This window comes from Malaclemys terrapin, chromosome 4 (genome assembly GCF_027887155.1).
Source record: "Malaclemys terrapin pileata isolate rMalTer1 chromosome 4, rMalTer1.hap1, whole genome shotgun sequence".
NCBI lineage: Eukaryota > Metazoa > Chordata > Testudines > Emydidae > Malaclemys > Malaclemys terrapin.
In genome coordinates this window covers 143,246,571-143,534,928 of record NC_071508.1, presented here as the reverse complement: position 1 = coordinate 143,534,928, position 288,358 = coordinate 143,246,571, and the positions used below count along the sequence as shown (strand labels likewise).

Here is a 288,358-nt window from a genome sequence, read left to right as displayed (position 1 = left end):
CCCTCTGGCAGGGACTAGGCCAAAGGTACACGGCCTCTGCAATGAGCTCCTGCTCTCCGTCAGGGTCCGGCAGTAACTCAGGCCCGGGCTCCGGTCCTCACTGCCGGAGCTGGGGATTACAAAGTCAGTCAAGCCCCCGCGCTAGCTCAGGGCGGGGCAATAAACAATAGTTCGGGCGCTCAGCTCCGTGGATCCGGAGCTGCGCCCTGACAAACTCAGGACGTCCCAGGCCCTTATTCAGGGGAGGGCAACCCCCAATAGTCCAGGGCGCTCAGAACCTTCCTTCAGGCTGAGCAGTAAAGTCAGGAGTTCAGGCCCGGCCCTCAATCAGGGCGGGGCAGCACACAATAGTCCAGGGGGCTCAGAACCTTCCTTCAGGCTGAGCAGTAAAGTCAGGGGTTCAGGCCCGGCCCTCAGTCAGGGCGGGGCAGCACACAATAGTCCAGGGGCTCAGGACCTTCCTTCAGGCTGAGCCTAGGCAGGGTTAGTAGCCCCAGGCCCTCAGTCAGGGCGGGGCAACAAACAATAGTTCAGGGGCTCAGGACCTTCCTTCAGGCTGAGCCCAGACAAAGTTAGTAGGCCCAGGCCCTCAGTCAGGGCGGGGCAACAAACAATAGTTCAGGGGTTCGGGTTCAGGTCTGGGTATCAGGAGCTGAGCACGGACAAACTCGGGACGCCCCAGACCCTCAGTCAGGGTGGGGCAACAAGCACTCGTTCAGGGCAGCAAGCAATAGCTCAGTGGCGGTGCCAGAGCGCTGGCTGGAGGGGGAGACTGCCACCCGTTAAGTGGGGTGGCAGGGGGGACACAGGCCCACCCACTCCACTGTGTCCCAGCCCGGGGCCCTAAGAGCGGCAGTCAGTCTGCCGCTGTGTTGGTGGGGTCCTGACCGCAACACACCAACATGGGTTCGCTCTCTGTTGTAGCTAGACTGGGGTCAGCTACCCCCGGGCTGATTTCCATTTCCTCCTCCATTTGTACCTGCTCCCCGCTGGGCTCGGCAACGGGGTCCCACACCATGGGTTCCTCACTTCGCAGAGGGTCGTCCGGGTCGGGTCGCTCCTCCGGTCTCCGGTCAGGGGGGCGCTCGGGCCCCTCCTCGGGGTACCGTGCTCGGGGCAAGGGTGGCCAGTCTACCTCGGGGTACCTTGCTTGGGGAAGGCTTGGCCAATCCGCGTCGGGGTACCTGGCTCTGGGGAGGTCCGGTCGGTCGGTGTCCGGGTATCTGGCTCTGGGGCAGCTCGGTCCGTCCGTGTCCGGGTACCTGGCTCTGGGAAGCCTTGGTCTCGCCGGAGCTCGCACCGGCACGTCTGGCCTCTCCGGCTGCTGGGCTCTAACTGAGGGCTGGGGCCTGGCTCTTATACTTCCTGTCCCGCCCCTTGACTTCCGGGGGGCGGGAACAGGTGGCGGTGGCTCCGCCCACTTGGGTGCCAATTCAGGCTCCTCTCCCTCAGGGGCCGTCGGGGCCCAGGCCGCCTCACTACACACCCCTTGAGAGCACTTGGGTCAGCCTTCCCCTGGCCAAAAAGAACATAAAGGAATAAGGCAGGTTCTGATCTTATTGTCTTTCTTGACGCTTGGAAGCCTCGTCCTCTAGGACTAGAAAGCAGAGCAGGATATTGCACTGCATACGCTGGAGAAATCCTTCCAAGAATATGGATGAGGGCAAGAGAATCATCTTTAAACTAGTCAGTTTGAGGGGCAGACAAATAGGCGTAGGTCTGCTCCTGTTCCCAGTGAAGGAAGCAGGAAAGCAGCTCAAGGCCCTGTGTATGGGAAGTGGTTCAAAACAGCCTCAACAAGAAAGAGTATGGACAATGAAACTTGACTCATTGGATTTTCCAGGGGAGGTCCTATCACATAAGCAGATAGGCACGAATTTATCCCACTGAAGAAAAGCTTTGAGGGGTAAGACACAAACTGTGGGTGCAAGACCAGTAACCCTGGGGCTGTGCATAACAAAGATGCAGGGAAAGGGGACAATTGAGGTCTCAAAGTGCTTTTCAAAGGTGGGGAAGCATCATTATTGCAAGGTTACAAATGGGGAAAGAAAAAAGAGATGACTTACACCCAAGGTCACCTGCAAAGCCAGGATCAGAACCCAGCACTTCAGACTTCCAGGCTAATAGCCTAAGGCTCTGGGCCACACTGCCTAATAGCCATAGCTTTAGCTGCAATTACTAGAGCCTTTAAGATGTATCCATCCCTTCATGCATCATGTATGGTCTTATTACTACACTTACCTTCCTTTCCCATTCTTCAGTTTAAGCTTGTCTGTTTATGAAACTCTCTCTTCAGTGTGCCTTTTTCATTGTGTGCTCTGTGGGGCACAGACACCATCTTCCCTTGTTCCAGTGTGGGGCCTAGCACATGGTGGTGCTGCAAAATAATCTGAATAGCATAATGGTCCCTTCTTTGTACGTGTTTGTACCATACCAAGAACAACGCTCCAGATTGGGACTTTTGGCTGCTACTGGAACATAAATATTCAAACTGGAAATAAGATCCAGATTCTTATCAGTGAGGGCAATTAACCACTGGAATTGATTACCAGGGCAGGTGGTAGGTTCTTCATCACGTGGAGGCTTTCAATCCAGATGGGGTGTCTTTCTAAAAGACATGCTCTAGTAGTTCAACTACATGTTGTTGGGCTGGATGGAGGAGTCACTGGCTGAAATTCTCTGGCTGTCAGGAATCAGGGCCTGCAGCAGAGCCGGTTTCCTGGCAACCTCCCAAGCACAGCTGGCCTGTAGTAGGCTGCCTGATTGGCTGTGTCACCTGATTCGGTTGGACAAGTCAGCAGACCAGCTCTTAAGCCCACCAGCAGCAGCAGTTCAGTGGCTGCTCAGATCATTCTGCTAGGGCTACAATAGGTTCTGTCCTTACGTGTTCCCAGCCTTGTTCCTATTCTACTGCAGCCCTGCTCCTGCCCTGTCTCTCTCCAGGTAAGCTGGTCCGGATCCTCGGTTCTGATGTCTGACCTCTGACTTCAGCTCTGCCCTCTGGCTCCGACTCCTGACTTCAGCTGTGACCCTTAATTCTGACCCCGGGCTCCGATTCCTGATTGCCGACTCCTGGTCTAACCACTAGGTACGACCACCCACATCATGGTCGCTGACACCCGCTTGTGTTATGCAGGAGGTCAGACTAGATGATCATATTGGTCCTTTCGGGGCTTAAAAATCTATGAAACATAAAAAAAAATCAGACCGATGTAATGTTTCCTGATTGCTTTGTGTCCCTTTGATTGTTTTCTCATTATTTATATTGTGTGCCAACTAAGACACAGGCTAACAATTCCTGAAATCCAATGACACCAATAGAGTCACACTGATTTAAGTGAGAGGAGAGTCTGGTGCTGGCTACTTAATCTGACCAATTTGCCCAACACAGACATACTCTTGTGGTAATAAGACTTCAACTTTCCAGATGCTTAGATACCACAGTGATGGACATACTATGAATGCTTGGAGAGAGATCTCTCTCCTCCCATCCATCTCCACCCTCTGACAAACAGAGGTTAGGGGCACCATTCCTTACCCCTCCTGGCTAATAGCCATTAATGGACTTAACCTCCATGAATTTAATAGTTCTCTTTTACACCCTGTTATAGTCCTAGCCTTCACAACCTCCTCAGGCAAGGAGTTCCACAGGTTGACTGTGCGCTATGTGAAGAAGAACTTCCTTTTATTTGTTTTAAACCTGCTGCAAATTAATTTCATTTGGTGGCCCCTAGTTCTTATATTATGGGAACAAGTAAATAACTTTTTCTTATTCACTTTCTCCACATCACTCATGATTTTATATACCTCTATCATATCCCCCCTTAGTCTCCTCTTTTCCAAGCTGAAAAGTCCTAGCCTCTTTAATCTCTCTTCATGTGGGACCCATTCCAAACCCCTAATCATTTTAGTTGCCCTTCTCTGAACCTTTTCTAATGCCAGTATATCTTTTTTGAGATGAGGAGACCATATCTGTATGGAGTATTCAAGATGTGGGCGTACCATGGATTTATATAAGGGCAATAAGATATTCTCCGTCTTATTCTCTATCCCTTTTTGAATGATTCCTAACATCCTGTTTGCTTTTTTGACTGCCGCTGCATACTGCATGGACGTCTTCAGGGAACTATCCACGATGAGTTCAAGATCTCTTTCCTGATAGGTTGTAGCTAAATTAGCCCCCTTTGTATTGCATGTATAATTGGGGTTATTTTTTCCAATGTGCATTACTTTACATTTATCCACATTAAATTTCATTTGCCATTTTGTTGCCCAATCCCTTAGTTTTGTGAGATCTTTTTGAAGTTCTTCACAGTCTGCTTTGGTCTTAACTATCTTGAGCAGTTTAGTATCATCTGCAAACTTTGCCACCTCACTGTTTACCCCTTTCTCCAGATCATTTATGAATAAGTTGAATAGGATTGGTCCTAGGACTGACCCTTGGGGAACACCACTAGTTACCCCTCTCCATTCTGAACATTTACCATTTATTCCTATCCTTTGTTCCCTGTCTTTTAACCAGTTCTCAATCCATGAAAGGATTAAATGGATACAGTTTGTGCCAATGTAAATGTAAAACTGTACTGAATAAACCTTTAAGGAAGTGGATCATCATCTCTGGTTCTGTAATCAGGCCATTTGCCCTCTCACTTGACCTCGATGTCTCTCTCTTTAGTGTGTATGTGTGAAGCTGCTGGAATGGGCAAAAGTCTCTCTTCAGACGTTGAAACTCATGTCATTGGCCATTTTCCTGCAGCCTCAAAGCCGCTGCTTTTGGAGAACTGTCTTTTAACCACTGGTTTGTGTGCTCCTGTTTCTCTAATGGGTTGGTATTTGTCAATGCTTTTCCACAATGAGTGCATGGGATATTATTAACTGTGAAGTGAGTGCTGAGTGGTTTTTGTCTGTGGTGAGCAGTCTGTGCTCTCTCGATGAGAGACTATCGTGCTAGAATAGGACCACAGCTTGGCTAGAGATTCCTAGATACTACGTAGTATTCTGTAGAGATAATAACCAGCAATGGCATGAGTATTTCTTCCTGCCGCGTTCATATCAAATGCTTAGGGTAGCTAAACACTCAGTCTTTGAAGTCAGGATTCTTGTGTGCACTGTGCAGGGGCATAAGGTGACAACATCATTGCCTCCCTGTTAATGGGATCACATGACCTTTGGGTTTTTTCCATGCCTGTCTGATGCCATTTGCAAAAATCAAATAAGATCAGCCCCTGAACTAAAACCCTCCCGGTGCACGAGAACCCTGCACCTTTTCCCTTCCTCCACCCAAATCCCGGCCCTTCCAGGGAAAGCACGTGAGTTTTGCAATATGCTCCTAACAAATTTAGGATTTGTCAGACCTAGGGCGGAGGGAAGTGAGCTCCAGAGCAGAAAGCCCTTAGCTGAAAACTCCCTGTAACAGCCCCATCCGGCTGGAGTCATTCAAATCTCATTTGAAGTTTTGTGAGGTGTGAGAAACGGGAATACAGATTTGCTGCTGCTGACATTTTCAGGGGTGATTATCTATGTGGGACTCTGCTAAACAGAGCAGGGATCATGGCTATTTGGATTTGTACAGTGCCTGTCGCAATGGACCACTCATTCTGGCTGGGCGGGCTGTGGGTACTGCGGTGATGACAAATAGCTAATAATAATAATGGTGGTGCTGTCACCGCATGCAGCTTGATTGGCTCTCAGGAGCACATCCACATGGGATGGCATATAGGGCATTCCAAACGAGTTGTCAGCTGGGACACCAAGGTAGGTGGGATCATCATGGGCCCCGACTTGCCCAGCTGTGACCCTGTAGCCTATCCTGATGCCTTTGGAGGTCTCAGTATGGTCGTGAAAGCGAAATATTGAATCTTGCATAGGATGTGTAAACTGTGGACTTTTGTTATAATCAGCATCCAGATAATGAGACAAAAGGGATGGCTGAACCGACACACCCCCCCCTTTGGTAGAAGAGACGGGCATACCTAGGAGCTAGTCAATATCCCTTGTATGGTGGATGTTGGTGTTCTTGCTGGTATAAAGAAAGAAGTTGGACCTCTCTGAACATACAATGTTTGGCAACATGGAGTTGGGCTGGGTATTAGTCTATTATTTTCAAATGTTTGAGTGTTTCCTAAGAATCAGGAGTCTCCAGGCGATGACTCTCAAAGTCCTCTACTCAGGTGATAGACAGCACCTTGGGTCCTACCTGCAAATGTGGAGCCAACAGTTAGCTGCGGGTGCTCGGCACGCTTCGAGATGTTCAGGAGGGTCAGCAGCTTCTGAGATTGAGACCAGATTTGAAGCCATTGCTGACCAGTGTGCGTATATCCACATGTGTATTTTGGGGCAGAGTCCAAGCTTGAAATGAATTCTAGAAAGTCCCCTAGCGCTTTTCAAGGACCCTAATTGTCAATCTTTGCCCCACCTGAGGGTCTGCATTAAGTCACACGTAGGAAACAGTGCTGTTTTCTTTGGCTAAGTTACCATGTTATCACTGCATAGACACCAAATGAAATCTCCTTTGATTATGTACATGTTGGAACATGATGTGCTTCAGCTAGCAATGTATGTGCTGTCTAGGGCGCTGCAAAGCAGCGGAATGCAATGGTGCAATGAGTGGCAAGCCAGAGCCTGTCTATCGTTATTCCCCCTATTGTAGAAATGCATGTTTTAAAAATTATCTGCAACATTTGTCACCTTTTAGAAGCTGGTTATAGCATCTAAGACCCAGAGAACAGAATTTGTTAATATGAATTTGGCCCGTGCCAGCATCATTCCTATTCAGAAATGAAAATGAAAAGTATCTCGTCTTCCCAAACCCTGCTCTTGATGTTAATACCCTCCGATTTGTTGGATTTAAGTTTCAAAGCCTAAGGCTTGGTCTACACTAAACCCCCAAATCGAACTAAGGTACGCAACTTCAGCTACGTGAATAACGTAGCTGAAGTTCGAAGTACCTTAGTTCGAACTTACCTCGGTCCACACGCGGCAGGCAGGCTCCCCCGTCGACTCCGTGGTACTCCTCTCGTCTAGCTGGAGTACCGCAGTCGACAGCGAGCACTTCCGGGTTCGACTTATCGCGTCCAGACAAGACGCGATAAGTCGAACCCAGAAGTTCGATTGCCAGCCGCCGAACTAGCGGCTGGGTATAGACGTACCCTGAGAGACTAACAGTGTATGTTAATCCACTACCACGTTGTGTTGTGATGCTGTCAGATCTCGCAAGCGTGGCTGGGGCACTCGTTGAATGGGAGAGTTTGGCAGAAAATGGTCCTGGTGGTTCAGTAGGTGGCACTCAGTCCCCGGGCTCAGTACTGGACAAATATCACAGCATGATGGAAAGGGGCATGGTCCTGCTGGAGCTGCCACTGTTGTCTTGGCCGTAGTGAGTATTTAAAATCCCATGGCCCTTCTTTTAAGACCCAACTTTCCCTCTTACGAAGGGAGCGTGAAAAACCTGCCCTAGCTAATCTCTTTGTGCCATTGTTTCCCATCTCTCTCCCACCCTTTGTGTCTCTTCTCAGTTTAACTTATGAGCTTGTCAGGGCAGAGACTGTCTCTTACCATGTGTTTGTACAGTGCCTAGCACAATACAGCCCTATCCAAGTCAGATTCTCTAGCAAGAGCTTCTGCAGCTGGACCAAAATGGCTATCCTTGCAATGCATGTGGAAGGGTTGGCCACACTACAATTGTCACACGCAGGCCGGAAGGTGAGCAGGGGAAGTGTGAACATCACAAGACAGACCACGCACATAATTTAACCTTTGGTTTTTAAACCATGATGGTAGGGGAGCCCGACTCATGGTTTTTGAACTCCCGGAGGCAGGGCCATCCCTAGTCATTTCAGTGCCGCGGCTGGGAGCTGGCGGACTGAAGCAGGCTGGGGCCGGGTTGCTCCGCTTCCCGCCGCTGCCAGTGAGTGTGGGGGTCACTGGGGGAAGAGGTGGAATGGGGGCGGAGCAGGGGGGAAGGGTAAGAGGTGGGGCGGAGGGAGTTGTCCGGGGCCCCACGCCCCCCTAGGGACGGCCCTGCCCCTTGCAGTGGGTGCAGCCCATCGGCCGAGGGATAGGGCTGGTCGCCGGGGCTGGTGCTGCCGGATGTGCAGCACGCAGCTGCCTAGGGCTCCATGAAATTCGGGGCAATTTGGCGCCCCAGATTTCATGGTGCCCTACACAGCTGTGTATGCTGCGTATGCCTAAGGACAGCCCTGCCCGGAGGCAGCTGGGAACCAGAATTGAATTCAGATCTCTGGCAGTGACAGGCCAGAAGCTACTGTGCCACCTGCGTCCTGGGTTCATCTGTGTGTGCAACCAAGCGTGAGCTGACCAGGTGAAGAGCAGCATGCACTATGAATGTAAGCTCGTTAAAGGGGCTTATTCACCAGATGGATGAACCATTCATGGCAGCTCTAATTTTTCATTAATACTCCATTAGCCTCATTTGTATCCCACATCTACCTCCCCAGATCCTATCCCTCTCCCACTCCAGGTGAGTTCCTAACTCCCCCTTGCCATTGCAATTCACTGTCATGATCCCTGACCTCATCAAACAGAAATAAATTGCAAGAGTATAGACCCCTCTAGCTAAACAATTTCTTAGCGATTGCTTATCAACTGCAAAGCACGCAGGCTCACATGCAAAGCTGAATCTACACAATCATTGAGAGGAAAGCTGGACATTTGTACCTGATGTACGATAAACAATATTTTCATCTAAGGACCTCAAAGTGCTTCACAAACATTATTTAGCATCACAGTGGTCCCCAGAGACCTGGTTGTGCTAGGGGCTGTATGCATTCACAATGAGAGACAATTCCTGTCCTGAAGAGCTTGCAATCAAAATCGATGAGTCAAAGAATGGGAGAAAGGAAGTATTATCCCCATCTTATTTCTTTGGAACAGAAGCACAGTGAGACTACCTGAACGTACACCCCTGAGCTCATCAGAAGTGTTACTGTTGATTTCTACTGAAGCAGGAGCTGGCCTAAGTGACTTTCCCAGTGTCACACAGGAAGTTTGTGGCAGGGCCAGGATTTTGAACCTAGGTCTCCTGAGTTCCAGTCCAGTGCCTTAACCACAAGATCATCCTTCTTCTCATGCCTTACAATAGAGATTCGATAGCAGTCACATGAAATCTTACCTCTCTGTTTTGGGATGACCAGCTTCTAGCAGGAATTACTATGAGTCCCTACATGAAAAGGGCATTTTCCCACCATAGTGTAACAATACATTCTGTTACTCCAGGTCTAGGTAAGTTTATAGCCACTGTACATTAATTGATCAATAAACCAAGGAGCACAGAGGCTAAGTGACTTTCCCACAGTAACACTGTGATTCACTGGGGAAAGCCAGGAGTAAAACTCAGGAGTCCCATGCCCTATCCCACTAGGAATACTTCCTCTTCTTTAAATGACTGTATTTTACAGAGCTGTCAGTAGCCAAAATAATAAATATAGAATAGGAAAGAATTCTGCATTGGCAGGGAGATATGGATTAGGTGACATAGTTTATTTTCTATCTCATCTGTACAGAACTGCAGAACCTCTATCATGGAATCAGAGTATTTCATTGCTTTCAGGTCATCAGGAAGTGATGAGAAAGGTGCATGAAAATATAATTTAAAAAAAAAATTAACTGCATTTCGTAGAACCCCAGGAAGGTTTGGCAAAGACTTAAATAGTTCATCTGGTTGTGTTCTCCCATTGTTATGCAAAACCTGGAAGCTCAGATTTTTAAAGGGCATTTTTGGTAGGAAAAAATGTTGGCATTTCCACTGCCAGGACAGGTAGGTTATACAAAATAGCACAACTCTGCACTGTTGGGGGGGCGGGGGAGGAAGGAACTGCTTGAGCTCATCGTAGCATCTGTCAAACTAAAGCCAATCCCCTCCCCCTGTGTCATTGTCTTAAATGTTTCCTATCAGTACATTTTGTTCCTCATTTCTCTTGTTGCATACTGAAGTGGGAGATTTTATAATGATTCAGTGTTCTGCTGAGTGGCTTGAAGCAGCAACCTGGGAATTTGCTAAGTAGTCATGCAGCCCCGAATGTTTACACTATTCGAATTGCAGCACCATAATTAAAAGACACGCTTCAAATAAGTGATAGAGGGGTGTGCGGGTGCGGAGGGATAAAGGGGGTTCCAGTGGAGCGAGAGCACAGTGGGGAAGGTGGAGAATTGGAGTTAAATATCAAAAGGCACAACAAGCTTATTTGAGCAAATAGTATCAAACAATGAGAGCCGATGCAATTACTTTAAAATGCTAGATGTTCTGGTATCACCAAGGGAACTTTCTGTCTGATTAAAAATAATTATTGCTGGCATTAAATCTGTTCGGAATTACTCCACTCAATTCATCTCCTATTTCACACTGCTACCATATGCCTAGCTTGATGAGTGGAAAAAGGCTCTTTCATTTTGATAAATTGTGCTTTGTAAATATTTAGAGATGAATGTTCTGGATCACTGAGTGATTTCTTTCCCCCAGTGGAGCCTTAGTTGGAGGCAGACACCATAAGGGACTAGATTAATCCCTGGGATAACTCAGTTGATTTCAGTTGGGTCACACAACTGGATGATTTTGACCCAAGATGACGTCCTGGGGGTATAACTTCTACTGCAGAATAAGAGGTGGGTGGAAACTGTGTCCTAAGAATCTTGCTCTGCTGAAACTGAGAGCACTATGTAAAATGCTTCCTGAATCCCAAATACCACACACGGAGTCAAGTATTTTATGTGGATTAATGCTGTAGAATCTTTCTGCCACTTTGGGGCTCTAGTCAGATGGATTTTCAGATGGCTTCCATCTTGGAGATAACAGGGGTATGACAGACATTGTGGAGCTTGCCTAAAGACCTATTTCTGTCTTATTAAAGGAATACTTTATAAACACAGTCCCAGCTCTATGCAGATTCCCCTTTCTGTGCTACTATGGGTATTTGCATGCCAATAGGATCTCTGTTTCTCAAGAGTTCACCTGTTCTCACAGCTTTCTATCCCACCTGACGCCATAATAACTGTGGGTTGGGACAACTTAAACGTCTCCACTGCGATTGTTCAAACTCCTCTTAGCTGACGTTGAATGGGGTTCTCTAATGGGGGATTTTCACCCAACTCGCCAATGGCAGATGGCTCAAAGCTCCTCGTCTTTACTGTTTTATTATTTCTGTTGCAGTAATCCTGTAGGCCCTGAAACATGGCACTGGATGCTGTACAGATATATAAAGGAAAAATCCCTGTCTCGATAAATGTATAATTTTAGTTTAAGGTATCATGACAGGTGGGTGCAACAAACAGAAGTGAGAGAGGGTGATGAAGCAACAATATGAATGTGTTTCTGGATAGATGAGCTATGTACCCCCATTTCTTTCTTCCCAAACCCTTCCCTCTCCCTTCTTCTTTATCACCTATTTTACCAGCCTCCGTGTTCTCTAAAATCTCAACTTTGGTATCTCCTTCTGGACTGTGCTGTCACTAAATCCTGCCAATTCCTCCTCCTCCAACATCTCCAAATCCCATTTCTTGACTGCTCTCTTTCACCTGGGCTTCTGCAACCTTCTGCTCTCTGAACCTCCAGGGTCTCTGCCTCCTCCCACACCTCCCTCCTTCAGTTTATTCCATAGTTTGAACAAGAAAAAAATGGTGGCACTCTTCTAAGCTCCACCCACCAATCAAGCTCTGCCCACTGTGATGCCAAACTGTGGCACCATTCACAGTGGATTGTGTCACTGTTCAAATTACAATCACATGAGCTTTGCGGGCTCCTTAGTGGGGTTCGGATACACCCTTGGGCAGGGCTGGAGTAGGAATAGGCACATGATTAGGATAGCAGATCCCAGAGTCATGTGACAATGTCACAACCTCAGCTTTCATTTAAAAAAATGTTTCTGACCCTCACAGTTGCAAAGAAAACCTTGAATGTGTGAACTTCCTTCCTCTCACACTTTGTCTGCCTCATCTATTCAGATTGCAAGTTTTCAGGGGCAGGGAGTGTCTCATACTATGTGTTTGTACAGCTCCTAGCGCCATGGGGCCTGATTTTGGTTGCAGTCACTGCATTGACAACTTTGTGTGCAGCTTTCACGGCAGTTTCAGCATTACATAACATTAAAGGAAAAAATACTTGGCTGTAGGGCAAAGAGTATTGTGCATGAAGAGTCAGTGGGGTCTAGTGGTTTTCAAAAATGGCTCCATTTATTTATTTCACTGGCTGATGGTCCCGACAATATGGGGGGGGGAGTGGTTTTTTACAATTGATTGAATGGAGATCTCTATAAATGTCATCGCTGATCAGATGATCAGGGCTGCTTTGGCTTGAAAGGAGCTTGGTGGTATTGTAGGTTATCCTCACTCCAATGGGCGAAACGGGAGTGTTTGCAGTGCCCATGCACTCTTCCAATCTGGATTTGTCAAGCCGTTTATGAACACAACCCACTGCTACATGGGGTAGTCTTGCATTTTGTAAGATAAAGAGCCTCCTGTATGTGCCAGATGCCAAATCACGTAGTAGAAACCAGACAAAAAGCTGCTCAATTTTTCTAATAAATGTTTTTAAATGAATTCCTTGCATCTGAAAGGTGCCAGATGAACATTCCTGGAGAACGAAAGCCTCTATTTATCCAAAGCACAGGCAGTGGGAGTACCAGATTCCCTATGCTAGCCAGTGACGTTCTCCTCCCCTGAGCTAGAGGAATCACCTCTCCAGATGAGAAAGTGATGAAGTGGGTTGTAGCCCATGAAAGCTTATGCTCAAATAAATTTGTTAGTTTCTAAGGTTCCACAAGTACTCCTGTTCTTTTTGCGGATACAGACTAACACGGCTGCTACTCTGAAACAGATCCATGTTCACTGCTTCCTTGGCCCCTCTCCTGAGAATGCCACAAGAATGTCAGAGAGTGTTAAGTGGGGCGGTGATGGATTGATGAGAGCCTTATTCACGCTGCACAGTCTCTTACTCCATGAATATTCTTCCTGACGTCAATGCGACTATTTGAAAACATGCTACTCAAAGTGAGTGAAGGTCTCAGTGATGGCGTGTTGTGTCTTTTGCTCTTCACAAATCAAAAACGATCTGAAGAAACCACAGGGGCACAGCTGGGTCCCAAATAACCATGTTGGCTAAATATAAAAAACATACAGAAACATGGTTTCTGGTGGCTTCTAAAACCTAGAACAGAGTGAGCACCACTAGAGGGTTCACAAACTATTTAAAGGGATATTACCCTATTTCCAATCATATAATGTGAATTGGGCATAAACTACATAGGCCTGTGAGCATCCCTCCACTGGTAATGGCTCTAGGTAGTTCCGTGTCTGGGTCGGCTCCAGGCATCAGTGAAGGAAGCAGGTGCTTGGGGCAGCCAATACAAAGGGGCGGCACTCCTTCCGGTATCGGGGCAGCACCTCCGGGTCTTCGGCGGGAATTCGGTGGCGGGTCCCTCGGTCCCTCTTTGAGCTGCCGCCGAAGAGGACGAGAGGGAGTGAAGGACCCGCCACCGAATTGCCGTTGAAGAATGAAGCGGCGCGATTGAGCTGCTGCCAAAGTGCCGCCGATCAGCTTTTTTTTTTGCCGCTTGGGGTGGCAGAAAAGCTAGAGCCGGTCCTGCCTGGTGAGTACTTGAACGAGCAACCAAGAGGTGAAAGGCACCAGAGATGACTAGTGAGATGACACTGAGCGATCTATACTCTCCCCTCCCCCCACAAGACACTTTGAAATGAATGGAATTCTGAGTCTCGGATGGACTGTCCTGTTACTAGACTTCCTTCCTACGCAGGATATGCATCAGGAAGCTTGAGGTGACAATAAAACAGGGCCGGCTCTAGTGTTTTTGCTGCCCCAAGCAGCAAAAAAAAAAAAAAATCCGCGATCGGCGGCAGTTCGGCGGCAGGTCCTTCACTCCGAGAGGGAGTGATGGCCCCTCCGCCGAATTGCTGCCAAACGGCCGGATGTGCCGCCCCCCTTTTCATTGGCTGCCCCAGGCACCTGCTGGCTACGCTGGTGCCTGGAGCCGGCCCTGCAATAAAAAAAGAGGTTTCCGAGTAGCAGCCGTGTTAGTCTGTATCCGCAAAAAGAACAGGAGTACTTGTGGCACCTTAGAGACTAACAAATGTATTTGAGCATAAGCTTGCGTGGGCTACTGCAGTCTGTCCAGCTTCTTTTTCTCTTTCTCTCTGTTCCAGGCAAACTAAAAAAGCGGAAGGAGCCCTTGCCCGTCTCCCACTAGTGCATACTTTCTGAGAGAATGCCAATTCGATGTATTTGTTTTGCATTTGATTAAAACACAAAAGCAAACAGTGGGTATTAGTGGATCCGTTCGCTTTTGATGAGGATACATTTTTAGAATTCCCCAATTGATTTTCTGAGTGAGCCAATAAAGTGAGCAAACCCTGCATTATTTACAACTCTGAGTTTAAATGTAATGTCTGAATCAACAGAGCTTGTTTGCTTTCTAAAACTCAAACAAGGACAACACTAAGCTAATTTCTGGGAGACTGGGATTCTTACACCGCATGAGGATTTCTCCCTAGCTCTCTCAAAAGGATGTAATGGCTTGAGGGAAGACTTTAAGGGTTTGGCATAATCCTTCCTTGGAAAACCTTTATCTCTCCATATCTGTACATTTTTATTAATACATACATGGTGGAAGAAACTGGGCAAGAGTTTAAAAACTAGATGATAGACCAAAAAGGCATGGAGGTGGGGTTTTTAAACAATCAGCTGAGTCATCAACTCCATGTAGTTAATTATACATGCTTGCAGCTCCCTAATTAAAGTAATTATTTACCTTAGAAAATGGGGAGTCATGGCTTTTCAGTCACTCTTCAATTAGCAGCACTTTCGTTGCTGCTGCTTTTCACTAGATTCTGGAGTTCAAAGAGAAGGTGGATAAACTGATCTACTCATTAAAGGTGAAGTCCCTGGGGGCTACAGAAAACCCATTACCACGGTTCTGCTGCACAGGGAGTGAGGATGTAATGCTGCCTTAGCTCGCTCAACAGGCCTTTTTATTCTGGGTTTCTATGCCCCTTAACTTGGTTCTGCACTTGGGCACTGTGGTGACTGGCAGGTTCTAAAAAGGCAGAGAGGAAGGAAATGTGGTGGGTTTCTTCTGCAAGCCATGGGGCGGGCTTACAGCAGCCTGCAGAGTGGGGAGGATGTATTGTTGGGCAGGAGTGTGACTAGTGGTTTGCAAATTGCATTGCTCTCCTGGTCCACAAAGACTCTGTTCTTGCCCATATATTCTGGTAAGAAAGGACGCAAAGTGGCTGTGGACCCGCCAGTGCAGATCTGTTCCTCATCTGGCTGAGGGCACTGCCAGTTTATCCAGGCTGTGTGCTCGTCTCCAGAATGAAATTCTAACCTAGCTTTGGGTTCAGGAAAAACCTCCAACTCACTAGCGCATAAAGAGTCGTATTGTGCCCTCAGATACCTTGATCGACTTCCTTGAGTTCAACCGAGTTCCTTTGGGTTCAGACTGGTGTAATGAAGAGTAGAATTTAGCACTGGGAATATATATTTTCCCCCCCTTTTTGGTATCCGTGCAAAGCAAAAAAAATTCCAAGCCTTTTAGGAATAGTTTTTCAAAGGCACAAAGGATAAGTATGCACCCAACTCCGAGTGAATTTTAATTGAGTGTCTCTTTGAAACAGCCCACTGTGCCCTTGAAAACCTTCCCTTCGAATCATCATGTTCCAACTGGGTCAAAAGTGTAGCTTCACTTCCCCAAAAAATGTAGGGTGAAATTATTGGTTGATAAAGGTAACTGGATTGACACAATATTTAGAATAGAATATCAGGGTTGGAAGGGACCTCAGGAGGTCATCTAGTCCAACCCCCTGCTCAAAGCAGGACCAATCCCCAACTAAATCATCCCAGCCAGGGCTTTGTCAAGCCTGACCTTAGTACCGCACAACATTCTGATTTAAAAACCAAGCACTATACAAAACCAGCATAGTCCATATTAAATGGATCCAAAATTGGCTCACTGATGTATCTCAAAAAGTTATTGTTAATGGGGTATCATCCATTGATGGTATTTCTAGTTGGGTCTTGGGGGGGATCTGTTCATGGTCCAGTGTCATTCATTAGCTTTATCCATGATCTGGGAAAAAAATATAAAATAGTTGCTACTGGTAGAGTTTGCAGATGATACCAAAACTGATTGAATGACAAATAGGTCAGTTATCTGGATTGCTTGGTAAACTGGGCTCACTGGAACAGCATGTGTTTCAATGAAGCCAAAGCCAGGTCACAAAATGAAGAACAAAGAATGTGCAGGTCACACTTATAGGATGGAGGCCTGAATCCTGGGAAGAAGTGATTCTGATAAAAGCTTAAGGGTCCTGGTGAATAATCAACTGAACACGATCTCCCAGTGCAATTCAGTGGCAAGGAGGGCTAATGCGATCCCTGGATATAGAAACCGAGAAATATCAAGTAGGAGTGAGGCATATTCAGCATTAGAGAGACCAATGCTGGAATACTGTACTTAGTTCTGTTGTCCATATTTCAAAAAGGATGTTGACAAATTACAAAGGAATCAGAGAGGAGGTACAGGAATGATTTGAGTTCTGGATAATCTGCCTTACAGCGAGAGATTTAAGAAGCTCAATCTTTTTAGTTTATTGATGAGAAGGTGAAGAGGTAACATGATCATAGTCCTATATGAGTGTGACAGTGTGTACCTACACATCATGAGAAAGTGAATAAGGAAAAGTTATTTACTTGTTCCCATAATATAAGAACTAGGGGCCACCAAATGAAATTAATGGACAGCAGGTTTAAAACAAATAAAAGGAAGTTCTTCACATAGCGCAGAGTCAACTTGTGGAACTCCTTGCCTCAGGAGGTTGTGAAGGCTAGGCCTATAACAAGGTTTAAAAGAGAACTGGATACATTCATGGAGGTTAAGTCCATTAATGGCTATTAACCAGGATGGGTAAGGAATGGTGCCCCTAGCCTCTGTTTGTCAGAGGGTGGAGATGGATGGCAGGAGACAGATCACTTGATCATTACCTGTTAGGTTCACTCCCTCTGGGGCTTTAACCAATTTTAACTCTCACCTTTCTTTTTCTTTTTATAATAAATCTTTAGATTTTAGATACTAAGGGATTGGCATCAGCGTGATTTTTGGGTAAGATCTAAGTTATATATTGATCTGGGTGTGTGGCTGGCCCTTTGGGATCAGAAGAACCTATTATTTGATGAGACTGGTGGTAAAGAACCACTCATCTCTGAATCCAGTGTTTTTGGTGGTGATATAAGAACTGGGATGCCTGAGAAAACTGCCTTTATGTTTTCTTGTTAGCCAGTGTGGTGAAACAGGAATTTACTTTTGTGGCTGGTTTAGTATATCTTATAAAACAATAACCACCAGTTTTGGGTCATGTTTGCCCTATTTCTCAGCAGTTCGTCCTGAATTTGGCATCCTCAGTTGTGACCCACTAAGGCACATTTACACTCCGTCTGGAGGCCAGTTAGGTTTTTTGTCCCCACTGCTCCCCTTGGGAGGCTGTTCCAGAACTTCACTCCTTTGATGGTTAGAAACCTTCATCTAATTTCAAGCCTAAATTAGTTGATGGCCAGTTTATATCCATTTGTTCTTGTGTCCACATTGGCACTTAGCTGAAATAATTCCTCTCCCTCCCTGGTATTTATCCCTCTGATGTATTTAGAGAGAGCAATCATATCTTCCCCACCGCCTTCTTTTGGTTAGGCTAAACAAGCCAAGCTCTTGGAATCTCCTCTCATAAAGTAGGCATATTAAGATCCAATGCCTGGAAATTGAAGATAGACAAATCCGCCTAGAAATAAGGTGCACATTCAGTGAGAATAATTAACCATTGGAACAACTTACCTAGGGATGTGGTGGATTCTCTATCATTCGTGGTCTTTATTTAAAGATTCAATGCCTTTCTAAAAGATACTCTAGCTCAGACACAAGCTATGGGCTTGATGCAGGTATTACTGGTTGAGGTTCTGCACCTGTGTTATATGGGAAGTCGGACTAATTGAGCATAATGGTCCAGTCTGGTCTTAACATTCATGAAAACATCCCCTGTGTAGAAGGCCATCAAGAGGCTGATGCGTCATTTAAATCCCACGTAAGCCCTGAAGTATTTATCATTAGTTTATAATTACCTTCATGAAGGATTTAAGTGATGCATAAGCCTTGTGCCAGACCCCTGTGCAGGGGGCAATTCACCCGTAATGCTGAGGCTTTGTCCGTAATCCACACCATTATGCTTAGCTGTTACACAGGTTCCCCAAGCAGTCAACGAGATGATGCCAGCTGTGACATTTTGGGGTGCGTGACTGAGGCACAGAGAGACTCTGAATTTCTTGCTTGGTGTTTGCTTTAGTCACCACCATAGCGTAATGTCAATTGGAATGCATTATTTCTCTTATTGACGGTCAGCTTTGTGCTGGTGCCAATGGATGAAGGTGGGGCTTGTGCTTTTGCCAATGAATTGTGCCGATGGACATCATTAGAGACTTAAGGTATGTCTACACTGACAACAAACAAAACCCCTGCAAGCAGCGAGTCTCAGAGCCCAGGTCAACTAATTCAGGCTCACGGGGCTTGCGCTGAGGGACCTTCCCTCTTTGTTGGGTCTCAGAGCCTGAGCTCCAGCCTGACACTGAACATTTACACTGCTATGTTGATCCAGACTCTTGAGACTTGCTGCAACAGGTCTTTTTCCCCTGTGAAGACGTACCCTTAGGCACTCTGTATAGCTCCAGAAAAGGTGCTTCATGGATTGCAGCAGGGCTAATTTCTCCCTCCACCCCGTCACTCTACCCTTACATGCCTTAACCCTGCCCTTGACAGCTCTCTACTGGGGCGGGGTAGTTCAGTCTCCACAGTCCACCCTGGCTTTGCCTCTTCTGCCAAGAGGGAGATCAGTTCGTGGTGGATGCATTGCTTGTTTTGTGAGGTAGACACCTCTCCACTAGGAACTGCACTGAGACATACCAGCTAGTCCTCGGGGAATTCTGCGCCACTGCGCAATGCAGAATTTTGCAGAAATTAATGTTGTGTCCCTACCAAGAAGAGGCTCCAATTTTTGTGTGTGAGTGGCAGTGTTGTTGATGTAGTAGAAACAAGCTACTTTCTTGGAGATTATTTCCCCTCAATGCTTTTTTTAAAAAATGGATTGAAAGGAGACTTCAGGTTCCTGGTATGTTGTAGGGACCAAAGAGACTGCAGCTTGTGTGATCTGATTGGCTGTGATACAAGAAGCGAAGGCAAGAAATCACTCTTCAGCCTTCCCACTTGATTTAAAGTCAACAACACTTTCAAAGTTTTGACCAAAGAGACTATTACAAAAGCAAGTCAAAGCCCTGATTTAAACCATCTTGTTGAAATATTTTTGCGCTCCTTGTGGTTAGTCTCCAGACTCCTACTATGTGATTACGTTAGCATGAAAAAAATTATATTTTTAGAAGCAAAAAGAAAGGCCTGATTCATTGATGAGGGCAGGTCCTCCCTGCAAACAGGACGCTAGTGTCCCTGCAAAATATTTGCAGGTTTGAAAATGTCCTACAGTAAATACAAACAAGTAAGCGTTGTCAGTAAGCACGGGAAATATTGTAGTGAGGCACCAAACAGACTCTGTAATTTGTATAAATGTTGTTTTCGTAAAATTCTCTGAATGGCGTGGCTGTGAACAGAGGATTGGATTTCTAGATAACAATACAAAGAGGTTCTGTTCTATGCCCTATTTTAAGGGGCGGGGGGAATAAATGGCTTTTGTTACTTTAAAGCAATATGGTGATGTGGCAGCAATTGGATCCTTGTTTTACTTCACCTTCCGTCTGAGCAGCCAGCTATATAATTTATGCAGTTACCGCTGTATGAAAATAATGTTGATCTAATTGTGGCCTTGATCTAATAAACTAACTTTGCTTTCAGTACTTTCCCGAATCGTGTGCTTCATACTTCTGCCTTTACAGAAGAGAATTTGTTGATTCTTCCTCTATGTTGCTTCTTCCCTTCCATCTTTGGGGTATAAACCAACTTCTAACTAGTGGGGCTTCAGGAATAACTCATCCACTCAGGAGGTTTCCTCCCATCGCCTGCTGCAGGGTTTCTTCTTCTAAAGGTGCTAATACACCTCTACCTCGATATAACGCTGCCCTCGGGAGCCAAAAAATCTTACCGTGTTATAGGTGAAACTGCATTATGTTGAACTTGCTTTGCTCCACCAGAGTGCGCAGCCCCACTCCCCTCCCGGAGCACTGCTTTACCGTGTTCTATCTGAATTCGTGTTATATCAGGTCACGTTATATCGAGGTAGAGGTGTACTAGTCATTGTTGAGACTGCACTCAAAGTTCTTCTAGTCTGAACCAGTATGGCCATTCCTCTTTTTTTCTTGTAGCGACGAACCCAGCCCCTAACCTCAGATCCAAAGACCTCTGAGCTTTGGAGAAGTTCACATGTGGTTTTAGAGCTGAGTTTCATGGCTAGATCCATCTTTATAAGGGGGTTATTTATTATTATTCATTTGTGTTGCCGTAGTGCCTATGTCCTCAGTCAGGCCCCATTTTGTGCTAGGTGTAACCTATACACCTTCTGGGTGTGGTGTTCTGTCCATTCTAGTGGCACCAAGACCACTTAGAGAGAGATAAAATGAGGTGCAGTAGAGACTTATGCACTAAGTGCCAAAGGTCCCTAGTTCGATCCTGTGTGCTAACAACTGGGGTCTGTCAGTGTTACACAGGCACTGTACAAACAGACCAAAATGATGCTCCCTGCTTAGGAACCAAAGTTCCACATCTAAACTTGAAGTTCAGCTCCTGTTACAAATATCGTGCTTTGGGTCTATTTATAGTCTCTTGTGATGAACGTCATTTGTTCTAGCATGGGGACTGGTCTATGTACAGATGTAGAAGGGGCCTTTTAGCTAAATACCATTTAACTGTGAAATCTCTTGCAGACAGTCAAATCATTTGTGTTCAGTCTGACATCCTCTAGATTCATAAACATATCGTGTGCCCTACCTAATTGGTTATTTTGTTCCTGATTGGAAAAACCCAGTTAAGTTGGAGTCTTTCCACTGGCTTCTATGGACTTTGGAACAGGCCTTTAATCCATATATTTTAATCCAGGAGGTAATGTTAATGAAGAAGTCTGCCATGATATCCACAGCTGATGTCAACATATCCTATTTAAAAACAAAGATGTCCCAAATAGCTCAGTTACTGCAGGCAATGGATATTTTTAACAAAAACACTGACGCAAGTGGATGCTCTCCTCTCTTTACCCTAATGTCTGTGTAAAGGCATCTGGTCTCCAACAAGCACATGGTGTGCATCTTGCATCTGTCTGTGAAAGGTGGATTACTACAAAAAATTCCCATTGAAGCTGTGGTTGTGATATCCGCTGGGCTAGATCCAGCATCCCTTATTCATGTTAAGTACGTTCGCCTTCGCGTAGTCTCCATTTCTTCAATGGGACTACTTCCAGAGTGAAGTGTTACTCAGCGTGAGGACAAGTGGCAGGATCTAGCTCTTAGTAACCCCTTTTCCCCGCTTCATTTATCATTTGTATTACAGCACTACCTATAAGTCCCATCTAAGAACAGGGCGCCATTTTTCCAGGCTCTGTACAAACACACAGTGAGAGACAGTCCTTGCCCAGAAGACCTTATAGTCTAAATAGACAAGACAGACAAATGGTGTGAGGCTAAAAGGAGATACAGAGGTGAAGTGACTTGTCACACAGCATATCACCGGCAGAGCAAGGAAATAAAACCCGGGTCTCCTGATTCCCAGCCTAGGGCCCTATCTACTAGACCAGGCTACCATTGCAGTTTTTTCCACTCCGAGGCCAGTGATTCAGCCATAAGAACCTTAAGTTTGTCGGCTTGTGTCACAACTTCACATTTAAACCCCTGGTTTTATTACCAGAGACCAAGAGGAGATAAATTATTAATCTAGGAGATTTTGAGGGTTTAGATGGGAAATGGAATGAGACCCAGAAAATCCATGTAACAGCATCTGTATTCGTATAGAAGGCGGCCAGTGTTATGCAAATCCCTGTGAGGTGTTTATTCATTCCGCCTCGCTGAGCTCCGAATGAGTTCCAGGAAATCCCTGTGTGTGTTGTAACGAGTTTGAAATGAATGCTGACTAGCTGCACAGAATTTGTACAGAATAGCTGCCTGCCTCTCACCTGAGTCTGACTGCGAGGGGCCTGCCTCATTTTAGGCGCTGGCTCAGCTCTGGTCCATGTAAACCTGCTGCTGTTTCACTGCTTGTTAACATCCTTTAGGGGCACGAGAGGTCCTGAGTCGTGAAGCCGAGGTGAGAGGGAAACTCTCTAGCTTGGAAAGACGGAAATTCCACATCCTGCCAGGAATCCTCCCCCGCACACACACACACACTCTGCTGTTCCTGCTCTATCCCTCCTGTAGAGTGGGGTCGTAGGTCAGCCCTACATGACTGGGCAGGGGAGTAAGCACCCACTGTGAAGCCTCCCTGGATGGCGAGTCTGGGTATGGAGGGGACAGCAGGCTCTGCAAGGTTGCCACTGTGAGGCAAATCCTCAGCCAAAGTAGGGCTGCTTCTCCAATGGATCCAGACCTCGACATAGGGCCCCTGCCCCGGGAGCCTCCCCGGCTGCCCCCTCCACCTCACCTGAGTCGACTGCATGACCTGCAGCCGGCCTGCCTCCGAACTGTGCCTGGGAAACAGCTGTACATGCTCATGCTCCATACCCTTCACTTCCTCACCCCCATGTCCTGCCCCGACACCAACTAGCAGGACCTCTTACCCCCCATGGAGGGCGATAAGCCCCAGTGGGCCAGCCTGTACTCCACCTGGTCCCCTGGGGATATTAGTTGGCAGCTCCTTCATGGAGCCATGAGCATGGGCACGTACCTGGCACGGTTCATCCCTCTCCCCAACACACGCCCTTTCTGTGGCCTGAGGGAGACCATGGCACACATCTACCTCAAGTGCGCCAGATTGAAACCCTTCTTCTGGCTCCTCCAGAACTTTCTCCTCAGGTTCTGGCAGCACTTCTCCCCGCATCCGCCTGATCCACGCACACCCCATCCATGGCCCCACAAAGTCACGAGACCTCCTCATCAACCTCCTCCTGGCACTGGCCAAGGTAGCCGTCCTCTATACCAGGAAGAGGATGCGGGACGGGGAGGTGCTCTGCAACTTTGGGACCTATTTCTGCTCCTCCCTGAAGTCACATCTCTCGGCAGAGTTCCTCTGGATCACGTCCACTGATTCCCTGGACGCCTTCGAACAGCAGTGGGCCCTGTCCAGGGTTCTCTGACCAGTGTCCTTCTCTGGCTCCCTGCTGTTGACCCTCACCCCTGTCCCTGTTTTCTCATTTGTTGTCTCCTGAAATTTCTTGGCACCTGGGTCCAGTAGCTCCGCCCCTTGGGCTGGGGGGAGGGGCCTTTAGATGTGGGTGGACTTGTGCCTGCCCATCCCCCAGAGACTCAATAGGGGCCCCTCCCATGGAGCTGAGGTGAGTCACCATTCAGTACCAACCCAGCTGCACTGACTTACCCTTCCAACAGGCCTGCAGTGACTCAGCCCTTGGGCATGCAGCAGCAGCCTATCCCTGAGCTGAGCCTGGGTCAGACCCCTAGGCTCAGATATTTCCCCCACCCCTACCACAGCTGCAGCTCAGTCTGTGCAACAGCCCTACCCAGCTGAGAACCCTCCTGCCGCCTTGCAGCCTATCAGCCTCTCGAGACTCCCAGCCTGCTCGCGGTCCTGTTCCTAGGTCTGCCGCAGCCTTGCCCGAGCCATGGTCCAGTTTTGTCCTTGCCCTACTCTATCTTGCTCTGGCCCTGTTACTGGCCCGCTCCAGCGGCCTCTGCTTCCTGACCCTCCCTGGACCCTCCGACTCTGACTACCCAGCTTTGATCTTCGGCCTGTATCCAGACCCTGCTGATGGTACTGATGTGGCTTGTCCCTGGTTTCTGACCACCCGGCTTCGATCCCTGGCTTGCACCTGGACTCCGGCTACAGTGCTGATTCTGGCTTGTTTACGGACTCTGGTCTCAGTGCTGACCCCAGCCTGTCCCCAGATCTCGAATCCAGCATCATTCTTGGCCCAGTCCCAACACTGTCCGGCTTGGACCTCTGCTCCAGCCACTAGACCTGACTACCGAGAGGCAGCTCTTGGCAGCCACTCCCGTCTCCCATCATGCAATTGGGCACAGTGTTGGTTCCAACCCCTTTACACTCCATCCAGCAGAGATGTGAGAGAAGTGGCATGTTGTAATGGCCTACACTAAATTATTTCCCCTGGAACAAGGGGATGGGATCAGGGAGGAAATGCTGACTCAACCTCAGAAAACATTTGCTTTGGATTAGTCTCTGGAAGAAATTCTGGGTCTGACCCGATTTGCTCATCCTACGGAAAAAGCCTCCCACGGCAGGTCTCAGACACTGACCTTATTCCAACCAGTTTTCATGAGAGTCTCTCTCTTCAGTCCAGCTGCACCCACATCACCCACCGCATTGCCACAAATTATCCCACAGAGAAGACTGGCTTCCCTCCCACACAAGTTCCAGCTTATAAACGAACCTTCAGGGGTGAATTTTCAGCTCTCAACCTACACTTGGGTGTGAGCACATGACCGCACTTTGCAAACACCTACTAAAAGTCACACATCCGTGCAGGCCCTTTCATAGAATCATAGAATATCAGATTTGGAAGGGACCTCAAGAGGTCATCTAGTCCAACCCCCTGCTCAAAGCAGGACCAATTCCCAGCTAAATCATCCCAGCCAGGGCTTTGTCAAGCCGGGCCTTAAAAACCTCCAAGGAAGGAGACTCCACCACCTCCCTAGGTAACGCATTCCAGTGTTTCACCACCCTCCTAGTGAAATAGTTGTGACAGTGTACCCCATAAGGCTTTATGGGGAGGGAGTGTCTGGCTCAGCAAGACAGGGTGCTGGAGTCCTGAGCTGGCAGGGAAAACAGAAGCGGGGGTAGTCTTTGCACATTGGGTGGCAGCTCCCAAGGGGGTTTCTGTGATCCAACCCGTCACAGTGGCGTAGTCGAGCAGGATCTGTGCACAGTTGATTGCTTTGAGATACTGGTAGTGATTTTAAGTGAGTTTTAAGTGTGGTGGCTGGAGAACAGACAAAGTGGTTACTGGTTTGTTATTTTCTGTTTGCTTATTTCGGGCAAGGGAAGTAGGGACAGAAAAGGAAGCTCTCTGTTAACTAAGAATCCCCTGAGCTGAGTGCATCTCAGTTTCAGTGAACTGCAGAGGGATTGTGGCCCAGCACAAGAAAGCAGAAGAATGAGTACTAGTGATCTCAGTTCCAGTGAACTGCAGAGTGGTTGTAGCCCAGCACGAGAAAGCAGGACAATGAGTACCAGTGACGCTGCTATTAAACTAAAGCTGGCCAGGTTGGAAGCAAAAGAGAGAGAAAGTGAACATAAGAGACGGCTGGAACTAAGACAATTAGAAATTAGTGCCATGGAGGCAGAGGCAGCGAGAGAGGCAGCGAGGGCGGCAGCGAGAGCGGAGGCAGAGGCAGCTGCCCACGAGAGGGCTATGGAGGCCCAGAGGGAGGCCCGGAAGCATGAACTGGCTGTTATGGAGTCAAAGAGACGAAACCCTCCCCCTGCTGGCTCCACTTCCCCAAAAATCCACAAATGGGAGCGGCTATGTCCACAGTATGATGAGTCCAGCGATATCGCCGAATATTTCATCACCTTTGAGAGACTGTGCACCCTCCATGCCATCCCTGAAGATCAGAAGATGACCACATTGATAGCAAAATTGACTGGCAGAGCTCTGGACATATTCAATAAGATGCCTATTGATGATGCTTCAAACTATGGTAAATTTAAAGAACTGGTTTTGAAACAGTTTCAGGTTACACCTGAAACCTACAGGGTTAAATTCAGGAGCCTTAAGAGGGGATCTGGATTAAGTAATGTGGCTTATGCCAATGAAATGAGAGATTTGGTAGATAAATGGGTGCGGGGGAGAGGCATTACCAGCTTTGAAGGGATGTGTGATCTAGTTACTCAGGAACATTTCCTGAATATGTGCAGTGATGAGGTAAAACAGTATTTGTGGGACAAAAAGGTAAATGCAGTGGGTGAATTAGCTGAGTATGCTGACTCTTATGAACAAGCCCAAGCTGCAATCAAACACAAACCACTGGCAGAAGGGTATAAGGTTGGGGGAAAGCAGAATCACCGTTTTACCCCTGGGTCTGGGAAAAAAGAGGCTGGGCGGTCACCTCCCCATTCCCCTGGTACTCGACCCAAATTTCCTGTGCAAGCAGAGGAGCCCAAGAGGTGCTATCATTGTAAGTCCACTGAGCACCTGAGGAATAAGTGTCCCTTACTGAGTGAAGCTGCGGCTTCTCAGAGCCAGGCTGTGGCCTCTTTCCACACAGGATTTGTAAAGCTTGCTTCCACACAACCAAGCAGTGAGCATATGCATGCTGTTAAATTGAATGGTCAAATGCTTCTTGGATTAAGGGACACGGGTGCTGAGATTTCTGTGGTCAGGAGGGACCTGATCCAAGAAAAGGATTTGTTGCCAGGTAAAATGGCAGAATTAGAGCTGGTCGGGGGTTACAAAGTCCTTGCACCTTTAGCTAAAGTACACATGCAAACTCGGGATTTGCAGGCTGAACTGACTGTTGCAACGGTGGCACACAATTTTGCACCGTTTCTACTGGGGAATGATTTCTTTAGTGTGGCAGAATCTGTCCCAGGGTTGGTTAGCAGTGAGAAGGAATCTTGTGCCAAAAGCCCCAGAGGGGGGGGCCAAGTCACACAGACTGCTGGGGGAATAGGAGGGTGTCTCTTAGATTCCTCTGCAGCAGTAAAGGATGCAGATTCGGGGGCAGGGCTGATTGTAGCCGGTTCCTGTAGCTCTGGGGCTCAAGGGAAATTCCAGAGGGAGGAGCTGGATGAAGCCAGCTCCTGTCCCCTAATCATCTCCCCGGGGGAGGGGGATGTACCACCTTGTAGCAAGGAGGCCACCACAGCTGCTGACTGCCAGGAAGTTGCAGGTCAGCAGGGGGCCGGGCCTGCCCTGGGGTGCACAGAGGTGTGTGTCCCAAAGGTGGAAGTTGGGGTCCTGGGGACCACTGTGGTGGGAACAGGCCCCAAGGACTCTATAGCTGAGTGCCAGCCCAACCCGAGTGGAAGGGGAGGGATTTTGCGGGCCAGTGAGAGGTCTGTTGTAGCTGGTAGCTGTGAGTCCACAGCTGGGGCAGGATCACCTTCCCTTTCAGGGGACACAAGAGTGTCGGACCCAGCGGGGAGCCCAAAGAGGAAAGCCCAAATGGAAGGTCAGGGGGGGCCAGAGAGTCCACCCACCTTTTGTGGGGAGGGGCTTTCCCAGGAGGAGGGTGAAAAGTCTGCATTCGAAATGCCAACCCCCTCTCCTGTGGATCAGGTTTTAAGGGAAACCTGGGGGTCTGGTCTCCAGGATGAGGGGGTCTACCCAGCTGACCCATTGGAAACAGAAAGTGGGGTGCCCAAAGGGGTCCAGAGCACCCCAGGGAAAGCTGCTGTTCTTGCTACACTTGCAAGAGATAAAACTCTCTCTCCAAGACAGGGGGGGGGGAAATCTCTTCATGGGAGGACCTTCATGAGGGAGTGGGGCCCAGCCCAGAGAAACTCCAGAGGGAGGGGCCGAGGACAAGTATGGTTGTAGTACACCCTTTCCTGGCCAAAGACCCAAGCACATGCCCGAACTAGAAGTCTCCCCCAAAGAGGCAGAGGAATCTGCATCAGAAGGTCTACCAGAGGGCACAGAGAACTGGGAAAATGCAATAGATGCTAAACAAGTCCAATTGAGTGAACGAAGCCTGTCCACTGTAGATTTGCTGTTAACCTTGTGTCTTTTGCTAATTCACCTATGGGTTAAAACAAAAGAATTCACACTAGTGGTAAACCCTTTAAAGATGTGGAACATATTTGATTTGTGGAATAAGCTGTTATACATGCTGGGGATGGTGACAGGACAGCCTCACCAGCATGTTACTTTACAGCCCATACCTGTAAAAAGCAGCAAAAGCATAACAGGCCTATGCTGCTGTGTAGAAGGGGAAACTGAGGCACACCGCCTCATGGCATTGGTGGCTAAATGCCAAGATACCTCCACGTTAATGAGTATTGCTGCCTGCATTCTGTTAGCAATACTACATCCCCACCTGTTTGCAAGCATCTGGGGACCAGGGACCCCAAAACGGGCTAGAACCCCCAGGAGTGACATCATATGGTTTCAAGGTACTGAAAGGAAGTGTGACCAGAAACAAACAGAAATTTTACAGGTACTGCCTCCGCCATGGACAGTGTCCAAGTCTCTGGCAGTAAGTTCAGGGGGAGGGTGTGACAGTGTACCCCATAAGGCTTTATGGGGAGGGAGTGTCTGGCTCAGCAAGACAGGGTGCTGGAGTCCTGAGCTGGCAGGGAAAACAGAAGCGGGGGTAGTCTTTGCACATTGGGTGGCAGCTCCCAAGGGGGTTTCTGTGATCCAACCCGTCACAATAGTTTTTCCTGATATCCAACCTGGACCTCCCCCACTGCAACTTGAGACCATTGCTCCTTGTTCTGTCGTCTGCCACCACTGAGAACAGCCGAGCTCCATCCTCTTTGGAACCCCCTTCAGGTAGTTGAAGGCTGCTATCAAATCCCTCCTCATTCTTCTCTTCTGGAGACTAAACAATCCCAGTTCCCTCAGCCTCTCCTCATAAGTCATGTGCTCCAGACCCCTAATCATTTTTGTTGCCCTCCGCTGGACTCTTTCCAATTTTTCCACACTATCCTTTAGATAGTGGCACATCTGCATAAGCACAAGCATTAGCGGTTTTCGTGCATTTGCGTACCGGCAGATAGGAATTGCCAGACTGGACCATACGGGTGGTCCATCTAGTTCACTATCCTGTCTTCGGGTGTCTCAAGAGCCTTAAGAGTATTCCCTTGAACTGGAACTTTGGCTGCAGCAGCAATCCCCCCCCACCCCCCATGCAAACTGGACATATGCTTATTACCCAGGAGATTTCATTCATGTAGTCTGCCCCAAAATGCACTCTCGCACATACAAGATATGTCTCTAGATCTATTTAGATCACAAGCTTTTTGGAGCAGGTACCAGCTTTTTGTTCTGTGTTGGTACGGCACCTAGGACAATGGGGTCTTGGTCTGTCACTGGGGGTCTTTGGTGCTATGGTAAGACAATACCGCATCAGTAAATGGAGATTAGAATTCTCTAAGGAAACGCACAAATTCCATCCTCCAGAATAGGCAGAGCAAACTTAGACCGGGCATTGCTCGTCTTAGACATGCATGTAAAATCTCTCCTTCATAACTGATATTCCATAATTGCATGCAGGCTAGGGGAGGCAGATGAATGGTGAAGAAAAATCATTTATGGTCCAATGATATTCCCCCCCCCCTTCAAATTACAATGTGCTAAATTGTCATTATAGAATTATGAGTGTCTAATAAGTAGAAACCTTAGACACAGTTAGCTCTTTAAACTTATTGTGGTGACTGGATTCTGGGCAATTCAATGTTTCCCTTTGCCATCCAAAGACAAAAGCGATAAGCTAAGCCATGTGGCAGGGTTAGATTGAGGGCTGGGTGTATGGTCAAACCGCAGCGCCGCCTTGTCCTTGTAGTTCAGGATGAAGGGAAGCACAGACATTGGAGAGATGTGTGTAGTGCTATTCTAGACATGGTGTTACGCTCTGCTAACCACTGAGAAGTGTCCACTTTAATCACATGCTCAGATCCTTGGGACTGAAATGACAGTGCTTTGACTCTCTAGGTTAATGCTCTTCTTTCCATTGACCATTATTTAGACACAAAGTGCTGCTTTATATCCTTTTTTTTAATTCATCTATGTTCTCAGCAGTCCTATTGCTCCTATGATCAGTGCAAACCATCCACTGTGGTCCGCTGTCCAACCCAGTTGGGGATGGAGTACCTAGGACTAAGTATGAAAGAGACCCAAAAGGATGGTGTTACAAACTGATTGAATAGGGTGTGTGATGAGACCGGTAGAGTGGCAGCTGCCCAAGGAGGGAATACTGACACAAGCCCTGATCCTACAGAAACGTAAGCATGTGGGCAGCTTTACTCATGTGAGTAGTCCCATTGCAAATCAGTGGAACTGGTCATTGCAGTAAAAGACGTGCTAAAGCGCCTGCAGGACTGGGACTATATATACTAGTGTCTAGGGCACTAGACTGAGAATCAGGAGAGCTGGATTCTATTCCTGGCTTGGCCACTGACCTGTTATGTGATCGTGGGCAAGTCACTTGACAGCTCTAGACCTCTGTTCCCCTTCCCACCCTTTGGCTCTCATCTGTTTAGGCCTGGGCTACACCGGGGGGCGGGGGGTTTCGAACTAAGATACACAACTTATCTTAGTTCAACTTACCTGGCCGTCCTCACAGTGGCGAGTCGACCACCGCGGCTCCCCCATCCACTCCGCTTTCTCCTCTTGCCGAGGTGGAGTACAGGCATCGATTCGGGGATCGATTTATCATGTCTAGACAAGACACGATAAATCGATCCCCGATACATCGAACACTACCCGCCGATCCGGGTAGAACAGAATGCTGTTCCGCCTGGCCTGGCGGAATGTCTGGAGCCCCATTGCAGCCACTGGAATGCACCTTGAGACTGCTCTAAATTGTGCTGGAGGAGGGAAGCAGCCCCTGGCTGGTCCCAGTGTTGCAGGATGTCCTACAGCCACCTTTGATTCCCTTCCCTCGGGTCCTGTGCTGAGTCAGGCCCAGAGCCAAGGACAGAATAACCCAGGTCTCCCAAGTTCCAGGCAGCCCAGTGGCCTATCTGCTGGACTGTGCTGTCTCCCTATATAAGCAATACGAATGAGTGCAGAGAGGTCAAGCAGAGCATGTTTTGCTGGTGCTGCGTAACTGATGCACCAGCCCATTTTGTGGCAGAGGTGTGGCATCCGCTACTGAAGGAAGAAAAACTATTCCACGCAATTCGCTGGCACAATGGAAGGGGCAGAGATTATCTATTACTACGCTTGTCAAAGGTTTCAAACAGCCTCTCTGTGCAGGGCACCAAAGCCTACGCTGGTAGTTAGAGTGACACTAAACCTTTCAATCCATTTATCAATGTGCCTCCGGTCCTGTTTTGAAGCAAATGAGAAAACAGTGAATGTTAGCAGTGGACTGCGGAGGCAGGGGGCAGCCCTGATTTAGGATGGTGGTTAGCCTTCATTTTGGCCTCAAACTCTCAACCGCACCAAACTCTTAAGAGGTGTTTGAGAAATTTCAGCCCCAAATGGTGAAAACTTGAGAAGATCACTTGATTAATGATTTTCTGCTAACTCAGATGCTGGAGACAAATTTTGCAATGGGCTAAGTCAATTTCTAGGATCCAAGTAACCTCTCCCCCTTCTGCAGACTTGCATCTAGACATACCCTCAGATTGTAAGCTCTTGGGGGACAGGGACTGTGTCTGGGGCACCAAGCACCTGCCTTTATTTTGGGCCAAATTCTGCTGGACTCCCTCATATTGAATAGTGCCTAACTTCTCAGTTAACCCTGTTGGTTTCATTGGGACCACTTGCAGTGGTGGCAGGATACGGCCCTCAAAACGAGTCATGAGTCATTTGGGATTACACTGAGCAAGAAGTCTTCTCACTGCCCCTCCCAGAGATCTTAAAGCAGCCGCCATCTGCCACTTTAAGATGTAACAGGGTCTCTGGAGCATACCGCACAGAGCTCACTGTGGTATGAAATCCCTCTGTGTGTGCCGGCCAAACAGGGATAGCAGGACTGCCAGTGTGGTTTGGAGAGTGGGAGGGGACACTTAGTCACTCGTACCCCAACAAAGAGATTGGGTTTAGTTTGAGCTGTCTCGGAGGTTTTGTGGCCAGTTCTTATTTCTTCTGCCTTTGCCAGACATTAGATACTAGACTCAGAGCTTTCAAGGCCAGGGACTATTAGATCATTTTGTCTGGCAGCCTGTGTAACACAGGGGAGAGAATATCCCCACGGGGTTCCTGCCTCCAGACTGTAATTTCTGGTTACGCCAGACCATTAGGAATCTTGGTCTGAAGACGTCAAGCAATGGTGAATTCACCACATCCCCGGGAAAGTTGTTCCAATGGCTAATTGCCCTCGCTGAAAAAAAACAGGAGCCTTATTTCTAGTCTGAATCTGTCTAACTTCAGCATCCAGCCACTAACTCTGGTGGTGCCTTTGTCTCGCATACTATGACTAGTGCCTTTGCAGAGCAGCCCAGTGGTATTTGGCCAGCCAAACATTGTCTGAATGCCGGGCAGTACTCATTTGTCTCAGCTGCATCTAACAGCAGCAGCGCTGAGCTAAGAACTCCTCAGTTCTGCTCCAAGCAGCTCTCTGGTGGTTACAGAGGAACCAGGGAGCAGGTTAGGAATGTGGGGTGAGGGGTTAAAACACTGAGTCACCACAACCAGAAGAAATCTTAAGGTGATGGGGAAGGGCCTGGGCTGGTCTAACCCTTTTCAGGAGAGGACTAAGAGTCGGAGGAAATCAGCTGGTACTTGGACTGGGATAGAATTCAGATGCAGAGTGCTGCCCGCCCTCCTGATTCTCACTTGATTCCAGGAGTGTCTCTTTCCTTTTCTATTTTTTTTTTTAAAGTACGTTTTTACTCCTGGCTGCTGGGCAGTGCGAAAACATGAACCCTACAGGCTCAGAAACCAGAAGGTAAATAAAAGGACTTCCTTACCATTTAAAAGTCAATTTCATGCCTTTGGAGAGCCTGACTTGTGTTTTTGGAACACTTTGGTCTGGCAGTACCGGATTCAGAGGACTTATCTGCAAGTTAGGACCCTGAAATCCAAATGTCATCGTCTGAAAGAAAGAGAAAAAATCTGCCTATTGCCCCTCCAGGCTGACTATTTATGATTTTGTCTTAACTTCTTTCTGCCTCAGTTTACACAGCAGTTAAACTGGAGATCACTGAATGTAACTTCAGGTGCATGCTGTGTGGCCTGTGGGTTCAAAAAAGAATTAGATCAGTTCACAGATGTTCAGGGATGCAACCCCATGCTCTGGGTGTCCCTAAACCTCTGACTGCCAGAATCTGGGACTGAATGACAGGGAATGGATCACTTGATAAACTGCCATGTTCTGTTCATTCCCTCTGAAACATCTGGCACTGGCCACAAGACAGGATACTGGGCTAGATGGACCATTGAGCTGACCCAGTGTGGTCATTCTATGTAATGAATTAACATATTTAAAGCATTTGAAATTCATGGAAGACATTCACAAATGCAAAGTATTATTCTTTTGTTGCTAACATACAACTTTCACAGTACATGCGCCATATCCAATTTGTTCTTTATATGCACCATCTATTTCCTTCACAATGGTTACTTGGCTACTTTTACCTTGAGGCTGTGTACAAGGCCTGTAGTTGCATGTATTTTACAGGGTGGCTGCATTTTTCCTGCCATAAACTCTTCCTCTCATCCTCCATACTCCCACCTAGTTCTCTCTCTTTGCCCGTGTCTCTCATCTCGCTCTTGCAAAAAGTGTTCTACATCCCTGGGGATATTAATTTATACAGCCCTCTCCATGAATGGCACCAGAGCACTGTTAACCAAGTGCATGCATCTGTACTTATTTACATACCAGCTTGGGAGCTCCATGGTTTCTGGATGCTAAGTGGTTTTGCAAGCAAGACAAGTATCACATCGCCTGGATTCCTACACAGAGCTTTATTTGAAGCATTTTTCCCTGCCCAGTGGAAAAACTGTTGGACATGTTGTTTAATTCTTTGCTGATATGTGGCCCTTGTGAAAGGTGTTGCTCAGTTGAGTCAGGGAAAAGAGAGAAATATTGCAAGTTGCATGTTTGTTACCATCACTCTGGGATTGATGTCCCTGGGAACATCATTACATCAGTACTCTGCTGTGGCACCTAGCCAGTCAGATAGGAAGTTCTGTTACACTTCTGGTGTGCACATGTGTAATAGGTCTTTCAGGGAGAGATCCTTCTACTGTCTCACTGGAGTATTTTGTTTATGCGGTAGGAGGAATCTCATTAACACTAACTTGAGAGGAACCCAGCCCTGCCAGCTAGAAGACAAATGTAGCCGTGTGGTTGTCATTTGTCAAATAAAGCAAGAGTGACCTTTGCTATCTATTAGGGTGGAATGAAAAGCTTTGGGTTTTAACTTTGTTAAAATGCGCACGGCTGTCTTTTTAGATCTCACGTCCGTGCATTGCTGGGATTAATCAAATTGTGCATTTGGTAGCGCTTAAACAATATTGTTATATAATTCAATCTCTGGATGTTTTTCGAAACAGCAGGCAGAAGTCTGACATTGAAGGCTGCTGCAAGATCGACCCCTCTGTGCTAGAAGGCTTAGGAGATTGAAGGGCTTCAGAGCTAATCGCCTATCTAGTGTTTTTAGATTGTGTTTAATTAGATTCAAGTTATCCTAGCCAGAATTTAAAAAAAAATATATAGGGCCAAATCCTCAGCATGCTCTATGGAGGTCAATGGATCTATACTGGTCTGCACCAACTAAGGATCTCAGCTTAGTAGATATAATTGGGTCCTCAATGGCGTCAGACATCAATCCTCTCTTCCCTGCTTTTGACTGATTGTTTGTTCAAAAGAACATAAGAACGGCCATACTGGATCAGACCAATGGTCCATCTAGCCCAGTATCCTGTCTTCCAACAGTGGCCAATGCCAGGTGCTTCAGAGGGAATGAACAGAACAGGGAATCATTGAGGGATCCATCCTGTTGTCTACTCCCAGCTTCTGGAAGTCAGAGGCTAGCGACACTGAGAGCATGGGGTTGTCTCCCTGCCCATCCTGGCTAATAGCCATTGACGGACCTATCCTCCATTAGTTACAGGCAAGGCCACCAAATGAAGACACATCTCATTTTTAAGGAGTCGTTCCTTGTCCTACACTCTGTGCAAGGACTGCTCCTGGGTAGTGCCTCTAGTGATGGTAACAACCCCAGATGATATAGGGAAAACCTGGCCAGCCATGGTGTAGCATTAAGGGGTGTAGCAGCTGGCATGTTGTACATGGTCTACTGGGACTCTGCTAGGGCAGTGTGACTCTGCATCCCTCCCCCCAGCCTCACCAATCAGACCTCAGCCCGAATTTTCAGAAGGGTGTGGTCCCCACAACCGGGTGCTTGGTATGATGGGTGTTGAGCACATTTCAAAATCTGGCTCTTTTGGTAGGTGCCTAAATGGGAGTTGAGCTCTTCTGACCATCTGGGTCTGGTGGCAGGTGCCGAACACAAGAAAATCTAACCCTGAGCTCCGTTGAAACTGACTCCACAGGCACAGTGGAACTCTTGCCTAGGGGAAATGACTGAATTCAGATGCAGGAGGAAAAAACAAAACAAAACTCTAAATCAGAGGTTTCTGACCTCTGCAGGAAACGGTCAGCTTCCTTCAAAACAGTCAACTGTGTTTTTCTTGAAATCTTGTCCTCCTGTAGCTTCCGTGACTCTTTCCTTTCCTGTTTCTCCTCCCACCTCCCTAATTGCTCCTTCAGAGTGTCCTTCAGAGGATCTTCTTCCTCATCTGCCCTCCAACTTTCTGTGGGAATTACACAGGGCTCTGTCCTTGATTCCCTTCTCTTCCCCCCACCCCATGTTATATCTGGGTAATCTCATCAGCTAATACAAATTAAACTACCATCTCCATGTGGATGACTTACAGATCTCTCTCTCTCTCTCCTCCTGACCTGTCTCTTTCCATCCAAACTAAAATCGCAGCCTGTCTCTCTGACATCTCCTGTCTAGCTGTCAGTTCAAGCTAAACAGGCTAACACTGAGCTCCTAATCTCTCTCTCCAAGATCTCCCCCGCACACCTCCCTCCTGCCCCTCCCAAAGATTGAGAAAGGAATGCCACCACCATCCTGCCTCTCACTCGGGCCCCTAACCTGGGCGTCTGACTCAGACCACTCTCGGTCCTCACATCCAAGCAATGTCTAAATAATGCCAATTCCTACAGCAGAATGTCTCTCAGATACAGCCTTTCCTATCCATCCAACTGTTCAAACTCCGATCCAGGCTCTCGTCATCTCGATTATTGATACCTCGTTTGGTCTGGCCTTGAAACAAAGCAAGCTTGTCCCGCTCCTCTCCATTCAGAATGCTGCTGCTGCGATCGTTTCCCTAGGCCGTCGCTTTGACCACATCACCCCTCTCTCTGAATCCATCCACTGGCTCCCCCCTCTATTGCAAGCATAACCTACTTGACATCCTTTTCAAGGCCTGTCCCTGCCCTACTTACCTCTCTCTCTCACGACAGAAATGCCTTTGGCTGGCCCAGGATGCCAACCTCCTCCATGTGCTAGTTACATTTTCAAACAAGCCCCTTTGTGCTTTATCCCTCACTTGGCTGCAAAATTAACTCCCTCCTCAAATCCCTCCTCAAAACTCTCTTCTCTGTTGCCTACACAAAACCATGACCCTAGTTCGGCCACTCGTGTGCTGAGACCACTGCCACTGGTTAAGTAGAGACCTGGGAAACCTCTGGTGTGCTGGTATGGTATTAGGGAGGAGAGTCAGAAGCAGGCACTGTTTCTTCGCTTAATAGATAAATGTCATCCCTCGCCCTCCGCTTCAGCTTGTTGGGAATAAATAAGTGTTGCAGCTGCATAAGAAATGTAGTTGTCTCAAAAAAAATACCCTTTGTATAAAAGAAGTGTTATCTCCCCCTCTCTTCTTTCCCAGCAACACAAGTGAGCCCTGGGTCATGGCCCCTTCCTCCCTCCCCTGACAACTGCTGATTAAGGAAATTTGTAGCAACAAATTATTGCAAAGAAATGTCTTTTCAAGGTAAAAATGCCTGTCTAACATGCGTAATGCTGTGAACACTAGAGGGGGTGGGTATACTAATTGTGTGGGTGTTTCTATTACTCAATAAGGGTTTTTGGGGTGTTGTACCGAATGTAGGCGTTTACATACTAACTTAGGGTATGTCTTCACTACCTGCCAGATCGGCAGTCAGCGATCGATCCAGCGCGGATCGATTTATTGCGTCTAGTCTAGACGCGATAAATCAACCCCCGAGCGCTCTCCCATCAACTCCTGTACTTCATCGCTGTGAGAGGCGCAAGCAGAATCGACTGGGGAGCGGCAGCAGTCAACTCACCTCGGTGAAGACACCACAGTAAGTCGATCTAAGCACATCGACTTCAGCTACGTTATTCGTGTAGCTGAAGTTGCATAACTTAGATGGATACCCCCTTCCCCCGCAGTGCTTACTCAACAATTGGGTCAAGGGGAACAAGTATCGCAATAAAGAAGCCCATACTCAAATCCTCTTCTGGGTCAACCTGCTCCTTTTTCTTCTAACATTATAATTAAGTTAAGCAGGGGAAGCGGAGGGTACCATTTCCCCAGCCCAGCGGTACCAATACTGGGGACACATACCACTGAGCTGGGCGCCACTGACTTAGCCCTTATTTCCATGCAGAAGTTGCACAGATTTTAATAAAAATTATTTTTAAACAGGTACAAAAGTCACTATTATTGTGGTTTAAGGGTAGCTCATTTTCATTTGATCTTATACCTGTTCCTAATTAATTCAAGCTAAACCACAACAAACCTGATTTAAACAGAAATAAGAATATCAACACAGCCTTGCGCACCAGTTTAACTAAACTGGTTTAAAAAAAAAGTCACACAAAGGGTTTGTTTACACAAACTGAAACAAATAACTACATATCAGATGTAATTCACACTTGTAATTATTTCAGTGCAAGTGTGTGTGTGTGTGTGGACACTTATGGCAGATTAAAAGTGTCTAATCTGGATTTAATTTAAAGGGGTAAATCAAATTAAATCCAAATCAGACACTCTTAATCAGAAATAAGAGTGTCCATTCATAGACTTGCACTCTGTTAATTACAATTAATATATAGTTATTTCAACTTCAGTATGTAGGCCAGCCCTAATTTAAACCAGCGCAACTTTATCATGTAGACCAGCCCTGCAGCACACATCTGTAATCACAGCTATGCTGCAGAGCCATGGAAAAGCAATGATCATGAGAGTGGCAGGCTTGCAAATAAGTGTCTTTTGTTGCTCTAACATAGACTCCTAGACTTTAAGGTCAAAAGAGACTATCATGATAATCTAGTCTGACCTGCACATTGCAGGCCACAGAACCTCACCCACCCACTCCTCTAATAGACCCATAACCTCTGGCTGAGTTACTGACGTCCTCAAATCATGATCTAAAGACTTCAAGTTACTGAAAATCCAACATTTACAACAGTTTAAACCTGCAAGTGACCTGTGCCTCATGCTGCAGAGGAAGATGAAAAACCCCAAGGTCTCTGCCAATCTGATCCAGGAAAAATTCCTTCCCGACCCCAAATATAGTGATCAGTTAACCATGAGCATGTGGGCAAGACCCACCAGCCAGACACCTGGAAAAGAATTCTCCGCAGTAAGTCAGAGCCCTCCCCATCTACTGTCCCATCACCAGCCATTGGAGATATTTGCTGCTGGAAGTCACAGATCAGCTACATGCCAGAGTAGGCAGTCCCATCGTACCATCTCCTTCATAAACGTATCAAGCTCAGTCCTGAAGCCAGTTAGGTGTTATTATCCCCACTGCTCCCCTTGGGAGGCTGTTCCAGAACTTCATTCCTCTGATGGTTAGAAACCTTCATCTAATTTCAAGACTAAATTTGTTGATGGCCACTTTATAGCCATTTGTTCTTGTGTTCACATTGGCACGTAACTTAAATATCTCCTCTACCTCCCTGGTATTTATCCTTCTGATGTATTTATAGAGAGCAATCACATCTCCCCTCAGCCTTCTTTTGGTTAGGCTTAACAAGCCAAGCTCTTTGAGTCTCCTGTCATAAGGTAGGTTTCCATTCCTCAGATCATCCTAGTAGCCCTTCTCTGTACCTGTTCCAGTTTGAATTCATCTTTTTTAAACATGGGTGACCAGGATTTCTCACAGGATTCCAGAGGAGGTCTCACCAGTGCCTTGTATAATGGTACTAACCCTTCCCTGTCTCTAATGGAAATACCTCACTTGATGCATCCAAGGACTGTATTAGTCTTTTTCACAACTGCATCACAATGGTGACTCACAGTCATCCTGTGATCAACGAATACACCCAGGTTTTTCTCCTCCTCCTGTCACTTCCAACTGATACGTCCCCAGCTTATAGCAGAAATTCTTGTGGTTAGTCCCTAAATGGACGACCTTGCACTTTTACATTTTATTGCATTTCTATTTCTTCAGTTTACGAGGTCGTCCAGATCTCTTATATGATATTCTGGTCCTCCTCCTCTACACCTCCCAACTTCGTATCATCCTCACATTTTATTAGCACACTCCCACTTTTTGTGCCAAGGTCAGTAATAAAAAATGTTAAAGAAGTTTGCTCCCAAGACTGATCCCTGAGGAACTCCATGAGTAACCTCCCGCCAGCCTGCAGTTCACCTTTCAGTATGATCCTCTGGAGTCTCCCCTTTAACCAGTTCTGAATCCACCTTTCAATTCTCAGATTAAGTCCTATCTTCTCCAATGTAACTAATACTTTGCCATGTGGAACTGTATCAAATGCCTTACTAAAAACCAGATCGATTAGATCTACTGCATTTCCTTTGTCTAAAAATATCAATTATCTTCTCAAAGGAGGAGATCAGGTTGGTCTGGCACAATGTACCTTTTGTAAAACCATGTTGTACTTTGTCCCAATTACTGTTCATCTATGTCCTTAACTACTTTCTCTTTCAAAATTTGTTCCAAGACTTTGCATACAATTGAGGTCAAACGAACAGGCCTGTAGTTTCCAGGATCACCTTTTCCCTTTCTTAAAAATAGGAACTAGATTAGCAATTCTCCAGTCACAGGGTACAACCCTTGAGTTTACAGATTCATTAAAAATCCTTGCTAGTGGGTTTGCAATTCCATATGCCTGTCCTTTAATATTCTTGGATAGAGATTTTCCAAGCCCCCCCCCCCCCCCCCGATTTATCCCATTAAACTATTTTAGTTTGACTTCCACTTCTAGGGTTACCATATTTGAACATTGAAAAAAGAGGACACTCCACGGGGCCCCGGCCCCGCCCCAACTCCGCCCCTTCCCCTCCCCCGCCCCACCCCTTTCCCCGCCCCTGGCCCCGCCCAACTCCGCCCCTTCCCTGCCCCCATTCCAACCCCTTCCCCAAAGTCTCCGCCCCTTCCCCTGAGCACCCCACATTCCCCCTCCTCCCTCCCAGCCACACGAAACAACTGCACCAATTCTAAAGTCAGGCACTCCACTAGTATAGACTCCCATGACTTTAATGAAGCTGCTCAGTGGAGGATCTGCCCCAGCGCTCCGTTTTTGGGAGCGGTCAGGACACGCAGCTCACACTGTTCTGTTTCCCAGCTCCCCAGATGCCTTGGAGCACCCAGTTCTCCTCCCTGCCGGGTAAAATCCCGGACATTTTGAGCTATTTAATTCTTTAATTCTAAAACGTAATTCTTTATATGTAGTGAGTCCTTTCCTTTCACTAGTTCTTCAGTTTTCTTTCTCCTCATGTGCCCACGCATACTTCTCTGCAGATTGCATTTTTCTCAGCAGTGGTTGATTGCTCTTTAAGAAGGCATGAAAGTCTTTACAAGAAGTTTGTCTGAAGTTGTACTGTACAAGTAGAATTCCTTTCAACGACTCAACATTCAAGTTGGTCCTTTCCTTTGTCCACTGGCTTTGCATCAGTGAAAAAATTCGCTCTACATTTGCATTGTGAGAAGGAATAGCAAAGAAAAACTGTGCAATCTTTAACAGTTCTGAATGACACTCAATGTTTTTGGATTTCTCAAAATATTTGGTCCACTTCTGGTGTGCTAGCAAATTACTGAACTCTTCATCACTGTTGCAACTTTCTGTAAACTTCTTCAGGTTGCTGAACTGATCAAAACACTTCACGTCATCAATTTGCATCCCCTTATCGGTCAGGTACTTGATACAAGGTTCCACATCACTCCAATTCGGTGTCTCACTCAGGGTAATCCACCTGAAACAAGAGAAGTCTTCAAGGGGTCTAAGCCACATCTCCAAATATTCTAAGCATCTGCTGTACATATTATTCACTTCAGCACAGAATTTGTCACACTCTTCATCAATTCGCAGTGATCCACCACACTGCTGTGTCTCATCACAAATGGGGAGCTGAGTGCCATACAGCACACCCCAGCCCCAGGAGCTCTGATCCACTTGCAGGCAAGGCAGCCCGATGCCCATCGCAGCCAGAGCTCTGATCCCTCTGCACACTCCTGCCTTTTTCACACTGCCCTCCCTTCCTCCCCCACCAGTCAGTGCTTTTTGGCGACTCCCCGGAGCAGCTCCCCCAGCGCTGCCCCCCACCTGTGCAATCAGCGGCGCATGGTACTCCCAGCTTTGCTGGCATCCCTGGCTTACCTTAGAGCAGGCTCTGGCGACTGCTGCTGCTCCCTGACTCTTCGGCTCTGTTTAAGAGCCGAGCTGCCCTAGTGCTACCGGCTTCAGGCACTTCTCCTACCTGGGCTCCAGCTGAGCTGCTCCTCCCAGCTCAGACTGTAAGAGCCGAGCTGCTGGCTTCTGGCAGCCCTCCCCTACCTCAGGACCCAGAGCTGGCTGGACACGTCCCTTCCCCGGCTCCAGCCGAGCTGCTTGGCTCCTCCCCCTCAGACTTACAGAGCAGAGCTGCAGGAGCCAGCGTTACCGGCTTCAGGCAGCACCCCCCCTGCCTCTGGACCTTGCACCGTGGGAGCAGCTCAGCTGGAGCCGGGTAGGAGAAGTGCCTGGCTGGGGGCTCGGGGTCCGGAGGCTGCCTGAAGCCAGTAGCGCTTGCTCGGGCAGCTTGGCTCTGTAAATCTGAGAGAGGAGGAGTGGAGCAGAGCCACAGGGGGAGAGGAAGTGCCGGCCATTTTCCCGGACATGTGTGGCTTTTCAGCAATTCCCCCCGGACGGGGGTTTGATTGCTGAAAAGCCGGACATGTCCGGGAAAAAGAGGACATATGGTAACCCTATCCACTTCAGATGTGATAAGTTCTACCTCCATATCCTCATTCCCATTAGCCATCCTGCCACTACCTCTAAGCTCTTCATTAACCTTATTAAAAACAGAGGCAAAGTATTTGTTTAGGTGTTGGGCCATGCCCAGATTATCTTTAATTTCCACCCCATCCTCAGTGGTTAGGTGTCACACTTCTAATTATTTTCTTTTTATTTATGTGGCTATAGAAACTTATTATTGGTTTTAATTCCCTTTGCAAGGTCCAACTCTGCTTGGGTTTTGGGAGTTCTCACTTTATTCCTACACCTTCTGACCTCCAAGAGGTAGCTTTCCTCACTGATCCATCCCATCTTCCATTCTTTGTAGGCTTTCTGCTTTCTCTTAATCATCTGTTTGAGATGCTTGCTCATCCACTTGGTCTGCAACCATTCCCTTTCCCCTTGCTTGGGATATAGGCTACAGATAGAATTACTTTAACGCAAAGTTGCAGAAACTAAGCCTCCTCCACATCCAGCAGTTGGTTAAAGAGTTGCTGATGCCTCAGTGTAAATCAATCTGTTAATTAACATCTCTTCCTGTTCTGTCCAAGATAACACACTCTGTGAAAACACCTAAATGAAAACAGGATCTCTAGTTCATAAGAACTCTTATTTGTATGTCTTTCTTCCTGAGGCTTGGTCTACACTACACTCACGTTGGGATAACTACATCACTCCGGGGTGTGAAAAAACTGCACCCCAAGCAACATGGTTATACCAACCTACTCCCCAGTGTAGACAGTTCTGTCAATGGGAGGGCTTCTCCTGTCAACATAGCTACCACTTCTTGGGGAGGTGGAGTATCTACACTGACGGAAGAAGTGCTCCTGTCAATGTAGGTAGCACCTTCACTAAGCACTCCAGCGCTGGAAGTGTAGGCAAGCCCTGAGAGTTCATGTTGTCTCACAGGTTACTATTAGACATGGGCTAAGTTTTCAAAATTCAGTCCACTCCCCTAACTATCCTGCACGTTTGAATGTAGAGTGCTGGTGCTGTATGCTTTAGATATGGCATTTTGGTTCCACTCCTTATAAAGATAGGAGCCTTCTGCAAAATTCAGCTCCCCGTTTGGAATTTAAATAGCCCCAAAGGCCAAATGCACCTTGTAAATGCTCACCCTTACCTTTGGGGCACCTCTCGTTCCCAGACGCAGCATTGCAGAGGACTTTGTCTCTCACACTCCCTCTGGCAGTTGCTTCCTCGGCCTCGAAGATAAACCCCAGCTGATCCATTCTCTGGATCTTCTGTGGCTTAGCCCTCTGGCCAAGTCACACATGTTTCAGTCCCCTTCTGGGATTGAGACCTAAACCCAAAAGTCCTTTGCCCTCCTGGGCGCACACACACACACACACACCCTCTCATTCCCTGGGTTTCACAACCCCTAGCTCAAAGCTCTTCCTGACTCTAGGATCATCACAGGAGTTAACCCTACTCCTGGGGCTACCCTTAGCCACAGGCAGTCCCAAACTGTCAACCCTTCCACCAGGTCCATTCCCAGGAGAAGAGAACTCTCCCTAGTTCCTGTTTCCTCCTCAATTGAGCTTGTTCTCTCTCTCTCTCTCAGAACCATATACCACCTAGCTCTGCCTCCTCTGGCCAGGAGGCAATCAGTTAATTAACTCCCAGGCACAAAACATCCCTAATTAGGTTTTCGCTCTTGCCCCACTAATGGGGATTAAGCCCCAGTGCACAGCTAGGTCTGGAGTTTTGCTCAGGCCCATATCTAATAGCTTTAGAAATTGTTCTGTTGTCACAAACAGGGTGGGAAGCTTGAATTGAGGAACAAGCGATAACAGATGTTGACTGCAGAGAAACAAAGTTGCAGTTTTTTGCAACTGGGAAGAGCAGGGGGTGAAGCGGGGAACAGAAATACACAAGAACACATGCTCTATATGCAAAAATATCTCTTTGTAGAATCTTTTTTTCTAAACTTCCCCCGGTGAGTTATCAACAACTTTTTACATATTTGTGCAATACAGTAGCTGCAAGACAGGAATACATTCTCCAGTAACAGGTAATTCTTTCCCTGGTAACATCGACAGTAGGATTTCAATGCAACGTGCAAGCAAACCAGCAAAGATTTCACACTGCAGGTCTGGGAGGAAGCACAGTGAGTTATTCTTCATCCAGCCCAAGTCAGATGACATGTAAGATGCACATGGAGGAAGAGATTTTCAAAGGCACAAAGAACTTTCGGTGGGATTTGGGTACCCACCTGCCCGGGGTCTTTAAAGATCTTCTCCATCCCATACACTTAGAACAAACAATGTTCATAGCCACCAGGTGAGTGTAGCATTTCTGTTCTTAGTAGAAATGAGCCTTAGATGCAAGTCTGCAGAAGGGGGAGAGGTTACTTGGATCCTAGAAATTGACTTAGCCCATTGCAAAATTTGTCTCCAGCATCTGAGTTAGCAGAAACTCATTAATCAAGTGATCTTCTCAAGTTTTCACCATTTGGGACTGAACTTTCTCAGAAACACCTCTTAAGAGTTTGGTGTGGTTGAGAGTTTGAGGCCAAAATGAAGGCTAACCACCATCCTAAACCAGGGCTGCCCCCTGCCTCCACAGTCCACTGCTAACATTCACTGTTTTCTCATTTGCTTCAAAACAGGACCGGAGGCACATTGATAAATGGATTGAAAGGTTTAGTGTCACTCTAACTACCAGCGTAGGCTTTGGTGCCCTGCACAGAGAGGCTGTTTGAAACCTTTGACAAGCGTATAATAGATAATCTCTGCCCCTTCCATTGCACCAGCGAATTGAGTGGAATAGTTTTTCTTCCTTCAGTAGCGGATGCCACACCTCTGCCACAAAATGGGCTGGTGCATCAGTTACGCAGCACCAGCAAAACATGCTCTGCTTGACCTCTCTGCATTCATTCGTATTGCTTATATAGGGAGACAGCACAGTCCAGCAGATAGGCCACTGGGCTGCCTGGAACTTGGGAGACCTGGGTTATTCTGTCCTTGGCTCTGGGCCTGACTCAGCACAGGACCCGAGGGAAGGGAATCAAAGGTGGCTGTAGGACATCCTGCAATACTGGGACCGGCCAGGGGCTGCTTCCCTCCTCCAGCACAATTTAGAGCAGTCTCAATGTAAGGGGACTGTTGCCCCCTTACTAACATTCAGTGGGGTGTTTTGGTTGCTAGCTCCCAGCACTAAAAGGGGAGGGGTCGATGGCAAATCAGGAGCCTGAGACTGACAGTCCCCAGGAACAATGGGGAGAGGCCAATGCTCCAGATCAGCCTGATTGACAGGGCGGGCAGCTAATCAGAGAGTCAGGAGGCCGGGGGGGTCCCGTCCTCCGTGTGAACTGGAATGGCCTGGGTCAGACAGAGTGGGGCCGAGCTAAGGAGAGAGCAGGGGCCCGAGCTGAGCTGGGGAGCAGAGCTGCAGCCCCAAAGCCAGAGCACAGCCCAGAGAGAGCAGAGCTGCAGCAACGAGAGCCAGAGGGGCCAGACAAGCAGCCAGGAAGCAGGTCAGAGCTGGGAGCAGAGTCACAGAAGTAGCCCCCAGAGCAGACCTGTCCTGGGGGCAGAGCTGCAGCAACCAGAGCCAGAGGGGCCAGAGAAGCAGCCCAGGGAGCTGAAGGCAGAGCAGCAGCAGCAGCCGGGCTGAGGCCGAGTGGAGCTGGAGCCGGGACTGGAGCAGTCAGGAGCTGGGTGCGGTGAGCAGCTGGGGAGAGTGAGGGGGACCCTGGGCAGTGGGCCCAGCACAGGGAGACGCCTCAGCCAAGAGGCTCTGCAGGCCAGACTTGCAGGGGGATCATAACCCCGACCGGGCAGAGGCGACACTGGGAAGAAGGGTCCTGCCACCTAGAGCCTGAGAGCGTGTGGCCACCGCCAGAGCAAGTGTCCAAGTGTCCAACCCGCAGCGTCTCTGCCGCACGGCCAGGGCCTGAGAAGGAGCCTGGGACCTACAAGGAACAGACTGAACTGCCCTGACGTTCCAGAGACATTGTTTGTGATGTTCCCTGCCACAGAGCAGGGTGATGGGTTTTCCTTTAACCTTTCCCATTTTTCCTTATTCGTTTTTAAAATTCATTGTTAATTAAACAACTTGTATTTGCTTTAAATTGTATGAAATGATCAGTGGGTCAGGGAGGTGCCCAGTGCAGAGAGAGTACCCCGGAGTGGGGACACCCTAGCCCCTGTCCTGGGTGACCACAGCAGGGTTGGGGGTCGAGCCCCCCAGGAATCCTGGGCCCAGCCTTGTCGGGGTTTACGAGGACTCTGCCAGACAGGAGAGTGGAAGGGGAGACCTCAAGGGCAGGGAGGCCTCTGGGTAAAGGAAGTGGGAGCGAGGACTCGGGTCCTTTCGCTAGCCCACTTCACCGGGGTAGTGCAGAAGCCAGGAAAGTTCCCCACAATAGCGGGACCATTCCCCCGCTTATATCAAGGTGCATTCCAGTGGCTGCAATAGGGCTCCAGACATTCTGCCAGGCCAGGAGCCCCTCCCACCTGGGTATCCACCCACTCCAGAGGGCAGGAACAGCTTGGAGCTGGCAGAAGGGGTGCCAGTTTATGGCCTAGGACAGGGGTGACCAACCTGAGCCTGAGAAGGAGCCAGAATTTACCAATGTATATTGCCAAAGAGCCACAGTAATACGTCAGCAGCCCCCCATCAGCTCCCCTACCCCGCTCCCAGCGCCTCCCTCCCACCCACCGGCAGCCCCACCGATCAGCACCTCCCCCTCCCTCCCCGCACTTCCTGATCAGCTGTTTTGTGGTGTGCAGGGGGGGGGGAGGGGAGGAGCGAGGGCACGGCAGGCTGAGGGGAGGGGGCGGGAAGGGGTGGAGTGGGGGCAGGGCCTGTGGCAGAGCCAGAGGTTGAGGAGTGAGCCCCCCCCCGGCACATTGGAAAGTTGGCACCTGTAGCTCCAGCCCCGGAGTCGGTGCTTATACAAGGAGCCGCATATTAACATATGAAGAGCCGCATGTGGCTCCGGAACCACAGGTTGGCCACCCCCAGCCTAGGATCTCTGCTTCTTTAGAGCCATCCGCAATTTGTGCCCCTCTTCAATTTCCCTGCACAGGAAGAGCACATTTCTATTAGAGAGACAGTCCTTACCCATGATTATAAACTGAAGTCTTACTCTTACTGGGAAGTGGTGTTTTAGCAGGGAACACTAGCATTGTCGTGTTATATAGGAATGTGTCTGCAGAGGTTCTGTTTATTAGGAGGCTCTCTTGTGGAAAAAAAAACATTTTTTTTACATGGAAAGTTTTTACAAGCTTGAATTTGGAAGCTTTCCCAGTTTGGGGAAATAAAAATTCTAAATCTGTCCATGGAGCATTCCCAGAGGAATCTCAAGAACGTGGAAGCATTCTCCCATGAGTTAGTTTCGGAGTCTTTCTTATTGCTGCATTTAAAAAACTCCCCAAATGATATTAGTTCTGCACCTACCCATGTGTTTGAAACAAGGGAAAAGCCTGATCCTGAAATCAACAGACTTTTTTTTTTTTTTTGGCGGAACATGGAACTCAGGATTTGGCGCCATAAGTGGAAGAACAAATAGCAGGAAATATCAAACCTATAGTCTTTGTAGCTGGTGGAGCACAAAATTAATGCCAGCAGCACAGCCCTTGTTCCATGCGCTGTAGTTTGTACGCAAGCCTGTGCAGTCACATGTCTTGCTTTTATAGCTGCTTTGTAGTGCAGCCCATTTGTTGGAATATGTAACCTGTTTCCTAGCTCTAATGTGATTGAAGCAAGCAAAGGTGTTTCCAATAAAATCAGAGAAAAGGATGCGTCTGGCCAAACTCCTCTATATTAAAACATATGCAGTATGTTAGCCCAAGAAGGGTCATGTTATCTACTTTACTCCTTAATCCCTCAGGGAAGTGATTAACCGAAGTTTTACTTAGCAGAAGGATGTGGAAAATATTTTCTCCTTTGTCCATTAATTTAATAAAATCCAATAGAATGGCTGGGGGTTTCTGAGACCTGAAAAAGTATGTTGTATTTTAATTAAGGCTGTAAAGCGATTAAAAAAATTAATCGTGATTAATCACGCAATTTAAAAAGAATTGCAATTAATCGCACTGTTAATAATAGAATACCATTTATTTAAATATTTTTGGATGTTTTCTACATTTTAAAATATATTGATTTCAATTACAACACAGAATACAAAGTCTACTGTGCTTACTTTAGATTTATTTTTGTTTACAAGTATTTGCACTGTAAAAAAACAAAAAAAAATATTTTTCACTTCACCTAATACAAGTACTACAGTGCAATCTCTGTATCATGAAAGTTGAACTTACAAATGTAGAATTGTAGAATCGCAAGATATTTACGTGCTAGATGCGCTAAAGATTCATATGTCCCTTCATGCTGCAACCACCATTCCAGGGGACATGCCTCCATGCTGATGACAGGTTCTGCTTGATAACAATCCAAAGCAGTGCGGACCGACTCATGTTCATTTTCATTATCTGAGTCAGATGCCACAAGTAGAAGGTTGATTTTCTTTTTTGGTGGTTCGGGTTCTGTAGTTTCTGCATTGGAGGGTTGCTCTTTTAAGACTTCTGAAAGCCTGCTCCACACCTCGTCCCTCTCAGGCTACATCTACACTACAGGGGGGAGTCGATTTAAGATACGCAAATTCAGCTACGTGAATATCTTCCTGTCGACGGTGCTTACTCCCACCTCCGCTGGTGGAGTAAGAGCGTCGATTCGGGGATCGATTGTCGCGTCCCGTTAAATCGATCCCCGAGAGGTCGATTTCTACCCGCCGATTCAGGCGGGTAGTGTAGACCTAGCCTCAGATTTTGGAAGGCACTTCAGATTCTTAAACCTTAGGTCGAGTGCTGTAGCTATCTTTAGAAAGCTCACATTGGTACCTTCTTTGCGTTTTGTCAGATCTGCAGTGAAAGTGTTCTTAAAATGAACAACATATGCTGGGTCATCATCCGAGACTGCTATAACATGAAATATATGGCAGAATGCAGGTAAAATAGAACAGGGGACATACTGGCTGGGGTTCACCACTCCTGCGGGGAGGGCGGCCAGCACATCCCTCGGCCCGCATCGCTTTCCGCAGCCCCCATTGGCCTGGAGCGGCGAACCGCGGCCCATGGGAGCCGCAATCGGCCAAACCTGTGGACGTGGCAGGTAAACAAACTGGCCTGGCCCGCCAGGGGCTTTCCCGGAACAAGCGGCAGCCCAAGTTTGAGAACCACTGTTTTACAGGACGCTTAAAAAGCTAAAAAGATTCAAAGTTAATACTCTACTAAAAAAGGCCAGGGCCTACTGGGCCCTTTTGCCACTGCTGTGTGCAGTACTGATCCAAAGTCTGCTGAAGTCCGTGGAAAAGTGCCTATTGGTTTCCACTGGAGCCGGATGGGGCCCTAGTGCGTAGCAAACAAGGCCGAGGTGCACTGATTTACAGAACAGGGGCTGGCTCTGCAAACAGAATCTCTTGAAACTTCCTTTGGAACAACAACTTACATTCCACAGAATAGAATGAAATCTGCAGGACAACTCACAGTCAGTCCAAGAGGAAGATTCATATTGCTCTGGTTGGCGCTCCCCCATCGCCAGAGGATTAGGAAAGCTGGTGAACTCTGTGGGAAAACTCGATACTTCTTGCAATCTTAGCAGTGGCTGTTCTCCAGGGCTCAGTGCTGAAATATCACCTCAGAACAATTGAGGGAAGACGACTCCGTCTATCCTCTAATAGCAAATTAAACACAACTTTGTGGGTTTGGTGGCTTGCTGCCAAGTGCCAATACTGCGCTCTGTATTAATAGTTCATGACAGGATTACTCTCCAGTTTTTTGGCAGGCAGGAGTTCTCTGGCCTTACTTCTGCTTGTGGCAAATTAAAAACATAGCCACGGAATGGTCCATATTTACTAGTAGAATTTGCATAAGAGAGTGCTCCTGTGTATCGTTAAAAGCCTAGATTTTCTGAGATGAATAGGCCGGGCTGCTGCTGCATAAATATGGTAATTTAGAACTACTCATTTTGGGCAGGAACTCACTCCTTCCCCTTTAAACAGTTTAACTGTGGAGGATGAACAGCCAACCTGACAGGTTTTCACATGAGATTATGCTCGCCCATGAATATGAATTCCCTTGTGAGACTGATGGGCGCTGATTCTCATAATGGAAGCTTTGCTTTGAGGAGATTTGTTTAAGCTGTCAGGTTGTTGAACGGATGGTTCCTTAAAATTTGTTTATACCTGTATTTAAATGCATGAGTGAAAAGGCTGAAAATAACAAAGCAAAAGAGAAGGGATTTGAAGTGCTAAATTTAGGAAAGATTTCCCCCACACTGGCTAGCAGGGATTGTGGGTCAGAAAAATAACCAAAGAGAATTTGTAGAAGAGATGCAATAGGAAAATTTCATTCTCGCGTTTCTTGTAGAAAAATCACATCTGTTTAAACAACTCAGCTAGTGTTAGTCAAGTGATGGGTTTCCCCACTGCTAATAGGACTAGGGAATAGGTCAGGGAGGGCTCTGACTGCAGGGAAAGGTTGCAGCTAGTCCTCTTCCTCTTTACTGCTCTCATGGTTGATTGCAGCTGATGCTAAAGATGACTGACTAGCCCAAAAGTATCTTGATGAAGGAGAGAGGTGAGATAGAAAATAAGTTCTCACATCACTATCCTAGTCCCAAGCACGCTTGTGCCTGAAGGTTGGTTTGTCCATTTTTTAACTGTCCATTTTATTTCCATTCCTATGCCGAAATAGGCCATTCACAGTGAAGCTAATATTTAATTCCCCCACTTTTAGAAACTTTTTTTATCTACATCAGTTATACAAAATGCCTAAATTAGCATAAAGCCTAAGATTTTCAGCAGTGACTAGTGAGTTTTGAATACCTTATTTTTGTGCCCTGCTTGAGTTAATCTAAGGGGCCCAGTTTTCACAAAGTGCTGAGCACCAACCCTTTGAAAATCAGGCCCCTTGAAAGGCCTCTGCAGTCAGGCGACCAGAATCATTAAACACTTTTGAAAATCTTGGCCAATGCTAATAATACATAGCAGATTACAAACAGGAATCTCAGTGATTGGGTGGAATTGATCTAATGACAGTCCCCAAATTACAAAGCTACAATAAGATTCTTGAATAGCCAGAATTCCACCATTTACCATCGTCATATCAATGAAAAAACAGTTTAAAGTCTGAAAGGGCTTGATTTTCAGACATGCTGAATGCCTGCAGCTCAAACTGAGTTCCATGGAAGTTCTGGACAGTCACCATTTCTAAAAATTGGGGGTCTTTGGAGTTTTCATAAGCTCTCAGTGATGGTCTCATTCTCCTCTTGTTAAGTCGAAACTCCCACTGACTGGAATGGGAGCAGAGAGAGGCCAACACTGAATGATTTTGAAAATCCCACCCATGATTTTTTAAAGTAAAAGAATGGAAGGAAAAATCAGAAGGGGAAAGGAAAAGGAGGATGCTATGTGAAAGGCTGGATGGACACATATCCCAAGTCTATCTTGAGTATGGCTTGTGTGTGGCTTGCTGTGCTCACTTCACTGTTCTCTCAGGATAGACTATTGTCTGATTGGTTAAATTCGCAGCAGCCAGTATTTTGGGGGTAACAAAGATATAAGTGTGTAAACACCCAAATCATCTGGAAAAAAATGTGAATGGAGCTGACTTGTCATTTGGAGTCCAGGACAGCTGTCGCATTGTGCTTCCACCAACTTGCTGACAATGTTCCTTCTAACAGTAGCGCATTTGAAAACAGGAGGGGAAAAGAAAAAGCTTTGTCTGAGTGGCCTTGACAGTGCCAGTCATGTCCTGTGGGCAAAAAGGAGGGGACGGGGGAAAACTGTGACTGAGATGAAACCCTTAAGCACCAAGTTCCTATTGATCCATTCATCAGCCCGAGCAGCAGGAGACACAGGGGGAATGCACAGACAGCTGCTGCAAAGAGTGGACATAAATTTTGCCAGGGGGAAGGATTTATCTGAAGTCCTCTGCTGCAAACTGTGCAGAGAAACCTGGAGTTAAAATATGAATAAATTACTAAAAAACCCCAAACATTTGAGTCTGCTTTAAAGTTTTTATGCAGTGTGAAACAAAGATATAAGAACCTGTTCCCAGTTTCCTTATCTTACCAGAAGCACTGCTGATACTCAGGGAAGAATGTTATACATATATATTTCTGGTGGGGAGGAGCAAGACAAAAACACCCACCAATATTTAAATACAGGTCCATTCTTAGTCATAATTGGAGACTGTTTCCGTATGGTGAAAATTACCCATAGCTGATGTCTTGATTTTGTTTGTTACTGTCTCCATATACTTACTCCCCCCAAATTATTGATTGGATGCATATTTCAAATGTGAAGATTTATAAGCAGCAATTGCTTGGCAGAGGTCCCAGGTGGTGGTGGTGGGGCAGGTCATCAAGGTTTTGGCTGGCTGCAGATGGAATAAGAAAGCAGTTGAACTGCCTTGCATTGCTAATTAGTAGCAAGTTTGGCCAGTTTGAATGAGGAAGCTTGCCGAGGCTTTGTCCCCATCTGTTCCAAAAATAATGCTAACCAGATATAAAATAACTCATTTCTTACACAGGACCGTCACATCCTGTACTTCCTAGTAAAGGTTTCAGCACATCCTTATCACTAACTATATTGTGTGCCTGGGAATAAGTGTGTTTAAAAGAATACATGAAAAAAACAGTGGTTCTTCTGTATTTTTCTCATGGTAACAATTGTAAGCAGGGAATGTTAGAGACTAAGGCTAACTATTTTGTGTCACTCTGACTCTGAACATTTTTTGTACATAGCACGTAACACACAATTAACTGAAAATAATTTTAGCCTATAATAAAATTTGCAGGTGAATGGGCTTTCTCTCATTTCTTCTGCTTTGGAGGAGTCTTTACTATTAATCATTACTTAGGACCCTAGCCCGCACCATGGAAGTCTATGGGAGTTTTGTCTCTGACTTTAATTGGCCCGGGCTCAGATCCTTATGGTCCAAATGTGGATTTATAAGGTTGTTTAGCTTTCATGGAAAATTACCAGAAGCTCTGGTTTGGCATCAGGATTTGAGCTGGGGTTGTTCTTAATGCTAAAAAGCAGCTGGCTATTTTCATTAACAAGTGATTTTCCTTCCTTTCCATAAGCCAGGAAAGGGGCTTTCTATTTTTCAGTTGGATGTGTGCTATATATGGTCATTAAACCTTCCCTTTGCAATGAACCCATGGTTTTCTTTAAGCTTGGAAGGCTTTTCATCCATCTCATCTCTCCTCATGGAAGTAAGAGAGATGTACACATTCTCCTTTATAAAAGTTTGCCTCATAATCTTTTCATAGCATCTACTATTTTCATATAGGACCCTCATTAAGTTAATGTAACTAGTAATTCTCAGAAATGAATTTTTTGCAACTTTTTTTTTCTATCCGAAAGATAAGGGTTTCGCTATCTCTTGCAGTAGAACTCCATTGTTTTTTTTTTGCTAATTAGGGGTGTGATCCAATGAGGTACTGAGCACCTGCACCTCCAAATTATTTCAGTGGAAGCTGAGAGCATGCTGCATGTCACAGAGTCAACCAGAATTGGGGCCTTAAGTCATTATCTTATTGCTATGAAATACAGTTTTGGCCATACATCTGCTAGACAGTGAAATAATGAAAACTCAGCAGGAGTCAAGCTTGATATGAGCGCTCCTTTCTGTTTACCAGGCCAATGATTTAATAATTGCCCAAACAGACTATGTATAGTGAAATTGACCATATATAATTCCAAAAGCTCCCAGCCCTAAAGGATACTGAGATAAGTAGTGACAAGACAGCATGGTCACCTTGTTGGGGGAAGTGCAGGCATCTATTCACCTGGTGGAGTAAATGTTTTGTTTCTTGGTACTCCCCTGCCCATTTGTCTGTAGCCATCTGACATCTCTTGTCTTATACTTAGTCACTGCCCCAAAGAGCTGACAGTCTTTTTGGTTCTGTGTTTGTGCAGCGCCTAGCACAAGCGGGTTCTGGTCCCTGATCAGGACTCCTAGGTGCTATGGTAATACAAATAACTAATACTAATGTAACTTGACACAAGACCTGGCTGTTAAGTGTCCTTTGAAGGCCAAATGCAGATTGCAAAGTATTCAAATAAGACCCAGGGCTGCTTTGTCCTCTCTCCTCTAATGGGTAAGTGAGGACAAAGTGATCAACTGCTAGCTTTTATAGCTGATGAATGCAAACTCCTAAGTAATTTCTAGTCATCCTTCAAGGAAGTTACTGGTTGAGGCAAATAACATCGTGGCAGCTCTTTTAGATGTGTGCTGTGACTATTATACCGTACTATATATTCACACATCAAGATACATAATGAATCAATTGACCATTTCTCTTTCTTCTTAGGGTGTTAGACCCTGGATGGCACTTGAGTTGCTCAATAGTTTTTCCATCTGTAAATCAGTTTGAGGGCCTGATTCATGCAACCACCTAAGTATGTGATTAAAGTTAAGCACATGCTTAAGTTCTTTCCTGAAACACAGCCCTATTGATCATCCTCAATTTAAAATAACTTCTTACCACGATTTAAAATTAAATGTACTTTATTTGAGGGTGTGTAGGGGGTTATTTGGGAACATTGATCTTTAACACTTTTCTGAATATGGTTGGTATCTCCATCCCTTCTTTCTGATCTGCATTGTTGGCATAAACAGCTGCTTATTATAAATCTAGAAGCAAACTCTCCATTGTACCAGCAATACTGACAGCAAAGGACCACTGCCAAGATGATTTGTAATTTTCAGTAACAAGGAACACTCTTCAACAGATTCCCTTCCCTACTTTGAAAAGTCCCTCGCAATCCTGAAGTTGAGACCACGAGATATTTAAAGTTCTTAACAATAATTGAATGCAGCTGTGAGCCCATTACTACATTATTTCAACGGTGGAGTTGCATAGAAACACCAGAGACGTGTTGCTTGCTCCAGTTACAAGGAGGAATTTCTATAGCTGTAGAAAATAATTGTACTGTGATTTGATACTGGAACCCACGGAGGCCATTTGTACATGGAGTACATAACAACACAGCTTCACCACAAAAAATAAGATTACAAATGTTGGAAGCAGAATTTCCTTAGAGAAAAGGCCCATCAACCCCAGAAACTACTTGGGGTTATAGGACTGAGCTGCCACACACATGCACCTCACCTCCCCCCCCCGCACTGTTTCCTAGCCTGAGAGAGAGAAAATGGAATTTGAAGATTAAAAGACTATTATTCCCGCTCACCCTCTTCACAGCTCCAGTTCACCAGCGGAGACAGCATCACATAAGTCACTGTCAAAACAACAGACAAACACATTTAAAAAAAAAATGCATCAATCCCATTCCGAGCACACATGCCCCTCAGGTTAGCTCATAGTCTTCTACCACAGGTATGAAAGTAGATGCCTTTAACTCCTCTTTTCGGCTAATCTAGCTCAGAACCCTGAAAATATGTTCCACTTCTGCTGCTAATGCTTCAAACCCAAAAAGAATGCCCCATGCTTCCCTTTGGACTCTTTCCAGGGCTGTAATTTGTAGGCTGCTATATATTATTTATTAATTGTATTACAATAGTATCTAGAAGCCCCGACCAAAATCTCTGGGTGCTAGGCACTATACAAACACACACAGACCTTCCCAAACAGTTTCCAATCCTAGAAGATAAGACAGACAAAGGGAGAGAGGGTAAACAGAGGCTTAAGTAATGGAGTGATTTCTCCAAGGTCGCACAGTAGTTCAGCAACCAAGCCAGGTCTCCTGACTCCCAGTCCAGTACCCCATGCAAACACACTGCCTCTCCTGCATGTAATCCGAGTCAACAAAGCAGTGGTCTTAGCTATTGATAAGAGGGCTTGACTGGAGAATGCTTGAAAAGTCTGTCAGTACTATCCACTTACAGGACAGCCCCCCCGCCTCCCACTCCACCCCCAGGTAAGCATCTGCTCCAGTGCACTTGGAAGAGTCCGTCTTCCCAAACTGTTTTACTGGCATCCTCAAACAAAGCTTCCAAACCATGGGGAAGAAATGCTACAGGTTCTAGGATGAAGGTGCCTGAAATGGGGTGAGGAGGGGCAGGGCCCTTGGTCAGCCAGCAGATCTGGCAGGGCATGGACAGAGTATGTTCTATCCTCTTCAACTGCCGTGTGGTGCAAGGGTTCTGGAACAATTTGCATAGTGGGGGTGCCACTGAATCAAACTGTGAGGTGCCTATATGATGGAAACCACATCAAGCCAAGGGGTGCTGCTGCACCCCCAGCACCCTAATTCCAGCACCTATGATGCAGTGAGCCCACCAGTGTATGCTGCCTCATGGGGAGATTCTAGCTCAAATCCACCAGAATTCCTCCTTGGGTCTCTGGCTGCTGCACAACCCCCCTGCACTCTTAGAGCAGGCTGGAACAATTTTGACAAGATCTGCTTTACGGGAGCCAAAGCATTGTGCGGAGATGTACAGGGTGCCACGAAGTTTTCATCAGGAAGAATTTGTTGATCCTGAAGCTTTCTGGTCACTTCTGACGTGCTGGAAACATGAATCGAAAGCTTTGGGTTTTCTATGTGAAACTGGCCATTTTGACACAATTACGTTTTGCAAAAACATTTGTTGCAATGCAGAATGAAATCAAAATTGCAACACCTAGAAAGTGGCCATGAAATGGAATTGTTGTTGTCTGATCAGCTCCCTGCAGCCCTAACTCCCAATGTGCCTGAGTACTCCCATGGTGGCATCTAGCCCATAAGATGAAGCTGTGAGAGGCAGGAGGGCCACTTGCCTGGCTTACAGCACCCATATTTGACCCCAGCAGATACAAGATGTCAAGAGGCTTCCTTCTTTCCACTAACCAGCTCTCTAGGGGCCACAATTGCAGAGACCTCACAGGTACCCAAACTCTCTGAAACTTTATCAGAAATATCATAAGGGAAGCGTATTTCTCCTCACTCTTCTACCCATCCTCTCATCCCTAGATCAGCGCTTGATTACATGCTCTAAAAGGGGCTGTAGTGGGAGAATGCAAAATGCTCGTACACAGTTGGGTGCCAAAAGAATTCTTCGTTTGAAAGATGATCCTGTTCCCAGTGAAGCGCAGGGGAGTTTTGCTATTGTCTTAATGGGAGTAGGACTGGGTTGAATTGTTTTGCAGCAGTTCTTGAGAGTTAAACTAATTTTGTTTAGATTATATAAAAGAGGAGGAGTTAATGCAAACTCCTGTTCACACGGGAGGTAAAGAGGGGAAATGTAAGAAAGCTTGAAGAGGATGCAGCTAGTATGCTGGAATTTTTCACATTGGTTTTTGATTTGTATTTGTTTTCTCTGACAGTGACTTAGTGCCCAGCTTTCCTTGCTGTATGTGTCATGCGATAACGAAGATAAATATATCTGTAATAATTCAGCTCTCTGTCTTTAATAAAATCTTGTCATTTGCTCAAAGCCTCTAAGAAAATTCCAATTGGCTGAATTTCCATTTTACCTTATCACCAGAAGCAATAGAAGAATATCATTGCCAGGGAAATGAATAGCCAGGGACAATTTCAGTGAAGGAAAACCAGATCTTTCAGTAAGAGAACCAGAACTTAATTAACAACTATTTCAATGGAATTTAAGCCATTCTGAGGCTTGATGCTGGAATGAGCTATTTGCAGGCCCATGTGAAGCTCATTGTGGAATCAAGGCCATAACAATCAGAAACATGGATGGTTACAGTGACTTTTCTTCATATTTTTAGTATGTTCACAGTGGTGTAGGAGCCAAATATTGTGTACATGAGACTTTCCAATTCAATTGCATTGATTTCTAGCTAGCCTTGGTTGATTTTGTGCTTTTGATAGGCATCAAACAACGAGAAAATAAAATTGAGCTGAAATCTAATTGGATTTGTCAGGCAAACTCCATACTGTAACAGACTAAGGGACTGTGTACTTATGCAGCAGGAAATAAAAGTCTTTAGAAATAATGATAAAAAGTATTGGCTCATTTTTCTGCCTCCATTTCCAGTTTTGTGTGAGTGCAGCTAATTGCCTATGGTATTAGCTGTGAACTCATTTTGCGTGCACACCACCTCTGTTTGTTCATGCACATCAGATAGCTGCTCACCCAAAACTATAGGTGCACGGCTTTTGTGAGTGAGTAAAATAAAATGGAACCCATCTTGAGATTGGCTGAAAAATCTGACTCACTGGGCTTGATTCTCTAGCCAAGCTCTGGTTGGTGCAGGACCCAAGTGGGAGGGAGGCGGGCAACAAATATGACCTTATACCACCTTTATGCTCCCCATATCCTGCAGCTGACTGGGCCACCCAGCACTAATCAGAGCAGCCTCAGAGTTGGTCTAACGTCCACTGGTTGGTGGTGGCTCCTTAAGGGCTTATTCCACCATCCAGGGATTGCTGGAGTTCTGCAGTGCTTTAGGTATGCCCTCTTCTGCCCTGGCACTCCCTACACAGTGGGAACCTCAGGGGGTTTTTTAGGCAGCTTGGCATTCCTTTTGCACTACTGGAGATATGCAAAAGAGTCATAACAGGAGCCATGATCTGGTGTAGTAAGTTTCACTTATTTATACTAATGACCTACTGTGCTATAACCCCTCTAGTTTTTAGTAATGTGGTTTCTCTTTAACCATAATTTTCAAAGTTCCCCACCATCCAACCTTAAGTTCCCTCCCCAGGATGTCACCATTGTCTTTGGAGAGGCCTCCTGCAGACTACAGTTGCAATGGTCCTTTCCCGGAAATAGACAGCATCCATTCCTATTGCCTGCAGTGGGACTCATTCATAATCTGATCACTGGCTTTTATGCAAGACATCTTTTTAAAAAAGGAAAGTTTGAAGGTATTTAAAAAAACACCTCAAACCCCAACTCCCTAAAGAGAAAAAGCTCAGAAGCTCAGGATTGTTGTAACGTCTGCACAGATCAATGGAGCATAAATGTCTGCAAAGTGGAAACATGGACTTTTAAACAGTTTTTCTTTAAATTGCCCTTTAATTTTTTTTAAGCATAAAACAAGAGCTGCTTGAAGAACAAAAGCATGGGATGCTTTTCAAGCCTTTAGAAGATGAAACCAAGCATAAGTGGCTGGAAATGTGGACGTTAAAGTGGCTGATAAATAAAATCCTGAATAGTGTTTCCTTCATCCCACCACCAAACACAACAATAAAAAGACTCTAGGGAAACTCTCATAGGTGCCAGTGCTAAAATTTAGAAAATTAACGGCAATGAACATTAGCTTATTCATGAATTTATCCACCCATTGAGCGTCCAGCCAATTGCCTGCTACTGAGTAACGTCGTGGGCAGTTCAGTGAATATGGTCAGCGTGACCATGTCTCCCTGCCATAATATCATCATTACTGCTATCCTTAATTTGCACACTTCTTGGGAAGGAGGGGGAGGTGTTGGTAAAGAGGGAAGTTTTAAAAGAAAGTTGTTACTACTCATGAAACAGGATGAAAATGTTGAATGTGCTTCTGTTCATGGATGGCCCGCTAATGTAATGGATTTGTCCTTGACAATTTCGGAGGATTCCATTGTTGGTCTTGAATGCTGCCACCAACATTTGCTTTTGGGGTCTCCTCTGGGTAGCGTGTCTCAAAGGTGGCACATTTTAGGATTATCTGTCACCACTTCTATCTTTGCTTACAAACAACATCTTGCTAGGTCACATAGAACATGACAGATTTATCTGAAAAATATATTAGAGACATGTTTGCATCTAGCTGAGAGCTCCTACCAGGCCGTGCTTGCAGGGGTGAGAGGGACTGAGATTCAGAATCTGAATGTAGGGATTCAGGCCCCTCTGTTAGAAAACAGGAATAAATAAAAAATGGACAGAACTAGTTATACCCTCCAGTCCTAATGCTGGCTGTCTAGTTTCAGAAGAGGAGCGCTCTTCTGTTCTCCAACACTTGCATATAGCATGCAGCTAGTGATCTAGCTTGGTGGCTGTGCTGGCAACCTGAATTCCCCACTCTGGGTTGTGATGATGGTAAACTGGAATCCCTGCTTTGAAAGAATAATCTAAAACCTCTTGCTCTGCTTGGCTATGCCAGCAATCAGAATTCCTGCTCCAGATCACTTTTGCACCTGAAATGTAGAGTTCCCTGTTCTGTGTAGTTGTGCTTGCAATATAGATCCCCTGCTCTGGATATTTGCGCCATCAGTCTATAACACGTAACATGGATGGGCTGTTGCTCACATGGAATCCTGCCCAGATTGGTTGTGCTGGTGATCTGGAAGCAGTGCTCTGGCTGGTCTAGAAGCCACCACTCTGACTGGACAGGTAGGTGTCAGTGATCTATAACCCATTGCTAGTTGTAATGTAGTTGCTGGGGTCCTAGAACCTCAGCTCTGGTGTGGGATGGAGGAGACGCTGACCTCAAACTCAGGGCCGGTGCTTTCACTAGGCGACCCTAGGGCAGAAGGATATGGGGGGCGGCATTTTGCCATCCTTGGCGGAAATTCGGCAGCGGGGGGTCCTTCCGCTCCGGGTCTTCGGCGGAAATTCAGCGGCAGGTCCTTCACTCGCTCCGGGACCTGCCGTTGAAGTGCCCCGAAGACGCGGAGTGGAAGGACCCCCCGCCGCCAAATGCTCAGAGGAGGAGCGCTGCCTCCTAGGGCTGCAAAAACCCTGGTACCGCTCCTGCTCAAACTCCTGCTGTGGTGTGCGGTGGGAAGGGAATGCAGATCTAGAACATCTGTTCTGGTACCGGTGAAGAGGACACTGATCTAGAACTCCTGCTGTGGTGCGATGTGACTAGAATGCTGAGCTAGAACCCCTGCTCTGACAGATTGGGACTTGAGAGATATGCCAGTCTAGAGCCCGTGCTCTTGCTCGGGTGGAGGGCATAGTGATCTAGATCACTCTGGTGTGGAGCGAAGCGCCTGCGAGTCTCGTAGGGTGACCTAGAACACAACTCCAGTGTAAGGTGGACAGACCGACGACCTAGAACCCACCGCCTATGCACAGCAGATCTAGAGCCCTGCCAACCTGCCTCTCTCCGTGGTTGGCGATGCTCTAGAACCTCGCGGGTACCCGGTGCCGATCTAGAACCCCATGCTCCGGAGGCCGGTGCTCGAGCCCCGTTCGTCCCCTCTGCGAGCGGTACCGGGGGGGGGGGGTGGAAGCGGTGCAGAACCGCAGCCGCCCGCAGTGTGGGAAGCTTGGCTAAAGACAGCGGCCCCTTTAAGAGCTGCCCCGTCTCCTTACTCTATGTTTACATAACAGAGCGGGCTGTACCACTGCGGTCCCCGAAGGGGGGGAGGAGCGGAGCGGGGCGGTTAAACGGCGACTCCCTCCCCCCGCCCGCGGGCAGCGCGTGAGGGGGGAGGAGGCCACGGGGAGCTGGGCCAGCCCTAACTCTGCACCTCCCCCCGTCTCCTGATGCGAGTTGGTATCTCCCCCCTTCCCCCCTCCCCTTCGGCATTAGTGGCTGTTGTCGGGCGCTCGCGGGCTCAGTGCGGGTCGCAGCGCGGAGCCGGCTCCGGACTCCCCCCCCCCCCCGATGGGATTGTAGCGGCGGGCGGGCGAGCAGCGGCGGCCCCATGTTTTCCCCCAGCCAGGAGGAGCACTGCGCCCCCAACAAGGAGCCCGTCAAGTACGGGGAGCTGGTGGTGCTGGGGTGAGTGAGCGAGCGGGGGAGGAGGGGGGTCGGCTCCCGAGGGGGCGGGGCAGTGAGCGGGGGTCGGATCCTGAGGGGAGCTCGGTGGGCGAGGTGGGGGGGGGTGTCGCGGAGTGGGGGGAAGTGGGGGAGCGGGCTCCTGAGCGCGGGGGGGGGTGACTTAGTGCGGTAGAGTCGGGGGGGGTCAAACTCCTGAGGGGGGAGGGAATCTCCGAGGGGGGGAAATGAGGCTCAGGTCCCTGTGAGGACGCTGAGGGGGGGGGAGTGACTGAGGGTCCCTGAGGGGGAGGAGCGGGGGGGGATTCCCCCTTCGCCCCCCCCTCCGCGGGATGGCGCAGGGATCTTTGTCTCCTGTTTGGCTGTGAAGGTGAAACTCTAGGGGGCAGGAAGCTCCTTCTCCCCCCCCCCCCCCGCCCCAGCTCTGGGCTGCTCGTGGAGGGGTCGGGGCGGGGGGGGGGCGCTGGCTGTGCGCGTGAGGGGAGCCCTTCCCCGCTCGCCTGGGGGATGTTCGCTACAGGGGGTGGGGGTGGGGGGAGGGCAGGGCTGGCTCTCGTGTTGCCCTGGCGGTGCTGCTGGGCTGGCGCCTTGCCCTCTTCCTGCTCCAGATCTAAGGCACAACTTCCACTGGAGTGTGTGTGTGTGTGTGTGTGTAAGTGATCCGTGCCCCCGCGTAACTAAAGCACACGCAGTTCCCCAGGAGCTGGCAGCCTCTCTGGCTGTCTCCCATTAGCGTCATGCGGCTCTGTGGGACGGATTTACGCTCCCAGCTTGGCTCAGGCGAGGGCCTGTTATGGATGGGTAGGGATAATGACTCTGCTGGTTCCATGGACCCTGTTTCTCAGGGGAGCTGGCCACGGTGTGCTGAGCTTTGGGGCCGCTCTGCTGGGCAGGTAGCAGCATGGTTGTGTCCCTGTGGCACCGGAGCTGCTGTAGGTGGCACCCCCTAGCAAGTCTAGTTCTCCCTCAGCAAACACGCAAAGTTCCTAAGCCTGCAGCAGGACGAGTGCAAACACACACACACACCAAACTTCTTAAACACTGATTATGGCGTGTACGAAGAGATCCTACTTACTGTTCTCTGTGCAGTCCACAGTTTGTAGGGGGCAATTGCCTGTAATCATACACTTCAACAATTAAAAGCTTCCCTTCATCAGCTTACATTTTCTCCTGGCATCTTTGTTCATATGATAGACATTGTCCCTCTCTTCCACATTGCAGGGGAGACGATGAAATTGGGGGAGGAGGAAGAGGCATTTACTTACATTCAGATGCGTAGTGGAAATGTTTATTTTTTCAGCTTGATATGGATCTTAAAGTAATCCGCTTGGTATTAATGTTCCTGCCCTGCTGTTAGAGCTTGAAGCTTTTCTGCTGAACATCCTAGAAGCTGCAGATGAACATAAGGCATATAAGCCTTATTCACTGAGCGCCCCAGAGAACCCTATAAGATGCATAAGTTTACAGTTCTCAAAATTAAATGCATGTTCAGCACATGGGGAACATTTTTAGCAAATAAATACATAAAGCTTTAAAACTGACCATGAAGCAGAGTTCCTGAACAATTAAAGAATTACTCTATTAATAACTTGCCTCCCCCACTACAAATATGTTAAACGCTTACTAGAATGAAGTAGAAAGCCTTAATCATTTTTAGACTAACAATCTCTTATGAAAAGATGTTCTCTTTTGCAAAGCAATTAATTGGATTTTAAAATCCAACAGAAAGGAAAAGCCTTTTAATCTTGCTCTTGTAAGCAGTCTCTATGTCCTATGGGGTGGTTTTAAAAGTGACACAATGTGTGTATGGTGACAAAAATAATATATTTAGACATAGTTTCCATGGAATGGAGTTCAACTACTGCTGTAAATGCAACTACTAATCTTTGAAAAGTGTAAATTGTAGAAAAGCTGTTTATCTCAGCAGTTTCAATTGGAAAAATCCATGTCAAGCTGTTCGGAGCAGGAAAAGGTGTATTGGTAGTGGTGATGTGGTGAGAATGGAGGATAACTTTAGCTGTGAAACAGTTTGTGTCTCTCACTGTAGAACCATAGTGCAGTGTTAAATCTTTAATTTAATTATATTGTATGAATTGATGATGTGCTGCAGATGTTTTTGTGTTCAGCTAGAAACACATTTCCCTTTCTGCTGCTTTGCTATATTTAGCAGTATTTGAAAGTGCGTAAGTGTAAAACGTTTGGCTCTGAACTTAATTCGGTAGATTCTGTTCTGCTTTTTAAATAAGAGTGTGATGGTCTTATTGACTGATATAAGCAAATATCTCATTCTTTAGTGCCATGCATTTCTATTTAATATGAAACATAATAATGAGATTTTCAGTAAACATAACATTGGTTTGAATAGGTTAAGACACACCCTATTTTTTGCTTTCCAAATGTACTGAGGTGTTTCTATACAAACTGAACATTCTTATGCCCTTTTTACAAGATGCTAATGTCTATGCACTACATTGATTCTAGTGTAACAAGGACCTGTCCACACAACAGAATTTACTCAGGCGGGTAACTCTTCTAATGTGGTAGTGCCTCAACTGTGTCTTGGCATGTTTAGCTTTGCCTTTGTTGACTACAACAAACCATGTCAAAACACATTAATGTTATTTAGTAGACTAATGGTGTGGGGATAGGACAAAGTCAGAAAACCAAATTACTCCATTGTGTACATCTTCCATTTTGTCAGAATTAGAGTTTGAGGCACTAAATTATGAATTTATAATCTGCTGCATGCCCATCCCACCTCAAATTGAGAACATTTGCTCGCTATTAGTAGTGCCATAAATAGCATAAAGCTGTATTTTCTTTTTTCCAATCAAAGTGCTGAATCACTGTTGGGAACTCTAAGAACAGTTTGAGCATCTGTTCAGCATTCTGAAAAAGTAGGAAAATTCAAAGATTATTCTACCTATTACCTTTGTATGAAACCAGAGAATTCCAGGTAACAGGGTTTTGAATGAGAGAATCTCATTTTTGGAGGATTAAGTTTACATTAACACCTCTCCAAATGACAAAAGTCAAGTACCAGAAGTGTAACTCTCCTTGTGGCAATAAAAGAGTAATAAGATGACCTGTTTAACAGATAAAACCGAATGAATATTTAAGATTCTAATGGTTACAATGCTATTTAAACAGCTTAAATAGAAAAAATTGATGTTATGCATTGGACAAGGATGGAAGAATGGTCATGCTGGGTCAGACCAATGGTCCATCTAGCCCAGTATCCTGTATCTGACAGTGGTCAGTGCTAGATGCTTCAGAGGGAATGAAAAAAAACAGAGCAATTTCATGTGATCCATCAGTTGTTGTCCAGTTGCCGTTTCAGAGGTTTAGGGACATACAGAGCATGGGGTTGCACGTCCCTGACCGTCTTGGCTAGTAGCCATTGATGGACCTATCCTCCATGAACTTATCTAATGCTTTTTTGAACTCAGTTATATTTTTGGCCTTCACAACATCACCTGGCAATGAATTCCACAGGCTTTCTTCATTCGTAAGACTGGTTTAAATTAGATGACTGTAAACTGATGTTGTGTAGTGAAGCTAACTTGCTCTGCAAACCTTTGCAAATAATCCTTCTTAAGAAAATAATTTTCTCCCTATCTCCACCTCTGCTCACCTTACATTTAATAGTGTTATGACCTAGGTTGTGTTCTACATATGAATTAACAATCAAAGAAAAATATTCCACTGGGAAAACTATATGTAATGCCAAAAGTTGAACATGCTATCTGAGAGAATGTACCTAGCGATATCTGTGATTCCTTGTCAGCCCCTTAATGTGATCATGGGGTAAGCCTAAAGCACTGCTCAAGTCACCCCTTAACCTTCTCTTTGGTAAACTAAATAGATTGAGCTCCTGGAGTCTTTCACTATAAGGCATGTTTTGTAATCTTTTAATCATTCTCATTGCTCTTCTCTGAACTCTCTCCAATTTATTAACATCCTTGTTGAATTGTGGATGCTAGAACCAGTGCCAGATAGAAGTAATATAATCTCCCAACTCCTACTTGATATTCTCCTGTTTATATAACTGAGATTCACATTAGCCCCTTTGTACACAGCATTGCACTGGGAGTTCATGTTCAACTGATAATGCAGCATGATCCCCATGTCTTTTTTCAGAGTCACTGCTTCCCAGGATAGAGCCCCCCCCCCCTCCTCTAAGTAGGGCCTGTGTTCTTTGTTCATAGACCTAAGTTAACTCTTTACAGATATGACTCATTAGAGCTGTTGTTTCAGTCATTGGCTTACACTTCTTTCATGTCTTACTAGTGCTTTCATTCAGTAATTCTCAAAGGACTTTATAAAGAAGCTAAGTATCATATCCCCATTTTACAGTTGTGGAAACTGAGGCAGAGAGAAGACTTGACTTGCTCAAGGTTACCCCGTTGGCGACTGGCAAAACCAGGAATAGACAGCAGGTTTAAAACAAACAAAAGGAAGTACTTCTTCACACAATGCACAGTCAGCCTATGGAACTTGTTACCAGGGGATTTTGTGAAGGCTAAAACTCTAGCAGGGTTAAAAAAAGAGCTGGATAAGTTCATGGAGAATAGGTCCATGAATGGCGATTAGCCAGGATGATCAGGTCTGCAACCCCATGCTCTAGGTAGGGATGTAAAGAGCATTTAAAAAACTAACTGTTTAAATGATTACAAATATTTTGTTTAAATGGTAAACCGATTAAAGGGCCGGTCCCCCGGCGGTGTGGCTGGGGCGGCGCTGCTCCAACGCCTGGGGCCTCTCTGGGTGGTGCAGGACTGCTCTGGGTGGCATGGGGGTTAACGGTTAAAGTGGGTTAATTAGTAAGACTGATGCTTACTGGTTAACCTTTTACATCCCTAGCTCTAGGTCAGTGGTTCTCAACCATGTACCTGACGGTACACAGAGGTCTTCCAGAGAGTACTCAACTCATTTAGATCAGTGGTTATCAACCTGGGGGTTGTGGGATTGGTTTAGGGGGCGCTGCAAGTGCAGGGTGGTGTTAGGGGGTAGGAAGCAGGGCAATTGTCCAGGGCCCCATGCCACAGGGGGCCTCGTGAAGCTAAGTTACATGTTTCAGCCCCGGGTGGCAGGGCTTGGGCTTCAGACAAGGCTCACAAATGAAAAACAGCAAAGAGTCCTGTGTCACCTTATAGACTAACAGACGTATTGGAGCATGAGCTTTCATGGGTGAATACCCACTTTGTCGGATGCATCCGACGAAGTGGGTATTCACCCACGAAAGCTCATGCTCCAATACGTCTGTTAGTCTATAAGGTGACACAGGACTCTTTGCTGCTGTTACAGATCCAGACTATCACGGCTATCCCCTCCGATAAGTGGAAAAACAGGCTCAAGTATCACATTGGAATGCAAGTACAGTATTCCAATGGACTTATTTTATAATTATATGGTAAAAATGAGAAAGTAAGCAACTTTTCAGTAATAGTGTGCTGTGACGCTTTTGTATTTTTATGTCTGATTTTGTAAGCAAGTAGTTTTTAAGTAAGGTGAAACTTGGGGAATGCAAGACAAATCCGACTTCTGAAAGGGGTACAGTAGTCTGGAAAGGTTGAGGACCACTGTTCTAGGTGTCCCTAGCCTCTGATTGCCAGAAGCTAGGAATGAACGACAGGGAATGGATCACTCGATTGCCTGTTCTGTTCATTCCCTCCAAAGCACCTGGCATTGGCTACTGTCGGAAGACAGGATACTGGGTTAGATGGACCATTGGTTTGACCAAGTATGGCTGTTCTTATCTTATGTTCAGGAATAGAACCCAGGTCTCCTGAGAACATGCTATCCACTAGACTACACAGCCTCCAAACTCTTCTTTACAACAAGGAGGGCGGGGTACTTTAAAAAATAGTTTTGGAGCATAATTCTGTGGCAAGGGGTGGATTCTGCAGCAAATCATGTAACCACGGACTGTGTGGGACCTTGTTATTAGTTAAAACTTCAGCCTCATGGTGTTGTGTGATGCTTTTTTGCGTTGTAGCTTGAGTCTTTTTATATACACTTTTCACCTCGGTAGAACAGTCTATGGCATAGATGCCTTGTCTGAAACTTAGTATTCAAGCAGCTCAGGTTTTGCTATTGGGTCTTATTTAATAGATCACCCTAGGTTTCACATAGGAACCATTCTGTGGCAAATGTCATGGTGGTCAATGGCTTCAACATATTTTAGGGCACTGCTTACTCTATTGGTGAAGTGAAGAGCGTACATGGTTGGCTTGTTCAAAAGTCACCGCTGGAAGGACTCAGTTCTGCAGAAGCTGATTTTCTTTTATTTATTACTAACAGTAGGGTCATTGAGATCTTTGTGGGTGGGCACTTCGTGGAAATAGTTCATTATGTGGTGTCATGTTCGATAAACTAGACAGGTTAAGAAGACATGATCCTTGTCCTCTCAAGAGCTTTCAGTGAAATTACACTCAGATACCATAGTGGTGGGCATGATATCTAAATAGAACTCTAGACATGATGCAACAAAGTGTGTAGTAAAACAGTAGGGAGTGGTTAAAGGAAGGATGACAGTTGCAGCAATAAGATTACATGGTTATTTAGCAAAAGCTAGCCCTCAGCATGATAGAGCAAAAGTTTATTTTTTAACTTAGTATAAACAAAATCTTGGTTTTTGTAGGTGTCATAGCAAAATTCTGTCCTATTCCTATATACCTCATTTTTTGGCTCTCTTAGAACCTTGGTCTGTGCCTAACAGCTGACCTTATTCATTGCATTGCCACATCAATATAAAATCCCAGCTAGTAACATCAATCACTTCAGACTGATTTACTTGTTACAAGAATATATGTGGATTTTAACTTCCAGCAAAATGTCAAACACCTTGCATGTTTAATACTTGCTAGAAAATGAAGTTGGATGCACGCCAAAAGTAAACTGTAATTCACCCCCTCCCCTCCCACCTCCACCACGGGGAATGTACAGCCAGCAAGCCCATCACACATAGGGAAGTGGAATAAGTTCCATATTTGGAAAGAAAAAGGAAGACACAGTCTGCATTTACTCTGAAGAAAACAAGTCTGACAAACTTATTTTCTGGGTTTCTTGCCTTCCTATTTACTGCTCTCTAGGTAAAGAGCCAAAGTGCTTATCTTTTTGTCAGTAAGATCAGTGGTGCACAGCATTCTACATTCTACTGGACTTCATGAATGTATGGATACTGTAGGAATCCACTGGGCTCCACTGAAAAGCGATGACAGCAGGCAGGCATAGTGTCAGAATCCTAGCCTCCATTAAGTCTTGAAGCAAAGCACAAAACTTTTGACGTCCCAGTGATCCTTTGCTCTCAATTCCTATGAGCACAGGGAGTGTTGTGGAAGTGATACTTAGCTAAGATGGTGGGGAAGGTGCATTTTGATATCTTCCCACTGGCAGGCTTGTGCAGAGTTCATTATTTTGGAAAGACCCAGCTTCCTATTTCTTGTCTGGAGACTGCCATGTGGTAGGCCTAGTGGAGAGAGGCAGAGGCTTCTATTGGAGGCCTTGTCTTGTAGGAAATCTTGATTGGTTGGGAGAAGGGAGGCAAATGTCTTGTGCTTTGCAGAGAAAGCTCAAGTTTGTTGACCTGGTCATCCCTACAATGGCCTGTTACAAGAAGGCTGCAGCCTTAATGTGGGGATCAGAGTGGTCTTACGGTATGTACATGTGGTCAAACACTAGCCATGTTCTCTTCCTTGATCCCTCCCTCAACCCTCAAACAAAACTAGATCCAAAGCATTGTGCCCTTAATTAGTAGCAAACCTCCCCAAATAGTAGACTAGTATACAATGACTGATATTTGTCAGATGGGTGAGAGGCCAGCAAATCCATCTCTCATCTGTGCTGACCTCTTCAGAATAAACACTCCGCCCCTGGAGCCTTAATGACAATTGGGAACCAGTTTTTGGCTTTGGTGTCTAAGATATTATTGAAAGACTTATTTAAATGTCTTGACACAATGACACATTATCTATAGCTATGTCTCCGCTAGGATTTTAACAGGTTTTAAACTAATTTTTTTTCTTGGTGTAAACAAGGGAAGTTGTAGGTTTAAAACATTAGGATTTATCAGCTAATGCTAAGGGTTGTTAGCTCTATCTTCACCAGCTAATGGTTAAACCTGTAGTTTACCTTATCTACACTAGGATTTTAACACTTTGTTAGTTAACACGTTAGCTAATGCATATGAAAACTGTGTAGACAGCACTTTGAAGTTAAGGCTGGGCTCTGAAGCCCTCCTCATCCTTCAGAGCCCAAGCTTGGGCCTTAGCTGTAACTTCAAAGGACTGGCTACACCGCTATATTAGGTCACTAATGTGAGCCCACTAACCCCAAGTCTGTTGACCGAGGCCATGTTTTTAGGTTGTTTCTAGATGGGGTGGGGGAATCTGGGGCTCTGCTATTTCTGTCATGGAAGCACACTTGCAACTTTTACTAAATGATCCATAGTTGTTAAACTATGGTGGGAGATATGTATCATTCAGCTAAAATAAATTTTTTTAAAATTGCCCAGTGCAGGCTCAATATCATCTTTTTGGAAATCCATTTCACAATCAAAATGGATGTTGAAGTACCTCAGCAACACTGAGGGATTTATGTTAATAAAATGCCTGTTTGAGGTAAGTTGGCTCTTGGTTAGGCATGAACTAATCCTGTCACACTTTTGTAAATGTGACTGTTTCTTGGTAGCAATGGCTACATTTTTTTCTCGGGGAAAGCAGTGAGGAAATCCTCCTTTTTATTTGTACTTATAGAAGTGGTTTATTTCAGGTGCTGACTTCTGTTTTCACAGCCCTGACTGTTGTGGCACTTGGGCCCATCACATGTCTTGACTGACTCTAGATAATGATTAATATGCTTTATGAAGAGTGAACTGGTCACATGTACTCATTTGGCATGGGAAAGGTTCTGATACATTACACTGGAGATGGCCAATGCATGGCCTGAGGGCAACATGCTCCTATACAGTACTTGGCATTGCAGTAGGAATGGTCTTCTGTTATGTGCAGCATTCTGTACAACAGCTATACCTCAGCTGTAGCAGTCATTTATCTATACAACTGGCTGCTGCAGTGTCCTCATATTACCATGAGACAAGTATGAAGCTGAAATATGGTGCACCGCCTCCTCAAAGATGAGGTGGGAGAGGCAAACGAAAAGGCAAGTGAGAAGTTAAGTAGTGACTGATCTACAGTATGTGTTAGAGGGAAGAAGGCCAAGAAATAGTGTGGTCTGGTACCTCAGTGCTGTGATTTCAACTGTTTAATCACTGTTGTATTAAACCACTCTTGCAAAATTCTAGTTGCTAAAGGCAGGAAATGTTTTGCCATCATATCCATCCTTTCTCTTCCCCCCCATCCCAATGAAACAGAATCAAGTAGAATCCTGTCCCTTAGTTGGTAAACTTCATGACAATTTTGCAAGACTGTTATTCATATTAAAATTGCAGTGATGTGTGTTTAGGAGGCTTGAAATTTAACTTCCAATCTGATAGGCTTATACTCCAGTTTATTTGAAAATCTAGTAAGTTGGTACATTCTGTCATGAAATAACTTATTCTTTCAACTGGGCATACTTTCAGTGGTGGCTAATGAGCAGGTAGATTTTTAACAGATGAATTGCTTCCCTTTAGGGCATGTAAATGTCACCACAGATTACAAAGTGGTACTGACTGAGAAGACCATTAGTTACTGTAAGAAACTAAACAAACTGAAGTGCATTAATAAAGGTTGAAATCTCTTGTTGCATATTATAAATAAACTAGAGACCAGATGTGCAGATTCTTTTCTATATGCTTTGTTTAGTTTGGGCACAGAAGTTAATGGGCTGAAACTTTCATTTAAGCACAGCTGCACTTTTTCACATAGGGCAGTGTGACTTTATTTTGACTCACTAAATGAAGCATTGACTCTTACTGGAATAATAAATATATATTAATTAATCTCCTGTCTCAATGGGAATTCTCCTTTCATAGATGAGATTGTATTATTGATAATGAGGTTAGCAACTGAATAACTCTTTCCTCTTTGCATGTCCTATACCATGAATCCATCACTTTGGAATAGATGGATATTTTTATGTTTAGTTTCAGAGTAACATCCGAAGAAGTGGGCTGTAGTCCACGAAAGCTTATGCTCTAATAAATTTGTTAGTCTCTAAGGTGCCACAAGTACTCCTGTTCTTCATTTTTATGTTTAAACCTGATGGACAGATTGGCCAATAAAGTGCTGTGTGCCTCAAACCACATTGTCCTCCTTTCCAGTTCTACCTCCAACAGAAAGTAGCTGCAACATTCAGTATTTCAGGGTACTATAAAAAAGGCACTCTCCTACTCTTTTTGAAGACAGAATGTGAGGGAATCTTTCAGACAGGATTTGGGAATCCTTGCGGCAATTACATCTTCAATCCCCTGCTAGTTCCCACGTCTAAAACTTGCTGTTCTGAATAGGAAGGTAGAATGGTTTCTCTGGTCACTATGAAGTGAGAGCTCTAACTCTAGCTTCTCTCCTACTTTCTCTGTGTGTGTGTGTGTGTGTGTGGTATAAGGCAGTTGGTTTTCAGTTTTTGGGAATATTCCCAGGTTAGTCTTTGCTTTGTGTTTTCTCTCCTGCTTTTAAGAAGAATGTACAACTTTTATCCTTAATCCTGTCTGGGTTAATGAGAACAGTAAATCTGAAACTTGAAGGGGGCCCTTAAACATCACTAACAAGCCAGTTATTTTGGAACTCAAGTATCGGGGGGTAGCCGTGTTAGTCTATATCTACAAAAACAGCAAGGAGTCTGGTGGCACCTTAAAGACTAACAGATTTATTTGGGCATCCGAAGAAGTGAGGTTTTTACCCATGAAAGCTTATGCCCAAATAAATCTGTTAGTCTTTAAGGTGCCACCAGACTCCCTGTTTATTTTGGAACTGTGACCTTGCATTTAGAGAATACTAAAAATGTAAGAAAAAAAAATTACCAGTTTTTGATCTTCAGCTTCCACTGATACTCTGACTGGATGCAATGTTCTCTTCTCACAGGCAAATCTACAGTCTGTTTTCACAGTCTTGTTGGGCAACTTAAAAGTTCTGTACCCTTGGCCTGATTGGCTTTTTTAGGGGAACAACTCCCATTGGTGTCAGCCAGCCCTAAGTGCCACTGAAATTCTGAAATCTTCCTCACTTGGCCTACATAGTAGTTAGTTCTCCTATGATCTAAGGAGGACTAAGCACACCTTTCTTAGAAGCACTTGAAAGATGTGATACACTCCTTTCCCTTGCTCTCAGGGGCTGAATATGCTATCTTTGAAGCATTTTCATCCCTTATTGGTTATGGGAGAAAAAGGGACTTAACTTCTGCTTCTGCTTCCTGCACTACCTCTAATATGCTAGCACAAAATGCTGCCATTAGACTGCTGACCCAGTCCTGCCTTATCTCCCTCTACAGTTGCATAATCAAACCTCCAGTTGCTTAGGCACTCAAGCATGTATCTACTCTCCTACCAGTTTTGTGAACTGGCAGCACATAGGACCCAGTGTAATGTTTTAAATGTCTTTCCATGCAAGGATCTCAAGGCACATACCAGGAAAATCACAAAAGTCAAACACCACTCCTCCATAAGAAAACACAGGCTGTAAACCATTTCAGGGGTGTAATATAATCGGGTTTCTGACTACATAAAGTAGGAGGGCAAAGCTTGAGTAGCTTATGCATCAGAACTCTCCTCCATAGAATTAAAATTGTGTAATGGGTCTCCATCAGTATATTGGTATTTAGAATATAAAACTTCTTTTAGGGCAGGAGGAGGATTACACACGGCTTTACTGTACTAGAAATTATTTAAAACCATCATGGTCAGAAGTGACAGGTTTGCTTTAACAGTGTTATTTTTACAGTCTGGTCCCTGTATGTATTCAGTGAGTCATGGTAAAAATAAGCTTTCACTACTCCTGCTGGCATTGCAGAGTGAACACAAGCAGGGAGAAGGAAGCTGGATTCTAGTGTTAGCCAAATTCCATTTGCAGAATCTTTATTCAGCCCCAGGCCAGAAAGAACATAGCCCAGCTTCCAAGTTTCAGGCAGAGTTTGTAGGGTTGGCAGTTGCAAAAAAAGGCTGTTACTTGTAAACTGAGCATGTCTGATATCATTGTAGCTGAGACAGTGAACATGGCACCCAGTGGTGAAATATATATACAGAATTGTATTTTATGAAACTCAATTTGGGTCAAGTTAGTAGTAAAAAATATTAATGTAGTTGTTACCAACTAATAATCATTTGGATGATACTTTCATATAATCCCGTGTTGTATTAACTCTTAGACATGAAATATAGTGTATTGGTGGTAATAGCCATTCATCTATTTGAAAGCCTGAGCTCAATCATAGGGTTAGAAGGGACCACAAGGATCATTTAGTCTACCCCCCTGCCAACATGCTGGATTTGTTGTGTCTAAACCATCCAAGACACGTGGCTATTCAGCCTCCTTTTGAAAACTTCCAGGGAAGAAGCTTCCAAAACTTCCTGAGGCGATCTGTTCCATTGTCCTACTGTGGCAAAAGAGAACAACTTTTCTCTATCCTTCTTTTTTTTTTTTTATTATGGCAGCCTTTCATAGACCACTATCATATTCCCCCTCCCCCTTAACCTCTTTTCCAAACCAAACATACCCAGGTCCTTCAGCCTTTGCTCATATGTCTTGCATTCCATCCCTTTGATCATCCTTGATACTCACCTCTGGATCTTTCCAGTTTCTCTACATCCCTTCTATACATTGGTGACCAAAATAGGACACAGTACTCAGCTGAGGCTTAACCAGCGCTGAGTAGAGCGGTACTGTTACCTCCCATGACTTTGCTTGCTATGTCTCTGTTAATGCAACCTGAAGTTACATTTTGCTTTTTTTTTTTTTTTTTTGCAACAGCATCACAATACTGACTAATCCTGAGGTTGTGATCCACCACAACTCCCAGATCCTTTTCAGCAGTGCTGCTGCCAAGCCAGTTTTCCCCCCACTCTGTATTTGTGCATTTGGGTTTTCTTCCTGAAGTGTAGCACCTTACATTTATCTTTTGTTGAATTTCATTTTGTTGTCTATAGCCCAGTTTTCCAATTTATCGAGATCCCTCTAAATTTTAGCTCTATCCTCAAAAGTATTTGCAACCCCCCCAGCGTTGTCATCTGCATACTTGATCAGTATACTCTATATCCATATCCAGGTTATTAATAAAGATCTTAAACCACACCTGACCCAGAACAGATCTCTATGGAACCCCACTGGAGTCCTCCCTCTAATCTGACATCATTCCATTAATAGTTATTCTTTGGTTGCAGTTGTTTAACCAATTATGTATCAACTTAATGGTACTTCTGTCAAGCCCGCATTTCTCCAGCTGGCTTATCAGAATGTCCTGTGGGACTGTCAGAAGCCTTGCTGAGGTCCAGGTATATTATGTCCACTGCATTCTCCCATTCACCAAATCAGTTATCCTGTCAAAGAAGGAAATCAAACTGGTTTGGCATGATTTGTTCATGGTAAATCCATGCTGGCTGCTGGTGAGTACCCCTTCATCCTCCAGGTATTCGCAAATTGAATGTTTTATACATTGCTCTCGTAGCTTCCCAGGAATTGAAGTCAGGCTGATTGGTCTATAGTTTCGTGGCCTCTCCTTTTTCCCCTTTTAAAGATGTCACTACATTAGCCCTTCTCCTGTCATTCATGAGTTTGTAAATATTCTTGCCAGTGGCATCGAGATTTTTTTTTTCCCAGCTAATTCCTTCAGTACCTTCGGGTGAATAGCATCCAGCCCCACTGATTTGAATTTATTCAGATTGGTCAGAAGGTCACTAACATGTTCTTTACTTACCCTGGTTTGTACGCCTTCCCCCTTTATTGTTTATGGTAGCTTTGCTAGTCGTCCGGTCACATGTTGTTTTTTGTGAGAAGACTGAAGCAAAGTAGGCATTGAGCAGCTCTGCCTTCCTATCGTCTTCCATTACTAGCTCACTTCTCCATTGAGCAGTGGACCCACACTGTCTTTGATCTTTTTTGTTTGTCTGACATATTAACTCATTCTTTGCCTTAGCTTTTCTGATTTTGTCCCTATATACTTGCGCTATTCCCACGTATATTCCTTGGCGACATGCCCCCCCCCTCCATTTCGTGTATGTATCCACTTTGGTTTTTAGATAGCTAAAAAACTCCTTGTGCAGCTACATTGGCCTCCTGTGGCTCTTCTTATCTTTCCTCTGCATCGGAGCCTCTAGTATTACATCTTTTAAGAACTGCCAGCCCCTTTCGATCCTTTTCTTCCTAATTGCTCTTTCTATGAGACCTGGCCTACTATTTTTCTGAGTTTGTTGAAATCAAAGTTTCTGAAGTCCAGTGTCCTTGTTTTGCTTTTCTCATGTCTTCCTTTCCATAGGATTTGGAGTTCTATGTATTAATGAAGTGATCGTTGTCTGACAGCCCTTTCTCTTTCCCTCTACACCTGCCATAACTCCTAACACGCTGCGCTAAACAAAACCCATCTAAATGATTATAAGCATGTTTTCTGTAACTTTTTTTTTTAAATGCAGTTCCCCCCTCTTAAATGTTTGTTGCTATACCACTTCAGTGTAATATTAGATTTAATGCCCTCTCTATTTATCATTTCCCCTCCTGCTCCATGGGTTTTTATGCAGTGTTCTGTTCTTGCAGCCCTTTTTTCATGGAACCTTACTAAAATATGGTGGTAGAGCCTACAAATAAACTAAGGAGCAACTGTCTCCCTGGTCACAGCTGTTGGAAATAGGTATACTGCATGGCATAACATGCTTTGCTTGAATAATGTAAAACTGAAGTTGTCCTTTATCTTTGGTTTCCTCCTTTAATTTGCTCCAGAGATCTGTCTAGATACTAAGTATGGTAAAAGTTCAGTTTGAGTCAGTATAACTGCTGGACTAGCTTATTTCCCCTCTCCACCCCTCCCCCCCAGCCAATTAATACAAAAGAGGCAATTAGTGAGTTCTACCATTTTGCTATCTCTTGTGGTGGGGGCTTAAGATGAAGCTGTTATTAAGCCAACACATCTCTTTTGTAGAAATTTATATTGCCTTTCTGATTTATTTTTCTTGAAATATAATAAGCATGTTTTAGGTCCAGAAAAGGCTTGTGGAGGTCTTAGTGAAATTGCCTCTGGAGGTCCCTACTTTAAGATTCATATAGCCTGGTTGGGGTTTTAGAACCATTTGAAGAGTATGTATTGCGAGGAGTGTGTGTTGATTAACAATCTGACTTTTCTATTCTGGCTATATGAGATAGCAGATGTTGGGGTGAACAATGTAGTTCTTCAGTTCTGCCATTTGAATATGGCTCTTCTGTTAAACTTTCTAAAAGTATGGAGGTTCAGGAACAAGTCAGGGTGTAGCATCGAATCATAAACAGATCATGCATTTATTTCTTGGAACAGAAGGATGTGGTCCCTATTCAAACTTGGCAGCCATTTTGGACCTACTGTCCTTCTGAGGATTCTGCTTTATCTCCCAGGTATGAATTGCTACTTGAAGGGGCTATGTATCCTACACAGAATATTTATCAATCTGTCACCCTGTGATGTTCTAACTAGGCTTATTGAGCCTCTCAGGTTGAGAACTTCAACTGTTCTTCATTCTCTCAAACTAGCTTTGAGTAATCTTTGCCAAGAGGGTGGCAAGCGTGGGGCATATCCCCCCTGTACTTTGCTTTGTAAAGATAAGGTTGTGCTGTGTCTCCATTTTGTTCTTGGTCAGAGTGGTGTCAGACTTCCACCCAAAGAAAACAATATAATCTCCTTTTCCCTCTTCCCCACCTCCTGTTTCCTTGGGGAAGTTAGGCTGTATGGTCTTGATGTCAAAAGGACCTTGAAGCATTATCTGGACAGACTAAGTTTATTAGAAAAACACTGAGGACCGCCATTCTCAAATTGTAGTCTGCACAGCACTTGGTAATCTGTTGAAAGTTGGCGGTTCACGTGGTGCTATCTCTCATTTTCAGCTGCTTCTATGGCAGTGTCTACACTAAGCTTTTTTCTTAGCGTTTTCTATTGTTGTTGCCATGTATTCAGCTCCGCTGCTTGTAGCAATGGTGGGAGCTCTGCTTTAGATAAGCTGGAGTGGCTACCACTATGGTGTCTTTCTAGTGCTGAGCAGAATTGGACATGGAGAGTAAATTGACTCTGACTGCTGGGGGCTTATACACACCCAAGCTCCCACCAGTGATAGAGCAGTGATGGGAATGTAAAGAACAAGCTCAGTATAGAATCGGTGTAACTCTCTACTTACTGCCATAAAGAATGGTAAGAATACTACTTTTTCATATGGAAGCATTTGCTACGGTTGTCTTAAGGCATTAAACTGTGAATGGAGGGCAAGGGATTTTGTGAGACAGTCACTTGGTATTGGCTGTGGGCCACGACAGAAAAAGCATATACTGACTAGGGACTGTCAAAAATTTCTTAAACTTTTGATGGTTTTGACTATATTAAGTTTTTACAAGTCAAGTGTAAAAGTAGGACAAGAATAAATTTGAAGACCAACTAGCAAAAGACATAAAAACTAACAGCAAATTTTGTTTTAAGTACATCAGAAGCAGGATACCTGTCAAACAGTTGGAGGGGCCACTGCATGATCAAAGTGCTAAAGGAACACTCAAGAAAGACAAGGCCATTGTGGAGAAACTAAATGAATTCTTTGTGTTAGTCTTCACTGCAGAGGATATAGAGGAGATCCTCCCCCCACACTACCTGTTCTTTTTAGGTGACAAATATGAGGAGCTGTCCCAGATTGAGGTGTTAGGAGAGGAGGTGGAGTTCGAACAGATTGATAAATTAAACAGTAGTAAGTCACCAGGACCAGATGGTATTCATCCAAGTTCTGAAGGAACTCAACTGTGGGATGTAACCTATCACTTAAATCACCCTTTGTACAAGATGACTGGAGGTAGCTAATGTAACACTGATTTAAAAAAAAAAAAAAAAGGCTTCCGAGGCAATCCTAGGAATTACAGGCTGGTAAGCCTGACTTCAGTAACAGGAAAGTTGACCGAAACTCTAGTAAAGAACAACATTAATAGACACATAGATAAACACGACATGTTATCCCATGACTGTTTACTTTGCATAAGTTTGCCTTTGCTGAGGTTTGATTTCTCTTTTCAAATCTTAGAATTGTTTGAAGAAGTCAATGAGCATGTAGACAAGGGTGATCCAATGTACTTGGACTTTCAAAATATTTGACCATATCCCTCACCAAAAGTAAACTTAAGCAAAATAAACAGTCATCGGATAAGAAGGAAAGTCCTCTCATGGATCAGTAACTGTTTTTAAAAAAAACAAAAACAAAAAAAAAAACAGAGTAGGAATAAATGGTCTCAGTGAAGAGGAGGTAAATAGTGGGGTCCTCCAAGGATCTGTATGGGACCTGTGCTGTTCAACATATTCATAAATGATCTGGAAAAGAGAATGAACAGTGAGATGGCAAAATTTGCAGACGACATAAAATTACTCAAGATAGTTAAGTCCAGAGCTGAATGTAAAGAGTTACAAAGAGATCTCACTAAACTGGGTGACTTGGCCAACAAATGGGGCAGATGGATTTCTCAACATTGAATTTCAAAGTAATGCACATGGGCGGGGGGAATAATCCTAACTATACATATAAGTCTAAATTAGCTGTTACCACTCAGGGAAAAGATCTCTAAATCATCATGGATAGTTCTCTGAAAACATCTGCTCAACATGTATTGGTAGTCAGGAACCATTAGGAAAGGGATAGGTAATAAAAACAGAAAATATCATAATGCCACTATATAAATCCATGGTGCACCCGCACCTTGAATATTGCATGCAGTTCTGGTTGCTCCAACTCATAAAAGGTGTATTAAAATTGGAAAAGGTGCAGAGAAGGGCAACAAAAATTATTACGGGTATGAAACATCTTCCATATGAGGAGAGATTAAATTGACTGGGACTGTTCATCTTAGATAAGAGGCAGCTGCAGTAGACCTGTCTAGTCTGATATGGCTCCACTAGGCAAGGGGCGTGATGGTCCTACTGTTGTACTACCAGGCAGGGCGTCCTGGGAAAACTCTTGATGCTGGACCTTGTTTGTGGATGGATACATAGGTCTCCAGACCTGTTTGTTTGGTACAACTTGTACACAATCTTTTTATGGGGAATAGGAGGGGGCGTGTGGTAATTTGTCTGCCACCCCCCGCCTCATATAAAGAGGGGTGGAATGGGTGCATTTTGACAGGTTTTTTTCTTTTTTTTAAAGGTTACACAACATTATCTCCCTTTCCCATTTTAAAGGTAGCTTCTCTTCTCTCCACCTTGCAAAAAGAACACACGGCACATCTCCTATGTATAAATTCTGTAAGCAGAGACTCCCTTGAGTCTGCCAACCGTAACTGATCACTTCAGTGCTTGCCTTCCTGCACCAAATCTTCTTCCTTATTGCCTGTAATTTCTGTAAAAACATTTTTGTGTTGCTCAGACTGGCTTTTGTAATGCTCCTTGCCTTAAAATTCTCCCTACAAGAAGTCTAGACTTGTACAGTAGTCTGTTTTAAGATGGTTGTCCAGAATAACAGTAGTAGACTACAGGCTATCCTCCTAGAATCATAGAATATATATCAGGGTTGGAAGGGACCTCAGGAGGTCATCTAGTCCAACACCCTGCTCAAAGCAGGGCCAATCCCCAACTAAACTATCCTCTGGTCTAAAAGGAGTGTAAGGGGGGGGGGGGGAGAGTGGGAGAGAGGGGAAGAGGGAGTGTGTATGGTATCTTTTTGGGGACCAAGAAATGGAGCTGAATTCCCCCCCAAAATTTCACTGCTAATATGGAGGAGAGATCTTGGGAGAAAAGTGTATATATAATTTTTAACTAGATTTTCTGCTCTACAAACTATTATGCTGTTTGTATGGACTACTTAATGTATGTTGGAATGGTGATTTTTGTAAAATTTGCATTTAAAGTTTCTCATGGAGTTTGTAATTGCTGGAAGGAGAAACAGAAGAAGCAGGCAGTCTGGAGTAATATAAATCAGTTGTATGTGTTGGCCAAATGTGGGCTCCAGTCCCTACAGTGGCTAAGTGACCTTGGGGAACTGAAATGTATCTGACATTTAGTGAGATTTTGGAATTTCCATGACTGTGCACAAATACACGCCTTTGAATTAGTTTTGTAACTGACCAAGCATGTTTTACTAAATCACTGAAAACAAAGCACATATCCAGTGATCTCTGGATGATGCCACAGAATTTTCACTCAGCCAGATATTGACTGGATTACAGGAAGCCATACTATGAGGCTCTGATTCTTCATCTTGTCATTGAGGGCTATATCACTCAGAGGCTCCAAAAACAGTAAACTTTCTTCCAGCACACACACAATGAGAAATTATTGGTAGCTATATATGGTCTTATCTTCCTATATCAGGCTTTTGTATAGTTTTCATATAACGTTTTTGCACTCTAATAACGTATGAAATACAGTAATAAGTATAATTCAAACCAGTTGTATTTGTTGGATGCTGTATTTGAAGTATTGATACCAATGTTGCTTGGAAATTTTACCAGACATCAAATATCAGAGGACTAAACATGCTAGACAAAGAATGATACAAAAGATGAGGAAGGTGGTGGGGGAACTTCAAAATTTCACTCCTGTCAGTACTTTTCATTTTCTAATGTTAAAAGTAACACCTAATACTAGCACTGAGAATTTTTTTAGTTTGTTTTTGTACAGTTGACAGCACATTGAATAGTCAGTTTCACCATTTTGATTGTGCAGTTTCCCTGCCTATATAGTCTTCCAGCAATGGAGGAGAAAAAACACCCACAAAACTAATATTGGGGTGGAGGGAAGCAATAAAAAGTGGTAGGGTGACTTGGGGGGGCCCGTGTAGGATCTGAAACTATTTTTAAATTTAAACTGATTCTTCTTTAATCTTTTAGATTACAAGTTGACTGCCTCTTTTAATTCTTTTCAAACTTGGTCTTCATAAACGTGTATTTAAGAGAATTCATAAATGATTTGAGTCAGTGTTATCCTATGGAAGTGTGTAGTCTTGTGGTAGGGATTGTCATCTGTATTATCCCTAATTTTTTGGCACAACTCTGTTCAGAAAATACAGATTCAGTGTTTTGTCCGATAAACAGCATCTATAGTAGGGACTGACTCGGTCATTCTTCCCTTGTTGGTTTTTGTTTTCTCTGGTGTCTTTTTTCCTAGTCTTGCTTTCAGCTCAGTCCTGCTGACAATAAAGTTGATGAACATGTGGAGAGGCAGTTGGAAAGAAAGGGGATTACATGCGGTTCAAGCTGATCTGGTATACAGCGAGCTGTTCAGATTTCCAGAGTGAGGGAAGCACAGTTGCAGAGACAGCTGGGTGGATATGGATTTATTGGATAAGCAGCAGAGTTCTTAATTATCTAACGCTATTTGTTCTGCATCTCAAAAACCCTAAACGGTAAGGCATTACATACCTGATCTTCCATTGTTATGAGAGGGGAATACTGTTGAAGGGGCCATTCAGATTTTATTGGTCTGTGCTCATAACAGTTGATAGTATTTTCATAAATGTGGCCTAGAAACTGAGAATTAGCTTAGTGTAATCAACATTTTGTCATAAATCTCTCAATTATTAAATGTGATTCTTAAAGTGAGGACCTTGGATCTGTTGAAACAGATTAGCTATTACAAGTTCTTTAGAGAACATGGGGACCCCACAACCACACACAGATATACTTTAAGAAACTGATCTAAAGATGTGCAGAGTGAACCTTTTCTCTGAGTGTTCTTCCCCTTGCAGCTTATTCTTTGGGGTCTTATCCACCTATTCCTCTTCTCTTGCCAGCATAAGTTATCTAACAGGATGGGTTCATCTTTGTCGAAGGGGCTGATGAGCCTTGGTTCTTGATCTCTAATAGTTCCTCTTCTCCTCTCTTGAAATCAAGTTGTGGGGCGAGGGGCACAGTCCACCTCTATCTGTTATCTCAGAGACCTGAAGAGGTCTAAGGAAAAGGATGAGTGTTTCCCACCCATAATTCAAGAGCAAGCTGGGGTGTTATTCCTACTCTGCTGACTCACTTGTAGACATCAGATCTCAAATTCTGGATCTGTCCGAAGAGGACGAAATGAAATGAGCTCAAAAGGAGAAATACATCTGAGTCTGCTTCTTTTTCTAAGCATTGCTAATGTTATTTCATGAAGTTATTTAAAGCCAAATTTACTACTTGAGTTTCTCTGGATTTATACTAGCATAACTATTTGAAATGGGCGGTGTCACTCAATCATCAGCATTATGATTAAAAGTATTTGTATATGGGAATGAACAAATGTGTTACTCTTTAATATCAAAGAAACTTCCGCTCCAATTATATCTTTCTCCAGTAACCTATTCTGTGTTTCTATATAAATTCACCTTTTAAAAGATAAACCTCAGATAACTCAGGATTAGTATGTTGACTTATGTTGAGCTATTTGCACACCAATAACCTCTTATTGGACTATGCTGTAGACAGCCACCTTTAAATCTCCAAGACTACTTCGACTACAGGAGGAGGAAGGAAAAGATTAGCAAAGACAGGCTCATAAACTGTAGAGAACTGACTTTCAAAGAAAGAGAAGAGTTGTGAGTTTGCAAGCAAGGTGACTTCTTTGTGCTAACATTGCATGATCTCTGATTACTAAGGTTGGCTGCACAGTAAGGTTCAGCCTCAACAGCTTGTGCAGTAGTCGGTGAACAGCAGACTTTTCAGGGTTTAAAGTACTGGGGTTTTAACATTTTGTAAAGGCTCTTTGCTTAAAGGATCAATAATTAACTTTTAGGATTGGCAGAACAATGTATAATGTAGAATGGCTTTCATTTTTATCACATGCTTATCTTGTTCCTAGGTTTGCTTTTGTGCTCAAGAAGGAGAGGATGTCTTCTGTACCTGGGTTTCTTTTATGCCAAAGCAATGAATGTCTTAATGTCTTAATCTGTGGGACCTTGGACAATTGACTTGACCTCTCTGTTTCTAAGGCCTTGGCTACACTGGCAATTCACAGCGCTGCACTTGCTGCGCTCAGGGGTGTGAAAAAACACCCCCCTGAGCGCAGCAAGTACAGCGCTGTAAAGCGCCAGTGTAATCAGCGCCTGCAGCGCTGCACGCTTTCTCGCAGCGCTGCAAGCTATTCCCCTCGGAGAGGTGGAGTACTTGCAGCTCTCGCAGCGCTGGCGGCGTGACTACACTTGTGCTTCACAGCGCTGCTGCGGCTGTGCTGTGAATCCGCGAGTGTAGCCAAGGCCTAAGTATCCCCATATATAAAACAGGGATACTCAATTACCGGAGTCCCATCTCAACAATCCTGTAAATGTAAAATAGTCTTCTGTGAAGCACCAAAATAAATTCTTAAACATGAATTCTTCAAATTATGGTCCCTATATGTGTTCCAAATATGGGAATGCATGCGCGACATGCACCAGGGCCGTATGATTGTTGTAGCAGTGTCCGTTGATCTGCACGTGTGTTGTTCATAGCTTTGTGTTCCGGGCAAGGTTGCATGAGGTTGTGTAGGTCAGCGCTCCTTCAGTTCTGATGCATGGTTGGAGTTGAATTCCTGTCCCTCTGTGATTGTGGTTTGGACTGCGAGAGAATTCTTGTCCGTTGCATATAGTTTTTTCTTGTTTTCTTGTATAGCTAGATAGTTAGCATTTGGTAGCATAGTTAGTCTTCTGTTGTCCCAATCGCTGCCCATTTACCCCCTCCCCGCTTGCCCAGGGGACTGCGCCCTGCATTTTAGGGTTCAAAAACTATGCTTCGTGCCCTTGCTCATTTTTCATGAGCCATGAGCACCAGCACTGCCTTTACCGTGTCAGGGAAACCCATCTTGCTGCGAGATCTGTAGATCCCTCTCACCGTGGACCTTAAAGGCTTGTCTGCTCTGCCTCTGTAAGCTCCCCATGGAGGTGGCTCTTCAGCCGTGTGCACAGCGCAATCCAAGACTGGCAGACCCAGCAGTACAGTGCCCTTCACTGGCAGTGAGTGCTCTGCCTAGCATGTCCTGTGCCCTGGATGTGGCAGTACAGCCGGTGCAGGACAAGCCCAAGCATTAGAGCCGCAAACATGCGCATGAACATCGGAACAAGTTCCCCTTGTGGACTGCCTCCAAGCACAGCATTCCCTCCTTGAGCTGTGCCAGGTTGCACGAGAAGTCGCATGTGGACCATGCTGCAAACTGCCAAAGCTTCCCCATTCTGAGGACAAGGCAAAGAGAGACACACTAGTACTGCTGCCTGACGCACCAGCTCCCCACCCAGACCAGTCTCCAGGGCACGTGCCACCCATGCAGCCAGCATCTGTGCCCGCCAGTCCTGTTGGCACCGGGGACACCACCGTGCTCCTCCAGCAATCCTAGAGATTTCCCCCAGGCTCCTGAACATTTTTAACCCTTTCTTCCGACAGCCTACCTGGATTTCCCTTGCCTGCCTTCTCCGCTGCTCACATTGATGGGAACCCCCCATTCCAGCGGACAAACCACTTCTCCTGTGCGGGCCCTACCCAGCCCTAGGTCACAGTGTTACCCGTGCACTCTAGGGCATCCCACCTTTATCCTTCTGTGGGCTCAAGGCATAATCTGGTTAATTTGGCCACCCTTATCCAGTTCCTAGGGCTCAGGGCATAATTTTCTGCAGGTTTGGGGGGCCTTTTACCAGTGAATATTACACAGTAATATCGTTAACCTCTATTAACAGTCACCAAAACAGAATACATACGCTAAGCATAGAACGCTGATCGCTCCCAGTGAGGCAGACAAACTTTTCCTGGTGGCCAGTCAGGATCAGATCCAGCTTCCTGCATGATGTGGTTGGCAGGGGGTTGAGGTCTGGCAGCTCTGATCTTGGCCTGTGCCCTGTAGTTAGGTTCCAAAGAACTTCCTTTTGGATCCCAGTTTATATAGTCAAAGTTGAGTCCTGCTTAGCTCTACCTTAACCAATCATTTTAAACTAAAATACTACAAAATAGTATTTTTCACCAGTCCTAGCCCATTGCAAAACAATTCTTTAATCAGTGATACCCCACCACCTTAATTGATTTAAATCTTGCAAAATTAGTTACGCAACAAACGGAAACAATCCAAGAATCAGACAGAAACCATAGAGATAAACAATAGAGAAGTAGGGGCCATAAAGGCAAAACAATAAAGTAGTATAGATTTCACAAGCACAACTGTTGATAAGTGATTCCTTGCCAGACAAAATGCTGTCAAACTAAGTTTTCTTTAAACATCTTAAGATCAGTGTCTTTATCTGGTGATCATGGTACTATTGGGACAGGAGCACCTTCTTAACAGCCTGATACTATGCTGTTTTGATGCAGTTTAGATGGAATGTGAGGATGTGACTTGCTGCTGCTGTCCTAATGTGGTTGCGGCTTACTGAAGAAAAAGGCCTCAGACCTTACATCATCATCTCCTCTACTGAACATTCTGTCAGATTCTGATGCCTTCTCTGAGGTGGAACAGTCTTTTCCCCGTTTCCAGGAGAAGCCCGGACTCCTGCGCATGGCCAGTGCATCCACCAGGGTATGACCCAGCACTGCCAGCTTGGTACCAGTACCCTCGAGGCCTGCCATACCCCGACCCTTTGGTCACACTGGGACCCTTACCACTGACCTTACCTGCCTTCTCAAGCCTCATACCCCTCTGTCCAGGCTCCTGCAGCGGAACTGTCTGGCTCAGAGGCAGAAGCAGAACTGGAGACTATACCGCAGGTCCGTACGGCAGCTTCCTCCTCTCCAGATAAAACCCTTATTCCCCCTGTCCTCTTGCCTTCTGATGATCACAAGTAATACCGGGATCTGCTGCAGAGGTAGTTTCTTTTGACCTGGGCATACCCAGGGAGGTGGTACAGGACCAACACCAACTGTTGGATAGTCTCCAAATCTGAAGGCCATCGTGTGTCACGCAGCCCATTAATGATGGTATCCCGCAATCTGTGCGGGCAGTCTGACACATGCCGGCTTCCTGTGCCCCAAATCCCAAACCAGCGGAACATAGGTACTTTGTCCCCTCTGAGTGGGGGCAGACTTCTTCTTTTCTCACCTGCCCCCCACTTTTTTGGTGGTGCACCCGTTGACCAAACAGGCACAACAGCACACACACACAGATCTATCCCTCTGGACTGGGCAGCCAAACTCCTCAACTGTGCTGAAAGTTGTGGCTACAGTCCTCTGGCTTCCCACGAGGGGTCCAGACCTCCTCTTTGGTCAAGACCAGCTGCTCTTGGCACAGATGGACGGGTCTCTTTGCTCCCTGAAGGACGTGAGGGTGACACTTTGATCCCTTGGGCCGTATGCTCTGGTGCCCAATTGTAAACAGCAGTGACTACCCTTCCGTCCCTGGTCATATGCACCATATCAGACCCCTATCAACGCTGCCCAGAACTCTAGAGAAAATGTTACCGTTCCCAGAGCCCCTGACTCGCAGCCTCCACCACGGCAACCTCCTCCACATTGATCCAGCAACAACCCAAGACCCAGTTTTGACATGCAAGTCAAGAACTGCGAGCCTGCTCCCAGTGACCTTTGGGGCCATCTTGCCCTGTTTGCTCACAAGATTACCATGGATCATTGGGTATTGAATATCGTATGCCATGGTTACTCTATAGATTTTTCTCATTTTCCCCCCCCATACTGGGGGCCCCTTTCGGCAGCCACTGGGGATCTCTCCAATCATATCCTCCTATGACTAGAGGCGGATGCACTTCCCGTGAAGAGTGCCATAGAACTAGTACCCTGCCATTTCATGGACAGGGTTTTATTCCATACTTTCTCATCCCCAAAAAGGGTGGCGGGGGGCACCGCTCTATACTCTGTCTCCACTGCCTCAACACCTTCATCAGAAAATCCAAATTCCGTATGGTGATGCGTGCATCTATTATTCCCTCCCTCCTCTAGGGAACCTGGTTCGCAGCTCTTGACATGAAAGATATTCATACTTTCACATTTACATTCACCCAGCCCACTGCAAATTTCTCTGCTTTTGTGTGGGCAGCAGCCACCGCTAATTCAGAGTTTTCCCCTTCGGCATCACAAGAGCCCCAAGGGTCTTCACGAAAGTCTTTGTGGTTGTGGCGGCATAATTGCGGTGTCAAGGTTACTCTGTGTACCCTTACCTGGATGACTGGCTTTTGGTCGCTCCCTCACACACTTACCTTATGTTCGCCATTCATGCTCTCCACGCTCTCCTCGCAATTTTCAGCGTCTGTGTCAACGAGGAGAAATTGGTGCTCGTACAGACGCAGATCAACTTCATAGGAGCGTGTCTCCATTCTGTGGTGGCAAATGCCTTCCTCCTGATGGACTGCTTCGGAACATTGACAACTCTAGTGATGGACATCCACTGCAGCCAATGCGCCACTGTGTCATTGCCTGTGCCTCCTTGGGCACATGGCAGCCTGCACCTACGTGATGGTGCGTGCCCACGTACACATGTGCTGCCTCCAGCTGTGGCTCCTGTCAGTCTTCAGACCCCACAGCATCTGGATGCATCTGAATATGTGTTGTCTAATGCCCCTGCCCCCTGGCAGGATTATGGTGTACTAGACGCAGGCACAGGCAGCAGCATCTGCCTCCCTGGTGTACATCTTCTGGTACAAAATCTGCCGACCAGTGACAGGGTGTTCCGTACATTCTTTTGCCACCCATTATGCCATCACCCAGGGGGTGTCAGAAGATGCTGCCATGGGTTGTGCCATCTCTTGCATCCTCACTCCCACCTCCGTGCTGATAACTACTTCCTACTCGCCCACATTTGGAATACATATAGGGACCACCACTCGAAGAGGAGGAGGAGGAGGAGGTTACTTACCTGTAACTGGAGGTTCTTCGAGATGTGTGGTTCCTATTTGTATTCCAATACCCGCCCTCAGTCCCCTGTGCTGCGGACAGCACTTCTCAGCAGTAAGAGGGTCATTGAAGGGGTGTTGACCTGCATGGTCTCATATAACCTTGTCTAGAACACAAGGCTATGTACGACGCACGTACATGTATATCTCTACATGTACGTAAATATATATATCTACATGTATACACCCCCGACATCCCCGCCATTTGAGCAATTTCTCTATTAGCCAGTGTCTACTTCTACTATTATGTACATAGCCATTAGCATTAAAGATGAGCCACAATGGGAAAAGAGATTACACATATTTTTGCTTTTGTATGTGTTTGAGAGAGAGCAAAACTCTTCCCGGCCTTTAAGTCCTCTGCTTGTTTTTACGCTACATATATTGAGTCTTTTCTGTCTTGTGAAGTTTTTAATTTGCTTTGGATTTATGAATCTATATTTATCATCAACTGCTTTTAAAAATGTAGGCACAGTGTGTGCTATACACACTATAATTGACTTTGTAGGAGAGCTTTACGAGTAACTGGAGTTGAAGTGACTTTGACATCAGAAACAGTGAAACATGGACAACCAATTGCACAAATACCTATTTACCGCAGTGTCTGGGGAAAAAATCTCACATGAATGAGGAAGAGCTGGTTGAAATTACACCTTAGTGAGATGGAGGTCATGCTTACAGATTGAGGAGAACATTGAATAGGCAGCTATGGTGGAGTCTCCACCAGTCAAGGGTGTACCCACAAAACAAGTCAGCCTTCAGTTGAGAATTCTGGACTCCTCCTGATGCTGAACTGTCATAAAGCAGCATCTGTACAAAGATGTGCTTCATTATTGTACACCTATTTCCACCCTTACGGATGACCTGGCCTCAATGCATGACTCCATATCCTGATTGGATTATGAAGAATACAGCAGTGTCCCTTCTCTGCAACATGGATAACGGTGGATCACAAACATATTTCACTTGCTCTGTTGGCTTCTATTACAATCCTGCCAAGTTTAAGGTCTTGGTCTTACACAGGATGCTTAAGATCACTGCCCTCGACACTTCTGCTACCTTAGTGCTGATAGTTCTGTTTGCTGATAGTGAAGTTCACTTGTGCAGGGGATGTCTTCCTTATGGGCTGGTGCAAGGCTATGGAACCTACTCATGCAGGTACTAAGAACTACTGCATAGAATCATAGTCCTGCCCTCAGTGCAGGGGACTGAATTAACTGACCTCTCGAGGTCCCTTCCAGTCCTAAGTATTATCTAGTCCATCCTGGACAGGTGGTTGCTTCCGAAGCAGACTGAGCAGGGATCTACAAAGTGCACTGTTTTTACCTGGCCTTGCCATATAACATAATGGCTTACATTTACAAACCAAAAATACTCCCCTCAGTTTTCTTGGGGGGGGGGGGGGGGGGGAAGAACCACACTTGAAAAATACTCTTTACTGTGAGGCCTGTTAAAAGCCCATTGGTGTCAATGGAAAGACTCCCATTGATTTCAATGGCCTTTTAATCAGGACTTATGTTTGCAAAGCACTCAGGTACCATGACAATGAGTGTAGTAAAAAACCTCATTTGCCTAAAAACAAAGGGAAAGAGGAATCGTGGGAGGAAACTGAATAAATTCTCAAGGGGAAGATGTGACTTATAAACGAGTAAACAACACTGTGTATCTCTGAAATTCTGTGTCTACAGGCATTAAGTACCTTGAATTCATATCCTATGCGCTCTCTCTTCAGTAGCCTATAGTCAACTGAGACACAAGGTGGGTGAAATAATCTTTTTATTGGACCAACTTTTGTTGGTGAGATAGACAAGCTTTTGGTCCAATAAAAGATACCACCTCACCCACCTTGTCTCTCTAATATTCTTGAGCCTACACCGCTACAACAACACTATATTGAGCTAAAAGGTGTAACTGTTGAAACTGCAGTGAAGCTACTAGAAGAATAGCAGCAAAGGTGTGACTGAAAAATGTTACCTAGGGAGTACAGTGTAGTCAGCAGTACCTTCCATGACTTCTTAGGCCAATCAAGGATTTAGATAGACCCGGAGGTTTCATAGATTCCAAGGCCAGAAGGTACCATTGTGATCATCTAGTCTGACCTTCTATATAACATAGGCCAGGGAACTTCCCCAAAATAATTCCGTTTTATCTAGAGCATATTTTATAGAGCAGGAAGAAAGTCCTGACACAAGGAAGAAAGGAGAGCAGCAGAATACGGACCCTGGACTTCAGAAAAGCAGACTTTGACTCCCTCAGGGAACAGATGGGCAGGATCCCCTGGGAGAATAACATGAAGGGCAAAGGGGTCCAGGAGAGCTGGCTGTATTTTAAAGAATCCTTATTGAGGTTGCAGGAACAAACCATCCCGATGTGTAGAAAGAATAGTAAATATGGCAGGCGACCAGCTTGGCTAAACAGTGAAATCCTTGCTGATCTTAAACACAAAAAAGAAGCTTACAAGAAGTGGAAGATTGGACAAATGACCAGGGAGGAGTATAAAAATATTGCTCAGGCGTGCAGGAGTGAAATCAGGAAGGCCAAATCACACTTGGAGTTGCAGTTAGCAAGAGATGTTAAGAGTAACAAGAAGGGTTTCTTCAGGTATGTTAGCAACAAGAAGAAAATCAAGGAAAGTGTGGGCCCCTTACTGAATGAGGGAGGCAACTTAGTGACCGAGGATGTGGAAAAAGCTAATTTACTCAATGATTTTTTTGCCTCTGTCTTCACGCACAAGGTCAGCTCCCAGATTGCTGAACTGGGCAGTACAGCATGGGGAGAAGGTGACCAACCCTCTGTGGAGAAAGAAGTGGTTCGGGACTATTTAGAAAAACTGGACGTGCACAAGTCCATGGGGCCGGATGCGCTGCATCCGAGGGTGCTAAAGGAGTTGGCGGGTGAGATTGCAGAGCCATTAGCCATTATTTTTGAAAACTCATGGCGATCGGGGGAGGTCCCAGATGACTGGAAAAAGGCTAATGTAGTGCCCATCTTTAAAAAAGGGAAGGAGGAGGATCCGGGGAACTACAGGCCAGTCAGCCTCACCTCAGTCCCTGGAAAAATCATGGAGCAGGTCCTCAAGGAATCAATTGTGAAACATTTAGAGGAGAGGAAAGTGATCAGGAACAGTCAGCATGGATTCACGAAGGGGAAGTCGTGCCTGACTAACCTAATTGCCTTCTATGATGAGATAACTGGCTCTGTGGATGAGGGGAAAGCAGTGGATGTGTTATTCCTTGACTTTAGCAAAGCTTTTGATACGGTCTCCCACAGTATTCTTGCCGCCAAGTTAAAGAAGTATGGGCTGGATGAATGGACTGTAAGGTGGATAGAAAGCTGGCTAGATCGTCGGGCTCAACGGGTAGTGATCAATAGCTCCATGTCTAGTTGGCAGCCGGTTTCAAGCGGAGTGCCCCAAGGGTCGGTCCTGGGGCCGGTTTTGTTTAATATCTTTATTAATGATCTGGAGGATGGTGTGGACTGCACTCTCAGCAAGTTTGCAGATGACACTAAACTAGGAGGCGTGGTAGATACACTAGAGGGTAGGGATCGGATACAGAGGGACCTAGACAAATTAGAAGATTGGGCCGAAAAAAACCTGATGAGGTTCAACAAGGACAAGTGCAGAGTCCTGCACTTAGGACGGAAGAATCCCATGCACTGCTACAGACTAGGGACCGAATGGCTAGGTAGCAGTTCTGCAGAAAAGGACCTAGGGGTCACAGTGGACGAGAAGCTGGATATGAGTCAACAGTGTGCTCTTGTTGCCAAGAAGGCTAACGGCATTTTGGGCTGTATAAGTAGGGGCATTGCCAGCAGATAGAGGAACGTGATCGTTCCCCTCTATTCGACATTGGTGAGGCCTCATCTGGAATACTGTGTCCAGTTTTGGGCCCCACACTACAAGAAGGATGTGGAAAAATTGGAAAGAGTCCAGCGGAGGGCAACAAAAATGATTAGGGGTCTGGAGCACATGACTTATGAGGAGAGGCTGAGGGAACTGGGATTGTTTAGTCTCCAGAAGAGAAGAATGAGGGGGGATTTGATAGCAGCCTTCAACTACCTGAAGGGGGGTTCCAAAGAGGATGGAGCTCGGCTGTTCTCAGTGGTGGCAGATGACAGAACAAGGAGCAATGGTCTCAAGTTGCAGTGGGGGAGGTCCAGGTTGGATATCAGGAAAAACTATTTCACTAGGAGGGTGGTGAAACACTGGAATGCGTTACCTAGGGAGGTGGTGGAGTCGCCTTCCTTGGAGGTTTTTAAGGCCCGGCTTGACAAAGCACTGGCTGGGATGATTTAGCTGGGAATTGGTTCTGCTTTGAGCAGGGGGTTGGACTAGATGACCTCTTGAGGTCCCTTCCAACTCTGATATTCTATGATTCTATATCTTTTTTGAAAGAACATCCAATCTTGATTTAAAAATTGCCAGTGATGCAGAATCTACCACAATCCTTGGTAATTTGTTCCAGTGGCTAAATATGCCTATTTCCTGTCTGAATTTGTCTCATCACTGGATCATATAATACCCTTCTCTGGTAGACTGAAGAGCTCATTATCAAGTATTTATTCCCCAGGTAGGTATGCATAGACTTCAATCAAGTCACCCCTTAACCTTCTTTTTGTTAAGCTAAATAGATTGAACTCCTTGTCTATCCCTGTAATCTACGTTTTCTAATACTTTTATCATTCTCCTGGCTCTTCTCTGAACCGTGTCCAATTTATCAACATCTTTCTTGATTGTGAACACCAGAACTGGACACAGTATGCTTGCAGTGGTTGCACCAGTGGCAGATACCCTGTTTCCCCGAAAATAAGACATCCTCCGAAAATAAGGCCTACTTACAGTTTTGCCTCTCGTTGTAATATAAGGCATCCCCCCGATAATAAGACCTCCCCGATAATAAGGCATCCACCGATAATAAGGCATTTTTCATTTCTGAAAAATAAGACATCCCCTGAAAATAAGACCTAGCGCATCTTTGGGAGCAAAAATTAATATAAGACACTGTCTTATTTTCGGGGAAACAGGGTAGAAGAAAAATAGCCTCTGCTCCTACTTGAGATTCCCCTGTTTATGCATCCAAGGATTGCATTAGCCCTTTTGGCCACAGCTTTGCTCTGGAAACTCATGTTCTGCTGGTTATCTGCCATGAAATGAACTGCCTGTGTCTAATCTTCATTTTATTCAGCTGCTCATCACCATAGTATCTAGAGCACCTTCCCCTTCTTGGCAGTAGCAAAGTCCCCAGTGGATTCATAGGGTTTCTGGCCTTCTTTAAGGTAGGGTTTTTAGATTTGTTTCTTTTTGGTTGGTAGTGATTTATTGGGTAGAAGAGGGATATCAGTGAATTAATTACCTTTTTGTGTTCGCTAAAGTATTACTTGTATTACTGTAACACCCCAGAGTCTTACTCACGGACCAGCACAGTGACTAAGACTCTGTGCAGTACAAACACAGAACAAAGATTGACCTTGCCCCAAAGAATTCAGTCAAGGTAACACAGGCCTGTCTCTCCTGTAGTAAGAAGGCTGCTACAGTGCATATATGTACTGGACTCTTTCCTTCTTACCCACATTACAGTTGGTTGCTCTTGACAGTTCAAAGTACAGCTTGATCTTCTGAATGATCAGAAAATGCCAGCTTCACTTGCCTGTATCATCAGAATAACTACTTGAAAAGTGGAGCAAAGATTTCATTCCTTATTCTCAAGTAATCTTCAAGTTGCTGTGAAAGATTCTGGGTCTTAAAAATCCTTATGCGATTTTACTCTAAGTTCAGGGGCTACTCTGTACATCCTGGAAATTTTACAATTTTAAGGTGTAAAATTTCCTTTTAAAAATAGATTTAAGCTGTACTTTTGCTTCTAACTATAGTACGGATTCTAATATCTAAACTGTATTGTTAAATCTATTCACCTAAATTTGGGTTATTGCTGATTATGCACAATATGTATCTTATGACTTTAAAAACAACCTTTTTGTATTTGTGGATAATCTAAGCACTATACCCACATGTACAGACACTCTTTTTTTCTCAACCTATGTATTGTATCATTTTTTACACTTTAGCTTTAATAAAAATGTTAAATCTGTTCTCTGCTGTAATATCTCGTAAATGAATTCTTTCATTAGTGAGCAATGTTGTAGATTGCAAAAAGCATGTGCAATATCATGGGATAAACTTTCCCTTTAGGATGAAAAGGAGAGCTGTGTGCTCTGTTCAGGCTTGCAAGGCAGCTGTTTGAGGTGCTAATAGAAGTAGCATTTTTAAAACAAACACAAACCTCTCCTCCCCCATCCCTAAAAACTATCTATGCTAGTGGCTTTTGTGCAGCCCTCTGCAGTTTGCCATAAAGCATTGAATGGTATTCCACCAAGCAGAGCTCTTAGTTGGAGGAGCATTCAAATAGTGTTCTAGAATGGATTGACTGACTCACTCACTACAGGGGCAGGATTAGTGAGTTTTTTGTTGTTTGTTTTCTTTTAAGATTATTTCCAAATTGTTCTGTAGCAGCCTGGTGACCCAGGCGACTTCTGAAACTGGCATTTTTAGGAGCTTTCACTGGTACAAATGGCTGAAGACAAGGCAGGATTCAAATCTATCCTCGGTTCAAGTGGGCTTTCCTGGGGATTTAGGGTAGTACCCTTACTGACACTATACATTCATTTGGATGCCATCCTGCTAATAGATTACAGAAGTACTGAATTCCCCTTCTTCCACTACTTGACAATGCTCTCAAATTAGACTAATTTGTTTTTGTACACTTGAGAAAAACCCAAAATATGATTCTGTCTGCTACTTACCTCAAAATATCAATGAAATAAGACATGGTCAATACATTTATGATGCAGTAATATCTATTTCAGAGGGAGTAATAAGTAAAAAAGGCAGTGCTGAAACAATGTGAGGTTAAATTTTCTGAAAAAGTAAGCCTTGGCTTCCCTATCTACAAAGGTAAATATCATTCAATGTAATCCAAAATGGGGGGAAAATCCTCATTATTGTATAATGATGTAAAATATTCCCTTGTCGGTATTTTAAAATGTAAACTAGAAGTTCCAGTATTTATTAATATAACCACCAAATAAGGTACTTCTGTGGGAGTCTTTTATTAGTCCATTCACAAAAAAGCAAATAGAGGTGCTCTAATAAGAGGGCCTCCCAATCAACCAGAACTCAAAGGGCCTCTTTCAACCACACCTGTACAAAGCAATGAAGTTAACAGTCATGCTGCATAACAGATCTCAAGTAAGTCTCTAACTCTAAATGCTAATTATTGTGCCCAGACTGTATTGCACAGTAATATATGAAGTTAAAATGGAATAAGTTGTCATGTTGAAGAGGGTCACCGCTGTCTTTTGCCTCTGACTTTACTTTGAAAGCTATGTCAAGTACTTCCTCGCCATAGAGATTTCAGATTATTCATTGCGGTGGGGAGAAACCATACATCTGTCATGCTAGTTGTTGTGAGCTACTGTAACTTCTTGGTCTATAATCTATCTATAGTCCTTTCCAAATTAAACTGGGAAAGGCATTTTGATTTAAGTTTGTGGCGTGACAGAGAGAGACTTGTACTAAGAAATGTCTCTGTACACGGTGAAGTTTGTGTCACTAGATTGATGCAAATGACGAAAGCAAAACTGCTGCTGTTTCACGATGGAAAACCTATCTGGGAAACTAATTGCCTGCTGGCCTATCTTTTTAAAATGCCTTTTGAGGCCCTAAATTGCATAGCATTACTACTATTACATGATTGTGTAACGCTGCCATGGCACTCTGCATTTTCAAAATATTATACAAGTATTTACTATCACAATGCCCTTGTGAGGGGTAACTACAGCAGTATATTCCCTATTTCATAGAGTGGAAAGGAGATACAAGTGGTACGCCCAAGTGCACACAGTCAGAGCTAGGAGCTCCAAAGCCTTTCAGTTGGTTTCTAGATACAATTCAAGGTCTCTAAAGCCTTTATGGATTTGGTCCTGTACATCTGTGGCCTTGTCTACATTTTCTCCTTCTGAAGCTTGTTGCCACTTGTGTTTACAATGGTGAGTGTTGACAGACAGGCTGCCAGCAAAGTTCTTATCCCATAGGGTTAGATGGTGCTGTTTAAAAAGCCAGTGGCAGGTCTTAATTAGCGTTCCCACCATTATTACCACCAAGAAACTTTTAAGCAGAAAACTAGTGTAGATGCACCCCCGAAGCCATCTTTTCTGCATGCTTTACCCTGACACTTTAGGACATCTAGGACAGCGTTTTTCAAAATTTGCGTCGCGACCCAGTACTGGGTTGCGGCATGTAAGGCACGTTAAAAGTCCCGTCGGCGGTGCTGCCCAGCTAAGGCAGGCTAGTGCCTCCCTGTTCTGACACCGCACTGCACCCCGGAAGCAGCCAGCAGTGGGTCTGGCTTCTGGGCAGGGGGGCCACGGTGCTCCGTGTGCTGCCCCTGTCCCGAGCACCAGCTTCACACTCCCATTGGACAGGAACCTGCCGATGGGAGCTCGGGTGAGAGCCATGCAGAGCCGCTTGTGTGGAGCCACTTGTGCACCTCCGCCTAGGAGCCGTACCTCCTGATGGCCACTTCAGGCGCAGCGCAGTGCCAAGACAGGTGGGAAGCCTGTCTCTGCACCCTAGCTACGTCGCTGACCAGGAGCTGCTGGAGGTAACCCCCTGCCCCAGTCTGAAGCCCCCTCCTGCACCCCAAACCCTTCAGTCCCAGCTCCACCCTAGAGCCTGCACCCCTGCCCTAGCCCAGAGCCCCTTCCCACACCCTGCAGCCCTCACCCCCCACACCCCAAACCCCTCATCGCCAACTCCGTTGGGTTACGGGCATCAACAATTTTCTTCAACTGGGTCCCCAGAAAACCTGCACATGAGCAGGTGTTCTAATTAAAGGTCCTTTAACTCTGGAATTTGCTTCTTCCAAGTTCCAAAGACTAGGTTTGCTGCAAATCACATCTGCTACAGGCTTTTGGTGAAGTTGAGAGGATTTAGACTTTGTAGGTTGGCTTTTCATGGAGTTTAATAATATGTTTGTATCTTTCACATTTAAGTGTTAATGTGCCTAGAGAAATGATATACACATTATATGTAAACTGTTACTTGTGCTGAGGAGTGAGGGAGATTCCCTGACATTAAGCATTGATATAACATTCACGCACACTTAGTAACTGTATTTGATATTCTAGATTGTCAGTCCTGGAGGCAAAATAAAAGCAGCTGCACTAAAATTTGAAGCATAACATAAATATTTGTCCCTGTTCCTAGTGCAACTCTCTGCCTTTAGGCGTTAAATGGAAACATTTTTCTAGCCCTTTGGCTTCACTATAAATGTCAAAGCTTAAATAGTAGATTTTTCTACTTCTTGTACACCTCAGTATATTTATAAGACTCTACCACACATACTTTGTAAGCTGCTGTTGCATTTTGGGAAGGGAATCATTATAAAATAGTTCACTGTCGTAAGACAACATCTTTATAGATGTACCTTATATCTTGCCACTAATTTAATTTTTCTGTATTTAAAAAAGAGATGATTTGGATCTTCGTGAAAACATGCCATCTGTGATCAGGAGAATCCAAGTGAATTACAAGAGCAAAAGAGGTGTGTCTGCAGCTTCATGGACGGAAAATACTAGCTAAAAATCTCCATTAAAACCTCTCAATCATTCAGAGGTAGGAGGAAGAACAGGAGTACTTGTGGCACCTTAGAGACTAACAAATTTATTAGAGCATAAGCTTTCGTGGACTACAGCCCACTTATGCATCCGAAGAAGTGGGCTGTAGTCCACGAAAGCTTATGCTCTAATAAATTTGTTAGTCTCGAAGGTGCCACAAGTACTCCTGTTCTTCTTTTTGCGGATACAGACTAACACGGCTGCTACTCTGAAACCTGTCAGAGGTAGGAGTTATTTAGCTAATGCAGAAAAGTCATGCAATATAGGAAGCTCAGACAAAATAACCTTTTCCAGCATAACCCTGTAGTGTACTTAAAATACTGAGACTGTTCTTACATGGAAACTGCAGTGTTCCATATCTTTCTCCATTATCAAGTAGCCCTACTAGGATCTGGTACTAAACATTCAGTTGTTTGCATAGCAAAACTTTAATTAAAAAATGCAAGAGAACGTAAAATGACGCTAATTATCTTTGTGTGATCTCTAAGGAGTTATTACTTCTACAAAGGTAGCTATTTCCTGTTTGAAACCTTGAGTAGAAAGAGTATTGTCTTGAGGCAAGCTAAAACCCGGCAGCATATTTCACAGGTATTGCTGTCTTGTGTAGATGATGATATTTTATGTGTGCGTATATCTATAAATGCTAAAAGAACATTTAGACTGCAAAAGTGAACACTCAAGTTAGGAAATGCCAGAATTACAGTTGCCCGTACAACCTTTTATTTGGCCACCTTGTACATATGCATTATGGTATAGTTTAATTACATGATGATAGTATATTTTTCTACAGGACCCTTTTCTCTTTTAATGGGCAGGAACTGATTTATGAAGAGGCATCTTTGTTAATTGCACTGAGGAAAGAGAAACCTGGGGGACATATTTATAAAGCTGAACCTAGTCTGTTCAGAGAGCTCACAGTACATTGCATTGTGCACAAGGACTGCAATAAGAATCTTCCTCACCAAAGGATTTGGGAAAGCTAGGCATTTTGAGGCTTGTGCACCCCAAAAGAATCCGTTCCTTGGAGGAAGCTGTATTCTCGCTGATGTTGGATCACCTTCCTCTGGATTAACCAGTACTTTGGGGCTGCTCTCTGTAGAGAGAAAGGAAGGAGGTAGGGAATTTTTCACTTGACCAGAGCTCAAAGAGCTTGTATTCCTGAGGAAGCCTCATTAATGATTTCATTCAAGTGTCTCATTTCACTGACGAGGAGGTGAGGTTTTAAATTTCCAGAATAATGAATCAAACCTCATTAGTAGGTTTTGAAGTGCCTAAGTGATTTAGGAGCATAAATCCCTTCTTTCAGTGGGATGTACTTCTAAGACTTAAGAACTTCCGGAAACCATTTCCCCTTCCCCCAGTGGTTTCTGGAGAAGGGAAGGGAAAAACAAATGTTGCAAAAACTTCCAATACTCTTCCAATAAAATGTGCAGAAAAGTTAGAATTGCATTCAAAGTACAGGTTTCAGAGTAACAGCTGTGTTAGTCTGTATCCGGAAAAAGAACAGGAGTACTTGTGGCACCTTAGAGACTAACAAATTTATTAGAGCATAAGCTTTCGTGGACTACAGCCCACATATGCATCCGAAGAAGTGGGCTGTAGTCCACGAAAGCTTATGCTCTAATAAATTTGTTAGTCTCTAAGGTGCCACAAGTACTCCTGTTCTTCTTTTATTCAAAGTACAGAAATGATGGGAGTCCTAAGGCTAGACTGGTGTTCCAATACAGAGGTGCAGAAATGTTTCCATAGCTTGTAAAACCAGCATTCTCAAAGGGCTAGTCTACACTGGCAACGGTAAAGCACTGCCATGGCAGCGTTTTAACGTGGCTTGTGTGGTCGTGGCAGAGCGCTGGGAGAGAGCTTTCCCAGTGCTCTTAAAAATCACCTCCATGAGGGGCGTAGCTACCACTGTCTACACTGGCACTTTACAGCGCTGAAACTTGCTGCGCTCAGGAGGGTGTTTTTTCACACCCCTGAGCGAGAAAGTTGCAGTGCTGTAAATTGCCAGTGTAGACAAGCCCAAAGTTGCTGCACTCAAGGGTCAGCCTTTCTTAGCATGTAACAAAATCTGTTAAGAGAAGTGAAAGTGTTAAGTTCAGATTCACCAACTTGTTCACACTCTTTAGAAAATTGAAAGCTGTACTCATTGGTTCTATCTAGTAAGTGAACTTTCTTGCTCCAGGGTGTGCTGCCTCCTGCTTTGTAATCTTTATGGCGCATGATCTGATAGTTTCATTTCCAACTCTGCTTCCCTTCCCTGCTGCATGCCAAAGGGTATGGAATAAACATGAACTTCTTGTTTGTTCTTAGGTACAATGGCTCCCTCCCTAATGGTGACAGAGGACGTAGGAAAAGCAGGTTTGCTCTCTATAAGCGACCTAAGGCTAATGGAGTCAAACCCAGCACTGTTCATGTGATATCAACGCCCCAAGCATCCAAGGTATGTGGCAGTTGGAGAGAGTCTCTGCTTTCTGATAATCTTGGCTGAAGATAACTTACTTTTTTGGGTGGTGTGCTTGTTTTCTTTTTCTGCCTTGCTGCCATCATTTCGGTTATGTTAGTGTTTAGACTTGAAATGAACTAGCCTGATTAAAAATCCTACAGTGGCTTCTCTTTTTAGCTATACTCTTAGTTGTAATTTAAACGTGAACCCTAATTTTGAGCTGAGTAGTTTTCACAACAGATTAATTCATATCTGACCCTTTTGCTTCCATACAAATGGTGTAATTTATCATCGGTGATAAATCTTCATTTTTGCTATATGAAGCACAGAATAAGAGACTGTAACTACCTGTGATGCATACAAATATTTCCCTTATTTTAGTAACCTGCAATATAATAAACACTAGGATGTAAAAAAAAAGTTTGACTGACACCTCTTCCGAAAGAGAGTTGCCAATTTATTATGCAGAAATTGTTCTTTCTAGGTCTCTAATATCTCGATTTATGAATGGCTTTGCATATGTGTGCATGTGCATTCAGTGATGTGGGATTTTTTTCTTCAAGTCCATCATAGGTTATGGGAGGGAAGCATGGGTAGCATGAGCCTCCTGGTCAAACAAAATTGACTCTTCTTGGTGGAAAGTTTTGTACTAGTTAGGAAGATGTACTTTCTTATATAATGTGGGTAAGATTTATTTTTTAAAGAGCCTCTTTTCTTGCACTATTTCAAACGATGGTTGAGAAATCCTAAAACATGGGCAAGGTACATCCCACAGTGAACTGTGACTAGTTTTTGTTCTTTGTAATGAATGGTAGACTATATACATTTTATTCAAAGTGACAAATCTTGATGTCTAGACAAGAATCAAAGACAAAGCTGTGCTCCATGAATTTTGAACTTGGACTTGTTCAATTCAGGAAATTTCAATATTCTAGACATTCAGCTGCTTCTTATTCTTTGTTCAGAGGTCATCTATGGCAATCGTGTGATGGGTTTTGAATGTGTAATTTCTGTTTAAGTACGTTGGAAGAAAATATGGAAGCTTCCACAGCTTTCTTGAGCAAATTGAAGCTAAATGATAAAGTCAAGCAGTGAAGAAGTATATAAGAGCATACACAAAGTACAAAAGTCTCCATCCTGAAAAGAAACTGGGTAGGTGTATTGGTGGCCATACAAGAAGCCTATCTTGAAAAGATAACAGAATTAAATGGAGAGATGAAGGATGATCAGAACTCATGCTAATCAAGGGGATGGTCTGTGGTCTCACAAAATAAACTTTGTGGTAAAGGTGAAGATAGTCTCCTTACATCTAGCAAAAAACCTACTATATTTGCACTATGCTGGAAAATGCAGTTATTTGGTTTAAGGGAGTTAATAAAATTCTTAACATCAAAATAATGAGGCACATAGGCACCAACTTTTCCCTGCGCTGGTGGGTGCTCAAGCCCCCCCACCTCTTCTCCGAGCCTGCTGCGTTCCCCCTTCTCCCTCCCAGCTCTTGCTGTGCGAAACAGCTGTTTTGTGGTGCAAGTGCTGGGAGCCAGGGGGAAAAGCGGAGACATGGCGCGCTCAGTGGAGGTGAGCTGGGGCGGGGGGGGGGGGGGGAGAGCTGTCCAGTTAGCTAAAATATATTCAGTATATTTAAAAAGTCTTAAGTGTTCATATTTGGTTGAGTCAGTAGATGAACAGAATTGAGATTTAAGAAGAAAAAACTGAGTGCCTTTTACCTACCTTCTTGGTTTTTAAGCCTTTAGAGTATACTTGGGTCACAACCTATGTTTCACAACTATGAGTATTAGAAAGAAAGAGAAATAAAAAGCTAAGATTCTGTGTCATGGTTCAGGATGGACTGTATCTTTGACCTGCCTCTCTTCCCTCTCCTGCCCTATTGGAGCCCTTTTACAAGTAACACTTTGTACAGGTCCAACACCTGCACTTCTGAGTGAAATCCCATGATTCAACCCACTTTTGAACTGGATCTCTAGGTTACAGTACCCCTGTTTACCAACTGTCACCATGCCTCCATGGGTCACAACTGACCACACCAAATTCAGGACAAGCTGCTGGGAAAAAGGGCAGACACACCCCACAACTGGTGGTTATTCTTCCTTGAGAGATACCAAACCAGCAACAAAAGTAAACTTCTGTCTCACCACACTGGCTAACAAGAAGTCAGAAATGCAGCCTCCTTAGGTATTCCAGACATGGATTCAACACCCAGACACTAGACTTAATGAGTGGTTATTTAAAATAAATTTCATCAAACAAAAGGGTTCTTCTGATTCCAAAGGACCAGCCACATACCCAGGTCAATATATAACTCAGATCTTACCCAATAATCACGCTATTGCCAATCCTTTAGTATCTAAAGGTTTATTTATAAAAAGAAAGGTGAGAGTTAAAATTGGCTAAAGGAATCAAATACATACAGTAATTGCAAAGTTCTTGGTTCAGGCTTGTAGCAGTGATGGAATAAACTGCTGGCTTGTTAAAGGCTCTGGTTGCTTCCAAATCATTGGAAGGTGTTCAGTCCTTTGCTTAGAATGTTCCCATTAGTATAAGTTCATAGTCCAGAGGTTTGAACAGGAAAGAGGCAAAATGGAGATGTTTCCAGGGCCTTTTATAGCTTCTGCCAAGTGAAGGGAATCCCATTGTTCTTACTGTGAAAAATTACAGGGGACAAGTTGGTGTTTGGGGTCACATGGGCAAGTCACATGTTCATGCATGCTTCACTTAGTCATAGTAAAGGCCATCACAGGAAAGTCCATTAAGTGTAGATAGGCATCTCCCATGGTCCATTGTGAGTTAAGAGTTCCTTGATGGACCATTTAACTTGAATAGTCCTTAGATGTGCAGGCTAAATGCCTTGTGGGTGTTACCACAGGAGCAAATATTTGAAATATAGATATAGTTAATTTTCATAACTTCAAATACAAAAATGATACATGTATACAAATAGCACAATCATATTCAGCAAACCGTAATTCTTCCATAGACATCTTACATGCCACACTTTGTACAAGATTTGTTGCAATTATATAACAGTGGTAGCAAAAATAATCTACATCGTCATATTTTAATCAGATCGCGTTGCACCAACCATGTCTGCTTAGCAGGCCCAACTGGATTTGGTGATTGCCAGTGATTTCCCCTACGATCAGTAGGAGAATCCAGTGACGCCAAACAGCTTCTTGAAAACCAAGTATTTGTTTATCTATAGGAACATAGAAATTGGTGACAAGGGTTAAAATAACAAAGCATGCTTTAAATATTTTGGGGTTGGGGGTTGCTCAGCTTATGCCATGCACGCTTCCACAGCTGGAGATCTGACTTCCATCTGCCTTTCTGCAGACCTTTCTTGGCTGATTTTGTAACATTTTCTAAATACTCTGTTTAAGATTTCATGCCTGAAGGCTCTGTCCTAAGCTAGGAGGTGGTTGTCCGCTACGTGTACAGATGAAACAGAACCTGTACTATCAGTTTAAGAAAGTGCTTAAATATCTACAGCCATTAAGTCTGGTTCCTGCAGATATGCAAAACCCACCTAGGACTGAGTTAACTCTTTGCAGCCCTGTGGCAGACAGCATGATCGTAATCAAATAGACAGAGGTACACATTAATTTTATGAATATTATACAGATATCTCCCATGTTCTTCACGCTCACATATTCGTGGGACACTAGGAGCTGGGGCTTTAAGAAAAATACCAAATCTTGCAAAACTTGCTAATTCTTGCAACTTTTATGGCAACACTGTTCTTGTGAGATTGGGCTGAATTTAAGAAATGGATGCAGTCATCTAACCTGGTAGTTCTCAACCTTCAGGGTGGCCTTCCATTCACCAGGGAAGCAAAATCTCCCTGAAGAGGGATGCAGCAGTTCCAGCTGCATGTGATCACTGCTGTCACCCAGCCAGCAACACAAGTGGTGAAAAAAATGAAGGGTGTCTTTGTTCTCAAACCCCTTCCTTTCCCTTTCCCACTTGCTGATTGGTCTTCATGAGACTAACGGACGGGGTGGGTGTAGAAATTGAGGGGCCAGCAGGGGCAACTCTTGCTGCGTCATAAAGCTGAGATGAGCATTTTTTAAAGATCCATTTTTTTTTCCCCTCAGTATGCTTTAAAATTCACAGGCATACCCAGATTTGTCTTGAAACGTGTTGTGGATTCTCATGGCCTGTAGTAGGGTTAATGGTGCAAATTTATGGACAAGGTTCTTGTGTGAATATGTGCAGAGATGGAGGGTGTGACGTTCCCCTGGAGTTATCTGGACCAGTGATCTGCTAGGTCACTGCAATCCTCGACTCCGGGAGCCAGCTTTACTGTGCTGTGAGAACCCCCACTCCGGGACTGTTCATGCGCAGCCTCTAGCACAGGGGTGGGCAAACGTTTTGGCCCAAGGGCCACATCTGAGTATGGAAATCGTATGGCGGGCCACGAATGCTCACAAAATTGGGAGTTGCAGGGTGGCAGGAGGTGAGGGCTCTGGGGTGGGGCCAGAAATGAGGAGTTTAGGGTACGGGATTGGGCTCTGGGCAGGGACCGAGGGGTTCGGAGGGTGGGAGGGGAATCAGGGCTGGGGTAGGGGGTTGGGACGCGGGAGGGGGTCAGGGGTGCAGGCTCCGGGTAGCATTTACCTCAAGCAGCAGCATGTGTCCTCCCCTCCCCCCCCCCCCAGCTCCTACGTGGCGACATGGCCAGCAGCTCTGTGCGCTGCTCTGTCTGCAGGCACTGCCCCTGCAGCTCCCATTGATCGCAGTTCTGGCCTGTGGGAGCTGTGGAGGTGGTGCCTGGGGCGGGGGCAGTGTGCAAAGCCCCCTGGCTGCCCCTACATGTAGGAGCTGGAGGGGGGGGACATGCCGCTGCTTCCAGGAACCACGCAGAGCCACAGTACGCGTGGAGCGAGGCAAGCCCTGGACCCTGCTCCCCAGCAGGAGCTCGAGGGCCAGATTAAAATGTCCGAAGGGCTGAATGCGGCCCCCGGACTGTAGTTTGCCCACCCCTGCTCTAGCATGTAAGCTGCTCCTAGCTACGTGAGTGAGCACTTTTGGCCAGCCGCTGCTTGGATTATACAACTGAATGACACTACCCAATATCTCTGGTCCCAGACACAACCCTAGGAACCTCTGCCTTGCAGTGTCCAGTTATGCCCCCTGGACGCTGCAAGCTTATGAATTCGTCAATTTAACAAAGAAATTGATATGTTCCAGGCTCGTTATCCCAAGGGGAGTCTCTGACCTGCTTCAAACCAAACGCACTGCTTCAGGTAGAATAAACAAACACATTTATTAACTACAGAAGATAGATTTTAAGCGGATATAAGTCAAAGCACAAGTAGTCAGATTTGGTCAAATGAAATAAAAGCAAAAATGTATTCTAAGCTGATCTTAACACTTTCAGTGCCCTTACCAACTTAGATGCTTCTCACCACAGTCTGTCCGGTTGCTCTTCAGCCAGGTTCTCCCCTTTGATCAGCGTTTCAGTCGCTTGGTGGTGATGTCTGTAGATGAAGGTGGAAGAGAGAGGAAGAGCATGGCAAATGTCTCTCCTTTTTATCCTGTTCTTTCTTCCCTCTTGGCTTTGCCCCTCCCCCCCCTTCAGAGCCAGGTGAGCATTACCTCATCGTAGTCCCAAACTGACCAAGGGAAGGGGGGGCGACTCACTTGAGTCCAGCAGATCCTTTGTTGCTGCCTAGGCCATTGTCCTTTGTTCCTGTGAGGCTGGGTTTGTTCCAAACATGCCCTGATGAGGTGTGACCTGCCCCTCTGCTCCTGGAGAGTTTTGCCTGGGCTTGTTTTAAGCCAAGAGGACACATTTTCAGCCTCAACTATATACATGAAATTACAACCTATAACATTACTATAACAACAATGCTTAGTGCATCATGAGCCTTCCGAAGACACCCGACATGACACAGTTTGCATTGAATACCACACAGTCATAAGGATGAACATGGGGATGCAGGGTGTTCCCCCGAGGTACAGTGTGTCACAGAGGGTTAAAGGTCCTGTCAGTAAACTTTCCAATTCTTGCCATGTGGCTCTCACTATTGCATGGATACTATCACCACTGAAAAGTGATCACCCAAATGGGTTTGCTCTTGGCTTTTGTCCAGCACCCACTGACGCACTGGGCAAACCCTGTTTTAAAATATTAAGGGGTTTTTCTGGTTCTGTAGGCTGCTGACACTGAAGTGTCACACCAGAGGGAGTGTGACTTTTGCTTGCAACATAGCAACAATCTTGCAGAACATGCACGAGTATATAGAGGAATGCTTGATGTTAGTCACTAGGTAGATCAGTGCAACATATAGCCATTGAACCTGATCACCCCCCAAGGAGTGAGTTTAAATTTTGTCTGCTGGGCACACTACTACTACTCTCTGCCGGCTTTCTGCTTTGAATAGCAGGTCCTTTTGAAAGTTTTGTAAATTTGTAGTCATTTGGTCAGAGGATTTCTAAGATGCAGTCCCCACAAAGTATACTCCTTTTTAATGTTTTCAGATTCTTAAAACTTTTGGTGCAAAGCCAGGACAAAACTAAGGCTGTGACCCTCATAAAACTTAGTGGGACTGTCACTGAGCTCAGCTATTCAGCTTTACCAAGGACCACTTCAGAAATATTTCGAATTATTATACTATAAAATCTTTAGTACCTTTTTTTTTAAACAGACAGTTCACATCTCTACAAGCTGTTTCCTCAGGAAGTCCTTTGAGTGACACAAACTGAAAAACATACTCGTGTGGACTTAAGGGAACAAGTCCTGCCCCTAATGCCATCTGCCCAAGTCCCCCCTGGGACAGTCTGATGTATCCAATGCAGTTTTGTATCTGGAATCTGAAGCTGGTATGTTGATGTGGGGCTACTGTGGAAGGGAAGTCATTCATTTTCATCCAACTGAGAACATCTTATTGCAATGAATGGGCCACTTCATACCTCTGTGAGCCTTATACTGCAGAAATGTGGGCAGAAACCCCTTCCCCATATACTAACCCTAGATTTGGGGTAGGAGACTCAAGCACCACTGTTTCTTCTCCCTTTGTATGTCCAACTGGTGCATGTCCTTGTAGCCGTCCCACCTTTCCCACTCCCCAGGGCCCTTCCAAGCTTAACAAGGACATAAAAGCTCCAGGAGGAGGTTGGAGCTCAGAGCGGTATGCCCCTCAGTCTCTCTACCACTATTTTCTCAAGCTGGGGAGATGCATTGTCAATTCTATATTAATGAAAACTAAGTTTGCCTAGCTCTATCTCCTGCCCAGTGGCGTAGCCAGGTTCTAAGAGCAGGGGGGAGCGAACACGGGGAAAAAAAGGCGCCACCCGCTGCAAAGCAGCAAAGAAAAAGAAAAGAAAAAGCCAAGTCTTGCTGAAAAACCTGCCGTGCCGAATTACCCACCACCAAATTGCCGCCGAAGACCCGGAGCTGCCTGTGGGAAACCTGCGCTGGAGCCACAAGGTAGCAGGCGCCCCCCAGCGGGCACAGGGAGGAGCATCACCTGGCTGCCACAAAGCGAGGGCGGGGGGGGGGGGGCAGGAGCCGCCGCCTCAAGATGCATGCAGCGGAGCCCGAAGTGAGTGCCGCCGAAGACCTGGACGTGCTGGGAAGTGCCGAGTGAGTGCTCAGGGGAGCGGCTGCTCCCCCCCCCCCCACCTATGCTGCTGCTCATGCCCTTCCAGAACATAGAGGGTGACTAAACTTACGTAACTGTATATCCCCAACTTAAACTCCACCCCTTGGAATTATGCACAGGGACCAAAACACACGTTCAGATTGGATAGTCCTCTGAACTGTGAAGGGGCTGTAGTGAATACAGATTTGAGGGGATGTATATGTACTGGAGAATCTTAGTTATGAACACCTCAGGAATAGGGGTTGTTTGTAGCTCTGAAATGTTCGTAACTTTGAACAAAACATTATGGTTCTTTCAAAAGCTTGCAACTGAACATTGACTTCATACAGCTTTGAAACTACTTTGCAGAAGAAAACCGCTGCTTTTAACCATCTTAATTTAAATGGAACAAGCATAGAAACAGTTTCCTTACCACGTCAAATCTTTTTTAAACTTTCCCTTTTATTTTTTAGTAGTTTATATTTAACACTGTACTGTGCTGTTTGCTTTTTTGTTGCTGTCTGCTGCTGCTGCCTGATTGCGTACTTCCCAGTTCCAAATGAGGGGTGTGGTTGACTGGTCGGTTTGTAACTCTGGTGTTTGTAACTCTGAGGTTCTGCCGTATACACGCATTACCTTAATTCTGTTTCTTGGCTCTGAGGTTTAAGTTCATCCACACTGGGGAAGGGCATGAGGCAGTGCTACTCAACCTCAACTCTGTTAACAAAGCACTGTGTTTTGTTTTTCTTGGGGGGGGGGGGGCGGGGGGGCGGTCAGTGAATAGTGAAAGGGGTGGACGAAAGTGCTAGATTAATACTCCTTGACTTGGGGGCTAAAGGCGGAGAGCAGAAAGTAGAGGTGGCTTTTTTTTCCCCTCAAGGCCCTGTGCTTGCTTTTTTGCATGTTCTTTGAGCAGCTTCCTATCCAGAGTACTTATTCTCCTGCAGGGGCGTACAACACACAGAACAAGAGGCTTACTGAATAGGCAGGACAGCAGCATGCCCCTTTTAAAGACAAAGGGATCTGGAAGAAAGGAGGTGTGGAGAAATAAGGGGTGTATAAAGAGGCAGAGGAAGCAAGAGAGAACCATGAAAGGCAGTATGGAGATAAGATTGGAGTTTGTGTCGAATTCTGAAGTACTTAGAAAAGAGTAAAAAGTAGGGGGGAGAATGGATAAATGGGTAAGATGCAGCTACAGACTGGAGAATATAGGTCACACCTGTCCCCTTTGCTCCCACCTTATGGATTGGGGTAAAGGGAAGAAGGCTTCAGCTTGAATAGACTGAGTAATGCCCTCAGGACTTGCCTAATCAGAGGCTAAGAACTACTGCTGTTCTTTAAATGCAGACCTCACAAGTCATGACTTCACCTCCACACTACGCTGCAAGTAGCTCACAATCCGGTTACTTCCTCAGTGGAACAGGCTGATGCGCATTAATATTGAAATGTTTGGGACCTGATGTCTTCAGGCTATTGATGTCTGGCAGCAGGGTTTTCTAAGTTTGAGTGTCCCTAGTTTTAGAATCTGTTCCACTTGTATGTCTGTCAGACACCATGCAAGCATGATGCATTTATTTTGTTTAGCTTTCAGAGTAACAGTTCCATGTTTGTGTTACTCTGTATTTATAGCAACTTACTGACTTTCATAGTAGTTGTGTTTCAGAAATTAATAAAGTGAAATGTAACACTTCTGATTTTACAGGTTTCAGGGTGGTAGTGGTGTTAGTCTGCATCAGCAAAAACAACGAGGAGTCCTTGTGGCACCTTAGAGTCTTAACAAATTTATTTGGGAATAAGCTTTCGTGGGCTAGAACCCACTTCATCAGATGCATGGAGTGAAAAATACAGGAGCAGGTATAAATACATGAAAGGATGGGGGTTGCTTTACCAAGTGTGAGGTCAGTCTAACGAGAAATCAATTAACAGCAGGATACCAAAGGAGGAAAAATAACTTTTGAAGTGGTAAGAGAGTGGCCCATTACAGACAGTTGACAAGAAGGTGTGAGTAACAGTAGGGAGAAATTAGTATTGTGGAAATTAAGTTTAGGTTTTGTAATGACCCAGCCACTCCCAGTTTTTATTCAGGCCTAATCTGATGGTATCCAGTTTGCAAATTAATTCCAGTTCTGCAGCTTCACGTTAGAATCTGTTTTTTTGAAGTTTTTGTTGTTGAAGAATTGCCACTTTTAGGTCTGTTATTGAGTGACCAGAGAGATTCACATACTAACTATCCAAGTATACATCATCGCACATCTTCCTGCTGTGTTTGGCTTGATCACAAATTTTCCTTTATAGTGGTTATATAGCACAGAATTTAAGAGGCATATTGTACTGTGACACATCCTATTAATAGGATATTTTAAGTTAACATTGGAGTTCTAGTGTGAAAAAACTCTTAAACTGTGTTTTCTTCTTTAATAAAACCGCTTCTGAGTTCAGACTGGCTAGTGAAGTCACTCTTCAGAAGTCTGCATGATGATCTTAAAGCTCAGACTTCAAATACAGTATCTCCGAACATCTGGGTATCACAATAGTTAACCACCTGCCAAGCTCCCTCTTCTGTATGCCTAAGGCATCTAGTTAGCTAATAGAACAGCTCTCATCCATATTACATTTTATATGCACTACAATAGGTGTACAATATACCAGTTATTACCTTTTATTGTCTTTGTAAAAAGCAAGTGTGAGTTGGTAATTAAAACCTTTTACTGTTCTGAGTACTTAGATTCAGGTAGATACATCAGGTTGAACTTATTCCTTTGCACTTTCTTCGAACCCTAATAAAAGAGCTTTTGTTTATTTATATTGCTGTGTGAGGCAGGGCCTATGGATGTGTGCCAGAGACCAGTGATGCAATGGATTGCAGCTGGTGATCCTTCTGATGTGAAAAGGACACCGTTTTTAAACCCTTTTGATGACAGGCTTTTCTGGCATCTAAGAAACCTGAGACTAAATCAGGTACGCTAGCAATAGCTTCTGCGTGTCCCATTGTGAGTGGTTCCAGAAGCTCAGACCGAATAAAGAGCAGAGAAACCTTTTTTGTTCCTGATGATAACTTCTAACTTAACACTAAAATTTTTGTTCTGCTCGAGCTCTTCAGCATCGCTATTTGCATTTTTCATTTGTGAGAGACTAATGGAAATTTTCACTGCACAGAATATTAATGAGCAGCCTTCTTCTTCCTCTTCATTTCCTGGATATGAAATTTGTATTCCTGCTTTGTTTGCCCACCCATATGGACATTATGAACTGTTGTTCTCCTTCCATTTGAGGGGAAGACGCATTTTACTCTTGCTCTTTTTGCTGGTAACTTAAATTGAACCTCTTTTTGCTGACACACATTTCTGGCCACTCTGCGTACAGGAGAGGTGGTTCATTTCACTAATACCGGAGCTAAAGGTAACAGGTAGGCCTAATGGTGCCTGGGCTCTGGCATTGACTGACTCATGGTCTTGTAAGCCCCAGTTTGGCAAAGCACTTAAATATGTGCATAAGTCACAAAGTTAAATGCATGTGTTGCTGAATCAGGGCCTGAGGCTGAGGAGCCACCAGGCAATTTGCTACTACACCTTGGCATTTTACAGAGCTCAGGGTATGTTTGAGAGAGGCTTTTCTTACAGGGACTTACTCTTCCTGCACCATCAGGTGAGTAAAGCACAAGTCAAATGGCATCAGTCATTTCTGTGCTGGGGTCACTTTTCCAGGTCTTTTTATATTGAGATGTAGTAATGCTGTTCCAAACACTATTGTGCTACAGAGTGGATTAGGCTGGCTATATTGCATGATGATCCAAGAAAAGTTTCAAATTATGCTGACTCTTCATTGGTTGTTTCAGGCTCTTCTGTAGAGCTCTGTGTGGATATAAATGGGTATCCACGGAGCTGTAGCACTCTACCGGGAACCGCAGGAGCAAAAGCCAGCAGCTCCTCTCGTGTGGCTGTACTGACCCCACACTGCCCACAGCACTAGTGTGACCAGGGGCTAGGGGGGTGGTACAGGCATGCTGGAGGCACCGCTGGCATAGGGCACTAGCTCCTGGGGGTGGCAGCCTGCCGGGCCGCTGCTTTCACCGCTGTGGTTCCCGGTAGAGCCCTGCAGCTCTGGATACCCTCATCTCTGGATATAAGTTTTGTATCCGTGCAGGACTTTACTCTTTTAGCATAGAAATCAGCTGCTTGTGATTTCTGGTGCTGCTTAAAAATGCTGGATCGGCAGTTACTGAGCCCAAACTTCTTTGGCCTGTTGTGCAGCTTTTTCACAAGCCACACATGCTTTCTTTACATTGCTCTAATAGTGAACCTCAAGCATGGTTTGTGGGGACTGTTTCTGTTTTCAGGGGAAGGTGGTGAGGGAGGGTGATCTTGGTGATCTTGGCAGTCTTTGTGGGGAGGCCCAGGAGACAGCAAAGGTGACAATTCTGGTGTATGGACACCTTCGTACTATAAATGGGACTGAAACCACCAAACTGAATTCCGGCCATTATTGTCTTTGGCTGGATTTGAACTAGTGACCTACAGGCTCTTATTTTAATATTAGTATTAAAATTAGTTTCTAAATTTAAACCTACATACAGTGAGTTTTTGCTGTGTATTGACTATGCATACACATCTTCACTGTAGATCCAAAACTTGGTTCTATCCGGATCAGTCAGGAAAATTTCTGTGCAAGTAATTTTTGAAGTGTTTGTAGTTTAAATATTTTACCTGAACGGTACACTGGCATTCAATGGCTATTCAAAAGCATTGCCTGAGAGTGATGGGACCGTGAAGTGGAGCTCTGCAATTTTGTTGTCTAGGTGACACTATTTGCACCCTCCCCCAAATCTATCTTGCTCAATAGATTTTGTATAAATAACTTCTTAAGCAAAAATATATCTTAAAATCTAACTGTAAAGGGGCATCTTTTGTGCACACAAAGCATTTTCAGATGTTTAATCTTAGGGATCTGCATGGTACATCATGTGACAAAGAGCTGTTTACCACAGTCTAGTAACAGTTTTACCTGCATGCAGCATGTGTGGGAGTTCTGTGCTGCTTTGGCAGGCTTACACTAACACATTTGGTTCGCACATTCTCACGTGCACAAATGTCCAGTTTGAGTCTTCAGTCATTACGATTGTTCTCATACTTGGTACTGTTGGTGCTGCTTGTAACCTTTATTCCCTACTCTGAATGAAAGAAGAGTACATTGGGATTTGGGCCTGGAGTGCCGTTTACTACAGAAGCAGCCAGCATTTTAATTCCTGTGCTAGCTGGACTTCTCTACCCCTCCACAGAATCTTCTAAGGAGGGGTGGGAAGTCTGTCAAGTTTGCATATGGTGGGGGATGAAATCATGTGGCCAGCAGCTATATTATTTCCACTTCCAAACACTCAAAAACCATGAGTCAGGTCGGTCCCGTCCGCCCCCCATGAGGGCTAGACACTTAAATGCAAGCTGAGCTTCTGACATATTTGCCTGGCTCAAAGAGCTGGGGCTTAGAGAAACACATTAAATTATATAAGACTTAAGATAAAATCAAAGGATTGGCAATATTAGTGCTAATCTCCTGGGCCATTCTTGAAGCATGCACATGAGTTCTGTGTTGGAGCCGGGCAGTTACTGCACAACCAAATCACTTGCAAAGTAGGCTAATTTAAGCCAAAAGTATACTGTGAATTAATGGGAAGGAGCTACTCCTAACAGCAAGTATGGCTGCCCCATTCTTTACAGACCAAATTTTGTGTTTTGACATTGCACTAGCAAATAGCTGAGTGTTCTGCCCAAATTTGGTCAGAAATGTTCACCTTGTAGAAAAAGGCAAATTACTCTGAACTTTTTTTTTTTTAATTTTGGGAGAAGAAAAGAGAAATAGTAAATACCTCCTTACAGGTATGTGATCTGGTTTTCTAGGCACTTCAGTTTCATTTTTACTGGTTTGTGGTGGATGGCGATGAGAACATTCTCCTTCTCCTCCAGACTACTTTTTCAAGCTGTGTGCAAAGGGTCTTTCTGATTGCTTGTTCAATTACCTGCAGTCAGTCTCTCCGCCTCTTGCCATCACAACATCAGCATGTACCGTTACTGACTAGGTTCCTGCAGTCCTAATCAGTTTCGTGCTGCTACCAGAAAAGTACAAAGTGCAGACGCATAGATATAATTGTTGTTTTTTGGGAGACACTTTCTGTTCAATGACTAGGGAAACTGCACAAATGTGGGATTCCCCTGTTGACTTGCACAGTGCAAACCATTGTGTCTGTGTAGATCAAGAGGAGAGATTGTTAGCAGGCAGTTTCCTCTACGTATGGGGTGTGAATGAACAAAATGGAAAATATTGTTTATAGGAGTAGAAAGGCAAAACTAAAGTGCCTTTAAAAAAATGCCATTCCAAGTGGTTTTTTTTTTTTTTAGATCCAGGCTGTTTGGCCAGAATTGTGCCCCATCAGCACTTTCATAGTCTTATAAAGCTACCCAGGCAGGCTTTAACTCCTGCCCAATTAATGATAGATATCCCCCACAGTCACATGCATACTCATTGGGAATTGGATGTAACGCTTATGCAATAACTGATCTTTCAAATAGGGAGCCAGGTTGTGATCTCTTACGTTTGTCATTATACCTATAGTTAGTGCTAGTCCCTTTGTATAGCTGTATAGTTTGTCCCTTTGTATAGCTGAATCCATAAAGGAAGGATCTTCATAAAGTTTGAACATTTATCTACTCTAGTTGAATTTTGAGGCTCTCCCTGTCATGTAATCTCTTTGGCTACCTTCCTTTCTAGGATTAGCTAGAAGTCCTCTGGGTCATTTTGTGAGACATTTAGAGGTAGAGCGCGTTTCAGGGAAGGGAGCATACCACAGTCCAATTGGAGGATTATGAGGAGATGAAAGAAGCTGTCTTGGGATTCCCTCTCCAATCCATTCTTTCAGATGGGGATAGTTTCTCTCAACTAAATCTCTTTGGATCATTTTGAGACAGAGGTGAAAGTTTCAGTGATTACATACGGTGCTGTTCTATCCTGGATGTGGTTTTTGGGTGTGGCTTTAACAGTGGCAAATAAAATGAACTGGCTCAACTTCTGCATATTGTAAAACTCTGTATGTTGTATCTCAAGTTTTAAGCTAACATTTTGAATGCCTCTGTTAGCAACTTGTGCCATGCATGCACACAGGGCTAAAGTTGAATTATTGAAAGGAGTGGGGCGTAATCATTTGCAGGTCACACACACAAACATCCTTGTTGTTAAAATGTATCCCGCCTATAATTGCAGCTTACTTTGTCTCCTAGCTCTGTCTGTTTAGTATTGAATGTAGGGCTGGAAGGGACCTTAAGAGGTCATTTAATCCCCCCACCCCATGCTGAGGTAGGGCAAAGTATATCTAGATCATCTCTGAAAAGTGTTTTGTCTAACCTGTTAAAAATCTCCCTTAGAGTTAGAAAGCTTTTCCTAATATCTAACTTAAATCTCCCTTGCTGCAGATTTAACCCATTACTTCTTGTCCTTCCATCAGTGGGCATGGAGAACAATTGATCACTGTCCTCTTTTTATAACAGCCCTTGTTATCAGGTTCCCCCTCAGTCATCTTTTCTCAAGATTAAACATACCTAGGTCAGATTTTCCAAATCTTATACCATTTTTATGGCTGTCCTCTGGATTCCCTCCAGTTCGACCATATCTGCCTTAACGTATGGCGCCAAGAACTGGCCTCAGTAGTCCAGCTGAGGCCTCACCAGCGCTGAGTAGTGGGATGGTTATCTCCCTGTCTTACATATTACATTCCTGTTAATACTCCGCAGAATATTAGCCTTTTTTGCAACTGTATCACATTGACTCATTCAGTTTATGATCCACTACAATCCCCAGTCCTTTTTCAGCAGTACTACTGCCTACCCAGTTATTCCCCATTTGTAGTTTTGTATTTGATTTTTTTTCCCTTCAAGTGTAGTACTTTGTATTTGTCTTTATAGAATTTCATCTTGTTCAATTCTGACCAATTCTTCAATTTGTCAAGGTCATTTTGAATTCTAATCCTGTTCTCCAAAATGCTTGCAACCTCTTTCAGCTATGTGGCCTCTGCAATTTTATATGCATAGTATTCACTCCATTATCCGAGTCATTAATGAAAATATTGAATAGTACTGGACCAAGGGCAGACCCCTCTGGGACCCTGCTAGATAGACCTGTGATGCTTCCCAGGGGTACCAAGGGTCAGGAGTCACCTCCCCACTTAATTCTGCAGTCTTTTCTAACAGACCATATGATTAGTGAGGGAACCCACTCATATGTATAGGTGCCCTTAAGTACTTGCTAAGCATGTAGATGTTGAACCATTTGTTCATGTCTTTACCAGACCTGATTCTGTCCATACTAATCACACTCTTGTGACGAGCTTGTATTCAGGTTTCAGGAAGAAAAAGTGTCTTTCCCTCTATGCTCGGGTCAAGTATTGTTTATAGAAGGTGACTAGTCTTAAGCAAATTCTGTTTTCAGATAACTGACTTCCCACTTTTCTGTCACTGAAACTTGGCAATGAAGGTGTAGTCAGCACTGTGGTTAGCATTACAAGATATGTCTTGTATCGGAAGTAGAATGCTGTGCTTCTTGAAAGTTAATTCACTCTTTGGTTGGCCTCTGCATATTTCCACTCTTGGAATGCACCACTGCTACAGTTTGAACCGGTGTAACATTTTAGTAGCAGTGTCTTCTGAAGTTTTCTTGTGCCTTCAGTAACAACAAATCATTCTGTAAAATCAGGTAACTTATTGCAGTTAGTCATAAAAGTACGGAAGTACTTTGCACTGTACAAGTGATTATAATCACCTCACCTTGCTTCTCCCCCTCCCTCAAATTATAGCATCATTTTATAAGTCAATATCATAGACCTCCAGAGTTGCATATTAATGCTGTAGACCATTTGAAAGATAAAAATCCAGCTACTTTTAGGTATAGTAGCTTTTGAGATAGCAGTAGTAAAATCTGGTTGGAATTGTAATAAGTATACAACAGTGGTTTTCAAACTTCTTTTCTGGTGACCCAGTTGAAGAAAATTGTTCATGTCCATGACCCAACAGAGCTCGGGATGAGGGGTTTGGGATGTGGGAGGGGCTGAGGGTTGGGGTGTGGGGGTGAGGGCTGCAGGGTAGGACTGGAAATGGGTTCGGGGGTGGGAGGGGGCTCTGGGCTGGGGCAGGGGCTAGGGGTGCAGGAGGGGGTCAGGGCTCTAGGCTGGAGGTGCAGACTCTGGGGTGGGGCTGGGGATAAGGGTTTTGGGGTGCAGGAAGGGGGTTTGGGGGCAGGGCTCAGGGCTGGGCAGGGGATTGGGGCACAGGCTTTCCTTGGGCGGCTCCTAGTCAGCGGTGCAGCGGGGGTGCTAAGGTAGGCTTCCTGCCTGTCCTGACACTGCGGACCACACTGCCCTGCAACCGGCCAGCAGCCAGTCTGGCTCATAGGCGAAGGTGCGGAAGCAGCTCTTGCACGCAGGCACAGCCCTCCCTCCCTTTTCCCCCCCCCAAGTGTGGATCTGGTACTCAGGGCGGGAGCTGCACGCTGCTGCTGCCCCCCCTCTCCCCCACGCCTAGGAGCCGGACCTGCTACTGGCTGCTTCCGGGGCGCAGCGCGGTGTCGGCACAGGTAAGGACTAGTCTGCTTTAGCCGGTGGTGGTCATGTTAACCAGGGGTAGCTGAGTAAATGTTTATGAATACTTCATTAAAAGGATACCTTTAAAAAGTGACACTTATGGCCCCCATGACTTTAATTCATGTTACAATTAACACCTAAAGTTACTATAACAAAGATCAGAGAACATAGCGGTGTATGGCCAGTTTCCCTAGGCGGTGGGTAGAATAGGCCCCACCCCTTCCCCGAGGCACACACCTCCCACTGCTACATGGCTGAGTCCTTCCTCTTCTCCACTCCACCCTCCCGCTCTGGAGGTCCCTGCTGCTCGCCGCGTCCCTCCTCTCCATCCCTCCCCTGCGAGGCCCCCGACCTGCCATGTCCTTCCTCTCCTCCACCCTCTCTCCCTCACGAGGCACTCGCTGCGTCCCTGTGGGAGAGGGAGTGGAGGAGAGGAGAGAAGTGGAGAGCGAACAGCAGGGGTCTCGCTGGGGAGAGGGAGTGGAGGAGAGACACTGAGAGTATGGGTGGTGGGGGCCTCGCGGGGGCTGGGGGGAAGGAGAGAAGGAATGAGACAAGTAGGAGTAGGGCTGGGGCGGAGCAGAGGTGGAGTGTACATGGGGCCATGGGTGGAAGATGGGTGCCCATGTCACTTTCTCTGTATTTTTTCCCCCACTGAATACTCAGTGGTAAGTGTCCTCCCCTCCCCCTTTTGTTTGAGAGTCTTCTACATAGAAAGGGGAGATAGACATTAAATAGGACAATGGCATGGAAATTGGCAGGGGGGTTGAGGAGGCAAGTTTTTAAATAATTGACTAGATTTCATGGTTTGTCTCTCCTCTGTGGTATAAATTAAGAACTCTTTTAAAAGTCTCTGCTACAGTCTGCTTATTACAGTCCAAGATATGTTTGTCACTACTATAGAAAATCTGCCCATCCCTGTCCTGTTCCTCAGGCTACCGTATTGTTTGGTTTTGTTTAAAAAGACATTTGCAAGCTTTTTCTTCCTTTGCGTGCCTGAACCCACCTAGAGATCTTCCAGCACTGGAGGTCAGAGTAATAAGGAAGTATCTTGGTGGTCCAGATGGGAGATGGACAGGCACAAAGCTGACCCAACCTCAGGCATGGACATTTTCCCCTATTTTATTCCAAATGAAAAATTTTGGCCTCGGAAGGCTAGATTTTTTTTGAACATTCAGTACTTTACAAGCTCTTGCAAGTATTCTGAAGGAACATTTTGTTCTCAGGAGCTTTATCATAAAAAGCAAATGTAATGTTTCTTGAGTAGTTATAAATAAAACTGCAAGTTAGAGACATTCTAACAATTGTGTGCTCTGGTGTTATCCGGGAAGTCCAATTATAATGGTTACTGTGATCTTGTTTAAAATTTCTTTGGCTCTCGAGTTTTAGTAAGTTATCACTTTGTATTGAGATGAATGCCCTGTTGTACTTGGTACCAAACATATATAGACAGTCCTTGCCTAAAAGAGCTTAATATCTGTCTAGATAAGACTGCCAAATGGTGAGGAAAAGGAAGAAGTCATATCTTGATTGGCACAGAGGGATTCAGTGAATTGTCTCGGGTTACTCAGGCCATGCCTACACTACAAAGTTAAGTTGACTTTATGTAAGCTGACATCGAGCCTCTGATTTAAGCAAGTCGATCTTGCGTTTCCACACTACGCTCACGTGTCAGTGGAGTGCATCCTCACTAGCAGGGCTTGCATCAACGCACAGAGCACTGCACTGTGTGTAGCTATTCCACAGTACACATAGCCAAGTGGAATTTTGGGTTGGGCTTGCAATGCCTTATGTGACCAAAAACATTGGTGTCGGTGGTTATGGGAACATGGCGTTAACCTTCCATGATGCACTTACCTCCCTCCCTGAAATGAACGGCAAACAAACCAAGCCTTTTTCACAAGCCTGGGTTACCCATGAGGACACCACAGCACGAAAAGCATGGACCCCGCTTAGCTGTACGCTATTGTTGTGAGCATTACAAACACCTTTGCGCCTTATCCTACAGTATTTACACAGCCGATACAGGAGCCGCTGTGCGGAACAATGTGATGCCACGCAAGTAGCCCTGCTGGAAGATATAGAGCAGAGAAATTTGCAGTTCCTGGCGACAGTCACGCATCATCTTGACACGGTTGAGCGCCATTTCTGGGCCTGAGAAATAAGCACTGACTGGTGAGACCGCATCTCTATGCAGCTATGGGATGACGAGCAGCGGCTGCAGAACTTTTGAATCTGTAAGGCCACTTTCCAGGAACTGCGTGAAGAGCTTTCTCCAGCCCTGAAGCGCAGCAATACTAAAATGAGAGCTGCTCTGACAGTGGAGAAGCGAGTGGCAATAGCTCTGTGGAACCTTGCAACACCAGACTGCTACTGGTCAGTGGGGCATTAATTTGAAGTGGGTAAATCTACTGTGGGATCTGTTATGATCCAAGTTTGCAGGGTCAGTAGCAGACTTCTGCTAAGAAGGGTAGTGACTCTGGGCAACGTGCAGGACGTAGTGGATGGTTTTGCTGCAATGGGTTCCCTAACTGTGGTGGGGCAAAAGACAGAATGCATATCCCTATCTTGGCACCAGACCACCTTGCCAAAGAGTACATAAATTGAAAGGGATACTTCTCAATGGCATTGCAAGCACTGGTGGATCACAGGGCCATTTCACCGACATCAGCATGGGATGGTTGGGAAAGCTGCATGACATGCACATCTTTAGGAACACAGGTCTGCTTAGAAAGCTGTTAGCAGGGACTTCCTTTTCAGACAGTAAAATAACCATTGGTGATGTTGAAATGCCAATCATGATCCTGGGAGACCCAGCCTGTCCCTTGCTCCCATGGCTCATGAAGCTGTATACAGGCACACTGGACAGCAGTAAGGACTGGTTCAACCATAGGCTGAGCAAGTGCAGAATGGTGGTGGAATGTCCCTTTGGATGTTTAAAAGGTTGCTGGCGTTGTTTGCTCACTAGGTTAGACCTCAGTTAAAGCAATATCCCAATTGTTATTGCTGCCTGCTGTGTGCTCCATAATATCTGTGAAACAAAGGGAGAAAAGCTTCTGCCGGGGTGGGGGGTTGAGGCAGATTGCCTGGCAGCCAATTTTGAGCAGCCAGACACCAGGGCAATAAGAAGAGCACATTGAGGGGATCTGTGTCTCCTTGAGACTTTGAAAACCCGTTTCAGCAATGATCCAGAGTAATGTGACACTTATCTGTGGTGTTCCTTACCAAACTGTCCCCTCTATTGCATTTTCTCCTCTCTAAACTCCACCCCCACCAACCACTGTGTGTTGAATGAATAAAGAGCCTTTTCTCCTCAATCCATTAAGTTTTATGTTGTAAGTTTTACACAAACACACAGACAGCAAAGAAAAGTAAGATAATCGGCAGCATCTCTTCCTTTGTGGCATGCTCTTGTTCCCCGCATGCTCTCCTGTCCTCCCTATCCATGTCCAGGTTCCAGACAGTGTAATCCTCCATGCTCTGAGCTCCATCTTGTCACTCTGAGGCATGCATTAACTCATTGAACATATCCTTTCGAGTCATCTTTTTCCGCTTTCTAATCTGGGAAAGTCTCTGTCCCAGTGTGGAGAATGCACTGACGCACAAGGTTTCAGCTGCAAGTAATGCAGAGCACAAGGGTAGCATTGACCGTGCATACATTGTTTCTGATACAAGGTTAATTTTTTAAATAAAAAAACCCCCCTCTCAATACACTTCACTGCAAGCTACAACATAATCACAACCGCTGGCTATTGCAAGAGTTGGTTTGCTGCTTCAGCCATGGTGAGTAAGGCCACAAGGCATATGATCTTGTGCTGCTGCTTTTGTGAAGACATTCTTGGGATCATAGGTTGGAACTTGAGAAAAGCCCCCTTTCCCTTAGCAGCCTGGATGGTGCTTGAGGACAGGCACCAGTGTAAAGCCCCCCCAAATAGTTTTTTTTTTTTACAGAAGTGGCACCGGGTTTAGGGGGAAGGGAGACAAACAGGAAGCTGCCACCCCCTTTTTTCAATGCTGCTTGCAACACACGGTGATCCCTTCCAACCAAAACCATGGTATGTTTGGGAAAGTATGGTTGTGTGATTCAGGTTTCACCAAACAGGTGGTGGATAACTTGTTGAATTATTTGCAGTTTAAGGGCTAGTATTGAAAACTCCCCGTTTCCCCCAGGTAACCCTATGCGATATCACTATCCTGAGGGTAACCGAGGCGGCAAGGGAGCAGATGCTGCAAGAATCCGGGTACAAACCTGGTCCTTATGCTGCAATACTGTGTGCTGCACAGGTGCCAGCAGAGTTAATAGTGGAGTGGCGCGGTAAAGTGTCCTACTGTGGTGGATGAAATAAGGCAGCCCTTCCCAGAAACCACCTGTAAAGTATTGCAGAGTACCTTCTTCCAAGTTTCATGGAGGATTTCCAGGCCATCCCCGTGCACATAAACTGTCTTTTTCGGAGAGCACCTTCTGCGTAGCTGGAGGCCACCGATACCCACTACACCTAGTTTTTTTGTTCAAATTAAACATAAAAAATAATAGCATGTAACCCCTACAGTTTGATCAGAAATGTGTACTCACCAGAGGTGCCTTCTCCAGCATCACGCTCCGCCGCCACCTAGTTCTGTCAAGGAATGGGCTCCAGGATTAAAAACTGTTCTTGGATGTCGGGGAGAATGGATCCTCTACTTTCCTGCCACACATTCTCCCCCTCCTTGTCAACAATGTCCTCTTCATTGCTGCTCTAGGTTGCCCAGGGTTCCTGGGAGGTATCCACGGAGCATTTTGGGGTAGTGGTGGGGTCACCACCGAGAATCGCATGCAGCTCCTCATAAAAGCGGCATGTCTGTGGGGCAGAGCCAGAACGACTGTTCGTCTCCCTTGTCTTCTGGTATGCTTGCCGAAGCTCCTTATTTTCACGCAGCACTGCTACGTGTCCCTGGTGTAGCCCTTCTCCCTCATGTTCCGCGTGATCTTGGCATAGATGTCAGGTTTCTTCTGCTGGATTGGAGCTCTGCCTGTACAGTCTCTTCTCCCACACACCAATAAGATCCACCACCACCACCTGCATATTCCATGTTGGAGTGTATTTGCGGCCTTGAGTCTCCATGATCCGCTGTGCTGGCAAACCCTCCACACTGATCAAACAGGAAATGGACATTTAAAAGTTCCTGGGGCTTTAACAGGGGAGCAGCTGTTTCCTGTGTACCTGATTGACGTGCTGAGGAGTTGAAAGTGGTCTACAGAGTGGTGACAGCGGAGCACTGCGGGACACCTCCTGGAGGCCAGTTCATTCCAATTACACAATGCAATGTCTACGCTATCCCCATGTCGACCTGTGGGTGTCGAATCAACGACGAGGGTGCCTCTCGTGGAGGTGGAGTACAGAAGTAGATGTCACAGGCCACTTAGGTTGGTGGAAAGGACTCGGTAGTGTAGACACATTGACTTAACGCAGCTTATGTCGACCTAAGTTTGTAAATGTAGACCAAGCCCTCAGGTAGTCTGTGGCGGAGCTGAGAATTGAACCCATATATCCCAAACCCTATTCCAGTGCTTTAACCATAATACCATTCTTCCAGATACATATACTATGTCTCAGCAGGTGCTTGATTGACTTGAATACAAAGTAATGGAAATGAATGTCTTGGCAGATTATTTAACATTTTTGTTAAAGTATATTTTTGTAGTTACCCTGATAATTCTCTTGGGTTTGGGGCAAAATGGGATCTAAAAACAGTTATTGGTGGCACTTTGAGAGAAGATTTGTAACCTTTTATGCACAGATCAAAAATTGCTGTTGTGGAGCTTGGCTACAGAATCCTTTGTAGTATAACCAGAGGTGAAAGTAAGCCGGTCCGGAACAGCGTACCGGCAAGAGCCAGTAAACCGTGCCAGACTGAACCGGCTTCCGCGGCGGTGATTTAAAGGGCCCAGGGCTTCAGCAGCTGCAGGGAGTCCCGGGCCCTTTAAAGTGCCGCTGGAGCTCCGGCTGCTGCAGGGAGCCCCAGGGCCTTTCAATCTTGAAAGGCCCCACCTCTTCCGGTTGAGCCGCCTCTTCCGGTTGAGGCCACGCCCCCGCTTAGGACTCCGGCGTACCGGTAAGTCCTTTAAGTTACTTGCACCCCTGAGTATAACTAATGCACTAGCAGCAGCTAGCCAGTCTGACCTGAGCAAAAATATACCAATAAGTAATGTCTACACTGGAATAGAAAATTTGCTGAAGGAAACAGACAAGAATTACCCCATTGCTATCTAGTAGTACAGTTCCTTTGATGGAAAACATTTTATATCAGATTGCCTTTGTTCCTGCTCTTGATTCACATTTCTTTGCAAATTTAGAGAAGGCTGCCCTCTCAAATTTATTCTAAAAAAGAGAGATGGAATACATGGCTAATCCCTAGTTTATCTCTCTCTCTGAAGATTTTCCATTTATATCTGTTTCCTACTGTTTTGCCTGTTATCAGTCTCATTCCAATTTTCCTCTCATTTCATGGCTCTGCACCCTAGACATTAACCTTTGATGTGGAACTTTTCAAATGCTTTGTAAAATCTAAGATTGCATAACAGTGGCTGCTGCAACTGGCATTGATGTCATCTGAGGATTCCATCATTTTAAGTAAGGATTTCCCCTTCCTGAAATCACTTTGTCTGTTCTGAATCAAGATATGCTTAACAAGCTATAAAATTAGTCTCTCTGGTTTTCTGTTACTGCATGGCTCTTGAATTGAGAATCTGTTGTGGAATTCTGTGTAAAGTGCCCATAGAATCTATAGTAGTTCAGTACTGGTATAAATAAATATAAAAATGGCATAAATTAATATTAAAAAATTGTACCAGATCAGCATGAACGTGGCTACCATTTTAGATCAGTAATTTTCTACTTTTGCATCCAGGTGCATATGAATATAACATGTAACATTAGAACGTAACAAATTGTGCACCTCCCCCTTTGCTATTTAGACTAATGCTAAAAGCAAAAGTGCACAAAGCCTTTCCCCCAGGCAAAAAGGTTGGACTGCTTTTTAAGCACTCTTAAAGAACACATGAGGAAGCGATAGCCCTCTTTGAACTAGTGTCTGGTTAATAGACTGTCTGGCAAACCGTGTTAATGGCAAGGGAATTTGAGTTGCAGACCACAAGATGAGCATGAATGGTCTCTGAAGCAGTCAGACTGCTCCTCAGAAGATGGTGCTGATCTTCTCTAGGTCTCTGCCTTAAGCAGCAATGCAAAATGTTCTCAGTTGAGCTTCCTTGTCCTAGAGTCCAAATGCAGTAACTGATGTCTTCTTGTTGGACTGATGCAGAGATCTCTGTGCATTTCCAGGAATTCCATTATTTCTGCTGGCAATCAGAAAGATCAAATGGGACATGGTCACTGAGATGACTCCAACTTGGGGCCAATCAGTATGGACAGATGGATCTCCTGGATCTCTCAATGGAGACTCCATGTAATCTACCAGTGTTTCCAGATCTCCTGTCTCAGGAACACACTTGTTCTGCTTCACAACTTTTAGTTACCTCATCTCCCGTGACACTGTCTGATTTTTAGCAAGGGTGTGAAGTATTTTGCTGAAGTCCAAGAAACTTTCCACATTGAAATGTTGTCAGAAATGTGAAAGGTTTTTTTGCTATAGGCAGTAGATGACAAACTGTCTGTTCTACCCCATTTAATATATTTTGGGCTATTTTATTATATCTAAAGTGTCTCTGCCTCTTGCCTAGTCCATGAGTCAAGATGCTCCTCTCTAGAGGCAACTGTTGTACTGATAAGGGCAAAAGCTTCAGTTGTGCTAATGTCACAAGATTCCTCAAAGGGCTGGCTCGTGTCTTTCTAGCTGTCTTGATATGGGATCTCTGCTTAGTGCTAACAAAGTTAATGATTGAAGTTCTGGGGAGCACACTGCCTTCTACCTGTTGCTAATACCATTCATAATCTTTGCTATATCTTCAAGAAAAGATGAATTGCAGACTTCATTCCTGTGGAATGAGGTGATAGGAGAATCAACTGTTAAAGTTGTCCTGCACTGTTTATCCAAATTTTCTGCTAAGAGCAGTGTCTGAGTTTTACTTGGGCTAGACTGTTAATCTCTAGCTCTTCTTTTTGAAACCTTCTCAGTATGGGCTGTGATGCTTTCTTGGTGTGGCCAGAACTGAGACACCATGATACCCCTTTGCCTCAGGAAGAGAGAGATTTCCTGCTGCTAAATTGTGTCAGCTCCATGACACTCCACTCTGTTAGCCAGCCCAACAAACTCCTCAAAACTCTGCCATTCCTAACTTTGCCTTGCAGGTTAACCCTTGGTGTACTTCAGTTTCTGAGCTCTCCAGCAGCATCTCCTTGCAGCATGCAGCCCATGTCACTGGATGCTCACAGAAATACCAAGTCTGCTTTCTCTAAAGAGACAGAATAAACACCAACCTGTTGGCTCAGTTGAGGATGCACACCTCACTTCAATACAACAGCACTGGGATGAATTTATAATAAAACAAGAAGAATTTTATTAGTAAAGAACCGAGATTAAAGTGATACCAAGCAGAGATACTAGGAACAGAAAATGGTAACAAATAAAACAAAAATTTAATCACACTTTCTAGTGATTGAAACTGAACAGGTTACAATCCTTGTCTACAGCAGTTTTCTCACCTACAGCCACTTCTTAGTGTCACCCACCCCACATGGTTGGGGATCCACTGTTAATGGGATGCAAAGAGCACAGATCTTTGTTCCCTTAGTAATGGATAACAAGATGCCCTTTTGGTTCTCCTATTTCCCAAAGTTCATTATCTTTGCCTTGAGTCAGGATGACCTGGAGTTCAGACTGTACTGTGTCCATAGTGCTGACACTATTCTTTCTCATCATCCTCTTGATAACTGGAGTTTACCTCAGATGCAAAAGAACTGCCCATTGTTTCTGATATCACCATGCTCAACTTACATTAGAGACACAGGTGAATTGACATTCCTTTGTCTAGGACAAACTTGTTTATAATCTCTGCCCCCCCAAACATATTTCTAGAACATATTTCCAGCGCACATACATAAGTATTTACACAATAATGACTGGTGTCACCAGCTTTCATTTGATACTTCACATCACACACTTTACAGATAAAACAATGACAATAATGTGTTAGTGGTAGTAAATGTCAGGCCTGGTAAGAGTTACAGTATAGTGGGCTTCCACCCGTTGTCATTGAAGGGCTCTTAGTCACATTAGTGTGCAACAGTTCTCCAAAAAGAGCCTTTTTTTTTTTTTTTTAGTTTAATGTAGCCACCCTACACACACCCATATAATAGATCATTAGAAAGCTTGTTTTATGTATGTTTAGATGAGGTATAATATGGTGCTGTAAGCCTGTAGGCGAGGTGAAACAATGGTATCCAAAGTGAATGTCACTTTTTGCACAGTTAAGAACGACATAAAACATAACATTAAAAACGCCCATACTGGGTTCATCCAGCCCAGTATCTTGTCTTCCGACAGTGGCCAATGCCAGGTGCTTCAGAGGGCATGAACACAACAGGTATCATCAAGTGATCCATTTCATCACCCATTCCCAGCTTCTGGCAAACACAGGCTAGGGACACCATCCCTGCCCATCCTGGCTAATAGCCATTGATGGACCTATCCTCCATGAATTTATCTAGTTCTTTTTTGAACCCTGTTGTTCTTTGTCTTCACAACATCCTCTGGCAAAGAGTTCCACATGTTGACTGTGCGTTGTGTGAAGAAATACTGCCTTTCGTTAGTTTTAAACCTGCTGCCTATTCATTTTATTTGGTGACCCCTAGTTCTTGTGTTAATGAGAAGGAATAAATAACACTTCTTTATTCCCCAGTCATGATTATATAGACCTTTTATAGTTCTAGAAACACATTATTTTTCTGCTTTTTTCCCCTTAAGTCTTTTTAAAGTCCTCAAACAGCTAATTTATTTGCTTAAAATTTGGTCAAATTGAATGGTGTATTACTAACTGCTACACTATTAACTTATTGTGTTTCTGAATGTTTGGCTTTATTAATAGGGTAAGCAAAACATGAATCTAATGCCAGCACAAATGGATTTTCTTGGTCTTCTGCCCTTGGCTTCAAAATATTAGCATAATTTATACTTGGATTCAATTACTCACAGATTGTTTTTGTGCAGTAGCCTTTCTTTGTAATATAGATAATGAGATCAGATGAGAAAAACAGATTGTTCTTGAATGTTTTTGCAATATTGAGAGGGATCTGACTTGTTTCATGTTGCATGTCTTTAAGGAAAGGCTGCTTGGAAGGGATATAAAGATGTGCGTAAAATGTACAGGCTTAACTACAACATACTTCTAAAAATAGAAATGGGAACTTTACGTGAGCACAATTGTGTACGCTGCTAAATGTTTAGCTAAACCAAATTCAGCAATGGTTGACTTTTTTAACAAGTCTTACAGCGGTTCCTAGAGACATCAACCAGGATTGGACCTCAACCAGGCACTGTACAAATACATAGAGACCATTTCTGCCCTGTTGACAATCTAAATAGACAAAGGTGGGAGGGGAAACCACCACCACAAGGTGAACTGAATTTCTCAGTGTCACAGAGTAGGTCAGTGGCAGGGTTGGGAATAGAACCCAGGTCTTCTGAATCAGTCTGGCCCCCTATTTTATTGTGCCTCTAAAATTATAGGTGAACTAGTAGCACCACCTATATTGAAGTTACCCGATCTTTCCATTCTGTTTTCAGTGTTAGACAGGCTCGGGAGTCCTGGCAGAAAAAGGAGAGGGAGATGCACCAGAACATAATGGCTTCTGGCAGCAAACAGATGCTGCAGACTCTTGTGGACCCAGAGGTTCAACAATCACAAGCTCACCTCCCTTTGCAGTTCATGGAAAATGCCATCATAACATCTCCCTCCACCTCCCTTCCTCCCCCTTCCCCCCACCCCAACTATTCCCCCTGGCATCTGGGGCTGCATCTCTACCCCTACCACTCCACACAGGAGGACATTAAGGACAGCTATAGCGTCAAGTACACTGATATATGAGAGCCACAGTTGCTGTATGTGTAGCTAAAATGGACATGAATGTTCTTTCCCTTTCATAAACTGTTCCATAAATTTATTAAGCTTTTAATGTATTTGCTTTTAACTTGCATGGAATTTTTCTGCAAAGATTTTGTTACTCAATAAATTTCTATTGATTTGGAAAATAATTCATATTTATTAATTCCCAACATTTGCTGCAGAATGCCTAGCAATGCTGAATATACCCACTCACTACTTGTTGTACAGTGTGAGACCCCCCTAATAGGATCAGTGCGGGGAAAAAGTGTAATAATCAAATGTACAACAAGCGCCACAAAACTAATGGGTTCATTGATGGTGCTATGTTTATAGATGTACACCAAGCACCACACAATTCCTAACAGGCACCAAAACAGCAGGGTCAGGTAGAGTAGAGTACACAATGCATTTACTGTGTCTCACTGTTAAACTACTGTTTCAAAGCCTCCCTGAGCTGCATAGCTCCATGCTGAGCTCCTCTAATAGCCCTTGTGTCTGGCTGCTCAAACTCCGCAGACAGATGCTCCTCTTCCATCTCCATCCTGGTGGCAACTTTTCCCTGTTTGCTTCACAGATATTATGCAGGATACATCAGGCAGCTATAACCATTGGGGGGTGCTTGTTTTTTTCACTGAAATCCAATCTTGTGAGTAAGCAATACCAGCATACCTTCAGTCTGCTCATGCGCTCATGCACTGATATAAGGGCCCCAGCCAGCTCTGCACCCTCTCAGCTCCTTCTTGCTGCCTGTGACTGTAACTGGAACAGCTCCTCTTGCTTTGGCATATTCCTACTCCGTGATCTTAGTTCTTTCCCCTTGTTTCTCTATACCCAGTACTTTATTTTTCTTAACTTGGACTGTTGTAGATTAGTTGTGTGTAGTTAGTTGGCACTTCTTGCTCTGTTATTGGAGTTTTGTCTGCTCCCAGTGCTGGGATATGCCTTGGTCCCTGGGTTTCAAGCCCTGTGCTTCCTGCAGCAAGCCCATGCCTGTGAGTGACCCACACTCCAGTTGTCTGAAGTGCCTTGGAGAGACTCCTATCAGGGACCACTGCCAGATCTGTTGGGACTTCAAGCCCCGTAGGAAGGACAGGGAGGTCAGGTTCAAGTCCCTCCTGATGGAGGCGGCACGCTGTCCCTCATTGGATCCAAGCCGGTCTAACTCAGCACCCAGTACCTCTGCGTTGGTGCAGAGTGCTCCTTCCGCCGTGAGAGTCTCTCAGCACTGTTCTCCTTCACTGGTACTGGAAAAAAACCCATAAGCAGCTGGCTGAGACAGGACATTAGAGAGCCAAGCATGGGAAGCACAGTGGAGTATGACCTGATTGTGGCCACTCCTTTGCCTCTGCTCCAAGTGCAGCACCCTTGACTCCACCTCATATGCAGGCTCCATAGAGTTCAGTCCCGGACCATCCCTCATCACTGTAAGTGTACAGAGACAATTAGGTTGGCGGGAGCCAAATTTAAGTGAAGACACTTTCATTGCTAGGTCGATGAAAGGCAGCTTATATCAACCTCACTGTGTAGTGTAGACCAGGCTTGTGTGATGAATTCCTGCAGTTTGATTAAATTTGCCATGCGCTGTAATTGGCAGAGTTATAGGCCGAGTTAACTTTGGTTTCTACATTAGCAGAAGCTAATGTAGAACCTAATGCAGGACCCCTGGCAGTGGAAAGTTGCGTCTTCTTTTATTAGGGATACTTGGATCAGTGAGTGTATGGACCACTCTGGGTATAACAGCAATGATTCAGGTATGAAAAGGATGAGTTAACATTTTTTTGGACAACAATGACACTTTATTTCACACAACAAAAATCTATTTTAAACTACAGATTTTGCTTTGTTGGTACTTCTCAATCCATTCTCAAATATCTGTGACACGATTACCACTTTGTCATTTGTGCAAATACTGGCAATACTTTAATCTCCATTTGACTTTTAGTTTTAACCCTAGATGTCTTCACTTTGAATTTTAAATGACATGCAGTTCAAGTTGCAAGTGGGTTGTAGAGTTAAAGATCTCTTAAAAAGAAAACTGTCTTCAACATTGTTTTGGGGAGCATGTTGGCTTTTTAACCATTTTTAGACACTTCTGATAAAATTGTAATTCACAAATTTGAAACTCTTTTTAGAGCCTATTTGTGAACCAATACAATGAAGAAAATTGGCAGTTTACACACACTATGGGTGTATATGTACATTACTAACAAAATATAAATTACATATAGGAGGTGATTTCTGACCATTTGTGAACTATTCTATATATTTTTCTAGGTTGTGGGGCATTGACTTTTCTTCCATTAAGGAGAAAAGTGTAGGATGCATGCTGTGCCTTATAGCTACTATTTCTCAAAACTATCATTTTATTTGTCATATTTCTCCTAATACTAGCTTCCAGCCAGATAGTCAGTCATCTGTGTGTCAAATGGCAGAATACCCCACTGCTGATCCACATTGCCACCAATAAAATTAATCTGTTTCTAGAGCAGGACAGAATTTAAATTATTATTCATGTTGACTGCATGTTTCACTTGCACTGGAACTATGAACTGTCACTATTTCAGCCTAGCTGATCCTTTAGGGTATGTCTACGCGACAGTTAAACACCATTGGTTGGCCCATGTCAGTTGACTTGGGCTCAGGCTCCGGGGCAGTTTAATTGCAGTGTAGATGTTCGGGCTCGGGTTGGAGCCTGGGTTCTGGAACCTTCCCCCTTCCCGGGATTCTAGAACTTGGGCTTCCTTTTGAACCGGAACATTTATACTTCAGCTAAACAGCCCTGGAGCCTGATAGTACAGGTAACATGCTTTAGTAATACTTATGCTGTTCTGGATAGCTTTGTGCTATCCCAGTATAACCATTTAATAGTTAGTGTGATTATATAGCTATATTAGACATTTCTTAATTTCCCACCGGTGCTCTTGCTGGTGCTGCTCTACCAGTGGTAGCGACAATGGGGAGCTGTCCCAGGGTGGCTGGCCCCTTTTAAATGAGGAGGGTCCACCTTCCTGGTGTTCAGTCTGGCCAATTATAAGTGGTTGATTCTTACAAGCAGAATTGCAAAGAATGGATGTAATCGACCGTTACGTTTTAAACAACTGGCTTTTTTATTCAGTTGACAAATGTCTCATTTACTGTAACTAAATTTTGTAGTTTTAAAAATATTCAACATGGAACAAAACCATACCAACATTCTAACTAAGCAACACGCTATTATGATTATTACCCAATCATTCAGCTGGTGGTTTTATTGAAGGCAATTAATAATACTGTACGGTATGTTGCAATTTTGCACAAAGTGCAAGTATATTCTGTTCATGGGATTACTCTTGTGTGCTCTTTTTAAGCAGGTTTCTTTGCATTTTTAGACTTCCTAATCTGCAGTTACTCTTGAAGGTAATTAGGAATTTTTTTCATACTTCAAAGCATTTTAACAAGTAATTTTTGTGTGTGTAGAATTCTATCCTCAGGCCACATATAATGCTTTAGAACTTTGTTTTTCATATCAAGGCCATTTTCTTTTCTTTGTTTGATTGAATCACTAGTTGTCAAATCAGTACTACAGGTTTGTTGTGATTAGACAGAAACTCTTATTGGAGGTACATATGTGTGTACACACACAAATGTATCTACTGTACAGGAACCCACATCACTCTTACATCAGTGTTTATAACTAGGTAGTACACAACGTGACTCATGAAGACCATAAACTACTTACAATGTCAAGCTTATATTACAGACTTCTTTATCGACTGTTTAATGCGTGTTGGCAGAAAGTAATGAAGTTTAGTTCCCATCCGATGATTGTATTCTGATTGACACTTGTACCTGTTATGGGCTCTGCACAGGAAAAGATAATGTAGCCGTTCAATATGTGTAACCCAGTAGCTTCTTGCAGAAGTGGTGAAGAAATGGTAACCAAAATGTTATAGTAAATTATTAAAATAGTTATCTTCGGTGTACCAATGCATTGGGACGTTTTATATTCATTCTCTCCATTCGCTCACAGACATCTATATTCATTAACATTGCAATTATTAATGTAAATTGGGGTGATTGGATGGGTAGTTTTCCACAATTTTTCTAATTTGTAGAACTACATACAAGAAAGGGAAAAGATCTCATTGGTAGGTAGTGTGGATATAATAGTCACATGGATTTGGTATTAGGTGGAACTACACATTATAGCAGACTTCAGGGACCTTTGAAGGGAGCTGAAGAGGAGGAAATCCAGATTATCTCTGAGATCCTTCTGGTCCCGGGAGAAGGCAAAAAATACTGGAGGCTTTGCCTTAGTAGGTGACGTTCTAGCGTGGGGGAGGAGGGCTGTATGAACAGGAAAGACTGATCTCACAGATTGGGGGAGCTAATCTTCTCTGTTGGAGACTAGCTGGAGCAGCCAGGCAGTTCAATCAGTTAACACAAGAGGAGGATGCTGAGAAGGCAAATGACGTACAGGCTCAAACTCAGCATGTCATCAACAAATTGAACCACCGTGAAGAAGAGAAATTTTTCAATTGCCTATATACCAATGCTAGGAGAACGCTACCAGTGCTGGGTAGAAGAAAAAGGAATTCTCATTCTCAAGAAATGTTATACAGTTGGCATTAGTGAGATGTGGTGGGATGACTTGCATCATTGGAATGTTAAAATCACTGGCTATAACTTGGGGAGATCTTTGGCCCACTGGTGGTTAATTTTTAATGAATCTTGAAATAACAGGGAAATTCCACAAGACTGGAAGAGTGCTAGTGTTGTGCCAATGTACAAAAAGGCAAATGAGATGACCGGGGTAACAATAGGCTAGTTAGCCTGACCTCATTCGTAGGCAAAATAAGGGAAAAACTGCTATGGGATTCAATTAATAAAGGATAGCAATAAAATTACAGTCAACACGGTTTTATGGAAAATGGGTCTTGCCAAACAAACCTGATTTTCATTATTTGAGATTGCAAGTTTGGTTGAAAAAGGTAGCTGGGTAGATATAAAGCAACAGAGGGTCCTGTGGCACCTTTAAGACTAACAGAAGTATTGGAGCATAAGCTTTCGTGGGTGAATGCCCACTTCATCAGACGCAAGAAAGACTCAAGACCCACGAAAGCTTATGCTCCAATACTTCTGTTAGTCTTAAAGGTGTCACAGGACCCTTTGTTGCTTTTTACAGATTCAGACTAACATGGTTACCCCTCTGATACTTGGGTAGATATAATACACTTAGACTGTAAGGTGTTTGAATACCACACATCATTTTGATTTTGAAAAATTAAAATGACAGCACACGTTAAATGGATTAAGAATTGGTTAACTGAACTCAAATCATTATTGAGTGGAGGTGTTTTTAGTGGAGCTCCATAGCGATTGGACCTAGTCATGCTACTACTCAACATTAATCGGTGATGTGGAAGTAAATATAAACCGTTGCTGTTAAAATTTGCAGATGACACAAAGATGGGTGTAGTGCTTAATAATGGCGGCAGTCATAGAAAGCGATTTGTATCACTTAGTAACCTGAGCCCATTTTTTAAAAAAGTGTTTTTATATAGGCAAATGCAAAGTTACACATTTAGGAACTAGGAAGGCAGGCTACGCCTACAGAATGGGGTACTGTATCCTGGAAAGCAGTGATTCTGAAAGGGATTAAAGGATTTAATAGTTATATAGTGGATAAACAACTCAACATGAGTTCCCAATGCAATGCTGTGGCAAAAAGGGCTGATGGAATCCTTGGTTATACACACAGAATAAGAGTGGAGAAGTGATTTTTTTTTTTACCCTTTGTGCATGGCACTGGTGGAAAAAAATACTGGAATATAACACATCATTCTTGTGTCGACGTTTTGAAAAAGATGTCAACAAATTGGAGGGGGTGCAGAAAAGGGCCACAAAAAATGACTTGAGGGCTAGAGAAAATGCCTTACAGTGAGAGACTGAATGAGTTTAATCTGTTTTAATCTATCAGAAAGAAGACTGAGAAGTAACTTGATTATTGTATGTAACTACTTCATAGGAAGAAAATACCAGATACTAAAGAGCTCTTCAGTTCAGCAGCAAAAGATACAAGAACTGATTGCTGAAAGCTGAAGCCAGACGCATTCAAATTAGAAATTAGGCAAAAAATTTTGACAGTGAAGATGATTTAACCATTGAAACAAACTGCCAAGGGGAAGGGGTGGATTCTCAATCTGTGTCTTCAGATCTATGTTGGATGCCTTTAAGGAAGGTGTGTCTTAGTCAGAGACCAAGTATTGGGCTCAATACAGGGGTAACTGAGTGTAATTTAGTGGCCTGTGATGTATAGCGGCTCAGACTAGATCAGCGTTTTTCAAAGTTTGGGTCGTGACCCAGTACTGGGTCGCAGCATGTTAGGCACTGGGTCGCTCTGGTCAGTACCGCCAACTGAGACGTTAAAAGTCCCATCAGCGGTGCTGCCCAGCTAAGGCAGGCTAGTACCTACCTGTTCCGACGCCGCGCTGCACCCTGGAAACAGCCAGCAGCAAGTCCGGCTCCTAGGCAGGGGGGCCACAGGGCTCTGCACGTTACCCCCACTCCCAGCACCAGCTCCGCACTCCCATTGGCTTGCGCACCTCCACCTAGGAGCCTGACCTGCTGCTGGCCACTTAAGGCAGGTGCCAGGTCAGGCGGGAAGCCTGCCTGTGCACCCCAGCTACGCCGCGGACCAGGAGCCACCGGCGGTAACCCTGCGCCCCAATCCCCTGCCCCAGCCCTGAGCCCCCCCCCAAACCTGGAACCCCTTCCTGCATCCCAAACCCCTAATCCCTGGCCCTACCCCAGAGCCTGCACCCCCAGCCAAGAGCCCTGTTCCCCTCCTGCCCCAGCCCAGAGCCCCTCCCACATCCTGAACCCCTCATTCCCAGCCCCACCCCTGAGCCCCTCCCACACTCCAAATCCCTCATCCCCTGCTCCATTGGGTCGTGGGCATTAACAATTTTCTTCAACTGGGTCCCCAGAAAAAAAGTTTGAAAACCATTGGACTAGATGATCCAATAGCCCCTTCATTTAGTTCACAGACTTACCAAATATCTTTTCCTGTCTTAATTCTACTTTTGGTGAAACAAAGTTGGGTAATTTGTTACTGTTGAAAGTTGCTGGGAGTGGAGGGGTCAGCAGGGGGAGCCATATTAGCATGTTAATTCAATACCGTCTTGAGGCAATCCTTGATTTTTACCATTACAGTGTCTAGCGCATACGTGAGAGACTTGAGATTAGGAAGAAATGAAACTAGAGCACTAGTATAGAACGAAAAATGGGTATTCTTGGAGGAATATTAAAGGTGAGGTATGTCTGCCATACATACCAGAGGAAACTGTTATGAGAAACTGCAAGCTAATATCTATGGAGAAAGTAATCCAACATGCACATGTTCTAAGTATAAATGAAAAATCTGGGACGCAGTAGTATCAAAAGAGCTCTAAGGGAGACAGGACAGTAAGGGTATGTCTTCACTACCCGCCGGATCGGTAGCGATCGATCCAGCGGGAATTGATTTATCGCGTCTAGTCTAGATGCGATAACTCGACCTCCCTCCCCCAGCGCTCTCCTGTACTCCAGTGCCGCGAGAGGTGCAAGCAGCGTCGACAGGGGAGCGGCAGCAGTTGACTCGTGGTGAAGATACCACAGTAAGTCTAAGTATGTCGACTTCAGCTACGTAATTCACGTAGCTGAAGTTGCGTAACTTAGATCTATTTCTGCCCCCCTCCCCTCCCAATGTAGACCAGGGCTAAGTTAGACTTTTGCGATGCAATTTGACCATTCTGGGTTGCATTTGCAGAGGGTGGTATGTTCAGAGCAAGAAAGTAAAAATATATCTGTTTATGGGTTTGAAATGACTGCAACTGGACCATGTTGTTTCTGGCCCTTCTTTGAATTCTCAGCTATCTTTTTGACCATGAGGAGGTTGGAGAAATTGATTTAAATGCTCCCCCTTAACAAAGCAAAACTAACAGAATCCTGAACTATTCCCTTCTCCACCAAAAAACCAAGACAGTTGCAGTTTAAAAATTCATAGGCAGACAAAATAAAAGTTGGAAAGTTACTTTATGTAAAATTATGGCTAATACTCTATTGCAAACATGGTTATACCAGCTGTTATCACTTTAAATTCAGGTGTTATCTGTATTCACTGACCTAATTTAACAAACACTGTGGGACGTCTTGAGTGAAAATAAGTTTTAAACCAATTGTCTTACACAGAAGCAGAGAGATCAGGATGAAACATTTTGTTTATAAAAGCTGTTGTAAATTATCTACTTGTAGAGAGAACTTTTGAAATACCATTTTCAAGATATCTGATTAGGTCAGGGTTACCAGGTGCCCAGTTTTCGACTTGAAAGCCTAGTAGAAAAGGCAGCCTGGCAGTGTCTCGTCAGACAGGCTCCTTGAGACGATACAGTGAGCAACGCGGGGAGGGAGAAGAGCAAGTAATGGAGACAGGGCCTTGGGGGAAAGAGAAGGGGGTGGGGCCTGGGGAAAGAGGCGGAGCAGTGGCAGGGCTGCTGTGGGAAGGGATGGGACTCAGGGATCTGGTTACCAGTATTTAGAAAGGTGGAAACCCTAACTTAAGTTTTAGAGTAAATTAATGAAATCAGAAGTTAAACAATGTTGAACAGGCTGGTAAGTAACTTGAAGTCGTTGCATTGTATATATTCTGTGCATCATCCTTTCTTTTTCAGCTGCTCCATCTGGTTTATTCAGTCATCCCTAAGCATTGCCTGCTAAGGGCATTGTTTGGGGCTCCTATGCACTACTATTTATAACAGGGGTTCTCAAACTGGGGGTTGGGACCCCTCGGGGGTCACAAGGTTATTACATTGGGGGTCGCGAGCTGTCAGCCTCCATCCCAAACCTCGCTTTGCCTCCTGCATTTATAATGGTGTTAAATATATTTAAGTGTTTTTAATGTATAAGGGGGGTCGCAATCAGAGGCTTGCTGTGTGAAGGGGGTCACCAGTACAAAAGTTTGAGAATCACTGATATAAATAACAATAACCTGTATCACTGCTGAGACATAGGTAAATAGTTAGGGTGACCAGATGTCCCGATTTTATAGGGACAGTCCCGATTTTTGGGGCTTTGTCGTATATAGGTGCCTATTACCTCCCCACCCTCTGTCCCGATTTTTCATACTTGCTGTCTGGTCAGCCTATAAATAGTAGTAAGTTCATTGTACAGTTAAACTGGCATAAACAACTAAAGGCTTGTCTATATGGAGAGTTAGGCTACGTCCTCACTACGGGGGGGTTCGGTGTCGATTTAAGATACGCAAATTCAGCTACGCAAGTAGCGTAGCTGAATTCGACGTATTGGAGCCGACTTACCCCGCCGTAGGGACGGCGGCAAAATCGACCTCTGCGGCTTCCCGTCGACGGCGCTTACTCCTACCTCCGCTTGTGGAGTACAAGCGTCAATTCGGGGATTGAATGTTGCGTCCCGACGAGATGCGATAATTCGATCCCCAAGAGATCGATTTCTACTCGCCGATTCAGGCGGGTAGCGTAGACGTAGCCTTAGTGTGTGGCAAGTCGGGATGTGAGTTAGGGTCTTGGCTTTAATTTGGGGTGGGGTGGGTGTGAAACTTGTGGCTCAGCTTTGCTACATGGAAACTCCCATCTTTTGCTTACATTAAGATATGTTGGTGCAGCAGCACAGGGGCTTGCAATGGTGTAAGTTCTAATTACACTTTAGGCTGCATGACATGGTGCTGAAAATACTTGTGCTCAGTATACATTAGTCCCTATACTGCTGCTCGTGCATGTGATGGAAAACTGATACAAATATTTGTTCTTTGCTCAGATGAAGTGGAGTAATCCATTTTGAATCTGTGAAATTCAATTAAGGAGGTAGGGACATCAGGGTAGACAATCCGTTTTTTTGTTTTGGTTTGTTTTTAACTAAAAATCCCTCTTAATGTGCAAATAAAATCTGACATTTCTATTCTTTCCATCCTATAGACTTAAATTACTAAAGTGAGTGTTTAGTAGTTCTGTTATTTGTATTACATTAGCACCTAGGGGCGCCAGTCATGGACCAGGACCAACTGTGCTAGTCACGGTGTGAACACAGGACAAAAGACAGTTCCTGCCTCCAAAGTTGACAATCTGTTTTTTTAATGGTTAGTAAAACTTCTGTTTTTACAGCCTTTTTTCCTAATGGGACATTTATTGCTTAAAATATTTTTCAATGTTGAAAGACAAATCCAGTGCAAAATTGATAAGCAAATAACCCATGCTCTAGTTGCCCAACATCACCATCTAATAAATATTTAACTTGCACAAGTCAAGAAAGCTGAAATGCTTTGATCAGCCTTTACTCCACCATCAAAGTTCGTAGTTTGACATCAATGGGCCTTTGGTGCTCTTGAATTCCACCCTTACGTGCCTAAATATGGATTTTGGAGCCTTTACTGTAGGTAGCTATTTTTGAAAATTTTAGCCTGTGCATTAAAATGTTCACAATAATTCTGAAGTTTATTCTTTCAGTACATTAGCTATTGTTAACAGTGAAGCAATTGCAAAGATTGTTTAAAAAATGTTAATATAAAACTTTGTTGCCGATTGTCAAACTTACGCACATGGTTAACTTTAAGCACATGAGTACTTGACTTCAGTGGGGCTATTTGTGTGAATAAGGTTAAGTACCTGTTAGAGTATTTGTTGGATCAGGATCTTGATATTCAATACTTTGTGGGAAGTGGTTAGCTGTAGCAATTTTGTAAAAAATCAAAAGACCCACTAGAGCAGGGATCTCAAACTGAAATCACCACATGAGGACTAGTATATTGGCCCGAGGGCCGCATCACTGAAACTTTTTCATACAACAATACAAAAGTATAGTCAGAAATGAAAAAAATGAAGAGTAATATATAGTATGCTATTAAAAGTCAATGTATTAACATTTTTAAAACTGTAACGCAAAGAGGGGTTTTAATAAAATATAAACACCTGTAACTATTCCTTATGTGGTCAGTAATACTGAGGATGACCTACACTAACAGTCTATCAACATCGCTGTAATGGCAGGAACATTTTAAAGTAACTACTCATACAAAATACATTGCCGCTTTTAACAAGCATTCTTCCCAACTACTCACAGCAAAGAATCATACATGCTGAACTTCATACCTCAGGCTGCTCATCTAGTCCATGAGGCCCCGCCTCTTTGCACCCCTTCCCTGCCCTTATTCCAATCCCTTCCCCAAATCCCTGCCCCATCCCCGCCTCCTGCCCTCAGCGCGTCCCATCCCCGCTCCTCCTCCCTCCCTCCTGGAAAGTCCTAAGTGCTGCCAAACAGCTGTTTGGCAGGAAGTGCTGGGAGGTAGGCAGAGGAGCGGGGACACGGCGTGCTCCGGGGTGAGGAGGAGGCGTGGCGGGGTGGATCATGAAGGGAGCTTGGCTGCCGATGGAGTCGGTGCCTATGGCAGGCCACAGGAAATAACTCCGCGGGCCGTGTGTTTGAGACCCCTGCACTAGAGACATTTTTAAAAAGTAGTTTAAAATTTATAACAAATTAAAGTTGTAAAGTTGCAATAGTACAAATTTTTAAATTACAAAGCCTAAACCTGATTTAGATTGATCCCTTAGAAATATCAGGTGATTTAAATCATTATTTAATTCAAGGATTTAAATCACTTCAACCTGGGGAACATGACCAAACTCTGCAGACTCTACTGACCAATCCCTGCCTAAGGTACTTGCACATGGAAGCAGCAGTTCTGAGTAAACGTATTCTGTTGTTCAAATTACATTTTGCTGGGTCTTTTTTTTTTTTTTTTTTTAAACAATTCTTCCTCCTACAAAGATCAAGATTGCCTTTACTTCATAATTATATATAATAGTTACCCTGTGCTTGTAAATGATCTTATTTAGAACAGTTTCTTTGTGTTCTGCAAAAGCACACTCTGTCCTTAGGGTGTTAATATTCTTCTTTGTTAACTGCTGATGTTTGGTGCAACATTAAAGCTAAAACCTAATGGATACATGGTTTTAGGAGAAACTAGAAGACCTCCAAAAATAGTCACTAAACCATTTTGCATTCTGATTATTTTTGTCCTGTGCTGTAAGGTTTTTTGTAACTGGGCTTCCAAGTTTAGGAGTTTATTTTACTGGTCTAGAATATAGAAGAACTTGAGCTCTATGCTAAAAGGAGATTTTGAAGAAAATACCAGAATACTTTCCTGCAGCGGTTCCCCTTTGTGCTTTCTGCTGACCCAAGAAAGGGCTAAACTGACTAGATTTATCATAATAAACTGACTAGTTTATTGCTATTTGTATTTTATTTCATATATTTGTGAAATGTACAACGTTGATAGTAGTTTGTTAATCTCTGTTACTTAGAGTGGAAGGTGCTTGGAAATCCCACTTTAAATGATGTCTAAAGATGAACTGATTTTTTTTTTTAAAACTATATTCAGAGCTCTAACAGTGTAGTAGAGATAAGCAGTATGTTGGCTTTGGATATGCTACATCTAGCATAGCGTGGTAGAAAGTAAAAACCTAGAATTTTAGTTTACAGCAAATCTGCATGGTTTGAATATTACATTTTTTTTTTAGAGCTAGAGTTTTTAAGAAACTGGATTTTTAAGGAAATAAGATTTATTTATTTTTTTGCTCCAAATGTTAACACCCCACTTTTGAATAAGACTGTTCACTTTAATTTTATGCGTGTTAAATTCCTAGACTTAATGTTATTGAGTCTTGTACTAGTAGCCTAGTATTTAATATCTTATGAAGCTATATGCAGTGTGGCTTTAGCCGGTCAGTCCCAGGATATTAGAGTGACGAGGTGGGTGAGGTAATATCTTGTATTAGACCAACTTCTGGTGAGAGAGACAAGCTTTAGAGGATTGAGTAGGGTTACCATACGTCCGGATTTTCCCGGACATGTCCGGCTTTTGGGGGCTCAAATCCCCGTCCGGGGGGAAATCCCCAAAAGCCGGGCATGTCCGGGAAAATCGGGAGGGCTCGGTGGTGCTCGGCCGGGCCGGCGGTGCGGGGCCAGGGGCATGGTGCCGGGCCGGGAACCAGGATCACAGTGCTGGGCCGGGCGCGGGGCCGGAGGGAGAGCCGGGGGGCGCGGTGCCGGGCCGGGAGCCGGTCAGCCGGGCCGGCGGGGAGCCGGGCCGGCGGGGAGCCGGTCAGCCGGGCCGGCGGGGAGCTGGCGGGGAGCCGGGTCGGCGGGGAGCCCGGTCAGCCGGGCCGGCGGGGAGCCGGGCCGGCGGGGGCCGGCAGTGCTGGGCGGGCCGGGGGTGGTCGGCTGGGGGCCGGGGCCGGCACCCCAGGGCCCGAGCCGACCCAGGCTGGAGCCGCTGGGGGGCCAGCCTGGGCCGCGCCTCCTCCCCCCCACATCCCCCTTACCTGCTTCAGGCTTCCCGCGAATTAAATGTTCGCGGGAAGCAGGGGAGGGGGCGGAGACTTTGGGGAGGGGGCGGGGCTGGGGGCGGGGGCGGGGGCCGTGGAGTGTCCTCCATTTGGAGGCACAGAATATGGTAACCCTAGGATTGAGACACTAGATTTATGGCTTATTCCAACAATCTGAGGCACACTAATACCCTCTTTTTGTCCTAAGATTGCAGAGGTGTTAACAGGCCACTCTACCTTGAATATGTGCTAGCTACTTGTGCAAAACAATCTGTTCTGTCTTGCATTTAGCTGTGATGTTGGGAGTTCCTTTCCCAGTTCTGAAGAAGAGCTGTGTGTGTCTCGAAAGCTTGTCTCTCTCACCAACAAAAGTTGGTCCAATAAAAGATATTACCTCACCCACCTTTGTCTCTCTTATTATGAAACTAGCAGTTAACAACTTAGAAAAAAAAATTGAGGTGAGGACCTTGGGCCTTTCTACATTCTTGAGCTATCTTAATTCTACATTTTGATTTTATTTATTTATGTATTTATTTATTACAATAATACAATCTCTAGAAAGCAAGGGCAAGTGCAATTCCACATCCCCCCACCCAAAATTGCCAGTTTCCAACCATTAATCCATTATACTGTAGCAGTAATTATTCACACCAACTCCTAATACGCTTGCTTTCATTGAAACAGTGCTACCACACTAAACACAGTGTAAAATAACACTGTAATATGCAGCCATATCTTCAATCAGTTTTGTGTAACTTGAGTTCATGTGAAAATGTATATGTGCACATCCTGGATACTTGTATGATTGGTCAATGTTAAATGTGTAACAGAAGTTCTTTGATAATCACTTGGTTGGTGTGTTCATGTGCTTTGTCTTCTGTATAGAGATACTGAGATTGTGAGCCTGATTCTCTAACATTGGTTTTATACCATTTTTCCAATGACTTTTTAAAATGGGTTAAATGCCTCTAGGGGTATGATTTGGGGTGACTTTCAGAAGGTACTATCCTGTGAGGGAGCAGGGAGATACCTAGGAGTACAGTAGCTGGCTGGCAGTGTGATACTGTCTTGCAAGGAATTCACTTTGAAGCCATTGTGGTCTTGTATAAAGAGTTTGCTCCAGAATCTGCCACAAGTTAATTTCTTCCCTCCCTAAGAGATCCAGTAGTGATCTTGCCCATTTGCTTATATGTAAAGTGGTCTTGACTGGGTATAGAAGATCCATCCAACTTTATTTGTGTTTCAGGGAAAGAGTCACTGCAATACAGAGCGAAGGAGGAGGGCAGATAAAGTATGGATGGGGGGATGCTCTTCTTACCCAGAGAAAAATAGCACAGGAGCAGTTTCTTTTTCTGATAGTCTCATTATCTCTGGCCCTTAAAATTAATAGACAGCCTTTTTGGTTCTTTCTGTAAGAAAACTGAAAAGCCCCACACAAGTCTTGCTTAGCTGTATTGATGCATGTTGCAGCATCTCTGACCTTTTTCACCCGCCAGTTTAATTCAACAACTGTTGTATCAGTCTGGTCTGTTTTGAGAGTTCTCTTTTAACCCAGTGTGTGATATGAATAGGCTTGGCAGAGTTTGATCTTTATTTTCCCCTCTAATTTTGACAGATAGCATTGATGATGTTTGTTAGGCATTTTGAAATGTTTTTGATTTGTTTTAAATGTTCACAATTGTTGGGACAGACAATGTATTTAATGACAGGTATTGACATTCAAAAAGTTAAAGCTTTATAACCATTAAAATATAAATTGTCAACATGTCAAAATATACAAAATAAATATCCTTAAATCAAACTCTAATCTGAAGTTCTCAAGCAGCATTTTTTATCTTGCCTATTTGTAGATTTCAGTTGTCAATTTGTGTACGTACTGTGAAATCCACATTTATGGACTTTTACAAATAAGAATTAATCCTTGCAAATCTAAATATAAACTAAGAAATACTGTCAAATTTGGCATCTATTTAATGACAGAACCAGTTTCAATAGGATTTAAGTTTCATTGAATTCATTTGTTGAAGCTGACTTTTTGTTTTATGAAGAGTATTTTCTTCAGTAGTAGGTAACAACATAGAATGCCTTATTCCTAAAATAAAAGCCTTAACAATCTAGTTGAGTTGCTGGGAGTGTGAGAGGAAAAGTTCCTTCACACTTGGTATATAACAGTTCTGTTTTATTAAACTTTCTGTAAACAATCAATAGTTTTGGCAAGGGTAGGTTCATATCTATTTTTATTTCTCATGAGAGATTTTTGGACAGCTGCTTAACAGGTCTCAGTGTTAAGGTAACTAGAGTCTTTGGCTGTTTTACTATAAAATCACTGTCAGATTCAATTTATAGTGTCTGGAAACTGCAGAATGATCTGAAACTTCTTATCTCATTAGTATACTAAGACTGCCTGCCAGTAGTGGTGGGTTTGTCAGTGCTCATAGATGTTGGTGATTCACTGGAACACACATTGCTCATGCACAGTTGTACAAAACCTCCAATGTACTTTGTCAGTAGAAGTCATCTGAGGAACTTATATTGTCACTTCATTTTTCTTCCCTTTTTTGAGGATTCTGACTGGTGACTTCATGTGAGTGTGTGCCTGGCACATGCTGAGAGGAGGCCATCCATGTTTCTTAAGGACAGTCATGCCCTCAGGATGCATTCACTGCTTTGTTCTTGATGTATACTATGCCTTAATAGCTATCGGTCTTCTCTACAGGTTAGTATGGTTAGTATACCCTACCTTACTGCACTTATTATAGTAACTCTTGTAGTGGTGCAAAGCGTTGGGCCATATCGTCAAACTACAGCTGTGTATGCCACGGTATTGAGTTGGTTATTCTAAGGACAACACTGTCCCTTCAGGAGACCACAGATAAGGCAGTATTTGTCCAGCGAACCTTTACCATATAATGTTAGGGAATCACTGTGTAAAAGTCTACTCCCAAAAAACTGCTTTGTTGCCTCTTAAATCCTGTGGCTATCTGTGGCCTTCTCGCTTACTTGGAGAAAAGGGAAAAAACAAATGTTCATTTAGGAGATGCTCTTTAGGACAACAAGTTACTCAGTTATGAGGCACCTATACAGGTACTGCTAGGCCAAAGGCGTCAGTGCACTGGGCGTGGATATACCCAAGTGCTATACACGTTTACATCACATCTCGAAGAACCACAGTTAGTCATTCCAACCAACTGCTCCTTTTTGCATGCATAGGAGAATTTTGTCTTTGTACAAGCTCGGTGAATAATCCATGCTACAACTGACTACTGTGCCAAGCCCAGCTATGATAATGCTGAGTTCCTGTGCTGATCAAAGTGATGCAAGGATTTAAAAAAAAGTATTAAATACATTGATTTTATTTAAATTTGATTTTTTTTACTTTAAACTTTATTTTTAAAATAAACCCTCTTAAAAAATCTATTTTAAAATAGGTTGTCCAATATTAAAGCCTGAATTTATAATCTATTAACATCATTTAAAGACGAAAAAATATTTAAGCAGTACGTTTGCTGCCAAGTTTTAAAGAAAGTCATACTACTGAATGGGTGGAAGCCACTGGCTAAGTACTCGGAACTAGAGATCATTGAAATGCTAAACCAGCTTTTGATAGCAGTAGCCTCTTCTGCAGGTGCAGAGAGCATTCTGTTCATTTCAGTTTATTCAGCTAGTTCAGTACAATAATTTGTTCATTCAAGGTTAAGAAACTAATTGGGAGTTGAAAAAGCAGGAAGGCTTCTTTTTCTTTACCAATCTATGAAGAAAAACTACTTGAGGGAGGATGAGATCTATTAGTTCTAAAATCCCAAAGGACATGGTGACCAGAAACAATCAGATCAATTCACTAACTACAGATTTTTCCTTTAATAAGTCAGTTTTAAATGTAAATGTTTTGATAAACTCTTTGACAAAACTACCTCAAATGTGCTGGATATAGAAGAAAAAAAGTTTATTAAAAAAATCTGTTTTGTGATTTTAATTGAATTTGAATTTACATGCTAATAGAGCTAAACACAAATCACAAATAAAATATTAATATCTAGTAAATAAGTAATGCATCTTTTTCACCATTTTGTAACAAAATAAAATACATTAACATTAAGAATCTGAATAAATGTAAGGCTCCATAATTGCTTAAATAAATGAATATAGATATAGCGCATCCTCCTGGTTAACAAAAAGAAGCAACCGATTTAGTGTAAAGGCTGTCTTTAGTTTCAGATCAGTGTGGTGTAATAGGTTAATTCTCATCGGTTGATAACTTTCTTTAGGAAAATAACTCAAAAGTACAAATGCAAAACATAATTAAAATTGATTACTTAAATCAAGATTCTCTTCCTGTTGCACTTCGATGCGGTTGCCAGTCTCAAGCCTGGATAAATATTCCTGTTAGGGGGAGAAAAATGAAAAGGGTATAATGGGAGAAAAGATAATCCAAATATTGGGTAGACCTAGACAGGAGATGTCAAGCTGTCTGGAGGGCTGCAGGAGTGGGAGTACCAACCTGAGGGCAGACTGTGACGAAGCAGGGCAGAAACCACAAATTGGTTATGAGTTCTATACTTAGATTTCACCAGCCAAGTATCAAATGTGAACTCCTCAAGCACTATAACAGCCTTAACAGACAGTCCTCTTGGGTACTCCGATCTATCTTGCCACTCAAGCAAGCTTGCCTTTGTGATGGATGGTCCCTTGCATCAAATATCACAACAATGCTCTGGTTACTCCCAATCCCAAAGGACCAGTCACTTACTTGAGGTCAGGTGCACCCTAAGTCTCTCACCAAAGACCATGCTTGCAGCCAATCCTATCATAAACTAACTGCAGATTTATTAATTGAGAAAAAGAAATGGATTGTTTACAAGATTAAAAGCAGGTAAACATATACAAATGAGTTAGTCTTAGGTTCCAGACGATAATAAAAGTTGCTGTAATGTGCAAGCTCTATATATCCTTTAGTGCTAACCATGCTAAACAGCTGGGGATCTCTTGCTTATGCCTAGGAATCTTTGCTCCTCTGAGTTCAAGCAACATAGAGATAATTTCTTCTTGACAAAGATTTTTATTCCCTCCCCATAGAGTTCAAGCTGATAAGACGAGGGCTTGTGCATGTCTCCTTTTCATGTGTGTGGGGTGAGCAATCAACAAAACCTTTTGCCCATTGATGTTCCACAATGGCTTGTCCTCTGTCTGAGCCTTCTTTTGTTGGAGAGGAGATGACACCAGGGTTAACAGTTTCAGAGCAAATATTTATATAGTTACTGAGCAAACACTTAAACATTACCTTATAACGTGGGGTACAGATATTATAAGAAAGATTAATGCATACAGCCACTTTACAAGCATTTCATAAAGTTTAAACACTAGACACATTTTTATAAATCTAATCTCTCTCAACAATACTAACAGTGAACCAGATTGGTTTCCACCTATGCATTTGTCAGTGTTCAGTGAGGTCTAGGGGGCTTGGCATGAGTTGGCAATTGATCTGCCAGCATCACAGGAGAGAGGTCATTTGATAGGAGATGGAAGAAGAGGAAAAAATGGTTTGGTAGTGGGAAAAGGGGGAAGAGACTAATGCCCTTAAATTTTTCTTTCTCTATTTGAAATAGTTGGAGACACAGAGGACCGATCTCCTGACACCATTAAACCCTAGTGTGTTATGCTGGTGGTCATTCATTTTTATTAAATGATTTTGTAAACTTCAGCAGTGACTTGCAGGTCTTAAACCCTCATCTCCTATCTCTTGTACACTCTGTTTGTAGCGAATTCTCTCCTCCCTCTATGAGCATTCCAACTAGTTCCACTGTGGATCATATGCTCTTCTTTGGTGTGATAGCTCGTAATTCATTCTGTTGGTGATGTCACACCAATCATGAAGAGAGCTGTGTATTTAGAGAAAAGTCAGTCTGAGTTCTTCCAGGAACCGTGCAGAGCGAGGGCAGGCAGGGAGCCTGCCTTAGCCCCGCTGTGCCGCTGACCGGACTTTTAGCGGCCCGGTCAGCAGTGCTGACCAGAGCCTCCAGGGTCCCTTTTTGACCAGGCAGTCTGGTTGAAAACTGGATGCCTGGCAACCCTAATTCTATCTAATACCAATTGCTTCCACGTACCGTAGGTTTCACTGAAGGATTGTTTTGCAGTCACCAGACTGAGGTGGTCTGTAGGGCTATAAATCTGTTTGCATGCAAACTCAGTCACAGTAGCTATGTCAGGCATGACATTTAAAGGAACTGAGAATCCGTTACTTAATCACTGCAATACATTGCCAGGTACCAGATATGGTGAGCTTGCCCCATTGAATCGTATGGGGTTTATCACTGTTCCTCTTAAGTGGATTATATTACATGAGAAATCACCTGATGATGACTCCAAAGGAATATTTAAGTTCAGCAGCTTTGGGTAGTATGCTATAACAGTAGTATCTGTAAATTCAATCTGAATACTGTTCTTTAAGGAAATACAACATTGCCAGAATTACTTTCATACAAAACTAGTTTGAAGTCCCTTTTAGCCACATTTGTCTCTTTGAAAATAGCTTTCCATGTATCGTTTGTACCATGTTGACAGGAAGTCAAATGTAGCCCTGGTGCAAGTTACACCCGGATTGTACATGGCCCGGAAACTGCAAAAATATCTTCCTTTTACAGTGTTTCAAATTAGGGATTTACTGAATTATTTTAACTATTAGGCTGATTATCATTTGGTTTTAGAAAATGACCATGAGCTACATTGAAATCTCTTCAGTAAATGTTGGAGTTAACAAATTTGTGCACAGGTTTTTTTTGCCCATTTAATTTTAACACAAATTTGCCTAGTTCTGCAAATATTTCTTGTCGTGAAAATGTTCAATAAATGCAGCTTTTTTAAAAACTTGGTTTTGTTTACATTTGTGTTAGTGGCATCTCCTTTCCTTTCCTTTTTCTGTCTGCCCTCAGTCAAAGGGTTAGCAAATCCAATCTCATGAGTGTTCCAGGATATTCATTTAGCTGTTGGTGGGAAAATGTTGACAGCTGAGAGGTTAAATGCTCAGGAGGTGTTAGTGTGGGTACCCAGATAACATGTGCACAGTAGGCTGAAATTCCTTAAGCTTAAAGACCTTACTGTAATGCTAATATAAACGCTCACTTGTTCTGTTTATAAGGAAAGCAATAACATGAAAAGAAGAGCTGGTATGTGGCTGAATAGGAAGCAGATGGAGAGACTTTTTTTAAACAGCTGTGACTCAGATTCTGGTTGATATGGGTACTTTCCCCCTCCCTCTCCATGCATACAAAGCCCATGAAGTTTCCATGACAATGTTCTCTTGCCAAACGTTACAACTATTAAGTATAATTTTTTTTTGTGTCGGCTATCATAAGTCAGTATACATTTCCAGCTTTATTGAAGTCTAGTACTACAGAAACAATAATTCTGGCTAATTGAGGTTTAGTTTTTACATTACTATGGAATAAAAAAAACTGCAAACCATCAGTCTTTAGGTACAAATAGGACTATATGAATTGAAAGGAATTGTATTTGAAACCATCTCATAATTGGTATTGAAATTCCTAGTTTTAAATGGTCAGGAGATTCTGTTCTGATTTGGACAACATTTCATTTGCCATAATTTCCTCTTCCAGTACCAAAATCTCCACTAACTCTGACTTTTGGATTCATGGCCATTGGAAATATGTTTCTTACCTTTTTCACCATCCCTCATTCACTAGCTAAAATCTCCTTTCCCTATTTCTCTTTAACTCTATGCAAACAAAGGATTCACACTTATCAACGTTAACTTCATCAACGACTTAGATATTGGCATAGAAAGTACGCTTATTAAGTTTGCGGAGGGATTGCAACTGCTTTGGAGGACAGGGTCAATTCAAAATGATCTGGACAAATTGGAGAAATGGGCTGAGGTAAACAGGATGAAGTTTAACAAAGACAAATGCAAAGTGCTCCACTTAAGAAGAAAAAATCAGTTTCACACATACAGAATGGGAAGAGACTGTCTCGGAAGGAGTACGGCAGAAAGGGATCTAAGGGTTATAGTGGACCACAAGCTAAATATGAGTCAACAGTGTGATGCTGTTGCAAAAAAAGCAAACATGATTCTGGGATGCATTAACAGGTGTGTTGTGAGCAAGACACGAGAAGTCATTCTTCCGCTCTACTTTGCTCTGGTTAGGCCTCAGCTGGAGTATTGTGTCCAGTTCTGGGCACCGCATTTCAAGAAAGATGTGGAGAAATTGGAGATGGTCCAGAGAAGAGCAACAAGAATGATTAAAGGTCTTGAGAACATGACCTATGAAGGAAGGCTGAAAGAACTGGGTTTGTTTAGTTTGGAAAAGAGAAGACTGAGAGGGGACATGATAGCAGTTTTCAGGGATCTAAAAGGGTGTCATAAGGAGGAGGGAGAAAACTTGTTCACCTTCTAAGGATAGAACAAGAAGCAATGGGCTTAAACTGCAGCAAGGGAGGTCTAGGTTGGACATTAGGAAAAAGTTCCTAACTGTCAGGGTGGTTAAACACTGGAATAAATTGCCTAGGGAGGTTGTGGAATCTCCATCTCTGGAAATATTTAAGAGTAGGTTAGATAAATGTCCATCAGGGATGGTCTAGACAGTATTTGGTCCTGCCATGCGGGCAGGGGACTGGACTCGATGACCTCTCGAGGTCCCTTCCAGTCCTTGAATCTATGAATCAATTTAATCCTTCAAGTATCAGGGGGTAGCCGTGTTAGTCTGTATCTACAAAAACAACAAAGAGTCTGGTGGCACCTTAAAGACTAACAGATTTATTTGGGCATAAGCTTTCGTGAGTAAAAACCTCACTTCTTCGGATGCATAGAGTGAAAGCTTTCACTCTATGCATCCGAAGAAGTGAGGTTTTTACTCACGAAAGCTTATGCCCAAATAAATCTGTTAGCCTTTAAGGTGCCACCAGACTCTTTGTTGTTTTAATCCTTCAAGTTGATGTAGTTCCTAGAAAAAAGGATCTGAAAGAAATAAAACTTTAATCATGTGCCTCTCTTTAAAAGTCGTATCAAACTTCAATTGATATTGCTTCCCTGTGCACGAATACAAAGAGTAATATACATTTCTAAATCAGACTCTAACCCAAAACAGAATTTTTGTACACCTTTTTTTTCACCTGTGTTCAAAATGGAAATGCTGATGCAACCATATCAGTGGTTGTGCTACCAACGTTGGGGGCTAGGCTAGTCAGTGATGGCAGTGGGGTTATTTAGTCAAGGGGTACTCAGTTAAAGCACGCTTAATAAGGAGCTGATTTTAATAAATTATTCTAAAATCCACATGCATGGATAGTGAGATTCTTATAAATATTTGTATGTCACAGGAGGAGTAGGGGTAGGGGAATACTACTTGGGTGTAAACTTGGGGTCATTTAGTCAAGGAATTCCTCCGATATAGGACCCCCTCCCAACAAGGAGCCCATAGTCAAATTGCTTTAAAAAACATGCATGGCTAGATTATCTTGAAAATGGGTATTCCATAATAGACTCATAGACTCTAAGGTCAGAAGGGACCATTATGATCATCTAGTCTGACCTCCCACATGATGCGGGCCACAAAAGCTGACCCACCCACTAGGGGCGAAGGCTCTAGGGGAAGAGAACCCAGGGATGACTGGATTCGTTCATATCTCTTCAGTTCTCCCACGATCCGGAAGGTTTTGCAGAACCCCTTCCCTCTAATCCTCAAAGTGGAATACAGCATCTGGGGCTCCACTCCACTCCCCCTTGCTGTATCTATTTGGTAGATGTGCTCCTCAGAGCCTGTTGGTTTCCACTTGGCCCCTGGAGCAGTACGGGAGTCATGGAGGCACCAGAAAGAGGGCAGAGTTGGTAGCTGAGTAGCAGTGATGTGTTCCTTTAGCCCCGTACCCAAAGGTACGTGCCAGTTGTACCTCCTGCGCTACCACCATTTCATCAAAAAAAGGAAATTCACTACCTCAGAACTCAGCATTAAAGTTAAGGTTGACCGGCACTGCCTTGTACCTCTCCAGAAGGTATACGTCAGCCCCACCTCACAACCTGAATTCTTCCCTCTGAGTGATGTCCCATCTTGTCCTGATAGACAACACAGCACTCTGCCCTTCCAGATAATATAGAGCACTGCAGGATGCAGCACATGGTATAATAGGAACAGGGGTGCAAGTAAAATCCATGTCTTACCAGTATGGGGAGGTGGGCACGAGCTGGGGAGGGGCACGTGATCCTCCATGTGACTCCTCACCGCCCAGCCTGGGGCCCCCACGTTCTTCCCGTCGCCATCCCACAGCCATCCCATGTTACCCGGGGCGGGGAGCTCTGTCCTCCACCTATGTCCTGCTATGCTAGAGACAGAGCTGCATGGGGGGGGGATGGGAGTGTCAAGGCTGGAGGCCGGCGGTACAGCCACCGGAGGAGCTGCTAGCATTCTGCTCCTTTCCCCGCTGCCCCTCCCAGCCCCGCCCCCTGCCCTTCCGGGCACAGAGCTATGTCTCCGTCCGTCCTTGTACTACAGCAGCGGCCCTGCCAGAGACAGGGCTGGGGGAGGCGAGGCTGGGGGCGGTACAGCCGCCAGAGCAACTGCCGGCATTCTGCTGCTGTCTTTCCGGTATGCCGTACCGGCTATAAATAGCTTGCTGGTACAGTGTACCAGAGCGTACCGGCCTACTTGCACAGCTGAGTAGGAAAAACCTTTCAAACTGTGTCCTCACTAAAGCAAACGTCGTATTTAGGGCAGGCTCCATGAACACTGTATGGTATGTTTACACTGTAACCAAGAGCAAGCGTTGCAGCCTGGATAGGTAAACTTGTGCTTGCCTGGCTCAATCTAGCATGCTAAAAATAGCTATGTAGATGTTGTGGCTCAGAGTCTCAAGCCCACCCAGCCACATAAGCTTCAGTGCCCAAGCTGTAATGTCTACACAGCTATTGTTAGTTTGCTAGTGTGAGCCCTAACACAAGTCTGTCTGCTCAGGTTGGGAAGCTTGCTTCCAGCTGCAGTGTAGACATACACCGAGCCTGTGCTCAACCACTTCACCTACTTTTCACAAACCAGAGTTGCCCGATGTTAGCACCTCTTGTCCTAAGGATTCCCTCTGGAACAGCACGTGCCCTTGCCTCTGAGCTATAGTGCACTAACTGCCGCAAATCTCCATGGCAAACAGGCTGCTGTGTTCTACTTGCACAACCGACGAATTTCCCCACAGAAATGAACCGTCTATGATCTCTTTGGGGGCAGATGCACCTTTCTTCATGTTTCTGCATGCACTGTGGCAACCTGCTGCAAGTAATCCCTGCACCAGTCAATACAGCTGTCCCAAACACAATGTAGGACTAGGGCAGTTGGAGTGCATGCAGACAAATGAGAGAATACAATTGTGGGACCCACCACAGCACGTAAAATGGCACATTACTTAATTACTCCTGATGTCTGTTTATTGTAGGGCAGCCCTGGCAGAAACAAACTTACCCTACACCCCTCTCCCCCCAAGTAACTCTTGCCAGCTCCCAGGGGCAGAATTAAGGTTGCAGGGCTCATGTGCACCTCTAAGGCTTGGTCTACACTAAACCCCCAAATCGAACTAAGGTACGCAACTTCAGCTACGTGAATAACGTAGCTGAAGTTCGAAGTACCTTAGTTCGAACTTACCTCGGTCCACACGCGGCAGGCAGGCTCCCCCGTCGACTCCGCGGTACTCCTCTCGCCGAGCTGGAGTACCGCAGTAGACGGCGAGCACTTCCGGGTTCGACTTATCGCGTCCAGACAAGACGCGATAAGTCGAACCCAGAAGTTCGATTGCCAGCCGCCGAACTAGCGGCTGGGTATAGACGTACCCTAAGTCTCTCTATTTCCTGGTTTTCAGAGGTTTAACTATAGGTGTGGTTGATGTTCCAGGAGGTGTTGAGGTGCTGCATTAATGAAGTTTTTGGGTAATGAATTAAATCAGATGCCAACTTTTGCAATTTTATCACAGATCTTGTGATATTTAGTGTGTTTTCTCAAAACGCCAGCTCCTGGAGCAGTACACTTACATCACAATCTCAACTGTGTTTATTTTTTTTTAAATGAAATAAACTATCCTTCGTGGTTGTGGTGGAAAGCTTGAAAGCACAAACGGTAAAGACTCAAAAAAAGGGGGGGCAAATAAAACTAACGAAATTGAAGTACTTTAAAATAACAAGATTTAAAACAGTCTCATGACTTTCTGTAGGGTCTTTTGGAAGGCTTTGGGATTTGGCAATACTGTGACATGATTGTAGGAGTAATTTGGGATTGTGTAACTTTTTATTTAATTGTGATGTTAGAACTTTTCATAATCTGGCAGTGGCAGATTGCCACCTGACCATCTTACTTGATTTTTTTCCCGTCTTTCCTCCATCCCCACTGTTTGTCTTTTGTTTCTGATTGCAAGTTGTTAGAAAGGTAGGGGCTGTACCTTTCTGTGCTTATACAATGCCCGATGCACTGGGTGCTACTAGAAACAAATGACAGATTTTTAATTCTTTGACTTTACAGTTTTACTTTAGTGGCCAATTGCTTTCTAAGGCAAGTAATAAAAATGCATATGAAATTTCTTTGAACTGGAGCAACTGCCTGTGCTGTATTCCCTGTGGAAAGTATGTCTTCTTGTACACTTTGAACAATTTCTTAGCATTTTGAAAAGCAGTTATGCAATACCAGGAAATACACTGCTAAATTCATATTATTTAAACCCAGTTTTTCAATGGAAGGGGGAGAAAAACCCTGCTGACATAACAGATTGGAAAAGGTGCATCCATTGCTAGATACATTTCTTCAAACGTGATTTTCATTTTTCAAATCCTAAGAAAATGACCACCTCTGGCACTATTAATGAATTTTTCTAAAGCGTAGGTTATGAGGAGTTAACCTACAAGTCATTTCAGGTAAACCAGCTTCTAAAGTAGCTAGTATATGGGTTTAAAATAAGGCATCTACAGCTTAGGTCACCTAGTAAATTGCTAACGGGAATCAAATGAGAGTCCTGGAGTTAAAGCCGTAATGCATTAGTGAGCGTGTGGTATAGGATTCATTGGAATATGGTGACATTTATGAAGGGCCTAATATTACAGCTCATACATCAAAAAGATTTGTTTTTCTGGTTGCATTAGACTGCTTACTGACTAGTGAGGGCTGGACTCTAATCTAATGGCTGGAGAAATGGAGATAAAAATAACTTATAGGCATGTCCTGGCCTAGTGTTTTTTTTGTTTTTTTTTTTTTTGTTTTTTTCTTCAGAGAAAGTATTGGTCCAGGTCAGTCTAATAACGATTAGACATGTTAAGGGAGCCAAAATTCTAATTAGATTTATGCAATCTATATGCCACATAATTAATACCTGTAAAGATCCATAGAATGTTACAGAAGTAGAAAACATTATTTACATTGACAGCAATAGAATGGTATGCTGCAAAAAAAAAAAAAAAAAAAAATCAGACTAGTTTAATGGTGTAGGCTAAAAGTTCACTTGATTTGCTCTTTCAGTTATAGACAGCACTATATAAAGTGCCCATTAGCTCTGAGACAGATAGGACTTGTGTTTCCAGAATTGGTTCCAGGGTTGGTAATTAATCTTTCCAACCCCATTAATGTTTGTCATGTGTTTATATACTAAATTTGTCTTAATGTTTGTAAATGTGGTTATGTATATTAAGCTTTGCTGCTTTCTGTGTTTAAAAATTGTATGATTTGTATTAAATATGCTGGTTTTACTATGTTATTTCTACTACAGTAACACCCACAGACCATAGTCAGGGCTCAGGACCCTATTGTGCTAAGTGTTATATGTACAAAACATAAAAGATTGTCCCTGCCTGATACAGTTTACAATCTAAGGCCCAATCCTGCAGTTTTTGATATGCTGGCAGACTGATGACTTGTATAGAGCCCCATTGACTTCAGTGGCAAGATGGGACCTAAATAGATAACAGGTGACTACAACAAATGGTGAGACAGTTATGATCAATGTAAAGTTATAAATGCACGGAACTCCTGTAATTTATTTATACATTATAGCAGTTATAATTATGTGGGATAGATTGCATAAATCTATGGAGGAATTAGCTTATCTGTGATCACTGTGCATGTATAAATTCATAATTTAAAATGGTCCAGTTTTTGTCCATTGAAGTTAAATTCATAAAACAAAACATCATAGCCTGAAATCTTGTAACCTCTTTAATGTTGTAAATTATATTCCATGAAACTGAAATATGGCTAAACATCTTCACCTGGAACAATGGGAAACATTTCTTCTTTCTTACAGTAGTGTGATTTTTTTTAAAGGTTTGTCATTCTGAAATGTTAGACTTTGCTGTTTCCTTGTTTTTTGTGGCTTTCTCAGGCCTTTAATGGTACTCCAAAAAGCTTTTTGTGATTCATTTAAGAAATGAACTCTATTGCTTTGGGATCAGTTAAAATGTCTCAGTGAAATAAAGTCCCTGAAAATTGTTTTATCTGAAGCAATAAAGAAAAGTATACCAAGCTGCTCAATTTAACTATCCCTTTCCATATAGGATACTTGTCATTTTGTAGATCAAGAGAAATATGAATAAATCACCAGTGTGATAGACTAGCTCTTTAAACATCGGTTGATATAATTAATTATGCATCATCTTGTAGTGCTGTGACAATGTTGAACTTGGGCATTTTTAACAGACTTAAATTTCCATTATATTGTTACACGTACTCTGTGCTGCAGAAATTCTATTTATATAGATGCATCTGCATGCTGAATAACTATTAATTTTGCAGACTATGCTGATCTCAATAACTTGAGCCAAACTGTTATGTCTTTAAAAACTAGAATTCATCTGGAATGAGTTAATGTTGACTGGTTATTTGTTTTGTTTTTGAAGATGTAATTATTAGATTCTAATGGTCTTGTGTCACTGATGATAGTATAGTTGGTATTTCACTTGCCTTAGTACCCCCTTCTGAAAATTAGAGAGAAATTAACTTCTTAGTACTTTGAGCTTTGATATATGAGGCTGAAAAGTGTTATGATTTTGGTTTGCATTGGATATTCTTTAGAAATTATTATGAACTTATATGCAGTTAATGTATTATCCCATTATCTGCTGGACTTGGTTTTTCATATTTTTTTTTATAATGGTTATGTTGTATATTCAATGTAATGCTATTCTGGCAAATTCAGAAAGCTTAAAAATCATTTTGTTTCAAATGAGTTACAACTTTATACATATATATAAAAACAGTGAATCATTGATGCTATTTAAGCTTTAGATAATTCTTGCTAAAAATGGAATAAAATCAATTTTTTAATAAAAAAAATAAGTCTAGTGTAAGTGTGGTGTCTACTTTTCTTTTTTGTTTTTGTGCAAAGGAAGACAGAGAGGGGTATATGGATGCCAGGGTTCTGAAGGGTAGTAATTTTAGGCTCATGATGAAATTTCAAAAACAAATCTGATAGATTGGGGAAGCTAAATTTCTCAAATATTAGTTACACTTGTAGTCCGAAAATACATAGGGAGCAAACAGATACAGTTCTTGAATCAGAAAAGCCATTGTAAGAACTAAGGGGTTTTGTTTGTGTGTCGACTTACTCAGCTTTGTAATAGAATGTTGTAGTACACTGTTCTTTTTCCTGATTAGTGTCAGGTGTTTATATAGTGAAATGAGTCAGATTATAATGTTTAATAGTAAGCTTATGTGCAATGGAAATATCTTTTTGTTCTCTTATTCAACAGGCCATCAGCTGTAAAGGTCAGCACAGTATCTCTTATACGTTATCCAGAAACCAGACAGTTGTAGTGGAGTATACACATGATAAAGATACAGATATGTTTCAGGTAAGACTCTGCTTATTAAAATACTACACTTGTTATGCAGCCTCTGCAAGCAATCCCACTTCTACTCTTTCTTAAGTGTTACCTTTGTGCTATAGAAGTCTAATGACCATATTTAGAGTTGCTCTTCCGATTGATCAGGCTATCTTTTTAACCAGAGCCAGTATCTGTTAAACATCCTTACCCTTTCACCACTGTTTATTTTCCATACGGATACCATAGCAGCTGTAAAAATGGCACATGCAATGTATTTGGGAGCATTAAGAAACACTAAGGCCCAGAATACAACTAGAGTTAGAGGGGTTAGAGTAGAAAGGGAGTAGTTGGTAGCAGGAGATGGGAGAAGGAAGGGAGAGGCAGGAGCAAAACGGGGGCAGAAGACGGTGGGGCAAGGAATAGGAACATGGGGGAGAGCCAGGGATGAGAACTATGCCTTAAAGGAGGCAGGGGTCCTATGGACAAAATATGTGATCTTGTAATTAAAGACTGCATCATAATGCGTATAAACGAGGACGCTGAATTGAGGAGGCACAGGCAGCCGTATTTCTGGCATTGCCTAACTTTTGAGGGCTTGACTTTGCAACAGTAACATTCTCTTAACGTAGGTTATTTTTCAATGTCATTTTTAGGGCTGTCGATTAATCGCCGTTAACTCGTGTGATTAACTCAAAAAAATTAATCGCAGATTTAATCGCACTGTTAAACAATAGAATGCCAATTGAAATTTATTAAATATTTTGGATGTTTTTCTACATTTTCAAATATATTGATTTCAGTTACAACACAGAATACAGAGTGTACACTGCTCACTTTATATTATTTTTATTACCAATATTTGCACTGTAAAAATGATAAACAAAAGAAATAGTATTTTTCAGTTCACCTCATGCAAGTACTGTAGTGCAATCTCTTTATCGTGAAAGTGCAACTTACAAATGTAGATTTTTTTTTTTTTTTGTTACATGGTTTTGTTTTTGAGTACAGTTATGTAAAACTTTAGAGCCTGCAAGTCCACTCTGTCCTACTTCTTGTTCAGCCAATCGCTAAGATAAACAAGTTTGTTTACATTTACGGGAGATAATGCTGCCCGCTTCTTATTTGCAATGCCACCTGAAAGTAAGAACAGATATTCGCATGGCACTTTAGTAGCCGGCATTGCAAGGTATTTACATGCCAGATCTGCTAAGCTTTCGTATGCCCCTTCATGCTTCAGACACCATTCCAGAGGATATTCTTCCATGCTCATTAAAAAAATGTGTTAATTAAATTTGTGACTGAACTTCTTGAGGCAGAATTGTATGTCTCCTACTCTGTGTCTTACCTGCATTCTGCCATATATTTCATGTTATAGCAGTCTCGGATGATGACCCAGCATGTTGTTCGTTTTAAGCACACTTTCACTGCAGATTTGACAAAACGCAAAGAAGGTACCAATGTGAAATTTCTAAAGATAGCTACAGCACTCGACCGAAGATTTAAACATCTGAAGTGCCTTCCAAAATCTGATCGGGACGGGGTTTGGAGCATGCTTTCAGAAGTCTTAAAAGAGCAACACTCCAATGCGGAAACTACAGAACCCGAACCTCCAAAAAAGAAAATCAACCTTCTGTTGGTGGCATCTGACTCAGATGATGAAAATGAACATGCATTGGTCTGCACTGCTTTGCATTGTTATCCGGCAGAACCCATCATCAGCATGGACGCATCAGCGGGCAGCATTATCTCCTGCAAATGTAAACAAACTTGTTTATCTGAGCGATTGGCTGAACAAGAAGTAGGAATGTGTGGACTTTGTTTTATTTTTGAATGCAGTTATTTTTTGTACATAATTCTATATTTGTAAGTTCAACTTTCATGATAAAGATTGCACTACAGTACTTGTATGAGTAGGGTTACCATATCTCATAAATAAAAAAAGAGGACCCTCCACGGGCCCGGGCCCCGCCCATTTTCCCACCCCTAGCCCCGCCCCAACTCCGCCCCTTCCCTAACTCCGCCCCCTCCTCCCTCCCACTCCCAGCCAGGGGGAAAGGGCTGCCCCAGCGCTACCGGCTTCAGGATTTGCCGGGCAGCCCCCAGACCCTGCGCCCCCAGCCGGCGCTTCCCCAGCGCAGCTGGAGCCCGGGAGGGGAAGCGCCTAGCCGGCATTTTCCCGGACATGTTCGGCTTTTTGTCAATTCCCCCCGGACGGGGGTTTGATTGCCGAAAAGCCGGACATGTCCGGGAAAAACCGGACATATGGTAACCCTATGCATGGCAGAAGCCTGTAACCAGAGCTCCCCACCAGCGTCCATGGAGCTGCACAAGCTCCGGGTCACTCGGGGATTCTGCACCAAGGGGCTAACTGTGAGCTGCACCCCAGCAAAGCCCTGGCTGGGCTGGGGAGGGGGTGTGCCCACCACCCCTGTGATAAGTGAGGGAGGGTCCCCAAAGCCCTGGTGAGCAGATCTTCCCTTCTCTTGCTCCGCTCTCGAGGAGCCGCCTGCCCAAAGCATTGCTCCAAAGCACTGGTTCTCAATCGATTTCCCATTGTGGGCAGCACATGCGGCTTTCTAGGGGTTCTATGGGCTGCAGCCACACAAGATACACGCTCCCTGTATGGCCCTGAGGATGGCACATGGGCTGCAGCCGGGTGCTGATTGGGCTGCAAGCCGCTGGCGGGCTGAGAATCACTGCTCTAAAGATCCACAGCGTGCTCGCTCCACGTGAGGCTGAGTTAGCTGCCCCTACAGCACCTGCCAGAAGAGGGCAGTCATGACCCGATTGCACCCTCCTGCCCCTTCTTCAACCACACAAACGTTGGGGTGGATTGGGAGTTGAACTGAGAGGCTAGGCAAGCTTCGCCCACAGCAATGCCATGCCCCTCGTGGCTGGCCTGCAGCACCCTGCCACACCAGCCTGATCCCCAGCCCTGCCATGCAGCACCTCCTGCTCTGCCAGCCCCCCCAACGCACCACACACCTGCTCTGCAGCACCCCGTGCTCCACCAGCCCGATCTCCTCTGGCCTGCGCTACACGGCCCCTGCTCTGCCAGCCCAGGACCCCCTCCCTAGTGCTGGCTCTCAGCTCCCACAGGATTTGAAGTGGCTGGTATGTGAAGCCCAGCACCTGACCTAGCCCATGGCATCCCTCAGTGGCACTAGCATGTTTGCATCAATCTCCTGTCTGCAGACAGACTCCCCCTCCCCCGTTACAGATTCCCCCCCCCCCCCCCCCCCCCCCCCCCCCGTGCCCCAGGCCGGGCTGAGCCACGGTGGGGTCCCTGTCCCTTTAAGAGCAGGGCTGGGCTGAGCCGAGCCCAGCCCGCGGGGGGTGGCTCCGCTCCCTGCTGCAGCCTAATGCCGGAGCCTGGGCTGAGAGCCAGGCTCGTGTCCTGCACCAGCTCCGGGAAGGGGCTTTTCTGCGGCTCCCCCAGTCCCCCCCGGGCCGCGCCGCCACACGGTAGGGGCGGGTTGCTTGAGGCAGGGCAGGACCCGGTGGGGCCGAGCGCTGAACAGGCCCGGCAGGGCGGTGCGGGGGCTGCTGGAGGGGGAAGCTGGGGAAGGGGTGGCATGGCCCAACCCCCTGGGGCTGCCTGCCCTGCGGAGGAGGCAGAGGGGCACAAGCCGCAGCAGGACCCCAGCCCCCCGGGGGAGGGGATCTGGGGCCAGCCCAGGGAGGCAGGAGCAGTCCCGGGGGTGCTGGGCGTGTGCAGGGCAGAGCCCCGGGAGAGCCCCAGCCCCGCGGCGGGCAGCGCTGCAGAGGAGGAGCCCGCGCTCCCCGGAGGGCGAGGGGAGCCCCAGGCAGGGGGAGCCGGGCCGCCTGCACCCACCGCTTGCGGCTGCTCCATGCTGCTCCCAGTACCACTTTCAGCCGGCGCGGCTGCCCTATCAGCGGCTTTTGGGTCTTTAAATAGCCGTCCGGGGGGAATCCCGGACATTTTTAGCTTTTGACAAATTCCCCCCGGACGGCTATTTAAAGACCCAAAAGCCGGACATGTCCGGGGAAACCCGGACGTATGGTAACCCTATGTATGAGGTGAATTTAAAAATACTATTTCTTTTGTTTTTACAGTGCAAATATTTATAGTAAAAAATATACAGTTAGCACTGTACACTTTGTATTCTGTGTTGTAATTGAAATCAACATATTTGAAAATGTGGAAAACATCCAAAAATACTTACATAAATAGTATTCTATTATTAACAGCGCGATTAATTACTTTTTTTAATCGCTTGACAGCCCTAGTAATTATATATAAAAAAAGGATTTCTGTACATAGGATCACTAGGCTGAGGAAAAAAACTTGCACAATCTTTTCTTGTCAAGGCCACACACGTTCATCTTAACAGTAATTAAATCATCCTACTTTGAGTTATTAAACGCCTTTGTTCAGTCTGTAGCACTTAAGTGTTCAGCACTTGGTTTTCTTTCTGTTGACACAATGAGGAGAGGAAACGGCCTAACTATCCAAATGTAAATACCCTCTGCTCCAATCATTTTCTATTCTTGCTCCATCTAAAGTTCTCCCAGGGGAATCTAGTGATGCATGAATTCTTATTACTTCCATTTAGTGATTAACGAGAAGTGTAGTTTTTGCTATAGTCTTGCTTTCTTAATGTACTTTCATGCCATAGCAAATAAACATTGCCCATTATGAATAAATTGAAACGGAAGAATGGGCTTTTCCACGAAAACTAATAAAACGGGAAAATATTACTGACATGTATTGTTCTGGGTTTTTGTCCACAGATCCAGCTATAGGTTACAGTGCAGTACAGTTTTTCCATTTTTATTTTCTCTCACTTTGGTGGATCTTTTTTTTTACAAACAAAATCAGGCCTTTCTTGACAGCTGGAGCTGGAATTTTCCCATTATCAATAATAATGCAGAAAAGGCAGAAATGTTCAATATTTCTGTTCTAAGTTTGGAAAAAAACAGATTTAGTCATATCATATACCACTCTTTCCATTGTACTAGGATCGCAGTGGGATGTTAGACCTTTTAAAATCAGCAGGTCAAAATAACTTACATCCAGGAGTCTTCAAAGATCCGGCTCAAGTGCTCATTGGACTGTTAATGTTGATTTTCAATGAAGAGTACATCCACACTAAAGGCAGTGTGTAGAGTGCAGACACTGTGCACCCAGCTAGCAAAGGTATAAATAGCAGTGTGGATGGTGAGACACAGCTTTTGAGCTTACACAGAGCGCTTGAACAAGCTTGTCTCTGTCAAACAAAAGTTGGTCAATAAAAGATATTCCCTCACCCACCTTGTCTCTCTAAAGGAGTGTAATACAGTTAATGCCATCAGTATAGATTTATGGAAAATAGATCCTGTCAAACGAACCTGGTATCTTTTTTTGATGAGATTACAAGTTTGGTTGATAAATATAATAGTGTTGACATAATATACTTAGTCTTCTGTGGGGCATTTGACTTGGTACCACACAACATTTTGATCAAAAAACTAGAGAGAAAAAATTAACCTGGAATTCATTAAATGGATTAAATGCTGGGTAACTGATCAGTCTCAAAATGTAATTGTAAATGGGGACTCATCATTAAGTAGGTGTGTTTTTATCACCTTCCGCGGGTGGTAATTGGTCCTGCTAGTTGGTGTTGGGGCAGGACATGAGGGTGAGGAAGTGAAGGGTATGGAGCATGAGCATGTACAGCTGTGTCCTAGGCACAGTTCGGAGGCAGGCCAGCTGCAGGTTACGCAGCCGACTCAGCTGGTGTGGAAGGTGCAGCTGGGGAGGCTCATGGGGCAGGGGCCCAATGTTGAGGTTCGGATCCATTGGAGAGGCAGCCCTCCTTTGGCTGAGGATTTGCCTCACAATGGCAATCTCGCAGAGCCTGCTGTCCCCTCTGTGACGGGTTCGGTCACAGAGATCCCCCTGGGACTGTCACCTGATGTGCTGAGACTTCCTCTGAGCCTGTTTTCTCTGCCAGTTTGGGCCTCCAGAACCCTGCCTTGTTGAACCAGACACGCCAGTCTGCTCCAACACAGACCCAGGGTCTGAACCACATGCCCCAAAGCTGCAGACTTAACTGAAAACAGCTTAAGTGCTCCTGTCTCCAGCACCCAGACACCCAACGGGATCCAAACCCCAAATAAATCCGTTTCTCTGTATAAAGCTTATACAGGGTAAACTCATAAATTGTCCACCCTCTATAATACTGATAGAGAGAGATGCACAGCTCTTTGCTCGCCCAGGTATTAATTACTTACTCTGGGTTAATTAATAAGCAAAAAGTGATTGCATTAAGTATAAAAAGTAGTATTTAAGTGGTTCCAAGTAATAACAGACAGAACAAAGTAAGTTACCAAACAAAACAAAACACGCAAGTCTAAGCCTAATACATTAAGAAACTGATTACAGATGAAATCTCACCCCCAGAGATGTTCCAATAAGCTTCTTTCATAGACTGGACTCCTTCCTAGTCTGGGTCCACCCCCGTAGTTACTGTCCTTTGTTCCAGTTTCTCTCAGGCATCTCTTGTGGGTGGAGAGGCCATCTCTTGAGCCAGCTAAAGACAAAATGGACAGGCTTCTAGGGCCTTTTATATTCTCTCTTGTGGGCAGAAACCCCTTTGTTCTTCTGTGCAAAGTCACAGCAACAAGATGGAGTTTGTAGCCATCTGGGCAAGTCACATGTCCATGAATTATTCTGCTTTTTGCAGGCCGACACCATTGTTTACATTTTAGTTTGAAGGTTCCTAGGAAAGCTCAGATATGGATTGGCGTCTCCCAAAGTCCATTGTCAGTTAAGTGTTTCTTTACTGGGCACTTACTGAGAATAGTCCTTTCTCAAGAAGCTGACCAGATGCTTCACTGAGGCTACTTAAAATCAAACACATTGAGATACAAGTACATATGCAATCTTCATAACTTAAAATACAAAAATGATGCACACATACTGACAGCATAATCATAACCAGCAAATTATAACCTTTCCATAGACACCCCACTTGACCTCCTCTGTATAAGATCTGGTGCAACCATAGGACCCTGGTTGCAACAATGATCTCTACGGTCTCAGTTCATGGCAATAATGTCACACGTACTATAAAGCAATGATGACCCTGAATGTATTTGAGTATGAAGGCTTTATTTTTCAGAGTAGAGCAATACTTCTGATATTCTGTTTAAAGTAATAGGGTCAAATTCTCTTCCATTGTCATTGAGTAAAATTCCATTAGTCAATGGGTCTTCGCTTGTTTACATCATCAGATAATTTGACCCACCATCTTCAAAGACAGGTTTCAGAGTAGCAGCTGCGTTAGTCTGTATCCGCAAAAAGAACAGGAGTACTTGTGGCACCTTAGAGACTAACAAATTTATTAGAGCATAAGCTTTCGTGGGCTACAGCCCACTTCATCGGATGCATGTAGTGGAAAATACAGTAGGAAGATATATACACACAGAGAACATGAAACAATGGGTGTTACCATACACACTATAAGGAGAGTGATCAGTTAAGGTGAGCTATTATCAGCTCCTACTGTATTTTCCACTACATGCATCTGATGAAGTGGGCTGTAGCCCACGAAAGCTTATGCTCAAATAAATGTGTTAGTCTCTAAGGTGACGCAAGTACTCCTGTTCTTTTTGCGGATACAGACTAACACGGCTGCTACTCTGAATTCAGCGTTCCAGTACAGCAGTGTTTGTAGCCCCCAGCATGTTTCATGTATGTGTCCCAAACTATATCCTATATCTCTCTAAATAAGAGCTCATAAAGTACTAAAACAAAATCGAAGCAACAATCTGCAAACTGATACTTAGTAGCATGACCTTCCAAAAGAAAGATACTGGGTGGGGGAACTAAATCTTTCAGAGAAATGGTAATGAAATCCAGAACCTTTCACCTCTAAATTGGTAGTTCAAATCTAGTGTAGATACAGACTCTGTCAAATGACTTAATGGTCAACTTATCTCCTAATGGATAATTGCCCATGTGGCCAAAATCACTACAGTTGGTACTGATTAACTTTTGGGGGGGGATAGTCTCAAAGGCAAAAGATTTGAATTGGCATGGAGACTGGATAGCTTTCTCTTGTAAAGGTAATTCTTGCCACATCCATAAGGACAGTATGCTGCTGTTTTAAATTATCATAGTCCTGTGTGAATTTAGTGCCTCTAGCAAATGCTGAATTTACTTTTTAAACGGTTGAGAGATTTTTTTAAATGGCTTTACTGCATTTAATATGTAGTATTATGTTACACAGAGGTAATTCTACATGTCTTGTTACAAAGAGAATGGAATATCAAAATATAAATTTAGTACAAATATATGTTTATCAATGCAAATGTGTTAATCTCAGGATTATTTTTATCCTGTGCCACTTTAAAAAAAAAAAAAAAAAAAAAAAAACTAAATATTTCCTCTTGTTTCAGAAATGTCTAAGCCCGATGGGCACAAGAAATAAAAGCTTCAAGCCTATAGATCTTAATGCTAGTGTCTAAAACAGTTGAGATTCCCTGTTGCCAGGTGATTTGATGTGGCTATGCAGAAAGCCAAGAGTTAACACTTGGACTGATGTCATGCTTTCAAAGCCAATAGGACCATTCTTCTGTTGTTGTTGTAACTACTTTAAAAGCTCTAATAGCAATCCAGAGTTAGAGGTTTAACAGCTGGAAGAAATATAGTGGGAAACACTTGTAGTAAGCAAACAACTTATATAGTTGTGTCTGATGTCCCTTTAAGTAGATCTACAAGTGTGTTACATTTTATAGCATTTGACTGATCTCTGCATCACTATGCAAAATCATAGACTAGAGTGTCTTGATGACTTCCAATATTCATGTGCCATTGATAAGAAAAGGCACAATCTAAGATCACTTCTGAGCCTTCAACATGTGCTAAAAGTTTGTTGGGAAATCTGTCAAAGCTACCATCGAATCAGGACAAAGTTTAACCTTTATATGCAGGTTACTGAAACTGTTGAGGTTTTTTCATATTAAAGCAAAATAAAGCTAATTAGCTTCGGCGTGACTGAGGTGACCCTCACATTGCTATGGTTTGAATTAAGGGGGAACAGATTCTAAATCTGTAACACTTTCTGAAGTCAGGCAGGAATTTGACCAATCTGTTGCTACTGTGCAACAATGGTACCTTTTAACAGGAATTCCATAGGGAGGTAAATACAAGTCCATTGGAAATAGGATTTCAAGGGAGGTACAGTTAATGGAGCATTCTATAATATTTTTTATTTGACTTTTTTTTTAAAGCAACATAAACTGTGACACATCCAACTTTGTGTACTTAATTTTTACTGTCTGTTTTGTGCATTCTATTAAAAATCTTACATTCTCTGAAAAGTTGAAGTGAATAGTTTTGGTTAGACTGATTAGTACTTTCATTATTTCTATGTGGTTTTGCTTTAGTAAATTTTCTAAATTCTAAAAGCAATCTGGAGCTAGGGCAGGGGAAATCCTCGCTTGCTTTTATATTAATATGTTAAAATGTCAGGTTCAGCATGTATTTGTGGGTTTGCTGCATAGTTTGATGTTCGAGAGTAAGCAGGGTTTTACAAATGGGATTGCTTTTTGTATCATTGCTACAGTTTCATTTGATAGGGTGAATATTAACAATGTCATATATTTGCTTAATTCTTGAAGAGCTTTTCTTCTCTATTTGTATAGACAGAGTGGATTTATAGGGGGGATGTTTTAGAGATTGGCTCTTTTTTACCCGCAGAGATGTTTATGCACATGATGAATCCATATGTGTTCCCATTGCTGGCCTTTGAAGTGCAAGTAAGCTACACAGATTGTATCCTCCTCACAAAACTTTTTAAAGATCTTCATTGAGAAGTTCTTAGCTTACATATAAATGAGGAGTAGTACTTGTGGCACCTTAGAGACTAACAAATTTATTTGAGCATAAGCTTTCGTGGGGTACAGCCCACTTCATCAGATGCATAGAATGGAACATATAGTAAGAATATATATATATACACACACACACACACACACACACACACACAGAACATGAAAAGGTGAAAGTTGCCATACCAACTCTTAAGAGGCTAATTAATTAAGACGAGCTATTATCAGCAGGAGAAAAAAATTTTTTGTAGTGATAATCAAGATGGCCCATTCCAGGCAATTGACAAGAAGGTGTGAGGATACTTAACATGGGGAAATAGATTCAGTTTGTGTAATGACCCAGCCACTCCCAGTCTCTATTCAAGCCCAAGTTAATGGTATCTAGTTTGCAAATTAATTCTAGTTCAGCAGTTTCTCATTGGAGTCTGTTTTTGAAGCTTCAGAAAAGCTTCGAATTAAACTAGAATTAATTAACTATATGTTACTATATGTTCCATTCTATGCATCTGATGAAGTGGCTGTAGCTCACAAAAGCTTATGCTCAAATAAATTTGTTAGTCTCTAAGGTGCCACAAGTACTCCTGTTCTTTTCGCGGATACAGACTAACACGGCTGCTACTCTGAAACCTGTCATATAAATGAGGGTTCTTGGAATTAAACTACATTGGCATACAAAATATTTATAATTTTATTTTGGTTAGCAGCAAGTCACAAGGCATCTGTTCAGAAGTACTTTAAATTCCTTTTTTTTTTTTTGTTTCTAACCTATAACTACCTGATTACTGTCCAGAGTGGTGTAACATTACTTGCATATAGAAGTACTAGTACCAGCTCAGTGTTGTGTCTGCACCTTTGTTCGATAGTCAGATCCCTTTGTCCATTTTATAATTTGCGATTCCAAATGCACAGTTGTTCCTTGTTTTAGAATTGTTTTATAGATGTGGGGGGAAAGTTTTAAATGCTTAGGACTCTTTGAGAAATTTGTTCCTTATCTCAGCTGCTTTATTTTTCTCAGAGTAAGTGCTTAATACAAAAAGTGTTATTTAAAATGTCTTGCATAAGTACAGGGATAGGCAACATATGGCACGCGAGCTGATTTTCAGTGGCACTCACACTGCCCGTGTTCTGGCCACTGGTCCAGGGGGATCTGCATTTTAATTTAATTTTAAATGAAGCTTCTTAAACATTTTAAAAACCTTATTTACTTTACATACAACAATAGTTTATTTATAGATTATAGACTTGTAGAAAGAGACCTTCTAAAAACGTTAAAATCAATTACTGGCATGCGAAACCTTAAATTAGAGTGAATAAATGAAGACTCGGCACACCACTTCTGAAAGGTTGCTGACCCCTGCTCTAGTACATCTGGCCAAATGAGTATCCTGTCCTGAGAATTTTATGTATAAGACTTACAAAATGCAATGATATCTAAAATATGAATTAGACTCTCATTTTCTGTGAAGATATATTTTTAAAACTGCTGTTTTGGTCTAAAAACATGTTTTAATTTCATGGCAGTTTTAAAATGACAGTCGTTCTTTAACTTTTTATTTATCTGAATGTAGGCGTATAGTATTTATTTGTAGAGAAGGGGGTATGAAATACAGCAGTAACCAACATTTTCACACTGCTAGCCAAAATCTCCCCTCCCCTTTTAAATAAAATTAATATGCTTCAGATTTGCCGGTACATACACAACCACAGCAGTTTTATCAAATGAAAAGCTCTCTTGCTATGAAAATGGTGAATTTTTGCCAAGGGCAAATATGTGAAAATATGACAGTCCAGAGCAGGAATTTGACCTTTCAGACAGGTGGTTGGCAGAGTGTGGATAATTGATGTGATCAAAATTAACTTTGTCAAAATGGTAGCATTGATGTTTCTGTGCGGTATATTTAGAGAGCTGTATATCAAGTGCATTTTGAATTTTTGCAGGTTGGGAGATCAACAGAAAGCCCTATAGACTTTGTAGTAACAGATACAATTTCTGGCAGTCAAAACAATGATGAAACTCAGATCACACAAAGCACCATATCCAGGTTTGCATGCAGGATTGTCTGCGATAGGAATGCACCGTATACAGCAAGGATTTTTGCAGCAGGATTTGACTCTTCTAAAAACATATTTCTTGGAGTAAGTACTATTGATCGCTATGTTATCTACAAGCAAAAATAGCCTCTATGCCATCTGACTGATCTTAAGCAAATTCTTGTGCCTTTTTTTTTTTTATTATTATTATAAATTGTGTATATTATCATTGACTTTGGTGCCTAGGTTTATTAAAACCTTGGTAATTCTATTATTTGAAAAATGTATGGGAACTTCAAATGTATTGCCACTCTGTGAACTCTTCACAGTGCCTTCTACCTATCTTTAATATCAGAGTCTAAATTAAGTGGCCTCTTTTTTTGTTGTTGAAAAGACTGGCAGCAGCTCTTCAGGGCGCAACATGAGTTCTGACGAGGCATTCACCATTAATTAGACTTACAGAGGGATTGTTTTGGCTATATGAGTGCTGGCTACCAAGGAAAGATATAACAGCCACCCAGTACAAGCCACAGTAAACACTGTCATTTATATAAACTATAGTGGTTAACAGCATCTTCATGATTTAAGTGTTAGCTGATATGTCTGTAAAGCCAACAGTGATTGCACAAGCATCTCATGTCTGACGTTTGGTTTATTGAGTTAGAAGTAACAATTTTCTGCAAAAGTTTAAATACTGGTTAAAAATGTGCAGCTAAATCTCTTGCTGCTTTGAAAATATCACCCACCAGCCTTAGAATTCACCAACAGTGTTCTTCACCCTTATAAACACTAACTGTGCTGGTGAAATACTCTTGAGGCTTTGAAAGTAAAAGGCTGCCTTCTTTCCCATTGTTGTGGTATTACATCTAGGAAAAAGCAGCAAAATGGAAAAATCCTGATGGGCACATGGATGGATTAACAACCAATGGCGTTCTGGTCATGCATCCAAAAGGAGGGTTTACCGAAGAGTCTAAACCTGGAGTGTGGCGGGAAATCTCTGTCTGTGGTGATGTATATACTCTACGAGAAACCAGATCTGCTCAACAAAGGGGGAAGCTAGTAAGTTGAAAGTGCACAGTTATTCAAAACCAAAGTACTACTAACATAGGAAATCCTCTTTTTTCTGGCACTGAGAACTGTGATAGTAGAGGTGTGGAGTACATGAAGTACAGTATTGTGTTTGAGCATTGTCACACCTAGCACTGGGGTAGGGGATCACTGAGAACACACACACAGACAGAGATAGAAGAGCCAGGGAGGGTCCCTTGTGGGAAATCTGAGCAGGTTACTGAGTCAGTCCTGAGAAGTGAGCTCTACTGCTCCTCCTCCAGCTGCCTAAAGGCCCCCAAGAGGCCTGGCTGTTGTTTGATCTACTAGCAGGGAGAGGGAAAGAGAGCAGGGTCCCCATTCTACCACCAGGCCTTTGAGGGGAAGGGTTTGCACATCTCAACATCTATTCTGGTTTTTTTGCTACAGTGCTCTCCTTTCCAGCTCCTCATCTGTCTCTTCCTTCCTTTTTTCGAAGGAGGAGTCAGATGTAACTATTCAGCCATCAAGCTGTTAGACTCTGAGGATTGGGGCAAGTGTAGGTAATAATTTTCCAGCCCCCACTCATCCATTTTCAACCTCACGTTTTTTCTTACTGGGCGACCCATTCTTCCCCTCCTCCCCACTCTGTGGCCACACTCCTACTGCGTCTTCCAACTCTGGGGCTCAAGAGATTCTTTTTCTGCACCCTTTCCCTCCCCTCCCTCCTTTGCTGACTGTTATGGATATCTGGAGGAGACAACTGATGCTCCCTGTCTGGGTTGTTTAGGACTGCAGCTCTTAGAAGCAGGAGTCCTACCCTTCTGAGTAGGCACTTGTTGTTCCTCCAGGTATTCCTACCTCTTGCAACGACGCATTGACTTATTAATTCTAGTTTGGTTGTAACTGATATAAAAAGGGAGAGCACCATATCCTGGGCTGTGGGTGCCTTTGCTATGTTCAAAAATACAATGACAGAATAGAATTGTACACTGTTAGCAAAACACCTTTAGTGCTGCTGAAGAAAAGTGGTTCTAGAATAAGTAAGTCTCCTCTTCCACAGATAAAACAACTTGCCTTCTTATTGTAAATAAAATTACATGGCATACTAGTTAGTACTGCTGTGAGCAATATTCGTTGAGTGAATTCATAAAAATGAATCCACCAAGTTTGCAATGTGTTCAGTCCATGATACCAAGAGACCTTTCCCTTTTCTGTTTGTAAAGAATTCTCTGACTCCTCATTTGATGAGTTTCTGTTCTGATCACTGAACTTCGTACCTGGAGCACTTGCTGTAAATTACCTTTTATCAATAGATTATTGTATCGTTATCTAGGGTTTTTATAGGAATGATTTACTGTTCTTAATCCACAAATTTGGGCTAAATTAATATATCAAGTGTGATCACTCCTCCTGCCAGCCACACTTATTGAAGTGCTCTGTTTAATATCCAGGATATTTATTTGATATGACAGTACTGGATGTTCCACCCCTTAACAATGTGTAAAGCTGATGCTGGTTAATTATACACTTCTCAGTCCTGAGAAGCAGTCTGTTTTCAGTTAATGTCACACACACATTTTAATGTGCATTCATCATTTCAAGGGTGGTACCAACAGCGCAAGTTGCCTATGTGTTTGTGACATTAAAACAAATTAGAGAAAGCTGCACCAAAGCTGCTGTTTTGTTTAGTATATTCTCTCAAAATGTTGCATAATCACCTGCTTTCATTCAGAAGAGAAAATGAGAAGTTTTAAACAGTAAATCTTATGCTGTGGTTTGTACACAATGCCTGTTTATACACTAAGAGCCTGATTTTTCAGAAGAGCGGAGTGCCTTCAGCTTCTATAGACTTCAATATGAGTAATAGGTGCTCCTCACTTCTAAAAATTGGGGACTAAGATTTAGCTGTCAGTTACTTTTATGCGCTAGTATAAAACTTACAAAAGTATTTGTGAATTTGGCTAGCATTGGTATCTGCAATATAAAATGTCACTTGCCCGCCCAAACAAAGGAAGCAAAATGCAACAGAAAGCTCTGAAGGAGTGATACAGCTGACTATCTGGTACACAACTCAGAATGAAGGAGTGGGAACTCTGTAAATCCTGTCAGAACTGTCTGTAAGTAAAACAGACAACCATAGAGAAAATCCATGCTAGAGAGAGACCCAGGGAAGATCCATACCAGAAGATGAGAAAGAAAGAGACATGGTAGGTAGGAGAGAGACCCCCACATCAAAGGGGTAGTGGGGGAGGGGAGGATAATTTCCGGAGAAGTTATTTGTAAACAGTCTGAGGATTTTACCAGAGGATTGTGGGAGTGAATGGTATATGTTGAGGAAGAGGAGTCATTCAAAGAATTAGCTAAGTTGTCTGTAAAAGCTCCATCTCAAATTTATGTCTGTGTTGTACCTCTAGGTAGAAAATGAGACCAACATCCTACAAGATGGCTCTCTCATTGACCTGTGTGGAGCCACTCTTCTGTGGAGAACAGCAGATGGTCTGTTTCACACACCGACTCAGAAACACATTGAAGCTTTGCGACAGGAGATAAATGCCGCTAGGCCACAGTGTCCTGTTGGGCTGAATACTTTAGCGTTTCCCAGCATTAACCGTAAAGATGTGGTAGAAGAGAAACAGCCTTGGGCTTACCTTAGCTGTGGTCACGTTCATGGCTATCACAACTGGGGACATCGCAGTGACACAGAAGCCAATGAGCGCGAGTGTCCTATGTGCAGAACCGTTGGTCCCTATGTGCCTCTTTGGCTTGGTTGCGAGGCAGGGTTTTATGTGGATGCTGGTCCGCCAACTTATGCTTTCACCCCTTGTGGACATGTGTGCTCTGAGAAATCTGCAAAATACTGGTCTCAAATCCCACTGCCTCATGGTACTCATGCATTTCATGCTTCTTGCCCTTTTTGTGCAGCACAGCTGACTGGGGAACACAACTGCGTCAAACTAATTTTTCAGGGTCCAATTGACTGATGCCATTTTACAAAGGATCACAATAACATTTTCTTTAACAATTTACTGTGAAGATTTTGCCACTAACTCTAGAGTTTACCTTTTTATAATACTGTTATTACTGGGGAGGTGGGGGGGGGTAAGGGGCCTGACGGGGGATGAAATGGGGATACATTGATACCTGGAACTTGACAGATATCAGTGGTGTTGCATGCTCATCAGCGGCATATTCATGAAGTCTTCTTGATCAAATTGTAGTATGTTTGTAATAATCTTTCTATTAGTACCCTCGATCACAAAAAAAGTCAATGATTTTTTTTTAATCTTGGATTTTTTAATGGAAATTTTTTTCTTCTAAACTTTGACAAGCCTTTAAAAACCTATTTTTTCAAATCTAGAAGGATCATACAGAATGTAATTTGTCTTTAATTTGCAATATAATTAACTTGAATAGTTTCTCAAAGAGTTAATATGGAATGTGTGGGCAAACATAGGTGAATGTTAACTAGACACAACTATCAATTTGGATCATACGTGAAAGGTTAGCTGCATAAATTGTAGCATATAAATGCTATTAAATTACCTGTTATGATATAATGCAGTTGGCCAAAAAGGCATCAAGGATTACTTGAAACTGGGGAATTCTTGTTTGCTTTGATTTCCTTTCAGTGTAGTGAATATCCAGTGTTCATGAAATACAGTATATGGTTGATTTTTTTTAACCTGCATTTTGTGAAATTGAATTACTTTTACACATGTAAAGTTGTTTATACCTTTTTAAAGAGAGAGTTTCTGTATATTTGTAGTCCTGCCTTTGCTTTCTTTCTGCTTAATGTGGCTTGCCGTTGCTGCTCACCTTGCATGCCTGGAACTACTGGGTTAATTAAGATGAAGCAACCTTTTAAGAATTGCATTAATGAAGGGGTAGCACTGCAGCAATAGAAAATAGGTTTAGGTGCTGTTATACAGAATTTATGCACATAAACCTAAATCCAGCAAGGCATTCTAAGCACATGCTTAACTTTAAGCACATCATTAGCCCTTTTGACTTCAGTTGGGCTTAAGTGCTTGGCTGGATTGGGGCCATGCTGTCTTCTTTTGAAATCAAAAAGTGATTAAAAATAAGCTACTGGTTTTTTTAAGCTCACTTACATGATACTAGCCAAAATGCTAGGAAGAGAGCATCCTTCCATAATTTAACTGTAGTTTTTGTTTGACTTACTGCCATCTTTTCTTGCATTTTTGAGAAGTGCTGGAATCTATTTTTATTTAAAATGTTTGCAAATCAAACAGAATTCAAATGTAATCATTAAATACACACAATAGAGTAGATTGTTCATCTGCAGTAGATAATCTGAAATTCCTGATTTTTAAGAGAAGAAATAGGTGTTTACTAGGGAAATAATTAAATCAGGATTTCATGAGAGATCTACCATCCCACTCTGCCAGCTTCATTTGGTTGAGAATAATAATAATTCTTGATCCTTGCTCTCTGTAATCTAGGTATCTGAGGTATCATCTATCCAAGTTGAAAGACTTTGGGAGAAAATCAACAAAAGGTGAAACTGATTATTCAAAACTCAGTTCTGTTAAAGTGATTACCATATCACTTGAAATTTGCTATATTTGCGCCCTTTGTATAAATATATAATTTATATGATTTTAATATATTGTGTATATACTTGAATTGGCCTGTTCATATTTTGGTTGTCAAATTGTTTTATAGTTAACCTTATAAACATTTAAAATGTCCCTTGCCTATGGTGGTGGGACGTATTATTTTGTCTGCTGCTGTTTAATATAATTTTGCTGTGTAAAAAAGTTTGGCATTTTAATAATTTGAAAATAGCTTTACTTCTATTTTTAAACTTTATTTTCATTTTGCCGTAGTATTCATTCTGCAGTATTCCCTGTACAAATTCCAAATTGTACAGTTTGCTTGTCTGTCTCACTGGTTGGAAAGGGGATAAATCTTGTTAGTCTAGAACTATACACTTCTTCCTAGTGCCTTTTCAGTGAGATCCTTTTGTGATTCCATGTTCCAAGTCCTTCCACAAGGCAGCCTTGTGGTTAATGTTCTACCAAGAAGGACAGCCCAACCAGACAGAAAAAAAATACCGTTAGCCTTCATTTCTCTGCCATGGTTTGTGGCATAAACATAAGGGTGTAGCTGTCTCTTCCCTTCCCTAGCTGTCTTCAGTATAAATTCCTCAGGTTCCACTTGCATTCTGCAGCATTTGTTCTACTTAGCATATACCTCATCTGTGAGAAGCAGACTCCACCCTGTTCTGTTGAACTGTCCCTGTTAGCTAGAGAGCTTTTGTCATGAGAGAGGCCACAAAATCAAACTTTCAGGAAATGTACATTGTTGTCTCAAGGTCACAAGATTTAACGCTTGGCAGTAGAGATTAACAGTGGTAGTCAGAGCCCTAGATTTTGAGACCTTTTGCACTCACAGGACTACAATATGCTTCACATCCCTGAGAGAGTAACTGTTTTGGCAAGCAGCAAGTGTAGTCTCCCCATGAGAGTTAATGGACTGTAGTCATAAAAGTTCCCAGGCACCTCCATACCAAGCCTCTTTACGTTCCTCCTTCGCCATTATAATCTAGATATGGGAGCTGATGTCCCCCCACCTTGCCCAATCACATACACCTGTACAAAGTGGGTGTAAAATGCTACAGTTTTGCACACTCACCTTGCCATGGTGTAAATGACTCCTTAGGTGCAAGACTGTGGAGTTTCAGGCCTGTGATTTTCAGCTGCGGAGATATCACTTGAAAGACTATGTCCAAACTCTCTTATTCCCATCCGGCTTGGATTAGCACAAGAAATGCTGCAAGAAGGGAAATAGTGTCTTACCAGTGAAACCAACTTCTAGAAGTTCATTTGTATAAATCCAGGTACTCTCCCACTGACCAGTAGTTGGAATCAGAGGGAGTCTCTTTCTCTTCTCTCTCTCCCCTCCCCCCCCCCCATCCCCTTTCATTGCTTTGGAATTAAATTGGGGGGAAATCAGGTTTTCTGAATTAATGAAATTGTTCTGTATCTCTGATACATATATACAAAGGAATTTGCAGAAAATTCATCTTTAGACAGAAAACAAATATTCTTTTATTTAATGATTTAAATGACCATCCTGTCAGTGCTATTGCATATCCCTCAACAAAAGTCAGCAATAATAATAGTGTTCCATAAGTAATATTTTTACCAGTTACTCCATCAGTTTCATTTGAATGAGTCAAAGCTGTTTGAAGCACAACTCTACTTAAAGTATTTTTTTTTTTTTTTTTAGTCTCTGCTTCTCAGTTCTTATATGCTGCAGCTCTCACATTCTCCTTTTTTCAGGCAGTTTTTTGGAAGGAGGGCTAAAGTCTACACTGAAGACTCAGTATTAAGTTGTCTGTTCTTGAATTGTGGTCCAAATTAAGCAAAATCTTTTAGTACAGTAATTCATATTAATTATGCCTCCGTATTTAATTATGAAGTATGGTACCTTTGTGCCTCAGAGTAGCCTGGCATAGATAGTTAGAGAAGAAATTCTTTGGGACGTGGGTGGAAAGAAGGAGAAAGCCATTAACAAACGACTGGCTCTGTTAAGAGCAACAAACCAATTCTGACGCAAAACAGGACATAAACATGTTTATAGCCATTTTGATTTTCATGCATCTCTTGGTTGATTTTCCAAACTTGTTTAACTTATTACATAGTCAAAAATTGAAGAGAATCCTTTTTATAGACAGGTCCAACAAAGTTTTATCTTCACTTCATTAAGAAAAAAACCTTGACACTCTTGTTGCTGCTTTATGGGTTGGGGGAGGGATTTTTTTGTACTCTTTATTTCTGACTCTGGAATTTGAGAATCCTGTTTAGAATATGGCCAGAAAGCGGGGGGGGAGGAGGGGGGAAGAGGAGAGTGGGATGCTGCCTAATCTTCCTATTTAAATAACTCAGTATTTTTGAGAGACTACATAGTGTCTTTATATAATTATTTTATATATTTACACACACAAACATACTAAAATGGCCAAGCCATGACTATTGGTTTGAGCTTTGATAGCTCTCTGTTTGGGGCTGCTGCAGTAGCAAAGTTACTTCCGTGCCCACAATTTTTTAAAGGCTTAAGCAAACTACGGGAAATGGAACTTCTTCAAAATAGAGCCCTACAAGAGAAATCCACTTTTATCTCCGATGTTGATAAGCCTTGACATTAAATTCTAGTGCAGAAGGCCAGCCAAAAAGAATTCATCATCTGGCCATCATCATTGCTAATGGAAGGCACTGAGATGCATTCCAGCTTGGTAACAAAGCTGTCTCTGATACAGAACTGCTTTGCCACGTCTCCGACTTATATTAAAGGTGAGAGCTGCAAATGGCAATTTAAAACAAGATTTGTGCCCCTTTTTGATTCTCTCTGATGGTTACAAAAGCTTGAGAGGATTTACTCGATATGAGCAATGTCAAGTCTTGTCTTCCCCAATTTTGTGGATGACTCTGATGCCAGGTGGGAGCTCTCACCCATTAATTGAAGTACAGAAGTGTTGAACCTAAAACACTTAAGGGAAAGAAAGTTGTCTTTAAGCACTTGAGTTTGAGATATTAAAAAAGCCAAATAGTTTGAAATATTCTGGCTAAAGTCTCTTCCTCTGTCTGATGCTCAGTTTACAGCTTTTTGTGGTATTTTAATTCCTCTTGTTCTCCATCCATATAATTATAGGGTAGACAGTGCAAGAAAACCAGTGTGTTTTGTGGAGGGGTGGTGTTTTAAAAAACAAACCCTTTCAGGATTGCTTGATCACAAAGAAGCAAAGAGGGGCACGGACTTCTCTCTCTTGGCAATTCGTTAATTCCCGTTTATAATGGTTTGCATTGTAAGTAGTCCCCAAAGCTGGTACTAGGAAAAGTGAAGGGTAACCCTATTCATTCAGGATCAATTTCTGACTTCCTTACACAAACAAAACTTGTACCCAGATTCTGTGGTCCTTATGCAAGCAAATTCGCATTGACTTCAGCATGAGTTTTGTTCTTGAAAAGACCACAGTATCTGGCCTTTTGTTCCTATAGATGGGGGCTGGGGTATGTAATATTACTTTCAGCGCTAGTTAAACATGCCATCTTTGTTTTTGCTAGCAGCAGAGCAAAAGTATAAATTGCTGGGACAACAAACAGAAGTTACTTTGAAGAAAGCAGTAGCTCTCAAATCACTTTATTTTTAATGAGGCATATTTATACTTTCCAGATGGGCAGTTAACCTTCACCACGTACCTTGTGTTCCTTTGCATCATGGGTAACGGATGGATAAAGATGTGCATTGTGTTTCACTTTCATCAGACACATTGCTAAATAGGTATCCTTACACGGGCTCTTGGCTTGTAACACAGCTGTAGGAAAAGTCTCATTTGAACAGCAAGCCCAGTATCAAGGGGAAGTGGCTATGTTTACCTTATACTGTGTTACCAGTTGTTAAATTTTCAGGATATATTTGTAAACCAATCTTTTATATGCCATGTGCAATGGATTCAAAAATTATTTCTTCACTGTTGTACCTGTGGAAGTACAAGCCATTTTACAGGAAAAACTTCAAAAATATTAAAATGTTATCTCAATATTGACTTTGAGTCCTTTAATTATTTTTTTCCTCCAGGTTGTCAATGGAATGTAACTTTCAGTTCCAAAAAAAGTTACTAAAGTCAACATAAGAAATCCAAACTCCCTGGCTGAGAACTTCTGTGCAGACAAGTTTAATAGGGTGTATTCAGTGTGAATGCTCTAAAATTTCAGTTAATCTACTTTTTGTCCCTTGTTTAAATTGAACTTTTCTTGTGCTTTCAATGCCAGCTGCCTTCTTGTGGTGTTAACATCATTGCTAAATAAAAGCAATTTCCAGGAATAATATGCTTTGTGACTTTTAAAATGAATTCCCTTCATGGCAATTTTGATATTTTGTTTGCATCTCTGTATTTGTCCCTTTTTTGTATGCACACACACAATACATAAGCTTCATTTTTTTAAAATGATCTAAGAATGCTTGTCTGTGTGTGTTTGTTTTTGTTTGAGGGGGAGTGAGGGTGTTAAAGACAATATTGGCACAAGCCTGGAAAGGGGAAACAAGAAAACCTGCAACTTTTTCTCAGCATGGCAGTATGACATTTTCTATCAGGCTTTTTTAATGGAGAATTATTTTAAATCATTTTCCAGGGAGTCTGATCCTCTAGGAAAACCAGAAGTTTGGATGATCTGTATATAAATGGCTCTATCTGTAACTTACGGCTAACACCAGTACACATGGGAAAATAGCTTTCTCAGTCTTCTGCCTTTAAACTAGTCATGTGTAGGTAGCTGTTTCATTTGTACTTTTCTCTTTCAAATGCTTCATTAAAAATCCACCCCTAGGCATCTTTCTTCTCCACAGCCATGCCTGATCTGTCCTGTGACTTGTTTCTTCTTCTTAAGCCCTGATCTTGCAGATATTTCTGCATGTGAGTAACCTTAAGTGCATGCATAGTCACATACTTGTGTGCTTAAAGTCTATAAGAATAGGAAGGATTGTGGCCTTCTAAAATTTGAGACATTTTTAGGCCAGGATTCAGGAAAGCACTTAAGCACATGCTTAGGTTTAGTCGTTCTCAGGATAACACATAAGTATATATTTAAAGATACATGTGTGTAAGTCTCATTGACTTCAGTGGAATTTAAACACCGGCCTAAAGTTAAGTACATGCTTAATTTCTGGTCAAAATAATGATACCTTTCCTGAATTGGGACCTCTATCTATCTATAAAGTGTCTTGAAAAATATAACTGTTTAACACACATGAAACATTAGCAACCCAAGCTGATCAGGCAGTAGCTCAATGTACCAATAGTAGCACTACTTGCCTTAAAATTGCAGACGGAAGGAATCCACTAGAGGTGAAAAATAGCTGTGCTGGGCCTGATTGATTAAGGAGTAGTGGTGGTGTCAGTCTGTTTACAATCCTGGTACTGGGTGAGGAGGAATTTTTTGGTGGTGGTTCTGTGCTGTGGGGGAGGAGGCGGGGAGAGGTGATGCTAGGAGCCAGGACTGAGGTGGGGAAGGAGAAAAGAAAACCTCTAGGGCAAATTAAAACTAACAGAAAACATCTGCTACTGCAGGCCTCTGAAGAGTTGCATGTGAATTGGATACTTAATTGTCGTGCAGATTCTGCTGTGCATTTTTAGGATCACACTGACGGCCTCTGATGGAAGCATACTTTGCCATGTGGGTAACGTTGAGGGGGGTGCAAATTATATGGATCTTAATTCAGATTCTGAGGCATTGTAGGGTTGTTTGATGTTTTTTATAGAACCGAAGAGGTACTGGTGCGGAGGTGAAGGCTTTATGCTCAAGTTTCATTTGGTATAAAACAAAGCACCACAGCTGTTGATTGCAGTATAGAGGAGACTGATGTGCTTAGATGCAGGAAGATGCATACCCTGTGTTGCTTACTGTTTCTAAACGGCTTCCAGTCAAGACTTAAAGTTTTGAGAGGGACTTTACAAAAAGTCACACTTCTTAAGAGAACACACTTTTTTCCAAAACTGAATATTTCAAAAAACCCTCCTGTTAATATCACACTTACACAAAGTTCCTTTCTGGCTAGAGATCACACATGAGTAATTTCAGATGGAAAAGGAGCTCGTTTGCAAAAGCAATGTGAATTGAATCTTGGCTGTATAATGGAAAGTGATTAAAAATACTGACCCGAAGAACAGCTCGGTGGAGCTCAGAAGCTTGTTTCACCAACGGAAGTTGGTCCAATAAAAGATATTACCTCATCCATCTTGCTACCTAACACATTTAGAGGGATAGAGACTGTTATTTTAGGCTTAGTGCTGGCCTGCCCAAATCCCAACGTGAGCAGTTATAGTCTTTCTGCTCCTTACATCCCCCATTTTGATTTGCAAATAGTATTCTTCACTTCCAGTCATAAACTGTCATTCCTGCCATCGAGTTAAATAGCTGTAGCATTTCACCTGGTAGGTGGCTGCATTTCAACAGCGATGAAATTATTATTCTCTGCACATAGTTTCTACAGTGCGTTGAGACCAACAGTTACTTGACGTCCCCTAAGGGTATCACTATGCTAATATAAGATGTTGCTTCCTCTCAAACTGAAATCCCACCATTGAACCCCTCTCTCCAGAGTTGAGTGGTGTTAAACCACAGCTCTCCCTGGTGCTCTGGTGGAAGGAAAACGGATTTGGCAGCTATAATTGCATTGCTTTTGTTGTTCTCAATCTCCACAGATCCGGTTCTCTCTTATTTATGTGCCCTTTGGGTCATGTTTTTGTGGCATTGTAATCTTGAAGAAGGCCGAAGTTCTTTATGAGGAGAGACTATCCCCTGCATGCAAAGTATTTTAGAGCAATGTTATGAAGAGGTTTCCACGGTAGACAAAAGTGTGACATGCGGCTCTAATCCTGCATTCCTCACCCATCCCAGATACCCCTGAGGGCTGGTCTATACTGGGGGGGGCGGGGGGGAATCGATCTAAGATACGCAAGTTCAGCTACGCTATTTGCGTACCTGAAGTCGAAGTATCTTAGTTCGACTTACCTGGCCGTGCTCACAGCGGCAAGTCGACCGCCGCGGCTACCCCGTCAACTCCACTTACTCCTGCCGAGGTGGAGTACGGGCGTCGATTCGGGGATCAATTTATTGCGTCTAGACGAGACGCAATAAATCAATCCCCGATAGATCAATTACTACCCACCGATCCAGCGGGTAGTGTAGACGGGGCCTGAGGTGAGGTCGAAGACGGGGAAGCAGACAGCAGAAGTAAGCCTAGTAAACAGGACTGCAGTGATGAGACGGGCTGTGCCAGTGTGACAGCTTTGTGGTACCCAGGTGTGATGTGTGTCATTGTCAAGCTGAGAATATGCATTTTGTACATGGGCGGGCAACCTGGACAACTCTTCAAGCTTCCAAAAAAGGTGAGTCACGCTAGCATTATGCAATAAGTGTGTGTTCCCATCTCCTTACTTTGGGATGGTGCAAATTCTGGCTTGCCCAGGTGCTCCTTTGACTAATGAGTGGCCTGGATACCAGTAGTAAGTGGGGTTGCTACTATGTACTGCTCAACATTGAGAGCAGATAATCTATAGAAGCACATTGCCCTTAGTTCATGGGGTGAAACTAAGGGCAACTCTTTCTTAGAGTAGCAGGAATGCAGCTGTTCAAACAGCTGGTGTCCCCCAGCCCTGCCCTCCAGCTGATCACGGATCACATCATTTGGTGTGAAATTGCCCTTTTGACAGTGGCACTTTTCTAGTTGTCTTTGCTTCACAGCATGAAATCCCCCAGTGGCTGTGAATCTACAGCCCTTTAAAGGGAAGGGGAGAAACTTCAAAAGTGGAGATGGGGTGAACAAATGTTGTTTGGGGCAGGAGCGGCACCTTCCTCTGGGGAAAACTGAGTGCAGACGCAGCCGAAGTGTGATGTAGACAGCAGCACGGTGCTGGTTGGAACCCAGAGGGGGGATGGGAAGTCACCTCTACAGCATGTTGCTATCTATTTTTACCATAGTCTTCCATGTCACGGGTATAGCACTGGGATCCCTCACTGTGGGAGAAGTGCCTGTAGACCGACCCAGATTATGCCCTCATTCCTCTGACAGCACATGCATCTTCCCTTCTTGCCCGCCTCCTCCCGTCATCCCCCTTTCCTCTGAAGCAAATGAGAGAGAATCTGCAACCTCCAGGCAAAAATTGCCCTCTAGAGACACGCAGCTGCCGCTGGGGTATATCTTGGCAGCTGTGTAAGAGTGAATGCTGTGTCGGATTGCAAGTCTTGGGGGGGGGGGATAGGTAGGATGCAGTTATCCACTGGGAATTTCTCTAGGGTGCCAGAGCTAAGTTATTCTTGCAACGAGATGGGGGCAGCGCCCACCTTTGTTCTAAAGGCAAGTTGTTTAAAGTGCCGCTTGTATTAGTCTCCACTCTTATCGTGGGACAGGAGCAGGCAGCTGGAAACCTGAGCATGTGGGCTGGCCGTGGCTGCCCTTTCACCAGAGCACTTGGCGCTGAAGGCCAAACCCAGGCCTCTGCTCCAGAGCTGTGAAGGTCCCTCGTGCCAATAAGAGCCTCTGTGCGAGGGGATGTGAAGAGCCTGTTGCAGAGTTTGGGCAGGGAGCGCAGCTCTGCTAACCGGGATTCCCTCATGTGCTGCTCCCCCTTAGCATCATCCGCCCACCGGGGTGGGACATGAGCAGCACAGAGATTACTTAAATCCTGAGGTTTAAGGGCTGCCGAGCAGCAGCCCAGCCAGGTGTGTGCAGTGTGGGGCAGTGGGAAGGGTTCAGGCTCTGAGACTGGAGAAGGATTTGGGCCAAATTGCAAAACTAAAGTTACAGATTCAGCTCAGCTGGCTGGACATAGCTACGAATAACATCTGCCACCTCTGAGCTAGCTCTGTAGCTCATGTCCCCCCCCCCCCCCCAGCCACACCCCTCCACTAAGCAGAAAGGGAAAGGATTAAATGGTGGGTTTTTTTCTTATGAGAGAGTCCAGAGGGTGGAGTGCTGGGCTGAGTTAATTGAATCCTTGGTAACGGCAAACTCAAATCTGCTGGTGCTTTGCGAGTGACTCCTATTTAATTGGAGCAAGGAGTCCTGTGGCACCTTATAGACTAACAGACGTAGAAGAGCATGAGCTGTCGTGGGTGAATACCCACTTCGTCGGATACTTGATACTATTTAATTCAATCTGCCAGGATCGCAACCTGCTTCTGAATCTCCTCTCTCTGACACGTACAGACCCGTGTTCTGTTCCCTGCTCCCCCACTGATCTGCGGTGTGATCCTGGGCAACTCACTCCTCTGTCCCATCCTAACCTTTGTCTGTCTTGTCTATTTGGGTTGTAAGCTCTTTGGAGCAGGCACTGTCTCTTATGGTACCTAGCACCCTAGGACCTTGATCTCCGTTGGAGCTCGCGGCCCCCAGTACGGAAAAGCGTAATAGTAAGCATGTGATGTAGCTCATGGCTTTGTATTGAAATGATACAGCCACCCTATGAGGTAAGCGCAATACAAGCCATAAAGCTAAATGAGAGAGAAGTCTGAAGGAAAGTGCCACAAGCATGAGAGGCAAGAGGACCTGAGTTCGAATCCTGCTCTGCTGCCGACCTAGCGTTAGGCAAGTACTTACCCTTTCTGTCTGTTTCCTCATCTGTGGAATGGGGATAATATTTACCTAGGGCTGGCAGAAACTTTCTGTTGAAACTGTGCGATGGAAAATCGGCTTTTCAACTAACACTTTCGCACCAATGTGGGCTTTCCACTTTTGGACAAACCCCCCCCCCCCAATTTTCACTGAAATGTTCTGAGGGGGAACCCATTTTCCAACTAGCTCTATATTAACACCTGTCTCTCCCTGGAATGTTTTGAGATGTATTAGTCAATGACCGTAGAACGTGGTGCTTGGATCATATGCAGTGCAAAGGGTTAAACTCCAGTGCCCCCTCGTTGTTCGGTAGTTTGTTTATTCCATATGCATGGTGATCTGGCTCTGATCGCTGCTTTGCTCTGCCAATTTTCACCAATGGCTAACAGGCTGGGCTGCAGGCTAGCGCTCTGTATGGCGACTTGGGTTTGATTGCTTACTCGTCAGGCCAGCAGAGACTGGGAGCCAACTATCTGAAAGGGGGTTCCAAAGAGGATGGAGCTAGACAGTTCTCAGTGGTGGCAGATGACAGAACAAGGAGCAATGGTCTCAAGTTGCAGTGGGGGACGTTTAGGTTGGATATTAGGAAAAACTTTTTCACTAAGAGGGTGGTGAAGCACTAGAATGGGTTACCTAGGAAGGTGGTGGAATCTCCTTCCTTAGAGGTTTTTAAGGTCAGGCTTGACAAAGCCCTGGCTGGGATGATTTAGTTGGTGTTGGCCCTGCTTTGAGCAGGGGGTTGGACTAGATGACCTCCTGAGGTCCCTTCCATCCCTGATATTCTATGATTCTATTCTATGATTCACTGTGGAAGGAAGCAGTGCTTGGTGCTGTCACTCGGTATCCTTTGACCAGGTTAGGAGCATCATTCCTGGTCTAGTGCTTCTTGGTTGAGGAAGATCATTGTAGAGTGGATAGGGGTTGTGCTGTCCATTGAAAGGGAAGTGGGAGGAAGGGCATTAGGATTAGTAGCAGCTGGGGTTTTCAGTACATGGATCTGAAGGGATCCAGGAGCCTCCAGAGGGCAAGAATTGCAAAATTTATGGGAATTGCCTTCTGCACTTGAAAAACGTCCTCCCACCCCCAGACAAGTGTAATCCAGATGTTCTCTCTCTGCTTTCATTCGGACTGTGCCTCTCTGCATGATCCATAGTCTGCATGGGCGGGGGGGGGGGGGCGGCAATCTCAGAGCAAGGTTGGAAATACCACATTTTCCAGACAAGTTGGCAGACCTGCTTCCTTTAATCTCCAGAAGGGTCCGATCCTGCGTCCAGGGAAGCCAGTGGCAAAACTCGCATCAAAAATGTTGGGTGCATGATTAGTCCTAGGAGAGAAATAAGCTTTATCTGCTCAAAAGCTCACCTGTGCACTTCTCCATCAAACATGCAGGCAGAGCAGAGTGTGACCAAGTATTAACTGAGGTAAAACAGTTGCTGCTGTTAGACTTCAGGATTCAGGAAGGTAACTAAGGCTATGGCTACGCTACGAGGCTTTTAGCGACACCCTTGAACGACAAAAGTTTTGCCGACGAAGCACCAGTGTAGACAAACCCTAAGAAAAATGTCCAGTGAGGGGTTCTCTTCATTTAACAAATTCCCGTGTGCAATGACTCTACCCCTTCTCATTAGCTGAAGGTCTCTGGTGTGTCCACCTCTAGCTGCCAAGAGACAGCACCTCCATATTACAGGGTTTGGAGCTCTAGAAATACTGTGTATGGATGGATCTCTATCTGGGTTTTTATATTGTGTCCCTCGCCATGGTATCTGAGTGAGTGGCATGGCTTTTATCTTCTTGTGTTCGCTTCAACTTTATATTTTATTACAAATATTGGCACTGTAAAAAAAAAAAAAAAATCAATGAGAGTTAGGCAATTTCCCAATACAGCTTAGCTGACTTCAATGGAACTTGAGCATGGACATCAGTGCTTTGATGGATACAGGCCTAAGACTGTCATAACTTCTTAGTCCTCCATTGCATTTGAATGTACCCTCTTTATTTTGGTGTCTTGCCACTAGCTTTACAGATTCATGAACTGGCAAAAAGATGAAATCTTAAGGAGGACACTTGTCGTTGGAGAAAGCTGTTGAACTTAGGCAGATTGCAGAGGGTAAAACATCCAAGCTCTGCAGACAGGTTGTATTTGTGCTGCTTATACACTTGTACAGTGAAGAGCTGGTTGAAATTTTTGAACCACCATTTTTTTTCCCCCTGACAAAATACAGTTTCATGGAATTCAACATTTTTGTGGGGAAATGCCCAATTCTGATAAATTTCTGTGGGAAAATTCAAAACGTTTTTCTTTTGAATGAACATTTCTTGGTGACATTTTTGTTTTGACATTTCCAAAGCAAAAATGTTTGGAACTTCCCATTCAGTGAACGCTTTCGATATTTCAACATTTTTGTCCCAAGCTGGGAGAAAAATATCAGAATTTCTGTTTTCCAACCAACTGTAGAATTGTCAAAGGTTCAAGTAACGTGATTCCATGATAGCGTCATCAGTTTCAAAGAGCTTGAACTGAACTATGGAAATACAGCACTTGTCACCAGCAAATCACGCTGGGAATTTCTACTAAGGGCTCGTGTTATTGACAAAAGCTTAATGATGGCAAATGGAAACCAGCTAGGAACTAAATATAGATGTTGTGTATGCATTTGAATGCCTTTGTAAACCTAGAATATATAACATTCCAATTATTAAATGAAGAACACAAGTCATGAAACAGTTCAAGGGACAGATTTTCAGCTGGTGCACATCAGTGCAGCTTTATTGAATTCAATGCAATTACGCCAGCTCTCTTTAGCGTTAAGAAACAACTCCTATAATTCCGACAAAACTGCTGTGAAACACAGTGATATTTAAATGAGGAGAATGAGAAATTAGTGTTTTAATTATTATTTGTACTGCAGTAGCACCTCCAAGAGCATCAGTCATGGACCGGGATCCTATTGTGCTAAGTGCTGTCAGAGCCGTCCCTACGGAACGGCCAATTGGGGCGACTGCCCCAGGCCCCATGCTTTGGGGGGCCCCGCGCTTCCAAAGAGGGAGGTGGGGAGGGGGAGCGAGGAGGAGTCCCCCTACCAGCCCCTCCCCCCAGTGCCTCCTGCCCGCCAGCGGACCCCGCCAATCAGCGCCTCACCCTACCGCCGATCAGCAGTTTCGTCTGGAGGTGCTGGGGGGGAGGAGCGAGGGTGCAGTGCGCTTGCAGAACTGGGCGGGGAAGAGGCGGGGTCTTGGGGGAAGAGGTGGAGAGGGGGCGAGGCCTGGGCGGAGCCGGGGGGAGCACCCCCGGCAGATAAAAACTTGGGGCATATGTCCCAGGCCCCGCATCCCAACATATCAGGTCCGACGATGGCGCTGTGCATTTTGATGGATTTCTGGTAATCTTCCATAGCATGATACGAAGTCCTTGCCATCTATCCCTTAATCTGTTTGCTGCAACACGGTGTGCACATTTAACTGTAAGCATGGACCACAATTTCAGTTTTGCTTTTACGACAGTGGATCATTGGTTCATTCATGCAACAGAAAAAAAAACAACTCAAGTGAAAAACAAAGAAGCCGAAACTGATTCAAGTGAATGACCGCTACCGCATATATCATATATGTACTTGTGTGGTGGGGGTACAAGGTGGGCGCACAATCAAATAAGTTTTAGAACCACTGCTCTAAAGCAAACAAATTGAGCTGAAAATGAAGAGAATGGATTGATGCCATAGTCCTGGGCCAAGTGAGGCAATACTGGTCAATGCTTCTTCTACCACACTTCTCTGGTAGTCCCCAGTTCCTGTAGACTGTCCAGTGGCATTTAAACAACATTTTCTAGCCCTTGTGTTTGCAAAGATATTCTTCCAAACACAATGTGACATTGGGGTGTTCTCAAGTCTTCAGACACAGCTGCAGTTCTCAGAGGTGTGAATTGCCCCCATGAATCTCATTGGAGGGTTGAGATTTAAATACCGATCCTAGATTCTTGATGCTAGTGACCTCTCGCTGTTTCAAGTTTCATATCAATTTTATTAATCGGATTACGCAAAGCATTTAATACGCTACAAAGAGATCAAACAGAAATCAGCCAGAGATGATATAATTATTTTCATAGTAATTTTAATTTCAGAAGCCTCATCAAAGAACGACTGAAGCAGCAGCAGTTGGCTGGAATCCTTCTCAGTATTTTTCAAGATGTTCCAAAATGAATTTAAGAAACAAACTAAATGGGGGACAGCTTTTTAGAGCTGCTAAAAAGGTTGTTTCAGGGTTAACACAACTTTGACAGTCAGGGAATATGTTCTAGCTGTAGAGATGGATCTCAAGGCATGAAGAGAGCATTGTGATCATCCCAGGTAAACTTTTCCAATGCACCTAAGGCCTGGTCCACACTAACCCCCCACTTCGAACTAAGATACGCAACTTCAGCTACTTGAATAACGTAGCTGAAGTCGAAGTACCTTAGTTCGAACTTACCACGGGTCCAGACACGGCAGGCAGGCTCCCCCGTCGACTCCGCGTACTCCTCTCGCGGAGCAGGAGTACCGGCGTCGACGGCGAGCACTTCCGGGATCGATTTATCGTGTCTAGACAAGACGCGATAAATTGATCCCAGAAGATCGATTGCTTACCGCCGGACCTGGAGGTAAGTGTAGACCTACCCTAAGAGACTTCATTGCCTAAATCCCATTTTCAAAAATGCCCTAGGCTCAACAACTGCTGGTTGAGCTACAGTATATTTGCGAATTGTCTGGATCCGAGCTCCTCAAACATTTGCCATCCAAACTAGCTTCAGATAAAAAGTTATTTTTGACAAAAACTATTTTTTTTTCACAAAAAGTGTTTGCTTTCTGCAGGGGAAGAAAAGAGTTTTAGTTGAAAACTTTTCGCCTGGATACCAACAAATTTTGGCCATAAAATTGTAGCGTTTTAGGCGGAGAGGGGTTATTCATTTTTGTTTTTGATGAAACATCAAAATTTCTCTTGGAGAATTTTGGTTTTTCATCAGCAACATTTTACTCAGGGAAAAAACCCTTATTTTCTGCCCAGCTCTAGTCTATATGTTGAAACTACTGTAGTTGGGAAAATACCTCAGCAATAGTCCCATGAATACTCATTTGAATAAAAGCCTGAATTCTTTCACCGGGCTTGACTCTGATTTCAGTTCACTTCCATAGTCACGGAAGCCCGTTTTTAAGCCCCTGTAATGCAGTGCCCTGACTGGATTCTCAGGAGCTGAGCGGAAACATGTGACCTCTGCATTTACATCTGAAACTCTATTGCCTGAGCTAAAATACCCTGCTCTGTTAGCTCAAAGCCGGCAGCAGACTGGACCTTTGTGCGGCCCAGTTGCTACAGGGATAGAGCCCGCCCTGTGTATTCGAGATGGTGATGGAATGTGAAGTCTGAACTTGAGGTTCCTCCTAGACTCAGAGAGTTTAAGGCCAGAAGGGACCAGCAGATAATTTAGTGTCACCAGAAACCTGATTCGCAAAGTTACCATTTTCTATTCCTGGGATGGAGACAATGCCGCATGAGCTGGGTGTACAGCCCAAACCCACCCCCCTCGCTCACGGTTTTGGGTGTGAAAGGTTCACAAGGAATTGTTATAGAACCATCTACAGTGCAGGGACTGCGTGGAGAAATTACCTGGTGAATGATTTTAGTCAAAGCCAAACGGGAAAAGAGACGAAATGCATCAGAACGATGGTTTGCCACTGATACGTTGCTCAGCTCTACTGCAGCTTCCCTTCCTGACTGTACGAACAGCGGTTTAGATCTCCGGGATAAGATTTGCAAGAGTGCTCACTGTTGACTTCAGTGGGAGCAGGGTTAGGGCAGCACCGAGGGGTAATCAGGGTATGTCTACACTGTGATTAAAAACCCGCAGCTGGCCCGTGTGGGGCTTGGGCTAAGCGTCTGTTTAATTGCAGTCTAGATGTTCGGGGTGGGCTTGGGCTGCAGCCCGGACTCTAGGACTCTGAGGTGGCAGGGTCCCAGAGCTCAGGCTGCAGCCTGAGTGTCTACACTGCAATTAAACAGCCCCTTAGCCCTGTGAGCTTGAGTCAGCTGGCATGGGGCAGCCGGGGGTTTTTAACTGCAGTGTAGACATACCCTGACTGGCCAGTTCTCTATAAGAAGAGCCAGCCCCTAAGAAATGAGAGCGGAGTGCCAGCCCGTGGGTAAGAGAGAGGAATCTGTGATGCCCTCAGCCGATTAAATCCCTTATGGACTGGTGAACTCTGAGACAGGTTTAGATGGGGTAATTCATTTCCTTCCTGCTCTGCTGGTCCCATCTCTCGCTAGCGGGCCGCAGTTTCACTGGATATGCCAGTTGTCTGGTGCAGATGCAGCTCCTCTTCAGTTGTGCGCACACACATTCAATTCTTTATCTCACAGAAGAGGGGAATGGCCTGGCTGGCTGAGTCCCAGCATGAGAAGGTGAAGAAATGCCTTTCGCAAGTGAAGCAGGAAAAAAAAAAAAGAGGATGTGACGCAATAAGCCATAGAACCAAAGCGAGCAGAAGGCAAGTGTTTCTGTAGTGGCTTTGTGTGTTTGAGGGAGTGATGTTACCCCCTAGACCTAGGGGCAGGCTCAGGCAGAGGATATGGTACCTACCACTACAAGCAGGCGTTGCCAACTCTTGCAATTGTAGCACAAATCTTGCGACCGTTGGTAAAACCCCTTGAGGGGAGGAGGTCGAGCAGGGGCAGGCCTCGGGGGGGAGCAGGAGGTGGGACCACAGTCTGGGCACCGGTGGCACCCCCACTTCTAATTCATCTGGAGGTGCCTTATACTGATATAGTCTATTCCCTTTCCTGTACAGGAATATACTTTATTGCCATAAGCACACTTATTCCAATACAGTTGCATCCACACTTGGGCCGGGGGGGCGGTTGTACTGCTTTAACTATATGGGTTGTATGTGTAGACAAGGCCAGAATAGAGCATGGCTCTTTGTGCAAGTGGGTGGGCCCTACCCCACCCCTTCTGCCTTTGGCCCCACCCATGGCCCCACCCTATTCTGTCCCTTCCCCTATGGCCCCGCCCCCGGTTCACTCCTTTCCAGGAGCAGCACCGAGACGGGAAAAGCTCTGTGCCCCAGCCATGGCCTGGGGCCGAGGCAGGGATCGAAAGCTCCTCCAGCCCTGGGGCTGCAGCTGGGGGAGACTTTTTCAGGGGCCCCAAATTGGCCAGGGCCCCTGGCCTGGGCCCTGTTAGCTTGGGTGGTAATCTGCCACTGACAAGGCCTGGAGCGTGAGCGACCCCCTTGCCTCTGGAGGTGGTGCTCCCAGGGAAGTGTTGGCCACACTGGAGCATCATGGGAAGCTTGCACAGCTGCTGCCCTGGCAGCATTTCTGTGCACAGGCGAGACCCGTTCCTAAGGGTTCGTCTACACTGCGATTATGACCCGCTAACTTGGGCTCACAGGGCTAAAACCGGCAATGTAGACATTTGGGCTCTGGAGCTCTGAAATCCTCTCGCCTTGTGGGGTTTCAGAGCTTGGATTCCAGCATGAGCAGAAACGTCTACGCTGCAATTTTTAGCCCGACAGCCCATGTTCTGTGAGCACTGAGTCAGCTGACCCAGGCCAGCCACGGCTGTGCCGCGGGCCTTTTAGCTCAGCCTAGACGTCCCCACAGGCAGGCAAGCAGGCGTCTCTCCTAAGTGCTGAAGTCACCTGAAAGGTTGGAAGGTCCCAATAAAGTCAGCTTGAATCATGGCATGAGTAAGTGTCAACGCTGACAGCTGAGAAGTGTCAAGTCTGAGTCAGTCATTTTCATTGTACATGTCCTGCTTTCCTTCTATAACCAAACCCACTTTGCTCTCCCAGAGATTGCCACTCTGTGTTTGCGTAGCTACTGCCAAGAGGCAATTGGAAAGAGGGAACCAAAGCCAGAATGGGTGAGCTTTCAACCGCTGCTCTGCTGGTACTAAGGACGTTCCAGTGCTGATATTGGGAAAGCTGCTGCTGTCGCCTACAAATCAATACAGTAAAACCAGGCTGGAGGGAAGCTTTTGGGGAAGAATGAAGGGTTGATCTCCATGAGTTTCGTGACAGTGGAAGAAGCCTGGAAATTAAAACAGCACAGCACAGCTTAAAGCGTTACAGACGTCTTATTGTGCTTGAGTTCCCATGGGTTTGTGGGAGGGTTATGTCTGTTTGGAATTCTCAAGGAAGTATTTGATCTGTTAAAGAGATTACACATTTTTTCGGACATATTTGGGACTCGCGGTCCAAGAGGAAATTCGTAGCTGAAATTCCTGTCTGTGAGAGAATAACTGTTTCTGTGGGTTTCTCTGACGAGATTTGCGTAACTAATGCTGATTTTAAAAAAATGTGTGTGATTTGTTTATGGAGATGCTACGGGGTTTTTGGATAGGAAAATGGGACAAAGGAATCGTATACTAGATGAACTGGATAATCTGATTTGTGAAATCTCTAGTGGCTCAGAGTGGTTCAATAGCTGATTCAATATTGCCTAAATATGAACATATGTATTATGGGCCATGGTTGGCTTATTTGTTGAGCAGTTGGTGCTTCATAGTCCCTGTTTTCATTTCTTAAATATTTGTGTTTATGGTGTCTGGGCTGTCTGGAAGACTTATTAGTTGTGTGGTTTCCTTTTTTTTTTTCTTTTGGGTATAGACAGTTTCTTATCAGTCCTCTGTGATAATGCAGCAGTGAACGTTATAAATAGAAATGGTCGGTTTTAGCAGCATTGTAGATTAATTTAAAGAGAGTGTGTGAGTGAAACGGGACAGTGGGGATTTGGGTTTGTAACTTGTCAGATTGACTTTCCAATGTCTAACAACATACAGTTTTCCCAGGAGAAATCTGCACGTCTGGGGATGTGCCGTCTTTCAGATGAGACGTAAAACTGAGGCCATGTGTGGCCATAGCAAATAAAACTAATAACAAAAATCTTGGGATTAAAGCTAGCTAAAACATTTTATATTGCCCCTTCAGACCCCCCTCCCAATTCCCAACAAACCAAAAAGTTTTCGTCTAAAATTTTCCACGAGAAACGTCCCGTTTTTGGCAACTGAAAACTTTCAGATTTTAAATTGAAAAATGTTCAGTTTTGGGGGGTTTCAGCTTCAGTTTTTCAATGAGTCTCACCCTGCTCTGCTTGTGTAAACAATCCCCATTGTTGCACAGGATAGCCTGACTTATTACAATCCCTTTTTCCAGAAGTTACCCAGCTTCTTACAGTCAAACTCTACATTCGCCAGTGACCCTGAGCCACCATATCTTACGCAGCACCGGCACATGTCTGAGCTCTCCGTATATACTGCTTTGTAATGACTGCATGGTCTTTGAGGACGACATCTTCTAATAAATTCCAGTCAGCACAGCTGGCTTCTGGTCCCTTGCCACAGAACTCCTAGTATCATTCATAGGAGTTCTGTGTATGTCACAGGAGAGCAGAGCCCGAATTGTTTAGTGTGTGGTTCTATACAGTACATCTTAAGCATTTCCAGGATCCAATTTTCAGTGCCTCACTAAGGCCACATCTATTTTGTGTATGCAAAACTGTAAGCATGTGCACATGTCCTGAATTGGCTTGCATACATGTCTATTTACTCACGGGCACATGCAAACTGGACAGTTGCATGCATGCATATTTGTGCAAATGCAAAATAAGCGTGCACTTGTGCACACACAGATCCGCTCCTAGGCATTATGGCCCTGTGCACATCTTAGGGCCCTGAAAGTCAGTTTGTCTATTACAACAATTACGCGACAGTACGTTTATCAGCAGGATAAGGGAAATTAAAGCAGAGACCAAAGACATTCAGCAGCCAGCATTCACTGTACATGAAAAGAATGCTGAAGTTGCAAAGTGAAGAGCCCAGTGGTGAATATTATACCATGGTGACATACTCTGTTAGTCATCCATTTGAACAATAGAGCCTTAGACAGATATTTGTGGCATCCTGTACTAAAGGCTACTACTGTACATAGGAAAGACTTAGTCACGTACTATTTCTCAACTTACACAGAACAATATCACACACGAGTAAAATATCTACGTGCCCCACCGCCAGTTCCAACCCAAATACTAGCTCACGCATGTGGCCAGTTGGAAGGGTGGAGCCAGCCTCCATCTGGGATTGTCCTGTGACTGTCATGACCTTTATCTGACTTGGAAGAATTGTCATCAACACCGATGTAACATTGGATAATAAGGATATCCACTGGTACATTAGCTGAGATATGTATTTTAAAGGGATATAAAACCCTCATGCTTCAGGATATTAAGCAACCGCTAATTGACAGGGGATAGGAAGAAAATTCCTCTCTGGGTAGGTTATTCCTTTATTATTATTATTATGTTATTTGTTTTACCACAGTGCCGGATAGGCAGGGAGTGTTCGAGAAGTGCCTGATTAATGACCAAGGTTTGTGTGTGGACCCTGCAGCTTTCAGACAAGGATTGAAGTGGGCTATATTCCCGAGTGCTTCTGTTTGTATTTAACATGGCGCCTGAGGATAAATCTTGGCGGCTGGTAATATGGGAGATAGGGAAATGTTTTATGTATGGCTCTGACAATGCAGAACTGCTGCGCGGGAGAAAGATGGGGAGAATTTATAGTGCATGCCTGCTCTCATGCTGTTCTCAATGAATATGCAAGAGAGACGCCAAGAGCTGAAGGGTTTCTTGTCTCCTCTGGAACCGCATTGGTGGGAGGAAGCTTTACCAGGCCAGGATCTGATCCTCCAGGGGATTATGCTGGGTCATGCCAGCAGGGTGGAGGAGATCATGGATCTCTGGGGCAAGAAGGGCAGCAGCAGGTGGGGCAGGGTGGGAGTTTGAGCCAGGGGCCTGGCAGATAAGTGGCATCTGGAAGAGCAAATAGGGACAGGGATACCATCTAGGGAGCCCAGGAGGGGTGCCTGCGTAGAGGAGCAGAATGGTGTCTGAGCTGTAGCTTTCTGGGCGGGGCAGTGGAGAAGCAGGACTGGAGCATCACACGAGTGCAGGGGATGGGCAGAGCCAGTGCAACCCGTTAGGCGACCTCTGTGGATCCGCCAGACATGCACCATGGTATTTCCCACAAACCTGAACCCTAGGACAGGGCCATAGAAAATGCTGTTGGCCAGAGAGCACCAAGCCTCAGGGCAATAGGTCTCATGAGTCCACTGCGCAGGGAATGGCTGGACCATGACCCCTTCTCCTGGCACCGGCCGGCAGACCTGGCGCCCTGTGGGGCAGCCTTTCAAAGGGTAGAACATCGGCTGCACCGCCAGGAGCGTGGTACTTGCCCCCCTGCTCAGTGCCTTCTCCTGGCAGGGTGCCTCCCACTGCCCCCTGGCGGGGCTGCTGGCTTCACAGCCGCACTTCGGCTCTATGGATCCAAAAGGAATGAGTCCCAGGCAGGTTCCTGGTACTTACACCACGGTTTCCTTTATCCCGTGGTCTGGGACTCCTGCATTTTGGCCTCAGCGCACTTGAGTGCCGGGACCCAGGAAGTGAAACCGCAATGCAGCCAGTTTTACAGCGCAACTGAAAATCACAAGTCCCCTAAATGGAGATGGTCAAATGCGATTTTCAAAGAGAACAAAGGGTTAGACTTGCCCGGTGTTCAGTGATTGCAACAGGGGTCAGGAAGAGCATCTCTCGCCTGGCTCTGCAGCAGCACAAGGGTGCGCTGTGGTTTTTAAACAGGATCAAAGTTTTCCTTTAATATTAATGTCCTGCTCTTCACGTAGACTTAATAAAATATTGCTTAGATGAGCAGTGCTCGGACACTGGCTTCAGGGTTGCTTTTCTATTGTAGTTAGTGGCTTGGCCTTTTTATTTGAGACTGTTACTACATTGGAGATATTTCTCTCTTTTACTCTTAGCACTACTGTCAGCTTTTTGACGCATGAACTTTATTGGAATGAAAGTAGATATTTATCTCTCGGGTCTGTTTATTAAACTCTCACTCTTTTTTCCCCGCAGTAGACTTTTTTCCTGGACACTTGTCGATTCAAATCAGGTTTAATCAACTCCCCATATTGGACACTGTAAAATTGGATTTCTGAAAGTCCAATAAAGGTGTGCCAGTCTATTGCAGTGAAGACACAGGAGCTCAGATCTGATCATATCTTGCCTATAGTGGCAAGAAACACCCCATAGGAAGCCAATCTACTATGCTCCAGCAAGTTGCTAAAAATGGATGGAAATGGATATCTCCAATGAATAAATATTGATTATTAATATTGATTTGTATTATTAATTTTCTTCTGCCATAAGTGATTGAGGATAATATATATTGAGGATCTATCTGGGGATTGGTCCTGGTTTGAGCAGGGGGTTGGACTAGATGACCTCCTGAGGTCCCTTCCAACCCTGGTATTCTATGATTCTAGAATATATATTACTATCTTGTTATTGCACTGCCCATTAATCATCTTCAAATCCAACTTTTCCTCTGGTAGGCTATAGCAGCTAGCCAGTCTGTCTACTCCTGGTAGTGCTTTTCCATATGCTTTGTCGTCAGAATGGCCTTTATTTTAGCTTTGGAAAACAGCAAAACAAGAAGGAACAAAAAGAAAATCTCAGAAGAGCACATGATAGCCTGCATTGTAATTAACACAAAATGGCTGCCTGGCTTTGCAAATGAAAGGGTCTGATACTAAATTGCCGAGTTTGAGTAGCATGTGGTCTCATATGCACAACATTATCCATCACTACAAGATGTCCAAATGTGTTTATATAAGGTTGTTTTTATTTAAAAAAAAAAAATTACTTTGTCTCATTTTGAGAAATGTGACTGATTAATAAAACACTAACAGCTTGATCCAAAGCACATTTTAGTCAGAGGCAGTCTTTACATTGGTGTCAGTATGATTTGTATCAGAATGCATGTTAAAGGGGCACAGTTAAGGTTATCTAGCCAACCTTAGCATAGTCATTTCCTAATATATGTTCTTCACTGCACAGCTTTAGTGTTCTCTTTAATCTAGCTTTCTCTCTCTTTTTAAAAAAGTTCTTTTTGCTGTGGATTATCATATTTCACCTTGTATATATGACAGGGATTTCTGTAGCCCTAACTCCCAGGCTGATCCTGGCTAGGTGCTGCATAAACTATCAAGAAGGGATTATTTTTTATCACTCTTTTGTTAAAAATGTAAATGGCTACTGGTCGGATAGCGAATGTCATTATGGGTGGGAATTTCTGGACTAATTGTGCACCCCCTAAAGTCAATGGTAAAACTTCCAAATGGGAAGGCAGTGTGGACTAATGTATAGAGCATGGGAGTGAGACTTGGGAGAGCTGGTATCTGTTCCTGGTTCTGCCCCTGGTGTCTGTTCCTGGTTCTGCCCCTGGCCTCATGGGTGACCTTGGACAAGTTACTTCATCTCTCTGTGCCTCAGTTTCCCCATCTATAAAATCATTATTTGTATTTCCGTAGGGCCTAGGAGCCCTAGTCATGGACCAGGACCCTGTTGTGCTTGGTGCTGTACAAACACAGAACCAACAGACGGCCCCTGCCCCAAGGCGCTTACAATCCATGTATGAGACAAGAGACGGAAGATAGATACAGGCAGATGGGGGAGTGAAATGATCCTCTTTGTAAAGTGCTTTGAGATCGGCTGATGAAAAGCGTTAAGAGCTAGGTATTATTATCAGAGCTAAGCCAACATTTGGAAATCCCACCCCTAGAGCAGACTGGAGCTATGAGTTACAGGGAGTTCACAGATGGGTTTTATAAAAGCTCTACATGTTTTTAATCATTTTATTCCATTTGGCCCTTCTTGCTTCAAACAGCACAGTGGCAAACACTGCAGGCAGAAAGAGAGCGCCCAGCAAACAGCCCTGTCACCACAACCTTCGGTGTGTCGTTTCAAAGGCCCTGGCTTTTCCTGTCACTGTTCTGATGTGTCACCGTTATGGCCCCTTTGTTGTTCCAGCCCGTTAAGCAGCGTATGCGAATTGAAAAACCGCAGGCGGGCGGATGCATCATAATGACAATGCAAATGTGGGGACCGGGAGATAATGCAGCTTTGGAATAGGTTTCCTAAAATAACTACTTTGGAGTATAATAAATTGTGTTCTGCACCCTGCTTCCACAGTTGTGGGATGTTCAGAAACTACTAAATCAGCTTGGGAGGGATGTCAGGAGAAGGGTTACCTCCCTCACGTGTAGCCCCAAGGGCAAGCAGGCAGGACATTTCTTATCGTGCAGGATACCTACCAGAAGGTGCGGGCTATGGGTTCCGAGGATCATGAGTCAGATATTTATGTGGTGTGATATAAAGACAAGTCTGGGCTCTGAGAAGGGAGGAAGGATGGTCAGGAGGCTGTGCTGGGGCTTGGGAGATCCAGTTTTGAATTCTTGTTCCACCACACAGCCTTCTTCTGCCACCTGGAGCAAGCGGCTCTGTGCCTTGCTTTCCTGTCTCTAAAGTAACAGTCATAGTACTTCCCTGTTGTGGGGATGGACATGCTTCAGACTGAGATGCTCAGATACTCTGGGCACAGGGGCTGTACCAATACTTCCATAGATTCTGCAAACACTTCTATCCTGGCTAATCCCAGGCCCCCAGAAAGCCTCCTGTTGACCCTACCCCCAAGTGCTACTGCAATGACTTGTGATACGGGATCTGAGTCATTGCTACCTTGAGCAATCACTTACACGCGTGCAAACTGGCACCACATCAGAATAGACAACACAAGGTGCCAAGGAGGTGGCGAATCGGTGCCATCTGCTTCACTGGCATAGTGCTTACTATGGGGCGAACTGTGCGGAGAGGCATCAGTTCTGATGAACGTTTCACTGGGAAGGTTTGTGATAGGAGAGCGATCCCGAGAGCCTGGGGATTAGGGCACTCACCTGGGAGAGTCAGGTTCAAGTTCCTACTCTGAATCAGGTGGAGAAGGGATCTGAATGGGAATCTCCTATCCTAGGCCACCTGGCTATTCAGGGGTGTGTCTCTTGCGTGCTTTTCCATGACAGATTTTGAAATGTCTTGTTGCCATTCCACATCTGAACAAACACAATGTTCGAAACCTTGCCAAACGGAATTGTTTTCCAGACACCCAGCAGCCCCTCTGTTATTTTCTGCACAAGGGGTCATAATTCTGAGGTACAGGCGCTCTAGAAGCACAAATTAGTAGAGTTGCCAACTGTCTAATCACACAAACCCAAACACCTTTGCCACGCCCCTTCTCTGAGCCCCCCCTCCGCACACGCCATCGCCCCCATCCATCACTTGCTCTCCCCCGTCCTCACTCACTTTCAACAGGCTGGGGCAGGGGGTTGGGGTACAGGAGGGGGTGCAGGGATTCAGAAAGGGGTGCAGGGTGCAAGCTCTGGGAGGGAGTTTGGGTGCAGGAGGAGGCTCAGGACTGGGGCAGGGGGTTGGGGTGCGGGAGGAGGTGAGGGGTGCAGGCTCCGGCCAGGCAACGCTTACCTCGGGTGGCTTTCAGGCATCAGAACAGCAGGGCTAAGGCAGGCTCCCTGCCTGCTCTGGCCTTGCGCTGCTCCCGGAAGTGGCCGGCACATCCCTAGGTGGGGGGAGGGGGAGGAGGCTCTCCATGTACTGCCCTGCCCCGAGCACCGACTCTGCAGCTCCCATTAGCTGGGAACTGCAGGGGCGGTGCCCGCAGGTGCCTTTTAGTGGCCTAAAATCTCCTGGTTTGGCTTCAGTAGCCTCCAGGAGATACAGCCCAAATTCCAGGAGACTCCTGGCAAAATCGGGAGGGTTAGCAACAAATTAGTAATACCCATAGTACAGGACCTGGTCTAAATTATGATCACTAGCTCCATTTGTTGACCCATTTTTATCCTCTTCACCGGGCCTGGTTTGTTTCATGAGTCTAGTCCAGAGCCCCAGTGAAATGTCATTCAACAACCTCCATAAGGCAAACAATTCTGTACAAGCCCTGATGCCATTTATTAGTACCAAAGCTCTTAGTCCCACCCAAGTTTACTGAATTCCAGGGCAGGGCAAAGGGGGCTATTGTAGCTAAACAGATCGGGGCCATCCACAGAAACAGATTGTGCCATTGACATGCTGCAAGATCAAATCTGAGCCATTTCTTGGCATCCTGAATGTTTGATAGGTAGGAAAAGAAACTAGATACATTTCACATGCCCACTGTGCAATGTCTGCTGGTCGAAAGAAATCAACACCCGACGAGATGACGTGTGACCTGAGAAGTGAAATTGGATTAAAGAAAAGGGTGGAAGAGATGGATGACCAACTTGGGACGGGCAAAACGGGCTAGTGAAAATCGAAAGGGAAAAGATGACAAGGACACCGAGCTGAGTACATTCCATGAAGTGTTACATGCTGTCGCGGCTTCCTCAGGGGAGTTCAGAGCAGGGCTAAATGCGGACGAACACGCCTCACTGTTGTCAGTGTCGGTCGCCGTTTAAACATGATGGAGGTTTCTCAGGATGAGGTGAGGATGCAGTGCAGCGATGCAGGATACTTGATGCAGCTGAAATTGCCTTATGGGTTGAGAACATCGCCCACGAGTGTGTTTCATTGACTGGGCTCTGACTGGATGAAATTTCCCACTGGCACAAGACCTGCACCCCATTCTGAGGGCCTCAATGAAATGAGACATAAGTGGTCCATAGGGTTTGTGCTAATCCTCTGCACGCAAGTCAATTATACCAGCTGTGCAAATGCAGCCATCAATATCACACAATAAATTGCTGGAGCGTCTCAAAGCCCAAGATTTGGTGGTGATGGGGGACTTCAACTATCCGGATATATGTTGGGAAAATAACACAGCGGGGCACAGACTATCCAACAAATTCTTGGACTGCATTGGAGACAACTTTTTATTTCAGAAGGTTGAAAAAGCTACTGGGGGGAAGCTGTTCTAGACTTGATTTTAACAAATAGGGAGGAACTCATTGAGAATGTGAAAGTAGAAGGCAGCCTGGGTGAAAGTGATCATGAAATCATAGAGTTTGCAATTCTAAGGAAGGGTAGAAGGGAGAACAGCAAAATAGAGACAATGGATTTCAGGAAGGCAGATTTTGGGAAGCTCAGAGAGCTGATAGGTAAGGTCCCATGGGAATCAAGACTGAGGGGAAAAACAACTGAGGAGAGTTGGCAGTTTTTCAAAGGGACACTATTAAGGGCCCAAAAGCAAGCTATTCCGCTGGTTAGGAAAGATAGAAAATGTGGCAAAAGACCACCTTGGCTTAACCACGAGATCTTGCACGATCTAAAAAATAAAAAGGAGTCATATAAAAAATGGAAACTAGGACAGATTACAAAGGATGAATATAGGCAAACAACACAGGAATGCAGGGGCAAGATTAGAAAGGCAAAGGCACAAAATGAGCTCAAACTAGCTACGGGAATAAAAGGAAACAAGAAGACTTTTTATCAATACATTAGAAGCAAGAGGAAGACCAAAGACAGGGTAGGCCCACTGCTTAGTGAAGAGGGAGAAACAGTAATAGGAAACTTGGAAATGGCAGAGATGCTTAATGACTTCTTTGTTTCAGTCTTCACCGAGAAGTCTGAAGGAATGCCTAACATAGTGAATACTAATGGGAAGGGGGTAGGTTTAGCGGATAAAATAAAAAAAGAACAAGTTAAAAATCACTTAGAAAAGTTAGATGCCTGCAAGTCACCCGGGCCTGATGAAATGCATCCGAGAATACTCAAGGAGCTAATAGAGGAGGTATCTGAGCCTCTAGCTATTATCTTTGGAAAGTCATGGGAGACGGGAGAGATTCCAGAAGACTGGAAAAGGGCAAATATAGTGCCCATCTATAAAAAGGGAAATAAAAACAACCCAGGTAACTACAGACCAGTTAGTTTAACTTCTGTGCCAGGGAAGATAATGGAGCAAGTAATTAAGGAAATCATCTGCAAACACTTGGAAGGTGGTAAGGTGATAGGGAACAGCCAGCATGGATTTGTGAAGAACAAATCATGTCAAACCAATCTGATAGCTTTCTTTGATAGGATAACGAGCCTTGTGGATAAGGGTGAAGCGGTGGATGTGGTATACCTAGACTTTAGTAAGGCATTTGATACAGTCTCGCATGATATTCTCATCGATAAACTAGGCAAATACAAATTAGATGGGGCTACTATAAGGTGGGTGCATAACTGGCTGGATAGCCGTACTCAGAGAGTTGTTATTAATGGTTCCCAATCCTGCTGGAAAGGCGTAACGAGTGGGGTACCGCAGGGGTCTGTTTTGGGACCGGCTCTGTTCAATATCTTCATCAACGACTTAGATATTGGCATAGAAAGTACGCTTATTAAGTTTGCAGATGATACCAAACTGGGAGGGATTGCAACTACTTTGGAGGACAGGGTCATAATTCAAAATGATCTGGACAAATTGGAGAAATGGTCTGAGGTAAACAGGATGAAGTTTAACAAAGACAAATGCAAAGTGCTCCACTTAGGAAGGAAAAATCAATTTCACACATACAGAATGGGAAAAGACTGTCTAGGAAGGAGTACGGCAGAAAGGGATCTAGGGGTTATAGTGGACCACAAGCTAAATATGAGTCAACAGTGTGATGCTGTTGCAAAAAAAGCAAACATGATTCTGGGATGCATTAACAGGTGTGTTGTCAGCAAGACACGAGAAGTCATTCTTCCGCTCTACTCTGCTCTGGTTAGGCCTCAGCTGGAGTATTGTGTCCAGTTCTGGGCACCGCATTTTAAAAAAGATGTGGAGAAATTGGAGCGGGTCCAGAGAAGAGCAACAAGAATGATTAAAGGTCTTGAGAACATGACCTATGAAGGAAGGCTGAAAGAACTGGGTTTGTTTAGTTTGGAAAAGAGAAGACTGAGAGGGGACATGATAGCAGTTTTCAGGTATCTAAAAGGGTGTCATAAGGAGGAGGGAGAGAACTTGTTCACCTTAGCCTCTAAGGATAGAACCAGAAACAATGGGTTTAAACTGCAGCAAGGGAGGTCTAGGTTGGACATTAGGAAAAAGTTCCTAACTGTCAGGGTGGTTAAACACTGGAACAAATTGCCTAGGGAGGTTGTGGAATCTCTGTCTCTGGAGATATTTAAGAGTAGGTTAGATAAATGTCTATCAGGGATGGTCTAGACAGTATTTGGTCCTGCCATGCAGCCAGGGGACTGGACTCGATGACCTCTCGAGGTCCCTTCCAGTCCTATAATCTATGAATCTATGAATCTATGTAACTGAACTCAGAGTAAATAATACCCTTAATAAATAACATCACTTATAAAGTGAAACGTCTTCATTACAAATCTATTGAAGGTGGAATTGCCCAGTGTGTTGGGGGAGGGATAGCTCGGTGGTTTGAGCATTGGCCTGCTAAACCCAGGGTTGCGAGTTCAATCCTTGAGGGGGCCATTTAGAGATCTGGGGCAAAAATCTGTCTGGGGATTGGTCCTGCTTTGAGCAGCGGGTTGGACTAGATGACCTTCGGAGGTCCCTTCCAACCCTGATATTCTATTCTACGCCCCAACAATGAGGTACGTGCATAACCAGCCGATGAAGTGAGGTCGGGGTGTGCATGCGGCATTAGCATCAGAAAACTATAAGCAAAGTGATTGAACATACTGGCTTAGTGGGAGCAAGGATAGGATGACCAGACAGCAAGTGTGAAAAATTGGGACAGGAGGAGGGGTAATAGGTACCTATAGAGGAAAAAGTCCCAAATATTGGGACTGTCCCTATAAAATAGGGACATCTGGTCACCCTAAGCAAGGAATAAAATCTGTCTGCTCTAAAAATCCAATTAGTGAGTATGTCAGTCCAGCCAGACCTTGTGGGTGTCCCTTCCAATCCTTACATGCATTTCTGGACAATCATCTGCCGTGCCACTATCGTAATTAGGTAAAATCGGAGTGTCCTGACCTCAGTCCCCTGTGAAATGAATTTCCCTTCAGTGGGTTGGAAGTAGAGGGAAAGATCAGTATTGTCTAGGAAAATGAAAGATCCTCTGATCCTGGAGCTGTTTAGAAATAATCGTCCATGTACAGTCATGCTGCAGCTTGAATCCATCTTCCTCATTGCTGTTAAAGTCTAATGGTCTCACAAACAAATGCCGCCCCGCATCCGGTAGCCAGAGTGTGCTGCGCATCAACCCCATCAATGGCCAGTACTGCTGGGCCGCCTACAATACCAGGCGCAATACAGCTGGAGGCCTTGAAGGAGGTGCACAAGAGCAGCACAGCGGGAGTTTCTCATTTGTTATGACTGTTAACCAGGTAGAGCTTGGTTTAATCTGGGTCCCTGTGTGATCGGTGGAGCTGTCGGTATTTCCTCAATCCAGAGGAGAGCATGGCTTAGCCTATCAGCTCTATAAATCAAAAGGATGAAAACAAGACGAACATTCTTCTGGGCAGGGGCAGATTTCTCCAGGTAGCACCTAACAGGTCCTCGATCGGCCTGGGGTTGGTTTGCTATGGAAAGCCTGGATGTCTGGGCTTTTACAACCGTTCTAAAACACACTGGGCCCTGTTGGGCACCAGGGTAGTTGCCGTGCTGGCCACAGACATGGTTAAGCCCCAGTGCGGGGTAGTGAAGATGGAGAGGACACTGCACTGTGTTTTGAGAGTCCTGGCTTCAATTCCTGGTGCGACCACAGCCCATGGGCATGTCACTTAAACTCTCTGGAGCCTTACTTTCTCCTCCACGGAATGGGTATAATACTCCATCTGTTAATGAGAGTGAGGTGCTCGGTCAGCTGAGGGGCCTCAGGCGTACGTACCCGGCGAGCTCAGGCTGTGGCTGGTGGAGGTCTACACTGCTTTTCTGATCTGCGTGCCGTGGCTGCTTACAACCAAAGGGGGTGAATTTCCCTCCTGTGTGTATCCACTTGGAGGGAAAATTTTCCTTCCCCTCCCTCCCTGGGAGAGGGCTTCACGCTCCACAGCGCTTCTTGTGGTCACGTCCATGGTGAAAAGCACTGCAGCGAGTGTTCCTCTGCAGGCCTGGGGCTGCTCCTCCCTCGTGCCCTACTGGGAGCAGGAGCTAAGCTGTGGGGGGCAGGCTGCCCCACCCAAAATGATGCATGCTGGGAAGGGAGGGACAGTGTCTACGGAGGCAGCTCCCTGAGCTCCTTCAAGGGCAGTGGGGCAGCACACTGCCTCCCTGGCTGCACAAAGGAGAGACTCTGGCCCTACGAATTTCACAAGAAGCCCCTGGGAAGGCAAACAAGACAAATAGCTTCACTCGTGGATAGCTGCTGCCTCTGGCTTTACTCAGAACCGTTGCTGGAATAGCCTAGTGCGGGGACTCGCAGTCCCGTCCAACTCTGAAGGTGTTGAAATTCCCATACTTAGTCTAGGTTGGGACAAAGGATAAAGATGCAAAATGGCTCAGACACCTTCGTTTAGGTGCTGGATTTGGATGCCTGAAGTCCAGTGGCTCAACCAGGCCACATTTGGGTGATGTGATATGCCAGGCCTGCAGTGACACTGACAGACGGGCCAGTTTGTGTGTGACCCAGGACAACTTAACAAGAGACACTGAAATGTAATCAAGACACACTACTTGTATGGGAATTTCAAAGAGATGTACGGGACCAGCAATCATTAACCCACTTATTTCTAGTAATAGAAATCAAGGGAAGATGCTAAGTGTATTTGTCTGTGTTTACGTGTATCTTGTTAGAAGTTTAACAATGTGCTCTCATTAGCTTGTAGATGCTAAGTCCCCTTTCATGTCTTAATTGCATTATATTATGCATGTGAGTGGTTCAGTTAACCTTAAGATCAAAGATGTAAGATAATGCAGGAAATTAATATTATTTATATTGTCTTCAGCTAAACTGTGCTAGAATGAACTACCGGCTAATTGCCTTATGTGAATGAAAGCAGCTAGTTTACCTGTGTATGCTTTGGAAATAGAAGATTAGCTTCAAAGCAAAAATCTGCCATGCCTGTTCATCGGGGGAAGGTCCTGCTGTGACCATTGCTGTGAGGAGGGGTATCAGCTTGCGAGAGAACTATAAAGGACGCTTCGGGCCTGATCCTTTTCATCTCAGATCTGCTTAAACTTAGGGTACATCTACACTACAGGGGGGAGTCGATTTAAGATATGCAAATTCAGCTACGTGAATAGAGTAGCTGAATTCGACGTATCGCAGCCGACTTACCCCGTTGTGAGGACGGCGGCAAAATTGACTTCTGCGGCTTTCTGTCGGCGGCGCTTACTCCCTCCTCCGCTGGTGGAGTAAGAGCGCCAATTCGGGGATCGATTGTCGCGTCCCGACGGGACGCGATAAATCGATCCCCGAGAGGTCGATTTCTACCCGCCGATTCAGGCGGGTAGTATAGACCTAGCCTTAGACTGGGAAGGTCTAAGCCATAAGACTGAGGTCTCCAGGTGTGCCCTGGATTGCCCTGGAATGTTCATGGACAGACTCTACACCCAGACAGCCTATTGGACTATAACCTTTTAAACTGATTCCAGAAAGACTCTTACAAATCAGCAGCCTCGCCGTGTCTGCTATGAAACTGACCTCAGGACTTTACACCTATTGGTATATATATTGAGCTTTAACTATCACACTTCTCTTTTTTCTTTTTCCTTTTCCTTTTAAACCTTTTAGTGACTAAAGGATTGGCATCTGCATGATTATTGGGTAAGATTCAAGACTCTCGGTCAAGGTTCCCTCCCCACTCTGAACTTTAGGGTACAGATGTGGGGACCCGCATGAAAGACCCCTTATGCTTATTTCTACCAGCTTAGGTTAAATTTTAATACTCTGCCACCACCAAGTGCTTTAACAAGAAACAGGGAAAGGACCACTTGGAGTTCCTCTTCCCCCCAAATATCCCCCCAAGCCCTTGCACCCCTTTTCCTGGGTAGGCTTGAGAAATATCCCCCCAAGTCCCTACACCCCGTTCCCTGGAAAGGCTTGGTAATCCCCTCACCAATTAGTCCTGGTGAACACACAGATCCAAACCCTTGGATCTTAAAACAATGAAAAATCAATTCAGTTCTTAAAAGAATAATTTTATTAAAAGAAAAGGTAAAATTTATCTCCGTAAAATCAGGATGGAAAATAACTTTACAGGGTAATCAGATTCAAAGAGCCCAGAGGAACCCCCTCTAGCCTTAGGTTCAAGTTACAGCAAACAGAGGTAAACCCTCTAACAAAAGGAACATTTACAAGTTGAGAAAACAAAGATAAAACTAACACGCCTTGCCTGGCTGTTACTTACAAGTTTGAAATATGAGAGACTTGTGCAGAAAGATTTGGAGAACCTGGATTGATGTCCGGTCCCTCTTAGTTTTGACAAAGCCGCTGCATTCGAACATCCAGGGATAGTTCCTTATCTCAAGCGTGGCATTTGGGAGAGCGCCACTGTGCTGACGCTGGAAAAAAGATGAAGGGATTTTAATTCAAACAAATTCTCATGTCTAAGCAAAAACTGTTTCAGAGGTGGCAAAGGCACTTGCCTTCCTTCAAAGTCTGTGCCCGGTCTGAACGCAAGCAAATTGGGGTTGAGTGATTTAAGTACCAAAGTGGTAAAAAATAGCAAGCCACCATGAAAAGCAGACCCGCAGCCGGCCCGTTTGTCACCACTGTGAAACTCAGAATAACTCATAACCGATTGCATCGGGACTTTCCAAAATTAACTCATTTGGGGGAATGAGATGAAGCACAAGAATGTACAGCTCCTTAGCTTTTATCGAGTGATTTATAAAAAGAGTGGAAAATGGGAGTGTAAGAAGGAAGTTGCTTTGGCATGTTAACTGTCTGGTTTCTACGGTGACCCTAGGAGAGTGGTTTTCAATCTTTTTTCATTTGTGGACCCCTAACAAATTTCAAAGGGAGGTGCGGACCCCTTTGGAAATCTTAGACATAGTCTGCGAACCCCCGGGGGTCTGCGGGTCATAGGTTGCAAACCATTGCCCTAGGGCAGGAGTAGGCAACCTTTCAGAAGTGGTGTGCCGAGTCTTCATTTATTCTCTTTAATTTAAGGTTTTGCGTGCCAGTAATACATGTTAACGTTTTTTAGAAGGTCTCGCTCAATAAGTCTATATTATATAACTAAACTATTGTTGTATGTAAAGTAAACAAGGTTTTCAAAATGTTTAAGAAGCTTCATTTAAAATTAAATTAAAATGCTGATCTTACGCCGCCAGCCTGCTCAGCCTGCTTCCAGCCTGGGGTTCTGTTCACCTAGGCCTGCAGTGGGCTGAGCGGGGCGACTTGAAGTCAAGGCAGAGGGCTGGGGTGTGTGTGGAGATGCAGGGCAGAGGCTGGGTGTTGGGGGGAGGTCAGGGCAGAGGGCTGGGAGGTGTGTGAGGGGTGCAGGGCAGAGGGATGGGTGTGTGTTGGGGTGGGGGGTTCAGGGCAGAAGGTTGGGCTGCTCGGCTCATGGGGGAGCTCCCAGCCCCCTGCCCTGAGCGGCTCATGGCAGGGGGCTGGGAGGGATATGACCTGTTCCACTCCCCTCCCCCAGGTCCATCCCTACCTCTCTCTGCCAGCTCTACGGAGCTGTGTGCACGCTGCCGTTCTTCCCCTTCCCCCTCGCTAGGGCCATCGCGGGCAGGGAGGAGGAGGAGGAGGGGCAGAGGGGCCAGAAAGCGCCACGCTGGGGGAAGAAGCGGGGGAGAGGGGAAGCTTGGCTGCCGCAGGACCAAGCTTCTGCCTCCTGCCCCCGCAGGGGAGAGCAGCGGGCGGGGGGGCTGAGTGGTGGAGTGGCAGTATATGGGTGGGGAGGGATAGCTCAGTGGTTTGAGCATTGGCCTGCTAAACCCAGGGTTGTGAGCTCAATCCTTGAGGGGGCCACTTAGGGATCTGGGGCAAAAATTCAATACTTGGCCCTGCTAGTGAAGGCAGGGGGCTGGACTTGATGACTTTTCAGGGTCCCTTCCAGTTCTATGAGATAGGATATCTCCATATATTATTATTATTACTATATGTGAAAGAAAGCGTAGAATCAAATGAAGTAAAAATCTTAAATGAACTAAATTGTACTATAGAATCTCTATGGATAGTAATTCCACGCTTGAAAAATAAGAATATAGCGCACCTGACCAGGATGGTGTTAGTGACTCTGAAATGCTCAGGGAGATTAGAGAGGCTATTCAAATAAAAAACTCAATAATAATAATAATAATGGGGGATTTCAAATATCCCCATATTGACTGGGTACATATCACCTCAGGAAGGGATGCTGAGATAAAATTTCTTGACACCTTAAATGACTGCTTCTTGGAGCAGCTAGTCCTGGAACCCACCAGAGGAGAGGCAATTCTTGATTTAGTCCTAAGTGGAGCACAGGATCAGGCCCAAGAGGTGAATATAGCTGGACCGTTTGGTAATAGTGACCATAATATAATTAAATTTAACATCCCTGTGGTGGGGAAAACTCCACATGACCCAACACTGTAGCATTTAATTTCAGAAAGGGGAACTACACAAAAATGAGGAGGTTAGTGAAACAGAAATTAAAAGGTACAGGACCAAAAGTAAAATCCCTGCAAGCTGTGTGGAAACTTTTTAAAGACACCATAATAGAGGCTCAACTTAAATGTATGCCCCAATTAAAAAAACCTAGTAAGAGAACCAAAAAAGAGCCACCGTGGTTAAACAACAAAGTAAAAGAAGCAGTGAGAGGCAAAAAGGCATCCTTTAAAAAGTGGAAGATAAATCCTAATGAGGAAAATAGAAAAGAGCATAAACTCTGGCAAACGAAGTGTAAAAATATAATTAGAAAGAACAAAAAAGAGTTTGAAGAACAGCTAGCCAAAGACTCCAAAAGTAGTAGCAAATTTTTTTTTAAATACATCAGAAGTAGGAAGCCTGCTAAACAATCAGTGGGGCCACTGGACGATCGAGATACTAAAGGAGCACTCAAAGACGATAAGGCCATTGCGGAGAAACTAAATGAATTCTTTGCATTGATCTTCACTGTTGAGGATGTGAGGGAGATTCCCAAACCTGAGCCATTCTTTTTGGGTGACAGATCTGAGGAACTGTCCCAAATTGAGGTGTCATTAGAGGAGGTTTTGGAACAAATTGATAAACTAAACAGTAATAAGTCTCCAGGACCTGATGGTATTCACCCAAGAGTTCTGAAGGAACTCAACTAACTGTGAAATTGCAGAACTACTAACTGTCATCTGTAACCTATCATTTAAATCAGCTTCTGTACCAAATGACTGGAGGATAGCTAATGTGATGCCAATTTTTAAAAAGGGCTCCAGAGATGACCCTGGCAACTACAGGCCAGTAAGCCTCACTTGAGTACTGGGCAAATTGGTTGAAACTATCGTAAAGAACAAAATTGTCAGACACAGAGATGAACATAATTTGTTGAGAAATAGTCAACATGGTTTTTGTAAAGGGAAATCATGCCTCACCAATCTACTAGAAGTCTTTGAGGGGGGTCAATAAGCAGGCGGACAAAGGTGATCCAGTGGATATAGTGTATTTAGATTTTCAGAATGCCTTTGACAAGGTCCCTCACCAAAGGCTCTTAAGCAAAATAAGCAGTCATGAGATAAGAGGGAAGGTTCTCTCATGGATTGGTAACTGGTTAAAAGATAGGAAACAAAGGGTAGGAATAAATGGTCAGTTTTCAGAATGGAGAGAGGTAAATAGTGGTGTCCCCCAGGGATCTGTACTGGGCCCAGTCCTATTTAACATATTCATAAACAATCTGGAAAAAGGGGTAAAAGGTTAGGTGGCAAAATTTGCAGATGATACAAAACTACTCAAGATAGTTAAGTCCCAGGCAGGATGCGAAGAGCTACAAAAAGATCTCACAAAACTGGGTGACAGGGCGACAAAATGGCAGATGAAATTTAATGTTGATAAATGCAAGGTAATGCATATTGGAAAACATAATCCTAACTAAAAAGCAAACAGAGGGTCCTATGTCACCTTTAAGACTAACAGAAGTATTGGGAGCATAAGCTTTCGTGGGTAAGAACTTCACTTCTTCAGATGCAAGTGAGTAATCCTAACTATACATATACAATGAAGGGGTCTAAATTAGCTGTTACCACTCAAGAAAGAGATCTTGGAGTCATTGTGGATAGTTCTCTGAAATCATCCACTCAATGTGCAGCGGCAGTCAAAAAAGTGAACAGAATGTTGGGAATCATCAAGAAAGACAGAAAATATCATATTTGCCTCTATATAAATCCATGGTACACCCACATCTTGAATACTGTGTGCAGATGTGGTCGCCCCATCTCAAAAAAGATATATTGAAATTGGAAAAGGTTCAGAAAAGGGCAACAAAATTATTAGGGGTATAGAATGGCTTCAGTATGAGGAGAGATTAATAAGACTGGGACTTTTCAGCTTGGAAAAGAGGCAACTAAGGGGGGATATGATAGAGGTCTATAAAATCATGAGTGATATAGAGAAAGTAAATAAGGAAGTGTTATTTACTCCTTCTCCTAATATGAGAACAAGGTGCCACCGAATGAAATTAATAGGTAGCCGGTTTAAAAGAAACACAAGAAAATATTTTTTCACACAACACTCTATCAACCTCTGGAACTCCTTGCCAGAGGGTGTTGTGAAGGCCAGTACTATAATGGGGTTCAAAAGGGAGCTAGATAGATTCATGGAGGATAGGTCCATCAATGGCTATTAGCCAGGATGGGCAGGAATGGTGTCCCTAGCCTCTGTTTGCCAGAAGCTGGGATTGACTGGGCATGGATCCAGTGGTGTAGCCAGGTGGAGGGAAGAGGGGGAGCAAAAAAAAAAAGGCGCCACCCACTGCGGCGCTTTTACTGACGGGGCAGCGCTCCGGGTCTTTGGCGGTGGGACCTTCAGTCGCTCTGCAGGTCTTTGGCGGCATTTTGGCGATGAAGTTTCAGTACCGCCGAAGACACCTGGAGCGAGTGAAGGTCCCGACGCTGAAGTGCCGCCGAAGACCCGGAGCGCCGCCCCATCAGTAAAAGCGCTGCAGCGGGTGGCACCTTTTTTGTCCTCCATCAGCTGCTCAAATCCCTGTCTAAACTCCACCAGGGTGTCTACCTGCATCTCCAACCCAGCTCCCGGGTGAGTAAAATTAAAAAGGTGCCACTTGTGCTCGGTGGGGGAGCGGCCGCTGCCCCACTCCCCCCCTAGCTATGCTACTGCATGGATCACTTGATAATAACCTGTCTGTTCATTCCCTCTGGGGCACTTGCCTTTGGACACTGTCAGAGGACAGGATACTGGGCTTGATGGACCTTTGGTCTGACCCAGTATGGCCGTTCTTATGTTTTTCTGCAGTGCATGTTGGCTGCTGTTAGTTGTGCTTCGTGGGTATGAAATAGCTCACGCAGTAAGGTTTCCTCGGTTCTTTCTCTTTATAGCCTGGCTCCTGGGGAATTGGGGAGGTTTGAAGTAGGGATGCTGCATCTTCTTATTGTGCCCTAGACGTGAGAGAGGCCGTGACTCAATAGTGAATCCCAGCCCGCTGCACAGGACGTCTCTTATTGTGCCTCACAGTCTCACCCTATAGAACTGGACAGCCTCAAACAGAAGCCAGAGAGAATAATGGAATGGCCGGCCCCCAGCTGCTCATCAGATCTAGTGCACATCCCACATCTCAGCTTGGAGTGCTACATCCTGCCACAGCAAATAGACTGGTAGGAGAAGGCCTGAGAGGGGGAGTGAGGCAGATGCAGGAAGTGGCTTTGAGGGGAAACAAATCTGGTTTTGAGTGGAACAAAAGGGCGCTTGATGGATAATGGTCCAGGCCTGGAGCTCCTAGTCCAGGGAGGGCACGGTCTTCCCTACAGTGCCACCCAGAGTTACTGTGGAAAGCCCAGCCATCCACAGGAAAGGTTCGGAGAGGAAGCTGTGGCCCAAGGAGGAAGCCCCTGCACCAAGTTTTGAACTTTTGTTTACTTGGCAGAGGAAGAACTTCCTGGGTTTAGCTGGAGAGCCAAAAGCCTGAACCAGCCAGAGGAGAGACACTGACCAGTGGGGAAACTGAGGCCCCGTGCCATTCGGACATCAGTGAAGGTCGCATCCTCAAGCTGTCCACAGATTTAGATCTCGCAGCAGCTAGAGCTATGGGGAAAATCCTCCTCTGTTTGCCTGACTTGACTCTGGGTTCTCTTGGCCCTAAGGCCGGGAGTTCCCATGTGGTGAGGAGACCAGAAAGCTGGGGAGCAAGGAGGGGGCTTCTGCCCGCTGTCTGGTGCAGAACTCCCAGTGAAGTCAATAGGACGCTGGTGTAAAATGCTCACCAGGATAAAGACTGTGGTAAGTAGATAAGCTTGGAAACCCCCCACCTCTAACATTCCTATCCCAGCAGACAGTCTGAGAAGCTGCGTCACTCCTAGGCTCCTTGAGTTTGTATGTTCCTCAGTGCAGATTTCTGTCATAGTGCAGCCCTGCCTGGAGCGCCCAATGCAGCAAGCCACTGCATGACAGACATGCCTGCCTCAGTTTCCCTTCTCCAGTGACCCAATAACTTCACTTCAGGCTTCCTTGTCTCCATACTACCCTGCCTTGGGGCCAGTTTATTATGACATGCGCCAAATAGTCCTTAACAAAAGCTACAAACACGCAGTCCATTTCTGCCCCCAGTGCGAGCAGTCATTCGACATCCCACCCACCAGCACTTTCGATCTCACCAGACTCACTCAGTCCTCTCCTGCCCCCAGACACTCACCCCAGCCCTTTGTACGGGAGTGCAGCCCTGCTCTTCCTAGCGGGAGCCCCCACAGCCGCTCTGCTGGAAACATCCCTCACTCCCCAAGCCCTCTCCTGGTTCCTCTGGCTCCAGCCCTGGAGATGTTCCATTGCTCCCCGGCCTTCAGCCCTCCTTAGCCCTTCTTGCTGCTCTCCTGCCTTCTCCCTGGACCCACGATCAGTCTCCTGGCTCTCGCTTCCTGCCCTTCTCCTACCCCACCAGTTCCCTGTCTTGCTGGGCTGCTCTCTGAACTTTTATAGCCCCAGGTGCTGCCCCAGTCTCTTATCTGGAGTGAGCTGATGAGGTTCAGGTGCACGGGTCCTGAAGGACACCCCAAGCAGGCCAAGGGAATCCCATTTTAATCCTCAAATGAACGAGCGAGATTGACCCCTGCAGAGGGGCACTCGCTGCAAGAGTTCTAAGGCCATTCTGTCGACTGCCGGTCAGAAATGTGCCATATTCCGTGGGCTTGTTACGTTTTTCAGGTTCCAGTCAGGGGAGGTTTGGATGCAAGGAAAAGTGGCATGTGCTGAGTGAATGTCAAGTGACTTGGCCTAGTAATAAGGGAGAGTAAGAACCGTTCACATGGGCTTCCTTGACCCAGGGTCTTGGCAGGAGGGGGGGGGGGGAGTGCGGGTATATGTGAAATGGATGCCCCCTCCACTTGCTGGTCTACTTGGGAGGAGCCATAGTCTCCTGATGGTACAGGGCAGTGGTGATCTACCCCGCCACGCACACATGCAGTCTCCTCAGCAACAAGGAAACTGGGGAGATCGGGCACTCGGCTGACTGGCTCAGAGTCGCCATGGTTCCCTGGGGTTTTCTTGGGGTGATGCAGTTTAATCTAGCCCTCAGAGAGCACATTTCAGCAGGAAGTGTGAGGGAAGCTTGTTTGGATAGTGCTTGTGGTGAGTGTCTCCAAATTTAGAGACCTTCTCTGAGAGGCAGTATGGCCTAGTGGGCAGCACACTGGGCTGGGGCTAAGGAGACCTGAGTTCTCTCCTCAGCCCTGTTACTGCCCTCCTGGGTGCTATTATTGCATCCTTCCCTCTGCCCCCATGGGCATTGTGCTGTTCCTTCTGGAGAACTGACCAAAGGAATCCCTTCCCACTGACGGGTGTACCCACCCGAACCCGTGTGCCTCCGGGCTCGCCCCTGGACAGAGTGAGTCTCTCTTCTCTGCCTGACCCATCAGGGAGCACTTCAGAGAGACCCAACCCTTGGAGCAAAAAAACCCTCCTCCTAGAATGAAGCCAAGACTCTGACCTCTCTTCCACCGACGTCAACGGCTAATCTGCCACTGACATCAGCGGGCGCTGGGTTGGGCCATAGCAGGGAAAACAGGTCTCTCCCACTGTGCCGTTTTCCTGGCTCCCAGAGGCCCAGCACATAAGATCCTCATCCTCTACCTCCCCACCCACCCTAAGTAACTCTTTCAGCCTGTCTGTCAGGAACTTGCTAACCTGCTGAGGTGCATTAGTTGCTCTGGGCTAGTCACTGATCTGCCCCCACGGGAGCTGGGCTGGGCCTTTCCTTCTAGCAAGGGGAAGAGATTTCAATCCACTTCCTCCCCCTCCCGGAGCAAGGGCAGAATCAGCCTGATGTAGGCCTGCCCCAGTAGCAGATGATGGCCCCCTGGTGCTAGTTCAGTTGCCCAGGGTGGGGTGTTGCGGGGGGTGGAGACAAGACTCTGCTAATTTCCCATCCCTGCCCTGCGAAGGGAGCAGCGACGCTATGGAGTCTGCTGCCAGGCCAGCGCTGCAGGTTGGGAGTAAGAGTGCAGCCCGTCACGCCCCCGCAAGGACGTGTAGGGTGAGTAATGACTTTGCTTTGGGGACTGCAAAAAAAACCTCTGCGGTGCCCACCTGAGACCGGAGAGAGCAGCTGGCAGGGCGTAGTCCACAGGGGCTCCTCTGCTTTGGCTCGTGCTTCTCCTCCCGGTCCTGATCTGAAGTAGCCCTGGGGGTCAATAAGGCCCATTTGTTTTCCCGGCCGTGGCGGCAGATCATAACCATCTCCAGCACAACTTCAGCTGCTGGGTCCTGACCTCTGTTCCTTACTGGGCAACAATCACGGGATCATCCAGCGGCGTAACTGTGTGTTTAAAACGTGCCACGGAGCACCTACGCTACAGCAAAGGGGAGGACAGCTTCCCCGGCAAGGGGTGCAGCAATCCAATAGGACGTCTGTTACCCCAATAGTTAAACAATAACACACACATCCTAATAGAGCTGGGGCCTCAGCAGGACTCCTATCGATTTCAACCCCCGAGCCTGGCTCAATTCTGTAGCAATGCACACAGACAATCAGTCTGCTCCCATGATGCTGTAAGTAATAAGGCATCTAATATTAGGCCCTATCGTGCCATTGATTTTTATGTTTAAAGCAGACGGCCCCATTGGATTTAATGGGAACTTCTGCTTAAAAATGGATGGGACAATACAGCTCGTTGCCAATTGCTTTGTAATGTATCAGCGTAACTGTTAAAAGAAACAAAGCAAAGTTGGCCCTATGTTATATCAATTAAACCTTCAGCAGGATTTCCTTATTGGCATCTGGGGGAAAAAAATCAATCCACACTCCAAATAAGCAGTTGAGGCATGAAGGGGTTTTGTCCCGAGCAGCCATAAAAACATAGCCGTATGGCACAATGCTGAATAGTGCCTCTTGAAAAGTATTTCCTATATGAACAGGACAGTTTGTTGTTCTGCGTCTGAGCAACACTGGATATCTTTCTGATTTTGAAACATCGCCGTCAATGTCAAAATAATGGACTGAAGCAAAAAGAGAACCTTAAATGTGTCACTAATAGCACCTTCGAGTACTGGATAGTGAACTATTGAATTCAACCAAGAGTGTAAATTCTGTAGGGGAGGGGCTGTTTCTGGACTACAGGTTTGTCCACTGCCTGGTGGAATAGGATTCTGATCTTTGACTGGGGCCTCCAAATGTTACTGTAACCAGCATCATTCACTTCACGACTGATGCTCTCCCTTTGCTCCTTGCATTTCGCTCAGCTCGGACCGTGACTTGTTTGATCACGTTCACTCCCGTGCCTGTTCAGCTTGCACTAGTGCCGTGGCTAGTTTCCAGCAGTGCAAGGAAAATGTTTAGGTTCAAAACGGCTTTTCACTCACATTTCAGAAATGAAATTTCCCAAACCCATTTCTCCTGCTGTTTGATTTTGTGGTCTCTCTCCCGATGCCTCTCAGGCAGATAAATACATTAAAATCTGTGCAGCGCTTTGAGATCCACCGATGAAAAACGTTATATAAGAGCTAAGGTTGATGATGATGATGTCCATGGCAAAGACCCAAAAATAATTCATGCAGGAAACTCCAAAGCAGTGGCCTTCATTCCTGTAGTGCCAAGAACTTTCTGTACCTTTATAAATGTTGGTTGCTGAGGTAAATAGTCTTCACCACTGAAAGTGGGGGAACGGAGATATTTGAGTGGGCTGTCGGTAACTTTGGGACTAGAATGAGTGACAACCTTGAGAACACAGTGCACTTGAGAGGTCTGACCTCTGCCCCTTTTTAAATTCAAAATCTCCATAATGAGCTCTTTACCAGGGGGAAGTAAAAAGAAATTCAGCTGCGGCAGTGAAAAGTATTAGGAAGCGTGATTGCCTCGCCGCAAAACGGTCCTCTAGAATGACACTTTTGGCGATCTTTAAATAGATTAGGCCCCGATCCTGCAAAGACTTAAGCATGTGCTTAACTTTGATTATGTGAGTAGCCCAATTGAAGCCAATGGGAGGTAAGCATGTAAGTAAACCTTGAGTTAAGCAGGTGAGTAAGACGTGCAGGATCAACACCTTAGCTGATGTGTATTTAGTAACCCTCCGGCTAGATGCCAGTATGTAGCTAGGCAAGTTATGCCATGATTTTGACTACTTGAACTTTGCCAAATCTATTCAACCATCTCTAATTTTACTCTGACATGGAAAAATAAAATAGATGGGCCAAAACAGATACATCAAACGAATATAGGTCCAAGTGTTGCAGTTGGATCAATGCAGTCCTTGCACAGCCATTGGACTCGTACCGTGCCCCTGTAATACAGATGAGTAACACTGTATCTTTTGAGTTGGAGGAATATCAGCCATTTCCCTAGGAATCAAGCTTAAAAAAATAATGTCTTTGTGGGAGTGTCTTCAAATGTCTTGATCATGTGGGATGCGGCGGGGTAGGGGTTGGGGAAGGGGATAGCTTTTCCCCCAAAACTCTGCTCCTTTTAACAACAGCACTACAAACATAGCTTGGAGGAAGCTTTATCTTCAGTTCCATGGCTCTGTCCGGATGAGTCAGGGGTTTTAAACCTTGTGACTTTTCCAGCTTGCTTGAACGTTTCCATGTTTCCCCTTAACAAAGCACTGTGCAATTTAACAGCTGGTAGTAGGAACAAGGTTGGGTGCTGGGTTTGAACAAAGCAAGCAGCCTCTGAATCATCCCCAGAAACAGGTGGCTGTGCAGTGATTCACCTCCTCGTTTTACTGGCATAGCTGGATAATCACTGAAAACTAAGTAGTCAACGGTACTGAGGGAAAATAGTGAACTAAATAATTTGGAAGGGGAAATTGACTGCCCTTAATAAAAGGTGCACAGGGTATAGTCAGGCATGAATTTGAAAGGCAATGGATGTGAACTTGCAAATGATGGTTGATCAGATGATCTGATAAATTATTGACTTTCTGGGCAAGGCTGTTGCAGCGTCCATCAAAGTCTTGTTGTACACCACAGTAAATGAGCAGATCAATAGTTAATGGTGCTGCCAGGCAGCTTTAAAACCGAATAACTATCATACCATGATAGCGAGATCTGCAAAATGCCTAATAAGTGAGCACACAGCCCAGGAGAAACGGAAGTCTGTTTATCCAGTGGATATATTCCAGCATTTACATTCTAGCAAACTTTCCTGAAAGCAGCACACGCTATCCTCGCTGACCAGCCCAGAAATCAGCAGCCAGTCTCCTGGCTTTTATTTTCGTCCTGCTCCTTTCATTTCGTTTTATCACCGGCTTTCATTCATTAGCGGCAGCTCATGTTTCAAAAAAGCAATTGCCTTTCAGAACAGAGGGTCAGGGACAGACACTGGTTCAGATGCAGGGTGTTCAAAGGGCAACGCCAAACACAAGTTATGATTGATAGACTTTACCTCATGGTCCCCCTTTTATTGGTTTGGTAATCCCAGAAGTGATCACCAGGCTCGGTTTAATGTGACCCCTACTGGGCGAAACGGGGGTAGAAAAACGTCTCTCAGCCTTTTGCTCTGTCGATAACCGTACAGCGTCAAATAGCAGCATTTCTTCTGCCCATGTAAATGCCAGAGCAGGAAACTGAAACCTTGATATAAAAAACAAAATGAAACTTGAGTGAGGAGAAGCTTGTGAACAAGGAGCATGAAGCCAAGAGGAATTCATGGTTCTGGGCAGCCGTAATCTACAATGAGTGCGCCTACTTCGTATTACAGCCCTGAGCGCTCAGTTTCATAACACAACCCTGCATTGCAGCATCAGGGCTCTCCTCCATGTTTCTCGTGCATTTGAGCACTGATGCCTCTTTAACAACCCATGCAAATGTCAGCCGGGTTTATCTTCCAAGTGGGATAATGATGATCATCAACAGCCTGGACTGACTGACTGCCACAGGGGTCATTGCTCCAAAAGTCTAGGCACTGAGTTTCCCCAATTGTTGGTGGAGGCTCTTTGCTGAGTAGCATCCTAACAACTTCCAAGGCCTTTAACTCTCTCGGAGGTTTTTAACTTCAGCTCCCAAACTGGCAGCACCTTCTCGAGCTCGCTGGCTGGCCTCCCAGGCTCTTCGATCTCAGGGGAATTTCCCCACGCTGACGTTTTTGCAGCTATTGGCTGTTCTAGTGATGTTTTCCGTTTGATTGGCTCTGCCAGCTCAGTACAGTTACATCCATTCGAGCCAAGCCAACGGCTGGCAGTGATTATTTTTTTTCTCTTCTATCTGTCCGTTTCCTTTTTTCCCACTTTTTCTTTACAAAACCACCTTTTTTTTCTCATTTTTTCCTAATATCTCCCTGAGAGCCCAGCTGACATTAGAACCCCATTGTCCTGGGCACTGAGTAGAGACTCTTCTTGGGCAGAGACTCTCCTTGCACTGAAGAGCTTACGGTCAAGGTCATAATTTCAGAAAAATTGGGGGGAGGGGGGAACAATGTTGTGTCGGCAGATAGAGCTATTGTATGTGATTGTATTATATCCTGCGTAACCTGGAGGGGGCCAACAGTGGAAGACATAATGGAGCATCTAGACATATGAAAAAACTGCCCCCCCCGCCCTGTACCAAACAAAGCTTCTGCTTTACAGTCCAAATGCACGAGACAGACTAAGGATGGGAGGGTGAACAGATGCAGAGAACAGAACTCCAAGGTCAGACAGGTCAGTGGCAGAGCCAGGAACAGAGCCCAGGTCACCTGGCTCCCAGTCCACTGTCCTAGCCCCTGGTTCACACTGCCTCTAGCCTGGCTGGTATTCTCTGCCCTCGGTAATAATATCAGAGATACCATGATCAGATGTCATGTTCTTCCTTTGATTTTCTTTGACAAGTAATCTGCTGGTTCAGATCAGCTAGTTTCTCATTCTGAGGGCCTTGCATATTTGCACCACATTCTTCTCTAGCAGCACAGAACCACAGGGCTAGAAGGGACCACAGGGGTTATCTAGTCTACCCCCTGCCACAATGTAGGATTTGTTGTGTCTAAACCATCCAAGACACATGGCTATCCAGCCTCCTTTTGAAAACCTCCGGTGAAGGAGATTCCACAACTTCCTGAGGCGTCTGTGCCATTGTCCTACTGTTCTTCCAGTTAGGAAGTTTTTCCTGAGATTTAATCTAAATCTGCTGTGCTGTATTTTGAACCCATTGCCTCTTTTCCTGCCATCTGTGGCAAAAGAGAACAACTTTTCTCCATCTTTTTATGGCAGCCTTTCAAGTGTCTGAAGATGGCTATCATAGCCCCCCCTAATCTCCTCTTTTCCAAACTAAACATACCCAGGTCCTTCAGCCTTTGCTCATGTGGCTTGCCTTCCATCCCTGGGATCAGAGAAGGCACCACATGCAATCATCTCTCTCTGTAACTTCCATTGTCGTTTTCATTCCGGAATTTCATCCTAAATAAGGCTGGTTGGTTTGTTTTCACAAGTGGGGAGCCCCAAAAGCTTTTGCAAATCAGGCCACTTGTTTATCTCTCTACAATACTTCTCTGGCTCCCATTCCCGTAGTACCTAAACCCCTTACAAGAGTCAATGTATTTATCCTCAACTCCCCTGCGAAGTAGTGAAGTTTTAATCTCCCCAGTTCTATTATCCGAGGCAAAATGACTTGCCCAAAGTACCCCAGGAAGCCTGTGGTCGAGCAGGGACTTGACCCCAGCTTTCTCAAGTCATCGGCAATTGCCCTAACCACTGGACCACCCTTCTGCTTAATGTCTGAATATGGATGTAGGAGCCTAATTTTTGCCATCTGCTTATGAAAACTTACTCCAGTTCTCCTACGCCCTAGTACTGTACACCATGACGCTTCTTTATTGGACTCGGGGCTTGCCATTACTTATCACACAAGTTTATCCATTCCATTATTGCATCGAATACAATGGATTTGCAGCAGCAACCTCCTGCCACTGCTTTTGCGGCTTCAGGTTCTCCTTTAATCTGCTGGCTATAAAAAGGAAGGGACCAGCAGGCCCTTCAGAAGCATTTAACACTATCACTGCAGCGGAACAAGCCTCTCTCTCTGCGTACATTGGGTCCTTGGATTTCAGGGCGTAATTGTCTCTGGGAAAGACACAGCAAGTCAACCACATAATTAGTTTTTGGTTCAGTGATTAATATAACTCACAAACAGGTAATCTCTGCCGGAACAGGCTTCTTTGCAGCACGTCTAAGGAATGAATGTGGCAGGCGGCTCGTTCCCTTTTAATATGAATATAAATGTTCACCGCTGCCTCTGGGATAAATGAGGCCCCTTGCGTGGAAAGAACGCCTCTCGGTTTGAGGAGCTGAAACGCTGTGATGCTGCTGGGAGCTGTTCGATGTCACATGATCTTAAACCCCATCCTGGTAATTCCAGTATGTTTACAAAGATACAGCCCAACCATCGCCCACTGCCTCTGACACGCAGGGGTAACACCGGCCCTTCTTGCTTTCTTCACTAACGGATCTGTCCAATTTGCTTTCAGCACTCGGCAATCAGCTTGAGGAATTTTATTGGCTTTCTATCCACCAGGGCAAGCGAGAGAGACGTTCGTAGTTAAGTAATCGGATCGCATGCGAATATGAAATCTTAATGGGTCTGTAATCTTGACATACAATAATCCTTGGCATGCTTGTGAAGTGCTGCTGTTCCTGTATTCCAGACAGAACCTTGCCATCATCTCACAGGAATCACATTTAAGAGAAAACTATGTGCTTGCTTCCTTAGAACAGGTGATTATTCATTTGTATTGAGGTAGTGCGTAGAGGGGCGTCACTGCGCGAGGTGCTGTACATACATACACATGATACAAAGACAGTACCTGCCCTGGAGCCGTTACCATCTGAGGACAAGATTGGACAAAAGGGGGATGCAGCACACGTGCGGGAGGGAAACAGAAGGTAATGACCAGACAATTCTGAGCAGTGTGTCACGCAATGGTAATTTATATCCTATTACCCAAAAGGAAATATGTTAAAAGAACGTTACTGTTGCAAAGTCAAGTGCTCAAAAGTTGGGCGGTGCCAGAGTTAAGGCTGCCCATGCAACCTTAATTCAGTCCCTTGTGCATATACAGTGTGATGCTGTATTTAATTACATGAGCGCATATTAAGAATGGCCATACTGGGTCAGACCAAAGGTCCATCCAGCTCAGTATCCGGTCTACCGACAGTGACCAGTGCCAGGTGCCCCAGAGGGAGTGAACCTAACAGGTAATGATCAAGTGATCTCTCTCCTGCCATCCATCTCCACCGTCTGACAAACAGAGGCTAGGGACACCCTTCCTTACCCATCCTGGCTAATAGCCATTAATGGACGTAACCTCCTTGTTTTTTCCACAGTTTGTATTTCCCCTTATCTCATTCTTGGAAACGAATGAGCCATTTTAGCTGAAAGTTCATCCCCACCCTCCCCGCCCCCCCAAAAAATTGAGCCTTGGGCAGACACCAGGCATGGAAAACTTCACCCCTCAACCATTAAAGTTTGGCAAAGTAATCAGCAACTGAAAACAAGGTCTTATAATGGAAAGTGCTGGGCAACTTTAACCCATACGTGGTGCTACCTGGGCTGCATATAATGAAATACGCTTTTTCTTTTCTAAATTGGCTTTTAATGCCATTTGATGCCCCAAGGCCTTGTTGATTTACGGCAGATTCTAGTAGGGATAGTGTAGATTGCATTTAAGTGGGTCTGGTCCTTCCTCTCAGAAGGATCCTAAAGAAGCAGCTTGGCTGATCGCTGATCTTCTCCAACATCTCCTGCTGAGGTCTATCTGGTCATCCTTCTTGAGCTGTAGGTATGAGACCACTGGAGGAGAGAGGTGTTATAGAATTGTAGGACTGGAAGGGACCTCGAGAGGTCATCTAGTCCAGTCCCTGGCACTCAAGGCAGAACCACGTATTATCTAGACCATCCCTGACAGGTGTTTGACCTGTTCTTAAAAATCTCCCATGATGGAGAGTTCGCAACCTCCCTGGGCAATTTATTCCAGTGCTTAACCACCCTCACAGTTAGGAAGTTTTTTATATCAGCATGTGAACGAGATACAATTCTGTCTGCTTCATTAAACCTCAATATTATTACTGAGCTATTTGTAATGTCTAGTAATGCCTAAAGAACCCAGTCAAGATTGGAGCCCGTTATATCAGGTGCTGAACATCCACACAAAACAGTCCCTGCTCCAAAGGCCTTACAATCTAAATAGACAAGCTAGACCAACAGTCAGGAGAAAACAGATATAACATTCAAGCAGCCATCAGGGTGATTGTGACAGAATACTCCCCTGTATTCACACCTACACGCTATTGTAATAATCTTTGTATGAAGTATGCCTGGTAAGATATTTGAAAACTCATAATTTGCTGATCAGTATTGTCCAGATAAAATATGTGTGGCAACAATGTATGTGAAGTTCTAAGATTTCTCTTCATGGTGTTATTAACACATGTTCCATAACCCTGCCCAAACAGAAGTTGGCAAACAGATCTGACAAAGGAATGGGTGCTCTGCTTAATTAGCATTTGAGCAGTAAACCGTCTTCAAGCAGGAAGGGAAGACAAAGGAAGTTCAAACAGGTGAGAAAACCAGCAGGGAACATCCTTCCATGTAGACTCTTTGTCTCCTAGTACCCATCTGGAAATGGTTTTCAAGAAGGGGATTGAAACTATGAAATGGAGGGACAAATACCCACAATGGATTCCTTCCTCCCCTCCTCCTATTGCATTCACTGCACCTGAAGAGAAAAAGGGAGCAAGTGTTGGATTCTGGAGGAGTGGAGACACCTGAGAGTTTGGTCCGTAATCTGCTGGAGCGTGTGGTGAGACACTTTGCTTGAATCTAACATAGTTTAAGTTAGTAAATGTTTTCTCTTTATTACCTTGTAACCATTTCTGACTTTTATGCCTCATTACTTGTATCACTTCAAATCTTTCTCTTTGTAGTTGTTAAACTTGTTTTACGGTTTTATCTACTCCAATGTGTGTAAATTGAAATGTCTGAAATAACTATTTGAGGGAATCAGCTGCCATGTTATTCCCTTTAAGGAATAATGGACTTAAAATGTTTGTACCCTCTAGGAGAGGGCTTGGCAGTACAGGACACACATTTCACCCTGCAGTATAACCCAGGCTGGTGAGAGCCAGCGCGTAACCCAGATGTGGCTGGCGGGCTGCAGTTACACACAGACGCTCACGGGGTGGCTTGCAGGCTGGAAGGCTGTCTGGGAGCAACCTAGGGGAGAGCTACCACAGCAAGGCATTGTAAGGCATCCTGCATTGCAGGGCAGGGATGACCCAGCTGCTCATTAATCTGGACTGGACCCTGGTATGTTGCAGTGGTGAGGGGCAAACACCAGGTCAGTGCCCCACTTTTAAAATATATAAATGAGTTGTTTGGTTTATAAATGATCTGTAGCTGGAGAAGGGTGGCGATGATGATGTGGGGGAGGGGAGCGTAGTCATTGCTGGCTAGGAGGGGAAAGACAATATGAGGGAAGAGGAGGGAAGAGAGTGTCACAATGGAGGACAGAACAGAGGACAGGTAGCAACAGTGAAGGAGCAACACTTGTTAAAGAGGAAGTCTGGTCCCGGGACAAGGGCATGAGGCGACCTGAGTTCAAGGCCCGAATCTGCCACCGATGCCCTGTGTGACCTGGATGCCTCAATTCTCCATCTGTACAATGGGATACCAGCACGTCCCAGCTCAGGGGTGTTGACGGCAAATACCTTAAAGATTGGTAGGGGCCATAGACGTGCCTTAGACAGAGTCAATAAATAGTGATTCTCTCCTTGTGCAGCAATGGGAGCAATTATTAACTCAAGCAGTGCGGCCCATAGGCTTGCCTTCGCTGTAGCCACTGCCTTGCCTTCGTTAGCTTTAGCTGCTTTCATTACATTCAGGTGTAACGCACGAAACCTACAGTATCCTGTAAGACATTAGCTGGAGCATAAGCTAGCATAGGTGTGGTTAAGTAGGCCGTAACCCTTGGCACAGATCAACGGTTCCCTTTAGATTTTAGAAACTAAGGAGAGTTTGCTCGATGGTCGGAGTTAGAATATTCCAGGCAGTACCACCGCAAGGAACATGGAAGTAATAACCGCAAATCCGCTTCAGCAAGGGGTGACGGATATGATCATGAGCTGAACTGGTTGTATGCTAACCAATAGGAGAAGGGCACCTCAACATTAGTAAGATGAGGAAATACAAAGAGGGAAAGGGGAACCCCCCCCCCACTGAATATGCATTAGATATAGTGGTGTCAGTGTGTCATATTATAAAAGTCGCATCGCAGCCTGTGGGCAGTAGAGGAGACAGAGATGTAGCCCTTGAAGGGGGCAAGAGTAATGGCCACTGGTGGTGACAGGGAAAGGTGATGGTTAACATTTCAGGTCGTCCTGCAAGGGCTGGTGGGAGTATATGGATGTGCAGCCGTGCAGGCTGTCGTCTCTTTAGCTTACTGAGTTAGAGTGTTTGTGACTGTGCTAAGTGTATTAATAAACTATATTTGGAAATATAGAAGAGTTCCTATAGTGCGAGTGTTGCAATTGTGCACATCGGGGTTCCCAACAATATAGTAATTTTAACAATACAATACAATGATCTTGGGACAAGAACCTGTCAAACCTCACAGCGATAACTGGGATTCTTAGGTAATCTACAGATCAGACTCCGGTAGCTCTTAATGCCTAATTATTACAGACACATACATACACACATCAATCGATCTAGTGCTTCTATATTCACGAAGCCCTGAATGCGCAGAGGAAGAGTTTGGTTTCAATGGGTGTGCACGCTGTGCCTTGTGTGTCTGCCCTCATCTCCCGTGTGTAGACAGCCCTGCGTGCTGCTCTTTGCTCATGATGTTCAACATGGTTAAGTGTAGCCTAATTACGTGGTATTTTATGCAGAGCTGTGATAACCTGGAAAAACCTGCTTAGCCCAGAAGCTCTATGAGCCTGGTGAGTCTAATTAAGAGAGATGCTGAATGAGCCTTCTCATCTTTGGAGAGCCCGAGCCTTATTCCTACAGCTCTAAGGATGCTCCAGGCTCTAACAAGCAGGGAACGGCTTTTCCAATTAACTCTGATACAACAGTCGATCACTGAAGTCAAAACATAAAGTGAGGGACCATTTTCCACCCCTGAATCCTCTTGGCCCTGCTGTCTCTGTAACATGTTTGCAGTCCGTGTTCCCTTGTCTGGCTAGTCTGCAATAGATGATAACCTACTATTGCTACCAGCTGATGGAGTTGCTCCTGTTGCTCAAGTCATAAAGAGTAGAGCTGGTCAGGAATTTTTTCCATTGGAATGACTTTCTGAGGGAAAATGCAGTTTCTGCAAAATCGAAATTTTCTGTGGGTTTTTTCTAACAGAAAATTGAAACAAAATATTTCATTTCAGGTCAAATAAAAATATTTTAGTTTGTTGAACTAACCCAAAACACTTTGTTTCAAGTCAGTTCGCTATTAAACTGTATTTCCCTATTGTGGAGCATTGCCTCATGAGAGATGTAGTTCAGGCCTTCATTTTCTCCTATGGATTGGGCTCCCTGCTTAAATAACATCAGTAAGTGCCCATTGTCTCTGTTGCAGATGCAGCAGAGGGTGCAATCAGCCTTCCCTTCTGTGTCAGGCCCCGCACAGTCGCAGTCCCTAAGCTGGACATACTTTATGAACCCACCCTCCCTCAGCTCCCCAGAGATAATGCCAGGAAGGGGATTGGTCCATCCCAGACTGGGTGATCCAATTTTGTTTCTGCTCCTGTGGAGTTAGTTACAATGAGATCAGAGGAAAAGGATCTCATTCGATGAAGTATCATTTCTTCGCCCTACGAGAACTCTGACTCTTGGGTATTTCTAAACATGGGGACAAGTAGGGCCTGTTTTTCCAAGTGGAAAACACCAGTGCAGAGCAGTTGAGTGCCTAACTTGCCTGTGCAATTACCACAAGTGTGTGTGCAAATCAGATATTTACAAGGGCAAGCAGACGTCTAATTATCTATATGCAAATACCCAATTTACATGTGCAATCATAGTGATTGCATACACAAATCAGGTGCACCCTTGTGCATACATATTTGATGACTTAATCATGCACATGCATTTACCAAAAATCAGGCTCTTCATATGAATATCTTTAGTAGGCTGAATTTTTAAACATATATTGCACATTTTTTACTAACCACAGAAATTATCTTGTCAGTGCATGGTGTTTTATCGAGCGAGGTACATATAGAGCCCCATCACCATGCTGTCTGAGCGCTTCCCAAGTATTTAAAAATAGAAATAATAACAGTGTATGTGTCTCTCTCTTTCTCTCTCTCTTCCTAGCCTGGAAGGGAAATAGTTTGATTAGTTTATGGATCTTGTTTGTGTGTGAGTGGCTGTGTTGTGTGTGGAGGGCAGGGAGGCTGTGTTGCGTCTATGAAGAAATGACTGCGGGACAGCCAAGTTGAAGCAATGCATTTAGTTCTGAAAGAGAGGCCTGTGGCCATCCTTCTTTCTTGTGGCAGTGAGTTCCATAGATCCAGCTCAGGTGAAAGTTCTTTCCACACTCACAAGCATCCCCTGCTGGCTGACAGCTTCCTTTTCCCAGTGGAAAGTAGCTGTCCTGCTCAGGAAGGGAGAGGTGATCTCTCGGGCTGCAAGGACCAGTTCAATGGAGGACTTTGCGTATCAGGGTAGACCTTGAATTGGACGCTGTGCTCAATGGGAAGCCAGTGCAGAGCACAGACATACCAGGGGGATGTGTTCATAGTGACCTGGGGAGATAAGCAGAGGGGCAGCTGTGCTTTGTACTGTCTGGTGTTTTATCAGGGCGTGCGGCTCCATTGCTATATATCATGAGTGTCACTCATCAAGCCAAGATCATCAATGTGTGTGGCTCACCATGGCCTGGTGAGAGGAGGCCACTGTCTGGCCAATCAGGCTGGAGTTCAGCAATGGATATTTGGGCATCCAATAGCATTCAGGATTCTAATGGTGCCCCGAGATTGATGTCAGGAAGCCGGTCTGCAGCAGAGCCAGTCCTCTAGCAACCTAACGAGCACAGCTGGCCTGGAACATAAGAACGGCTGTACCGGGTCAGGCCAAAGGTCCATCTAGCTCAGTATACTGTCTACCGACAGTGGCCAATGCCAGGTGCCCCAGAAGGAGTGAACCTAACAGGCAATGATCAAGTGATCTCTCTCCTGCCATTCATCTCCACCCTCTGACAGACAGAGGCTAGGGACACCCTTCCTTACCCATCCTGGCTAATTTATCCAGTTCTCTTTTAAATGCTGTTATAGCATTTATACACAACCTCCTCAGGCAAGAAGTTCCACAAGTTGACTGTGCGCTATGTGAAGAAGAACTTCCTTGTATTTGTTTTAAACCTGCTGCCTATTAATTTCATTTGGTGACCCCTAGTTCTTGTATTATGAGAATAAGTAAATAACTTTTCCTTATTCACTTTCTCCACATCACTCATGATTTTATAGACCTCTATCCTATCCCCCCTTAGTCTCCTCTTTTCCAAGATGAAGAGTCCTAGCCTCTTTAATCTCTCCTCAGATGGGACCCATTCCAAACCCCTAATAATTTTAGTTGCCCTTCTCTGAACCTTTTCTGCCTGATTGGTGGGACGTGTCAGCAGGCCAGCCCTTACGCCCAGCAGCAGGGGGCTGCTCAAAGCATTTACCCACCGCTTGATAGCTCCTGTGCTTGCTTGTTCCCAGACTTGCTCCTGCCCTGGTTCTGCCTTGCTTCACTCCAGGTAATCCAGTTCTGACCCTTGGCTCCGATTCCTGACTTCAGCTCTGGCATCTGGCCTCTGACTCTGGTTCTGACCCTCGGGTCTGACTCTTAGCTACCGACTCTTGCTCCAACCACTAGGCCTGACTCCTGCTCTAACCATTGGGCATGACCCCCTACCCCACCCCACCCCAGTCTCTGACAGCTGCAGACCAGCCTAGCCCTGGGATGGCACGTGCCCTCGGTAAGGGGATGTTGAGAGGAAGGGCAAGTCTTTAGAAGCACTTCCCTCTTTCTAGCAGCATTGCTGGACGAGCCTAGCCTCTGTTCGGCTGTAGCAGCCGCTCTTCACCCGGGTGCTGAGGTTAGCCAGGCAGTGAGGGGGCTGGGAGACGGTGTTGTCTATGTTTGACGTAAAGCAGCAGATGTTGCGGTTCAGGTTCTGAATTTGGGGCGCTGTGATGTCCCAATTCAGCTGTTCGTTCACAGCAGCACCCGCTTCAAAAGCACCTGGCAGTAGTTTGCCACTAAAACATACATCAAAGGGTCTGATTTTAACCCACAGCATGAGGGAAATTCAGAGGTAGGACTCAGAATCTGTCCCTAGATTGCCCCACTGCGACCAAATGTAGCAGCACTTAACCAGTACCGTTTGCAGTCTGATACGAGTGCTCTGTCCCATAAGTCTTTACTTCAGTGGCTTTTGAGGAGGCAACTGTCATTCATGCCGCATCTGCAGCAACGCCTCTGATGTGCTAAGTGCTTTCCAGACATACACGATGAGATAATCCCTCATCCTTGGTGCGGGTGGCGTCAGGATGGACAAACGGGTAGACAGATGTTGGGGAAAGGCAACAAACAACGAAAGGGATGGTGTACAGGCAGCCTGGCAGAAGTAGGGTTTAAAGAGCCCTTTAAAGGCAAATGGGTAGGGGCTCCGCAGGGGATTTTAGGGAGATCAAACCGTGCATGGAGGTGATGGAGAGACTGACAAAAGAATGGATGGAGTAGAGGGGGCCGCACATGCTCCTGTGTCATGCTGGACCCTAGTGGGGAGATGGGAGACAACTGATCGTGAGCATTATTTTATTTTTTTTTAAGAGAGTGACGTAGTCTGTGTTGTAGCTATAAAACGTCCGCGTGGACCTCGCCACCATGTCCGAGACATGGGAGCGTAAACGCGCAAACAACTGGCCGTGAAGCGCAGTTGTGTTTTGGCGATGGGGTCAATATTCTTATCGTTTGAGGCGACCAACCAGCACAGACTCCACTCCGCCTGCTTCTTGCAAAGTCCTGGGAGGCAGCCTGGCTTACAGGACTGGGGCTAGGATTCCAGCCTCATTGAAACCCAGGACAGAACTCACTGGCTGACTTGGTCAGGGTCAGGATTTCAGCCAGGGAGGCAAGAAACCTGGGTTCTGTCTGCAGGCCCTCAGGCAAGTCGCTTCCCCTTTCGGTGCCTCTGTTGTCTCTCGCACCCTTTTCCTGCCTTGACTGTTTTCACTGTAAGATCTCCAGGCCCAGGGCTGTCTCTCACTATATATATGTACAGCACCCAGGGCAATAGGGCTGTTCTCATTTGGGGCCCCTAAATGTTCCTGTCATTCAAATAATAATAACGGAAGGCCCTAAGAAGATAGGCGCATGCAGAAAAGCCTGCCAGACAAGGAACTATATGGGGTTTGCGATAATAAACACGTGCTTCATTTTGGCTCTTGGATGGGAGCGGAGAACAGCATCTGTAGCTACGGAATATGAGCAGATGCCTGCTTTCCGGGGCCAGAGGTTATCTGGGCGTCTGTCTCGTATTGCAGAGAGCTTGGGAGACCCACAGGGAGCACGCTTTTCAGAGGCTACTCTTCCGTTTGCCTGACGGGCACTTAAAGCTCTAACACTAGCCAACATCTAATCTTTTGTAGCCAAGCAAACAGACAGGACACCGGGGAAACGAAGCATTTTTGCAATTGTTAATTCTGTTGCGCTCTTCCGTCAAAACAAAACAGCAACAGCAATTTGAATATTAGAGGGAAATGGGGAAAGACTTGGATTCTCTCCAGCAGGGGAGCTGGTTGGTACAGCTCAGGCCGATATTCATGGGCTTGGATTTAACATATCGATTAAGCACAGTTCAGTGCATTTAGCTGGTAGGAATCAAAGCGCTGGGCTAAACACGAAATTAGCTGTGTTTGTGTACTTAGAGCAAAAACAAACAAGGGGGGGGGGGGGGGCTCTTTTACTCCCTGCAGCTGCTGGCAAGGATGCGGCATAAAGCAAATATGTCTCCTTGTGTTTTGGGTGGGACCAGATGCATTTTAAAAATTATTTTATGCGTTAATCGGTCTCGAAGCTTCATTATTCCAAGCATTAGCGTGTCTGGTCCAGCGGCCTATTTGTTAATGCACTGAAAGCAGGAGCAGATGTGCTATTTTTCATCTGTGACCTGATCGGCGAGCTGATTCGTCTACTTCCATTTCCATTTCCCTGTCATTGATTTATTAATGATGTCTTACTTATCTGTGCCTCTTTTATAGGGTTTTCTATGGCACAGTCCCCAGAGAAATGCCCTCCCCCCCCCCCCCACATCAAAAATCCCTTTTACCATGTTCTTCCTTGCCGCTCTAGAGATTAGATGCTTTAATCATTTAGTAACTGAAACCACCTCTGTGGCTCGTACAATTTATGGACAATTTGTCTCCTATATATAGAAGGCTGTTTTTTTTTCCAGTGTTCATTAACAACAGAGACTTTGGGGCCAGATTCCTAGCGGCTATAAATCAACATAGCCTGGGAATAATCCATTTGAGATGTGCAGCTTATATATTTAGATGTTTTATACCATATGTAGCCCTGCTCGTGCGAGACAAGACAAGAGGCCCATGTAAACAGCCAAGATGTTTACATCTAGTATTGTTCAAGGAGCTGACTTCTGTACAGTGGGAAATGCCCTGTGGTTTTGGCTTGAGTTTTGCAAATGTGAAATAACACAAGAACTAGGGATCTCCTAACACAAGAACGAGGGGTCACCAAATGAAATTAACAGGCAGCGGGTTTAAAACAAACAAAAGGAAGTATTTCTTCACACAACGCACAGTCAACCTTTGGAACTCTTTGCCAGAGGAGGTTGTGAAGGTCAAGACTATAACAGGGTTAAAAAAAAAAAAAAAAACTAGATAAGTTCATGGAGGATAGGTCCATCAATGGCTATTAGCCAGGATGGGCAGGGATGCACAACCATGCTCTGAAGTGTCCCTAGCCTCTGTTTACCAGAAGCTGGGAATGGGTGACTGCCTGGGAATAGATCACCTGTTCTGTTCATTCTCTCTGAAGCATCTGGTGTGGGCCACTGTCCGAAGAAAAGATACTGGGCTAGATGGACCATTGGCTTGACCCAGTATGGCCCATTCTTATGTTCTTTTGAAATATGGTGTGGGGTAGGGTTGCCAGGCATCTAGTTTTCGTCTGGAACGCCTGGTTAAAAAGGGACCCTGGTGGCTCCGGTCAGCTGGTTGGCTGCAGCAGCCATCTCCACGCAGCTCCCGGAAGCAGCCGGCATGTCCCTCCAGCTCCTAAGCACAGGGGTGGCATGGGGGGCTCTGCGAACTGCCCCTGCCCGTGGCACGGCACTGCCCCGAGTGCCAGTTCCGCAGATCCCATTGGACAGGAACCATGGCCCATGGGGGCTGCAGGGGTGGCACCTGTGCAAGGGGGCAGCATTCAGAGCCCCCTGGCTGCCTCTGCGCCTAGGAGCCCAAGGGACATGCTGGCCGCTTCCGGGAGGTAAGTGACACCTGGAGCTCGATGAGAGATTTGTCATGGCCCCCGTGTCCAAAAATGCAAATCCTACCAAAGAGCTGGCTAATTCGTCACAAAGGGTTCAGCCCTGAAGGTTCCCTTGCCACCTGCCTCTCCCATTTCCAAGAGTCCTGTCAGAACGGCCTCCCGCTTGGACCCGAGCCTCTGAGAGTCTTACTTGGAGCCAAGGTAGGAATTGAGGGAGGGGAGAATGGTGGTGACTACTACCCATCCCTCCCCCATTTCCTAGTGCCCAGGGGGAAATAAATGGACCTGTGAGAACTTGATTCCTTGCCCTTTTGGGGTTCTTAGTCCCTCCAGATCCAAGGTCTTCATGCATCTGGACTTTGACTTGGGGTAAGGAAGTGCTGACTTAGCTGCATCGCCTGACTCTTCCCCAGCGGCGGGACCAGAGAGGCGATCCAGGGTCCTTATGAAGCTGGAACCAATCAAGCACCTCCCTTGCAAATGACTTTCTCCCAGGTACTGGGGGTGTGGCCTGGTGACTGACAGCTCGCCAGTGAAAGACAGGCGCTAGATGAAGCCGACTTCCTGGCTGGATTCTGCTGTCTCTGAAGCCCTGGGCACCTACACAACTTGCAACTGACAAAACAGTCCAGGCCTAACTGTGAGAACCCCTGGGAGAACAAGAAAACAGCTGTTCATGTGAGTGATGTATCCTTAATATTAAGACCAGCTGGCAGAAGGATGGGGAGTTTTGTCTCATTGATTTCGTAGCGGAAAAGACCTGAAGATTGTCTCTGAGCTGTAGCTCTTCATAACACGTTACAGCAAACCGTGGCCCTATGAGGGAACATGTATGTGGCTCGAACTGGTAGTATTCTAAGGGGTTCTGATTTTCTCACCCAGGGCACATGTGTACCTACAAGTAAGGATCTGTTCTGATAATCCTCAGGGAAAGTGGCAATTTTGCCCAGAGCACCGCTGTAGAGAAATAGTACAATTGTTAAACGGTGTTGAAGGTTTTGTGCATGGGCGGTGGGTGTCCGGCCCACCCCCCCCTCACTCCCAGTGCCAGCGCGCCGGGAGGCATGGCCCCAGTACCGCCCGCCCCCCGTCCCAGCCATCCTAGCCTCAGCCCCAGCCGGCTTCCCAGAAGAGGAGCCGTCTGCCTGGGGCCAACTAGCAGCAGCAGGAGGGGGCCTCGGGGTGGAGCCTGGGGGCGGCCATGCAGGTCTATTTGGGGAGTGTAAGGGTGCGGACTCACCCCTGCGGCGCCCCCTACTGGTTACTCCAGGGAATCAGCTCACCAGCCTCTGGAGCGCCCTCTGCAGGCCAGTGATCCACCTTGTCCCTACTTCTGGCCCCTGTGTCCCTCCCAGGACCCCGGTGCCCCTTGCTCTGGGTGCTGCCCCCTGGCAGTACCCCACAGATCTGGGTCTCCCCCCCCCCCCGGGGGATCCCCACCCACTAGCCCCACCTTGCCTCAGCACTAGGCCACTGCCAGTCACCAACTAGCCCCCGCTCCCTGGGGCAGACTGCAGTATAGGCCACTCATCACTGGCAGGGGGGGTTTGGACCTGCTGCCTTGGCCTAGCCCTGGGCTGCCCCCTGCAACCCCCAGTACCCCTTGGCCTACTACCAGGCCGCAGCCTGGGGCTATCCGGGCTGGAACTCCCCAGCTCCTCCGCCTTTCCCCAGCCCTGCTCTACTACAGGTATCCTGTCTAGCTCCCTGCAGCCAGGCCCTTCTCTCTCTCAAGGCAGAGAGAGACTCTGGCCTGAGCTCCTGGCTCCCAGCCTTTATAGGGCCTGCTGAGGCTGTTTGGGGCGTGGCCCCAGCTGCAGCTACTTCCCCTAATCAGCTCAGCCTTCACACTGCCTGCTCCCTGAGCTATCTCAGGCCCTTCCAGGCAGGAGCAGGTGTCCACCCTGCTACAGGGAGGCTCAGCCTTCCCCAGCTTATTATACATGCCGCCCATTGCTTGTGTTTTGTTTAGAACTAGATTAGGACTCGAGCAACCAAACTAGGTCCCACAGTTTGGGCCTGTTCAGCTCTGGTATTTCATTGGGATTAGCACTGGCAAGGGAAAGGCTGTCTGCAACATGTGGCCCTGTGGGAGGATTTCAGGGATGTTTGTGTTGTGAGGTTTTTGGCTTTAGCTGCTCTCCGTGAGCACAGAGCAAAGACATGGGGGACATGGATTCTTCGGTGTGTTTGTCCTATCGGGTGTCGATTTCGGCTTGTTTGCCTTCATCTCTCTTCTCTAAACTGAATGGGGTGGGGCGGCTCACATCTTTGATCCTGCTCCCTGGCTCTCCATTAGTATCTTGTAAAGCAAGGGGACTGATGTTAGGATTACTCTGGGGGCTCCGCCGGGCCCTTCTTGCTTTTATAGCCCGTCTTGTTTTTGTTGGTCCTCCTCAGAAAAAATCTCAGGTTTAGTTCTGCTCTTTACATGAAAAACTCGACTCCTTCCTACTGTTTGGCTGAGAGTTAATCAGCCTGAAGGATGCATTTATTGGGGTGTCTTTACCATTTGTGAACACCACTTCATTGGACTGTAGAGTAGATGGAAGTACGAAGGAAGATCGGTTAGACTAATGGAGGAATAGCAAAGAAAATAAAACTATTTACAGCCTTTTAGTTGGGGGAGAATAAATTGCACTGTGTCCTACTAGATGGAGCTAAGGTTTAGTGGTTTGAGCAGAGCACTGGGAGGTGATGATGTAAACCTGGGTGTAACACTGACTCATTGAGTGGCCTTGAGCATGTCACATCATCTATCTGCCTCAGTTTCCCGACCTGTCCAATGGGGATAATGCTTTCTTACTTTATAGGGATGCTGTGGGGATTACGTAATATCTGAGTGCTAAGTATCATTATTGCATCTATCGTGAGAACAAGCTGGTTGCTTGCTTGCTTTTAATACCGCAGGGTTCCCCCCCCTTATTAATGCTTCATTCATAAATCTCTAGGTGAAAAGAATTTGTTCTGACCCAAACCACATTTTTAAAGTATTGTATTGGCTATATTTTTATTCCTTTTATCTTCCCATCCCAGTTTCATCTGGCTGTCAGCTGCAGGATGTCTGTCTCCATGCCAGCACTGGCTGCTCCATATAGTAGTTGCCCCCCCCACACTAAATGTCCTGTAACTGTGTGAGGTCCATGCCTCCAAGACTCAAGACTTAACTGCATCTCTCCTGGCTTCCCCCACTCCCAGCCATCCCTGCCAACACAGCTGTAGCATCACTCCTCTGGGCAAAAGACTGGCACCCAGCCCAGCTCAGAGACATCTGCCAATGTTTTTCTGAAGTCCAAACTGTGAGGGGAGGGTGGGACGGGTTGGGGAGAGGTGGGGAAAAGGAGTAAAGAAACAATGCTACTAAAGGACAATTTTGTGCCACGCTGCCCTGCTTAAGAATCCGTACATCACCACCTATATGTTGTACTGTACTTGGCTGGCATCCGTTTCTCTCCCGAATGACCTGTCCACTTGGCATCACGCTTTGTAGAGCTGGTCAACATTTTCCATTGTTTAAAAAATGGTCTTTTTTCCCCAAAATGAAACATTCTGATTCTGCCATTGGAAAATCTGGCAATTTTTTGGCTTTGAAACCCCCCAAAATATTGATAGGTTTTGAAAAACGAAAGTCCCAAAACATTTAGAAAAAAATGAAAATTTGTCCTGGGAAATATTTACCTTTTTCCACCTAGTCCCAATGCTTTGTTACCGCTCTAGTGCCCACCCCCCCCCCAATGATGCCTTACACCCTCAACTATGACACCTCTCCAACTGCAGAATATTTGGTAGATGTTTTTCATATTTGTTTGTTTGACTTAAACCCATGCGAACAAGTGGCCTACGCGCTTCTTTTTTCTTTCAGTGGTACTTCAGGGATAGAAGGAGCTGTTCAAACGGAAGATCATTGTGTCAGAAATATGCCAGCAATTTTGCTTCTTACTGTAGCAGTTGTTTTTCTTTTAAAATGCCTCTCCTAAGCATTTCCAAGCAAACGCACCATCTGACTGCAAAGTCACAAAATTGATAAAGTGGCTCGGATTATGAGGAGGAACTAATTTTGTCTAAATTTGGACACCAGCCTGAATTTCCAGTGGAAACGCAAAGGGAGAGACTGGTATTGTCTGCCAGATATTTACATAGGGGATAGATCCGGAGATGGTGTAAACTGGCATAATTCTGTGTTCTTCAAAAAGAGTGACAGTGATGTACTCCGCTGAAGATCTGGGCCAAGAAATGGACCATTTTTGTTTGTGTAAGGTAACCAGATGACAGCCCTGAAATGCTCTGCTTAGCATGGACAGCGGGCATGAAAACTTCTACAGCATTACTCTGCCACGGACCTCCATCATGAGGGAACACCTGTTTCTAGGGTGCGAGGACTGGTCCGTCTCTGTACGTGTTTAATCCTTTCCCCTTCTGCTAAGGCTGCAAACAAATTAGTGCCCGATCTGGTGGGGTTTTTGGATGCAGCTGTCTGGGTAGGTCGAGATGGACAATGGCAACAATGTTTGGTCAGTGTTGACCTAAATCCTATTCACACTAGTTAATGGCTCTGTATCACATCCTGAGCTATCCCATCCCAGAAGTGTACCTTGCTTCACGGGCGTAAGGTGCCCGTGCCCCTGCTCTGGTAAATACCAATGGCTATTACAGGGATCTATGTTTACCACTGCAATGTCTTTCAGGCTGAACTTGCTTAGTTTACATGTACAAAGATGAGCTTTCTAGTTCACAATCCTATATATACCCCGGCATCTGAAAGTCAAGCTGGGTTGTTTCCTGCTCATCCTTCATTCCCACTCAACTGAGGTGAATTGTAGCTATAATGGAAGTGTATTCCTACTGTCCTTCATCCCTCGTCCACATGGCCACCCTCCTGAGTGGGGCTGAGGGGTAGCAGGAAGTGTTATCACTGGAACTGGTCAAAGACTTTTCATCTTTTTTGGCAGAAAATGGTGGTGGTGGGCGTTGTTTTACAGAATGGAATTTTTGTGACAACTATCTTGTTTTGTTGAACATTTACAACTAGGTAAATTACAGGCATCTGGGGAGCTTACCAGAAACACTCCCTGGATATACATCAAACATACGGTGCATTGCAACGTCCACATGTTACATATTATAGCGTTTCATGCCTGCAGAGCTGCTAGTGTGAAAGGCCTGTTGTCAGGCATTCAGAAGTCAGCTGTTACAACTTACTCCTGAGTGAAAGGAGTCATTTCTAGCCTCAGCTCTCAGGAGTAAAAAAGTTTCGGAGCATGTCAGTGACCAATACAACTTAAAACACTGTCAGAGCTGTCCAGGTGTGATCTTTGCCAAAGTCTGAGTGTGGTATAAAGACTGGACCCATCCATAAAATCTGCATAACTGAGAAAGCAGAAAATGTTGTTTTTTCTCATCTTCTAGAACAGAAAATATTTTGACTGCAAGTGAAATGTTGGGCAATAATGTGGTTTATTGGCCTTGGCTATTGAAAATGTGAAATAGACGCCTGTCAAAGAAAACTTCCTGAAGATTTTTTTTATTCTGCATATTTATGCCTATGCATAACTTTAATCATGTGAGCTTAAGTTTTTGTAGGATTAGGGTTTTTCTGTATTCTCTGCATATGTTACAATAGTTACACAATAGATTAGAGCTCTTGTTGTTGTTGTTGTTGTTTTTTAATGTAAGCACCTTATAAATAATTCACCATTAATCTGGGTTTGAAATTGGCACACTATGCCTGGAGACTTTTGTGATTTAATTTCCTGTGTCTTTCATTTTTCAATGAGTTAGCTTAGTTGGTCTGTCTAGCACTCTGAGAGACATAAGGGGACAGATTCTGATTTTACAGAACATCTCCAAAAAACCCAGATGGAAATCACTCTGGAATTACAGCAGTGTCCCTGAGATCAGAATCTGCCCCTATAGTTCTATTCTCTTCGAGAACAGGAAGACCCACCAATACAAATGAAAAAATCACTGAGAAATACCTCTTGGCTTCAAAGGTCCCGTTCTATTGAGCCACGTGTGCACGCTTTCTGAGAGTGCCCGAACATTCATTGAAACGAAAGACGGCGCTCACTGTTCTGGTCTTTTATGTGAAGAATGCACCTTTAAAAATATTGAATTACATGTATAGTATGATGCATCCACCTGCTTCCCGGGGGCAACTAGGACCATTCACATTGGAAATGCCCTAAACACATATTTGCATGGTAGGTAATGTATTGTTTTAGCCCTAGCTGCTTTTATTGTCTGTGCTTATTAAAGCCATCCTGGATGCATAGAGCTACCTACTTCTCCAGCACAAACGCCTTTTGTCAACGTAGAGGTGCAAAACATCTGCTGACGTCCCACTTTGGTGCAGAATATAGTCCCCCATGTCTCCCCAGTAGAAAGGGTTCCCAATAGTCTCTCAGGGCAAAAATCCAGTTCACTTCCTCACGTTGCATGGAGCCTTACTCCGCGAGTTGACCCGTTCAAACCAAAGGAACAATCTGTGGCTCTGTTTGCCTTGTCCCATTGCCCCACATGGCAGGCTTGGGAGCTGAATCCGCTGAGAAAACAGCTGGACAAATGGGAACTGCTCCACTCTTTCGGGGATGGGGAAGCTTGAAATCAAGGAGACACAGCGCTTGGCACTTAGTGAGGCCCTGCTGTGCCATGGCAAGGGTGGAAGCTAAGCCTCTCTACTATCCACCTCTCTACTCCCAGCGTGCCCCCTCCCGAGTCCCTGGGCACTGAGCCCCAGATGATCCCATGGATCTCTCCATGGGAGCCAGTGGAGAGATTCCCAGCAGGAATTTGAGTGGCAGCTGCACCGTGGTAACACTTGAAAGGTTTTTCCTAGGCGCACCCTAAAGTTCAGGAGCTTGCCCCGTCTGCTGCTTCTGGAGAGTGGGGCTGGGAAGTTCATGAACACGCCCACCCTGTTTCAGGCAAGACTGGAAATACCAGCAAGGTCACCTCTCTCCGCCCTCCTGCTTCTAGCCCCAGAGGGGGGAGGAAGGATCAGACTGGCTGGCAGAGCACCCAAGGGTTGGGTTGAGTGTAGGGCAGAATTTATTTGATGGGAACCAGTTTGTCCAGCTTACAACACAGCAGTAAAACTGGCCGCCTAATTCCGGAAGCAGGGACTCTCAGAGCCTTTCGGAGGCCAGGACGTTAATTGCATTGCACTAACTCTGCTGCCACTAGCCTGCACCAAGTGCAGGAGAGGAAGGAAACTAACTAGGTGCTGGAAGAGAGATACAACAAGAGGGATGTGGGAGGGGAGAAAGGGACAATACAAGGAAAGAGAATCTCCCACCCGAAATAGCTTTCCTGTTCCCTAGCAGCCCTCTCCCACCAGCTAGATTCTCTCTCTCACCCCGTCCTCCCTTAGTGTTTGCTAGGAAAAGCAGATGGAATAACTCCCTTTGTGGTGTCTCTGAATGCACAGTGGTTATTAATTAGTTATATTATGGAAGCACCTGGATACCCAAACTAAGCTCAGAGGCCCATTGGGCTAGGCCCTACACACCCCTAATGGAGAGCGTATACAAAGGCAAAACAATTGGCCAAGCTCATACAGGTTGGTGGCAGACTCTGGATAAGGGCACCGCTCTCCTGAGTCCAAGGTAAGTGCCCGATCCTCTAGACCAGTGGGTCTTAACCTCTCCAGACTACTGTACCCATTTCACAAGCCCGGCCACCCAGGGCTGAGGCCTGAACCGTGCCGCCCGGGGCTGAAGCATGTAACTTAACTCCGTGGGGCCCCCTGTGGTGTGGTGCCCCAGGCAATTGCCCTACTTGCCACCCCCTAATGCCAGTGCTGCTCTTGCGACCCCCCCCCCCAAATCCATCCCACGACTCCCCTGGAGCTCGTGACCCCCAGGTTCGGAAACACTGATCTGGATGAATTGACATACCCCATTGCAAGCCCTCTGTGTACCCCTGGTTGAGAACCACTGCTCCAGACCACACAGCTTTCTTGTGATGCCGACCCACCGGGAGTTAGTAGATGGTTCCCAGATCTGCAGCCATTGCTCTAGCATGTGCTGGGAGCTCACGTCACCGGAAGATGCTGTTGGCAGTGGACGTGGATTTTTTTTTCCTCTGGTGCAATATGGAGGATTTGTTTTCGTAAACTTTATGGCTGACTTCATGCTCCCCTTTGCTTCTTTTCCTCAAACCTTTCAAAACCACAGCAAAGGACCACGCAGAGGCATTGTTCTGCATGGCCGAGTCCCACCCCGCCAATGCTTTTAGAGAAATAAAGCCCCCAAAGGTGCCGTTTTCTTGGGTGTGTTGCTTCAGTGCACAATCCCCTGTGTTTGCTCCCCCAACGCTCACCAGTGGGCTCGCCACATCTCCTTAAAGACTATGTGCTTTGTAACCAGCTTAGAAGCGTATGAGCTGCTGAGACGCTCTGCTGGCTTTGTCTCCTTCAGGAGTTTGAGTTTCCATCTGGCATTGAGGCCTAGCTTCAGCATGGCCAATATGGGCTGGGCCAAACACAGCCCGGGTGTAAACTGGCACAATACTACTGAAGTCAAAGTGACCCTCCAGCTGCATCAAGATGTGTGCTTGCTGGGCAGGCTGGGATGGGTCGAGGTGGTCAGATGAGCCGCCATTTTGCCATCCTGGCTGCCATCTGGTGCTCCAGGAGCTAAGCTTTCATTAAGAGCCTAGCGTCAGTGCTTAATTTGTGCCAGGTCAGAGCCCCGGCACCTCCGGGCCTGGCAGTTCACCGCCCCGGCACCTCCGGGCCTGGCAGTTCACAGCCCCGGCACCTCCGGGCCTGGCAGTTCACAGCCCCGGCACCTCTGGGCTCGCCATCTCAGTCATAAATGTAAAAAAATTGCATAGTAAAGAAAACCTTCCCAATGCGATCCAATACAGCGATGTGTGACTCAACAGCCTGAAGTGACTGAGATGCGTTAATGGGTGCAAACTCTGACACGTTTAAATATCGACACTGCAGATCAAAGTGCACCAGAAAGGGAGGCAACTATCTTAAGATCTGCACAACCCCCCGTGAGTGGCATCTAATTTCTGCACAAGTAGGCAGAGCAGCAGGTTTAAAACAAACAAAAGGAAGTTCTTCTTCACACAGCGCACAGTCAACCTGTGGAACTCCTTGCCTGAGGAGGTTGTGAAGGCTAGGCCTATAACAGGGTGTAAAAGAGAACTGGATAAATTCATGGAGGTTAAGTCCATTAATGGTTATTAGCCAGGATGGGTAAGGAATGGTGTCCCTAGCCTCTGTTTGTCAGAGGGTGGAGATGGATGGCAGGAGAGAGATCATTTGATCATTACCTGTTGGGTTCGCTCCCTCTGGGGCACCTGGCATTGGCCACTGTCGGAAGACAGGATACTCGACTGGATGGACCTTTGGTCTGACCCAGTATGGCCGTTCTCATGTTCTTATGTTCTTGGCTTATGGGCAGCGCTTGGTACAAAACCTCTCTATTTTTTCTAGGCTTGCCCCTGCCAAGTTCTGCCAACTTTGAGGGGGAATAAACAACTTAGCTACAGTTTTGCTTGACTCTTTCTTTGATTGCCAGTCTCAGCATTTAGCATATTGTTCCCTTGTGACTGCAGAAATACATGGCAGTGTAGCACTCACCTCGGAGCTGTTACCCCTAGACAGAATCACATGTTTTTACCCTGGTGTGACACCATTGATTTTAGTAATGTCTGACCGCCACCGCTGTCAGTGAGGTCAGAATCAAGTCCTAAGTGCCCAGGTTCCTAAGGGATAAGGGTATCACTTGTTGATTTTCAATTAAAGAGACTGCCAGGCGTCACCAATGGGGGAAGTAAACAGGGTATTTCTGAAGGTTTCTGGAAATGTAAGTGCGATTATTATGTGCCCTCCATATTATTTTGACTCCTTTTAAAGCCGGGGCCTTCCTCCGTCTCTGCCACCATGGCACTGTGCCCATTATGCTTTCTGGGCCAGTTTGGCAGATGAAACAGCTTGTCACCTCCGTCACCGAAGCGAGCTGGACCGACCAGCAGGAATTCAGCCCTTTCTACTGTACAACACGTTTGTTGCTAATGGAATTTGTGACCTTTCTGGTTTCCAGTGTTTTCTCTTTCAACATCTTGCCCTGGCTGTCTCTGGAAATCATACAGAAAAGTCGAGCGTTTTATCCGCTTGCTTACAATGTCCCCCAAGGCTTAACCCATAGGATTGGAAAAATATTTTATTTACATAAGAATGTCTTCTAGTGCCCTCTCTTGGTATTACTCGGTATTGCACCAATTTGTTACTACACCACATGATCTAAAATATCTTTTGAATTTAAACAGGGCATCTTCCCCAGTTCCCACCAACCTCCCCTTATGAGACTTATTAGGAGCTCTTGTTTGCTACCGATTAAGCTCTTACCTCTTAATCTTTCATCAAATTGTGGTCAAGTTCCTATCTAGCTGCTTTAAGGTCATGGAACATATTGTGATTTTCAGACTCCGGCGCATCTGTCTACCCACTTTCTTAATGAGCATTTTCAGTCTAGTTTTTGGCTTTCAAATAGCACAGAAACAGCCCTTCTGGGAGCAATTAATGGGTTTCACAACATTTGTGCACGTGCCCTGCATGACTGTAAAGCACTGCAGAGCTTTTGTGATCACTTACACCATCTTATTAATGAGTAGGCCACCCCAACATTAGGGTTACCATTCGTCCGGATTTACCCGGACATGTCCTCCTTTTTGTGCTAAAAATAGCGTCCGGGGGGAATTTGTAAAGCACTCACAATGTCCGGGATTTCCCCCTCCCCTGGAGCGGCTGGGAGGGCTGCAGGAAAGTCCCTGGCTGGACTCAGGAGCAGCTGGAGAGGAGCTCCGCCCTGCATTCTGAGCAAGTGTCTCAGCACAAAGTGCAGCCCTCCCCTTTTGCAACTGGGAGCGGTTTCTGCCATGCAGCGTAGCAAAACGGGAGCGAGAGCACTTTGTGCTGATACAAGGGCAGCTCTCCCCTGCAACCCGGTCCGGATCTGGGACCGGGTTTTGTTGTGCAGGGCCAGGGACCGGGTTTTGTTGTGCTGGGGAGCTCAGCCACGTGTCCGGCTCGCACAGAGCCCAACACCCTGTTCTGAGCAGCAGGGTAAGGGGGGCAGGAGAAGGGGCAGGGAGGTTCTGGAGGGGGCAGTCAAGAAACGGGGGGGGGGGCTTTTTGGGGGGAGTGGAGAAAGTTTTGGGCAGTCAGGGTACAGGTAGGGGGTAGGGTCCTGGTGGGCAGTTGGGGGGGGTCTTAGGAGGGGGCAGTTAGGGGACAAGGAACAGGGAGTCTTAGGTAGGGGGTGGGGTTCTGGAGGGCAGTTAGGAGCAGGGGTCCCAGGAGGGGGCAGTCAGGGGACAGGGAGCAGGGGGGTGGGGAGCTGGGAGTTCTGGGGGGGGCTGTCAGGGGGCAGGAGTGCGGAGAGGGATCGGAGCAGTCAGGGGACAGGGAGCAGAGGGGTTTAGATGGGTTGGGAGTTCTGGGGGGGAGCTGTCAGGGGGCGGGGTGGGGAGAGGGATCGGAGCAGTCAGGGGACAGGGAGCAGAGAGGTTTAGATGGGTTGGGAGTTCGGGGGGGGCTGTCAGGGGGCAGGAGTGCGGAGAGGGATCGGAGCAGTCAGGGGACAGGGAGCAGAGGGGTTTAGATGGGTTGGGAGTTCTGGGGAGGGAGTGGGGAGTGGTTGGATGGGGCGTGGGAGTCCCAGGGGTCTGTCTGGGGGTGGGGGTGTGGATAAAGGTTGGGGCAGTCAGGGGACAAGAGGCAGGGAGGCTTAGATAGTCCTGGGGGGCAGTTAGGGGCAGGGGTCCCAGGAGGGGGTAGTCAGGGGACAAGGAACGGGGGGAGGGTTGGGGGTTCTGGGGGGGCGGGAAGTGGGAGGGGCAGGGGCGGGGCTAGGGCGGGGCTCCTCCCGTCCTCTTTTTTGCTCGCTGAAATATGGTAACCCTACCCAACATGGGCCAGTCTGGGAGCTGGGAAATGCTGCCTTTCATCAGGAAGAGAGGTAAGGGGTACCCACAAATGTCTGTCTGCAGTTCATCCCCTTTTTAAAATAATATTTAAAGAAGCTCCAGGACTGCAAACCCTATTCTGCCTACCCCCAATTTCCTACCTTTTCAGTTCTCCAGATCCAAACCTGCCTCGCCTAATTTTTGCTCCATGGTTCCGGGCCTGATCTAAAACACATCTGCTTCAAAGGTAGCCCATGATCACTCAATCGACTCTGCTTTTCTAAGGTTCTCCCAGTAACATGCCCAGCAGATACCGGAAAGCTCATGACAATGAATCTTCTGAAATTTCTGCCTTTTGGGACTGGAATCTTGTGTGAAGCGCATGTGAGACTCTGGTACCACTGAATTTAAATCCAAAACTCTGGCCCTGGTTCAGTCTCAAGCCCAACCTGAATCTTAGCCTAAACCACCACCTCCGTTCATCTCTACCTAGCTGGTGGAATTCCATCAAATACCTTCCGTCAGTGCCATTTGCATAGTGGTGAGAGTTTTCTTGTACCTTCCCTGCTCCCAGGAGTTGACTGAAGTAATCTACTGAGGAATATTGGGCTTGGGGGGCAATGAGCAGGGGGTGCAGGGACTGGTAGTGTGTGCTGTCTTTGAGCAGGTGGGCAAGGCTGGGAAACCAGCCCTCTGCACTTGAGTAGAGTTGGTTCTGTCAAAAAAAAATGCCATCACCAAAACCAAGACGCTTCTAGAATAAACAATAGCTCCCTGGGTAAGGGCACTTCAAGCCCTGCTCTGCCGATGGGGAGAGAGGATTTGAACATGGGTCACCCATAACAGCGCCATAGCAGGCTATTCTGCCTTGGGGTTTCCTCTTCCTCCCCCACCCCAGCCTCCATTGGAACAAAAACAAGTGTTGGAAATTGTTGCTTTCCGGCCAGTCCGACCCTTGAGTGCTGATGAAGGAAAGCGTGCAGTCTGGCCCAGATACACTATCAATTTGTTCATTTCCCGTCTAGGTTTTTCCGTTGCGCTTATTGGGACACCACGTGAAACTGAGCAAGTAGAGATGTACAATGAAAGCAGAGACTCTCACCTGCAAGTTCACTTGGTCTTATTGGTCGTGAATTTCTCCGCCCAGCCATCCCCATGGCAGCGAGAGCAAAGAAGTCACGTACTCCTGTCACAAAGTAAAGAAGTGACAAAAAGTTTCTACAAGAAGTTGTGGTTTTGACGAGTCTGCATTTCCGACGCAAAACACGCTTCATCCAAATTCCTGACCAGTTCTGCTCCTCCCCCTCTTGTCAGTGCTGTCCGTGTCCGTCTACCACTTCCTGGACCCTGATGGTCTGTGTGCAATTGCATTCAGGCCCTCAACCAAAACAGAAGTAAAGTTGCTGCTTGAGCAATCTCAATGTGATCATTGGAGTGAACTCCGAGGCCCTTGCACAGTGTGGCATTGTTAGGCATTGTCAAAGGCGTCCCATGTGACAGTCTAAATACCAGATCAGAAATAATGTAGTAAGTACTGCTTGACATTTGAATGGGGCCCCGGTGTAGCCTTTAACCCTCATGCATTCCCATAACACAGCAGATGTCATGGATCTGACTCATGAAATCTGTGACATTTGGTGTCTCTGTAATAGACAGACCGTTAGGAAAATCAGCACTGTCATATACTTAGAGTTCCAACGGCAGATATGTGTTTTATCCCTGTAATTAAATTAGGCTGATGGAAGTCCCTGCTCTTTCCAGTGTTGCTTTGAAGCCAATAACTGGCAAAGAAATAGCTAGGCTCTGCTGCCATCTAATGACCAAGCTAAAGACTGCAACAAACTTTGGGGCCAGAATATGATTTTATGCTAAAAGCAGGGAAAAGGGGATTTTTCCCCCCTGCAGGTTAATAAGGACCATTTCCCAAACCATCATAGTAAATGTCCTGGCATCCCGTAGCTTGCACCCCACCTAGAGGCACAACCTACAAAAGCAAATCGAAGTGGCTGACCAGAGACAACTCACCAGCTAGCGCTTGGAGCACTGTTTATGTCACCCACCGGTCAATGGATGTTCGGCGTCCCCCTCTGTGCTTGATCCACATGAGTCAATTACAGCCCCTAGCCACAGACGCTTGCTTTTTAGCTCAAACTCTGGACACTCATGCTTTCAGCTCAGGGAGCCCTGGGGCTTGTCTAGCATGTGAACTGCTGTTGGCCGAGTTCCATGCAATGAGCTTTTCTGTAACAAATAAATAAATTAATGGAGATATCCTATCTCCTAGAACTGGAAGGGACCTTGAAAGGTCATTGAGTCCAGCCCCCTGCCTTCACTAGCAGGACCAAGTACCAATTTTGCCCTAGATCCCTAGGTGGCCCCCTCAAGGATTGAACTCACAACCCTGGGTTTAGCAGGCCAATGCTCAAACCACTGAGCTATCCCTCCCCCCCGTCGATAGTGTATGTTGTGCAGCCCCTTTTGTACTTGACCCATGCAGGATCTGCATCTGTTACGGCCTCAGCTACGGAGCGTGTCTCTGTACCTCCAGGTAGAGGGACTCATGGGCTGCAGGTCCCCAGCGTTGGCCACCATGTTAGCAGTCACATTTGCAGTCTGCTCGTTCTCTGTTTAAACTGCACTGCACCATATTTAAACCTAATTAGTGACACCCACCCACCCAGAGTAATGTGGCAGTAGTACATCTAAACTCCCTTCTCACCTGAGGGTGACAATACCGCACAGATAATAGCCCTTTGGCCGCACCCCATCACCCAACCCCACTCACAATAGGTAGTGGAGAGTAGGTGTGGCCAACTGTCTCTATTTCCAGTCCCAAGGGAGCTGCTTACTGGCCCTGCCTGTAGAGGTTGCCACCTAACCCAGTTTAAGGTTTAAATCCAGCTTTATTCGGACACTGAGTAGACAGGTCCTCCCCAGCATCTCTGCTGCTGTCCTCAATCTGCATTGTTGCTCACTGTGCAGTCCCCACAGGAGGAGAGAAAAGAGCACTTAGGAGTGGACCTTTGACAAAGTCCTCAGTGTTTGCAAGTTAGCTCTTTGCGACAAAGTAAGAACTCTTTTCCCTCTCTGGGAGCCCATGAATCCACTCCATCACCCCCCAAACATCCAAGATTGTGCATACTTACAAGACTGCCCAAGTATCACTAGAAGAATTGTGGGTAGGCAGCTTATGCAAATAAGCTTTCTATGACTGCATGTTTCCCTTTTCACCAATAGAGGGAGTAGAGAGCTCTTTCCCCTTTGGAGCTCCAGGCCACAGGGCTTAAGCTTTCATTATTTATTAGTGCTCTTGAAAGCATATCCGGGATAAGGAAACTCTTTCCGGGCCTGTATCCCGCATTGAAAAAGTGCTCTTACAGATTCACCATCGTTATCTGAAGTCTGGGTGGTGGTTGCCCAATGGTTTCTGTAACGTTTATGGCTTACAACAGAGCCTGTTTTTACTTTGACCAATCTCCTCCCATAAACATCTTAATGGAGCAGCTTCCAACCGGATACAGTTGTCAACACAGTATTTCTTTCTTCAGTCTGGGCTTAGCTCCACTGTGTTTTGATTAGGGTATTGCAAAAGAACGGCCCCAAACTCATGTGAGTTTACACTGACCGAGAGCTTAGGCTCTTTGTTAATTTTAAAGTATTTCAGTGCTGGTGCTTCTGTGACAACTTTAATGCTCAGAAGTTTTTCTTCCTCTAATCATCCCAAAGCTATTCAGTACTGTCCTCAAGAGCATTCTGAATGAGATTAAAAACTGGCTAACTGATGGATCTCAAAACGTATGTAATGGGGAATCATCGTTCAATTGCGGCATTTATAGTGCAGCCCTGACGGGATCTGTTCTTGCGATGCAATATCTTTACCAGCAATGACTTTGTTTTTTCCAGATCATTGATAAAGTTTGAAGATGACACAAATTGAGGGAGCAGTAAATAGTGAAAAGAATCTGGGGTTTGTAGTGAATCACAAATTGAATATGAGGCAACAATGTGAAGCAGCTGTGAAAAAGGCTAATATCATTCTGGGCTGTATTAATAGGAGTATTGTAGGTAAGATATGAGGGGTAACTGTCCTGCTCTACTTGGCACTAGTGAGGCCTCGGCTGGAGATCCGTCGCCCATACTGGGTGCCACACTTTAAGAAAGACGTGGACAAATTGGAGAGAGTCCAGAGGTGAGCAACAAAAATGATAAAAAGTTTAGAACGTCTGACCTATGAGGAAAGGTTAAAAAAACTGGGCATGTTTAGTCTTGAAAGAAGAAGACTGAGGGAGGACCTGATAACAGTCTTCAAATATGCTAAGGGCTGTTATAAAGAGGACAGTGATCAATTGTTCTCCATGCCCACTGGAGATAAGACAAGAGATAATGGGCTTAATCTGCAGCAATGGAGATTTAACTATCAAGGGGGTTAAGATCTGGAATAGGCTTCAGAAGGAGGCTGCAGAATCCCCATCACTGGAAATTTTGAAGAGCAGGTTGGACAAAAACCCGTCCGGGATGGTCTAGGTTTGTTTGGTCCTGCCTCAGTGTAGGGGGCTGGACTAGATGACCTCTCAAAGTCCTTTCCAGCCCTGTATTCCTATGACAAGTCAGATCTACAGAATGATCTGGAGTGCACGGTAAGCTGGGATCAGTCATTAAGTGCAAGATGGTATAACCAGGAGCCAAGTAGGTGGGGCTTGTTTAAGGTGGGGAACTGTGTTTAGAAAGGCAGTGACTCAGGAAAGAACTATGAGGTCATGGTGAAACCAGCGGAACATGAGCATGCTGTGTGATGCGGTGGCTAAGAAAGCAAATGTAATCCTTGGACGTCTAAGCAGGGGAATAGCGAGTGGCGGCAGGGAGGTGCTATTACCACTGTACACGGCCTTAGTGAGCCCACTTCTGGAACGCTGGGTCCAGTTCTCACGTCCACACTTTAGTGAGGACGTTGACAAATCAGAAAGGGTTCAGCAAAGAGCTACAGGAATGATTTGAGGTCTAGAAAACCTGCCTGGCAGTGAGAGGCTTAGTTATTTAGCTTATCAAAGAAAAGCTTAAGAGGTGTCTTAATCACACTGTATAAGTACCTACATGGGGAGAAGATTTCTGATAGTAGAAGGTTCTTTAAGCTTCAGACAAAGGCATAAAACATTCCAGTGGCTGGAGGCTGAAGCTAGACAAATTTAGACTAGAAATAAGAAAGAGTTTTTTGTTTTGTTTTTGTTTTTTTACTGTGAGGGCAGTTTAACCATTGGAACAATTTATGTAGGGATGTGATTGGTTCTGCATCACTTGAAATCTTTAAATCAAGACGGGTTGTCTTTCTAAAAGCTATGCTCTAACTCAGACAGAAGGTATGGGCTGGATGCAGGAGCTACTTGGGGAAATACTCTGGCCTGTGCAGGAGCTTAGACCTGATGATCATCATGGTCCCCTTCTGGCCTTAAAATCTTTGCGTCTGTGACATGGCCATGAATTTCTGTAAGTTCTCCTTGCTTTGGTGTCTTCCCATTGGTGCAATTGGCTCCACTTTTATTGGGTCAGATAGAACTGCTTTGACCCCCGAGTAACTGTCCTGCATAACTAGGCTCAAATCAGCCTGATCGGGCATTTGTTCCTGGGTGATTTAAGGTTCTTTCCTCTGGCACACTGGAGAATAGCTAGCCACTGACAATTCCACCCCATCAACAACCTCAAAGGTCTGGGGCCTGATGCTTTGTTGCACCTCTGGGGGTAAGGAAGTCGCTTACATTTTCATCTGTCAAACGGGGAGCAAAACGGGCCGAGTTCTGCACTTTGTGCATTAGTCAGGCCAGGGAAAATCCTGGGCTTCTGGGCATAGCTGAAACTCTCTGACATTTTGAAGCTCACCTGACCTCTCAGCTGTTGGGGGCCTACACCTTGGTTTTATTACAATGCCATCTTGGACCCATTCGCTGGTGAGTGCCGTTGCTTAAGAAGGTCTAATTTTACCACCTAGTCAAGTTTAGCTTTTAGTTTCACCCTCAGGCCTAATGGGATTTTTTCAAGTCCCTGATTTGGAGCAGAGATTGAACCCACATGCCAGCGGAGTGCCCTGGCTATTCCAGAGTGTGTGTGTGTGGGGGGTGTCTGTCTCTCTGGCTTTTTACACAAAATGTCAAAAGGTTCCTGGTTTTGTCCCTACGCGGACTGGGAATTTTTTTCAAGATTGCCAAAATGTTCATAGGATCGATTCTCACGCACATATCAAATGCAAAAACACTGTCCCGGGGCGACACGGGTCCTTTGAGGGTCTGTCTACACTGAGACTAGACACCCGCGGCTGGCCTGTGCCGGACGACTCAGTTAGGCTCAAGAGAGGGCAAGTGGGCCCTAGTGGAAAAGAGACGGGGAGAATACTAGCTCGTCTGGTCTGACCTTCTGCGTATCACAGGCCACCCAGTGCCTGCATACTCAGCCCAGCAACGACCAACAGCCCACAGGAGACTAGACTATTCTGAGCCCCAGGCAGAGAATCGGAGGGACCGAGGTGCACCAGTGCCTGACTCCCCTGCAATGGCAGGAAATGATTACGTGAGATACACCCAGATAATCCTGGCAAGTGACCTGCACCCACATGCTGCAGAGGAAAGCGGAAAAAAACTCCAAGTCACTGCTGATCTGACCTGGGGGGAAATTCCTTCCTCACCCCACATAAGGTGCTCCGTTAGAACCAGAGCATGTAAGCCACCACCAGCCAGCCAAGCACCTGACTGAGAGAATGCTTGATGCCACCCCAGGGCCCTTCCTCCACCCCCCAATGTCCCATCCACAGCCGTGGCTGTCACTGGTGCCTCAGAGGAAGGAGATCTGAAAGGACAAAGAACATCTTGGGAGGCAGGAGTCCCTCTCTGACCCCTGCTGGTGGCTGGCTGAAACCCTGAAGCATTAGCTTTTAGGAACATGAGACATAAACCAGACATGAGAACAAGGGCTGTTGAGCCCCCCCCACCCCCCCCCATGACAAGCAACCCCATCATACAATCACACTCATACACGGGTCCAGCTCTTGCCTAGAACTAAAGTTGTTTGCCCCCCCCCATCCCTACTGGGGGGCTGCTCCAGAACCATGCCCCTCTGATGGATAGAAACCTTCTTCTAAGTTCCAGCCTGAATTTGTTCATGGCTATTTCTATCCATTTGTTCTTGTGCCAACACTGTCCTTTAGCTCAAATATAGCTCTTCACCCTCCCTGGTATTTACCTCCTAAAGGATTTATACACACCAGTCATTTCTCCTGCCAGCCTTCTTTTTGCTATCCTAAACAAGTCAAGCTCTTCCAGTCTCTGCTCGTGAGATAGGCTCTCCAGTCTCCTGATCATCCTAGGAGCTCTTCTCTGCACCTGTTCCAGCTTAAATTCACCTCAGTCAGGGGGATGATCATCAAAATAGTTCGATCTATATAATAGCTAGATACGAGATCGTTAGATACTATGGAGCATAAGTGCCTTTATAGATAGGTATAACTGTGCCCATTGCAAAGAGTTGTGCAGATATAACTATACTGGTTTCTAGATGGTGTAGTTGAAGTGGTACAAAAACTATTTATATACAAGCCCTTCAATTAAGCTGGTGCAAGTTGGTCTGTGTGAGACAGCTGCCATCTTGGCCGACACCCCAGGGACTGAACTGGTATCCTCCGGACCTAAAAGCATAAATTGCTACAGCTTGAATTAACAAGCCAAGAGACTCTAGCTGGGGCTGTAATAGACTCCTATTCTCTGTGGATCAGGCACAAAATGGGCCCTGTGACATACACTCACCAGAGGGTCATGTGTATATGTGTGTTTGACAGATATAGCAATTTCTTGCCATATCCTGGACAAACCTTATTGAATTAAGTTAAACCCTACTGAATTTAGGTTTAAGAATCTTAGGAGTTCCTTGTATTAAAAATGCAAATGTTTATGTATTATAAAGGGCTTGTCTGTGATTCCACAGGGAGAGGGTGACCACAATCTTCTGAGAAATGAGCAGAGGGGGTGATTAGGCAAATTGTCTCAGGTTGTAACACCTCCAGGAAGGTACCATCACCTGGAAAGCCTTGCATGGACTGGTTCAAATTGGGTTTTGAAGAGACAAAGAAAAGTCTTTTGGATAAATAGCCTAAGTTTAAATGGACTGACAGCTGTCTTTCTGATCCAGCAAATGGACAGGACCTTCTGTCCAAGGGGCAAGCCTTGTGGAAGGGTTTGAAGGCCTGACACCTGCCAGAGCCCTGGTTGAACCTGGAGTGATCTCTTGTAAGCTTATTAGCATGCAGGGAGGTTCCTTGATTGTTTTTAATATGTTTTCTTTGTAACACTTTTGCCTTAAGAATAAATGTGCTTGCTTAGAAAGAGCTGTGGGATAACTTATAGCTGTGGGCAATTATTTTGTTTCTAGCCTCTGAGGAGACAGCAAACCAGGCCTGCTTAGGCAGTCTGACTTGCTGGGGAATTCACAATGTAGGAGGGAGCTATACAGCCTGGAAAATGCCCAGTAAGGAGGGAGAGAGATATGAGTCTCTGAACAAGAGAGGTGAGGCCTAAGGAGCCAGGAGCCTAGAAATGGATGTCCTTGTTAGATCACCAAGGGGGAATACAGGTGCAGATACCCTGAACTGTGACAAAATATTCCCCTGTGAACCTAAGCAAGGCAAGCTGGACCTGAGCTCCTGTTTACAGGATTGCCCCTGCCTTTTGCTGTAGTGGTTTAGGCGGGAAAGTAGAGATCGTAACAATTTTCCATTCAAAACTTTTTTTTGTGCGAAAATGACTTTTTTTCCAAATGAAAAAGCTATTTCAAAATTTTCTAGTTTTTCATCCAAACCCATTTTTTTTTTAAATTAGAATGTTCACTTGGGGGGCGGGGAGGGGAGTATTTTCAGAGAAATTTCTATGGAATAATATCCTGTCAGAATAAGTGATTCTGTCGAAACTGAAATGCTTTGCAAAATCAGCTTTATTTTGCTGGATTTTCATTCTGGGAGAAAACCCGGGCAGGAAATTCTGACAAGGACATTTTTGGAATGGAATGTTTTTTTCATTGCTTTTTCATTGTGAAATGAATTTTTGGTTTCATTTCTTAAACATTGTATTATATATTAATGTAATGCAAAATTATAAAAAGTCTGAATGAAACCTTTTGACCCGAAACAAACAACAATAAAAAATTCCTTCATTGAAAATTTAGAAGTCACATTTGGAAATCTTGACATCCTTGGTGAAATGGAACATCTATCCTCTTTTCACCTCCTTTTCCTTTTAATGCCATGGAATACAGTAGAACACATGATGTGAGGGTTTTCTTCACTGTTTCACTTTTCCTTTTACTGCTCTGTAACATTTCCAAAGCTGGAGATGTTTTGAAAAGCTACGGGATGGAAAAGGAGAAAAGTGGGTTGTGGAAAATCTAGAAATCATTCATTTTATTGCATCCAGTTGCAAAAAAAAATTCTAAATTTTTCAAAAATATTTCACCGCATTTCCTGGAAAATGGAAATTACTTAGTGAGACCACACTTCTTTACAGTGGTGAGCATGAGCGGTCGCTTGGCTAGAATTCAACTGATCAAACAGTTGTAGTAATTTCCTACATCGATTTCCACTGTAACATATACAATCCAATAAGCTGATATTAGGGTTTTATGAAGTGCTAGGGAAGCACCTCTTAACTCGGCCAAGTTCCACCTTTCTGAGCTCGCTCCCTCAAATGCATTCAACGTACAAAGGGTGCTTTGTTTCTGTTGTCTCTTTTATCACAGGATCCTATTAAAAGATTCACAGGAAGGTCTCCCAGCACCTTGAGAAAGGGCTTTGCCTACCCAGACAGATGTGTTGTCCCATTTTAGCGCATACTGGGCGATATTGTTTTTCCACAGAGGTATATAGGGACAGACACCGCATAAATCTGTCAGCAAGTTTTACTTAATCCCACATTCTAGCACAGTATATATGTAGCTTGTATATAGCACTATTCTCTAATAGTATTAATAATTCCACCTTTTATTTCACATTCAAACACTCCTGAAAGGATCATCCAATTTAAATCACAGCTTCATACAACATCTCTATCCTGCATGTGTCACCACTAGGGGGCAATAAATCATCTAATTACAATGATGAAACCAGTGTCCTTTCACAAAACCACCCATGATGAACTTAAATGGATTTTAAACATTAATGTAATAGGCATTTAGGTAGGAACTAGGTGGGGAGAGAGCATTTTTAAACAAGCCAGCAGGTTACAATGGATGTATTTTGAATGAAGGCCTTTGATTGGCTACTAAATTTATTCCAATATCTAGAGCAATGCCCGAATTAAAATTGATAAACTGACTTGCTGTCCTTTTGAGATGCAAATTCAGATAAAAGCTCATTTTGATAAATGCAGAAGCACTGACCCTAATGATTTGCAGAGTTATTTCTAGGGTGAATGGAGGTTTACTCATTTCAAACCATATCAATCTCATAAAAGGCAACAGAAGATGTTTTCTTATTTATGCTGTCCCAGATGAGGTCTAGAATTGTCACCTTATGGCTAATACAGTGGTTTAGGAAAGGGGAATTGATGTTAAATTGTATCTTGAGAAAATTCCAATGTAGTTCTTCAGCTGGTAAAGATTAGCTTTGTTCCATTGGCACTGAAGATGGGTCCTTTTTAAAAGAAATAAGTAAATAGAAGCTGGTGGATCTATTGGGGAATATCCCATACAGGAGAGAGGACAGGTAATATGCCAAATGTTGCCATCTGCTAATCTACTGTAGAACTAGTTATTTTTGCCGTAAAAATATTTTTCACACTATGCTTCTCACCCAACATAATACTTCAACACACAGAATTTTGAAACCTGATAGTTCATTATTTAGCATGGAAATGATCACATGCAGCCCCTTGCAGAAAGTGCTACACTAAGCAAAGCATGGTCTTAAATGCTGCTGTGGCGTTTTGTCCTACGCTATCGCTTGAAATAGTGATGCGTGACTGAAGCAGGTACAGCATGCTGTGGTGTGTCTGGTGCTTACTAGATCGTGTTGGGTGGCCAGCCAACTCACAGGCGGTGCATTTCAATGGCCATGATCTGAGTCGCACTCAAATGCTTAGTTGTTTAATTTTACTAAGAGCAAACTCCTGCTTAATCAGCGAGGGTATTAGTGGTCCAGACATGCAGGATAGCTGGCACATGAAGTACACTAGCCATCTGGAATGTACGACGGGGCCAAATTAAACAACACTGGTAAAAACCTTAATCTTCTTAGTGTATGTGCAATGTGCCTCAGGTGGCACATGACCAGGATTCATCATTAATGATGTCCAGCCCATCATTCCTCTCAAGGCTGGGATGGATGGTCCAGTGATTAGGGTACTAGCCTAGGACCTGGATTCAAGTCTTTGCTCTACCACAGCCTTCCTGTGTGACCCTGAGCAAGCCACTTAGCCTCTCTATGCCTCAGTTCCCCATCTGTACAATGGGGATAATAGCACTGCCCTGCCTCAAAGGGTGTTTGAGAACACTTTAACCTGTCCAGCCATTCAATGACAGACCTGCGGGCGGCTATCTTACAACAGAAAAACTTCAAAAACAGACTCCAACGAGAGACTGCTGAGCTGGAATTGATATGCAAACTACATACAATCAACTCAGGATTGAATAAGGACTGGGAATGGCTGAGCCATTACAAACATTGAATCTATCTCCCCTTGTAAGTATTCTCACACTTCTTATCAAACTGTCTGTACTGGGCTAGCTTGATTATCACTTCAAAAAAAATTTCTCTTACTTAATTGGCCTCTCAGAGTTGGTAAGACAACTCCCACCTGTTTATGCTCTCTGTATGTGTGTATATATATCTCCTCAATATATGTTCCACTCTATATGCATCCAAAGAAGTGGGCAGTAGCCCACGAAAGCTTATGCTCTAATAAATGTGTTAGTCTCTAAGGTGCCACAAGTACTCCTGTTCTTTTTGCGTATACAGACTAACACGGCTGCTACTCTGAAACCTGTCAAAGGGTGTTGTGAGGATAAATACATTAAGGTACTCAGATACTGCAGTGATGAGGGGGCCATATAAGCACCATAGAACCTTAGGGTTGTGGCATCACTGCTTGTCCCGCTACTCATAGAATCATAGAAGATAGGGTTGGAAGAGACCTCAGGAGGTATCTAGTCCAACCCCCTGCTCAAAGCAGGACCAACCCCAACTAAATCATCCCAGCCAGGGTTAGTGAAATAGTGTTTCCTAATATCAAACCTAGACCTCCCCCACTGCAACTTGAGACCATTGCTCCTTGTTCTGTCATCTGCCACCACTGAGAACAGTCTAGATCCATCCTCTTTGGAGCCCCCCTTCAGGTAGTTGAAGGCTGCTATCAAATCCCCCCTCACTCTTCTCTTCTGCAGACTAAATAAGCCCAGTTCCCTCAGCCTCTCCTCGTAAGTCATGTGCCCCAGCACCCTAATCATTTTCGTTGCCCTCCTCTGGACTATCTCCAATTTATCCACATCCTTCTGTAGTGTGGGACCCAAAACTGGATGCAATACTCTGGATGTGGCCTCACCAGTGCCGAATAGAGGGGAATACTCCATTACTTCATTCTACTCTTAGTCTCAGTAATAATAATAACCTTCATCCATACCACCATCTTCTGTGACCCATCAGAGCCCATACTCAGTCAGACCTGGCCGAGTCCTTGTGTGGCTTGGAAAGCAATCATGGAAGAGGCCAGATGTTTCCAGTCCGAGGTGCTGGTGAGTTCTCCTCTGAACATGCTGTTAACGGTTCCCATGCTGCTAGAGGTGCTGTCATTCAGATGAGATGTAAATCCGAGGTCCTGAGCATTTGTGGCTCTTGAAGCACCTTATGACACTCTTGGGGCTAAATGTGAACAGCACGACCCTCGCCTGCAGTTGAGAGGTGTCCTCCTATCTCCCCAACTCTCAGCTGGCACCTGGTGGGATACTTGAGTCGTTTGACTGGGCTGTAGCTGACATGCTACTGAAAGTGGGGCAATATCAATCTCCTGTGCCTACCCCGTGCTTTCCTTTCAGTAAGATCTGCACTGAGATCCCCGCATGAACCTCTAGCTCAGGAGGTGTTCACTGGGATGTTCCTGCTCCCTGGTTGTATCCCAGCTGCTGCAAAACCTGGAACTTGGGCACAAGTGAGGGGTGCCCTGAGGGTTGGATTAACCCCCAGAAACTTCAGGGCAGGGAAGGGGAAAGCTGTGTCTCCTGGACACCTGCTCCAGCACGGGCAGGAATTCTTCCCATTTGGGCTGTGAACAGATTCTTAATGCTACAGAAGGTTGCGTGGCTGCAAATGCCACCCATTGGGCCTCGATGCTGAAGGAGGCTGCATGGCGGTGCCAGCTTCCCATGGTCAATACATCTTTGCCTCTTTGAAAGGTACCAGTAATGAGGTGAAACAAGGTCCATTTGGACAAGTGACAGTCGTGTTAGTAATGCCAAAATGTTCTAGCCGCTGTTTGTTTAAACACTCGCCCTTACTGCCATAATGCCCTCCTGCAAGGGATTTCCAAATGGCGTCTGAACGGAGAAGGAAGCTGAAGTCAACTGACCCATCTAGATTCAGGGGTTATGACACTTCTGTTGGGTTAAGCTAAGGTTGGGGATCCCCGGCAGAGGCAAATGCCCCATGGAGGTGGTGTGGGGAACCCAAAATTCCTTCTTGGTATATCCCCCAAAGTGGCCAGTGCTAGCAGGAGACAGCATGTGGCCAGAGGAGGGCTGCAGGAAATGATGTGAGTGTTGATACTTCCCTCCAGGCCAATCTAGAACTGGTGCCTTAACACGGCCTTAGAGGGCCTGGGGTGAAGGACACTGTCCATCAAAGGCGATGGCAGTCTCTCATTTGTAGCAATTAACATTTCCATGGAATTCTTCTGGAGGGTGGGCTCAGCCCAGTCTCTGGGCCTTATCCAGCTGTGAGTGATTATGTCCTGTTTGCTCAGATTCCTCCTCCATTCAGTTCCTTGTGGTATCCCTCTTTATTTTTTTCACTTAAGCTGTTGTGCAATGTTGCTCTATGCCAAGGGTGGGCAAACTTTTTGGCCTGAGGGCCACATCGGGGAACAGAAATTGTATGGCAGGTCATGAATGCTTGCAAAATTGGGGTTGGGGTGCGGAAGGGGGTGAGGGCTCTGGTTGGGGGTGCGGGCTCTGGGGTGGGGCTGGGGATGAGAGATTTGGGGTTCAGGAGGGTGCTCTGGGCTGGGACTGACTGGTTCGGAGGGGGATCAGGCCTGGGGCAGAGGGTTGGGGCATGGAGAGGGGCTCAGGGATGCAGGCTCCGAGTGGCGCTTACCTCAAGCGGCTCCTGGAAGCAGTGGTGTGTCCCTTCTCCAGCTCCTAGGAGTGGAGCGGCCCCTGACCTTTGAAGCAGGACCATGGCGTGGCTTCTGGAAGCTATGTGGTGCAGCCCCTGACCCGGCGCCCCGGCTGGAGCACCAGAGCAGGGTCGAGCCGCGTGGTGTGGCCCTGACCCAGCTACCCAACGGGAGCTCGCAGGCCGGCTTAAAAGGGCTCGTGGGCTGAATCTAGCCCGTGGGCCGTAGTTTGCCCACCCCTGCTCTATGTGGTGAAATGCCTGCGTCACCCCACCCCAGAAGTGTCTGTGATTCCCATTCTGTAAAGCATCTTGGGATCCTTTGGAATGAAATGGGCTATGTAAAGCTAAAATTAATTTTCATCAGGGTTGTTTTGGTCTGTGAGAAGGGCTCCAAAAACTAGTTTCCTTTTGGTAGTTGTATGTCACTTCACTTTCCATTGCCCCTATTATCTAACTCCTGCAGGATCGCTTCTGTGCTGCATCCAACAAGAGACTTTGGCCTTGTCTACACCACGGGCTAAATCGGCGCTGCTGCAATCGATGCAGCAGGTATCGATTTAGCAGGTCTGGTGAAGACACAATAAGTTGATGGGAGAGTGCTCTCCTGTTGACTTAATTAATCCACCTCAATGAGAGGCAGAAGCTATCTTGACAGGAGAGCATCTTCCGTTGACATAGTGTGGTGTAGACACTGCATTAAGTTGATGTAAGTTACATCGACTTGAGATACGCAACTTACGTAGCTTAAGTAGCGTAACTTAGATCGATTTACATCACTAATATAGAGTAGGATTTTGAAAGCCTGTTTCTCATTTGCATTACGGCCCCTTTACGCAGCACTGGCACTGTATGGGGCATTAAAGTCAGTGTCAATTACTTTTACATACCCACTTTAAGGTCTGTTCACATTGTGAAAGCAGTGTCAAGGGCTTTCATTGCACGAGAATCAAGCTCTTCCTCTCATGTAGTATTAAACATGACAACAATAGTTCCACCCTGCCTGAAATCAGCTGTGCCAAATTTTTTTGCTGAAACGTCTTAATCAAATGGCTGAAAAATGGCTTTTTGTTAGGGCTGTCAAGCGATTAAAAAAATTAATTGCACAATTAAAAAAATTAATTGGGATTATTCGCACTGTTAATAGTAGAATACCATTTATTTAAATAGTTTTGAATATTTTCTACATTTTCAAATATATTGATTTTAATTACAACACAGAATATAAAGTGTACAGTGCTCACTTTATATTATTATTTTTTATTATTTTTATTACAAATATTTGCACTGTAAAAATTATAAACAAATTTTTCAATTCACCTTATGTACTGTAGTGCAATCTCTTTATCATGAAAGTGCAACTTACAAATATAGAGTTTTGTTTGTTTGTTACATAACTGCACTCAAAACAAAACAATGTAAAACTTTAGAGCCTACAAGTCCACTCAGTCCTACTTTTTGTCCAGCCAATTGCTCAAACAAGTTTTTTACATTTACAGGAGATAATGCTGCCCACTTATTCTTGAAATCAATATATCTGAAAATGTAGAAAAACATCCACAAATATTTAATAAATTTCAATTGGCATTCTATTGTTTAACAGTGCGATTAAAAGTGCAATTAATTTTTTTAGTTAATTGCATGAGTTAACTGCGATTAATCAACAGCCCTACTTTTTATCTACTGAAGGTTCATGACAAAATTCCACTTTAATTTTTTTTAAATGTTCAGATTTTCCTCAAATAAACCCTTCTCTTCCCCACCCCCTGCAAAAATAAAAAAAATAAAAAAAAGAAAACAAAATTTTTTTTTTCCTGTTATCATTGAATTTTTTCCTGGGGAAATAGCACAATTTCCTAACTGGCTCTATTCTTGAAACTGTAGGTAGGCAAATTATCACTTAATTTCCAAGGCATTAGAGAGTCTAGTTTTGATGTGTTTAATTCTTACGTCAATCTTCATTGGAAACTCAGGATTTTCTCTTGAAACCCCCTGTTCCTTTTCAGTGTTCATGTCCTTTTCCGTGTGCCCAGTGGCCTGTTGCCACATTCCACTGCTTCCCTGCGTTGTAGCTTTTGGAGAGTGAGGCAAAGTAACAGCCTTTAACCATAAATATAAGTCAGCGTGGATAGTTTAATCTGCCAGCAATGCCGAGTATACAGTAGATCCTTAAATACTGTAGCTTAAATCCCTTTACAATCCATTCTCTAACTGGTGTAACTAATTATTAGAGAGAAAAATAAATGTCAGATATACAGTGCTGCTTTCTGAATGGGGTTTTCTCCTCCATCGGAGTGGCCCCGAGGGCATACCTTTTCTGTAGCACTTAGAACTCAGCTTTAAAGTGGAGAGGGTCATATTTAAAGGGGTGCGGGGGAGCTAATCATGTGCAACTTTTTCCTTTGTCACGCTACTGCACGTGTCTACGTGGCGATCGCATTCCGAGCGTCGCTGCCCGTGTCTCGCTCTGCGTGGGTGTGCCAGCTTCCAGCTGCTAATCAATTCTTGGCTCTTTGATGGGAATGAATGGTGCCGCCAACAAGGATTAAAAAGAGATCTGTGGGAGCGAAAGTCATTCTGTTAACAGCAGCCTTTCTTACCCACCTCTGCCTGACAACGATCTCTTCCTGGAAACGTTCAGCCACTTATTATTGATCAGTTACGCTGTGTGAGAATGACGCAAACGGCCCCGATCTAGCGAGCAGCTTGTAGAGTCCGGGCTCCTGAAATGGAATGACAGGCTATGCCTATTGCCAGATGGCCGCGTGCTGTAGCTCTTTGCTTGTCGCGGGCACTGGGGAGAAGGCCTTGAGAAGGTGAGGGTAGGAGCCCAGATCAGTGAGAAACGCCAATTCATCTTGCTGAAGGACAAAATAAGGTGCAATGTATCTCCTCCTCCCTTTGACTGTGGCCTGGTCTCCTCTTACAGCTCTTACAGCTACATGGGCCAGGGGTGTGAACAATCCACACACCCCTGAGCGACGTCGGTATGCCAGCCTAACTCCCAGTGTAGACGCAGCTTTGCTGACGGAAGAATGCGTCTGTCGACCTTGCTACCGTTGCTCAGGGAGGTGGCGTTCCTGCCCTGGACCTGTTGGTGTAGGCTGCGTCTACGCTACGGGGTTATGGCAGCATAGTTGTGCTGACGTAGCAATGCTGGTATAGTCCTCATAGTGAGGATATATCCTAGGAAAGCGGGTAATGCAGCCATGGCTGCCTAGATGGTTGGCGACCTGTGTCTCCGAGAGTGCCTACAGGCCTGAAAAGCTCCATGGAGGGTGAGCAGGTGACCACTTTAATGTCCCTTTATGTGCCCCAGGGTTTTTCTGCTGCACTCATCCTGGTGTGCCTGACTCCCCCACCCATTCACGCTGCGTGGTATGTTGGTCTATGAGCAGCCCATCGACTTCACGCCCACATGCATGCCCTCGCTCTCCCCACGGCCCTCCCCAGCGCCTGCCTCTCGCGTCGATTTCAATAGTTCAAGCTGCACAGTAGAGTGAGTGAGGCCGGCACGATCTATCCCTCCCTGGAGCCTCACGTGGCCGATGAGAGACGCGGCATAGCCAGGCTGGCACAGGCAGAGTTAAGTTGTTTAATTCTTTTAACACTGCACAAAGGTCTGTTATAAAAGCGCTCCCAGATGATTAAACCGGTTTGATATCGCCCTGCCCCCTCCAGTAACAGGACCATTTGTTAGTTCAAAGTAAATGATGGGCTAAAGTCGAGATGCTAATTATTACCAATGAGGCCGGGTAAAGATTCCCTGGAGGCTAGTGGAACGTCAGTGTGAGCACTGTGTAATCTACCCAATCGGATTGATCCAGGTCAGGCATTAAAGGCTAAAATGGATTAAACAAAAGACATTCCCCTTGTAACAAGACTGGAAAACTTCAAAGCTGGGATTTGTTCTTGTTCTGACAAAGGAAGTGGATTTACAACATGCCTCGGGTTACACCCCTCTGCGGCTTTCAATTTGCTTGGCTTGGTACGAAGAGGCAGGACGAGTGTGCCGTGGAGGGGTTCTGGGCTCCAACAATCCTCCGCAGGACAAGAGCTTTCGGTTTAGAGGGTCAGCTCGGCACGACTTTTTCCCGTTCTCTCTCTCTCTCTCTCTCTTTTTTTTTTTTTTTCCAAAGAAGATGCATGCGGCATCTCATCCCACGATGCTCTGCCACCTTCCAGCCTTTCGTCACCCACATATGGTGACGGGAAGTGGTGTGGTGGAGGGCGGCGCGGTTCTGCTTTGCTTTCGAGTTAAAGGGTGAACGTTCGGAGCTGAGCTTCCCTGAGCGGAAAGGCCAAAGGGCACTTGCTTGCTCCACTGTTCTGCTCCCTGTGTGGACTGGGAGGCAGCTCTGCTGTCTTTAGTGAGTCAAACTCAGCTTTCAATGCGCAGAGCCAGTGGAACCCACAGGTCAGTGTGATGGAGGCCCCTTTGTGCCTGGTCTACAGAGGATAGGAGTCTGTTACAGCACTGGCTCCGAAGGTTTCGCTCAAGCTATAGCAGCTCCTGCTGTAACAATTCATACTTTGAGGCCTCTGGTTCCACCCCTGGTCCGTCAGCCAAGATGGCAGCCGTCGCACCAGCTTTGGAAGAGTAGGCCGGAGCCCGTTCCTTCTCCTGCAACCCCAACAGAGTTGTTAACCAAGTTTCAATCCATTACACCTGTGCAAAGCTGCCACTTGGATGCCATTTAGCCAGTCGAATGTTTCTTACTGGTGGTGCATGTGCGCTGGCTGAGGCTGAGTGCTCGGGAACCAGTGTGGGCTTGCGGGGAGGGATGGAGAGAAAGGGGGTAGGTGCTGGCTGGCTGAGGGTGATGCAGAGGGCTGGGCCTGCTGGGGTGTGGGTACTGGGTTGGGTGGAGGTGAGACAGGGAGGGGTGTGAGTTCTGTACTGAGAGGAAGGGAGGAATAGGGGTATTTGCTGGAGCTGAGAGATGCTCATGGAAGCCAAATAAGCCAATTTCCTGAGCAGGGCTGGCTTTAGGCTGATTCCCCCAATTCCCCGGAATCAGGCCCCACGGGTAAGAGGGCCTCGCGCCTTAGGCTCACCTGGCGGTGGTTTGCTGCAGCGGCATTTTGGCGGGGGGGGAGGGTCTGCTCTGGGGTCTTTGGCGGCATTTTGGTGGGGGGGGGAGGTCCGCTCCGGGGTCTTCGGCAGCAGGGGGTCCTTCAGTGCCATGGAAGACGCGGAGCGGACCCCCTGCCACTGAAGACCTGGACCGCCGCCGAGTATTCGAATCGGGTCCCGCAGGTCCTAAAGCCTGCCCTGTTCCTGAGCCACCTGTGAACAGCCGAGTGTGGGGTGTGAGGAGGCTGGGTCAGGGTTAGTCACGGATATCACCTGTAGGAAGCCAGTCGCTTGCAGCCCTCCTTGCTCTTGGCAGAGCAAAATGTCTTTTCTTAAAATGCTGCAGCTCTTTTTAAGCCAACCCTGGCCAAGAAGTGCTGGGAACAATGTTTCCCGTCTCCAGGCTGCTCGTGCCACACCCTGCAATATACGGCAGCTCATCAGATTAGAAATGGAAACGCAAACCCCTGTGCTATGGTTCTTGGGTTGGACAGAGCACTCGCCGCCTGTCTACAGGGGTGAAGCATCTGTCAGCCGGCAAGCAATCTGGGTTAGGATAATCCCAATCTCCAGAGGCTGTTTTGATCAATTAAACTGAACTTCAGGTCAAAATCAAAAGTGTATTAAAGAGAAAAAAAAATCCTGGCAGGGGAATCGAGTAAGATCCTCTCTGTGCTTCGAGCTGAAGGTGTGACTCCCAGCCCGCGGAGACATACCCTCGCTAGCTCTCAACAAGTTAGCAGGCTTCAAATCATATAACCACGGTGGCGGGAGGGACCATGGGAATGTACTCAGGGTGGCGTGTCCTTCCCACCACAACGGTGATCTGCCTCAGTCAGAGCTCGGTCTCTCCCAGCTGGGAATCACACCCCCAGCTGGAAGCGTGGAAACAGCCTTTACACTCGGGTGCACGTGGTGGTGCCCCGGACTCACCCGAATTAAACCCTGTTGTTGGGACTGGTGCTGGGATTTCATTGCTTTCTGAACTCGCCACTTGTGTGAGTTAATTACCATCACTTGGTGAAATAAGCCAACGTGACACCTGGCAGCCTTGCGTTTTGACGTGGCTGCAACCCAGGAACCTGGCAATATCTCCAGATGCTATTGGTCAGCTATTTTGAACCTGGTAGTGTTGTTATAAGTAACCTCTACGATCTGTAGTGGAACCCGTATCATCGGGGCCTCTGATTCAGCAGGATGCTTCAAAAGAGCAACTCAGGTGCTTACAGTTAAGCATATGCTTAAGTAGCTTGCTGAACTTGGGCCCGAGTCATTTAAAAGGCGACCAGACCAAACTCCTGAGAATCTACCGCAGGGAACAACCCTGCACCGGCCGGGAGATGGAGTTAACTCAGGAGTCTTGGCCAACTCTCCTTTCTAACCCAAACTGCCAGAATGAGGCAAAGGAGGCATTTTGAATACTATTTTTTTTAATGTGGCCCTACCAACGCCATCGCTTTGCGAGAAGGGGCCTGAGAAATTTAATATGGTGTCACTAAGTAATTAGATCTGTTTCTTTGAGAGCATTCCAGACCAAAGGCAGGCAAATTCTATTAGAAAATGAAACCACAATATTGTACAATGCCGAGGCTACTAACTTTCTATTTAATTATCCAGGTAATGTAATTATGCAATCAGCTCTAATCTGATAGCAAGAGGAAAGGTTTCCAGTTCCGCGTAGTGAAAGGACGGTTGCAATGAAATCTGACACACTCAATTACTGAAATGTGAAAATGTCTTTGGGAAACTTTCCCATCCATGCACGTACTGGATATTAACCTCACTGATCTCAGCTATGACTAATTTATTTGTGGGCAGAGTAGAATGGATTATTGTATAATGACCGATGATGATAATTATTCTGGTTATAGTACACAAGGCTTGGTACCACACTGCAAAAGCCTGGTTCTTGCTATGATTGATTTCCATTTTATATGGACACAAGATTAGGAGTCAGGAAAGAATTAGATCTTTCATAGCTAAAAGAAGATGTATTTTTAATTGCATATTAGAAATGCAGTGGCTGGTGCCCTGGGTCCATGTGGGTAACCAGAAGATTCCGTTATAAAATACTTTTTTGGCCATTTTCTACATAATTCTTGAAGATTTTTCTATTGCTGTGACACCAAAAATGTGCAGTTACCCTGTACTAGCTGCCTCTGTGGAAAGCTATTACTGGCGCTACGGAGCCCACAAAGACTTACTAAATAATTCTTGATATTCTGTGGCAGCAATAACCATGATCGTTTGTGAGGCAGCAGAGGTTAGGGCACCGGTTTGGGACCTGGTTTCTTTTAAATAAATAAATTAATGGAGATAGACCTATCTCCTAGAACTGGAAGGGACCTTGAAAGGTCATTGAGTCCAGCCCCTGCCTTCACTAGCAGGACCAAGTACTGATTTTGCCCCAGATCCCTAAGTGGCCCCCTCAAGGATTGAACTCACAATCCTGGGTTTATTAGGCCAATGCGCAAACCACTGAGCTATCCCTCCCCCAAACCACTGAGCCAGCCCTCTTTTCCCAGCTCTATTACTGAACTGCTCTAGGACCTGGAGCAAATCACTTCCCGCCTCTATTTCTTCTCCTGCCCTCTCTAGCTTGTCTATTGAGACCATAAGCTCTTTGGGGCTGGACTGTCTCATACTATGAGGACTTGATTGTTTTCAGGGCCCCAAGGTGTTAATATATTATTGCTAATAATACACAGTGGATGCTTTTTAGCAAGTCATGAAACTTATATATGGCTCTGGGTACGTGAGCAAGTCTTCTAATTATTCATACACCTGAGAACCTGAGTCGTTCCAAACCAAAAATGAGCAGTTGCTATTTCACCTCTGTGTGAAACTACTTTTGCATGTTTTTAAGATCAGTAAATCAGGAGCTACAATGCAATAACAGCGCTGTTCAGACGCATCATGGTGCTTCACAAAATGAAAACCAGCCCCAAAACATGGCAAAGAGCTTCGCCATTTTGTAAAGCTGTAAACATTCCATAAAGGGAGAGGCATGCGGCTTCAGTTTAAAGGTCCAGAGATTGGTGATTGAAAATGATGAGCTGCATGGACCGAGTTCCTTAGAAGGAGATGACTGCAAAGGTTGGAACTTGCATTTGAAGAGGAGATGAATAAGTGGGGACATGGCCAGGAAAACCCTTCTGACCCTTTCTAGTAAAGGGCAAAGGGACATCCAATGAAATCAAATGGCAACTGGCTTAAAACTAAGACGACATAACTTATTAAGGCAATGCAAACTTCATCTGGGGAACTCACAGCCACCAGAGACACTGGACATCAAAAGCTTTGGCAGGATTTTAAAAGGATTAGCCCGATATAACGAGGATGTGTAGATATAGATGGAATATATATCCTCTTCACAGATGAGATCAGTGACCCCTGGGTATCCTTGTGCAGGTGCTACTCAGAAACTTTTAAAGAAGAGAAAAAATAGTTCCTATTTGGTTGCAGACAGTCAAAGTTGTTGCCTAGACAGCTTTGGTTAATTGCACTAATGTAACCTCACACTCCTAGTTGATTAAGGTTGATGGATGTTTGTACAGTGCTTTGAAGACAGAGTGCTATATAAATGACGAGTATTTGAATTCTCTCTATCTACCTTAGCTATTGTATACTGTGTATCACTGTAGTATCTCCCTCCCTCCCATGCCTTCTTATAGGCCCCAAGTCAGGAAAGCATGCTTATTCAGCAGAGCACTTACATACGTCTTTATGTCCCGCTGAGGTTAACCGGGCTTAAGCACAGACTTAAAATTAGGCACAGTGCTTACATGCTTAAATAGGCATGAGCTTAAGTGTTCTCTGGAATTGGGGCCTGTGACGGGGTGTATCTGGCCTTGTTAGCTCCCTATAGGAGGCCCCATGGTCCTGCTACACCCCTCCCCAGGAAAGGAGCAGCAAAGGTGGATCCTACAGGTCTGCCTAGAGAGGCCTCATGGAAGCAGCCAATCGGAGCCCAGCAGGCTCAGATAAAAGGAGCTGCAGGGCCTTAGCAGATCAGTTCCTGGCTAGGGCCAGAGGGGTTAGGGATGGGATAGGGTTGGGTGGGGTGGGGTGGGGTCGGGTCGGGTGCTGCGCTGTGGCCAAAGGCACTGGAGGGCTAGCCAGCACAGGTGCCGATTCCTCTTCGCCCCGGGGGTGCTCAATCCCAGGCCCCACCCCCACTGCACCCCTTCCAAGGCCCCACCCCACCTCTTCCCGCCCCTGCTCCACCCCGCCCCCCTCTTCCCACCCAGATCTGCCCCCTCCCCTGAGTGCATGGGCCAGTCCCTTCACTGGTGTAAACTGCCATAGCTCCATTGACTTCAATAGAAATGTCTATTTGCACCAGTGGAGGGTCTGGCCCATTGTTCTTAAGTGACAGTCCTCGATTGTTTATTTTTTCATAATAATTTGCAGGCCCTGCGATGGATGCTTTTTAATCATTACATAATCCAGAGGGGTCCCCAGCTCCTTGGCAATGCGGACACTCACCCTGTCCTTCTACTTCCGCTGGCCAAAATCAGGAGAATCAGTAAAGTCCACATTGTGACATTCACCCGCTTTCTGTGGTGTACTGTAAATTATGCTTAAAATGACAAGATATCACTTTAAGCTTGTAAGGGGTTTCCTGGTCCTGCTTGCAGGGAAATGTGCAATCCGGAGCTTCAGCTTTCGAAGAGCCAGTCTGGAGCGAAGTAGGGGAGTTGTGGCTCTCTGCCTTAGGGAGCAGCCTGCTTCAATTCTCTCTGTTGGGTTGTTAGATTTATGGATTCTAAGAAATAAAGTAATGTTACATTGCAACCTTTCAGGAAGAGTCTCTGTGTTTCGTTTCTAACACACTGTGTGCATGCTGCAAACGTAACACTTACAGCTGTTGTTTTCAAGTAATGGTGAGCCAGGCTGCAATGCTCTCACTTGCACCCAGGAGCACCTGACTGCACAAGTAGCTCCTCCTCTGGGAAGACTCATGGTGGAAGGAGCTATTTGGGCCATATGTATGACACTGACACCAGCGGTTGTGCCAATAAAACTTTATGGCCTGAATGTTCCCAGAAAGCCAAGGGGGAATGAGCATGGCCAAAGAGAACCCATTTAAAAATGAATACGTGGCTGGGGAGCCTTTTTTGCACTGTTGATCTAACTCTGTTCTTTCTGCTGTCAAGATTGTAGAAAGCCGTGGGCTCCAGGTTTGGCAGGGTTCTGTCTTAAACCTATGATCTGTGGCTAAGGCTCTGAATGAAGTCTTGGGAGATGTGGAGTCAGTCCTTGTTTCCGCCCAACATTTCCTGCATGACCATGGACAAGTCACTAGACCCTCTTGCGCCTCAGTTTTCCATGTATACAAAGGGGGAAGTAATACTCACTTTCTCCCTCCCTTTGTCTGCTTAGAATGGAAGCTCTTTGGGGCAGGAACTGACTCTTAATGGGTGTCTATGCAGCGCTTAGCACTTCAGAGTTGGCCCCGCTAGATACTAATAGAATACCCAGATTAACTGTAACTTGATGGCAATCCCCAAACTATGCACTTAAAACTCCTATGCTGAGACGATGTGTTAGACAAGTTCCTTTGCCTTCTCCATCTCCGGATTCTGCATTCAGTATCCAAGAACAAGTGACTAAAGATGAGTTCAACACTTCCCCTTGAAAGGATGAACACTTAGTCACTGCCCCTACCCTTGTATAGTCTAGCCTAGGGGACTTGTGGTTTGCATGTAGCACCTGACATCTCTTGAATCAAACGGCCCTTACGCCTCCTGGATTTCCTAGACTATTTTAAAATCCTGGGTTTTTTTTAAATCCTCTTGCCTTGCTTTATGTGCCCTTTCCCCCACTGTTTTCTGCTCCTATAAAATAGGCTTGTGCACCCTGTGAACTTGGCAAGCTTTTGAAGAGACAGTGTGAGCTTGCTGTCTCCGCGGGTGAGCTTTCTGGGGCTCTTTCAGCCATGAACCCATTTAGGTAGGAAAAACGCTTTTCTGATTATTCCATACAGTATCTGAAGCCTTTAATGCTTATATTTGCATTCTTTTTTCCCCTCTGCTCCGTGGAATCAGCTAGCTACTGTTTTAAAATCAGTCAAAGCAAATGAGCTTGTGAGTTCATCTGAGGTAAAGGCTTTGGGAAAGTGCTGTAAGATCAGACTTGGTGCTAAAAGAACAGAGAGCCATGGGTGCAGAGCATCACACTTCAGAAGGCAGCAAATAATCCATTGTGGCAGGGAAGTGGCATCTGTAGAAGCCCATTTGGGCTGTTTTTATAGGAACCGAGGTGGTAGGACTACATTTGCTAGAGAGTAATTTAAATATTGCTGGTCACGTCACATTGTGGTTGTTTGGAAATAATTATATCCATATCACAGACAGTAAATAATAGATGTGCTTTCACTAACATTTTATTCATGTTCTGTTTTAATATGGCAAACTTAGAAGTAATTTAATCTCCCAGTAAATTGAACTAGTGGGGGGTTCTTCATACAGAAGATTGCAAGTTATTAATTCCAGGCAGTCTTCATCTTGTACAATTAGTCACTGTTTGCAGCTGGAAATGTTTTATTAATTTTCCATAGCAGTTGATTTTCCACCGTTTTCTCAGTTTAAATTAAGCAGTAAGAGCTGCTGTTTCTTCTTAAATAAATTTCCTTTCCACAAAAATACATGCCTCTGGCTATGTCAATTTCCCCATTTGATTAAAGTGCCAGCAGGCAATTAATAACTTAATGCATTTTAAAGTACTTTTGGAAAAGTAATTTGAATCGCCCAACTTGTATATTTGAATTGATTGTTGCAGAAGATTTAACACCCGTTCTTAAATCACAGCACCTTGTAAAGGACAAATGAGTTGAAGAAGTAGACACAGTCCTGGAGGACGGTAGTAGAACTGGCTTCTTAAATGGACAATGGTACCGTAGGCTCTTGTGTGTTGAAGAGAGATACCCAGCCTTAGAGGTCTAAGGTGTCTAGAGTGAAGGGGGAGATGCATGTACTTGACTCTTTAAAAAGGGGCTCTGGGGAGAGCAGTGGGAGCTGTGGAAGAAAAGCCCTCTTCTCAACTGGGTCACTCCTCAGGAGAGCTGCACAAGCTGGGACAATGGCAGTGCCTGGCTGTAACCTGGCGAGGGTTTCCAAAGGTGCTCTGCCATATAGGTATGACAGCTGGGTTTTATGAGGTTTCAAAACCTCAAGAAACTCCAATGTTAACACAAAAAGAACAGGAGTACTTGTGGCACCTTAGAAACTAACAAATTTATTTGAGCATAAGCTTTGGTGGGCTAAAGCCCACTTCATCAGATGCATGCAGTGGAAAATACAGTAGGAAAATATATCTATGTACTGTGGCAGAGCTCTGACCTTGTCCCCGCGGGTCCTGTACTTCTAGGCGGTCTATGCTAGCCTCAGTGGCTCTCTGTGACCCTCCACGTAGCCCTTCTCTCTCTAGGGCCAGGGTTACAGTTTACTGAGCCCTTTTCATCATAAGCCAGCAAAGAGATTGGTGAGAGAACTCCCACAGTCTCTGTTGTCCCTAGGGCTTGTTTTAGAACAGTTTAGCCTCCTGTCCTGACAGGGGCCTGACTTCCCCTCCCAGGAGGTGTTCCTGTAGTGGTGGGTTGGGGGGAACCCGGGCCCGCCCTCTACTCCGGGTTCTGGCCCAGGGACCCTAATGGTAGCAACTGTTGGCAGGCAACCTTTCACTGCCAGAGTTGCTACATTTCCCTGGGCCACTTCCCCACAGCTCTCCTGCTTCTCCCTTCTTCACCCTTACCTTAGGGCTCCCTTATCCATAACTTGAGGGTGTCTTCATTAACCAGTCCTTCAGCCGCACTTCCTCTCCTCTGGCTCCCTGGCTCTCCTCTGCCTGACTGGAGTGAGCCCTTTTTATAGTATCAGCAGGGCCTTAATTAGAGGCAGGTGGTCACATTAGCTTAATGGCCTCACCTGACTCTTTGCAGGTTAATTGGAGTCAGGTGTTCTCATTAGCCTGGAGCAGCCCCTGCTCTGGTCAGTCAGGGAACAGAAAACTGTTAATCCAGTGGCCAGTGTATCTGCCTTCTGCTATTCTGCTGTACCCAACTGGCCTGGGTCTATCACAGTACAGAGAACATGAAAAAATGGGGGTTGCCATACCAACTCTAATGAGACTAATTGATTAAGGTGGGCTATTATCAGCAGGAGAAAAAAAACTTTTGTAGTGATAATCAGGATGGCCCATTTCAAACAGTTGACAAGAAGGTGTGAGTAACAGTAGGGGGAAAATTAGCATGGGGAAATAGTTTTTAGTTTGTGTAATGACTCATCCACTCCCAGTTTTTATTCAAGCCTAATTTAATGGTGTCCATTTTTCAAATTAATTCCAGTTCTGCAGTTTCTCGTTGGAGTCTTGTTTTTGGAGTTTATTTGTTGAATAATTGAGACTTTTAGGTCTGTAATCGAGTGACCAGGGACGTTGACCACAGTTCATTTTCCTCTTTCTGAGTAATTAACTAGATCGGGGGCTGGAAAGGAATGCCATCGGTTTACTTCTTTGAGTCCGCTCACTTCTCCTTCTGTCAAATATGCCCCATGTGGTAGCTACATCCTTTGGCCAGAAGGAACAGACAAGTCACCCTTGGCGTTTCTAACCACCCACTATAACTTGGGCCATGTCTACACTAGCACGAATGTCGGCAAAACTTGCATCGCTTGGGAGGCTGTTTTTTTCACACCTTAGAGCGACAAAAGTTTTGCTGACATAAGTGCTAGACCGCCGCTCGTTGAGCTGGTTTTATTATATTGATGGGAGAGCTCTCTCCCATCAGCATAATGTGGTTACACGAGCAATCTTACAGTTGTGCCGCTGCAAGCTTAAGTGTAGACATGGACTTAGCTGTATTTCTAACCAACAGAGGTAGCAAGAGAACGGTGAGATATTATTATATTTCCCAATTATGCCTAAGGCCTTGGTCAGCAAAGCACTTAAGTAATCTCATTGGTTTCAGTGGGATCACCCCTTTTGCTTAAAGTTAAGCATGTACTCATAGAATCATAGAATATCAGGGTTGGAAGGGACCTCAGGAGGTCATCTAGTCCAATCCCCTGCTCAAAGCAGGGCCAACCCCAACTGAATCATCCCAGCCAGGGCTTTGTCAAGCCGGGCCTTAAAAACTGCTAAGGATGGAGATTCATGTACTTTGCTAGATCAAGGCTGAGATGCTTTGCACCTAGCCTCAGTCTATTGTGGGATGCTAGTCTGAGAATAGCACCCCGTTAATTTGTATAGATAAAGATCTCAGCCTTGACGATTACAGTAGAGTTCTGCGTTCCCAGAGGCCAGACTTCCTTCTCTGAACCACAGGCTTGCAGGAAGCGTAGAAAGCTTATTAAAAAAAAATAATAATGTAACGACCCAAACCCTCCTGAATTTCATCGCCTGCGTCCGGGACGTGGAGCGGGATTATCTACCTTACAATGTGCTGACTTTTGTCTGTCACTCACAGTGTAGACCTGGAATCAAGTGCGCAGTCTCAGGAGAAAGGGCGGGGTGATTTATATGGTGGATATCAGTGTTTCACACCTGTAAGGGTACGTCTATACTTACCTCCGGGTCCGTTGGTAAGCAATCGATCTTCTGGGATCGATTTATCCTGTCTTGTCTAGACGCGATAAATTGATCCCGGATCGATCCCGGAAGTGCTCGCCATCGACGCCGGTACTCCTGCTCCGTGAGAGGAGTACGGGGAGTCGACAGGGGAGCCTGCCTGCCATGTCTGGACCTGCAGTAAGTTCGAACTAAGGTACTTTGACTTCAGCTACGTTATAAACATAGCTAAAGTTGCGTATCTTAGTTCGAAGTGTTGGGTTAGTGTGGACCAGGCCTAAGAGTGTGGGGTGCCCCAGCTGAGAACTTCAATTCACGTAGTGCAAGATGAAATGGCAGCTGCATTAGACTAATCCTATTATTTTGTGGTTGTTTTTATTAACATTGGCTATTGCTGTTTAACCGAAAGGTCACTGTGACCGATGTAACTTTTATCATTAAGCATCAAAATATCAGATGTTTTTTCTCTGGTTTGAGGTGTGGGTGCAGAGAGCAAAAAGGAGCAAAGATAAAGTGCTCACTACTTAACCAACAAATTGCATTTGGGTGTAGTTATCTCATACGCTGTCTTGCATTACAGCACTCTGAAAGAAAGAGGGCCAGATTCTCAGCTGGCATAAATCAGTGAAGCTCCATTGAAGTTGATACTGTTATGTCAAGTTGCACCAGCGAACGAATCGGTCCATAATCTCTGATCATCAGGTCTGAATTCTTAGAAGACCTTATTTATGAATATTCTTAACTGTGGACCAGTGTCTACCACCAGTGCTCTCAGTAGTGTTGACTTGAATTAGTTCACTGGATTTCCATGGGACTACTTGTAGAAGTAAAATACTGCTCCTCAAGGTGAGTAAGGGTGGCATATCAGGCCCTGTATGCTAAGATAGCAATGTGCATGGAATAGAACATTTTATTAGTCGGGGTTCATGTTATACTCAATCAGTACAGAAAAACTTTAGTAAGTCAAAGCAAATCCTTGTGGGAACTAATTCACGGTTTCACACATGTAGAGCAGACCTTCACACGCCACTGCTGCCTAGACAATCTCATCTCCTTTGTAAATCTCCTGGCGAGAGCAGTGGCAACTGACTTCCGCAGCCTCCTTTTGTATGGCCTGCTGTGTCTCCCTCTGCCCTAAATGACATCCCTTGTCTCTGTCCGATTCTGCCCTTCTCGCTGAATTCCTTCACTGGCTTCCTCTCCAATGCCACATCAGATCAGTGTTCTTCCTCCTTGCTGTCAAAATCCTGCGCCACTCTGACCCCACCTACATTTCTCCTCTTCTCGCCACCTACCTTAGTGGAAGTGGAATCTTCAGGGGACTCTACACCATCCTCTCCCCCCATCCCGGGCATAAGGAACATAGCCAGAATGTCGCTGAACTCTGGCAATTCTTTGATTGCCAGAGTTACCCCTTGGAGACTGCTGCAGCTGGTGTAATTTAGAGCAGACCTGCCACTGCTCTAAGTGGTCCCTTGAGACTGGACTAGTGCCCAATGGCCTGAAGATCACAGAGCTAGCTCAAAGCTCTCTTCCCCCCACTCCCCTGAGATGTGCCAGGAGGAGAAGGGCTGGTCTGGAAGATCTGACCCCTTATCCACATCGATCTCTTCCCTCTGAGGCCTTTGCTTGACCTTCACAACCCACTTTTGACATCATGTTTTCTATCTGTATGGCTACCAGCTTGGTGGGTATATCCTTGCTCTGCACTGAACCCTTAAGAGATACCACCTGGAGTCCCTACATATCTTATACCTTTCCATACTGCTGTTGGGTCTGTAATAGGGCTGTCAAGTGATTTAAAAAAATTAATCATGATTAATCGCACTGTTAAACAATAATAGAATAGCATTTATTTAAATATTTTTGGATGTTTTCTACATTTTCAAATATATTGATTTCAATTACAACACAGAATACAAAATGTACAGTGCTCACTTTATATTTTTGATTACAAGTGTTTGCGCTGTAAAAAAAAAAAGAAATAGTTTTCTTTTTCAATTCACCTAATACAAGTACTGTAGTGCATTCTCTTTATCATGAAAGCTGGACTTAAAATGTAGAATTACAGTGAAACCCCGCTATAACACGATGATCGGGGTCCAAAAAATCCGATCGCGATAAATGCGGGGTCGTGGTATAGCGGGATTACCAAAATTTTTACCATTTCAAGCGGGTCAGTTTCAAGCCGGTCAGTTTCAAGCCGGTCAATTTCTCTTGGGCAGAGAGCAGGGGAGAGGTGCAAGGGGCAGAGGAGGAGCGAGGAGCAGCTAGGGAGGAGAACGGCTCTTCCCGCCAAAAGGAGAAGCAGGGGTAGAGGGGAAGAGGCAGTGGGGAAGGCACGTTCCCTTGTTTGTTTTTCTTTGGCAGCACGCCGGCCGTTTTTGTGTGTGTGTGTGTGTGTGCGCGCTTCGGCAGTGCTCCGGCCACTTTTTCTTTTTCTTTTTTTTTTGTGCTCTGGCGGCACTCCAGCTGCTCTTTTTTTTTTTTTTTTTTTTTTTTTTTTTTGTGCGGTTGGGGTGGCGGGGGCCACCTTATGATCGCGTTATAGCTGAATTTGCATTATCGCGGGGCGCGTTATAGCGGGGTTTCCCTGTCTGGACAAAAAACTGCGTTCAAAAATAAAACAATGTACAATTTTAGAGCCTGCATGTCTACTCAGTCTACTTCTTGTTCAGCCAATCGCAAAGACAAATAAGTTTATTTATATTTGCAGGAGATAATGCTGCCCGCTTCTTGTTTATAATGTCACTTGAAAGTGAGAACAGGAGTTCGCATGGCACTGTTGTAGCCAGCGTCGCAAGATATTTACGTGCCAGATGCACTAAAGATTCATATGTCCCTTCATGCTTCAACCACCATTCCAGAGGACATGCATCCATGCTGATGATGGGTTCTGCTTGATAATAATCCAAAGCAGTGCAGACCGCCGCAGGTTCATTTTCATCATCTGAGTCAGATGCCACCAGCAGAAGATTGATTTTCTTTTTTGGCCGTTTGGGTTCTGTAGTTTCCACATCAGAGTGTTGCTCTTTTAAGACTACTGAAATCATGCTCCACATCTCGTCCCTGTCAGATGTTTAAACCTTGGGTCGAGTGCTGTAGCTATCTTTAGAAATTTCACATTGGTACCTTCTTTGTGTTTTGTGAAATCTGCAGTGAAAGTGTTCTTAAAATGAACAACATGTGCTGGGTCATCATCCGAGACTGCTATAACATCAAATATATGGCAGAATGCGGGTAAAACAGAGCAAGGGGGCATACAATTCGCCCCAAGGAGTTCAGTCCCAAATGTAATTAACGCATTATTTTTTTAACAAGCATCATCAGCAAGGAGGCATGTGCTCTGGAATGGTGGTTGAAGCATGAAGGGGCATACAAATGTTTAGCAGATCTGGCATGCCGCATGCAAATGCCTGCTCTTACTTTCTGGTGACATTTTAAATAAGAAGAGGGCAGCATTATGTCCTGTAAATGTAAACAAACTTGTTTGTCTTCGCTATTGGCTGAACAAGAAATAGGACTGAGTGGACTTGTAGGCTCTGAAGTTTTACATTGTTTTGTTTTTGAGTGCAGTTATGTAACAAAAAAAAAATCTACATTTGTAAATTGCACTTTCATGACAAAGAGATTGCACTACAGTACTTGTATGAGGTGAACTGAAAAATACTATTTCTTTTGTTTATCATTTTTACAGTGCAAATATTTGTAATCAAAAATAATATACACTTTGATTTCAGTTACAACACAGAATATAATATATATGAAAATGTAGAAAAACATCCAAAATATTTAATAAATTTCAATTGGCATTCTACTGTTTAACAGTGCGATTAAGACTGCGATTAATTTTTTAAATCGCGATTAATTTTTTTGAGTTAATTGCATGAGTTAACTGCGATTAATCGACAGTCCTAGTCTGTAGCCCATGGAGCTAGCTAAACGGTATTTTATGTAGCAGTCATGCAAGAAACCTACAGGCCTACATCCTGTAAGGCATCAGCGTGAGCAGTTAGCATAAGACTGAGGCCTTAGTATGAGTGAGTTACCCAACAGTGGCTGACTTACTGGGGAACTGGGAATATTAGGTTTAGGGGATTTTTGTATAAAATAATATTCCTGTGGTTACCTGGTATTAACATAAGAACGGCCATACTGGATCAGAACATTGGTCCATCTAGCCCAGTATCCTGTCTTCCAACAGCAGCCAATGCCAGGTGCTTCAAATGGAATGAGCAGAACAGGGCAATTATCAAGTGATTCATCCAGTCCCAGCATCTGGGAGTCAGAGGCTTACGGACACCCAGGGCATGGGGTTGCATCCCTGATCATCTTGGTTAACAGCCATCGATGGAGCTATCCTCCCTGAAGGTATCTAATTCTTTCTTGAACCTAGTTATACTTTTGGCCTTCACAACATAACCCTGGCAATGAGTTCCACTGGTTGACTGTGCGTTGTGTGAAAAAGTACTTGCTTTTGTTTGTTTGTATTTTTTTAAACCTACTGCCTATTAATTTCATTGGGTGACCCCTGGTTCTTGTGTTATATAAAGGGGTAGCACTTTCTTATTGGCTTTCTCCACTCCATTAATGACTTAATAGGCCTCTATCATATCCCCCTTAGTCATCTCTTTTCTAATCTGAACAGTCCCAGTCTTATTAATTTCTCCTTGTATGGAAGCTGTCCCTTAGCCTTAATGATTTTTGTTGCCCTTCTCTGTACTTTTTCCATTTCTAATATCTCTGGGCAGCCAGACTGGGCAGCCAGAACTGCATGCACTGTTGAAGGGGTGGGTTTACCGTGGATTTATATAGTGGCATTATGATATTTTCAGTCTTATTATCTATCCCTTCCCTAATGCTTCCTAGCATTCAGTTAGCTTTTTTGACTGCCGCTGCACATTGAGTGGGTGTTTTCAGAGAATTAGCCACGTTGACTCTAAGATCTTTCTTGAGTGGTCACAGCTAATTTAGACCCCATCATTTCGTATGTATAGTTGGGATGTGATCATTCCCCTCTATTCGGCATTGGTGAGGCCTCATCTGGAGTACTGTGTCCAGTTTTGGGCCCCACACTACAAGAAGGATGTGGAAAAATTGGAAAGAGTCCAGTGGAGGGTAACAAAAATGATTAGGGGGCTGGAGCACATGACTTATGAGGAGAGGCTGAGGGAACTGGGCTTATTTAGTCTGCAGAAGAGAAGAATGAGGGGGGATTTGATAGCTGCTTTCAACTACCTGAAATGGGGTTCCAAAGAGGATGGATCTAGACTGTTCTCAGTAGTACCAGATGACAGAACAAGGAGTAATGGTCTCAAATTGCAGTGGGGGAGGTTTAGGTTGGATATTAGGAAAAACTTTTTCATTAGAAGGATGGTGAAGCACTGGAATGGGTTACCTTGGGAGGTGGTGGCACCTTAAAGACTAACAGATTTATTTGGGCATAAGCTTTCGTGGGTAAAAACCTCACTTCTTCAGATGCAGACTAACATGGTAGATACAGACTAACACGGCTACCCCCTGATACGAGGGAGGTGGTGGAATCTCCTCCCTTAGAGGTTTTTAAGGTCAGGCTTGACAAAGCCCTGGCTGGGATGATTTAGTTGGGAATTGGTCCTGCTTTGAGCAGGAGGTTGGACTAGATGACCTCCTGAGGTCCCTTCCTACCCTGATATTCTATGGTTCTATGATTCTATGATTATGTGTTCTAATGTGCATTACTTTGCATTTATCAACATTGAATTTCATCTGCCATTTTATTGCCCAGTCACTCAGTTTTGTAAGATCCCTTTGTAACTCTTTCCAGTCTGCTTTGAACTTAACTATCTTGAGTAATTTTGTATCATCTGCAACCTTACTGTTTTCCCTTTTTTCCAGATCATTTATGAATCTGAACAGTACTGGTCCCACTACAGGTCCCTGGAGGACACCACTATTTACCTCTCTCCATTCTGCAAACTGACCATTTATTCCTACCCTTTGTTTCCTGTCTTTTTAACCAGTTACTGATCCATGAGAGGACCTTCCCTCTTATCCCATGACTGCTTACTTTGCATAAGAGCCTTTGGTAAGGGACCTTGTCAAAGGCTTTCTGAAAGTCCAAGTACACTATATCCATCAGATCACCCTTGTCCACAGGTTTGTTGACCCCCTCAGAGAATTCTATTAGATTTGTGAGGCATGATTTCCCTTTACAAAAGCCCAGTTGACTCTTCCCCAACAAATCATGTTCATCTGTGTCTGATGAGTCTGTCTTTTTTTACTATAGGTTTCAACCAATTTTGCCTAGTACTGAAGTCAGGCTCACGGCCTGTAAGTGCCAGGATCCCCTCTGAAACCATTTAAAAATTTGTTTTAATCACATTAGCTATCTTCCAGTCATCTGGTACAGAACCTGATTTAAGTGATAGGTTACATACCACAGTTAGAAGTTCTGCAATTTTCATATTTCGGTTCCTTTAGAACTCTAGGGTGAATGCCATCTGGTCCTGGTGACTTATTACTATTGAATTTATCGATTTGTTTCAAAACTTCCTCCATTGACACTTCAATCTGAGACAGTTCCTCAGATTTGTCACCTAAAAAGAGTGGCCCAAGTGTGGGAATCTCCCTCACATCCTCTGCAGCGAAGACTGAATTCATCTAGCTTCTCCACATACCAACTTTTGGATATTTTTAAGATAGGAACATCCACAGATGCATAACCACAAACTTGCCTTGGCAACAATTTGACATATGATAATAAATTGAGATCATTAATATACTAACCTATAGGTGAAGGACACCCTGACATTAGTGAGGTTAGGAAACGCAAATAAGGAAGAGGGGAGAAACCCTTACTAAATATGCAGAAGGCATAGTGGCATCAGTGTAAACACTATAAAAGTTGTATCCCCGCCTGTGTGGTTGGAGAGGGAGAGATGTAGCCATTGCGAGTCACCAGAATAACAACCAGTGGGGGTGGTGATGAGGAAGGAGAGGCAGAACAACCTAAAATGTTAGTCAAGGGATGGTGTGAGTGTATGGATGTTCAGGTGTACATTTTGTATTCTCTCTACCTACCTTGCTGGGTTAGAATGTTTGTGACTTTGCTACCTGTATTAATAAAACTATTACAAATTCAGAAGGGTTTCCTAAGTGTGGGTGTTTGCAGCCGTGAACATGGGGGTTCCCACCTGAACAATAATTTTAATAACCCTGGGCCTGATCTTGGGACAAGAACCTATCAAACCTCAGTGGTAACGGAATTCTTAAGTAATTAATACACAATCCATAGCTTGGGCAACAGTTCTGCCTCCTCATACTGCTGCCTTTCTCCACCACCTCTGGGCTCTGGACCATGTGGGAGACCTCCCTCGTCGCTGAACTCTCTTGTGGGATCTTCCTTCCACTAGGGGTTCCCTCTGTTGGACACTGCTCCCTGGGGCACATCAGGAGTGTAACAAACTCCTTGAACTTGCTGGCTTGCTTTGCATGCACATCCTTCATGACAGCAGCTGCACGATGCACTAGGAACATGTTCACTCTCTGGTTCCTGGTGATTGGTGAGAGTGCCAGTGGCCATTCTACGCAGTACCATCTGTGTTTGGGCCACTGATCACCTGCCAGGGCTGTGTATCACCCATAGTTGCCGACTTCCCCTATTCCCCATGGGTGCTGGACCCCCCCGTCCCTGCCCCTACCCCCACTCCACCCCTTCCATGAGGCCCCGCCTCTTCCCACCCCTGCCCAGCCCCCATTCCAACCCCTTCCCCAAAGTCACCGCCCCAACTCCGCCCCCTCCATGCCCCTATTCCAACTCCTTTCCCAAATCCCCGCCTCGGCCCCACCTCTTCCCGGCCTCCTCCCCTAAGCACACCACGTTCCTGCTCCTCCCCCCACTCCCAGAGCGTGCTATCAGCACCAAACAGCTGTTTGGCAGTGGCTGGGTGGGAAATGCTGGGAGGTAGGCAAAGGAGCGGGGAAGCGGTGCACTCAGGGGCGGAGGAGGAGGTGGAGCGGGGGGTGAGGGGAGCTTGGTTGATTTTTCCCCGTGGGTGCTCCAGCCCCAGAGCACCCACGGAGTTGGCGCCTATGGAATCACCAGATTATGCTACAAAGTTTGAATGTAGCATATTTCACTTAGCGTAACAAATGCTCTCATTCTAGTCTCTCTCTGACACGCAGTTTTCCACCCTACCAGGAAAACTGAGGCTTTAAGGGGATCCTTCCTCTAGACTTTAACAAACGTAGATGTGCAGAACAAAGAGCTCAGATGTTGGCTCCAGTGGCGTTGAAGGCACAAAGCCAGTCTGTAGCGTCAGATTCAAAATGTGAGTAAATACCAGGAATTGTGCAAATCACCAGACACCCTGATGTGTTCCTAACAAACACCTTACTCCCCTCCTGGGCTGCTAATGCCTTTGCTAAACTGGAGTTTTGTGTTTCTGAAGCCTCATAACATGCTTGGTCCCAGCAAATCTGCAATTGACAAGTATTGATAGGAACGGGGCATGTAACATTGAAAGGTCATTGGGAAAAATAAGGTGTCGTCAGATCACAACAGCGGACTGTTACCAGAAGGGGAAGTTGAGCCTGTGAATTGCAGATATAGTTCATAAATCAAATTTTCCTTTATTCCCTTTAAGAGAAAAATCAGTTACTGTTCCATATGAAAACTTAAACCCAGGGACAATCAGAACTAACCATAACAAAACAGCAACAATGGGCCAAAGTTCCATGGGCACATGACTTGGAATCAAGATCTGGGTTCACAATGTTGCCCAGGTAGAAGACACTTCAGGTCATGAGACCTCTCACCCCATTTGCATATGTCAATGTGGGGGTTTGGCAGGTACAACACTGGGGGCACACATTTTGGATTTTTTTTTTTTGTTTGTTGGCTTTAAATGCAGAAATCGGTAAAAGCAACAAACAAAACCACATTCCATAAGTAAAACCCTCTCAAAGAAATTGATCTCCAGTTGAACTGTAGCAGCCTGAAGGCGAAATCCACCCTCCAGCATCCCCAGGAGATACACGAGAATTAACAAGCAAATTCTTCTTTCATGCATGCTTTTTCTTAACATTCAGGAAACATCACTGCCTGGCCCTGTGCGCTGCATTCCAGACCCCTCACTGCCATCACCTTAGGCTTGGTAGAATTTGATTTATATTTTTTTTAATAATTTTGAAATGTATTGATGGTTTGGTTTTTAAGCATTTTTTCATTTGCGTCTATGCACCTTTTTATAGTTGCAGGAATTTATGGAGGGGGAAGGGCCAGATGGTAATTATTTAATGCCCAACACTGAAATTCAAAAAGTTAAGGCTTTATAACCCATACATTGTAAACCTCAGATGTCAAAATATACAAAGTAAATACCCTTAAATCAAACCCTAAGTTCTCAATCTGCATTTTCTTGTGGCGCCTATCATCTGTAAAAGTTGATTATTGATGGAAATATTTTTAATTGATTTGTTTGTGTATAGTAAAAGTGACTGATTAAAACTGAATCCTTCCAAGCTTGCCTAATCTGCACCAGTGCCACAGTTGGAGCAGAGACTCAGGAAGGCCTAACACTCACCCAAATGCCCCCTCACTCTGCTGTGTTCAGCAGAAACTGAGTGCGGTGGAGAATCTGACCTGATATCTATAATAATAAATATCTTCCATCTCCGAATCTCAGCTAGCCTTGAAATGATCAATTACTCCAGCGACTCAGCACCCATGTGAGACAGGGAAGCAGAATTATCACTATCTTACAACTGGGTAAACTGAGGTATCAAGTGTTTAAGTGGCTTGACCAAGACCACACAAGGAGACTAGAACGAAGGGCGCAGGTATCTTATCCACAAGTTCATTCTTCTTTCACTAGGAGGAGAGGGAGAGTACTAGTAAAGATATACTTCAATACAGTGGGCCAGCTCCTCAGTGGGTGCAGATCGATAACTCCTTTGCACCTTGCCATTTTATACTCCCAGAATATCTGGCCCATTATTTCACAGGAACACTTTTATGTAGCCAGCTGGTATAATACCTAACTTTCGCCACTAGATGGTACCAGCAGATGTAATTTGGTTCTGGGCCAGGTAACTATAAACTTCCACCTAACAGAGTGGAAAATATTGGTTCAGGGAGGATATCAGTCACGACTGGTATCTTTCTGTGCTCCCAAATCACTGTGTTGCCACATCAATTATTTCAGTAGATCTGCAGCCATTTTATAAATTGTCATATGAGCTATGAATGATCAACCATGAGCACCCTTCCTACACCAGACACAGAAATTGGAATCTGGAGGGGGGAGGGGGGATAATCATTTGTTTTTGGCAAGAGTTGGACATTATTTGGTGACAACGAGAGGTGGGGTTTGCAAAGGGGAAAACAATCACTTTACTGAGAAAGGGGAGAATTTCTATTTTGGCCTAATTCACAAAAAAAGAGACTATTCCCATTTTCATTGAATTCATGCTTTTTAAAAGATTGGACAAAACTTATTTTTTGTTTGTTTAAAATAGTTTCACCTGCAAATACTCATGAAGGGAAATGTTGGTGGCTCTAACACAGATCACAATAGGGTTAGCTCCTTGGAGAGTCGCTTTGTCTCGGAAATGAACCTGTGGCCATGCAAGCCAACATTAAGACACAGCTTAAATGACAAGGAGCTGGCATGTTGGCTAATATTTAAAGCAACCTCCATCTATTTTCAGTGGCAAAAGCAGTTGATGATGTGTCTTATTCTGGCTTTCCCAGATCAAGTGCAGAACTGAAATATTTGCAGCCAGAGGAGTCCCTCCTACTGTTCCTAGATCAAATACAAACACAAACAGTGGGAGGCTAGCCCGTCTCTGACTGAGAGAATCAATCTAAATGAAACAAACAAAATCCCCACATCTCAAAATAATGAAAACAAAGATATCAAAGTAATAAAATCTGCCAGAACCACAAAGCCAACGTAACTCAGATCTCAGCTGGCTCAAAGAAAGTGTCCATTAACAAGGGATTAACGCAAGGGAAGTACACAGCCAGTCAATAGGAAGTGAAAACATGCCACGCAGTCAAGTAATATCACAGCCCACCATAGGGTTATGCATGAAGGGTGGGTTGGTGAAGTTACAATAAGAGCTACTCCAAAATCTATCAAACAGAAAAACAAGGATAGCAGTAGAGGAGGCACTGAACTGCTAATACATTAGAAGGAAAAAATACATAGAAGACATTGAATTCTGTGCCAATTTCAATGCTATATCTAATCCTGGACAGAATTCTAACACAGATCTGTAAATGAACTATAAATCCCCTGAATTATTGTGACTGATGTTGTTCTTTCCTATTTTGGCTTGCCATCAATTCTAATTGGATCCAAAGACGTTTTCTAAATTTCACTACAATCAGTTATTCTTCAGAAGGCAATGAGACCCTCTGGACTTTTTCTTATAAGGCAGAAAAAGCTCTACAGACTAAAACATACACATACTGCAGCATGTATGGGATATATATGTCTAACAGTAAATGCATGTATACATTTATGTATACATGCTTGTGAACACACACAACTGCACTTCCATTTTTTTCAGGGATTAAATCAAAGCAATGACTTAAAGCTCACATATTCTTGCAACTCGGATTGACTTCTAGCAGAACCTGTGCATACACACCTGAGGGCAGAATTCATTTGGCCCAGAGATAGTATGTACTGCAAGAGGACAGAAGCAGGTGCAGAAAAGTTCTCTTTTGACTCTTTTATGTAAAGGTTCAGTGTAACAGATTGAATTTTTCCATGTGTTGAGTGGACGGAGAACTCCCCTGATAGCTATTGGTAGACCGTTCGACAGGCTTACAAGTGAAAATGCAGTTGATTAAAATGGCTTAAAAATCATTCTATCACTTCTCCATTAGTAACACGGGATTTTAAAAACATCTGCTGGGTGACTATGTTCTTCCCTCCTTTCTGAACCATGTCCATTAGTTTAGGAGCCTTGGCGAAATGTCATACCAGCACTAATGCACATCCTAACAGTTTGTTAAGCTTCTGAAATAATTTGAATGGGAGCTAATAATCCATACTCTTCTTTGGCTATATTTATAAACCTTCTGGGTACTTCTGTTGACAATATGTGGCATTTTACTGGGAACCCATGTAATAGACCACAATCTGTTAAGTGCTGGTTTTTAGACAACTTTGACTCAGTTCTACTGGTCAGTTACTATGAGCAATTTTTCACCTTCAGTAATCCATGTCGGGTTACACAGGAGGTAATAACAGAAGAAATTTACCCAAACAAAGAAATGACCCTGGATCCAAAAAGCAGTTTGAGCCTGTATACTCAACTTATGGTATATTAATATAAGCCATATTTAGTAGCTGAGTATTTTAAAACTGTTTATGTATGAGAATGGCTAATGGCAATTTGACTGGCTGTGCCGTAAGTGTGTCACTTGCTTCCCCCTCCTCCCCCCTTTGCATGTGATCTCTCAACTGTGTAACCAGTTCTGGTGTCCACAATTCAAGAAGGATGTTGATAAAGGGTTCAGAGAAAAGCCATGAGAATGATTGGAAAACATGCCTTATACTGATAAACTAAATAGACTGAGCTCCTTGAGTCTAACAAAAGGAAGTTTTGGGGGAGGTTTCTCGGGGGGCGGGGGTGGGTCACATGATTTCAGTTTTTAAGTACTTACATGGGGAACAAATATTTGGTAATGGGTTCTTCAATCTAGCAGGAAAAGGTATGAAAAGATGCAGTGGCTGGAAGTTGAAGCTAGACAAATTCAGACTGGAAATAAGGTGCAAATTTTTAACAGTGAGGGGAATGAACTCATTGGAACAAATTACCAGCGGTGGTGGTGGATTCTCCATCACAGGCAACTTTTAAAGCCAAGATGGGATGGTTCTCTAAAAGATTGGCTCTAGTTCAGACAGGAATTATTCTCGGGGGAGTTCTCTGGCCTGTGTGGTATAGTAGGTTAGACTAGATGATCAAAATGATCCCATCTGCCCTCAGAATCTCTGAATCAACTACATTATTGTAATAAGTTCCAGCCTCTAGTTCGCCCTCCATAAAGAAGATCTTCCTGGCTCGATGGGAAACTAGTCCAGGACCTAACCAGTAGGCTTAATCTGAGCTTTTACTGTTACAGATCCACTGCAGATACATTTCCCCAAACCATCACCCATAGCATGGGGAGGGTTGATGTAAGGCATATAGATGTTAAGTATTATCAGTGAATTATGCATATAAATGGGTCTCATTTTGTTGGAGTTGGTAATATAGGCCCAGATCCTCAAAGATATTTAGGTACCTAACTGCCATTGAAATAATTGATTTTAATGGGAGTTAGGTACCTAATTACCTCTGAGGATCTGGGCCATGGCCCCTGATTGTGTGAACAGATCTCCATGTGAGCATTCTTACTGCTGAGCGGCATCCCATTGAAGTAAACGAGACTTAGCCTGGAAGACTAGATCTGTGCATGCAAATCCATATATAGGAGCATGACCTGAGTTATTTTAGGGCCTGAAAATGACACCTGCATTTATGAAAGTTGCTACCTATTGAATATTTACAATGCACTCACACTTACTTCA

The 288,358-nt window shown here is 44.9% G+C and overlaps 1 protein-coding gene across 1 annotated transcript; it reads left to right on the top strand.

The window, feature by feature from the left end:
• The first annotated feature begins 61,482 nt into the window (after nt 1-61,482).
• Nucleotides 61,483-174,004, top strand: PELI2 (pellino E3 ubiquitin protein ligase family member 2). The gene is made up of 6 exons (XM_054024753.1): nt 61,483-61,595; nt 100,471-100,600; nt 157,950-158,051; nt 169,803-170,000; nt 170,766-170,954; nt 173,339-174,004. Exons 1-6 carry the CDS (start codon nt 61,519-61,521, stop codon nt 173,903-173,905), a joined length of 1,263 nt encoding a protein of 420 aa, XP_053880728.1. The 5' UTR covers nt 61,483-61,518; the 3' UTR covers nt 173,906-174,004.
• Nucleotides 174,005-288,358: the final 114,354 nt, after the last annotated feature.

What these genes read in the sequence shown, in the direction of transcription:
- PELI2 (XM_054024753.1), top strand. Translation starts at nt 61,519, where the DNA reads ATGTTTTCCCCCAGCCAGGAGGAGCACTGCGCCCCCAACAAGGAGCCC. An exon ending in GGGGAGCTGGTGGTGCTGGG is followed by an intron (nt 61,596 to 100,470) that starts GTGAGTGAGCGA and finishes GTTTGTTCTTAG; the next exon opens with GTACAATGGCTCCCTCCCTA. An exon ending in CTAAAAACATATTTCTTGGA is followed by an intron (nt 170,001 to 170,765) that starts GTAAGTACTATT and finishes TATTACATCTAG; the next exon opens with GAAAAAGCAGCAAAATGGAA.